The 288,358-nt window shown below is 41.4% G+C and overlaps 1 protein-coding gene across 22 annotated transcripts; it reads left to right on the top strand.

Annotated features, from left to right (window-relative positions):
• The first annotated feature begins 77,949 nt into the window (after window positions 1–77,949).
• On the top strand, window positions 77,950–276,040 carry epb41l3a (erythrocyte membrane protein band 4.1-like 3a). Of its 22 annotated transcripts, none has more exons than XM_063065757.1 (27): window positions 77,950–78,239; window positions 127,524–127,709; window positions 131,383–131,592; window positions 164,512–164,616; window positions 167,665–167,707; window positions 174,428–174,503; window positions 183,131–183,349; window positions 187,286–187,373; window positions 191,493–191,657; window positions 199,713–199,810; window positions 202,824–202,999; window positions 208,211–208,431; window positions 217,206–217,775; window positions 221,078–221,134; window positions 223,226–223,261; window positions 223,518–223,583; window positions 226,090–226,278; window positions 226,559–226,663; window positions 238,336–238,440; window positions 240,779–240,880; window positions 241,431–241,553; window positions 248,751–248,843; window positions 251,428–251,556; window positions 254,185–254,283; window positions 265,829–265,909; window positions 266,556–266,672; window positions 273,595–276,040. In XM_063065757.1, exons 2-26 carry the CDS (start codon window positions 127,539–127,541, stop codon window positions 266,664–266,666), a joined length of 3,438 nt encoding a protein of 1,145 aa, XP_062921827.1. In that variant the 5' UTR covers window positions 77,950–78,239; window positions 127,524–127,538; the 3' UTR covers window positions 266,667–266,672; window positions 273,595–276,040. The 22 variants fall into 22 exon arrangements, with proteins under 22 accessions (XP_062921827.1, XP_062921755.1, XP_062921737.1 ...); XM_063065685.1 differs by having other exon boundaries at window positions 77,952–78,239; window positions 226,562–226,663; window positions 248,751–249,155; window positions 273,595–276,039; XM_063065667.1 differs by having other exon boundaries at window positions 77,952–78,239; window positions 248,751–249,155; window positions 273,595–276,037.
• The last annotated feature ends 12,318 nt before the right edge of the window (window positions 276,041–288,358 follow it).

Raw genomic sequence — 288,358 nt, 5'->3', positions numbered from 1 at the left:
CTGAGGACAAGTGTGAGGTGTTGCACTTCAGTAGGACCAACCAGGGTAGGTCTTACACAGCGAATGGAAGGGCACTGACGAGGGCTGTAGAACAGAGGGATTCAGGAATACCAGTCCATCATTCATTGGGAGGGAGGGTTAGATTGATCATGGAGTAGGTTTAAAAAATCAGCTCAATATCATGGGCTGAAGGGCCTGTACTGTTCTATAAACAGAAATGTTTAGGCAGAGTTCAAGTTAAAGGAAAGTGGCACACTCATTATGATATTATTGAAATTGTAATCTTTAGAAATATTTAAGTTCTGGCTCAGAAGTTCAATGGAAGTTAAGCTGAGGCAGGACTGGTATCATGATGGTGAAAATAACCTCACTTAATTGTTGTAAACTTGGGCATGAACGCAACCAAGTCAAATAAATGCACATTTACATCCTACCTGGTTGTGCGTCAGATTCAGTGAGAGGGATGGAGTTGGTGGAAGGAAACAGAATTTGTAGAAAGAACTGAACAAAATTGATCTTCTTTTGCTAATGCATAGTTGTTCAGTTCCAGGATTTTGACCTTCAGTAACTGGGGAATTCTGCCTTTCTTCGAGGACAAGGCAGTATAGTATTTTGAAGGAAACTTTCAAGAGATGTTCCTTAACTCCATATAAATAATCTCTGAGCTCCACTCAGCCACTTTGATTTCTAACCCAAGTAAATGTTCTCTTTGTACTCTCAATTCTTCCCCTTTGCTACAATTTAAGACATCCTAGTTTTGCCATGTTCTGTTGAAAGATAACATTAATAATTTCCTGTCTCAAGATACTCTCTGTCCTTCTGAATTTCAAATATTTTCTGTTTTAACCACTTGTTTAATCTTTCCTGTTGTCTTCTTCTTTGTTGTTCACCATTAAGGTGATGTCCATTATTAAGGACCCCCCCACCCCCATCACCCAGGACATGCCCTTTTCTCACTGTTACCATCAGGAAGGAGGTACAGAAGCCTGAAGGCACACAGTCAGTGATTCAGGAACAACTTCTTCCCCTCTGCTATCCGATTCCTAAATGGCCATTGAACCAGTGAACACTACCTCACTTATTTTTAATATATATTATTTCTGTTTCTGAACGATTTTTCAATCTGTTCAGTATACATACTGTATATGGTATACTGTATATACTTACTGTTATTCATTTATTTATTTTCTTCTAGATTATGTATTGCATTGAACTGCTGCTGCTAAGTTAACAAATTTCACAACACAGACCGGTGATAATAAACCTGATTCTGATTATGATTCTAAAACGCAAACACGAGGAATTCTGCAGATGCTGGAAATTCAAGCAACACACAACCTGAGGGCATGAACATTGACTTCTCTAACTTCCGCTAATGCCCCACCTCCCCCTCGTACCCCATCATTTATTTATATACACACATTCTTTCTCTCTCTCCTTTTTCTCCCTCTGTCCCTCTGACTATGCCCCTTGCCCATCCTCTGGGTTTTTCCCCCCTCCCCCTTTTCCTTCTCCCTAGGCCTCCTGTCCCATGATCCTCTCATATCCCTTTTGCCAATCACCTGTCCAGCTCTTGGCTCCATCCCCCCCTCCCCCCTGTCTTCTATGATCTTGGATCTCCCCCTCCCCCTCCCACTTTCAAATCTCTTACTAGCTCTTCCTTCAGTTAGTCCTGACGAAGGGTCTCAGCCTGAAACGTCAACTGTGCCTCTTCCTAGAGATGCTGCCTGGCCTGCTGCGTTCACCAGCAACTTTGATGTGTGTTGTCTGATTCTGATTCAGACCTTTTGCATCTCTGCACACCTTCACAGGATCTATCTTCGGTTCTTCCCTTGCTTTCCTGACACCACTCCAGCAAGCCTTTGCCAGACTTCACTGCACAATTCTGTTGATGGCACTCTAGGAAAGTTGTGATAGTTGTGCTGGAGAAGTTGTCGTGAAGATTCACCAGGATGGTGCTGAGGATGTGGCAGTTCGGTTATGAGGAGAGAATGGAAAAGCCAGGTCTGTGCAATCTGAAGTGAAGGAAGTTATGAGGTGACATGATTGAGAGAGAGGTGAAATTAATGAGGAGTATAGATGCGATGCCCTGCAGGAAATATTTCCCTATATATGAGATACATTAAACTAGAGAACTTAGGTTTGGCATAAGGTAGGGATTGATTAAAGGAAGATATGAGAGAGACCTTATTCATCCAGAGAATGGTGAGCATCGGGAAAGCACTTTCTGAGCAAGAGGCTGAAGCTGGGTTGCAGACAGCATTTAAGAAGCAACTGGATGAGCACACGAATTGGTTAGCAGACAAGGCAATGGGAAATGAGATTAATGCAGTAGGGTGCCCTCCAGTCAATGTGGTTGAGTTGGGCAAAATGGCCTTTTTTCCAGGCTGTCTGATTCATTAATTGTTTGATTCGAATGGCTCTATAATTCCAGCAATGCCTATGGCTGTTTTGATTTCTCCTCTCCCCTTCCACCACACTCTGCTTCACCGTTCTACCTTCTCCATCTCATTTGTTGTGACAATTACACTGTGTTCATTTTTATTCCTGCTTTCCAGCCTTGTCTTTTGTCCTCCATCCCAAAATCACTAAACTCTCCTTCCACTTCGTGACCTCCGTCATTTTTTGGTGTCCATAGAGTGAACCTGTGTTGCCCACTGCCTCCCCCTTCGGCATTCCCAAAGGAATTATTTCAGCTGCTGAAGTCCTTGTCCATCCTTCTTATTCCACACCAACTTTTCAAACTTTGGAGGTGTAACACCTGCCCTTTATCTCTGATTGTCTCACTTTCCCAGGCCCCAGACTTACCTTACAGAAGAAAAAGCAATTTGTTTTTTGCAACTTACTCTTTTTATTGGCTGCTCAGATTAAGATGGCCTCTTCAAGAGGGGAAGCACACCCATTAGTTGACCATTGTATGAATCATTTCTGTTATTCTGCAAGTATAATGGACATGTCACTTTCGGTCCCCACCCCAAATTCACCCCATTTATCATTGCGCTCCTATTGAAGCTCAGTGGAAGATTTAAAGAAATGTTCCTCCTCTTTCATTACCTTCCTTTCTAAAGCCAAAATTTCTTGTACCATTACAGTAAAAATAATACTTTTTAAATGTAATGTTAGATCAATTCCATACAAGCCTGCTTCTCTTTTCATCAACAATAACAACCTTTTCACCCGGGCATTTGAGTTCAACAATTTCAGATGAGAATTGCAGATCCTATTTACTTTGAGACAATAGCTCTTGATAATAACTATGGTAGTCCTATTTAACATTCTCTTGTTCCTTCTTTTGTTTCTTTATTTGTTCTGTTGCCATCCACAGTTGCCCTGAGCAAGCACTCATTTTTAGTTTCCCACTTTCTACTGTGTCACTGACCTTCCCTTTTGTCCCTCCATCCCTTGGCTCTAAGAATGCATGCATTCCTTCTAATCTGCTTCCACCAGTTCAGATGAAAAGTCAGTGACCTAAAATGTTAGCTTTGTTTCTACCTCCATCAGTCTTCCGAGATGCTTGAGACGTCCAGTATTTGCATTATTTTCCTTTAGTTTCCTTGAAGTTATATGGTCTGTGTTCTTGAGAACACAGATGATATTCGCCCATATAGCTTCACAGTAGGCTGCAAACAATCCAAATTCCACCCCACCCCCACCCCTACACCCAACTTCCTCTATTCCCCGCTCAGGCCTCCTACCTTTTCTCACCTGCCTATCCCCTCCCCCGGGTCCCCACCTCCTTCCCTTTCTCCTTTGGTCCGCTCTCATTTCCTATTAGATTCCTTCTTCTCTGGTCCTTGACCTTTCCCACCCACTTGGCTTCGCCTATCACCTTCCAGCTAGCCACCTTCCACCTTCCTTCCCAGTCCCAATGAAGGGTCTCAGCCCGAAACGTCGACTGTTTATTCATTTCCATCAATGCTGCCTGATCTGCTGAGTTCCTCCAGCATTCTCTGTGAGTTGCTTTGGATTTCGAGCATCTGGTGTTTATGATTTTCTGCCCCATCACAGTATTTAGTCCTAGGCGTGGTTGAGAGTGTGCTGACCTTTTGCATCACAACCTGGTACTCCAGCTGCAGTGCTGTCGACAAAAAAGCCTTGCAGAGGGTGGTTAGGGGAGCAGAGAAGGTTATTGGGGTCTCCTTACCTTCTGTCCAAGACCTCTTTCAGAGTCGATGCCTCCAGAAGACACAGTACATCATTAAAGACCCCTCACACCCTCTCCATGAACTGTTTGTTCTTCTGCCATCAAGCAAACGTTACAGGAGCATCAAAACTAAAACCACAAGGCTACTAAATAGCTTCCTCCCACAGGCAGTCAGACTGTTAAATAGCTGCTCTACCTGACTCTGCTTTGGACACTTTTAACTTGCACTGGACGCTTATAACTTGATTTTAACTGACATGTGGCTGTTGTGTTTTATTATTTATTGTTACGTTTATTATTTAGTGTTGCGTTTGTTATGTTATGATTGCACTGCTCCTGGGAAACGCTGTCTTATTCTGCCCTGCAGAGCTGATGTACGGTTAGAATGACAGTAAAGTTTTTTGAATTGAATTGAATTTAAAGGACTTGCGGCTTCCCTGTCCTCTACCAATTCATCTGTATTGTTCATGTTACTGTTAAAAAAAACAGTGAAATTGATCATGAAATTATCTAAAATAAGGACAACAATTCAGTAATATTTTAATTGGTCTGGTATCTTATGGCACATTTTATAAACTGCAATTTGCTAGAACATAGCATACTTCTTTATGAAGAAAGAAGCTGTGAAGGAATTCAGAATGAGTTTTATTATTACAGGCATGCAGCACTCTGCAAAAGTCTTAGGCACATGTATACACTAGAGTGCCTAAGACGTTTGCACGGTACTGTATTTGTCAACATGGAAAGAAGACCAAGTTTGTAAATCTGGCAGGAGCAGAACATGTTGGGAATGGTGAGGGTGGAGCACCGTGGGTGTGGGGTGGGTGGAACATGTGGCAGAGAAGGAGTGCTGGGGTGGGGGAGTGGCATGGGTACAGACACACCCAGCCCTGAGACACCAGGCAAGGGCATCTGATTCCAAACAATTGGTTTGTTGATCATTACAGAATGTCTCTCTGGTGCTTCCCATTCTCCCCCCCCTCCCCTCTCTCTGCCCTCTCCCTTCCCCTTTTCCCAACCATGATTCCCCTCTCCCTGCCCCCTTCCCACTCTCAGTCCACAATAGAGACCCGTATCAAAATCAGGCTTATCGTCACTCACATATGTCGTGAAGTTTTTTTTTTGCAGCAATGCAATACAATACATAAAATTCTGCAATACCGTGCAAAAGTCTTAGGTACCTTAGCTATAATATATGTGCTTAGGACTTTTGCACAGTACTGTAGGTTGTGAAATTTGTTGTTTTGTGGTAGCATTAAAAAAATTATTCTGGTTGTAATCAGAATACTTTAAAATTAAGTAGTACAAAATGAGAGCAAAAAGTAAGGTAGTGTTTATGGATCATGGATTCTTCAGATGGCAGAGAGGAAGAAGCTATTCCTAAAGTAAGTGTGTGTGTGTGTGTGTGTGTGTGTGTGTGTGTGTGTGCCTGTGTCTGTCTGTCTGTCTGTCTGTCTGTCTTCAGCCTCATGTACCTTCTCTGATGGTAGCAATGAGAAGAGGGCATGTCCTGGATAGTGATGGCCCTTAATAATGGATGCTGCTTTCTTGATGCATCTACAAAGCTGACTACAAAGAACATTCTGGAAATAGTTACTGTATAAGGAACAAAAAAAGCTCTTTATTTCGGTATTGCATGCAGCATGCTTTTGAATTTATAGTGTAACGTTATAATAAGTATTACAAGATCATGAAGAATGATGGCAAGCAGTTTTACATAGCCAGGTTCTTCTTTCAAAGGATTCAAAGTACATTTATTAATTATCAAAGTATGTGTGCAGTATACAGCCCTGAGATTCATCTTCCCCACGGACGGTCACGAAACAAAGAAAAACAAGAACCCAATTTAAAGAAAAACATCAATCCCCTGCACTAAAATACTAATCACATAACTGGGCAACAAGAACATCAACAACTTTCCCCACACGCGCACAAAAAAACCCAAACTGCACAAACCAACAAGAAAGAGCTTCGATACTATCTTTCAACATCCTTTTACATTTTTGGCCTGTTATAAATGTGACAGATTTCTGAAAGTGTAACACATATTCTCTTTCTCAACTTGTAAGCTTGCATAGATTATTATATTTGCATAGGATTTCATTGCTATTCACATTTGTAGCATCTTGAAGTAGCAGCATTTAATGAAGATTTAAAATAACTGTTTAAATGCTTGCTGGTACCAAATAATAGCACATTAGTTATCATTAAACCTTATCAAAAAGGGTCCTTTTCATCAGTTCAAAACAAGGTCATGCTATAAGTACGGGTAGAAAGCTTGATATTGTGATTTAATCAGGAAAGGGTATAAATTCTATGCAGTATGACTCAATAGTTGAAACTGAACCCAAAGTGAAAGTACTACCTTCTCAGGAATAGAAGCATCCCTGATTGAGTCATATTTAATTAATATCAGAAGCAGGTTTATTATCATTGTCTTAATGTGGAATTCAGGCAAGTGGGGCTCATCAGCCTTGGACTGCCTAGGAGAAAGAAAACTCTGAGTTTAAACCTCCGCTGCCTTGCAGCCATACCCACCCATGGGAAAGGCTTCAGGAGTAAACCCTGAGGAAGAAATCCGGAGCCGGGGTCCCTGAGGCAGTTTGATGTTGTTTATAGCTTCACCCTGGCAACCTCTGCAATGACACTGGTGCCAAGCTGTATCGGCACTTGCCCTTCCCTTGGACTACATCAGTGACGTGGAGAGGGGGATCCCATTGCATAGGCAACAGCCAGTTCTTCAAACCTTCCCACCCAGGCTTGCGCTTGGAGAGGATGCAGTCCACCAGAGGCGCAAACCCATGATCCCCTGGGATCGAGGGCTGAAATGAAATTTGTTGTTGTGCAGCAGCAGTACAGTGCAAAGGTACGTGGATGCAAGTTCAATTGTAACATTTCAGAGAAGTTTAGATAGGTACATGGGTGAGAGCAGGGTGAAGAGCTATGGTCCAGGTGAAGGTGAACAGAACTTGGCAGAAGACTAGAGGGGCTGCATGGACTAGATGGGCCAAAGAACATATCTCCGTGCTGTGTTTTATGATTTAATGACTCTTAAACCAATGACAGAGGTGTGCATCTGCGGATTATTACTCCAGGTAGGGCAACCTGGATAAGGAAGGGGTAACTGGAGAAGAGACCCTTCTTATCAGGGCTATCTTTTCCTACAAAAAAAAAGCAAATATAAAAAGCTTTTTTTACTCCTCAGTTAAAAATAAACACTGATGCTGGAAATTCAATCTGAAAACAAAATGCTGGGTCAAGCAGCATCCGTGGAGAAAGAAGCGGTATTAATATTTCTAGCTAACGACCTTCCTGAAGGAATGTCATCAACCTGAAATATGCTTGGAGCTGAGGTAAAAGTTCTCTGATGCAGCAGGAATATATGACAGAGCTAAGTGACAGCAGGCTGGAATGATCCTTGTTGCTAGGATGTTGAGAATGGGTGTGATATTGATCTCTAGGGTCAAGCAATCCAGACACCGTGGGGCTATGCCAGAGATTCCAGGAAGTCATCTTCATCATTTTCAGTATGTGCTGGGTCATATGACACGGGTAATCGTGGTCTTCCATCTGTCTACCAAACGAGGGATCGTTGCCTGAGGGGAAGGCCCCCTTAATGCTGTTACACATCTCAATTAGGACAGATAATCTAAAATGTTTGTCCATAAGTACTACAATTTCAAGGGGAAAATTACTAATGATACCTGAGTAAATAGAAACAGCCAACTTATAGACCTGGTGCATTATTGTTGGTATCTTCTGAAGGGAGTTTTATACAAGAAATTAGTTGCTGGACAAATAAAGATCCTACCAAAAATTAATTAGTTTTATTATCTAATGGGCAACAAGCTGGCCAGAAATGTGCACATAATTTCTTTCACCGAGACAATTTTGAATCATACAGTACCCTTGCCTTCCTGAGTTGTGTTAAGGAATTTCGGGGCAAAAGACCTGAGTTATGGGGAAAGGATGAAAAGGTTCTGACTTTATTCCGAACCTTTTATATATATATATATATATATATATATATAGTTAATGCAAGCAGTCTTTTTCCACAAAGGTTGAGGTCGTGGGTTAAGAGTGAAAAGTGAAATGTTTAATGTTTTCATTCTTGCCATAGAGAGAGTACAAAGAAGGTTCACCAGATTGATTTCTGGGATGGCAGGACTTTAATATGATGAAAGACTGGATCGACTAGGCTTATACTCGCTGGAATTTAGAAGATTGAGGGGGGATCTTATTGAAACATATAAAATTCTAAAGGGATTGGACAGGCTAGATGCAGGAAGATTGTTCCCGATGTTGGGAAAGTACAGAACGAGAGGTCACAGTTTAAGGGTAAAGGGGAAGACTTTTATGACCGAGATGAAGAAAAACTTCTTCACACAGAGAGTGGTGAATCTGTGGAATTCTCTGCCACAGGAAACAGTTGAGGCTAGTTCATTGTTATATTTAAGAGGGAGTTAGATATGGCTCTTGTGGCTAAAGGGATCGGGGGTTTGGAGAGAAGGCAGGTACAGGGTTCTGAGTTGGATGATCAGCCATGATCATACTGAAAGGTGGTGCAGGCTCAAAGGGCCGAATGGCCTACTCCTGCACCTGTTTTCTATGTTTTCTAAAGGGAATATGAGCAGGGAACTTCTTCACTCAGAGGGTGGTGATGGTGTGGAATGAGCTGCCTGTGGAATTGGTGAATATGGGTTTGATTTCAGCATTTTAGAGAAATTTGGATGGGTACATGGATGAGAGAGATATGGGGCACTATGGTCTGGGTACAAGTCGATGGGCCAAGGCAGAATAATAATTCAGCATGAACTTGATGGGCTGAAGGGTCTGTTTCTGTGTTGTAGTGTTCTATGACACTCAGAAAAGAACTTAAAATTGTTACAAATCATGTGCTGTGCCAAAACCTAATTTGGTTAATTTACTGCTGAAAGTTGTGCAATGCAACCACAGTCTCGTTTGAATTATTCTTCCTTTGTAGCTTTATGACCTACAATAAACTGGGCGTTTTCAGCCTGAGTTGTAGGGTTTGTGAGTATGATAATTTCTCCTGTTTCTGAAAGAACTGTGCCCATCCTTTCTGGTGTATTCTTTGACAACAGAACTATTCATTGTTTTCTTGTGATGAATTCAGTGTTTCCAGAAGAACGAGATGTAGTCTTGGTTCCAGAAGCTCATTGTGCATCATCAGTCAGTGAAACAAGGTTGGGAGAAGGGGAGGGATTCCAAATAGTTATAACAGGAATTACAAAGATTTAAATGCAATATTCCTCTTTCATTCCATTATTTAGTTTCTACTGTCATGACGATATAAAATCTATTTATGTTTAAGAGGGCAGCTCTTTAGTTGAATTCAGAATGATCCAGTGTTTTTAAAATCAGCTTGGTGAACAGGAATTAATTAGAAGATCTAAGCTTGCTGATGCACTAAGTGCAAACCTTGAGTTTGAAGATCTTGTTGAGTGCAAAAGAACTGCCCCTTTGTGTTCATGCACAGTTTTCTGGACAGTCTGATCAGTGTCTTGTAATTACTGCTCCTTGTAATTACTGTCATTTCCACTGATTGGAGAGTGCTGATTCAGGAGTTGGGACAAACAGAATCTGTTCAATTCAACTCAGGAGAACTGACATGCAAACTCCCGCTTCATGATAAGTGATTATTTATAAACTAGTTTTTACATACTTTTTTCTGTGAAAAGAAGACACAAGAACATAACATACAGTGCCCTGAAGAAGTATTCAGCACTCAACCCTTTGTTCATATAAATGAGTATTGCAACCAGGGATTTTGATCAGTTTAACTGAGAACTTTAATTGGGAATGACTTGTTCCTTTTTTAAAAGGAAAATTATAAAGCATGAAAAACTAAATTTTCAAAAACTGAAGTGAAATAACACCATAAGATATAGGAGCAGAAGTAAGCCATTGGGCCCATCGAGTCTGCTCTATTTCATCATGGCTGATCCAATTCCCTCTGAGCCCCACTATCCTGCCTTCTCCCCGTATCCCATCATGCACTGACTAATAATAAACCTACCAACCTCTGCCTCAATGACTTGGCCTCCACAGGAATGAGCAAGTTTGTCTTTCAGCAGGACAATGACCCAAAGCACACTGCTTCAAGTGTCTTCTAAGGAAGAAAATTGATGTCCTTGAATAACACAGAGTCCTAAACTTAACCCAATCGAGCATCTCTGTCACAATCTCAAGGTTGCTGTCCACCTGCTCCCCAACTAACCTGGCACAGCCTGAACCATTTTGCAACGAGGAAGTCTAACTCCATCACATTGTGCAAAGCTGATAGAGACTTCTCCAAAAACACTAGTGGCTGGTTCAACCAAGTACTGAGCAAAGGGGGATGAATCCTTTTGAACTGCTTTCATTTCAGTGTATGAACTATTTTTTCATGCTTTACAGTTTCCCCTGTTTTTTTTGGTGGGGAGGGCTCTACTGTGAATAAAAATTCTCAGTTAATTTGTAATGCTCATTTGTGTGAACAAAGGGTTGGGGCTGAATACTTTTTCAAAGCATTGTACAATGTACACACAGTTTCTACTTTATTAGGTACATGGTCTTCCGCTGCTGTGGCCCATCCACTTCAAGGGTCGACGTATTGTGCATTCAGAGATGATCTTCTGCACATCATTACTGTAACATATGGTTATTTGAGTTACTGTCTCCTTCCTGTCAGTTTGAACCAATCTGGCCATTCTGCTCTGAGCTCCCTCGTCAACAGAGTGTTTTTGCCCACAGAATTGGCACCCACTGGATGTTTTTTTGTTTCTCACACCATCCTCTGTAAACTCTAGAGACTGTTGTGTGTGAAAATCCCAGGAAATCAGCAGTTTCTGAGATACTCAAACCACCCTGTCTGGCACCAACAATCATTCCACGGTCAAAATCACTTAGATCACATTTCTTCTCCATTCTGATGTTTGGTCTGAATAACAACTGAACCTCTTGCCTATGACCACATGTTCTTTTTTTGCATTGAGTTGCTCCACATGATTGGCTGATTAGATAATTTCATTAACGACCAGCTGTATAGGTGTACCTAATAAAATGGCCGCTGAAAGTATTTACCCATCCTGTGAAATGTACTGATTGGATTGTTTTGAAATGTAACTACGTAGGTTGACATGTATCAGAATTGGGTTTAATATCAGTGGCATATGTCATGAAATCTATTATTTTGCAGGAGCAATACAATGGTATATAGAATCATTAAAAAGTAAATTACAACAAGAAATACAAATAAAAATTAAATTAAGTAGTGCAAATACAGAGCAAAATAAAAATAAATAAAAAGTGAGGTTGTGCACACGGGTTGATTGTTCAGTTGGACATCTGATGGCGGAGAGGAAGAGACTGTTCCTGAAATGTTGAATGTGTGTCCTGTATCTCCTCCTTAATGGTAGCAATGAGAAGAGGGCATGTTCTGCGTGATGGGGGTCCTCAATGATGGATGCCACGTTTTGAGGCCTCATATTTTGAAGGTGTCCTGGATGCTGGGGAGGCTGGTGCTCATAATGGAGCTGGCTGGCTGTTTTTTTTTCCAATCCTGTGCAGTGGCCCCTCCATACCAGACGGTGGTGCAACCAGTTAGAATGCTCTCCACAGTGCACCTGTATAAATTTGCGAGAGTCTTTGGTGACATACCAAATCTCCTCAAATTCCTAATGAAATATATCCAGTGCTGTGCCTTCTCTCATTGATTCCATTATCGACTTATTGAGCATGCCTCCATGAAAATGAATCTCAGGATTGTATATGGTGACATACATGTACTTTGATGATAAATTTACTTTGAATTTTGTAATTACATCAATATGTTGGGCCCAGGAAAGATTTTCAGAGGTGTTGACACCCAGGAACTTGAAACTTCTCACCCTTTCTACTGCTGATCCGTTGATAAAGACTGGTGGGTGTTCTGTCAACATCTACCTCCTGAAGTCCACATTCAATTCCTTGGTCTTCGTGATGTTGAGTGCAAGGTTGTTGTTGCAGCACCACTTAACCAGCTGATCCACCTCACTCCTTGTCACCACCTGAAGTTCTGCCCACAATAGTTGTGTCATCAGCAAGTTTTTAGTTGCCGTTTGAGCTGTGCCTAGCCACACAACCATAGGTGTAGAGAGAGTTGAATAGTGGGTAAGTACGCATCCTTAAGGTCCACCAGTGTTGATTGTCAGTGAGAAGGAGATGTTATTTCTGATCCGCATTGAGTATGATCTCCTGGTGAGGAAGTTGATCAAGCTGCAGAGGGACGTCCAGGTTTTGGGACTTGTTGATCAGTGGAAAGACATGGTAATTTTTGATATTTTTGACATTGCATTTTGATACTTTGGTGAACAATTCGTCATTAAACGTGTGTTGAACATCTGCTGTTCCAGATTTGAGACTGCCTAGCTAGAATCCCTTGAAGGCATAGATCAAGTGGATAGCCATAGCCTGTTACCTAGGGCTGAAATAGCTAATACCAAGGAGCATAATTTGAATGTGATCGGAGGAAAGTATATAGAGGATGTCAGAGGTTTGTTCTTTACACAGAGAGTGGTGAATGTGTGGAGTGCCTTGCCAGGGGTGGTGGTAGAAGCAAATACATCAGGGACATTTAGGAATCTCTTAAAAATGCACGTGGATGATAGGAAAATGGAGGGCTACGTAAGAGGGAAAGGTTAGATTGATCTTGCAGTAGGTGTTGGCACACCAAGTGGTTAAGGCATTCATCTAGTGATTTCAAGGTCGCTGGTTCTAGCCTCAGCTTTGGCAGCGTGTTTGTGTCCTTGAGCAAGGCACTTAATCACACATTGCTCTAGTGTCTGTGCGAGGAGTGGGCACCCCACACAGACTTCCAATCTGCGCTTGTAAGGCATGAAAATGCCCACGCAGTCCTCGCATGGTCTGAGTCAACGTTCCCTCCCCCTGCAGTAGGTTAAAAGTTCAGGAAAACATGGTGAACTGAAAGGCCTGTACTGTGCTGTAATGTCCTGTGTTCTATGTAAGAGGTGTTGATCGGTGTTCAGCATTGGGAATGAAAAGCCAAAAAAAAATAGATGCTGGAACTGAAATAAATAAAGAAAATATGTGGGGTGATTGATAAGTTTGTGGCCTAAGGTAAAAGGAGTCAATTTTAGGAAACCTAGCACATTTATTTTTCCTACATTTACACACTTAGTCCAGTGGTCATGGAGCATACGGATCCCTTCTTTGTTGAAGTCGGTGTCTTGGACCTCCAGAAGTGGTCCACAGCAGGGTGATTGATAAGTTTGTGGCCTAAGGTAGAAGGAGATGAGCTGTTAACCTCAAACTTTCTGCATTTTCACTCAAAAAGCTGAACTGCACGTGCATGTAACGAGAGCGTCTTGGACCTCCAGGTGGTCCACAGCAGGGGTGATTGATAAGTTCGTGACTTTAGGTGGAAGGAGATGAGTTATACAGTCATAGTCATAGTCATACTTTATTGATCCCGAGGGAAATTGGTTAGCTCTCGTTACATGCATGTTCAGTTTAACTCTTTGAATGAAAATGCAGAAAGCTTGAAGTTAATAACTCATCTCCTTTTACCTTGGGCCACGAACTTATCAATCACCCCTGGTACTGGAGAAGTAGCTGGTCAGGCTTATCTTGTAGAATAATTGTTAATGTATTCAGTCAGTTCATCAAAACTGGAAAAGCTAAGAAGCATTGAAGGCAGAAAAAGATAAATTTCCTGCATAGACTGAAAACCAAGAGAACGCAAGTGATACAAATGGTAATGCATGTTAATGTGGCCAATCTGTCTGGAGGAGGTGGGAGCAGAGGGAGATGAAGAGAAATGTTGAAATGTAAAGATGTAGGTCCGCACATTACTGCCACTCAGGGAATGGAAACTGGCTCTTAGAGAACTTACAGGTCAACAAAGAATTTGAGATGCGGAATAAAATTTGCCCCTGTCAATTTGCAAGGGGTAAAGTAAATAGTAGTGGTGTAAAAATTTATTATCAGAGTACATACATGCCACCACATACAACCCCGAGATTCTTTTTCCTGCAGGCATGCTTAGCAAAGCTCTAGAACAGTAACTGCAAACAGAATCAATGGACAACAGACTATGCAAGTACAGAAATAAATAAATAGCAATAAATAATGAGCATGAAATAACAATATAACGGAGTTCTTAAATGAGTGTAGTCACCCTCTTTTCTTCAAGGGCCTGATGGTTGGGGGGTAGTAACTGTTCCTGCACCTGGTGGTGCGAGTCCTGAGGCTCCTGTACCTTCTACCTGATGGCAGCAGCGAGAAAAGAGCATGGACTGGGTGGTGAGGATCTTTGATGATGGATGCTGCTTTTCTACGGCAATGTTTAACTTAGATGTACTCAACGGTAGGGAAGGTTTTACCCGTGATGTACGGGGCTGAATCAATTACCTTTCATAGGGGTTTTTGCTCAAAGGCATTGGTGTTCCTGTACCAGGCCATAATGCAGCCAGTCAGCACCCTTTCCATTACACATCTATAGAAGTTAGACAAGGTTTTCAATGACATGCTGAACTTCCCCAGACCCCTGAGGAAGCAGAGGCGCTGTCGTGCTTTCTTCGCAATAATATTTATATGATGGGTCCAGGACAAGTCCTCTGAGATAGTGACACTCAGGAATTTAAAGTTACTGACCCTCTCCACCTCTGGTCCTCTGATGATTACTGGCTCACGGACCTTTGGTTTCCCTCCCCTGAAGTCTACAATCAGTTCCTTGGTCTTGTTGACATTGGGTGAGCGTTTGTTGTTATTACACCACTCAGCTAAGTTTTCAATCTCCCTCCTGTATACTGATTCATCACCCCCTTTGATACAGCCCCCAACAGTGGTGTCGTCAGCAAACTTGTATATATTGGTTTGAAGCTGTACTCAGGTGTAAAGCAGGTGGAGCAAGGGGCTAAGCACACATCCCTGCACTGATGGAGATTGTGGAGGAGGTGCTTTTGCCGATCCGAACATTTCAAATAAAATGTGGGGGAGAAAAAAAACACAGATTTTGTTGATTTTATTTTTAGTCACTCATTACCGTGGGGCAATAAGATGTGGATGTGCTGTTGATTGAGAGAAGCCCTCTCATCTGCATTTTGAAGATAAATGAACAGGTGTCTCAGAGCGCAGTACTGTTCTGCTCTTAATCTGCAAGATACTTTGTCTGAGGTTTTGCTCTAGGGGAGACCTAGCAGCCATGGCCCCCTCTTTAGAGTGATCCCTTGACCTTTACTCCATTTTCAACATCTTAGCACTTTAACATATTACCCCCAAACTCGTCCTCTATTGCATTTATCCCATGAACCCTGATCCTTGAATCCCTTCCCTTTCCCTGACATTCCTACGTCCAAAAACATTTCTTTATCCACGCTTCTTCTATGTCAGAGAAAAATGCCTCTTATTTAGAAAAGCAGAACAGCGCTGCACTCTGACACACCTGTTCACACGTCTTTGAACTGGAGAGGATGTAGCAATGGAGGAACTTCATTGTGAATGCTGAACCAGAATGTATGGTGATGTTATCTCCAAATTTTGTTGCTTCACAGTAGTGAGCAAATAAAAGATTAAAAAGTTGACAAAAATTGTTGTTCCTTTGTGGTGAGCCTTGTCCTTTCCCAAACTCAGAATTAGCCTCAGCTGTTGAATAGTTTGTCACTTAGTCAAACCTGCTAAAATAGATTAATCTGAGAGAAAACCATTTTGTAGAAATGCATCTCAGCTTATAACATGGCATTCAATGGGAAAAGGGAGGTTCACATTGCAGAAAATCATCAAATGGATCAGTTTCCTAGGAAGGCAATTCCTCTGTAACTTCAGGGTTGTCTGTAGCTGCTGGAAATTTTGAAATTGCTGTAAGTATTCAGGAAGTCAGGTTGCATCTGTGGAGAAAGTGAAACAGAGTTTATGTTGCGAGTAAATGTCTTTACTTCTCAATTCAGGCAAACGGGAACAACAAATTATTTGAAATTGTCGGGTTCAATATTGCCCTGAGGATTTCAGCACGGATGGTGTGGTGTTTTTCCTTAAGCTAGCATTGGGCATTGTTGGTGAAGGGTTGGAGTCCAAAGTAAGAGGTGTCAAAGTGGGAGAAGGGTGGGCAGGTGTGTTCTGCAGAGAGCTCACACAATGTACATTTATCTTCTTTAATGTAGAGTAGAAACCCCGTGCGCACTGAGTGAAATATACTAACCTGGAAGAAGTGCAAGTGCACTCACTGCTTCATCTGGGAGGCCATTTTGGTTGTCTGGACCGTGGGAAGGGAAGTGGTAAAAAGGGCAGGTATTGCATTTACTGAGTAACACACACAAAACGCTGCAGGGACTCAGCAGGTCAAGCAGCTTCCACAGGGAGGAATAAAAACTGACATTTCGGGGAGAGACCCTTCATCAGGACTAGAAAGGAAGGGGGGAGAAGACAGAAAGAGAAGATGGGGGTTGAAAGCTAGAATATGATAGGTGAAACCAGGTGAGGGGGAAGGTAAGTGGGTGGGGAGGGGGAGCAAAGTGAGAAGCTGTGAAGTGATAGGTGGAAAAGGTAAAGGGCTGAAGAAAAAGGTAAAGGGCTGAAGAAAAAGGAATCTGATAGGTGAGTAGTGTGGACCATGGGAGGAAGGGAAGGAGGGCAAAAGAGGAATGTAAATAGGCAGGTGAAGAGTACGGGTAAAAGGAGAGGCAGAATAGGGAATGGAAAAAGAGAGGGTGGAGGGGGTGAAATTGGTTGGGCAAAGTAATTCTGTGAGAAGAGGAGAAACCAGTTGCAGTATACACTCAGTGGCCACATTAGTATGTACAACTGCACACCTCGTTAGTACATTTATTTAATCAGCCAATCAAATAATAGCATGCAGACTTGGTCAAGAGATTCAGTTGTTGTTCAGACCAAACATCAGAATGGGAAAGAAATGTGATCCAAGTGACTCTGACCGTGGAATGATTGTTGGTGCCAGACAGGGTGATTTGAGTACCTCAGAAACTGCTAATCTCCTGGAATTTTCATGCACAATATTCCTTGGAGTTTACAGAGAATGGTGCAAGGAGCAATAAAAAAAAACATCCAGTGAGTGGCAGTTCTGTGAGCGAAAATGCCTTGTTAATGAGAGAGCTCAGAGGAAAATGGCCAGCAGGAACGCATTGCTGAATGCACACCACATCAAACCCTGAAATGGATGGGCTACAGTGGCAGAAGACTACCAACACGCTACACTCAGTGCTTACTTTATTAGGTACCTCCTGGACTGAATAAAGTTGCTACTGTGTGTAATAAACATAGATTTTCTCTGCTATCCTCACCAACCCCTCCCCTCCCAATATCACTTGCTCATGCAGTCACAGGGGATGCAAAATCTGCTCTTCCCTTCCCACCAGCCAGGAATCTAAGTAGACCCTCCAGCCCAAGACCAGATTGCTCGAACTACTTCCAGTTCAGTGCTCGTGATGCTCATTACAGCTCAGGGCGTCGGAGTTCAGAGTTCATTCCCAGCTTCCTCTACAACAAGTTTTTACGTTCTCCCCGTGGTTTTTCCTTGGGTGCTCCACTTTCCTCCCACAGTCCAAAGACGTACTGGGTAGGTTAATCAGTCATCGTAAGTTGTCCCCTGATTGGGTTAGAGTTAAATCGGGGTTGTCAGGGGTTGCTGTGCAGCTTGGCTTGGAGAGCCAGATAAGGCCTATTCCACGTTATATCTCTAAACTAAATAAATAAGTAAATTTAGATTGGATAATTGCTTTGCAGAACACCTCCTTACCTTCTAGTTGCCTGTCACTTGCCTCCTCTGACCGCTTGTGTTTTTTGGCCGCCGAATGCTTGTCATTAAAGCCAATAAAAGCTGGAAAAGTTAATCATCTTACATCTAGTCTTCCCGCAATCCTTGTAACAGAATGGTTAACATTTAAGGATTAGCTTTCTTTGTAACATGTGCATTGAAGCATTCAGTGAAATGCCACAATGACCAACATATCTAAGGATGTGCTAGGGGCAGCCTGCAAGTGTCAACATGCTTCTGGCACCAACATAGCATGCCCACAACTGTTAACGAACAACCAGTCATATCTGGTCTTTGGCCAATAGGAAAGGAACAGAGGGAATTAAAATGCAAGTGGTTGGGTCTATTAACTCCTCATTTTTCTAACTCTTTGTTCATTGTTGAGTGCACAGCCTGCAGGCCCTTGAGTGCAGCTAACCAAAGTAGAGGAAGTAGCTTTGAACCCTGCAAGTAATTTTAACAACCGATTTTTTTTACCACTTCCTAAATAATTTATGCAGCAAGTTCTGCGGCTGTTAAACTTTCTCCCTGCTTTAATATTTTACAATAATACATATATTGTTATAAATAAATGGTTTTGCCAAGTTGGAAGTATGGTACTTTGCCATTGTTATGATATTAGAAGCCTTTTCCACTCCTTTCTTTTCTGAATCATCCTGAGAACCTAATCTTGTTTTTTTTCCCACCACCCACTCAATTACTAACAAAGTATATGGAGCTGAAACTATCCCAATTAAATGCTACAATATCAAAGTTGTCCTGCTTCTCTTTTTGCCTACCTGACAATTTATTTTTGCTGGTTCTCAAATGAAGGCAGGCAAACTGCTGATGTGCATTGGTGATCTTCCAAGTTTTTGTAATTTTTCATGAATAATCCACAGTGAACGCCAGTAAATATTTTAGGTGGGGAGAGATTGGCCCAGACTTCCTGGAACAGAGTATCCTGACAAGTACAGTATGAGTTAATTTTTTTTCTCACCCTTTAAGAACATAGAACAGAGAACTATGCAGCACAGTACAGGCCCTTCAGCCAGCACCTTACCTACTCCAAGATCAACTTAACCCTTCCCTCACACACACATCCCTCCATACTTCTATCACCCATTCCTATCTAACATTCTCTTAAATGTCCCGACTGTATCTGCCTCTGCCACCATTCCTGGCAGCGCATTCCACGCACCCACCGCTCTCTATGTAAAAAAAAACCTCCGACATCTCCCCCAAAACTTTCTACAATCATCTTAAAATTATGTCCCCTTATATTAGCCATTTCTGGGCTGGGAGAAAGTCTCTGGCTATCCACTCGATCTATGCCTCTTTTCATCTTATACACTTCAATCAAGTCTCCTCTCATTCTCCTCCATTCTATAGAGAAAAACCCTAACTTGTTCACCCTATCCTCATAAGACATGCTGAATCATGGTCTGATCAGGGACAGTCAGCATAGCTTTGTGAAGGGCAGGTCATGTCTAACAAGCCTGATAGAGTTCTTTGAGGACGTGACCAGGCATATAGATGAGGGTAGTGCAGTGGATGTGATCTATATGGATTTTAGTAAGCCATTTGACAAGGTTCCACATGGTAGGCTTGTTCAGAACATCAGAAGGCATGGGATCCAGGGGATCCAGGGAAGTTTGGCCAGGTGGATTCAGAATTGGCTTGCCTGCAGTAGGCAGAGCGTCGTGGTGGAGGGAGTACATTTGGATTGGAGGGTTGTGACTAGTGGTGTCCCACAAGGATCGGTTCTGGAACCTCTACTTTTCATGATTTTTATTAACGACCTGGATGTCGGGGTAGAAGGGTGGGTTGGCAAGTTTGCAGACGACACAAAGGTTGGTGGTGTTGTGGATAGTGTAGATGATTGTCGAAGATTGCAGAGAGATATTGATAGGATGCAGAAGTGGGTTGAGAGGTGGCAGATGAAGTTCAAACCGGAGAAGTGTGAGGTGGTACACTTTGGAAGGACAAACTCCAAGGCAGAGTACAAAGTAAATGGCAGGATACTTGGTAGTGTGGAGGAGCAGAGGGATCTGGGGGTACATGTCCACAGATTCCTGAAAGTTGCCTCGCAGGTATATAGGGCAGTTAAGAAAGCTTATGGGGTGTTAACTTTCATAACTCGAGGGATAGAGTTTAAGAGTCGCGAGGTAATGATGCAGCTCTATAAAACTCTGGTTAGGCCACACTTGGAGTATTGTGCCCAGTTCTGGTCACCTCACTATAGGAAGGATGTGGAAGCATTGGAACGGGTACAGAAGAGATTTACCAGGATGCTGCCTGGTTTAGAGAGTATGGATTATGATCAGAGATTAAGGGAGCTAGGGGTTTACTCTTTGGAGAGAAGGAGGATGAGAGGGGACATGATAGAGGTATACAAGATATTAAGAGGAATAAATGGAGTGGATAGCCAGTGCCTCCTCCCCAGGGCACCACTGCTCAATACAAGGGGACATGGCTTTTAGGCAAGGGGTGGAAAGTTCAAGGGGGATATTAGAGGAAGGTTTTTTACTCAGAGTGGTTAGTGCGTGGAATGCACTGCCTGAGTCAGTGGTGGAGGCAGATACACTAGTGAAATTTAAGAGACTACTAGACAGGTATATGGAGGAATTTAAGGTGGGGGGTTATATGGGAGGCAGGGTTTGAGGGTCGGCACAACAATGTGGGATGAAGGGCCTGTACTGTGCTGTACTATTCTATGTTCTATGTTCTATGCTCTCTGATCCAGGCAGTATCCTGGTAAATCTCTTCTGCACCCTTTCTAAATCCTCCACATTCTTCCTATAATAAGGCAACCAGAACTGAGCACAATATTCCAAGTGTCGTTTAACTAGGGTTTTGTAGAGCTGCAATATTACCTTGTGGACCTTCAACTTAATCCCCTGACTAATGAAGACCAACACAGCATATTCCTCTTCACTACCCTATCAGCTAGCACTGCAACTTTGAAGGATCTAGGGACATGAACCCCCAAGATTACTCTGTACTTCCACACTGATAATAATCCTTCTGTTAACTTTGTGTCACATACAAAATGCTGGAGGAACTCAGCAGGTCAGGAAGCACCAAAGAGGTTTTCAAACTCTCACTGTTACGGTCAGAAGTTCCCACTTGCTTCAAAAGGGGCAACAATTATACCAGTGCCCAAAAAGTCCAGTGTGAACTGCTTTAACAGCTATCAACTCTTGCCTCAGCAAGGACCTGGTCCCACTGCTAATTACCTATTGCCACAGTAAGTCGGTGGCAGACTCATCCTCAACGGTTCTCCACATGACCGTGGATCACCTGGGCAATACAATTGCCTCTGTCAGGATGCTCTTCATTGACTCACTATTTAACACCATCATTCCTACAGACCTAATCAGAAAGCTACAGTACCTGGGCCTAAGTACCTCCCTGTGCAACTGGATCCTTGACTCCCTAACCAGAAGACCATAATCTGTGTGGATTGGTAATCTCCTGCTTGTTGACAATCAGCACTGGTGCACATCAGGAGTGTGTGCTTTGCCCACTGCTCTACTCTCTCTACACCCATGACTGTGTGGCTAGGCATAGCTCAAATGCTGTCTATAAATTTGCTGATGATACAACCATTGTTGGCAGAATCTCAGATGGCGATGAGAGGGAATACAGAAGTGAGATATACCCAGCTAGTTGAGTGGTGTCACAGCATTAACCTTGCACTCAACGTCGGTAAGACCAAAGAGCTGATTGTGGACTTCAGGAATGGTAAGACAAGGGAACAGGAACCAATCCTCATAGAGGGATCAGAAGTGAAGAGAGTGAACAATTTCACGTTCGTGGGTGTCAATACTTCTGAGGATCTAACCTGGTCCTAACATATCGATGCAGCTATAAGGAAGGCAAGACAGTTGCTATGTTTCATTCGGATTTTGAGGAGATTTGGTTTGTCACCTACAACACTCAAACTTCTACAGATGCACCATGAAGAGCATTCTGACTGGTTGTATCCCCTTCTGGTAAGGGGAGCTACTGCACAGGATCGAAAGAAGCTTCAGAGAGTTGTAAAATTAGTCAGCTCCATCATGGGTACTAGCCTTTGTAGTATCCAAGACTTTCTCAGTGAACAGTGCCTCAGAAAGGTGGCGTCAATCATTAAGGACCCCTGTCATCCAGGACATGCCGACTTCTTGCTGGTCAGCAAACTGAACACTCTTGGCCTTGGTTCCTCCCTGTGCTGATTGTCATGGACTTTCTCACAGACCGACCGCAGCAAATCAGAATTGGTAAGCACACCTCCAACACCCTCATCTTAAAAATAGGCACCCCGCAGGGCTATGCTCTACATACTCTTTACACATGACTGCACCCCCATCTACACCTCTAACTCCATAATTAAATTTGTAGATGATACCACAGTGGTTGGCCTGATCTTGGACAAAGATGAAACAGCCTACAGGCTTGAGGTGGATCATCTGATGGAGTGGTGTAAGGACAATGACCTGGTCCTTAACACTTCTAAAACAAAAGAGATGATCATTGACTTCAGGAGATCAAAGGACAGAGTACACACTCCCCTCCATACACATGGAGAGGAAGTGGAAAGTGTGGAAAACCTAAAGTTCCTTGGAGTTATGTTGTCAAAACAGCTGACATGGACCACCAACACCTCGCTGCTTGTAAAAAAGGCACAACAAAGACTCTTCTTCCTCAGAAAGCTGAAACAGGCCAAACTCCCACAAAAGCTGTTGCTTATCTTCTACAGAAGCACAATTGAAACCATTCTGACCAACAGCGCCACAGTGTGTTATGCCAGCTGCACAGCCGCTGGGCGACAAGATCTGCATCGCGTGGTGAGGACAGCCCAGCGAATTGTCAGGATGGAGCTCCCAAGACTGGACACCATCTATTCCAGCAGACTCAGGAGGAAAACAATCAGCAAAACCAGAGACACCACACACCCCGGTCACTCCCTGTTTGACCCGCTGCCGTCCAGCAAAAGGTTCAGGACACTAAAAGCCAGAACAAACAAACTGAGGAACAGCTTCTGTCCCAGAGCTGTGGCCTCCATCACACCGCTTCCACAGAACAATGACTGAAACTGTGAGCACACACAAAGACTCAAATACTTCCACTAACAGCACTTTGTGCATTACTGTGATATTCCGGTGCTGCTGCAACTTTTTTTCTGCTACTTATCTATTTAATACTGTTTTTCTATTACTGTCTTGTTTTTATCTACCGCTTTATTTAATTGCCTGAGAGGAAGCCAAACAGAGTTTCATTGTACCTATGTATAATAACAATAAAGATCATTCAATTTAATTCAATTCTTATTGTTACTGTTGGGAAGGAGGTACAGAAGCCTGAAGGTACACATTCAATGATTCAGAACAGCTTCTTCCCTCTGCCATCCGATTCCTAAATGAACATTGAACCCATGAACACTACCTCACTATTTCTTTATTTCTATTTATGACCCATTTATTTTAATTTAACTATTTAAGGTATATATATCTCTCAGAACAGAAAACTGAATTACAGTATATATATACACCGTAACTCGGATTTTTCTATATTTATCATGCATTTCACTGTACTGTTGCTGCAAAGTTATCAAGTTTCACGACATATGCCAATGATATTAATTCTGGTTCTGATCTACAGAAATGAATAAACAGTCGGTGTTTTGGACCAAGACCCTGAATCAGGTCTGGAAAGGAAAGGGGAAGGAGCCAGAATAAGAAGGTGGGGGGAGAGGAAGGTGTACAAGCTGGTAGGTGATAGGTGAAGCCAAGTGGGTGGAGAAGAGGGGGGAATAAGGTCAGAAGCTGGGAGGTGTTTGGTGCAAAAGGTAAGGGTTGAAGAAGAAAGAATCTGATAGGAGAGCAGAACGGACCATGGGAGAAAGGGAAGGAGGAGGGGCATCAGGTGGCGATGACAGGCAGGTAGAAAGAAGAGAAAAGAGGGAGAGTGTGGAATGAAAGAAGAAGGAAGGGTGAGGAGTACAATTCTCCTGGTCCACGGTTCTCTCGAATCAAATTCTTCCATGTGCAACCCTTCACCTTTTTTAGTTTTTGATTAACTTTGAATTTTGCCTTCAAGTTTGACCATCCAAAGTGAATCACTTCACACTTTTCCCAATTTAGTTCACAATTTTCAGATTGGTGCTGACCTTTTTAGTAGGTGCAGCTTGAAAATGAGACACCTATGTTTATACGATATAGGAGCAGAATTAGGCGATTTATCCCATCGAGTCTGCTGCACATTTCTTCATGGCTGACCCGTCTCCCTCTCAGCCCCAATCTCCTGCCTTCTCCTCGTATTCCTTCATTCCCTGACTGACCGAGAATTCACCAACCTCTACCTTTTCAGAGTGGTGATCTTGAGACTTTAGCTCTTCAAGGCACCTGCAAGGAGAGGCTGCAGTCAGGGAAACCAAAAGCAAAGCTCTAGTTTGTTTTCCTTCCCTTCTTTATCTCTGCTCAGCTAGGACAGTAGAGGTACCAGGCAAGACAGTGGAATGCTCCTCTTGCGGGACGTGGGAAGGCAGGGAGACCTCCAGTGTCCCTGACCACTACAACTGCAAGAAGTGCATCCAGCTGCAGCTTCCAAAAATCCACATTTAAGATTTGGAGCTGGAACTGGATGAACTCATGGATCCAATTTGCCAAAGGACCTTGAATCCTGGACTAAGCATTCGGGAGGCTGAAGGGATGATAGATCGGACATATAGAGAGGTAGTTATACCCAAGGTGCAGGACACAGGAAATGTGGTGACAGTCAGACAGGAAACAGGGTTAAGGAGGCAGTGGAGAGTACCCCTGTGGCCATTCCCCCCTCAACAACAGGTATACCACTTTGTATACTGTTGGGGGGGGGGGGTTGCAGGGGAATGACCTAACAGACAAAAGTCACAGTGGTTGCATCTCTGGTATTGAGTCTGTCTCTGTGACTCAGAAGGGAAGCGGGGGAGAAGAAGCACACTGTGATGATAGAGGATTCATTAGTTAGGGGAACGGACAGGAGGTTTTTTGGGTGAGAACGAGATTCCCAAATAGTCGGTTGCCTCTTGGGTGCCAGGGTCGGGGATATCGCGAATCATGTCCTCAGCATTCTTAAGTGGGAGGGTGAACAGCCAGAAGTCATGGTCCATGTAGGGACCAATAACATGAGTAAGACGGGTGACAAAGTTCTGGCACAGAGTGTTCAGGGAGTTAGATGCTAAGTTAAAGGGCAGTACCTCTCGGGTTGTGATCTCAGGATTGTTATCCATGCCATATGCTAGTGAGGCCAGAACTAGGAAGATTATACAGCTTAATACATGGCTAAGGAGTTGGTGTAGGAGAGAGGGCATAAGATTTTTGGATCATTGTGCTGCCTTCCAGGGAATGTGGGACCTGTACAGAAGGGACGGTTTGCACCTGAACTGGATGGGTAATAATATCCTAGCGAGAAGGTTTGTAAATGCTGCACGGTGGGGTTGCAAGGGGATGGGAACCAGAATGCCAGAACATTTAGTGGAGAGGTTGTGGAGGAAGGTGTTGGTGAGACCCCAGACAAAGACAAAGAGACTGCTTAACAAGCTGTGAGCCCATAGTATTACAGGAAAGATTCTAGCAAGGATAATGCAGTGGCTGATTGGCAGGAGGCAAAGAGTGGGAACATAGGGTGACTTTTCAGGTTGGTGCGGTGACTAGTGGTGTTCCAGAGGGGTCTATTTGGATGATGGAATTGATAGCTTTTGTGCAAAGTTTACAGATGATATGAAGATAGGTGGATGGGAAGTTAGTTTCGAGAAAGTAGAGAGGCTACAGAAGGACTTAGACAGATTAGGAGAACAGGCAAAGAAATGGCAGATGGAATACAGCGTCAGTAGTACACCTTGTCAAAGGCCTTCTGAAAATCCAAGTGCCCAGCATCAACTGATTTTCCTTGTCTATCCTACTTGTTATTTCTTCAAAGAATTCCAACAGATATGTCAGGCAAGAATTTCCCTTGAGGTAACCATGCTGACTACTGCCTACTGCCTATTTTATCATGTGCCTCCAAGTACCCTGATATTGGTCAGACTTTTTGGTAGAAAAAATGAAAGGGTTGACTGTTTTCTAAATGGAGAGAAAATGCAAAAAAACTGAGGCCCAAAGGGACTTGGAAGTCTTCGTGCAGGATTCCCTAAAGGTTAATTTGCAGGTTGACTCTGGTGAGGAAGACAAATGCAATGTTAGCATTCATTTCAAGAGAACTAGAACATAAAAGCAAGGATGTAATGTCGAGACTTTATAAAGCCCTGGTGAGGCCTCACTTGGAATATTGTGAGCTGTTTTGGGCCCCTTATCCTAGAAGGGATGTACTGAAACTGGAGATGGTTCAAAGGAGGTTCACAAAAATAATTCCAAGATCGAATGGCTTGTTATATAAAAAGGGTCTGTTAGCTCTGGGCCTATATTCACTAGCATTCAGAAGAATGAGGGGTGATCTCATTAAAGCCCATTGAAAGGTGATAGCGCAAACACGAGAAAATCTGCAGATGCTGGAAATTCAAGCAACACACACAAAATGCTGGTGGAACGCAGCAGGCCAGGCAGCATCTATAGGAAGAAGTACAGTCGACGTTTCGGTCCTGACAAAGGGTCTCGGCCCGAAACGTCGACTGTACTTCTTCCTATAGATGCTGCCTGGCCTGCTGGATTCCACCAGCATTTTGTGAAAGGTGATAGGCCTTGATAGAGTGGATGTGGAGAAGATGTTTCCTATGATGGGAGAGTCTAAGACAAGATGATACATTCTCAGAGTAGAAAGGCATCCTTTTAGAATGGAAATGAGGAGGAATTTCTTTAACTGGAGAGTGGTGAATCTGTAGAATTCTTTGCCAGAGGCAGCTGTGGAGAGCAAGTCTTTATGTGTTTTTTAAGGCAGAGGTTGATGGATTCTTGATTGGTCAGGGCATGAGGGGATATGGGGAGAAGGCAGGAGATTGGGGCTGAGAGGAAAATTGGATCAGGCATGATAAAATGACGGAGCAGACTCGATGGGCCAAATGGCCTAATTCTGCTCCTACATCTCATGGTCTTATGGTCTAAAAACACCCAATGACTTGGCCTCCACAGTCGCCTGTGCTACCAAATTCCACAGATAAATGATGAGACCAACAATCAACTTCCTTAACCACCGGTTTGAACAGTTAAAGCACTGAAGCAGCTTTTTATCTGATGTATTGGAATATTCAAAGCATTAAGCATTCAAAGTTAAGTAGCTCTAAGAATTGTTTACTGCTTGCGGAATATGACACATGAACATGAGGAAGTTACCCTACAGCTTATTGTTCTGATTATTGCTGTGTTTAGACACCAAAGCTGTTCTCTTTCTGCTGTGCATGGCGAACAAGTTTGATTTTCTGTGGTTTATCCCTCGATAACCATCTAGAAGATGAAGTACACCCCATCGTCAGGGTCCTTATGCCAGGCAATAGAAGTGCTTGCTTTCTGCGCAGAGTTCAGTTTATAAATAAAGTACAAATGTAGCAGTTTGTTGCTGCATTTAGGGTGATTGACTATAAGTTCCAAACGTGAAGTGACATCCTCCAGCACTTGGTGACAGTCTGTAATCTATTGCATATGTCTTCCAGATCACGAGTTACTGGATGTTTGCTCACACACTAATAGCTGATTGTTCATTTAATGTGCTATTTCACAAGTAAATTTCAGCTAATTATAGACAAGCTACATTTCTTTCTCTTCCAGTGATATATGGGTAGTCTCTCAGCAGCTGCCGTTGGATACTGATTAGATGTAGTGGTGCAGAACACCTTTAACACCTCTGATTCAATCCAAAACTCTCTAAATATAAATTCGTACCTTTACCACAGTACTGTTTGAGATTTATTTTGTTTATTTTTATTAACTTGCATGATGAGTGAGTCCCCAGCAAACCCAAGTATATGCTCATCATCATTATGTGCTGTGCCGAATGACGTGGGCAATCATGGTTTCATGACCATGATTGTTCTTGGCAAATTTTCCTACTGAAGTGGTTTGCTATTGCCTTCTTCTGGGCAGTGTCTTTACAAAATGGGTGACCCCAGCCATTATCAATACTCTTCAGAGATTGCCTGCCGGTTGTCAGTGGTCGCATAACCAGGACTTGTATGATGCACCAGCTGCTCATGCAACCATCCACCATCTTGTGAGACCATGGATCTGCGCCTGGAAAGTCTTCACTCTCCAGGGTGCAGGCCTGGGCAAGGTTGTATGGAAGACCAGCAGTTGCCCATGCTGCAAGTCTCCCCTCTCCACGCCACCGATGTTGTCCAAGGGAAGGGCAGTAGGACCCATACAGCTTGGCACCAGTGTCGTCGCAGAGCACTGTGTGATTAAGTGCCTTGCTCAAAGACACAACTCGCTGCCTTGGCTGGGGCTCGAACTCACGACCTTCAGATCGCTAGTCGAATGCCTTAACCACTTGGCCACGTGCCCACACCATCTACTCCCATGGCTTCACGTGACCCTGATCAGGGGCTAAGCCCAAGGGTGACCTGAAGGCCAGCGGAGGGAACGAGCGACTTACTTTGGTAGAGACGTATCTCTAACCCGCCGCTCACAGCTTATACTGCCCGTCCCTAATAGTCCTTTGGTGGCCCCTTCCTTAAAATGCTCAAATCCTCCTCATGCCCACTGCATTCATTCTTCGAAACTCCATAGAATACTGCCCCAGTCCTCAGTCTCTCCTTTTTGGTAGACCACGTTAGTTCTGTTTCTGTAGTGTGTGGTGAACAAGTATCCCTTATTAACTATCTAGAACAGGGGCTCCTAACCTGGGGGCCACAGGCCCCTTGGTTAATGGGAGGGGTCCACAGCATCAATAAGGTTGGGAACTCCTGATCCAGAAGATAAAATTGCCCCATCGTCAGGGTCCTTGCACCATCCCTGGAACCAGTTTTTATTGCATTCCTTCTGTACCAAGCACATTTTTTTTAAACTAATGAGCTGAAAACCATGCAAGATACTCTAGATGATGTATCACTGAGGCCCTTTGCAATTGCAATCAGACAATCGATCCCCAAACATTGTCTTTGTCTCACTGCATGCAGGCGTGGATTATTTTCAAAGGATCTGTCAATGGAAAGGGATATTGTGGAGTGAAGATGCCTCCTTCTGACCTTGTAATTGAAGGAAGGTGCTGAACACACTTGGATCTTGATCAGTGGTCTGATGAGCTCCAACAGCAATGTTCTTCAGAATCGGAATCAAAGTCAGGTTTAATTTCACTGACATGTGTCATGGACTGGCAGAATTGACTTCCAGTAACCACAGTTATCTTCCTTTTGTGCAAGATTTGATTCCTGCTGGGGGAGTTAACCATTCAGTACTCATTGACTTCAGTTTTATTCCAGCTCCTTGAGATCTTGTTCACTCAAATACCATTTGATGTTTGAGATAATCACTCCCAGATGAAATCAAAAGAAATACGTGCTTTTATCAAAAGAGTTTCACCACCTTGGGATATCCCAAAATGTTTTGCAGTCGATTAAATATTTCTGAAGTGAGTTATGATTGTATTGCTGAAGTACAGTAAGAATTTCCACAGCATGGTTCAAATGATGGCAAATCAAATAATCATTTTTTATTGATTGTTGGTTGAGAGATAATTAAACTCCTCAGTTCTAAACTGCATAGTGCTGTGGGTCCTTTCACCTGAGCAAACCGGTGGAGTCTCGAGTTAATAACTCATACAGGTGCTGCTGTTGCAGCTCCTACACTATATTGTTGTGGTCTGTAGACTCGGATCTCTGGGACTGAAACTCATAACCTGCTGAATCTGAGTTCAAAGGATTACCATAGGGCCTTAACTGAGTGGTGCTTTGGCAGAAATCATTAACTGAAATCCTTGTGGCTGCAGACAGAAGAACCTTTCATGTAAATGTTCGGTCAGTAACAGAATAATATAAACGTTAATGTTTTTCTTGTTCACTTGATGCTCTCCATCTCCTACATCCAAATACCGGGAGTCCAAAGCTATTTAATCCTAAATGCACTCATACCAGTATAGTTACTATGCACATAAAAGTGATTGTTCGATTAAACCGACCTCACACTGCAGCACGAACTTTTCAAATCCTGTTCATGCAATGAAATATTATGTAAGTGCTGTTGGCCTGGGAATTGTCAATAATCTCATATTAAACCTGAGATTAAGTGCAATAACTTTCAGGATTTCTGAATAAATACAAAACTCACAAAGGTTTTAACTTATGGTTAAAAACAAACTGCCCACTATTTCCCAGCTTTGGTCTGGTGCTGAATGTCCAATGCATAAAGTAAGATGTTTATAGATATTTTAAAGTTTCAGGTTTACTTCTAATTCAATTTGCGTGAACAATTTATATATTTGTCTGTTGTTGATAACGATACAGGGCTGCCAGGAAGTTAAAAAAAAACAGGAAAATCTGAAAACATTTGTGGGTTAGGCAGCATATAGGGAAAACAAACAGCTTTTTGTCAGAACGATAACGAGAGAAAACAAGATCATTTTAAGTTGCAGAGAGAGGAGGGATAGGAGAAATGGAACATCTTTGATATGGTGAGACCAGGTTTGTTGTGGAGTTGAGCTGTGGATGAAGTCACCCAGTTGACAATTTAATAGTTAGAGACAGAGAATATAGATAAAGCAATATAAACACTGCAAAGCTGCAGGAAATGCCCAGTAGATCAAGTTGTGTTAATAGAGAAAGGAGAACTGAGCCAACAACAACACCAATAACTCTTGCAAATTTCCACAGATGTCATGAAGGGCATTCTAACTGGTTGCATCACTCTCTGATATGGAGGGGCTACTGCACAGGATCTGAAGAGTTGTAGAGTGTTGCAAACTCTGCCAGCTCCATCCTGGGCACTTGCCTGTCCACCATCGAGAAATCTTCAATTAGCAATGCCTCAAGAAGGCAGCATCAATCATTAAGGACCACACCATGACTCCTTCTCATTAGGGAGGAGATACAGGAGCCTGAAGACACAAACGTGATGTTTTAGAAACAGCTTTTATCTCTTCCGCCATCAGGTTTCTGAATAGCCAATGAACCCATGAACACTACTGCACTATCTGCTCTGTTTTCACAGTACTTATTTACTTTTTTCTGTTTCTTACTGTAACTTATAGTAATTTTTAATGCATCACAATGTAATGCTGCTGCAAAAAACGAATTTCATGGCATATCAGAGATAATAAATCCGATACTGATTTTAAAAAAAGAAAAACCGAGTTACTTAATGTAAAATTGACATCAGTTCTATAAGATTTCAATGTTCTCAAGTAGAGATGAGGAACTGTTCTTTAAGCTTATGTGTGCCTTGTTATAAAAGATCAGGACATCGCAGAAAAGACAATGGAGTAGGGTAGAGAATTAAAGTGTCAGACAATAGAAAGTTATTAATTTACACGACAGGAGTAGTCCCTTTGCAATTCTAAAAGGGGAAGGGAAGATGTACGGTGTTCAACCCCCCCCTCCCCCCCGGAAGATTTCATGTTTTATTGTTTTACAACATTGAATTTAATTTGGCTTTTTTGACACTGATCAACAGAAAAAGATCTTTCATGTCAAGGTGAGAAAAGATCTCTACAAAGTGATCTAAATTAATTACGAATATAAAACTCAAAATGATTGCATAAGACTCCACCTCCTTCACGTCAGTATTTAGTGGATGCACCTTTGGTAGATATTACAACCTTGAGTCTGTGTGGATAGGTCTCTATCAGATTTGCACGTTTGGCACTGCAATATTTTCCCCGTTCTTCTTTACAAAACTGCTCAAGATCTGTCAGATTGCATGGGGGTCTTGAGTTAACAGCCCTTTTCAAGTCCAACCACAAATTCTCAATTGGATTGAGGTGTGGGCCCTGACTTGTCCACTCCAGGACATTAACTTTGTTGATTTTAAGCCGTTCCTGTGTAACTTTGGCTTTATGCTTGGGGTCATTGTCTTGCTGGAAAACAAATCTTCTCCCAAGTCGCAGTTCTCTTGCAGACTGCATTGGGATTTCCTCCAGGATTTCCCTGTATTTTGCTGCATTCATTTTACCTTCTACCTTCACAAGCCTTCCAGGACTGCAGCGAAGCATCCCACAGCACGATGGAGCCACCATCATGCTTCACAGTAGGGATGGGGTGTTTTTGGTGATGTGCAGCATGAGGCTTACACCAAATATAGTATTTAGTCGGATGGCCAAAAACCTCAATTTTGGTTTCGTCAGACCATAGAACCTCCTTCCTGCTGACTTCAGACTCACCCACATACCTTCTGGCAAACTTTACTCGAGGTTTCATGTGAGTTTTTTTCTACACGTTAGGGGTAGGGTTTTTATGCAGAGAGTGGTAAGTGCGTGGAATGGGCTGATGGTGATGGTGGTAGAGCTGGATACGATAGGGTCGTTTAAGAGACTCCTAGATAGGTATGTGGAGCTTAGAAAAATAGAGGGCTATGGGTAACCCTAGGCAATTTCTAAAGTAAGTACATGTCCGGCACAGCATTGTGGGCCGAAGGGCCTGTATTGCGCTGTAGCTTTTCTATGTTTCTATGTTTTTCTTGTATCCATCTCCTGACTTGTGCTTTTCAATAACCTTTACGTGGAGTTGATTGGACTGTTCTTTTGTCTTCATGGTGTAGTTTTCGCCAGGATACTGACTCATCAGCAGTTGGACCTTCCAGATACAGGTGTATTCAATTGAAACACCTTGACTGCACACAGGTCTCCAAAACCAGATCTCCATTTAATTAATTATATGGCTTCTAAAACCAATTGGCTGCACCAATGATGGTCTGGTGTATCATATTAAAGGTGGTGAATACTTATGCAATTAATTATTTTGTGTTTTATATTTGTAATTAGTTTAGATCACTTTGTAGAGGTCTGTTTTCACATTGACATGGATGAGTCTTTTTCTGTTGATCAGTGTCAAAAAAGCCAAATTAAATCCACTGTGATTCAATGTTGTAAAACAATAAAACGTGAAAACTTCCAAGCTGGCAGGGGGGTGAATACTTTTTATAGGCGCTATATCTGATGGATAGAATATCATAGAAGGTGGTGTAATTAGTGAAAGATAATACACTGAATGTGGAAAATGTTGGTTGACATCTTCAAGGAGCAGTGCCTTAGGAAGGCGGCGTCTGTCGTTAAGGATCCCCACCACCCAGGACGTGCCCCTCGTAACACTGTTACCATCAGGAAGGAGGTTCAGAAGCCTGAAGGCACACACTCAGCAAATGATGAAGAGCTTCTTCCCCTCTGCCATTCGATTTCTAAATGGACATTGAATCCATGAACACTACCCCACTAGTTGTTTTTATTTCTCTTAATTAGCACTACTTATTTTACAACTATCTAACAGACATATATATATTTAAATGTAACTCAGTTTTTGTTCTCTCTATTAATTTATCGTGTATTTTAATTGTACTGCTGCTCTAAAGTTAAGAAATTTCACAACACGTGCCGGTGATATTAAATCTGATCCTGATTCTGATTCTGTCAGTTGAAGACCAGGGGGACTCTTGATCTGTTCAAGAGGAGATGTCAGGAAAGGATAAACACAAGAAATTCTGCAGATGCTGGAAATCCAGAACAACACACACACAAAATGCTGGAAGAACTCAGAAGGTCAGGCAGCAGCTATGGAAATGAGTAAACTTGATGAAGAGTGTCGACCTGAAGCATTAACTGTTTATTCAATTCCATACATGCTGCCTGGCCTGCTGAGTTCCTCCAGCACTTTGTATGTGTTGCTCAGGAAAGAATGCTATTTGTTTCAATAAAATATCCCAGTTTGACATGTTAACTACAAAAATACGTCTGAAACTTGTTTCAAAGCTGGCAAGTGCCACACTTAAGCAGACCTGCGAGTCCAGGGCTTCCTGAGTGACAGATTCTGATACCCATAGAGTCCAAGAGTGGAACTTGGTACAGTACTGTATCATTCAGAGTATGCACCACTGAGATCCCACGTAAAAAACAAGGAATCCTGAAGTGAAATAGGTTATTTGAACTTGCCTTAATCAGAAGCATTAAAATAGCAAAATATTTGTTCATGTTTGAATATGTGTTAATTGATGTTAATGTAAGCTTTAAATATCTCTAACAAATACAGAAATTTAATAAGGTGTTAAACTGACATCCTTTGGCATGAGATGAGGCTGCCAAAGTCTTTCAGAGTGTTCCAGGGCAAACATTGGGATGATACTGTCTGCTGTCTAATCATTCATTCATTGCTACACCTCACAGGACATCTTGAGTCCACTGATAGTTGGCATGATCTGCCATCCACATCCAGCCAAGGTGATGATAGAAAATCGAACCCAGTGCTTCTAGAGTTCAAAGTTCAAAGTACATATGTGTCACCATCTACAACCCTCAGATTCATCTTCTTCTGGGCATACTCAAAAAATCTATAAAATAATAACCATAACTGAGACAATGAAAGATGTCCCAACTAGGGCATTCAACCAGAGAGCAGAAGACAACAAATGGTGCCAATACAAAAAGAGGAATAATAATAAGCAATAAATATCGAGAACAGGAGATGAAGAGTCTTTGACAATGAGTCCATTGGTTGTGGGAACAGTTCAGTGATAGGACAAGTGAATTTGAGTGAAGTTACCCCTTTTGGTTCAGAGCCTGATGGTTGAACAAGTAGTAACTGTTCCTGAAGTTGGTGATGTGAGTCTTGAGGGCCGTGTACCTTCTTCCTGATGGCAGCAGCAAGAAGAGAGCATGGCCTGGGTACTGGGGGTTCCCTGATCACAGAGGCTTTGTACAGGAGTCACACTGAAATTGTTTGGCCAAGTTCATAATCTTCTAACTGACAATAATAGCTGAATGTAATTGATAAATGAAGCAACATTTGTCATTATTTAACTGTAACCTACTTAAGAAATTGATGAAATTGAGTTGAATCCTTCGCCTCCCTTACATTCCATTGAAACCAGTGTTCCTATACGTCCCATGAATTTTCATAAATCCGGTCCATGGATTTTCTGTTTGAGAGGGGTGGAGGCCAGATACACTTTATCATATAGCAAATGGCAAAAATAGATTTGCTTCTAGCCAATTTTCTCTTTTGCATCCAAATCCATACATCAGTCGAACAATATTTCACAAACTAAGTTTGAGGATTGCGAGGTTTTTAAGGCTAGTGTTTTGAAAACTTAATTCCAAAATCTATTTTAAAAAAAGTAACTCTTAAACTTTATTAAAATTCAGTACATTTGGTTAATTATTCCATACCTCCCTCAAACTACAGTTGAGATATTAATTTTGTATATTGCTGCTTTTAGTAGTTAAAGCTCCGCAGTGAGAATGATTTTTAATTCATGGAATGTGGGGTGCCCATTAGCAATCGGCCTTTGAAGTTGGAGATGATTTAGTACCTTAAAGGACTACAGTTCTCTTGGTGAAGGTGGAAGCACAAGACTGTGCATTAGGAAGATCTATAATTTTGTTACTGTGAAGCTCAGGGAACTGAGTGTGGGGGGATGCTGTGACTTCAAGGAGAGCTTGAAGATGATAATATTCACACTCATCTGTTGCCATTGATCTTCTGAACACTTAAGGTGATTTAACAATGCTTCCTAATGATGATGAGTTGCTGCCACCGCATTAAGGACAAAATGGACTCTGTATGCTTGAATGCATACTGATAACTGTTGGTTGTGAGGTGGATTCCTTTGTTCTGGGTGAGCCTTTTGAATTAATGAGCTTCTGCCCCCTCTCATGCAGCTCCATTGATGGCATTCAGTCTCTCTTGGCTTCCACCCTGTCACAATTATGGCCTCTGGTCTCACCACTCCATCACCTTCTCTGCAACTTAGAGCACACTTTCCTTTAATATCCATTTGGCCACAGATGCTGCCTGACCTGCTGAGCATTTAGAAATATAAAAACATAGAAAACCTACAGCACAATACAGGCCCTTCGGCCCACAAAGCTGTGCCAAACATGTCCTGACCTTAGAAATTACCCAGGATTACCCATAGCCCTCTATTTTTCTGAGCTCCATGTACTTGTCCAGGAGTCTCTTAAAAGACCCTGTTGTATCCACCTCCACCACTGTTGCCGGCTGCCCATTCCACGCACTCACCACTCTCTGCATAAAAAAACTTACCACTGACATCTCCTCTGTACCTACTTCCAAGCACCTTAAAACTGTGCCCTGTCATGCCAGCCATTCCAGCCTCTGCCTATCCACATGATCAATGCCTCTCATCATCTTATACACCTCTCATCCTCCATTGCTCCAAGGACAAAAGGCCAGGTTCACTCAACCTATTCTCATCAGGTATGCTTCCCTATCCAGGCAACATCCTTGTAAATCTCCTCTGCACCCTTTCTATGCTCTCCACATCCTTCCTGTAGTGAGGTGACCAGAATTGAGCACAGTACTCCAAGTGGGGTGTGACCAGGGTCCTATATAGCTGCAAGATTACCTCTCGGCTCTTAAACTCAATCCCACGGTTGATGAAGGCCAATGCACCGTATGCTGTCTTAACCACAGAGTCAACCTGTGCAGCAGCTTTTGAGTCTCCTATGGACTCAGATCCCAAGATCCTTCTGATCCTCCACACTGCCAAGAGTCTTACCATTAATACTATATTCTGCCATCATATTTGACCTACCAGCGAATTGTCAGGATGGAGATCCCAGGACTGGACACCATCTATTCCAGAAGACTCAGGAGGAAAGCAATCAGCATAACCAGAGACACCACACACCCCCGGTCACTCCCTGTTTGACCTGCTGCCATCCAGCAAAAGGTTCAGAACACTAAAAGCCAGAACAAATAGACTGAGGAACAGCTTCTGTCCCAGAGCTGTGGCCTCCATCACACCACTCCCACAGAACAATGACTGAAACTGTGAGCACACACATGCACACACAAAGACTCAAATACTTGCACTAACAGCACTTTGTGCATTACTGTGATATTCTGGTGCTGCTGCAACTTATTTTCTGCTACTTACCTATTTAATACTGTTTTTCTATTACTGTCTTGTTTTTATCTACCGCTTTATTTAATTGCCTGAGAGGAAGCCAAACAGAGTTTCATTGTACCTATGTAAAATGACAATAATGATCATTCAATTCAAATTCAATTCAAAATGAACCACATGACACTTAATCTGGGTTGAAGTCCATCTGTCACTTCTCAGCCCAGTTTTGCATCCTATCAATGTCCCGCTGTAACCTCTGACAGCCCTCCACAGTATCTACAACGCCCCCAACCTTTGTGTCATCAGCAAATTTACTAACCCATCCCTCCACTTCCTCATCCAAGTCATTTATAAAAATCACGAAGAGAAGGGGTCCCAAACCAGATCCCTGAGGCACACCACTGGTCACCGACCTCCATGCAGAATATGACCCATCTACAACCATTCTTTGCCTTCTGTGGGCAAGCCAGTTCTGGATCCACAAAGCAATGTCCCCTTGGATCCCATGCCTCCTTACTTTCTCAATAAGCCTTGCATGGGGTACCTTGTCAAATGTCAAATTCCTAGCACTTTATGGTTTCATATTAAATATTTTCTTGTGTAGTCCTGCAGAAATAAAAGAGAATTTCAGAGCCCTTTTTCCTTTTTTCACTTGATGTCCCTAGCATTTTAGGTAGCTGGTTTAGTTCAGTGTATTTCTAATCAATGGTGACCCCAACTTAAATGATAATATAGGATTTGCCAGTATAATTGATCACCATGGAGAGATGGTTGAGCTTTCTCTTCGAGATAATCATTACTTGCTAATTGTGTGGCTTCATTATACTTTCCCATTACTCATAGAAATATGCATGTTTTAGTGATGGTTGTGTTTGTGAGTCTTGATAAAGAATCTTGGCCCAAAACATCAACTCTTTTCATAGATCCTGCCTGACATGCTGAGTTCTTCCAGCACTTTGTGTGTGCTACTTTAATTTCCAGCATCTGCAGAATCTCTTGTGTTTGTGGAAATAGATTCATAAGGTGATGTCTCAGAAGGGCAGCGTCCATCCCTGAGAAATCTCACCATCTAGGGCAGGCCCTCCTTTCATCACCGCAATCAGGGGGGAGATGAAGGATCTTGAAGCAGCACACTCAACGTATTAGGAACTGCTTCTTCCTATCCAGCAATAGACATCTGAATGGCCCATGAATATTACCTCACTGTTTTGCTCTATTTTTGCAATACTTATTTCAGCATCAGAATCAGGTTGATTATCACCGGCATATATTGTGAAGTTTCTTAACTTAATGGCAGTAGTACAATGCAATACATAATAATATAGAGAATTTTTAAAAATAAATCAATTACAGTAAGTACATATGTGTATTAAATAGTTAAATTAAAAATATTGAAAAAAAACATATATTAAAAAAAGTAGGAGGTGTTCGTGGGTTCAATGTTCATTTTGGATCTGATGGCAGAGGGGAAGAAGCTGTTCCTGAATCGCTGAGTGTGTGCCTTCAGGCTTCTGTACTTCCATTCTGACGGTAACAATGAGAAGGGGGCATGTCCTAGGTGATCAGGGTCCTTAATGATGGACGCTGCCTTCCTAAGGCTCTGCTTCCTTGAAGATATCTTGGATACTACGGAGGTTAGTACCCAAGAAGGAGCTAATTTTAATTTTCTGTAGCTTCTTTCGACCCTGTGCAGTGATGCAGCTGATCAGAATGCCCTCCACGGTACATCTACAGAAGTTTGAATGTTTTAGGTGACAAACCAAATCTCCTCAAATTCCGAATGAAATATAGCCACTGTCTTGCCTTCTTTATAGCTGCATCGATATGTCGGAACCAAATTAGATCCTCAGAGATCATGTCACCCTGAACCTTAAAATTGCTCACTCTTTCCACTTCTGATCTCTCTATGAGGATTATATATTTCTTATTGTAACTTATAGTAATTTTTTTTAATGTGATAAGGAATCTGATTCTGAAACTGTTAAGTCAAATGTATGTGTTGTATGTGTGCATTGTCTGCCATGCAGTAAAACATCGAAAGGTGTTCCATGGTTTTGTTGGAGTTGGACGCTGAACCACGTAGGTAGCAGTGGTGCGGTGGTAAAGCTTCTGCCTCACAACTCCAAAAAACCAGGTTCAATCCTCACGTCGGGTGGTGCTTAGACAAAATTGGGTTGTTCTGTCTGGAGTGGCAGAGGCTAATGGGAGATCTGATAGAGGTTTATAAGATGACGAGAGACGTAGATAGAGTAGACAGACGGTATCTTTTTCCCAGAGCTGAAATGTGTAATAGAGGAGGACATGAATTTAAGTTCAGTGGGGGGCGGGGGGGGTAATTTCAAAGGAGGTGTGAGAGGCAAGTTTTTTTACACAGATAGAGGTGAGTGCCTGGAATACTTTGGCAGATGATAATAGAGACAGATACATTAAGGATTTTTAAGAAACGTTTAGGTAGGCATTTGAATGTGAGGAAAATGAAAAGATATGGACATTGTGTAAGCAGAAGAGATTAATTTAGTTGGCCATGTGGTTACTAGTTTAATTGGATCGGCCAACATTGTGGGCTGGAGGGCCTGTCCTGTGCGGTACTGCTGTACGTTCCATGAAATGCCCTGTCAGGGTGGTAGAGGCAGAAACATTAGGGGCATTTAAGAAACATTTAGATAGGAAAGTAAAAGGCTGTGTAGGAGGGAAGGGTTAGATTGATCTTAGAGTAGATTATTAGGCCTTCACAATATTGAAGTGCCTGCACTGTGCTGTAGTGTTCTATGCTCGATGTTCACACCCAAAAGGGGTGTAGATTAGTAGGCTAGTTGAATATTAAAGTTAGGCTGGTGCGTAGGTGAGTGGTGAAATCTAGGGGAGAGGTGATGGAAATGTGGGGAGAGTAAAGTGGCATAAGTCTAAATGGTTGCTTGGATGGTCAGCAGGAATAAGATGGGCCTAATGGCCTGCTTTGTATGGCTATGATAAATCAGGTTTAACATCGTTGGCATTTGTTGTCTTTGCCGTAGCGGGAGGGGAGGGAGGGAACGTCGACTCAGACCATGAGAGGCCTGCGTAGGGCATTTTCATGCCCTACAAGGCACAGATTGGAAGTCTTTGCCGTAGCAGTACAATGCAATACATAATAATAGAAAAAAAAGTGTGAATTACAGTAAGAATATATGTGTCTGTGTGTGTGTATATGTATGAAAAAATATATGTGGCGCGTGGCCAAGTGGTTAGGGCGTTGGGCTCATGATCTGAAGGTCGTGGGTTCGAGTCTCGGCCAAGGCAGCGTGTTGTGTTTTTGAGCAAGGCACTTAACCACACACTGCTCCAGTCCACCCAGCTGAGGGTTAACCTCGTGATAGACTGGCGTCCTATCCGGGGGGGGGGGGGGGGCAGGGAGTCTTGTACTTGCAGTGGCTTCACACCACAGAAACCGGCATTAGCATCGGCCTGATAGGCCACAAGGCTCGGGACAGACTTCTAAAAAAATTATATATATATATATATATATAATTTTATAAAATATACTGTATATAAACAAGTAGGACAAAAATAAAAATAAGAAAAAAGTAATGAGATGGTGTTCATGGGTTCAATAATTCAGTAAACAGCTGACTGAGGGGAAGAAGCTATTCCTGAATCATAGAGTGTGTCTCTTCAGGCTTCTGTACCTCCTTCCTGATGGTAGCAATGAGAAGCATGCCGTAGGTGATGGGGGTCCTCAATGAAGGATGCTGCCTTTTTGAAAATGTCCCTGGAAATATGATCAATACCTTTAAACAAGCTTGAAATTTGCAAAGAGTTAGAGAAAATCCAGGAGGTTTAGAGAGGAAATTAGGACCTTCACCATGGGTAGAGGAATGGCCATCAATGAATATACCCCTGTCCTATTACTTAATGAAGGGAAGATCATCACAGTACTTCACCGATCATCGCAAGAGTCCCCAAACTGAGCTTGATGAGACCTGACTACATGTGTTGGGTTTGGGTCAATATGAGTATGAAAGATGTTTTAAGTCGTTGGAATCCACCAGCTCTTTATGAATATGTGCACCTTTTCTCAACAATTGTAGCACCTAAAGACAACTGTGCAAAAATTGCATTCCCTGCAATAATTACATTTACTTACCTCCATTAAAAGCGGAAGTAATGTTGCCAGCCTTCCTCTAAGATGGTGCGAGTGACCCCGTGAGAAGATGCATGCACTGCTGTGCAGTGTTGCAGGTGCTGCCTCCTGTGTCTGTACTCTTGTTACTGTGTCTCATATCCATCTGATGGAGTGAGGCTCCAGCTGGCTGAGTCTGGCCAAAGTTTCTTCTCTTGCCGCCACAGAGATGCTCTGGGGATTGGACAGTGTGTCACCATAGTATTGTCACGTAAAGCAGTTTGATTAGATCAAGGACACTGCAGGGGCTTTAGAATGGAGTGTGACCCAATGACTGCCACCTGAAGTCTTCAGGCAGACACCACAATGACACACTGCTTCCATGGCCAGAGAGACAACTTTGATTTAACCCTTCAATGTGTATCATTAGCTGCCTTACATTTGTCTGGTACCATAATTTTTTATTCAAGTACTACTAGTTTTAAATTGTTAACTCTTACTGTCTCACCAAAATCTAATTCTGATACATACACGTTACTCAGACAGTCCCAATACTAACTGAATTTGTTTTAATTAACACAGCAGCAGAAATATATCTCCATCGTCCTTTCACAATAAAGATACTCTTCAGTGTTATCGAACTGCCTCAACATAGCCCACCCATAATGGAGATACTGTAGTGAGTTTGAATTGTATAGGTTATAAAAAGTGTTACAGTTTGAGCATCCCTTATCCGAAATGCTTGGGCCAGAAGTGTTTCGGACTTTGGATTGTCTGAGGTGAATAGGGACCTCCACATTGCTTGGGTACCTTCCCACCACCTTGTGGAATTTTTCATTTGTGGCGCTCAGAAAAGTTTGGTTTTTGGTGGTTTTCGGATTCTGGAATTTTGGTTAAGGGGTACTCACCTGTATAACTGTTTGTGTTGGAGTTGTTATGGACTGGTTATGGTTGAGACAAGTTTTAAACTTATACTAAAGCAGATCTATATATTGAAGCTTCTGGGGAAGCTGAACCAGGGGGGCTGAATGAAATACTTTTACAACAATTTCCTGAGACTCAGATTTGTCTAAGCACAAAGCAACACCGTTTGTTTGTACCGGGGATGACCAGCCTCAGGAGAATTTTCACCCATTGCCTCAATTTTCACCCAAGGGCCGAGCTCGAAGAAGCGGCCGTGGCTGGAGGCCGACACGGCCTCGGGCTCGAGTTCGGCATGGGCGGCCACGGGCGTTGCCAAGGCAGCCAGTGAGAACACACTGAAGGAGAGGCTGTACTCGGTGCTGTTGCAAGATGGAAGAAGATGGAGGTGCAGAGCTGCCAACCCCGGATTCGGGACGGCACCCACCGACTGACTGACGGCTCACAAAACACGTTAATGATACATTCCGTCAATGACTGATATGACAGGACACTTACTTACTAGCTTGAACTTATGCTGTTTTATTGTGGCTTGGAAATACATCAGCTATTTTGGTCACTGTTAGTAGATGCACATGTTGTAGCTGTACTAAGTTCTTCAATAGTGATGCCATGAAGCAATTCCAAAGTAACTGATAAGTTGTTGGACACCAGGGACTTTGACACTTGGCTCTGGGCTCCGAAACCAAGCAAACCATCAACAGTTATTGCTGAAGCTGGAGCATGAGAGGTGGTCACCTGATAGGTATTAAAAAACAGCTGACTTCCCAGAAATTCCACCCAGTAAGAGTCAAACAAAGGCTAAGTAAAAAATTGTGCAGAACAGAGAGGTTACTTCAGTTAGGGACCAGTATGTTATTGAAAGGTGAAGTGCCCTTTCAATTAGTGTTCCAATAAAATGAAGTATTTTAATTGGATTCTAAGATTGCTGAAGTCATGGGCATTTGAAATGTACAAAGGTCTCTTCTTTGCAAAATCATCAGTATTTCATGACATGTAAAATTTTCAGTACTGCTGTGATGTTTTGGCTGTTAACTGCATTGTGACTTTTCCTGGAATAATGATAAGTTATCAACAAAAAGAAACTATTCACACACATTATCTGAATCAGAATCAAGATTAATATCAAGTTTGATCTGGTATTGGGAAATGAACCTGGTCAGGTGTCAGATCTCTCAGTGGGAGAGCATTTTGGAGATAGTGATCACAATTCTATCTCCTTTACCATCGCATTGGAGAGGGATAGGAACAGACAAGTTAGAAAAGTATTTAATTGGAGTAAGGGGAAATATGAAGCTATCAGGCAGGAACTTGGAAGCATAAATTGGGAACAGATGTACTCAAGGAAGTGTACGGCAGAAATGTGGCAAATGTTCAGGGGATATTTGTGTGGCGTTCTGCATAGCTATGTTACAATGAGACAGGGAAAAGATGGTAGGGTACAGGAACCATGGTGTACAAAGGCTGTTGAAAATCTACTCAAGAAGTGTTATGTAACCGACAACAATGACTGTCAATCGAGACATAAAAACAACCAAACATTTATTAAACACGGATAAACAATAAAACACAAACGAAAAACCTTAACCGGAAGTTAACCGCTATGCAGCCATTCAACAAATCGTCACTCGGTACTGATTCTTAAAGTGATAAATGTGAAAACAGTTCTTAAAGCGGTAAAGTCAGATACAGTTCTTAAAATGGTAAATTCAAAAGTCCAACAGATTTATACATTCAATTGGGAGAGACTTCTCTGGAGAAGGATTTCTTCATAGACACAACTTTCCTGCTGGTTCTGCCCAAAGGATTCACGATGCAGGAAATAAACAGTTTAAAACAGCTGACCTTAAATTCTAGAGAGCACCTTGCATGAACTACCTTCCTCTTTTGGCAAGAGTTATCTTTAATGCAGGTCGCTACTCCTTCAACGAAGACTCTATAAGGTTGATCCTTTGTTAAACTGCCGAACGATACCAACTTCTCTTAATGCTTCGGGTCCTGTACTTCGATAAAGTCTTCACTCTCCAGTACTGCTGGAAAAAGGTCCATCAACACATCTAGCAAAAATTGCCAATCCAGCACTATCATACCTTGCAACAGAATGTAACACTCCGTTTTAAAAATGAAACTGCGTCATAAAAACAAATACGCAACAGGAATGGAGACACATTAACGTTCTAGCTGGAAAACTAAAAACTAAAAACCTAACCGCGTCATCTGAGGTCTTCCCTTATATACCCGTGGTGAACATGTCCCCACGTGACCTCACATCGGCGGGAAAACTACATCAGGTGACCTCCAAAAGACCAGTACATTATTCTCACAAAAAAAAATCACAGATCTCCTTGAGGTACGTAAAAGAAGAAAAGAAAAGCTTACAAAAGGTTCGAAAAACTAGGTAATGATAGAGATCCAGAAAATTGTAAGGCTAACAGGAAGGAGTTTAAGAATGAAATTAGGAAGGCCAGAAGAGGCCAGGAGGAAGGCCTTGGTGAGCAGGATTAAGGAAAACACCAAGGTATTCTACAAGTATGTGAAGAGCAAGAGGATAAGACGTGACAGAATAGGACCAATCAAGTGTGACAGTGGAAAAGTATGTATGGAACTGGAGGAGATAGCAGAGGTACTTAATGAATACTTTGCTTCAGTATTCACTGTGGAAAAGGACCTTGGCGATTGTATGGATGACTTACAGCAGACTGAAAAGGTTGAGTATATAGACATTAAGAAAGAGGATGTGCTGCAGCTTTTGGAAAGCATCAAGTTGGATAAGGCACCAGGACCAGACGAAATGTACCCCAGACTACTGTGGGAGGTGAGGAAGGAGATTGCTGAGCCTCTGGCGATGATCTTTGCATTATCAATGGGGACGGGAGAGGTTCCGAAGGACTGGAGGATTGCAGATGTTGTTCCCTTATTCAAGAAAGGAAGTAGAGATAGCCCAGGAAATTATAGACCAGTGAGTCTTACTTCAGGGGTTGGTAAATTGATGGAGCAGATCCTGAGAGGCAGGATTTATGAACATTTGGAGAGGTATAATATGATTAGGAATAATCAGCATGGCCTTGCCAAAGGCAGGTCGTGCCTTACGAGCTTGATTGAATTTTTTGAGGATGTGACTGAACACATTGATGAAGGTAGAGCAGTAGGTGTAGTGTATATAGATTTCAGAAAGGCATTTGATAAGTTAACCCATGCCAGGGTTATTGAGAAAGCATGGGATCCAAGGAGATCTTGCTTTGTGGATCCAGAAATGGCTTGCCCACAAAAGGCAAAGAGCGATTGTAGACAGGTCATATTCTTCATGGAAGTTGGTGACCAGTGGTATGCCTCAGGGATCTGTTTTGGGACCCCTTCTCTTAGTGATTTTTATAAATGATCTGGATGAGGAAGTGGAATGATGGGTTAGTAAATTTGCTGATGACACAAAGGTTGGGGGTGTTGTGGATAGTGTGGAGGGCTGTCAGAGGTTACAGTGGGACATCGATAGGATGCAAAACTGGGCTGAGAAGTGGCAGATGGAGTTCAACCCAGATAAGTGTGAGGTGGTTCAGTCTGGTGGGTCAAATACAATGGCAAGACTCTTGGCAGTGTGGAGAATCAGAGGGATCTTGGGGTCCGAGTCCATAGGACACTCAAAGCTGCTGCGTAGATTGACTCTGTGGTTAAGCAAGCATACAGTGCATTGGCCTTCATCAACCGTGGGATTGAGTTCAAGAGCTGAGAGGTAATGTTAGAGCTGTATAGCACCCTGGTCAGACTCCACTTGGAGTACTGTGCTCAGTTCTGGTCACCTCACTGCAGGAAGGATATGGAAAGTATAGAAAGGGTGCAGAGGAGATTTACAAGGACGTTGTCTAGATTGGGGAGCATGCCTTATGAAAACAGGTTGAGTGAACTTGGCCTTTTCTCCTTGGAGCGATGGAGGATGAGAGGTGACCTGATACAGGTATATAAAATGATGAAAGGCATTGATCATGTGGATAATCAAAGGCTTTTTCCCAGGGCTGAAATGGCTAACAGGAGAGGGCACAGTTTTAAGGTGCTTGGAAGTAGGCACAGAGGAGATGTCTGGGGTAAATGTTTTACTCAGAGAGTGGTGAGAGCGTGGAATGGGATGCCGGCGACGGTGGTGGAGGCAGATAGGATAGGGTCTTTTAAGAGACTCCTGGATAAGTACATGGAGCTTATGCTGTAGGTTTTCTATGTTTCTTTGTTTCTATCAGTTGTTTGAAACTGGTGTGATTAAAACACCAGCATTAACTGTAGAAGACACATTCTACAATTTGGTCCTGTTACGGCAAAGGCATTTTAAAAGATTTGCTAGGGTTTTTTTAAAGCTGGTTTGAAGAGCTTTACAGATGTGTAGCATGATTTATTTGCAACATCATCTTCATAAGCCCATTATTATTATGTGCAGTGTCTTATGATGTAGACGATCATGGTGAACATTATTGTTCTCAGCGATTTTTCCTGCAGAAGTGGTTTGCCATTGCCACCTTCTAGGCAGTGTCTTACAAGGACGCATGACCCAAGCCATTATCAATAGTCTTCACCTGCTTGCCAGTTCTTCAGCCAATCACCCCTAGTGGAGCATAGCCCGCTGATAGATCCTTCCTTACCCAGGGATGGGGTCTTTGGCAATTATGTTGGATTTCTGTAGCTCTGAGTTTTTACAGGATAGGGTTGCTATCCCCATGCCTACTTACAACATGCTGTGCCATTTTTAACACAACATTTTAAAAGAATATAAATTCTGTTTCTGATTGCTGTAGAACGGTTCTTAAGTATGTAGTTAATGCTTGTTAATCAAAAGTCTGTTTAATTTTCTAATTTGCTACAAGAAAATATCCTGTTGGAAAATAGAGGGCAATGTTTTCATTTGTACTGATTTATGGGAAATAATGAAAGGGAAGGAGAGGACTATTGCCAAACTAATCCATGACTAAAATGGCTTTTCATTTTTTAAACTGAGACTTATAATGCTCAGATTTATGTTATTAGTTCAGTGGTTCATTCTTAAAAGATGGATATGAGCTGTAGGTTTGTATCATTAGAGAAAAATGAGTCCATATAGTGTAATTTTGTTGCACACTAACTCTAGAATACAAGTTTTGGCAAATTCAGGTAATAAGAAACAGCTACTGTACTTTAAGCTGTGTGCTTGTCTTATTTTTATAAAATCAACTTGTGGATATAAGACCATAAGACCATAAGACAAAGGAGCAGAAGTAGGCCATTCGGCCCATCGTGTCTGCTCTGCCATTTTATCATGAGCTGATCCATTTTCTCCTATTTAGTCCCACTGCCCCGCCTTCTCACCATAACCTTTGATGCCCTGGCTACTCAGATACCTACCAATCTCTGCCTTAAATACACCCAATGACTAGTCCTCCACTGCTGCCCGTGGCAACAAATTCCATAGATTCACCACCCTCTGACTAAAAAAATTTGTTCGCATTTCTGTTCTGAAAGGACGCCCTTCAATCCTGAAGTCATGCCCTCTCGTACTAGACTCCCCCATCATGGGAAACAACTTTGCCACATCCACTCTGTCCATTCCTTTTAACATTCGAAATGTTTCTATGAGGTCTCCCCTCATTCTTCTAAACTCCAAGGAATACAGTCCAAGAGCGGACAAACGTTCCTCATATGTTAACCCTCTCATTCCCGGAATCATTCTAGTGAATCTTCTCTGTACCCTCTCCAACGTCAGCACATCCTTTCTTAAATAAGGAGACCAAAACTGCCCACAGTACTCCAAGTGAGGTCTCACCAGCGCCTTATAGAGCCTCAACATCACATCCCTGCTCCTATACTCTATTCCTCTAGAAATGAATGCCAACATGCATTCGCCTTCTTCACTACCGACTCAACCTGGAGGTTAACTTTAAGGGAATCCTGTACGAGGACTCCCAAGTCCCGTTGCATCTCAGAACTTTGAATTCTTTCCCCATTTAAATAATAGTCTGCCCGTTTATTTTTTCTGCCAAAGTGCATAACCATACACTTTCCAACATTGTACTTCATTTGCCACTTCTCTGCCCATTCTTCCAATCTATCCAAGTCTCTCTGCAGACTCTCCGTTTCCTCAGCACTACCGGCCCCTCCACCTATCTTTGTATCATCAGCAAACTTAGCCACAAAGCCATCTATTCCATAATCTAAATCGTTGATGTACAACGTAAAAAGAAGCGGCCCCAACACGGACCCCTGTGGAAAACCACTGGTAACCGGCAGCCAACCAGAATAAGATCCCTTTATTCCCACTCTCTGTTTCCTGCCAATCAGCCAACGCTCTATCCACGTATGTAACTTTCCTGTAATTCCATGGGCTCTTATCTTGTTAAGCAGCCTCATGTGTGGCACCTTGTCAAAGGCCTTCTGAAAATCCAAATATACAACATCCACTGCATCTCCCTTGTCTAGCCTACTGGTAATTTCCTCAAAAAATTGTAATAGGTTTGTCAGGCAGGATTTTCCTTTGAGGAATCCATGCTGAGTTCTGCTTATCTTGTCATATGCCTCCAGGTACTCTGTAACCTCATCCTTGACAATCGACTCCAACAAACTTCCCAACCACCAACGTCAAGCTAACAGGTCTATAATTTCCTTTTTGCTTCCTTGCCCCCTTCTTAAATAGCAGAGTGACATTTGCAATCTTCCAGTCTTCCGGAACCATGCCAGAATCTATCGATTTTTGAAAGATCATTGCTAATGCCTCCACAATCTCCACAGCTACTTCCTTCAGAACACGAGGGTGCATTCCATCTGGTCCAGGAAATTTATCGACCCTTAGCCTATTCAGCTTCCTGAGTACTTTCTCTGTCGTAATTGTGACTGCACACACTTCTCTTCCCTGCCACCCTTGAGTGTCCAGTGTCCTGCTGTCTTCCTCAGTGAAGACTGATGCAAAATACTTGTTCAGTTCCTCTGCCATCTCCTCATCTCCCATTACAATTTCTCCAGTATCATTTTCTATCGGTCCTATATCTACTCTCAACTGTCTTTTACTCTTTATATACTTGAAAAAGCTTTTAGTATCCTCTTTGATATTATTCGCTAGTTTCCTTTCATAGTTAATCTTTTCTCTCTTAATGACCTTCTTGGTTTCCTTTTGTAAGGTTTTAAAGACTTCCCAATCCTCTGTCTTCCCACTAATTTTTGCTTCCTTGTATGCCCTCTCCTTAGCTTTAACTTTGGCTTTGACTTCTCTTGTCAACCACGGTTGCATCCTTTTTCCACTCGAAAATTTCTTCTTTTTTGGAATATACCTGTCTTGCACATTCCTCATTTCTCGCATAAACTCCAGCCACCGCTGCTCTGCCGTCTTTCCCGCCAGTGTCTCTTTCCAGTCAACTTTGGCCAGTTCCTCTCTCATGCCACTGTAGTTTCCTTTACTCCACTGAAACACTGACACATCAGATTTCGGCTTCTCTTTTTCTAATTTCACAGTGAACTCAATCATGTTATGATCACTGCCTCCTGAGGGTTCCTTCACCTCAATCTCTCCAATCACCTCCGGTTCATTACACAATACCCAATCCAGTACAGCCGATCCCCTAGTGGGCTCAACAACAAGCTGTTCTAAAAAGCCATCTCACAGACATCCTACAAATTCTCTCTCTTGAGATCCAGTGCCGACCTGATTTTTCCAATCTACTCGCGTGTTAAAATCCCCCACAATTATCATAACACTGCCGTCCTGACAAGCCTTTTCTATTTCCACTTGTAATTTGTAGTCCACATTCCTGCAGCTGTTTGGAGGCCTATAAATAACTGCCATCGGGGTCCTTTTACCCCTGCTATTCCTTAGCTCAACCCATAAAGATTCTGCACCTTCCGATCCTATATCACCTCTTTCTAATGATTTAATATCATTTCCTACCAATAAAGCCACGCCTCCCCCTCTGCCTACCTTCCTATCCTTCCGATACACCGTGTATCCTTGGACGTTCAGCTCCCAGAGACATGCATCCTTTAGCCAGGTCTCAGTGATGGCCACAATATCATATCTGCCAATCTGTAGCTGTACAACAAGATCATCCACCTTATTTCTTATGCTGCGTGCATTTAAGTACAACACCTTAAGACCAGTATTTGATATTTTTTGCTTTGATTTCACTGCAACTTTATTGCACTGCAACTCATCCCAATGGCTACGCATTTGCCCCATCACCTGCCTGTCTTTCCTGACATCTTTACTGCTCACTATCTTAGATTTATTTCTGTTTTCCCCTTCCTCAGCTCTATTATTCCGGTTCCCATCCCCCTGCCAAATTAGTTTAAACCCTCCCTAACAGCTCTATTAAACTTTTCCACCAGGATATTGGTCCCCTTCGGGTTCAGGTGTAACCTGTCCTTTTTGAACAGGTCATACTTCCCCCAGAAGAGATCCCAATTATCCAAGAATCTGAAGCCCTGCCCCCTACACCAGTCTCTCAGCCAGGCATTCATCTGCCTGATCCGACTACTCTTGCCCTCGCTAGCACGTGGCACAGGTAGCAATCCCAAGATTACTACCCTGGAGGTCCTGCTTCTCAGCTTCCTTCCTAACTCCTGGAAATCTCTCTTCAGGACCTCCTCCTTTGTCCTATCTATGTCGTTGGTACCAACATGTACCAAGACAACTGGCTGCTCACCCTCCCCCTTTAGAATATTCAGGACCCGATCCGAGACATCCCGTACCCTGGCACCTGGGAGGCAACACACCATGCGGGTATCTCTGTCAGGCTCACAGAATCTCCTGTCTGTTCCCCTGACTATGGAATCCCCCACGACTACCACATTTCTCTTCACCCTCCTTCTCTCCTGCACAACAGCGCCAGGCTCAGTGCCAGAGACCCGGTCACCGTGGGCGTCCCCCGTCAGGTCATCCCCCTCAACAGCATCCAGAACAAGATATTTGTTGCTGAAGGGGACAGCCACAAGGGTGCTCTCCACTATCCGGGCATTTCCCTTCCCTCTCTTGACAGTGACCCAGTGTTCTGACTCCTGTAGCCTAGGGATGACTACTGACTCCTGTAGCCTAGGGATGACTACCTCCCTGTAGCTCCTGTCTATCACCTCTTCACTTTCCCTGATAAGCAGTAGGTCATCAAGCTGCAGCTCCAGATCCCTAACACGGTCTCTGAGGAGCTGCAACTCGGTGCACCTGGCGCAGATATATCTTGGCTGTGCTTGTGTTCAAGTCACAACGTGCACTGGACAGCTCGTGTCGGAGGCCAGAAGGAGTGCTAACCAGATTTGATCTTTGAGCTTCATTACTGGTATTTTGGCCAACAGTCTGTATCAAGGAGCAAATTTTGGACTGTCTTCTTTATCGGTGGTGGCCTCTGAGATAAGTGGATGGAACTGGAGGAATGAAGATTAGGTTAGGATAATCACTGGTCCACCAGAAGGCTGTGACACCAAAACTAACACTGCTGCCCTCCTGGTGCTTCTAGAACTTGCATATTGTGTGCATGTGAACATTTCTTTATACTGTACCTGTCTGATGGTTATTGCCTGACGAATTGCTCGATTTCACATTGGGTTGTTCATCCTTATAACAAAGGATTCAAAGCATTTTATTCTTTCTGCCTTTTACTACTTGTAAAATATACAGAATGAAATCCATTTTGCTTCATTTTGAAGGGGATATTAATTATGTTGAGAAACTTAGTATAAAAACCATTTTGAAAGTAGCTCTGTTCAATTTGCCTAGAAGACGTGAGTTGAGCTTGAAAGTTCAAAGCGAATTTTATTAACAGAGTACATACCTGTTCATGTCACCACATACAACCATGAGATTCATTTTCCTCTGGGCACACTCAGCAAATCTATAGAATAGTAACTGTAACAGGATCAATGAAAGATCAACCAGAGTGCAGAAGACAACAAACTGTGCAAATGCAAATATAAATGAACAGCAATAAATAATGAGAACATGAAATAACAAGATAAAGAACATGAGTGCAAAGTAGAGTTGTTTGTGTTCTCCTGCCCAGAGTGCAGCAGTTTACTACTACATGTGAGAGATTCAATTTTAGACAAGTGAAATGAAATGGTAAATACAACTACCAACAACACGCAAATTGATTTATGTTTCTTGATTTGCAGCTTCACAATGAAAGTAGAAGGGGAAGGGTAATCTCTGAATTATTTTTTCCTCTAAGGTTTAATGGAAGTATGAGTCATTCTTTTTAGATTATTATTAAAGAGCAGATGAAGAGCCATTTTGACAGTAGAGGTTTAAATGGACTGTCAGCAACAATGTGGTCTGTGCCTGCCGAACTGGTGCAGTTTGGTAAAACAGTACAATATGAATCATCTGCTAGAAAGTGAAATATTTTTTGACTTTGATGGGCTCAGCAATCATATCACAACAGCCAGAAGGGTAAAGGACCTGTGACCTCTCTAAATTATCTTGGAAACGTCATTTATGTTCTGCTATCAGCCAGCACCTGTTTAAATATTCATACCATTTACATTTCTGACTGCCGAACCTTTAAGCAGCTCAATTTGTATTAATCAGCCAAAAGATAACCTTGTAACCTAGCTTTAATTAATACTCTTGTTTAAAAGGAGATCATATTTGACGTGGCAGCTGTATTGTGGCTATTTATCAACTCACTCTACACTTTTATGGGAATAGAGAAAACCACTATTCCAACACATAATTAATTTGTCAGCAGGTTAACAAAGCTAGTTTCTTTTCAGTAAGTGTTTTGTTGATTTTGTTTTCCCACCAGCATTGAGATATTAATCAGGAGTTTTCAGAAAGGAAGGGTTGGTGAATATCCTTAGCTAGTTAGGATTAACTTTCTAACATCCAGTAGTATAACTTGTTTTTAGAATATATCAGTTGATTGATCTGTATTCTGGCAAAAAGCTGAGTCAGCGACTTGACTGACAACCACTTGTACAGTGAGCAGGATATTCTGAGCAATATCTGTACATAGCTGAGAAATCCTGAACATCAGAAAATGAACTTGCATTGGAGTTTTATTTTCCTCTCCATTGTGCAGGGCCTGGTAATTTTGCAATGATATCTTACAGCCATTGCAAGTGAAAATAATCATGTCAGCTGCATTTTCTTCACATTAAGTGGTTATTAAAAATATTTGTAAGTAAATCACTGAACCTCTAATTGATCGTAAACAAATCTGGAAATCTAAAATTAAAACAGAAACTGTTGGAAGTTCTCAACAGATCAGACTGCATCAATGGGAAGAGAATCAGAATTAACATTTCAGCCTGAAATGTTAACCCTCTTTCTCCTCTCACAGATGTGCCCTGTTTTGCTGAACATTTCCAGCATTTTTTGATTTTATTCTAATTGAATACATCATATCCATAAATAATTTAAATTCTCATCCAAGCTGAAAGAAAATACCCGGTTCATGAAACATATCACAGATGAAATGCCCAACCCTCAGTTTATGTAATGTTAACTCTTAATTCTGACAAGCCTGGAACATACTTGTAGCTGAAATCATTACCCGAGTGGATATGGTATTTCTAATCATTTAAAAGTTGCATTTTAAATAGTGACTGTTGGGCTCTGTAGCATAGTGAGTAACTGTTACGTACATAAATCACCAAATCACTTATTGTTTTATGGAATGCTTTTGAGAGCAACTTCCAAATCCTAAAACTTTTGACAGGTAGGCTTATCAATTCCATCTTATCTACTATACCCAGCCAAAATATTGCATTAGTGGAAAAGTGTCAGATGGAACAAGTCATGTAAGATAAGGGATCGGAACCTCAACCCTCTCCCCATATATATGTCTGTCTCTCTGTCTCTTCCGCCCCTCCCCTCTCACACCACACATACCATTCTTTTACCTTCTTTGCAATAAGCTGGGATAAACATACCTTATGCATATCATTATAATTTGTAATTAGATCATTAAACATAAATTATTTCAAGAGCTGGATATCTTTGTCTAACTACAAATGGCAGTACAGTACAAGTGATCTGTAATTGTTGATTTTTATTGGTCTAGTTTTGGTTGGAGAATTTTGGTTGTACCAGTGTTCATAGTTAAAATGAAGAAAAAACTGACTGCACCTTCTGGGTTATGTTTACGTGACGGTGAATGTGAAAATGCAGTAATTGCTATCAGTTGTTCTATTTTGGAAATGGGATGAAGAGAAATGGAGGAAGGGGACTTCAGCTCCTTTATCCATATAAATCTGTAAAATTGACAAAAATTTCAGGTATTGACAAATTATACCCTCAATGCTTTATTTTTTAAATTCTTTAAAATGTTACCTTTCATTTCATGAGGTATAATTGAGATAATAGGATGATATTATAACTTAATAACCTCTAACTCTAAAAGAAGCACCATTTAACCATCAGACTCCTGAACCACCGTGGACAACTGTACTCTCCTCAACACTGAACTGAATCCATAACTTAGTTTCAAGGACTCTACAACTCATGTTCTCAGCCTGATTTATTTATTTATCTATCTAATCGTCGGTATATTTATTATGTAACTAGTTATTGATCTGTCTGTCTAATTATTTATTTATTTGCACAATTTGTCTTCTTTTGAACATTGGTTGTTTGTCAGTCTTTGTGCAAAGTTTTACAATTGTTCTGCTGTGAATGGCGGCAAGAAAATTAATCTCGGGGTTGTATATGGTGACATATCTGTACTTTGATGATAAATTTACTTTGAACTTTGAAGTTTGGAGGCTGACAGTGGGAAATTCTCACCACACAGATCACTAGATCTTTGAGAGCATTTTGCTTCGAAGTCTGCAGCAAGCATTGCTTCACTGCTGGAATTCCATATCCAGGGCAGTGTTAATAAACTTCGATGCATGGGAAGCTGATGATCAGGGTTAAAGTGCAATAATTATACCTTTGGAACGGCTGATCCAGAATAACTGCAGGTTCTGCCTTCATCTGTATTAGCCAGGGTTAGAGTGTAATTGACCTCAGGGCCCAGTGTGTCCAGAATGGGAAACCATGCCGATATTGCAGTTCTTGATTGTTGACTCCATTCAATGTTTGGGTGTATACTTTCCAGCCAGAAAGACAAAGGGAATGTCAGGAACAGAAAGGGAATGTCAGAAACTGTGGACTTCTTGCTCCCTCTGGTACTCGGGTGGGGAATGGTAAAACAATCACCATGCACGGAACCATACTGCTGCAAGTGCGGACGCTTGCGATGAAGAGAGCAGAGAGTCGGCAAGAAATATTTGTTAATGTGGCTTGGAGGCTGAGGTGTTAATTATAATTCGGTTGCTCGGGCAAACCACAGCGACACTTTGTACAAAAACCATACAAAGGAGTCAATCTTTTCACATTTGCAAAGGAAATGGAGGATGCTGAGCCAAAAAAAAGATGTCCTTGGGTGAGTGACGACCTTCCTTTACAATGAATGGTGTTGTTCATTGGCACTTTTGGGATAGTCCAAAGTTGTACAAACATTGAATAGTTTTTCCAAGTAGTAAGCATTGTTGCCTTTATTGCTTTTTGTACAGCTGAACAATTGGACAGTAATCAGATCTTGCTCAGAGTGCAAACGCGAGGCAGCTACAGCTCGCTTCCTACTGGAGTGCTGGGAAAGGTCTGCCACTAGACATTATCCTTTCAATCACTATTATAGTATATGAATTGCAGCACCTAGACTGTACAGAGAAAGCTCCCACAAACACTCTGGGAAAATGCAAGATTCCAGTTTAGTTGTCACGTGTGCATGGAAATGGGCCGTTTGTGTTAACAACTCAACCCACCAGAGAGTGCGCTGGGGAGCGACGCACAAGTGTCGCCGCGCACTCCGGCTGCAACGTAGCAGGCCTACAGTGCCCGGCAGAACAACACAAACTTCAAAACATTAAACTAACTCAAAGGAAGACACGAGAGTCCAAAATGTGAGTCTAATTTCGTGTTTTACTTTAAGCGAAGTGTGCATGTATCACAGGGTAGCGTGACGACGTATGTAATTCACATATTTATACATGTAACCTGTAATGAATTATTTAAATGAACAAGAATGCTTAATCAAACTATATATACATGTACACGCACACACAAGATTACTCAAATTTTACTGAAGTATTAAATACACAAGTAACAAAGCTACACCTGCAAAGTAAGCCCCTTTCCTTCCTCCCATCCATGCACATTAACATAGTCCTCTAATCCCAAGACAGTCTATTTACTTTGTTCTCCAGCCTCGGCTTCAGACTTTATATCGGGCCTTCAACTATCCCAGCAGACTTGCAGAGATTTGTAGACTTGGGACTCCGGCCAATGGCCCTCCCCCTACCCCAGGCCTCAATCCTCGGCATCAAATGACCAGATCATCTACTTTAACTATTGATTTGGGGTTAACGTTTGCAGGAATAACTCCCCTGTGGCAAAATTTACCACACAATTTGATGTTCAGGAATCACAAGCTGTAGAGGTTACTTAAGAAACAAACCAGATCTGCTGAGAGACTGAGTGAGCGATTCGTCACTGCATGACACACTTCCAAATAACTAAGTTTCAAGTCAAAAAAGTATGTTAGCTCCTTTATTTTGAAACCAGCAAAGACAAACTATCTCATATAGTGACAAAAAAACTAACAAAATCAGCGTAGCGAGTGAAATAAGCAAAGTTGATATAACCAAATTAGTGATATAGCGGTCAATACAAAAATATCCATGTCCCCTACTAAGTCTCTCTCTAAGTAAAAACTAATGGCACTATAGTCGAGGTGAAAATCTGACCATACCCATTTGCTTCTACCGCGCCCAAAAACCCACATGACAAATTACCCATAATAAACGTGCAACACAAATACAGCCAGACAGAAAATAGATTCATTGGCTCCTACACAAGCTACAGTTTTGCAATAGTAGAACTGCCTTTCTGGGTTATGAATATGAACTCAATGTCTCTCCTGACATTGAATTGGGAAATCATTATTTGAAACTGGCTTCTGCTCCTGTAACAGCGATTCTATTGCTCACTGCCTTACTGTTTTATTGACCACTGTAAACGAGAAGGGGAAATTAATTATCTTATTGTCCTGTTGAACCCAGTTTAGTCCACCAGTAAGTGTTTCTACCTTTGCTGTTCAATTCCGGTTTTAAACTGTTTCTATCCAATTGAAACTCCATCCACTTCTTGAGGTCTCATTGGGTTGAGACCCCATCTGCCATCCTAAATGCTCACAGCCTCCATTGCATGTTTAAAGTGGTGTATGAAGTACAGATAGAGATAGCCACAGTGCACATCATCATTAAATGCCCTGCACTTATTCACACTGGCACCACCAGCACATCCCAAAGCAGTGACTCTACCCGCAAGATGGATAAGAGCAACTGGTGCATGGGAACTATATGTTTCTCTCATGTCACATTCCGTCCTCACATGGAAATATGTGTGTTTCCTTCACCAGTACAGGGGCTAGCTCCTGGAACTGCCTGTCTGTTAGCTTTGCTGGGAGTACCCGCACCACAAGAACAGCTGCCCGGGACCTTCACAAAGGCAGTTTGGATGTAGCTGTTGGATTAAGGACCAACTTTATTTCCCATCTATATGTATTAGGATCTTGCTATGCTGTGTTAACAGTACAGTGCAGTGACATCAGTAATAGATGGGGGTGGGGGGATGTGGTGAAGGGAAACTAAAATGGTTGATCAGATTAATCGGTGGGGGGGGGGCGCGAGGGAAGAAACTTCGAAGAAAGCATAAAGTAGCGCTTTCCAGAAGGGAACCTAAACTCTGGCCTTGCCAGTGATGCTTCCAGATCCTGTACAAGTGAATAATTTTAAAAGTAATTGGAATAGTTGGGGGGGGGGGTGAGTGCTTAGAAGGTTTTTAGCTGCTTGGCATCGACTGCACAACCTTAAATACTAGGCAGCAGTAACTTGCCAGTTGGTCATAGTAAGAGGTCTGGTTGGGCACAAGAAGTCTGCGAATGGTAGTGGACAGACCTGAGGCTGAGATAGATTGGAGAGTGTCCTATAGTTGGGGTAGGGAGGAAGCCTGGACGAGGCTGTGTTGATTTCTCTTGCTCAGCCTGGAGGAGTTCTGGTCGTCTCTCATTCTGTTAGATTAGATTAGATTATGAAAACACTCAGTCCTCTTTTATTGTCATTTAGAAATGCATACATGCATTAAGAAATGATACAATGTTTCTCCGGAGTGATATCACAGAAAACAGGACAAACCAAAGACTAACACTGACAGGACCACATAATTATAACATATAGTTACAGCAGTACGAAGCAATAACATAATTTGATGAAGATCAAACTATGGGCATGGTAAAAAGTCTCAAAGTCCTCGAGTCGATCGACTCCCGAGTCCCCGATAGCGGCGGCAAAAGGGAGAAACTCCCTGTCATAAACCTCCAGGTACTGTCAACTTGCTGATGCCTTGGAAGCAGCTGACCACAGCCGACACTGAGTCCATCCATCCGAAAACTTCGAGCCTCCGACCAGCCTCTCCGATACAGCCTCCTGAGCACTATCGACCTCGCCCCAGCCGCTGAAACACGCAAAGCCGAGGATTTCGGGGCCTTCTGCTCCGGAGATTCCAGTTACCACACAGTAGCAGCGGCAGCCAAGCGGGCATTTCAGAAATTTTCCAGATGTTCCTCCACACTCTCACGTCTGTCTCCATCAAATCAGAATTGTGCACAGTCCCCTACTTGTTAGAGTGCAGTGATCACAGATCGGGGTTCAACTCCCACGGCTGCCTGGAAGGAGTTGGTACGTACTTCACGCGACCACATGGATTTCCTCCGGGTGCTCCGGCTTCTTCTTTCAGGTGCTCTAGTTTCCTCCACATTCCGAAGATTTATGGTCTGGGGTTAGTGAGTTATCAGCATCCTGCGGGTACACTCTTCACTGATTTGATGTGACGCACATGGCGCATTTCACTGTACATGTGACAAATCAAGTTAAATCTTAATACTATCCTTTTATTAAAATTCTTTAGCAAAAGTGCAAAATAGGAAAAGCCTTGCCCCTTTGAGCATCGTCTGCCTCTAACATTGCTTCACACCTGCAAGGAAGGACACCCAACTGGGCAAATCTTTGGTTCAAGTAGAAATCGATTCTGAACTTGAGCTGCAATTTTCAAATGCCTCACCATTTTCAGAAGATGACATGCCGTTTTGCTTAGGAAATCAAATTAAAAGCATAGCCTGTTGGTAGAGGCAGTTTATGGATTTTTTTGATCTTCCCACCTATCTAATTTCCATAGGGTGATTAGATAAGAGCTGATTTCACTTTGACTGAAACCTGGTGATTTTCTACTGCTATGGCATCAAGAATATCTGTATTCATAGTGTCCACACAATATCTTTGTTAGCTAAAATTCAGAAATTACTTTGAATTCTCAGATTGTTGAATTTACTTCAAAGAACTACAGTAAGAAAATCATAGACCCAAGTTAAAAAATCAGACACTTGATAATCCATATAAAAACACAATTGGAATATACATAATGAGGTAAGAACGATCTGACATGAAGATGACTGTTTGCAGTTGTGGAGGTAACAACACAATGTTTACTAAGTCATTGTAATCATTAGGTTGAAGTTTCTGTGAAGAAGCTGCCTTCGTTTTAGAAACAATCATACTGCAGATCAGCGCCTCTATGTAATTACAGCCTAACCAATTTAAGAAACTATTTTAAAGCAGCACTGAATGCTTTGTTTTATTTGCTTTTAATTGGCCGGCCTCCTTGTCCTGATGACGTGTTCTATCAATTGCAAGGCTCTTCCTACGTCCTTCAACAGCTTACTGAACAAACCTTCAGCTCTGCCTGGTACCAAAGCATTCCCTGACTGGCAAAGAAGCCCCAGTACACAGGACTATAAAAAGCTGCAGAGGGCTGCAAAGTCAGCCACTAGGCTCCCCACCATCGAGAACATCTTCATTGTGGTTGTTGTGCACATCCCTTCCTCTGCCAACCAGACGTTGGTGTGTAACATCATTTACACCGTTGGGCACAGGGGTACTTTCAGCCAGAGACTCATTCCACCGAGATGCAGCACTGAGCGTCATGGGAAGTCATTCCTGCCTGTGGCCATCAAACTTTGCAGCTCCTCCCTTGGAGGGTCAGAAACCCTGGGCCAATGAGCTGTTCCTGGACTTATTTCTGTCTGGCATGGTTTACATATTACTATTTGATTGTTCGTTGTTTTGTATTGCTATGTTTGTACTCTGTTCTTGGTTGGTGCAACTGTAACGAAACCCAATTTCCCTCGGGATCAATAAAGTATATCTATCTATCTAAAAGCGAGTTCCTCGAGAGGGTGGCATCCATCATAAAGGACCCTCACCATCCAGTTCTTGCCCCCTTCTCATTACTACCAACAGGGAGGAGGTACAGGAGCCTAAAGATGCACATTCAACATTTTAGGAACAGATTCTTCCTCTCTGCCGTCAGATTTCTGAACAGACCACGAACACTACCCCACCAGGTTGCTCTCTTTTTGCACTATCTATTTATATTGTTATAGATTCCTTTGGTTATTTCCAGCAATTTTTATGTGTGGACTGCACTGCAGCCACAAAACAACAAATTTCATCACCTATGTCGGTGATAACAAACCCAATTCTGATTCCAGAGCCCATATTTATTCATTTATTTATTGAGATAAAGCATGAAATAGGCCCTCCTGGCCCTTTGAGCGCACTGCCCAGGAACCCCCAATTTAACCCTACCCTAATCACAGGACAATTTACAATGACCGATTAACCTACCAACCAGTACATCTTTGGACAGTAGGAGGAAACTGGAGCACCTGGAGGATCACAGGGTACAATCTTACATACAGTAGCGGGAATCAAAGTGAATTCGACAGTACGCAGGTTCTGTACAACTTTGGACCCTGCTTACTGAAACCTTCATTAACCTTCTACCTTCCACAAATAATAAATTACTCAAATATTTCAGTTTATATCGCAATCACAGAAATGTATTCATTTTTTTTCTAAGCTGCAGTAGGTCTCTAGGCCTTCAGTTAGTTTCAGAAATGTTCTTCTCGCTTATTCCTTCCTAAGACCTCACCACGCCCACTCAATGCCTGCTACCAATTCATCTGACAAAGTTCTTTTGCCTGATAATTGTGCTGGCTGAAATTCCCTGTGTCAGGTTCCCCTGTGCTCAAATTTCCTCCCTGCTTTTTTGAAAGTCTCCCCAAAGGTTTTCCTTTCTTGCTTCGTAACTACAACACAGAGACTACTCTTCCCATCAGGCCCATGCTGGCTCCCAGAAGAGACCATTAGGCCACAAGAGATAGAAGCAGAATTAGGAAACCAGCCAATGAGTCTGCTTCGCCATTCAAACATAACATTCCCCAACAACTTTCTGCCGCAGGAGTCCTTGATACAAAGAAGCGATATCCTGCATGCATCATTTTTTTGTTTGAAATATGTATAGGTTCCTTTGCCTGGTGGGGATATTGTATTTCCTCAAGGAGGCTTTGAGCCCATGCTTGAAACCTTTCTTTGGTCCATCTGGTAATCTCTTCTCATGACAGTGCTCAGAATAGAGTGTGGTTCTGGAGCTTGGTGTCAAGTATGCAAACATTATGGCTGATCAATGATTAGGTACAGTGAGCGAGCCAGTTCTGAGGTTGTAGGCCTGGGAAAGGACAATGACAAGGATCGTTTAACCTTTGCAGTCAGTCTGGAGGAAGCTGCAGCTGTGGGTGTATTCCTTAGGGTCCAGTGTCCTCGTGGGCACATTTGTTAGTGTGGCTGGGATGGATTCAGAATAATTCAGCAGCAATTGCTTTTCTTTGGGAAGGAGGAAGCTGACAGGGGACTGGCAGAGGAATGCAAAAGTATGAGGAACAGAGATGGGAGACAAGAAACCATCTTACACGGAACAGAACTAGAACTGGAAGTCATAGGTTTACAACAACAGGTAAAAGGTTCAAAGGGGAACCCAGGGGTAGAATTTTTTTTCACCCAGAGTGTGATTGGAATCTGAAGTGCACTGCATGAGTGGGATGGTGGAGGTTGGTATTTTCACAATATTTAACATTTCTAGATGAGTAGTTGAATTGTGATGGTAGAGAGTAGTAGCAGTGGTGTAGATGGTTGCTCAGTTGGTGTGGATCTGTTCCTCAGCCTGATGACTCTCCAATTCTACATTCCTTCTGTATGTAGTGCCAGGCCTCAGAGGTACACAGAACAAGAGACCCACTCCGTGCTTGCTATCACTGCCCAGTAACGTGGGAAATACGACACCCAACACCTGCGTGTTACATGAAGGAGCGCGTTAGTGCTGTTTTAGAACTGCCACTGGTGAACTTTGTGAACTCAGCGATTCAGGAACAGCTTCTTCCCTTCTGCCATCCGATTCCTAAATGGACATTGAACCGATGAACACTACCTCACTACTTTTTTATTTCTGTTTTTGCACTACTTATCAGAATCAGAATCACGTTTAATATCACTGGCACAGGCGGTGAAATCTGTTAACTTTGCAGCAGCAGTACAATGCAATACATGATAAAATATAGAAGCATGAATAAATAAATGAAATACTGTCAGGACATATGTATGTTAAATAGTTAAATTAAAAATAGTGCAAAAATAGAAATAATAAAAAAGTGAGGCAGTGTTCACAGGTTCAATGTCCATTTAGGAATCGGATGGCAGAGGGGAAGAAGCTGTTCCTGAATCACTGAGTGTGTGCCTTCAGGCTTCTCTTTTCATTCATGATTGTAACAACGGGAAGAGGGCATGCCCTGTGTGATAACGGACAGTGCCTTTCTGAGGCAATGCTCCTTGAAGATGTCTTGGACACTATGGAGGCTGTTGCTCATGATGGAGCTGATTAATTTTACAACTTTCTGTAACTTCTTTTGATCCTGTGCAGTAGCCCACCCCCCATAACAGACGGTGATGAAGTCTGTCAGAATGCTCTTCATGGTACATCTGTGGATTTAATTTAACTATTTTATATATATACACACTGTAATTTCACAGTCTTTTTCTATATTATCATGAATTGCATTATACTGCTGCCACAAAGTTAACAAATTTCACAACATATGCCAGTGATATTAAACTTGATTCTGAAAACAATGGTTTGTTATGAAATTCAACCACTTGCATGTGATTCTTCCTGTAATAGGCAAAGCTGGCCAAAAGTTGGTTGCTTATTCCCCTCCACAGATGCTGCCTGACTTGATAAGTTTCTCCAGCATCTGCAGAATCTCTTGTGTTTAGAGATGAACCTTCATTTATTCTGGGCTGGATAAGTTCTGAATGACATAACAAATTGCAACTATGGTTAGACAATCATAATTTTAACATTCCCTCAAAGACACTTAAAAATTAGATGTATTTTTTCTGATATTCCTATTTCTTTCCTTAATCTCATGTGTACATCACAATCTTTATTCTCTAAAATTACTTATGTCTATTTTCCATGACTCTTTTACTACTTCGCTGCAGTCACTGTATCATCACGAGAAGGCACTCAATTGAAGCCAAAGTCAGAAAAAATAAATCCTTTGCATAGGGTTCCGCTAAAACAGTGAAAATCTGTTTTGAAGTCTCCCATAATCCCATGCCTTGGTGACCACAAGATCTAAATTAGTATGTATTTACCAGGGTAACTTAAGCATTTATTTCTGTTTGGAAAAAAATATATTTGAAGTTAAAGCTATCCTAAAAACACACACATGATGAAGTGTAGGAGAATGAAGGGAGATCTTACAGAGGTATTCAAAATTATAAGGGATATAGATAGGGTTTTTTCCCATGAGGTTGGGTGAGTCTAGAACGAGAGGTCATAGGTTCAAGGTGAAAGGTGAAGTATGTAGGGGGAACCTGATAGGGATCTTCTTCACTCAGAGGATGGTGCAAGTGTGGAAGGAGAAGGCAGCAGAGGTGATAGATGCAACACTTAAGAGAAATTTGGACAGGTACATGGATGAGGGGTGTGTGAAGGGCTATGGTCCTGATACAAGTTGATGGCACTAAGATGAAAAAACTCTGCATGGCCTAGATGGGCCGAAGAGGCTCTTTCTGGGCCGTAGTGTTCTGTGACTCTATAAATTCATTACAGTATAGTACTTTGTGATGTTGGCTACCCAAGTAGTTGTAATTCAGTACCATTTAAAAATTAAGTGATTCAGAAGGAAAAGGAACAATTCTGCCAGTTTGATATCTGAGCAAAAATCGTTAAGCTAAAATTTGTGATGTATCTTGTTCAAGTTTTAATAGCCTAATCTGTAAATGTCAGATGAATTGTGTTGTATTTTTCAAACTGACTTAATTGATATTTATAAATATAATTTGGGTCCATTTTTTAGAAGAAAATAAGAACAATATTAGCAACCTTTTTCATTTTTAATTTAAGTAAAATTAATTTTTAAATCAAGTAGCATATGTACCACAGAAATAAGCCAATCCATCCAATTTTCCATGCTTATGCCTGCCATAACTGAAGAGTAATTGTGGATCTCATTTCTCTTTGTTTCAATTTCCACTGCAAGGAAATTACTCAGTAAAACGTACCCTTCCAAATGCGACTGGAAATAGTTTCACCATGCCAGAGAGCCTAACCTGAAGAGTATCATATTGGCACCTCCCTGATGGTGCATCTCCACCTTCCACCTCCGCCTGTAAGGAGTTTGTACGTTCTCCCCATGGCTGCGTGGGTTTCCTCCAGGTGCTCCAGTTTCCTCCCACAGTCCAAACACAAAGCGGTCGGTAAGTTAATTGGTCATCGTTGTAAATTGTCCTGTGATTGGGCTAGGATTAAATTGACGAATTGCTGGTGGCACAGCTCGAAGGGTCTATCCTGCACTGTATCTCAATAAATAATAAAAATAAATAAAATCACCCAAATCTGTCCTGTCCCAAAAAATACAATCTAGTTAATTATTATGTAATTGGTCGGCTCTTAATTATCAGAAAAGTGATGGAAAATGTTGGTATCAATGCTTTAAGTAGCACTTACAGATTAATGACCTGATTTTAGATGTTCATTGGCATTTTTGTGTCCTAAACGTGAACCAAGGAGTTAAACTTCAATGTGCGATGATGTTTGATTGAACATGGTATCAGGGAATCCAAGTTAACCTGATGTCAGTGAGTATCACATTCCATTGGAGTTCTCACTCGAAAGAAACTGTTTTATTTATTGAGATACAATGCAGAATCGGGCCTTCCGGCCCTCTGAGTTGTGCCTCCCAACAATCCTCACTTTAACCCTACCTTAATCAAGGGATAATTTACAGAGACCAATTAATCTCCCAAGGTTGGTAAGTCCTTGGACTGTGGGAGGAAACCGAAGCACCGTGAGGAAACCCACATGATCACAGAGAGAATGTACAAATTCCTCACAGGCAGCATTAGGTATTGAACCTGGGTCTCCTGTACTGTAAAGCATTGTGCTAGCCACCACACTACCATGCTACCCTAGTTTAGTTGTTAGTCATGATAAGAGGCATAGATCAAGTCGATAGTCAGAGACTCTATTTCCTGAGGAGACTGAGGTCCTTTAACATCTGTCGGACAATGCTGAGGATGTTCTATGAGTCTGTGGTGGCCAGTGCTATCATGTTTGCTGTTGTGTGCTGGGGCAGCAGGCTGAGGGTAGCAGACACCAACAGAATCAACAAACTCATTTGTAAGGCCAGTGATGTTGTGGGGATGGAACTGGACTCTCTGATGGTGGTGTCTGAAAAGAGGATGCTGTCCAAGTTGCATGCCATCTTGGACAATGCCTCCCATCCACTACATAATGTACTGGTTGGGCACAGGAGTACATTCAGCCAGAGACTCATTCCACCGAGATGCAAGACAAAGCGTCATAGGAAGTCATTCCTGCCTGTGGCCATCAAACTTTACAACTCCTCCCTTGGAGGGTCAGACACCCTGAACCAATAGGCTGGTCCTGGACTTACTTCCATCTGGCATAATTTACATATTATTATTTAATTTTTAATGGTTTTATATTGATATATTTATACTCTATTCTTGGTTGGTGCAATTGTAACAAAACCCAATTTCCCTCGGGATCAATAAAGTATGTCTATCTATCTATCTACTTTTTCCCCGGGCAGAAATGCTAATATAAGAGGGCATAATTTTAAAGTCATTAGAGGGAAGTATAGGGGAAATGTCAGTGGTAAGTTCTTCTCTCAGGGAGTGGTGGGAGTGTGGAACGCCCTGCCGGGAATGGTGGTGGGGACGGATCCATAAGGGAATTCAAGAAACTCTTAGATAAGCACGTGGATGAAAGAAAAATGGAGGGCGATGTGAGAGGAATGGTTAGATTGATCTTAGAGTTGGTTAAAACGTTGGCACAACATTGTGGGCCAAAAGGCCTGTACTGTGCTGTGCTATGCTCCATGTTGAATGTTACAGACATTTCTCACAAAGATTATCAACTGATCATGAAAATTAAACAGTAATTGGGAGGGGGGGTGGAAGCACAATTTTGAGAAGGAAATAATCTTAACTGAGTACATTCTATAGATCTCAAACCTGCAGGAACTGATAATAATGGCAGGGTTACTCAAAAAGCCATGGATTAGCACTATTGATTTCACAAAACTACAGACTAGTGATAATTTGATTGTTATTCGTGATGCCAGTAGAAAAGTCCAGTTATTAAAATTGTCAGTTATGACAATTGACATTCATGGAGGAGGGTTATGTGGGGGGGGGGGGAATGTTAGATTGATTTTAGAGTAGGTTAAAAGTTCAGTGCAACATAGTGGGCCGAAGTTCATGCCCTGTGCTGTTATGTTCTACATTGCATCTCAGCTTCAGATCATTGCTTGAGGAGGTACCCTCCGGACATCATCCCAGAGCGAAACATTTTCAGCTGCTTGAAAGAAAATACTTCCGTCACCAAGTCAGAAGAGGAAAAAATTCATCGGTGCTCAGTTCTATTTTTAACTGCTCAGAAAGTGAATATTCTGCATGGAGCAGGATCTATATAACATTCAAACAGGGACTGGCATATGGAAAGTGACATTTAAACTGCACAGATGCCAGAAAATGACTATTTCCAACCAATATGCCTTGAATAGCATAACCATTGCATGGCCACCCCACAGTCAGATTCCACTGGACCAGCCATTCATTCATATATATAATGGCCAGAAAAACAGGTCGGAGGCTGAAGTGCCTATCTCCTATTGAAGTCCAAATTTAGCAGAGCTCCAGTTGAATAAATTCTGCTTTGATATTGAAGTCAGTCTCTTCCCTCATCCCTGGAGTTCCACTCTTTGTCTCTCAAGGCTATGACGAAACTTGGAGTTGAGTGGTCGTGATAAACATTTAACAGAGCATCTCAGAACAGATTACTGTTAAGTAGGTGTTGCTAGTAATTAAGACCTTAAGAAATAGTAGAAGAATTAGACCATTCAGCCCATCCAGTCTGCTATTCCATCATGGTTGATTAATTTTCCCTCTCAACCCATTCTCCTGCCTTCTTTCCATAACCCTTCCTGCCCTGACTAATCAAGAATCTATGAACCTCTGCCTTAAATATACCAAATGACTTGACCTCCATAGCCTCCTGTTCCAACAAATTCCACAGATTTACCACTTTCTGTCTAAAGAAATTCCTCCTCATCTCCGTTCTAAACGAATGTCCCTCTGCTCTGAGGCTGTCTGCTCTGGTCCTAGACTCCCACACCAGAGAAAACATCCTCTGCACATCCACTCTTTCAAGATCTTTCAACATTCGATAGGTTTCAATGAGATCACCCCACATTCTTCTGAGTTCCAGTGAATATGGGCCCAGATCTATCAATCGGTCCTCATATGGTAACACTTTCATTCCTCACCACCAACTCAACCTTCAAATTAACCATTCAGGCAGGGGTTCCCAACCTCTTTAAGCCACGGACCTCTACCATTAACTGAGGGATCTGTGAGCCCCAGGTTGAGAATCCCTGCTTTAGGAATTCTGTACGAGGGCTCCCAACTCCCTTTACACCTCAGATTTTAAAATATTCTCTCGATTTAGAAAATAGTCTATGCTTTTATCTTTTTCTACCAAAGTGTATGACCACATATTTCCTCACTCTATATTCCATCTGCCACTTCTCTTCCAAGCTTCTGCATCCTCCCTTCCTCCTCAACACTACCTGCCCCACCACTTATCTTCATATCATCCACAGACTTGCTCACAAAACCATAATTCTGTTATCCAAATCATTGACATATAGCTTAAAAAGAATTAGTCCCAATACAGATTCCTGTGAAATACCACCAGTCATAGGACGCCAACCAGAGAATGGCTTTCTAAAAGTCCACGTACATGACATCCACAGATTCTCTTTTGTCTATCCTGCTTGTTATTTCTTCAAAGAATTCCATCAGATTTGTCTGGCAAGATTTTTCCATAAGGAAACCATGCTGATTTTGGCCTATTTTATCATGTGCCTCCAAGTACCCCAAAACCACATCTTTAATAATTAACTCCAACGTTTTTCCAATGACCGAGATCAGACTAACTGGCCTATAATTTACTTTCTTCCTCCTTTCTCCCTGCTTGAAGAGTGGAGTGACATTTGCATTTTCCAGCCTTCCGAAACTATGCTGGAATCTATTGATTCTTGAAGGATCGTTACTAATGCGTCCACAATCTCTTCAGCCACTTCTTTCAATACCCATGTAGTCCAGGTGTTGTGTATCATCAGATGATTAATCTTCATTCTCAGTTATCTGCCATAGAAATCTGAAGCCTTTCATGAAGTTGCATGTTAATTATCACTAACGGGATGTCAGGGAGATACTGCTGTTACTTGTGGCCTACGTGTAATTAACGACACATCACTAATGCAGTAGGTAGCTATGTTTCCCACAAAGTTTGAAAGTTAGCCCAATGTCCTCACAAACAGGCTAGTTCTAAAGGACATGCAATGAGACATATAGCACGTATAAGATAGCAGTAAAATACAGTCACACACAAAAAATATAGCCTGAGTCCCTGACTCTACAAATGTTCCAGCAGTCTGCAGTTGAACACAATCCAGCTTGTCTTCTGCCAAGCAAACACTGAGGGCTGCACCGACTTTAGCGTGGACACTGCGCCACACAGCCTCCAGCACTCAGGTGGGGCTCCTGACTCCGACTCCGACTCCGCCCCTGCCGATCGCCAGTAAACCACTGAATTGGAATTACAACATTCCATGCCACCAGTGTTTAACAGGGTCTTGTGATCACAAGAAAAGCTACTAAGATAGTCACTCGCTGTTAGAATGCACACCTCCTTCATGCACCAACCGCCTCTTTGTCACGGGCAGTGGTAGCCTGATCTTCACCAAGTCCAGCTCCTTCGGTTTCTCCGCCAACGAGCAATTAGCTGATGGAGTAGGCGTGCAGGACTTTAAGTTCTTAATATGCAGCAGGGTCTTGCAATCATAAAAACTATGTTTAAAAATAGACAATAATACCTTTGGTTGACCCCAGTAGAAGCTACTGCGACCAGCCCGTCGCTATCTTACCAACAGAGTATGTGTTCAGGCAGTGAATTCCAACACATAACATTCCTCTACTGGGGAAAAATTGTCATATTTCCACTCTAATCCATCTACTAATTACTTGTAGTAAGCTGCGGCCATGCTATGTTAGTGCTAAAAAACATGGGGCAACTGGCGGTCTTCCCACAGTTCATATTTGGACAATTGGTCATTGGCACAAACAACACATTTGATTTTATGTTTCTAGGTATATGTGACAGATTGAGCTAATCTGTAATATCTTTAATCTTCACTTCTGATACTTCCTCATATTTACCCCTCTTGTAAAGGAAATACAGGAAGTCCTTCTGCCTAGCTAGGCCGTCAAAATTTTATACTTAATTAAATGTCCCCTCAACATGGGAACTCTAACCTAATCTTAGAAGGATAATTTATCTATTTCAAAAGATGCTAATTTCTTTATTATAATGCTTGTCCCATTTAATATTCCACACTCTTCCCCTTAACTACGATGTCAACATACCAGTGTCTTCACAAAGAAAAAAGGTACAGAGACACTTAGTACCAAAGTAAACAACCCCAGCCCATATTCCAATCTTTGAGTGATTCCAGCAATATCCTAGTAAATATTTTCTGCATCTTCTCCATACATTGTATAGTGGTGACTGAAACTCAATTTGTGGCTTAACTACTGTCATAGAGTTTCTCTGCACTTATATTCTCTTCAAACATGCGAAAATCTGCAGATGCTGGAGATCCAAAGCAACACACACAAAATGCTGGTGGAACTCAGCGGGCCAGGGAGCATCCATGGAAGTGAGTAAACAGTCAACTCTCCTGAAGAAGGGCCTCAGCCTGAAATGTCGACTGTTTACTCATTTCCATAGATGCTATCTGGCCTGCTGAGTTCCTCCAGCATTTTGTGTGTGCTGCTTATATTCTTTTTGCTGACAAAGGAAGCTTTCTTATGTCCTTGACTTATCAATTGGTCTGGCTATCTTTAAGGAACTGTAGAAAAACAGACCAATGTTCAACTGTTTATCACACCTCTCATTATCTTCCCATTTGTTGTGCCTTATTGTAGTTCCCCAAATTCATTATCTCAAATTTCTACAGATCGAATATCCTTTCCTATTGTTCTGTCCATTGATTATCTTTGCAGTTTAAAATTCTCCTTCTCACTATCAACTGTGTGGCTAATTGTTTTTTAATCATTGCTGACTTTTGGAGTCCCTACAGTGTTTTTCAAACTCATTAGTCTATACGATAAACAATGAGGGATGGTGTACTGGGGCTTGTACAATCTCACTGGAAACTACCTTCAAACTATTGAATACCATTTGCTTACTGCTCATGAGCCTAATTTTTTCAATTTGATTTCCTTCTTTCCTTTGATCAGGTGGGCTTTATCTTTTCTTAGACAGTCTGCCATGTGGGACATCCTCTAAAATCATTGCTAAAGTTCAGGCAGACACCATCAAGTGCACCACTCTCACCAATCCTGCTGGTGAACCCCACAAAAAAAGTACTATCGGGTTAGTCAGACATGACCATCCCTTAACAAATGCATGCATTCTGCCATTGACCAATCTGTGTCTTTCTAAATAAATGTTTCTAACGTCCCTCAAAAATGATTCCAAAGATTTCCCTATCACCAAATTTTAACTCTGTGGACTATAATTAACTCAATTTATCTCTTTTTTAAATGATGGTACAATGTTAGCAGTTCTCTAATCATCTGTCACCAGGGATGATTAGAAAATGAAGATAATTTTCTTGTTTCTTTAAATAGCCTGGCATTTCTCTTATTCTAATCTTGAACAGGATACAATCTATAGAAGAGATATGAAGGGTGATTTATCTATTTAAGATGCTAAACTCTTTATGACTACTACATGCTTAGTCCACCCAATATTTCACACTCATCTCCTTGGACATTGCTTGTCCCACTCCCATCAGGGAAGAGCCTATGCAGCATCCAGGCCAGGAGCACTAGACACAAAAACATTTACTCCTCCCAAGCCAAAAGGCTGATCAATGCCTGCACCCATTAATCCACCCCATCTCCACCCACCTCCCCACACCACGACATACACATACATAGCACCACTTTATATACATACAGGGGTTGAGTCAGGAGCGTTCACGCCGTGACCCTGTTAATCTGAAAGGAGACCGATCCTGACATTACGCGCCAGACCAAGTGATCCAGTGGGTGGTAAAAGGATAAACCCTCGGCCCACTGGCAATCATGAAAATCGTTAGCCACAGCATCGAAGGCTTCAGCCACAGTAAAGCAGAAATCCTGGCAAACTCTAAACCAGACATCTTGTGCATACAAGAAACTCATAGGTTGAGCAACCAACCCTTGGCTATTGACACCCCTCGCCAAATTATGGAAGTGCAATCTTTGTTAAAGATAAATCCATAGTAATAAGCACAGCAAACATCCAAGCCGGCTCAATGGAACTTCTGAAAGTTGAAACAAAACACATAAATATCATCTCTGTCTACAAACCCCCTAATGAACCATTCATGTGGCCACCTAACCTAGATCTCCAGGACAAAATGTACTTCATTGTTGGTGACTTTAATAGCCATAGCACCAACTGAGGATACAAAGATGACGATGCAAATGGAGAAGAAGTTGTATCATGGGCTCTAAACAACAGCCTTGAGCTACTATATGAGACAAAGGACACCCCTACCTTCACGAGTGCCAGATGGAGAAAAGGATACAACCCAGACCTTGTCTTTGTTACCTCGGCAAGCTCCAATCTCTTCACACGAACGGTCCTCCAACATATACACAAATCCCAACACCGTCCTGTCCAGGTAGAATCCCTTCCAGTTCTGAGACCTGTACCATCAAAGCACCTAACAAGATTTAACCTGAGAAAAGCGAATTGGACATCCTTCGCAGAATCCCTTGATCAACTTATCGATACCATACCACCAGAACCTGATCATTATGTTGAATTTGTCCGACTAATCTGGAAAGTAGCCCAGCAGAACATACCTAGAGGCTGCAGAACCAAATATATTCAGGGATTGACTGGGGATATCAAGCAAAGTTATGATGAGTATGTCAACTTATAGGACCAAGACCCGTTTGGTCAAGACACAATTAACATGGGAGAAACAACATACATCAAAGTTGCTGGTGAACGCAGCAGGCCAGGCGGCATCTGTAGGAAGAGGTGCAGTCGACGTTTCAGGCCGAGACCCTTCGTCAGGACTAATGTTAGACGAAGTTAGACGAAGGGTCTCGGCCTGAAATGTCGACTGCACCTCTTCCTACAGATGCTGCCTGGCCTGCTGCATTCACCAGCAACTTTGATGTATGTTGCTTGAATTTCCAGCATCTGCAGAATTCCTGTTGTTTGCGTTTAAATTAACATGGAAGAGTCAGTTCTGTCCCTACTGAGCCAAGAGAGACAACAGCGTTGGCAGGAACTGATAGAAAACACAGACATGACCAAGAATAGTAAGAAGGCATAGGCAACTGTTCGGAAACTCAACTCAGACAATAGACCATCACAGAGAATTGCTGCTGTAACACCCAATCAGGTTGCCCACCAACTAATACTAAATGGTCGACCAAGTAACAAGGAACGGAGGCAAAAGAAAAAGCAACATCAGGAGATGGAGTCAGCTCTCTCAAACGGGAGTAACAACTTCCCACCTCTCCCCTTAGAGGAATTAAAGGATGAAGTATCACAGCTAAAGTCCAACAAAGCTGCTGGCATAGATGGGATTCTTAATGAATTCCTTAAACATCTAGGACCTAAAGCACTCCACTGGCTTCTGTCCCTTTTTAACTGTTGCCTAAGATCATTAAACATACCTAAAAAGTGGAGAAGAGCCAAAGTTGTTGCTCCCCTAAAACCCAATAAAGACCCCAACATTCCTAAAAATTACAGACCAATTTCCCTGCTCTGCACCCTCTATAAACTCTACGAGAGACTCATACTGAAAAGAATATCCCCCTTAGTTGAAGATCTAACACTAGACCAAGCCAGGTTCAGGCCAGGCCGCTCTTGCTGCAGTCAATTCCTGAACTTGAACCAGTATATTGAGGATGGCTTTGAAGTGCGACAAATTACAGGGGCAGTATTCGTTGACTTAACAGCAGCATATGACACTATGAATCATAAAGGCCTTCTACTGAAATTATCTAAAATGTTAAAGAACGAAACCACAATCAAAGTAACAAGAAGCCTCCTAGGAAATCGCAGATTTTATGTAGAAATTAATGGAATTAAGAGTAGGTGGCGTCCACAAAAGAACGGACTACCACAGGGATCAGTCCTGGCACCTCTACTATTTAATGTCTACACAAACGAACAACCAACCTTTCCTAACACACGCAGGTTTATCTGTGCAGATGACCTATGCATAGCAACATAAGCTAACTTCTTCCAAGAAGTTGAAAGACGACTTACAGTAGTCCTCGAAGCAATTCAGTATTATGAAAAATGGTCTCTGAACCCAAATCCATCAAAAACTCAAGTGTGTGCATTCCACTTGAGGAATCAAGAAGCTGCTCGGAAACTCAAGATCTTCTGGTGTGGGAAGGAGCTCGAACACCATCCAACTCCAATTTACCTGGGCGTGATGGAGGATAGGACGCTCTCATTTGCCACCCACATCCAAAAACTCCGAGGGAGAGTTGGCTCTCGCAATTCTCTCTTGAAAAAATTAGTAGGCACGAAATGGGGAGTTAATGCTCACACACTTCAAGCACACTGCTATGCACCTGCAGAATACAGTGCACCTGTGTGGGGTAGATCAGCCCATGCGAAGAAAACAGACCCGTTGCTTAACGAAGCCTGCTGAATAATCACAAGCACACTGCGCCCCACACCCACTTAACGTCATTTACAGACTTGCAGGCATTGTTCCCCCAGAGATCCAAAGACACACTACGACAAAAATTGAAAAAGGTAAACCGAACTTGGATCCACGGCACCTGCTACATCATCATGTGCCAGTTTCCAACCGCCTAAAATCGAGGAAAAGCTTTGCTACAGTGGAGGAACTACCGCACGGAACATCCCCCCAAACATACAGGATTGACCTTTGGCAACAAACAGAAGCCAGAACCCCACCAAACAATACAGTGCAAGACCCCACGGAAATGTTACCAGACGAGGCACTGCTTGACAGACGGAAGTGGTGCGCTCTCGACAGAGAGAGAGCGGGAGTTTGTAGGACAGGAGACAATGTAGTGAAGTGGGGTTTAAAGACCAGCGAATCCTGTGAGTGTGGCGAAAGGGTGCAGAACATTGAACACGTTCTGTGCAACTGCCCACTCTCACCTGATTTAGCTGACACTGACCTGCTCAACATCAACCAAACAAGACTAGAGTGGCTGGCTGTCTGGTGTGACAAGCTATGAATGAATGAATATACATACGGTCAGTCTAAGGGTATAACAGTTACCTGTACATTCTGTTTTATAGGATTGCTTCTATATTTATTTATTTTTGTTTCTGTTGTGTTCTTTATGCATATTGTGTGTTTTTTTGGTGCTGCATTGGATCCGGAGTAAAAATCATTTTGTTCTTCTTGACCCTCGTGAAGAAAGGCAATCTTGAATCTTTAATACAATGTCACCATATGAGTGGCTTTGCAAGCAAAAAGAGTCTAAAGAAGCCACTTATTGCCTTCTCACATCCTCCACCATTGCACAAAGATTACCTTTTGCTCCATAATAATCTCAATTCTTTCCTTGTTTATCCTCTTGCTTTTCATGGTGCTATTAAACTTTGCATTTCCTTTGATTTTCCAAACCCTTTCATGCCCGCTCCTAACTTTGTAATTCTCTCTTCAAATTCACCCTTGCACTTTCAATATCTGAGGCTCACTGGTATAAGCTTCCGTTTCTTGTTGTCCAGTTCTGCACCTTGTCACCTTGTGATTTCCAGACATGATGACTCCATTCTTCTTCATTGTTGGAAAATTCGTATGCTGAACTCTTTGAATCTCTTGATCGATTCTCTGCCAATGTGCTGGCATTGACTTATTCCCATTTTATGATTGCTCTTTTCCAAAACTATGCTAAATCCAACATAATCAAGATCATTACCACCAAAGTGCGCTCCCATGATACCCTGCCAGCCTCCCTAAAACCTGATCCAGGATTTATCCTGCCTGTTGCCCTGTTAATATTGCTACAGATGACAGAGAAATGATCTCCTGAAGGCAGTTGTGAAATCCTGTCCCATTTATTCTTGCTAAGCTGATGGTGTTCCATTTAATGATAAAGAAATGTCCCACAGTTGTTACATCATAAATTTGCCTGCAAATCTGCAATTCAAAATGACACTTCTTTATAGTTACCTCTAGGAATATAATTGCCCCATTTGTATTCTTTATTTCAATTTATTGATCCTTTTAGCATATCACCCCTTCTACTGGCATGCATTGTTTCCTTATTAAAGTAATTACAAAGTATATTTTCCTTTGAAATTTACTTTCATGTTAGGTGAAGAAAGTAATATTGCCAAAACCCCCTATGCTTCTAATCTCTCCTCTGTCTTACCTGAAGAATCTGTACCCAGGAATGATGAGACCATACCTACTCCCTGTTAAGCTGTGTTTCAAGAGGTGCTCGGGTATTAATGTCTCCTTGTTCAGTTGCTTTATTTACTAGGTCCTTTGTAAGGAGCATCCAGACTTTTTCTGTTTCCAACCCCTGTGTGCTCAAACTCTCTATTAATTTTTGGTCTCCAAATCCAGTTCTACGCTTAAACAAGAGAAAATCTGCAGATGCTCTTTTCCTTTTTTTTTGTCTGCTTTAACCTTCCCATTCCAATGCTCAGACATCCCCAACAGAACTGTGAGAAAAAGTTGGTCATAAACAAATTTGTTGGAAACTTTGCTCCTTTCCTGATCAGTCAGGGCATCAAAGGATATGGTGAGAAAGCAGATGTATGGGGTTGAATGGGATCTGGGATCAGCCATGATGGAATGGTGCAGACTCGATGGGCTGAATGGCCTAGTTCTGCTCCTATGTCTTATTGTCTTCTGATACGTCGATTGCAGGAGACAAGATGAGAATAGGTGTTTCATAATTGTAGATGGTGATTATCCTTACTTGTTCCATGTTGGCCCATGGAGCGGGTGATTACACATTTTAAAAATTGCCTTGTGTGCTTCCAGGGTAGGGGGTGACACCGTTATCCTCCCCACTCTCGGTGTTTGCTTACACATAGGCGAACCTACGCAATTCCTCACTGATGTGGAAAATACACGAGCTCAAATCTCAATACTACGCTTCACAGCTTGCTTACATGTGGGCGGATTTATCGGAAGTATTTTTTATTCCCCCCCCCATTTCCGCTTTTTGCTATAGATCAACACACCCGACTTCTTCGGGGGTTCGAGTCAGTGGAGAGCGATGAGCCTTGTTTAAATTTATACATTGCTAGATCTCTGCTTGAGGTTTCTCCCGACCAGCCAGGACGACGCGCCTTGGAACAGCATTCAGTCGTGCAATTACAATATAACTGTCTGATTCGACTTGGAAGAAGCAAAGTTACATTTAAGACTCCCGTGCCCCCATATTTTATGACTGGCCAGTATTGCAGTAATGATAATCTCACAGCAGTATTCATAAAGGCAAATTTTCACTCGAATATGAGTTTTGTTCGACGGGATTTTGACTATAGAGGGAAAAGGAGTATGATTCCCTCTGGTCGGGAGAATACCGTATAAAGAGTTACTGCACCTGATCATTTAAGGGCACGAGAGGCACTGCAGATGCAGGAAATCGACAGCCGTACACACAATCTGCAGGTGGAGCTCCGCAGGTCAGGGTGGGAACAATCAGTCGACGTTTCGGGCCGAGACACTACAACAGGTCATCAGGTTATTCCCATCCATAGATGCTGCCTGACCAGCTAAGCTGCTATAAACACATGGCGTGTAATAACTTAAGGAACTGGAATAGTGAGAGTTGATCCTGTTGTGCCCGAGTAACCGTGGGGCGATTCAACCCTCGTTATACCTTCAACGTTTCAATGATGTATCCAGATCAATCTAGGGATTAAACCCTCTTCTGTAGTTCAATGCGATTGGATTTACTCCTTCCCTCGCTTTTGTTTTAAAAGTGGCTTTTTTTTCCCGCATACTTAGCAATAACGACACGTTCGGAATGTACCTATGCCTAGGATTTGTACCCAACCAAAAGTGGAACGCTTGAGACAATATCGACCCATCATATGAGTTTATTGAAAGATCGATGCCATGAGCACATAACTGTAGCAAACCGATAAAACGGAACTATGTTGAGTGCTTAAGGAGAGAAATATGTCTAAATGCGTGCGCAATATCGCCAGAATGTACGGTATATAGACCCAGAGTGTTTAAAAGTTTCAGGCTTTGATTTGTTTCAAATGTTACAGCGCAGCAGCGAAACAGCGAAGGGAGGTTGCAAATTGTCGTGCATCATATTATGCAGCCGGGGAAAGAGCCGCCCAGTGTGTAACCCTACTGAAGCAATCTGTTTCTAATTATACTCCACTGCGAAGCTTCCAGCCCCCGAACTCCTACCGCGCTTGTTTGCCCCATCTGTGGTGCTGGAGGTAGTGGCGACTTCAGACTGTCGGGAGAGCTCCTCCTCCGGCTCCCCCTCTATTTCCGTGATACAGTACACACTTTAACACTGCGCGCTGACAAGCCCGTCACCAGCGCGCTGTTCTTTCATCCCTTTCCCGTTCGCCAGACTGCCTGCCTGCCTGCCAGACAGACAGCGGCAGCGGCAGCGGCCGGAGGGCAGAGGTGGAGGCAGTGAATTGGCGGGAGCCCGGCTTTCTTGCGGACGCTGCCTGAGTTGCGGTGCCCCGCTGCGGGGGCCGGCGCTGGTGTCGGTGTAGGCGCAGCCCCACGCATCACCCCGGACTGCCTCTGCCGCAAGGAGGGACGCCCGCCCGAGGTAGGGTTGCGCTGCCTTTCTCCCCGACTTTCCGCCGCTTGTCCTCAGCGCCATGTTTAACTTTCTGGGGGGTCGTTGGTGCTTTGTTTTGTGGTTTCTTTTTTAAAAACGATAAATTCTCTTGGTGCCGGTTGTGTGTCTCATCCGGAGGATGGAAGCGCGCAGGCTTCGAGCAGCGAGCGCACTCTCACCGCTTACCCGCTGCTTTTAACCGGGTGAACACACACGCACTTTTACCTGCGTTTAAAAACCGGGCCGAACAGCACTTCTGTTCGTGAATTAACAAAGTCGATGACCGCGGGGCTTCAGTGGAATAAGCGAGCGGGGACCTTCAAATGTGGGAATCTTGTCCAGAAATCAAGTCAAGTTTGGTTTCGTCAGAAGGGTAATTCTAAGTGCATGTGTGTTCCCTTTGGCCCATTATATTTGTAAGTTATACATAACGTTATATAACGTTTTGAATGTAACTACAGTTAGAATCGTATCTACGTGTTACCGTGCAGTGGAAAAGCGGGTGATTCCTGCTTGATTCATCTCTCCCGGTCTGTAAGATGAATTGCAGCTTTGATTGTTTTCCCCGTTGCCAGCAGTTCTGCAATGCGGTGGGTGTGGTGTGGAGTAAGTGGCAGTTGTGGACCGCTGCAGTGACAGCACTTTCCAAACCGCATCGTGACTGAGAGAAATCTACCACTTTCCTTCACTTTATTCTCTCACCAGACCGGGGCAAGGCTGCCCCTCTCCTCCTCCTCTTCCAGCTCGGCTGGTAAGTTTGTGGCAGCATACGGTTGCTATCAGGAGAAAGTGGTCGGGAATCCATCTTTTCAAACTGGGATCGCGGCTGATCCGCTTCATCTTGAGTGCGGAGTGCATTTCGGTGGGGGGGGGCAAAGAATGTACTTCATTAGCTGAGCCACTATAACGTTCACTGTGCGCTAATTCTATCTTTTTGTTTCGAGACATGGTCTGTGAGCGCTTCATGATGCAGCAAAGTATCTCTGATCGATCCGGGTCTGTAAAGGTGTTGCTGGCCTAAGTTACCCCCGCTCTAAGTATCTCTGTATTCTGTACACTTCTTTCTATACAATGGTTTTATATTTTAAAAATGGATGTTGATTTTTCATCCATTTCCAGTATAACGCTGAGGATGTTAGATTTGTTTTTGTACAATTATATTTTCTTCATTAGTGCTGCCACCTTTCGTTGGGTGGAACTGCTGGAAGGCAAAAGAGCTTTTTTTTGAGTCATCTTCAGATTGTGATTTCCACCACCCCCCCATCACTTTTAGTGGAATTGAGTTCTTTTTATTAGGGAGGGTGTATATGTTTAATCAATATAGCATTATTGTATATCGTGCTCATGTATAAAGTTCCCGGGGCTTCGAAGTATTTGTTGCATTTTTAAAAGTTTATCTTCACACCAGTTACAGACCTTAAAATTTCACTCTTGTAAGATTGTTAGAGTTACTGCAATAATCTCAACCCACTGACCATTCATTCTCGCCCTCCCCGGTACATTCTCTTTATCGGCGCTTTATTTGATAAATAAAGCGACACGAGAGAAATGAAGCGACTCCTGTGGATTGCAATTTCCACCATAGATCATAATGCTTCTGACAGCACGGTTAGCGTTGACCTGATTGGTTGTTAGCATGGTAAGATAATACAACCTAATGACGTAGTCACAGACTGGGGAACTTTTATATACTGTACTAGGGATTGTCTTGTCCAGAAGTGGGGTTACCTATCTGTTCCATGCTTAGCTGGCTGCCCAGTTCCGTTCCATGTAACATGAATGTGGAGTATAATTAGGCTGCATTGACTGAGTATGGCACGCAATTAATTTTGCCCCTTGAGTTTATAATGGCTCTCAGCAGCACAAGCCTATGAGTACCACAACTCTCATTTATTTCTCTCTTGCATGTCCATCTATTCCCCTTAGAATTTTTTTTTTTGCCTTACCTATGGCTGCAGTAATTTTACAGCAGCCAGTTAACCGGTAGGACAGCATGGTAGTACAGCGGTTCGTGCGACACTATTATAGCGCCAGCGGCCTGAGTTCAATTCCCGTCACTGCCTATAAGGACTTTGTATGTTCTCCCCATGACCCCGTAGGGTTCCTCAAAGACCTGTGGGTTAATTAGTAACATAGGTATAATTGGACGCCACACACTCGTTGGGCCAGAAGGGCCTGGTAATGTGCTGTATTCCTAAATAAATTAAACTAGCCACCCTGTATTTCATTGTTTTGTGGAGGGTAACATGCAAACTCCACGCAGACAGCACTATCGATTGGGATTGAGCCTGTTGAGATTATTGAAAAATATCTGATTTGCTGCGATGATTTTCTCTTCTATTCGAACTGCAGTGCAAAGTAATTTGTTCATTGATTTAACTGTAGAGTTCTTAATCAATGTCTTACCGTGACCAGTTCTGAAATGATATGTAAAATTGAAATTGAGTGCTGGAATGTGTGGTTCACTGATGGGTGCTGAAGAAAAATTATGATGAAGTAAATGTTCAGTACCATAAAACTTATATTTTGCCCCAGAATTCAAATTGTATCTCAATTACTGTCACTATCAAATAACATTTTTGAGAATTGAGATGAGATAGTGTGCTTCGCCTTAGACCAGGAGATCCCAACCTAGGGTTCATGGATACCTTGCTTACAGTTATTGGTCTATGGCATTAAAAAAATGGTTGGAAACACCTGCCTTAGACTAACATGAAGAATAACTAAAAGTATATTTCATTTTAATATTCTGACTAAAAGCAGTTATTTTAAAGTATGAAAAAAATATCCTTTATGGGGATCGAGTCCCTCCATGAATTAATTTGTTTTTCACTTGATTTGCATTTGTGTCATTTATATTCTCCTGATTGTTAACACATTTCTATGTAGTATAGATTTACCGTTGTCTCTTTGCAGGGCGATACTCAAGAAAGATTTTTGTTTTGAAAAGAGACTTTTTTTTTCAGACGGAACTGGTTTTCAGCTCTGGTTGACATTCTCACAAACAGTCTCTTTTCAATTTGAAACCACAACCCTGACTCAATGCCCTTGACAGATTAATTCAGCAGATTAAAGTATTTAATGTGTAAGGTTTGATTTGTTGCTGAAATCAAAATCTGTTACTGCCTGAAAAGATTCATTTTGAACAGATGTGGATGGAGGTGAATTTTCCTTTGGGGAAAAGTTTAATCTTGTCGAAGCTAAGCAAGGAGGGTGGATAAATTACGGGCAGCGAGGGAGCCTCTTGAATCCTTCTGCTTTCTGGCTGTATTATGCTTTATCTTGCTGTATTCAGCAGGCATGTGAGATACCTAGCAGTAGGCACTGGTTCAAGCTTTTGATGGACAACTCAGCTTGAGTTCTGGCAAATGAGAAATGGGGCCTTTTCCAATCAAACTGGAGCAGCTTGATGAACCTGACTGAGGCGCAGTGAAGTGAAGTTTGGATTTTATTTTAGTACCCCGGAGGGAACCTCGAATTACCTCAACCCCAAAGATCCCACCCCACTTTCTCCCTGTCCCCTGATAAAATCAGCTGCTGACCTTCTGCTGAACCCAACGTGGTCAGCAGGACTATTTTCTGCAGGCTCCTCAGCAGCGGCCGCCTGCTGTTTGCAAGGTATTCAGGCAGCCAGCCAACTTGCTACGTGTAAAAGAGATCATCTCAGATTGTGGGAGATGGTTAGAGGGGGTGGTGCACAGAATGAGGAAAGCATTGCAAATTGTGAAGGGGGAAAAAAAGCGCCTGATTTTTGTGCTGACCAAAATGTCATTGGTCATGCATTTTCGTATCACATTAACTTCTGTCGTTGAGCACTTGGTCTGTTTATTACCAGGATAAACTGCAACTCAAAAAGCACAGATTATATGTTTTACTGTATTTCAGAAGTGGGAATTGTGTAAAATTGACTATATTTAGGCATGAATATGGGTATGCACCGGAGTTTAAGGAAAGTAAGTGCATGCGGCAACCTTCCGCCGTATTGTGGGGGTTGGAGTGTAGACTACGACTAGATGCATGGCCTGATGATGTTTCCGAACAGCATTACTGTTCATCTTGTATATTTGCTTTAAAGCAGTTGAGTGATTTTTGTTGTGTTCCACTTGTATTTTAATTGGATTAGTTTCTGTACTAGCAATACATAATTATTTGTTTAGGGACTGGTTTTGTAGCTTATTCCATAACTGTCTGTAAAGTTTCATGTCATTGTGTGCAGCTGAGATCAATTGCGCACTCCATTATTCCAAACAGGGTCAGATATAGGAGGGCGACAAGCACAGTGTGGTAATTTTGGTTGTCACTCACTTTACAAATGTGCACAGTCTGTCAACTTGTATGTCTTGTGTTTTTTATTAGTCAATAGAATTTAAACATGAACAGGGCAGTTACTTCACAATAAATCATTTTACATTGTCACACAATTAATCCTTGTTAATGAAGCCCCATATGGCATATGGAATGATGGCTGGCAATGAGTTTTCACATTGAAATGCATTTGATGATTTGTGTATAAATTGCAACTAAAATCACTCGAGTTTATATAAAGTTAGTTTTGGTGTTCCTCAAAGATCTGAACAAAGTAGCTGGGTTTTGAGATACTTTAATTCTTTATATCACAAGTATTACTTGATACATTTAAGAATCCAGTTTTTCTTTACTCAACTGTTGTGCAGTGACATTTCTCAAGTTTAAAATGTTTTAATTAATTTCTAATCTACTATGCAGGATTCATCAATTTTTAAAATCTGAAAATTTAAAAATCTGATCAGCTCCAGTATGAATACTAGCCTCTGTAGTATCCAGGACATCTTCAAGGAGCGATGCCTCAGAAAGGCAGCATCTATCATAAGAGACTCCCATCACTCAGGACAAACCTCATTCTCATTGCTCCCATCAGGAAGGAAGTACAGGAGTCTGAAGGCACACACTCAATGATTCAGGAACAGCTTCATCTTCCTCTGCCACTTGAATTTATTTTCCACAATTTCTATGATTTTGCATTCTCCTATTTGAACTGTGCTGAGTTAACTTGCACAGTCCATTAGAATCTACAGGGCTCTGCGTGACACACACATTTAATAGGAGGCATAAACTGTGACCATGTTTGAATTTAAGTTCTGATCAATACTGAACAATTTACTGTTTATTCAAATCGAGGTTGCACATCAAAGTATCTTAACTTTCTGTAAATAAGACTGAACAATGAAATTTGTTTTTTACCCTGATGTATACCCAGCTCTGGTTGATTTCTCAAGCTGTGTTCTACTGTAGCTCTTTAAAATTCCAAATAATTTGTTATAAAGCTATGTTTCCTTGATCTTATGTATTTCTGAATCAGGCATATTATCACTGACTTAGTCATGTTTTTTTTTATTTTGCAGCAGCAGTACAGTGCAAAGACAAAAGTTACAGTAGATTATAAAAATAGTGCAAAACAAAAGGAATAAGGAAATAGGGATCCAATGGCAGGGAAGAAGCTGTTCCTAAGTTCATTCAGGCTCCTGTACTACCTCTCCACTGGTAGAGCCAAGAATTGGGCATGTCCCCATTGGTGAAGGCCCTTAGTGATGGGCTCACCTTCTTGAAGCAACGCTTCTTGAATCTGTCTTAAATGGCAGGGTGGGTACTGCCTGTGATGGAGATGGCTGAGTTTACAACCATCTGCAGCCTCTTCCAATACCATGCACTGGAGTCTCTGCACCAGGCGGCAATGCATTCAGTTAGAATACACACCACCGTGCATCTATAGAAATTTGCAGGAGTCTTTGGTGATACACCAAATCTCCTCAAACCCCAAATTAAGTAGATCGTATCAATGTGTTGGGCTCAGGATAAATCCTTTGAGATGCTGACATCCAATAACTTGCAACTACTCACCCTTTTCACTGCGGATCCCTCAAGGGAAACTACATGTTCTTTAAGCCTTTTCCCTCTTCCTGAAGTCCGCAGTCGATTCCTTAACCTTGGTGCTGTTGAATACAAGGTTGTTGTTGCTACACCACGCAGCAGCTGACCCATCTCACGCCTGTGCATCTCCTTGTTTTGATCTGAGATTTTACCAGCACCAGTGGTATTCATTATTTCCTCCTTGACCTTTTATTATCTTGTCGAATAACGGTCCAGTGATCGCAGAAAGGATAGAAAGTGCACATTCTTAATAAATGGGTGCATGGGGTAAAATTAGGAGATAAAAGGAGTGTTTGATTAGAAAGTGGAGTAGAAATTGGTATGATCACTTCATTTGCACTTTGCCACATCTATTCTACATTTATGCATTGAAGAATGAACCTTTTTTGCCAAATATTCAGTCCAACAGTGGCTCAAGGAGGGAGTGAAAAAGTAGAGAAGATCAAGACCAATTAGAGATGGGTCAGAGTAGTAAAAAACATTAGAACATTAGAGAGTTTTTGAGAAGAACAGACCATTCGGCCCAACAAAGCTTGCCAAAGTTCTATTCACCTAGTGTGTTGAAATAACTACTGTGTTTAGGAATATACACTTCTCGGGCTTCCAGCTGTGTACAGGTATCGATTATAACTGATGTTTCGATGACAAACTCTGCCGTCTTCATCAGGATGATGCCCGCACATGTCTAGTCCGGTGGTATTTATACCCTTGTAGTCCGTCCCTTCTGATTGGTTAGTCCTCATTCAATAAGGTTTCTGCTCTCCCACCTTGTTTAACATCTTTGTTAGAATTCTTTTCCTCTAGTTTTACTTTAATGATTTCCTTTACCAGGCAGTCGCTAAAGCCATTGGCATGGCACAGAAGTTTTGTGCCATCAAAGTCAATCCTATTGCCATTGCAGTTGCAATGTTCTGTTACTGCTGATTTCTCCAGGTAACCCAAACGGATACACCACCTATGCTCCTTGATGTGGGTTTCTACGGTGTGTCCCATCTGACCGATGTACGCTGCTCCACATTTACAGGGAATCCTGCCAATCTGAGTCCCAGGTCATCTTTGACTCACGTAAACTGTGATTTGAACTTCCTTCCAGAAACCATGGAAATATAGGGAAAACAGAATCACTACAAGGTGAAGGAAATCAACTGGGCCTTTGAGAGAGCCGATGGAAAACCAGGAAACCTAACAATGAGGAGGAACCTGTTGCCATTGCCTGCTTTCCCTGTATTTCCATGGTTTCTGGAAGGATCGCCAGGGTCCTGAAGAAATACCAGATTCATTCTGTCCATAGACCCATAAGGAAGCTCAAATTACTGCTTATGCTGGTCGAAGATGACCTGGGACTCGGGTTGGCTGGTGCTTACAGGGTTCCCTGTGAATGCGGAGCAGCGTGTATTGGTCAGACTGGATGCACGGTGGAAACCCGCATCGAGAAGCACAGAAGGATTATCTGTTTGGGTTACTTGGAGAAATCAGCGGGAAAAGAATACTGCATTCACAATGGCCACAGCGATGACTTTGGCACAAAACTACTGCGCCACGCCAGTGGCTTTTGGGACCACCTGGTAAACGAAGCCATTGAAATCAAACTAGAGGAAAAGAATTTTAGCACGAACAAATGCTGGAAATCCAACACACAGAAAATGCTGGAGGAACTCAGCAGGGCAGGCAGCATCTATGGAAAAAAGTAGATTCGACGTTTCGGCCCGAAGGCCTTCAGCAGGAAAAGAATTTTAACAAAGATTAAGGTCTCACTGTAAGTAAGAACTGGAATTCCATTGTAAACATGGTGGGAGAGTGGAAACCTGATTGGTTAGTCCTCATTCAATCAGGAGGAATGGACAATGGTGGTATAAACACCACCGGATTAGACATGCCCAGGCATTCATCCCTGATGATGCAGAATTTGTCATCGAAATATTGCTTATAATCGACACCCATTCCCAGCTGGAAGCCCGAGAACAGTTTATTTGTCATATATGCTGGGAAAGCATGAGATCCTTTTTATCAAGTTTAGATTTTAAAGTTTCCAAGGTACTACTCTCAACTACACAACCAGGTAGTTTGTTCCATGTGTCCACAACTCGCTGTGTAAAGAAATTCTTCCTGATGTTAGTCTGAAATCTCTCTTCAACCAGTCTCCACCTGTGGTCCCGTGTCCTTGATGTTGGATTAATTCTGAAGTGCAGCTGGCACCCACCTTACTTCTATCATGTCTCCTCTCGTTCTATGTCTACTTAGGTTAAAAAAGATTTAGTTCTTTCTGTCTTTCTCCATAGCTCATACCCTGGAATGAGTCTCATGGCCCTTCTCTGAACTCTCCCCAGTGCCTTCACATCCCTCACATAATATGGAGACCAAAATTGTACACAGTACTCCAGGCGTGGCCTCAAGTGCATTATACAATTTACGGAGAATATGTCTGGACTTGAACTCCAGTGAGCACACTTATAGAACATAGAACATAGAATAGTACAGCACAGTACAGGCCCTTTGGCCCACAATGTTGTGCCAACCCTCAAACCCTGCCTCCCATATAAGCCCCCACCTTAAATTCCTCCATGTACCTGTCGAGTAGTCTCTTAAACTTCACTAGTGTATCTGCCTTCACCACTGACTCAGGCAGTGCATTCTACGCACGAACCACTCTCTGAGTGAAAAACCTTCCTCTAATATCCCCCTTGAACTTCCCACCCCTTACCTTAAAGCCATGTCCTCTCGTATTGAGCAGTGGTGCCCTGGGGAAGAGGTGCTGGCTATCCACTCTATCTATTCCTCTTATTATCTTGTACACCTCTATCATGTCTCCTCTCATCCTCCTTCTCTCCAAAGAGTAAAGCCCTAGCTCCCTTAATCTATTGTTTTATAAGCGTGGGAAAGGTGCTTGCAGAGGTTGGTAGAAGAATTCTTGTTAAAGCTGGGGATCTGTTTGGAACCTGGTGCATGGTAAAATGAATTGATAGTTGGAGATGGCTTCTTCTTTGGAAGAAAGATGGGGTCTTATTTGGAAAGAAGCAAGGATAAGAAGTTTGTTGAGGATGTAGTGAAGGAAACAGTGCCCTTTTAAACAGTAAAAGAGGGGCAAGCCCCTGTTTTGGGTTATTTTGATTGAACAGTCCATGATAAGTAAAAGTAGTTTCTGCCTGTTGTTGAAATCTAGACCTGCTGTGCTCAAACTTGGAGGCCATGTGTTCATCTTTCTTTTGAAAGTTGCTGATTTCTTGCTGAAAAAGAAGTTGAGTCCAAATGTGATCGCATGGAACAAGCAGAAGAGGAAGAGAGAGGGGTAAATGGTGATGCACTTGCAATTCCGCTAGGAATGGAATCGGAGGTTGCCATGTATCAAGAAATAAATCTCAGTGAACAGGGCTCCCAGTACGTTATCATTTCGGAGGGTGGGGGAGTGTGTCGTTATTTGGGAGAACAGGGACATTATACTGATCTCCAAAAGCAAAGACTTCAAGACCTTGGTAATTGGGGGAGGGAGAAATTTTCTATAGACAAATTGAGGGCATTAGATATTACCCTAGTCAGCAGTGCCTACATCTTGTAAGCAAATTAAAAAAAAAATTAGGCAGGGAAATGAGTAAATTAAACAGATGTTGTGATTTGGAAGTAGAAAGGAGAGGTGCAGAAATATGATCATTTGTAACAGTGAAAATATAAGTAATCACAGTAAAGGCATTATGTACTGGGAACTGATTCCTAGCAATGTACAGTATGATCACTACCAAGATAGCTGAACGCTAAGTTTAATGTGTTCATTACAATATGTGTAAATAGATGACATGTTTCCTTTTAAAAAAATTTTGTGTTTATATTTCATTTGTAAAATTACAGGAATTGATCACGTTGCCATTTTGAATTCGTAATACTCAGTACCTGTGCATACCTATACTTCTGTATATTGCAATAAGCTCTGCTGTAGCTTTGACTTAAAAGGAATGTAATTTAATTTAATTCGAAAAGAATGCAAATTGAAAAGGTTGCAGTAGGTACTTCAGCATTTTCTTACAGATGGAGAGTCACACACTATTTTGTTTAATTATGAAAAGTAGCTATGTAAGTGAGACACACATACCCCAAAATTTGACTTTTGAATAGATGTGATCTTAATATAGTAAGCTTATAAGTTGAATTTGAAAGAAAAGTCATTTTCTGTTTGTCAAATATTATTGGTCCATATACTTTAAAAAGCTCTTGTACGGTTCCTTAGTTGAAATGAAGTCTGCACAGCAACCTGCTAAAAGCTGGAATTGACAGTATTCTAGAATCTACCAGCGGTAGTGAGGTCACCAAAGTCTAACAGAAGTGTTTGAAAGATGACTCATCATTTAGACCGGTACTGGTACAGCAGTGGACAAACTTGTTCTGCATGTTAATTCCTTAAAATTTCAAGGTAATGAAAAAGTGTGGTTTTTTTTTTGGTTGTCCAATTATCTTTTAGAAGAGAATGTGCTCTGGAAAGCAATAAATATTGTTTTCAGCCTCAGAAGGAGCCCGATTAGTCTTTTGAATAGAAGTCTGTAAACCAAAAAGCAACTCTGTGGCAGTGGAATCATGAAGTTTATAGGTTGTCTGGCTTCATGAGGATTATTGAATGCAATCGAGAGCAGAGGAAGAGTATGACTGTCAGCTGTTGGCTGAAAGGAGTAATAATAAAGACTGCATCAAGATGAAAAGCAGCCTCTGCAGCTACTTTTTAAGAGGAATTTTGCATAACTTGCTTACGTTTCAGGTTTTGTGAGCTTTAATAATCTATGGGAAAACACTATGGAATGGCTTTCTTTCTCACACTGTGATAAGGGGAGAGTCTGCTGCTTCTCGAATTGGGTGAGCTCGATTAAGCGATGCTGCAGACTATAATAGCGAGACAGCAAACTGTTGGTCTCCCCTCTTGCTGTGGGAGGGGTGATACTTCTCACTCACTCTCACGACGGCGGGGGTGGGGGGGGGAGGGGAAGAGACACTGAGACTCACCCTGGCATGTCGAAGAGCTGAGTTATGGACTGTAGTATTTGATAGACTCTAGATCATGGTCTCTCTGGGGGCCCTTTGCTATTTCTTGCTTAGTGGGTGGTGCGGGGGGAGGGCTGATGTTTCCTACTGGAACGAGTGGGGGAAATGGGGGGGGAAGGGTTGATGCTTTGCTGCTCTCCTGTGAAGGGAGGGGGTGCTTTGGTGTTCCAACATTTTTTTCTGCCATTCATTCTTCTGTTTTCATGGTGTCTGTGAAGAGCAAAAATTTCAGGTTGTATACTATATACATTCTCTGATATTAAATGGAACTTGTTGTTTTAAAAAGAAGAACTAGGCAAATAAGAAAGCATGTAGTCTAGTGAGATCCTGTCATTCGATTAAATAAACTTTAAGTCTTTCAATATCAAATTGTATTGTGTTTTGAGAAAGGCAGGGGCATGACATAGCATCTGAATGTATTGCTTTTTATATTTTTAAATCATTGTGTACAGCCAAGATGGGTAAATTACTTGTCCTTGGTGTTAAGTAGGGTGTTTTTCTACTTTGTTGTTTGATGCTGAGATTGAGCAGTGAAAGAAATAAACGTTGCCTCTATTGTTGCCTCTGTGACCATTGCTTATTCTATTTGGATGGGAGTGGGTGGGAGGTTGGCTTAAAAACTAAAATTTTTTTCATGATCTTTAAATTTAAACCATTTGAAATCTCTAAATTAAAAAAAAGATTTTTTTTCCCCACTCACAGCTCCTAGTTTCATTTATTCCACTCTTAGGAGAGAAAAGCTGGTCACTCCCTATCCTAATCATGTTAATAGTACAGTTCTGGTCAAAAAGGAATTTTGTGCTAAACTACAAAGTATTTGTGGTATTTTCAGTTTCCTGTGTTCTAGTTTCAATTCATGTGACCAAAGTTGACAGACTCAGTGCGTGCTGGGTTGGCGTGGCAATGTGATAATAAGATAGGGATTTTGCATCGTTTATTTCATTTCCGTCAAATTGTCCGGGGCAGATAACAAATTACACTGGTTTGTCATGGCCTCATGACGTTGGGATTTCTGTGGCTGGAAATGAGGCACTGGCTTGAATAGCTGCCAGATGTTGCAAACTTTCAGGGAGTCCAAAATGGGGAAATGGAAAAGCTCAAAAGGGCTGGTTCAGCACCTCACAAATAGAACCACTAGAAACTTGCTAATACCACAGTATTTCCTATTCACTATACAGAGATTTCATTGTTTCATCTACTGTCAGTAACAAAGCAATTATACTGGGTGCTTTGAATGAAGGAATCATTTTGTTTTTTAAAGCCTTATTTGTGCTTGTGTGTGCATCTTAGATAGTTGGAGTGACTTGATAAGAAAATGTTTAAGGCCACTGAGTTGGAACATTATAATTCTGTGTGTCTCTCTCCCCCAGATGCTGCCTGACCTGTTGAGTACTTCCAGCATTTTCTGATTTATATTTGTTATCAAAATTGTCTGTAGTTTAATTTGTGTTGCCTTTGTAATTGAAAAGCAGTTATCCACTTTTGGGTAAATATCCACATGCATGCACAAACTTTTTTTAACTCCCTCCCTTTGATTATCTTTCCCATTCTTCAACCTCAACTGGTTCCATACACACATCATCTTTTCACCCCTTCACTGCTAAATCTGTTTCCAGCATCCCATATTAGCATCTATTCTACGCTGTTGCTTTATCTTTTCCTCTTCCTTCTCCATCCTGATGCAGGGTGTCATCCCAAAACATCAAGGTAAATCTTTAGCCTCCATGAATGCTTCATGTCCTATAGAGTGCTTGCACCATTCTGTTTTTGGCAATTGAAAAAATTGAAAATCCACAACATCCAGACACCTCTGCTCTGGTTGACTCTTGCATCCATTTTGGCATTTTGCCTGGCTGAATAAAAGTGTGTCACTGTCCAGCAGCTGCCGAGTTAGAAAATTACTGGCATTTGTCATAAAATTTATTGTCATTGTCCATTCAAAAATCTAATGGCAGAGGAGAAGTAGTTGTTCCTAATACATTGAGTGTGTTTCTTCTGGCTCCTGTAACTCCTCCTTGATGGTGGCAAAGAGAAGAGGGCATGTCATGGGTGAATGGATGAAGGAAGAGCAGTAGATGTAGTTTATATGGATTTCAGCAAGGCATTTGATAAGGTACCCCATGCAAGGCTTATTGAGAAAGTAAGGAGACATGGGATCCAAGGGGGACATTGCTTTGTGGATCCAGAACTGGCTTGCCCACAGAAGGCAAAGAGTGGTTGTAGATGGGTCATATTCTGCATTGAGGTTGGTGACCAGTGGTGTACCTCAGGGATCTGCTTTGGGAGTCTTACTGTTCGTGATTTGTATAAATGACCTGGATGAGGAAGTGGAGGGATGGGTTAGTAAGTTTGCTGATGACACAAACGTTGGAGGTGTTGTGGATAGTGTGGAGGGCTGTCAGAGGTTACAGCAGGACATTGATAGGATGCAAAACTGGGCTGAGAAGTGGCAGATGGAGTTCAACCCAGATAAGTGTGAGGTAGTTCATTTTGGTAGGTCAAATACAATGGCAGAATATATTATAAATGGTAAGACTCTTGGCAGTGTGGAGGATCAGAGGGATCTTGGGGTCCGAGTCCATAGGATGCTCAAAGCTGCTGTGCAGGTTGACTCTGTGGTTAAGAAGGCTTATGGTGCATTGGCCTTCATCAATCATGGCATTGAGTTTAAGAGCCAAGAGGTAATGTTACAGCAATATAGGACCCTGGTCAGACCCCACTTGGAGTACTGTGCTCAGTTCTGGTTGCCTCACTACAGGAAGGATGTGGAAGCCATAGAAAGGGTGCAGAGGAGATCTACAAGGATGTTGCCTGGATTGGGGAGCATACCTTATGAAAACAGGTTGCGTGAACTTGGCCTTTTTTCCTTGGAGCGACGGAGGATGAAAGGTGACCTGATAGAGGTGTATAAGATGATGACAGGCATTGATCGTGTGGATAGTCAGAGGCTTTTTCCCAGGGCTAAAATGGTTGCCACAAGAGGACTCAGGTTTAAGGTGCTTGGGAGTAGGTACAGAGGAGATGTCGGGGGTAAGTTTTTTACTCAGAGAGTGGTGAGTGTGTTGAATGGGCTGCCGGCAATGGTGGTGGAGGTGGATATGATAGGGTCTTTTAAGAAATTTTTGGATAGGTACTTGGAGCTTAGAAAAATAGAGGGCTATGGGTAAGCCTAGTGATTTCTAAAGTAGGGACGTGTTCGGCACAACTTTGTGGGCCAAAGGGCCTGCATTGTGCTGTAGGTTTTCTATGTTTCCATGTTTAATGGTGTTCCTTAATGATGGATGCTGTCTTTTTGATGCATCACATTTTGAAGATTTCCTCGATGCTGGGGAGGCTGGTGCCGGTGATGGAGCTGGCTGATTTTTGCTACTTTATGCAGCTTTTCCAGTCCTGTGCAGTGGCCCCTCCATACCAGCTATTGTTGAGTTAAATAAGCCGAAAATGCATTTCTAGGAAATTTCTTGGACCGAGAATTTTCCTTGTGCAAAGTTGCAGCACAATTGTTTAAGAAACTTCAGGGTTGAGAGATCAGGAAAAATCTTCTGCCATTATGCCAGCACTTGTATCAGGTCTTGATGTGGTATTTACATGAAAAGCTGGGCTCCAGGCCTGTTGCCAGTCCATATCTCCAGCAATATCTTCTGCACATTCCTCTAGTGGATGACACCAGGAATCCAGTGCAGTCTTCTGTAGGCTTTCCATCTCCAGGAAGCTGCCTGCTGAAGTAATCTGGCATAACTGTCCTTGTTCAAATGAATGGGAGCTGTTGGCTGTGAGAGAAAGGCTGAGCAGCTAGTTTCCCTAGTCTAAATTGTTATTTTGAGATGTTTTCCTGCTTTTAAACAACGTTTAAAAGTTTATTTTTTGATATCCCAAGCCATTTGGCTCAATCCTACTTTGATAGTTCACAAGTGGGATATTCCCATGGAAAATCACTGGACATCCGTGATGTCCCATGAGAAGCAGGTGCTCCCTGCACTCCTGTGATGCTCTCGGGCATGCAGGAGGTGGCCTCACTGGGGAAGCCTATAACAGTGACCATGCAGGAACAAACAGTGTGCTACCAGGGCAGGCAGCTAGTTAGTGATTTTTGAGATATCTGCTCCAACATTATAAACAATGGAAGTTTAATGGAACACACGCAAAGTGCCAGAGGAACTCAACAGATCAGCATCTATGGAGAGGAATAAACAGTCGGCATTTCAGGCCAAGACGCTTCAAAGCTTGTGAAGCAAGCTTACACACTAGGGCTCCGTGACTAGTTGTGCTGATCTGGAATTATGTCAGTTCATTCAAAAATTGTTTTTTTTTTGTATTGCATGTAATCTGTACGAGACAAGATTGCTTCTCACCAACTGTACTGCAAAGTGCTTCAGTTCTTTTCAAAACCTGATAGTCAAAGTTGACTAACAGAAGCTCCCTAGGAATGAAACAAAAAAAAATCAAACTGTTTGACTAACAAAGTTGTCTTGAAAAGAAATAGAATGTAGTAGCATGTTATAGAAACTGTTGGCGCAGGCACTTAAAAAGCAATTGCGGATACTATGCATGGAAATCTGACGGTCAGAAAAGCAATGAGAAAAATGTATTATTTTGGATGTTGATTGAGAAATAAATGTTGGCAGTAACCTTTTGACAATTCTTCAGTTCTGATTTGAATAACATGGGAGAATCTTGCATATTAAAATAACTCGTATGGTTACTTATAATGTAGCAAAGCATGCCAGGCTCTTCAGAGGAGAGCGATCAACAAAATTTGACACATGAAGATGAGGGGAAATTGTGAGGAAGCTCTTGAGGCATACAAAGAGACATGATGTTTATGGAGGATTTAATGTTTAAAGCATTGCTGAGAGAACAGATAGGCTTTCACTTCAACGTTTCATCTGAATGATTATGCCTTTTGTAGCACAACACTCCCTCAGTATTGCAGTGGAATGTTAATCTTGTGCTTCAGATGCAAAATTGAACCAAGGGTGAATTTAATCCTCAGATAATTATTTTCTTTTATCACTAGAATGTTTACACATAATTGAAATGATAACTGTTTCCTATGATAAATAATCCTTGGTACCATATCAAACGCGTTTATTATTGTGCTTTGCCATGAAAATACGTAGAAGGTAATTATTGACTTGAGATCAGTTTAGGAGTATGCAGAATTTGAATAATGATTGCATTTTAGCCGGTGAAGTATCACAGAGCAGGTAACAGCATCCAGTGAAGATAACATTAACTGTAATGATGCCTTGGTTTATTTGTTTCATGTTTTCTATCAGAATCAGGTTTAATATCACCGGCACACGGCATGAAATTTGTTAACTTTGCAATAGCAATACAATGCAATACATGATAATAGACAGGAATAAACTGTGAATTACAGTAAATATGTATATATTAAATATTGAAATTAGATGAATAGTGCAAAAATAGGAAATTTTAAAAAGAAGTAGTGAAGTAGTGTTCATAGGTTCAATGTCTATTCAGAAATCAGATGGCAGAGGGGAAGAAACTGCTCTTGAATTGCTTCAGGCTTCTGCACCTCCTTCCTGATGGTAGCAGTGAGAAAAGAGCATGTCCTGCAGGGGTGGGAATCCTTAATAATAGATGCTGCCTTTGTGAGGCACCACTCCTTGAAGATGTCTTGGATACTACAGAGGCTAGTGCCCAAGATGGAGCTGACTAATTTTACAACTCTCTGCAGCTTACTTCGATCCTGTGCAGTAGCCCTCCCCTGTCCCCACCCTATACCAGATGGTGATGCAGTCAGTTAGAACGTTCTCCATGGTACATCTGTAGAAAATTGCGAGTGGTTTTGGTGACGTACCAAATCTCCACAAACTCCTAGTGAAGTATGGCTGCTGTCTAATGTTCAGTGTTTCCAAATTCTGGGTCACACTCATAACTGGAAAGCACCTCTTTCTTCTCATCATCAACCTCATTTGAGTTGTACTGAGCATTAGTGATTTGTTTCTTGCAGCTTATGTGTGTTTACTTTGTTAATGTGTGATTCTGTATGTGACACATAGCTACTAATCCTGTCAAGATTGCTCCAAATTGGATCAGAACACCATCTTTGGTCAACCTCGCTTTGCGTCTTGAATTCTGAGAACTGCTGCAAGCCCCTTAAGCCATTCTACTGAGCTCCTTACGCAGATGGCAAGCTGCACGTGAACGGATAATTTTAGAAAACTTATCTCTATATTCAGCTCCAGGATCTTGTGGACATCTGGAAGCTTATAACACAGTGTAAACATTTTTGTGTACTTTCTTCACTTTTCAGTTAATAGCAGTCACAGTGAAAGCAGAGATGATGTTGACACCAGAAAATCTGGCTACTTGGTAACTTATTAACAATGCATGAATAGTGCAAAAAATTTAATTATTTCAGTGGTCATTTAAGTAATGGAACTTAAGCCCTTACAGAAGTCATGAGACCCTACCTAAAAAAAAATCTAGATTCAAAATAAAATATCTTTGAGAAAGTTCAAAGTAAATTTAGTATCAATATACATGTATGTCACCATATACAACCCTGGCATTGTTTTCTTGTGGGTGTATTCAGTAAGGCCAAGGACCATACTGGAATTAATAACAACAGGGTGGACTAAGGACCAATGTGCAAAAGCCAAGAAACTGTAAAAATACAAACGAGAGAAAGACCTAATAGTAATAAATAAATAAATAAACAATAAATATTGAGGGTGTGAGACGAACAGATCTTGAGAGTGAGTCCATAGGTTGTGGCAAGAGTTCAGTGATGGGGCAAGTGAAGTTGAAGAGAATTATCCCCACTGGTTCAAGACCCTGATGGTTGAGGGGTGGTAACTGGTCCCGAACCTGATAGTGCGACTCCTGAGGCTCCTATACATTCTTCCTGATGGCAGCAATGAGAAGAGAGGATGACCTGGGTGGTGGGTGGGCCCTGCTTATAGATGCTGCTTTCCTGAAACAGTGCTCCATGAGGGTGTGCTCAATGGCAGAGGGGGCTCTACCTGTGATGGACTGGGCTGTATCCACTACATTTTTCTAGTATTTTCCATTCAAGGGCATTGGTGTTTCCATACCAGGCTGTGATGCAACCAATCAATATACTCTTCACCACACATCTATAGAAGTTTGTCAAAGTATTAGCTGCCCTGCTGAATCTTTGCAAACTTCCAAGGAAGTAGAGGTGTTGCCGTGCTTTCCTCGTAATTGCACTTGCGCGCTGGGCTTAGCACCATCCTCTGAAATGATAACAACGAGGAATTTGAAGTTGCTGACCCTCTCCACCTTTGAACCCTGATGAGGACTGGTTCATGGGCCTCCGGGTTCCTCCTCCCGAAGTCAATTAGCAGCTCCCTGGTCTTGCTGACATTGAGTGAGGGGTTGTTGTTGTCGTTGTGACACCACTCAGCCAGATTTTCAATCTCCTTCCTATATGCTGATTTTTTTTTTTGATTCAGCCAATGGCAGTGATGTTGTCAGCGAAGTTAAATATGGCGTTGGAGCTGTGCTTAGCCATGCAGTCATAAGTGTAAAGTGAGTAGAACAAGAAGAAGAAAGCCCTTAACTCCGAGTGGAGTCATCGGGACGCTGTCATGACGGCGTTTTTTTTAGCAGGCTTTCTCATTTTTACGAGGCCGAGTTGCTAGCTCGACGCTCAACCCAGCACGGATGGAAAGCGTGCAAGGGAGCCAGCTGGATTTGAACTCGGGAGCCTTTGCTCCGAAGTCCGGCGCTGATGCCACTATGCCACCAGCCGACCAGGGGTGAGTAGAGCAGGGGGCTAAGCACACAGCCTGGTGATGCACCTGTGCTGATGGAGATTATGGAGGAAATATTGTTGCCAGTCCGAACTGACTGGGGTCTGCAAGTGAGGGAATCGAGGAAGCATTGCAGGGAAAAAACGTAGATGAAACCTTTTTTTTAGATTTGCCTTTCTTGTTGCCTTCACTGATAATATGCTTTCACATGATGGGAAGTCATAAAACTGGCTGTTTTAGGAACACAGCCCTGGTGTAACACAAGGAGCACCTGTAATTGCTAGTTTTGCAGACCGAGCTTCGTCAAAGTTAAGTGGTGCATCAATAATTACAACTAACACAAGGTTACAACTAACATTCAGGAAAATTGTTTGCTCAGGAGATATTTGAGTCAAGGTCAGATTACAGTAGACTTGAGTTTAAATCTCTTTGATTACTTCACTACTTTGCAAATACTCTAATAATGTTATCTGTGGAAGCTTTTAAAAAGCCGATTAACTTTATCAACTATGGTGTACGAACCAAAGAAATTTGCATTGATAATGTAGCATTAACATGTGAGGTCAGTCACCCTGGCCCTTATCCAATGTTCACAGATGTGAAGTGTCACCAATTAAACAAGAATGCCAAGCTTGATTTACCAGGGGGATTTGTCCATCATATTGACTCTTCCGGTAAGCATTGTTCAGATGTATTGGGACATAACTTTTTCTCATATACATCATGCCCCAAAAATGTATCCATTTTCTAGCTATGAAGGGCTGGGCTTAAGTAGGCAGTGGTTTACCTCCTAATGCAGGGTCCTAACTCAAAAGTCACTAATCATAAATGCAAGAAGTTCTGCAGATGCTGGAAATCCATAGCAACACACACAAAATACTGGAGGAACTCAGCAGGCCAGGCAGCATCTATGGAAAAAAGCAGCTGATGTTTCAGGCCACGACCCTTCTTCAGGACTTGAAAGGAAGGGAAAGAATTAAAGGGGGGGGGGAAGGAAGATAGATCAAAGGGGATAAGTGAAACCAGGTGGATAGGAAAGGTAAAGAGCTGGAGAGGAAGGAATCTGATGGGAGAGGAGAGTGGACCGTAGGAGAAAGGGAAGGAGGAGGGAACCCAGTGTGGAGTGACAGGAAGGTGAGAAAAGGTGAGCGGCGAGAATGGGGAATAGAAGAAGAGGTGACGGGGAAGGATTTTTTGCTAGAAGGAGAAATCATAATTCGTCCCATCAGGTTGGAATGGCCTTATCGTTGCACAACAGGAGGCCGTGGACTGACATGTCGGAACAGGAATGGGAAATGGAATTAAAATGTTTGTCCATGCATTCATTTCACTTTTGGTGGATAGAGTGGAGGTGCTCGACGAAGTGGTCCCCCAATTCCTTTCTCCCTGTCTTCCATCACCCCCTTCCCCCTGCGGATGCTGTTCCTCCAGTAGATTTTTTTTTTGTTACCGTGAAAATGTAGTTGCCTCTATTCTGTTCTTGATATTTTCAATGGTCCTGGTGATGACCTGAATTTGGCTTTAATCTGTGGATCAAGAAAATCAGCATTCTGTGCGTGTTCATGATACGTAGTGGATTTTTCTTTAAACGTATGATCAGATTCACTTTATTTTTCACAATGTACATTGAAACATACAGTGAAACGCATTCTTTGCATTAAAGACCTCTCCAGTCAGAGGGTGTGCAGAAGGCAGCCCACACGTGTCGCAATGCATCCAGTGCCGACATAGCATGTCCACGACTCTCTGATGCTTTACTAACCCGTTCGTCTTTGAGGTGTATGAGGAAACCGGAGCACTCAGAGGAGCAACACATGTGGTTGTGGGGAGAACGTACAAACTCCTTAAAGACAGCGGCGGGAATTGACCCCGATCACAATCGCTGCCGCTGTAAGCGTTGCGCTGACCGGGCACCATTCAACTCCATTTCTTTGGTTCTGGCTTTACAGTTAACGTGTTCCTGCAGATGGTTGGAGGAATGTCAGAATATTCTCTGTCACCGCTGTGGCTCCTGCCAGCCCACTGATATTACTGCTAAACGCATTGAAGTCTGCAATATAGAGTAAAGGTTTGCTGTTCCCTTATCCAGTGAGATACTTGACTTTTGTATGTTTTGCTTCTCAGTGTCACATATGCCATCATTGTGTTTGGCCAGAATAAAATCCCCAACTTCCACACATCCCGTAAGTGTCTGCACATTTCTTGACATTGATGTAAACGTTCATGTCTGGCTAGAAATGATCCATACACAATGATTCCCACACAATGATTCCCATGACCTCTTTCAAGCTTGGTTTTAAACAATATCACCAGAATTGGCCACAAGTAATTGTGAGATGATATTATGTCAGGAGTGGGAATCCTGCTGTAGGTCATTAGTCAATTGATGAAACAGAGTAGGTGGGAGACATTTCTTTGCACTTAAGATTTCGGATTAAAATTTAAAGTTCCCTGGTTGAGTGGATTTAGTGAGCTTTGTCTGAACCTCTTGAGGGTTTTCCTTTCCCAAAATATATTTTATTCATAGGTCATCATCCATCATACAGGCCACATAACACACATATTTTAAGCATATGGAAGGAGGTACAGAAGCTTGAAAGCACACACAACAATTCAGGAACAGTTTCTTCCCCTTTGCCATCTGATTTCTGAATGGACATTGAACCCATGAACACTATCTCACTACCTTATTATTTCTATGTTTTGCCCTACTTATTTAATTTAACAATATTTTCTGTAATTCAGTTTTTCTCTCATATTATGTACTGCATTGTACTGACGCTGCAAGGCTAATAAATTTCACCACATATGCCGGTGATGGTAAACCTGATTCTGATATCAACACGACTTGGGCTTTTCTTTCTTGTGCATGAGCTCTGTGCAGTGATAAGTGGGTCTTTACACTGTGGCCTTGCCCCTTGAACTTGCGTGGTCGTATTCCTTGGCATGTAGTCATTGACTTTCTAATGTGTCAGTCTGTAATATTTAATCCTGGTCACTGAAACATAGAACATAGAATAGTACAGCACAGTACAGGCCCTTCGGCCCACAATGTTGTGCCGACCCTCAAACCCTGCCTCCCATATAAGCCCCCACCTTAAGTTCCTCCATATACCTGTCTAGCAGTCTCTTAAACTTCACTAGTGTATCTGCCTCCACCACTGACTCAGGCAGTGCATTCCACGCACTAACCACTCTCTGAGTAAAAAACTTTCCTCTAATATCCCCCTTGAACTTCCCACCCCTTACCTTAAAGCCATGTCCTCTTGCATTGAGCAGTGGTGCCCTGGGGAAGAGGCACTGTCTATCCACTCTATCTATTCCTCTTATTATCTTGTACACCTCTATCATGTCTCCTCTCATCCTCCTTCTCTCCAAAGAGTAAAGCCCCAGCTCCCTTAATCTCTAATCATAATGCATACTTTCTAAACCAGGCAGCATCTTGGTAAATCTCCTCTGTACTCTTTCCAATGCTTCCACATCCTTCCTATAGTGAGGTGACCAGAACTGGACACAGTACTCCAAGTGTGGCCTAACCAGAGTTTTATAGAGCTGCATCATTACATCGCGACTCTTAAACTCTATCCCTCGACTTATGAAAGCTAAGCAGAACCAAGTGGGTCTTTCATAGAGAATATGTTCCTTCGTTAGCAGTCCCTTGTTTCTCTCAGTGTGAGGCCCATGTAACGGATTGTGTGCAGCTGTATGGGATGAGCCTTGACAAAGGCCACTGCTTTATCTTTCAGATCTCCCTGCCAAATCTGCAGGGAGTTGAATAAAACGTCTCATCCAGCCTGTTTTCACCTCGGGGGTGGCTTGTGGTGATCCAGCTGTCATCAGCATGAGAGCCACACTGGGTATGTTTCAACCCACCTCACTGAGGACCGAGGTGCGCACCTTGGCCGGTTGAGAGCATGATCCAAGGGGCAGTCGATGTATTTATGAGTCAACTGTTGCTGCTTTTCAGTTTGGGCATCAGTATTCATTTATTACTGTCACAGGTACCAAGATACCGTGACAAGCTTGTCCTGCATACAAATCAAATGGTTGCTCAGTGCATTGAGCTTGACTAAGGCAAAACAATAACAATGCAGAATGAAGTGTAAAAACTATTGAAAAGCGCAGTGCAAATAAATGATAAAGTGCAAGGTCATAAAAAGATAGATGGTGAGTGCAAGAGTCCATTTTATCGTACAGATGGTAGTAAGTTTCAGGCGTCTGATAACAGTGAGGTAGAAGCTGTCCTTCAGCCGGGTGGTACGTGTTTTCAGGCTTGTCTATCTTCTGCCCACAGAGAGAGGGGAGAGGAGAGGTTTTCCAGGGTGCGTGGGATCTTTGGTTGTGCTGGCTGCTTCACTGAAGCAGTGACTGTGCAGGCAAGGTCCAGAGAGGGGAGGCTGACTTGAGTCACAGGCAGATATTCTGTAGCAGAGGAGCTGCTTCTACCTCACAAATGTCAGAGGTGGTTGGCAGATGTCACCTGATGTACAGAAATGTTGCTGTCTTCTGGTTAGATCAGATGTCAGTCTGCACGTGAAGGTGCTTAACAAACTAAGAGCCCATGGTATTACGGGAAAGGTACTGGAATGGATAGAAGATTAGCTGACTGGCAGGAGGCAAAGAGTAGGAATAAAGAGGACCTTTTCTGGTTGGCTGCCAGTGACTAGTGGTGTGCCGCAGGGCTCAGTGTTGGGCTCACTTCTTTTCACATTATATGTCAGTGATGTGGATGATGGAATTGATCGCTTTATGGCCAAGCCTACGGATGATATGAAGACAACAGGAATACTGCAGATGCTGGAAATTCAAGCAACACACATCAAAGTTGCTGGTGAACGCAGCAGGCCAGGCAGCATCTCTAGGAAGAGGTACAGTCAACGTTTCAGGCCGAGACCCTTCGTCAGGACTAACTGAAGGAAGAGCTAGTAAGAGATTGAAAGTGGGAGGGGGAGGGGGAGATCCAAAATGATAGGAGAAGACAGGAGGGGGAGGGATGGAGCCAAGAGCTGGACAGGTGATTGGCAAAAGGGATATGAGAGGATCATGGGACAGGAGGCCCAGGGAGAAAGACAAGGGGGGCGGGGAACCAGAGGATGGGTAAGGGGTATAATCAGAGGGAGAAAAAGGAGAGTGAGAGAAAGAATGTGTGTATAAAAATAAATAACGGATGGGGTACGAGGGGGAGGTGGAGCATTAGCGGAAGTTAGAGAAGTCAATGTTCATGCCATCAGGTTGGAGGCTACCCAGACGAAATATAAGGTGTTGTTCCTCCAACCTGAGTGTGCCCAGACGGAGATATGAAAGTAGTGCTGAGGGTGTCTGCAAGAGGACATAGACAGGTGGGGGGATGGGCAAAGAAGTGACATATGATGCCTATGTTCCCTATAATGTAGGGAAGTGCATGGTCATGCACCTTGGTAGAAGGAATAATGGTATGGACTATTTTGTAAATGGAGGAAAAAAATCAGAGGTGCAAAGGGATGTAGGAGATCTTGTGCAGAATTCCCTAAAGGTTAATTTGCAGATTGAGTCAGTGGTAATGAAGGCAAATGCAATGTTAGCATTCATTTCGAGAGGACTAAAATAAAAAAAATGTAAGATGTAATGCTGAGGCTTTATCAGGTAAGGGTCAGACTGCACTTGGGGTATTGTGAGCAATTTTGGACCCCTTATCTAAGAAAAAATGTGCTAATATTGGGGAGGGTCTGGCGGAGGTTCATAAGTGATCCCAGGAATGAAAGAGTTAACATATGAGGAGTATTTGATGGCTCTGGGCTTGAGCTTGCTGGAATTTAGAAGAATGGGGGGAGGGGAGGATCTCATTGAAACCTATTGAATATTGAATGGTTTAGATAGAGTGGGTGTAGAGAGGATGTTTTCTACAGTGGGGAAATCTAGGTCCAGAGGGCACAGCCTCAGAACTGAGGGATGTTCATTTAGGACAGAGATGAGAAAATTTTTCTTAAACCGGAGGGTGGTGAATCTGTGGAATTGTTTGCCACAAATGGGCGTGCAGACCAAGTCATTGGTGGAAGTTGAACAGGTTCTTGATTAATCAGGGTTATGGGGAGAAGGCAGGAGAATTAGGTTGAGAGGGATAGTAAATCAGCCATGATGGAAATGTCGGAGCAGTCTCATTGGGCTGAATAGCCTAATTCTTTTGCTGGGTCTTATAGACTTGTGCAGGTCGATAACAATTTCAAAAGCCAAATTGGGAAATGCTGAATGCACTCAGCAGCTCAAAGCTACATCAGCAGTGAGCAAACCAAAGTTATTCTTTTTCTCTCTCTCTCCTTTTTCTCCCTCTGTCCCTCTCACTATACCCCTTGCCCATCCTCTGTTGTTCCCCCTCCCCCTTTTCTTTCTCCCCAGACCTCCTGTCCCATGATCCTCTCATATCCCTTTTGCCAATCACCTGTCCAGCTCTTGGCTCTATCCCTCCCCCTCCTGTCTTCTCCTATCATTTTGGATCTCCCCCACCCCCTCCCACTTTCAAATCTCTTACTAGCTCTTCCTTCAGTTAGTCTTGACGAAGGCTCTTGGCCCAAAACGTCGACTGTACCTCTTCCTAGAGATGCTGCCTGACCTGCTGCATTCACCAGCAACTTTGATGTGTGTTGCTTAAAACAGCTTGAGTTTTCCATAGGGAGCCAGAGTGGATCATAACAAACAAAAACAAAGAAAATTTTTGCCCACTCTGACTTGTGCTTTGTTCCCTTCACCAATTCCAATTTTCTGAACTGCTGTGAACATGTTCAGCTAGTCCAGGATTTGCACCAGGAGGTAGATCAGCAGGGTGAAGCTGAAGCGATTGGGGTTAATGGTTAGGGAATTGAATCCATTTATTGTGTAGGTGCACTCAGTACTATAATGGCACAGTTTTTTCAAGCAAATCGTTTATGACTTCGATGGATTTTTACGAAGTGTGAAAAAGCTGAAATTGTGTCTTATCGTCCTTGAACAGTTGCCACTCATGCAAACATATTTCTAATTTTGATCCACAACTCACATAAATTTAAAATTCATAACCTCCACAATGAGATAAATAGTATAGAAAATTGAAAATATAATAGATGCTCTTATGCTGGTAAGTCCATTGCAGATGGAAGAAAAGCAATATTGTAGAGCAGCGTGGACCACATTTTGCTATTAAGGCAGGAAGAAAAACTTCAAACCAATAAACCCACTGAACATGAAACTACAGTATTGTGCAAAAGTCATAGGCTCGTGTAAAAACTATTCTGTAAAGTGCAGATGCTTTCAAAACTAATAAAATGAAACATTTCTAAATATAATAAGAATTGCTGTAAATAGCAGTAAACAATATAAAATGAACTGAAACCATATTGGTGTGCCCAGCCTCCACCTTTAAAACTGCAATTCTCTTAGGTGCACTGTCATGCAGTTTTATAAGAAAAGTGGCTGGTGTTATTCCAAGCAACTTTTTGAGAACTTGCCACGGTTCTTCTGCTGACTTTGGTTGTCTCACTTGCTTCTGTCTCTCCATGTAATCCAAGACATCTGAAAACTTTAAGGGTGCCAAAGATTTTTGCACAGTATTGCATATTTTTAATTCTTCTATAATTAGTTCTGTAACTGCCTATAATTTTTTTTTCTCTATTTCACTTCTCAGCTTGTACTTATTGTTTTTTTTTAATCTGTCTTAATGTAGTTTCCTGTTGTGTTATGTTTCTCTGTCGGGCGCCTAAAATTTAATGTGATACTCATGGATTAGTTCACAACTGCTGTCATCGTGCAACTGGGTGGATTTGATATCTAAGCAAACATTAAGAGCACCCATGGCACTTGGACGAATAGAACCAATGGGAACCATACTTACATTAAAAATGCCAAAAGGTTACTGGCGATGCAAACTAAATTCTGCCCAGTATGTTTCCTTCTACCTATTTTGGAAAGCCTTGTGTGGTGGTCTTATAAAGCAAAAGGTGAATGAATTCTAATGTATTAATGTAGCCTTTCAAGTGAAAATGGTGGGAAAGAAATAATGGTCCATTTCTCCCACCCCTCCCCTCTCTTTCTCCATATCCTATTCCAGTTCCCCCTTTCACCCCTTCTCACTTGCCCATCCCTTCCTTCTGGTGTTCCTCCTCCTTTAGTCCGTGAGCCAGTAGGGTTGGTCGGTACCATCTGAGGGGAATAAAGCTCATAGTGATTTTTGACAAGGTATATATCTCTAGAGTTAGAAAATATGTGATAGCATTGCACCAGTGGTAGTTTATTACTTCAGATAAGTAATCACTTTTTGTATATATTCCATATTAACATCAGTAAAGCAGAAAATGTTACGCCCCCCTCCCAAAGGTAAAAAACCAAATTTGGAGAGATATCTGGAGTTTTATCAATGTCATGATATTTTCCATATTGTATCAAATCAAAACAATCTTAAGCTTTTGTCATAGCATGTAGAACTACAGTAGAATAATTCAAATGTGGTGTTCCACATGGCCATAATCTAGGCCCCATTTGGTTGTAAAATGAATATATTTAATCAGAGACTGCTTCCACTACATCTCTGGTCCACTGTCATCTCCTATTAGATTCCTCATTCTTCAGCCCTTTACCGCTTCCATCTATCACCTCCCAGTTTCTTTATTCTCCCCCCACCCTCACTTGAGCTTACCTATGATGTACCAACTTGCACCCCTTCCCTTCCCCCTCACCTTCTTAGTCTGGCTTCTGCCCTCTTCCTTTCCAGTCCTGATGTAGGGTCTTGATCTCAACCATCGACTGTTTATTCCCCAGGAGATGCTACCTTCCTTGCTGAATCTTTCAGCATCTGCACAATCTTGTGTTTATAATCCAGTTAGTTTTTGAAGGGGAAGGAATCGGTCATGATATCAACTAAGAATATTTTATACAGTTGAAGGTATGGCTTTCCACACTGTTGTAAAACCAACTTGAATGTTCGAGCACTATACGACGAAATCTACAGATGCCCCATCTGTTATTTATTTATATACACACATTCTTTTTCTCCCTCTGTCCCTCTCACTACACCCCTTGCCCATCCTCTGGTTTCCCCCCTCCCCCTTTTCTTTCTCCTGAGGCTTCCTGTCCCATGATCCTCTCGTATCCCTTTTGCCAATCAATTGTCCAGCTCTTGGCTCCATCCCTCCCCCTCCTGTCTTCTCCTATCATTTCAGATCTCCCCCTTCCCCTCCCACTTTCAAATCTCTCACTAGCTCTTCTTTCAGTTAGTCCTGACGAAGGGTCTCAGCCCAAAACGTCGACTGTACCTCTTCCTAGAGATGCTGCCTGGCCTGCTGCGTTCACCAGCAACTTTGTTGAATGTCCGAGCACTGATCCTTTTGATCGGATGTTTACTTTGCATGAATATTCAGTTTCACTAATGGGTGTGTCTGAATGCTCATGTTTTCAGTAGCCTAAGAAAGGACTTCAGCAGTTGCTATTATGACGACATGTTTGGCTCAAATACCTGCAAGAAATTACCATGAATACTCCATCAAAACTAGTGGATGTGTAATGTCTGCTGCTATACGTTCAATATTGTTTGAGTTCGTTTGTCAACCAGCTGACTATGAATGGACAGGAATCTGACTGCATGTCACTCAACATTCCTTAATATTTTTCAGGAAATTTGTTTTAATTTATTTAATCAAGTTACGTGGTTGAAGGTCAATTTGTATTTGGCAAATGTTTCATTTTATTCAACTCTTAACCTCTGATTAAATTTTGGCTAAAATTTACCATATTATTGTTGAAGAAAAGTGGGTTTTAATGATGTTGCTGACACTGGGTTTCTGAAGCTGATAAATAACTTGGTCTGCAATGACTTTTATCACCTCTTTTACAGTATCTGAACTGGAGATGCAGGGAAATTCAAAAACAATCTGTGCTTATTCATGATAAAATCTCTGAAGGATTTCCTAAGGAGAGATGTTGGGAGAAACTAATATTCACTGGACATTACTCAAAGTTATATTAGGATATGTATGAAGGTTGAAAAGTGTGGCAAGCTTTGAAAGAACTCGTTTCTTTGGACATATGGCTCCCATAACACACTATCAGTGAAATGATTTTCTTAATGGAATGTTATCTAGGTTTTTGATTGATTAGTCAATACTTATTGATGGATGCATTTAGATGAATTCCAGTATTGTTATTTACATGCTGAAGGTGAACCAGATGGAACATTACTTTTATCTGCCATTTACTAAACTAAACTGAATCCATGAATCTTAAATATTTGTGGTTATTTTCCCTTGCAAGAAACCTAAATTTATTTGGTTCTCAACATACTATAAAAAATAATTATTCCACTTCTGAAATGTAATTTTCACTGGCAATATTGTACACCTATATTCGATGTCCAATATTTGTAGATTGTTTAGAGCGACTGTGACAGTGAACCCATGAAAAGTTTTCTCATTATTTTGTTACTTTTACTGTTTGCAGATGCTGAACCTGAGTTTTTTGAATCATGCTGCTGAAACAAAAGCCATAAAGCTGTAGTATTTTATCCTGCGGTATATATGTTGCGTTGATTTATTAATCAATCTATACAGTGACCGTTTGGTCTGCTCAACTTGAGTCTTTTATGACTTTGCTCATGTACTTTTTATGTCTTTTGTGACTTGACACAATTTATGGCTGGAAAAGCTGATATTTTCTGATACCTTTTTATTGAACAGTTCGCTTGTTTTTTTTGGCACAAATCTGTAATATGAAACTGGGCAGACACAAAGAGTCCATTAATCGACTGAAATTGCTTGGCTGGCCGGTTGCCTTTCCAATGTGAAGGGTATTACATGTGTCATGGCAGGTTTTAGATTCTGTGCTGTTTTAATTACATTTTCTAATGGTAACTTCTAAATGGAAATTTCATTGGCAAAATTTGACACGGAGAAACCACCTTGCATTGAAAAAATAAATAGTTTATCCAATATGGTCATATGTAGATTACATTTAACCCAATCTTTGTAGAATATTTACTTCCAGAAGGACATTTTTATGTACCAAAGGCTGCACTTATTTCTATTCTTTGTCTGACACGATTTAAGAAAGGCACTTTTGTAGAACAACAATGGCATTTGCTTGAAATAGTACTATTAGTGCAATTGACATTCTAATATCCAGCATTGAAAAAGCTGTTTGGAGTTTTCTTATTTTATATGGTTGAGCTGAATTGTGGAACAGGTGGCCACTGACAAGGCGTGTTGGTGTTGTGTTTCTTCAGCAGCCAGCAGCTGTTTAGGTTTTCAAGCCTCCTATTCTTATATGGACAATTCAATAGTTTCCTATGGTAAATCCAGACACTTTCCGTTTGGGGATTCTGAACTTTGCACTGTCTGGTGCCCAGGGCAGTAGTACCAACTTTTTAGCCGGCATATCCCGCCTGAGTGATGTGTGCAGTGGTGCAAGTTACTGCTTGCCTATTTGGCAAGTTTGGAAGAGCTTTACATTATAACTGGATAGCAAAGCAAAATCTGCAAGTACTGGAAGCATGAAATAAAAATAGAAATATCTGTGGCTATTCAGGAGGACCAGGCTCTCTCAGTGGAGGAAGAAACAGAGGTCATACTTCAGGTGAATGATCTTTCGTCAGATTGCTTTGTGAATTTTGCAATGATATGACCAGCGCACCTTGTAAATTTTAAGTGATTGTGTGTACAACAAAGGCTTTTACAAGGTAGCCCTGTTTACAGCAAAAGTAAGGTTAGCCTTTTAATGGCTACCATTTTGGAAGTTCTGTATATAGTAGATCTATATGAAAGTATGTATATGTCACCAAATACAACCCTGAGATTCGTTTTCTTGCGAGCATACTCAGTAAATCCATGAACTGTAATAGAATCAGTGAAAGACCACACCCGACAGTGTAGACAAACTATCAATGTGCAAAAGACAACAAATTGCATAAATGCAAAAGAAAAAAGAAAAATATAATAAATAGTTAAGCAATAAATATCAAGAACATGAGATGGAGAGGCCTTGAAAGTGAGTCCATAGGTTGTCGGAACAGTTCAGAGATGGGGGCGAGTGAAGTTATCCCCTCTGATTCAAGAGTGTGATGGTTGAGGGGTACTACCTGTTCCTGAACCTGGTGGATGCTTTAATATATTCTGTTTAACCCATGTCCAGGCTGAATTAGCCAAAAAAAAATATATCTGACTATGTCAAGGGAAGCATGCTCGCTGATGAAGCTCCTTTTACCGTCCTTGTGTGTGAGAAGGGGGGGAAAAATTGCCATTAGCTATTTCTAATTCCAAAGTGGTAGATGTTAAGGAAAGTGGGGTTGCTTTTGTAAATAAGGCTCCTTAGTTGATTTGATTGATGACGTTGTCTAGGCACACAAATGAAAGGATCAGAGGCTGATAGCGGTTAATGAACCAACTTCCAATATTAGCTATCGCATTTAATGGAAGGGAGAGCAGTGTTAATAGAATATCATGTTTAAACAGTGAATAGCACTGAAGGCATTGTGAGTTGGTTTTAGTGGTTACTGACTAGCTCTACAGAAACGTGATATGACTCAAACTGGATTCTCTGTAAGTAGCCCACACAAATTTAAACACAGATGTTCACAGAAGTGGGTGTTGAACCCATATATGTTTTACTATCTTTTCTGGAAAAATATATTTGGATAATGTCATTTGTTACTTATGTCTTTCCTTAACCAAAGCACTTACATTTTTTGGTCATAATTTAGTAAGGTTATATGAAGGCTAAATATGGTAGTGTATATTGGAAATCTAAACTCCAGTCATTGCTAGAACTACTGAGTTGATATTGTTCCTGTCTGACTTAAGTGTTTTCTTAATTTCTATTACCAATTTTAATCGGTTTTTAATAACACTGGTTCTAAGTAATGAACTTGAAGTTCACTGCATGGTACTTACTAGACAGAGTGACAGTTTCGAAATTGCACTGAAAGTTGTTGGAGCATCTGCACTTCTGACATCATGAAAGTAAAACTTTCTTGTAAATAAATTTAACCTTGTGTGTTTTTTTTGTTGTGTATAAGGGTGGCGGGGTGGAGATGTGTCTCTACAAAAGGAGGTGGAAGACGCCCCTTCCTCCGCTAGCCTGCAGGTGGCCCTTGGACAAGACATAGTGTCTGATTCAGCCACCTCCCCCATCAGGGTCATGTGAAGGCTTGGGATCAGGTGGTGGATGGTCGTACGAACAGCTGGTACATATCACACGTCCTGGTTATGTGACCACTGACGCCAGGCAGATAATCTCTGCAGAGTATTGATAATGGCGGACGTCCCCCGTCTTTGTAAAGACACTGCCCAGAAGGCGGCAATGGCAAACCATGTCTGTAGAAAAATTTGCCAAGAACGATCGTGGTCAAAGACCCTATGATCACCTACACCATAGGACATGGCACGTAATAATGATGATGACAATATTTCCATGAGCAAAGTGCATGATTGAAAAAAAAAGATAGCATTAATCTTTTAAAGAGGAAGCCACTGTTTTATTCTAGGATGCCACAATGTAACATAAATGCCATAACAAGACCCACGTTAATTTGGGTTAAGTAGTTGTGGTGGTATCTTCTATTTTAATTTGTTTTAAATTCAGTTTTCTGGCATTGAGCCATTAGGCCCTTTGAGCATGATCAATCATATCACACTATCAAGCATGATCCTGCCTCCCAATAGCATTCACACTCCCCAGAAGCTTGATGTTCTTTGGAAATTTATCTATAAATATATTCAATGACTTAGCTCCCAGCCTTAATTCCACAAGTTCTCCTCATCTTATTTCTAAATCTCTTTCTTAATGGGCGTCCCCTCCCCGTGGCCCCCCAGGCAGAGAATTCCATTCATTTTGCTCTAGTGAATTTAACCTAGTCAATTCAATCTAGTATGATAAAACCATCATCCCAGGAGTCTGTCTTGTGATGTTTGTGGGAGAACTGCATCTGAGAAATTGGTTACCACAGGTGGCTGTGGAGGCAACGGTTGATAGATTCTTAAGGCAAAGGTTGATAGATTCTTGATTGGTCACGGGCATGAAGGGATACGGGAGAAGGCAGGAGATTGGGGCTGAGAGGGAAATTGGATCAACCATGATGAAGCAGACTCAATGGGCCAAATGGTCTAATTCTGTTCCTATATCTTACTGTCTTAATAACAAATAGAAGTTTTCTTGTGCAAAGTAGTTTCTTGGTTTCCATTTCTAAGTTGCTGGATAACTGGGCAAGCCATGGGGAAGTAACTCTGGACTTGTTTTGAATGTCATTATGGGACCTTCCCCATCTACCTAAAAAAAAAATTAACAGGTTACAGCCTCGGATGAATATTTCACCCTTGACAGCGCAGTGCTGAATTTCCACTGTCAACATTGTGTCTCTAGAATGGGATTTGGCCCACGTGTTTTGATCGGGAACACTGTGCCGCCATTAGAAAGTTCTTTTTGTTTAGTTATGTTTGGAAATGTGCACACGCAAGCACATGGAGCTTCAGTGAACTGGTGCCGTTGTGTGAAATCTTTTTCAAGTTACATGCACTTCAGCTGTGAAAGATGCAAACCATTTTTCACAAGACAAAGGAGCAGAAGTAGGCCATTCGGCCCATCGAGTCTGCTCCGCAGCTCCCCCATGAGCTAAACTATTCTCCCATCTAGTTCCAATTTCCAGTTTTTTCCCCAAATCCCTTGATCCCCTGACTAATTAGATACCTGTCAATCTCCTCCTTAAACACCCTCAATGATCGGGCCTCCACAGCCATATGTGGCAACGAATTCCACAAATCCACGACCCTCTGGCTAAAAAAATTTCTCCTCATCTCTGTTTTAACTGGGTACCCTCTAGTTCTAAGACTATGGCCTCTTGTCCTGGACTCACCCACCAAGGGAAACAACCTTTCCACATCTACTCTGTCCAACCCTTTCAACATTGGAAATGTTTCTATGAGATCCCCTCTCATTCTTCTATACTCTAATGAATACAATCCAAGAGCCGACAGACGCTCCTCATATGTTAGCCCCTGCATTCCAGGAATCATCCTCTTAAATCTTCTCTGAACTCTCTCCAACATCGGTATATCCTTTCTAAGATAGGGGGCCCATAACTGCACACAGTATTCCAAATGAGGTCTCACTAATGCCCCATAGAGCCTCATCAACTCCTTACTCTTATACACTATTCCTCTTGAAATGAATGCCAATATAGCATTCGCTTTCCTTACCGCCGATCCAACCTGGTGGTTAACCTTTAGGGTATCCTGCACGAGGACCCCCAAGTCCCTTTGCACTTCCGATTTTTGAATTTTCTCCCCATCTAAATAATAACCTGCCCGATTATTTCTTCTTCCGAAATGTACAACCGTACATTTGTCAACGTTGTATCTCATCTGCCATTTCTTTGCCCACTCTCCTAAACTGACTAAGTCTCTCTGCAACCTTTTTTGGTAGTGTGGAGGAGCAGAGGGATCTGGGGGTACATGTCCACAGATCCCTGAAAGTTGCCTCACAGGTAGATAGGGTAGTTAAGAAAGCTTATGGGATGTTAGCTTTCATAAGTCGAGGGATAGTGTTTAAGAGTCGTGATGTAATGATGCAGCTCTATAAAGCTCTGGTTAAGCCACAATTGGAGTACTGTGTCCAGTTTTGGTCGCTTCACTATAGGAAGGATGTGGAAGCATTGGAAAGGGTACAGAGGAGATTTACCAGGATGCTGCCTGGTTTAGAAAGTATGCATTATGGTCAGAGATTAGGGGAGCTAGGGCTTTACTCTTTGGAGAGAAGGAGAATGAGAGGAGACATGATAGAGGTGTACAAGATAATAAGAGGAATAGATAGAGTGGATAGCCAGCGCCTCTTCCCCAGGACACCACTGCTCAATACAAGAGAACATGGCTTTAAGGTAAGGGGTGGGAAGTTCAAGGAGGATATTAGAGGAAGTTTTTTTACTCAGAGAGTGGTTGGTGCGTGGAATGCACTGCCTGAGTCAGTGGTGGAGACAGATATACTTGTGAAGTTTAAGAGACTGCTAGACAGGTATATGGAGGAATTTAAGGTGGGGGGTTATATGGGAGGCAGGGTTTGAGGGTTGGCACAACATTGTGGGCCGAAGGGCCTGTACTGTGCTGTACTGTTCTATGTTCTATGTTCATTTGGAACTGGATTGTACATAGTGAAGGCACGTGAACCAAGTCTCACTGCTGTAGGGTACAGTACGTCAGGTTTGTTACTCAAGGTGGCTGAAGAAATTGTCTTTTTAAGAAAAATAAGCTTATTGCTGAAATGTGTGTCATTGAAATATATTGGTTTTAAGTGCAATTGTTCTTTTTAGTACAGATTCACTTGTTTATTTCTAATACATGCAGGCATATTCTTGATTCTTCAGCAGGTAAGGAGGATGGCATTCCCGCAGAAAGCTTATTAGCAAATAACTTGTCCATGTTTGCCCTTACTTGGCCTTGCCACTGAAGGACCGATGTAGAGTGGCACTGAAATGAAAGCCTTAATTATTATTCTTAGAATCAAAGGAAAAGAAAATGTAGAGAGAAGTCTACTTGCTTCATAAGGCAGGAAGCGTACATGGAATCAGAAGAGGAAATAAAAAGGATCAGAGTGCATTTCATATTTTCTGTGATAATTGTCGAAATTATGTGGTTTAGTTACACTGGGTGAATTTTTAAAGATTTCCAATTTAGCTTTCATTAAATAATTACAGATTTTTGTATGCTGTAATGTATTACAAAGACTTCGTAAATGTTAATTGATGTCTCATTTTGTGACTTGTTAAATTTGCATTTGCTTTTTGTTTAATGTACACTATAAACAGGATCTCAGTGTAATACAAGTTATTAACTACAGTGGACCAGTGTTGATTTTCAATTCATGCCTCTGACCTTTATCATTTGAGAAATGAGAAATTTTTCCAAAGTATTTGTAGAATTAGTTCCATTGTTAGATTTGAAAAGAGTTCTGAAATGATCTTTAAGTGAAATTAGTCCATAACCTCAAAACTGAGCATGGATTTGCACATCACCCTTGTTAGTGGCAAATTTCATACTTCATGGAAAAAATCCCAAACCTGCATCATCTTTTTGATAAATTTAATATCCATTTCTAATTTAACTATTACACATGTAATAGATTATGATTAATTTTCCCTTTTTGTTTTATCAGTACTGGAGAGTGGAAATATTACAGCTTGCACTTGCTTTCTATTTTGGTTTAAGGACTTAATGTAATCTGATGCTCAGGAAAAAAACAGAGGTTGCCTTTGTGAAATCGGATAATTATGTACTAAAAGGATGGCAGTAATCATGTGGAGATCTGTTTATCAGTCTCTGTTGATGTGTAGGTTTTTCATTGATTCTGTTGTATTCCTTTGATCTACTGTGGATGCCTCCAAGAAAATGAATCACAAGTAGTATATGGCGACATATGTGTACTTTGATAATAAATTGACTTTGATCTTTTTGAAGGATCTTTGACCTGTGATGGTAATTCTGCCTCTGTCTCCCATCAGACTCTGCCTAACCTTCTGAAGGTGTCCAGTATTCTGTTGTTAAATTAAAGACAATAGTTTACTTGACCCACCACAGACCCAGCAACTCAAACTCTATAATTCCAGAGAGCAAGCGGTGGATGAACATTCTAAGAATCTTCCATTATTCAGCCATGCCTTCTGAATCTGGATGTGCCAGTTTGGCTTGAAACAATCCTTACACTTGAAGTCATGAAACCTTACGAGATTCTCTCAGGCTTTGTATTTCCTTTTTGAAGTCAACCATGCGCCTGGCTGGTATGTTTTGTTGGAGCTGGATTCTGAAGACTTTCATTAGTTTGTTTCCTTCTGTAACTGTAACTGACACTATGACAATTATTTGTCTGTGTGGAAATTGTGCATCGGTTGCCATGCCAAAGTGAAGAAAATTTGTTTATCTATTTTCTCTACCTACATATTCATCTTAATTGCATACTATTGTTGGAAGAAGATCAATTTTGTTCACCTCATTACTGTTGTTAAATTTAGCTGGTTGATGAACTACCGACAGTAGAGCTACTAGGACTTGATGTTTCAATCCCTATGGTCGATGTTGGCAGTGGGTTTGGAGTGGTGACAAGGAGGGAGGGTAGGTATGTCATCGGGGTCATCAGGTGGGCACCCTCCTTCCTTACACCACATATTGATAGCTGATGCAACAGCATTGGTTAAAGGAGTAAGCTTCCTGATGTCTTGCTTGTCCTACCCATTAGGTAGGTGCAAAATGAATATAGTAAAATATTGCTCCACTATCTTACCCTCCCTCCTATGTAGCAATCTGATGTGTCCAATGTGAAGTTAAGGATCAGCTTTATCTGTCAGAGTAGACTTTGTTATCAAGGTATGAAGATATTTCCATATACAACCTTGAGATTCATATTCTTCTGGACATTTACAGGAAAATAAAGAAATAGAATTTGTGACAAAATCTACTCATGAATTCTGGTAAACAACCAATGCGCAAAAGAAGACAAATTGTGCAAATAAATAAATAATTTTGAGAATATGAGTTGTCTTAAAAGTGAGTGTGCAGGTTACATGGAAACATAGAAAACCTACAGCACAATACTGGGCCTTCGGCCCACAATGCTTTGCCAAACATGTACTTACTTTAGAAGTTATCTAGGGTTACCCATAGCCCTCTATTTTTCTAAGGTCCATGTACCTATCGTTTCTTAAAAGACCCTATTGTATCCACCTCCGCCACTGTCGCCAGCAGCCCATTCCACGAGTTAAAAAAAACACGTACCCCTGACATCGCCTCTGTACCTACTTCCAAGCACCTTAAAACTGGCTAACATGAGAGGGCACACAAGGTTGTGGAATCAGTTCAGATTTGAGGAGAGTGAAGTTATCCGTGTTGGTTCAGGAGCCTGATAGCTGTAAGGTCATAACTGTTCCTGAACCTGGTGGTGTGGGACCTAAGGCTCCAGTACCACCTGCTGGATGGCTCATGTGTACATTGAAACATCAAAACGTACAGTGAAATGTATTGTTTGCGGCAGCAACCAACTCAGTCCAATCCAAGGATAGTTGCTAGGCAGCCCATAATGTGTTGCCACGCTTCCAGCGCCATTATAACATGCCCACAACTCACTTACCCGAACTGTACATCTTTGGAATGTGGGAGGAGACCGGAGCACTTGGAGAAAACCCACACAGTCGCAGAAGAATGTATAAACTCCTGATAGACAGCGGCAAAATAGAACAACAATTGGTGATCTTTGGTGTTGTAGTTGCTTACCCCAGTGGGATGAGGAGGAGGAAACTAATGGATAAGACAGTGCTTGTGGACCTGAATGATCCATTACTTAACACATTTAAAGCACAGATAGATAGGTTCTTGATTAGCCAGGGCATCAAAGGGTATGGGGTGAAAGCAGGGGAGTGGGGATGACTGGAAGAATTAGATCAACCCACGATTGAATGGCAGAGCAGACTCAGTGGTTTTTTTTATGGTTGTTGACAGCTGCTGGCATTGATAAATATGACCCTTTATTTGGCAATGGCATGTTGAGGTGCAAATGAACTGGCTTGTACATATACTTGATAGATAATTAGATGTTTTAAAGTGGTAGCCCTAAAGTATTTGGTCCCTTTCCAGCGTTTGCATTTTTGCCTACTATGATTTAACTGCTGATTTGTTTTGACAGTGTGATGAATCACTGTTATTGGATTTCCAATGTTTTATGTACACTGGAACTGCATAGAGGAATGAAACACCAGATTTTTCATACTTCTGAAGAGAAATTGCCTGCATTTGGAAAGGCTACTTTATAAAGATCCAGTACAATGTCCTTAGTATATGGTAAAGAATCAACAGAAATCTGCTTAGAACATCCTGACTTAGTGTTCAAAGTTCAAAATAATTTTATTATCAAAGTACATGTATGTCACCATAAATTTCCCTTGTGGGCACACTCAGTAAATCCAAGAAGCTGCTGGAATCAATGAAAGACCGCACCCAACCAGCAAACAACCAACATGCAAAAGACAATAAACTGTGCAAATACAAAGAAAAGAATAAACAAATGAGCAATAAATATAAGAACATGAGCTGAAGAGCCCTTAAAAGTGAGTTCATAGGTTCTGGGAATAGTTCAGTGATGTGACAAGTGAAGTTGAATGAGGTTATCCCCACAGTTTCGAGAGCCTGCTGGTTGAGGGGCAATAACTGTTACTGAACCTGGCGGAGTGGGACTTGTGTCCCTGTACTTTCTTCCTGATGGCAGCAGTGAGAAGAGAGCATGGCCTGGGTGGTGGGAGTCCTGGATGATGGATGCTGTTTTCCTGTGACAGTGCTCAGAGTAGACCCATGATGGACTGGGCCATATCCACTAGATTTGTAGGATTTTCAGTTCGAGGGCATTGGTGCTTCCACACCAGTCTGTGATGTAACCAATCAATATACTCTCCACTTCACATCGATGGAAGTTTGTGAATATTTAGCTGCCATGTCGAATCTTTGCAAACTTCTAAGGAAGTAGAGGTGCTGCCATGCTTTCTTCATAATTGCACTTATGTGCAAGTATTATTATTAAGTACTCAAGATAGTTTTAAAATAGGTGTGTCCTTCGACTAGGGAGTCTCAAATCAGAAGGGGTAAGGGTTGAAGCATTCGGGGCTGAAATGAGGGAGCTTTTGTTTTCAAGTAGACTACTCTAAATCATTTTAGATTTCTGAACACCAGGGAACTGGACATTTAAGGAGAAAATGAATTAGACTTGGGAAAATAAGAGGATTGCTATCGTGCTCCTTTTTCCATCAGTGTGGAATGAATTGATGGATCAGCCATGATATTAGAAGGTAGAACAGATCTGAGTGGCCTTGTAGTTTCCTCCTATTTCTCTTGCCTTTAACAGTGGTAATGTTTAGGGTATTTTTTATATATAAAAGGAAATTAACATATGCGGTCACAATTCAGAATTTGTTTCCATCAACATGGATCTTTCTATGATGTCATAAACACAAGAAATCCAGCAGATGCTGGACATCCAAAGCAACAACCACACAAAATGCTGGAGGAACTCAACAGGCCAGGCAGCATCCATGGAACTGAATAAACTGTTGGTGTTTTGGGCCGAGACCCTTCTTCAGGACTGAGAGGTGGGCTGAAGATGCCAGAACAGAAAGGTTGTGGGAGGGGAAGGAGGCTAGCTGGAAGGTGATAGGTGAAGTCAGGTGGGTGGGAAAGGTCAGGGGCTGGAGAAAAAGGAATCTGATGGGAGAAGAAGGTGGGCCATGAGAGAAAGGGAAGGAGGAGGGGACACAAGGGGAAGTGATCGGCAGGTGAGAGGAGGTGAAAGTCAGAGTGGGGAATAGAGGACTTTGTTTACCAGAAGGAGAAATTTCATGGTGTCATCATGCAGCACAGGGGCGTACAGGAGTCGGACAGATTGGCTGGTTTAGTGGTGTCACAACAATAATCTCTTTACCTCGTCATTCCTATTTCAGCACTACTTACTTATTTCGTAATTCAAAATAGCAACAACTTTCACATCATGTAAGATTGTGATAACAAACCTGACTCTGGGGACTCCTTTAACAAAAGGAGGTTACAACACTTCATAAACTGGAGCCTCCTGTCTGTCCAAATGGATATTAAATTATGTGGAGAAACCCCTAATAGTTCAAGAGAATAGTTCCTGCTGCACAGGTGTCCTGCTCTGCATTTTGTTTCTTGACTTTTAGAACCTGAACAAAGTAACCTAACTGCATAATTAGTGTTTTATTCCTTCAGTTGTTTCCTTTTCAAAATGAGGTTTCTGAGGAAGCTTCCTTCATCGGATGGAAAATGCAGATCGTTGCTGATTCAACCTTTAATCGTTGATTTGTTCCAGTAAGTTGTTCTGAACCCCGCTCCTTTGAGCTAGCCGGTGGTGTAGTGGCATCCACACTGGACTTCGAGGCGGTGGTTCCGGGTTTGAGTCCTTGCACGCTGGGTTGAGCGTCGGGCCAGCCTTGGCCTCGTTTTTTAAAAAAAAAAGTGCTTAAAAAAAATGGCAAGGAAGGGAACAGCAACTTCTCCTTTTGACTTCCTGTAGCTGAGTAATCTGCGTGCATCTGCATTTTTCTCCCAGTGGTGGCTCATAGTATAAAAATGTGGTACAAAAATATAGATGCTGAAAACTGGTATCAGAAAGATTATTTTTGTATGGTATGGATATTGTACTGCTAATGAATAGAACTGCTGATTTTAACAAGATTTTAAACTACCGTTTAGGTTGCATGCAGAAACTGTAATGTGGGGACCAGACACAACTTCCTCGATTTATGGTCTTCTGTTGTCACTTGTACATATTAGAAATAAAATGACAGATTATAGATTATTCCAAAAATAAACTCCTCCTTGGAATGAAAGTGAAATTACTTCACCATGGGATCACGATACACATGAATAATATATTATAACAACTGAATGTGTAAATATTTAATGAGTCTCGTAGATTTGCTGGTTTTACAGGAGCCTTTCTGCACACAAAATTGAGGGCCATCAATAGTTAATCTACAGAGCTTTGCAAAGGAGGGAGAAATGGATGCTGTGTTTTTTTTTTGCTCTTTCAAGAGCAGGTTAATGGGAAAAAATATTAAAATGAAAATGACTACAGTTGACACTTCAACTTGAACATTTTCTCCTTAATAAGAAAGCTTTTTTCCAGACAAAAGGTCTCTTGAAGGCAAAATTATGAATATTGTGCATCTTGAAGATCTGGTCAAAAATGTTAAGGTTTTAGTTGCTGCAGATGTAAACAAATAATTGCCCATGTGGGTGAATGTTTGAGCATATTGCCATAGCAACTGCTGCAAAGCATCATTGTAAAAAAAAAATCAGGGGTTCCCATCCCAGGCTCCATGGACCTCTTGCTTAATGGTATTGGTCCATGGCACAAAAAAGGTTGGGAACCCCTGTTCTAATTTGTGGCTTTCAAAAGATGCACTTGCTAATTAATTGTGTAATTATGGCATCAGATTTTGATTTATAGAGGAATTCACCTGCTAGCTCCACATTTTGTTGGAACCTGTACGGTTTTCATTAGAATTTTATACTTAACCATCGTTGCTTTTGAATGTGGATTCAGAATCAGATTTAATATCACCATGTCATGAAATTTGTTGAAATTGTGGCGGCAGTACAATGGAATACATAATAATAGATAAAGAACCAAATTACTAATATTTGTTAAATAAGTAGTGCAAAAATAGAAATGGAAAACAGTAGTGAGGTGGTGTTCATGGATTCAATGTCCATTGAAAAATCAGGATACAAACTGATATGGACTCTTCATTTTAAAGACAAGTATTTCTATATGGATTTCCGTCTGGATCAGAAGACCTTTCTAAATGTCATCATTTGAACCCATTTCAAATGTTTGGAAGGGTTCTACAGAACAGGAAGCCCTTTATAGAAGGATGCATTTGGAAAAATAACTCGTTAATTCCATGTTGGGAGTACTGACTGAGCAGTAGCACTCTGTTCTGTCTGCATATTCCTGGGTTGTGTTAGGAGCATCTCAATTACTGTATTTCATGCTTTAAATAATAAAAAAAATTGTCACCTTCAATCAGCACCAACTAAGAATCTGCAAAAGAAGCAATGAATTAAACCAATTGTGTGATGTGTTTTAGCCTCTGTTTCCTCTCTCCAGTGATTTTACTTTCTATGGTAGCACGCATTTTTAAGGCAAGGGAAGCTGGCCATTCCTAATGAGCCTCTGGGGCTTTGAATTGCCTGCCTTTTTCTTTTTATCTTGCATCATAAGTTAGCCCCATGGCTACTTTCAATATGTTTGATGCTTAATGCCTGTCTCGCCGTGCATTCAGGCTCTGGTCTTCTGCCATTCGCCGGTGGGGGTGGGGGGGGGTGATGGGCTGCGGCTGCACTCTGAGGCAGGGTACACATCTGTGCTGATTCCAGGCATGCCTCTGCAAAAAGGCCGTATCTAGTTATCTCCGCGGAGCAGATGTCTGGACAGTAATGAGGGTGCTGAGACCTGCATTAAGTACTCTTGTTCCAATCATCCAGCTTGTTGAAATGGGAGCAGGAATCCTCTCGGGAGTATGGAACTGAAAGTGTGCTGTTGGATTCTGAGCATTCACCAGAGCTAATCCAATTTGATTTGGGGCAAAGCAGCTGCCAGGCAGTCTTCTGCTGCAGATGGTCGTGGTTTGGGTCACACTGAGAAACGCGCTGCATCTCTGTTGAATTATTGTTGTACAGGCACACATGATTGAGCAGCAAGTTTGCACATTCTCGTGGCTTTGGAGCATTATCAGACAATTCACTTTTTGTTAAATATTGTGTTTGCCCAGTTCCCCCGAGCAGTGAAGCTGAGGAAGGGAAACAAGCTTGCCATTCGGAAGGGCCCTGCTTCCATCTGCTAGAAACTCCTGCTCTCCGCATCAGAGCGGCGAGGAAAGATGTATTGCGTTAGTGTGTCACGTGCGGTGCTAGCTCGTGGAAGTTTCAGCTGCTGCTTTTGAGGCACGAGTGCTTGGAGAAATAATAGTCAGAGCACAGCCCAAAGACTTGCCGATTGGTGGGTTAATTGGTCATTGTCAAATGTCCCTTGATTAGTTGGGGGTTGATGGGAAGTGCGGCTCAAAGGGCTGGGAGGGACTGTTCTGCGCTGCATCTCAATAAATAAATAAATAAACAAACAGCAGAAACAGAGTGTTGTTTAAAATGTGCTGTTAGAGTTAATCTGTTGGGCAGTTGCTTGGCAGAGCCTGTAAATAACCGCATGAGAGATCGCAGCAGGGGAGCTGGTCCAGTTTTAATGGCCTCGTTTATCCGGTGCCAAGGAGTGATGCGCCCCAGTGTGGTGCCTCGTTAGGATGGATTGGCACAGCAATTTGACTTAGTGAGTGTGGGATTATGAGCACTTGGGGAGTGCAGACGGGAGAGGAGGAAAGAGTGTGGAGAATGAATGAAACTATAGCACAATAAGGAAGTAGAATTAGACCCATAAAGGTTTTTTTCTTTATTGTTTTCATTGGAGGCTCCATATATTTATTTATTTTCAGCTGAGTACTGCATGGTAAATGCTTTGGCCAAAATGCAAAGTAAAAAATAGTTGTGGACGGTCTTACCTTGTGAGTTTATGGGACCTGATTAGCCTAAATTCATAAAGTTTCCAGCTGAGTCAGTTTTACATTCCAAAGCTCTTAACTTCTGGCAATCTTTTTCATGTTAGCGTTTGCATTCTTGTGCTTAAATTATATGGATTGAGTTTTAAATCAATTTTCCAGACTAGAGAGTTTTTTTTAAAAAAATGTGTGGAAAACTTTTTTTTCACCCTGAATGATTATTACTCAATGAACAACAGGTTAGTTTTAGGCTTTGTGTGGCAACTGCTCTGTCAAAGACCGCAAGAAACTGCAGAGAGTTGTGGACACAGCTTCGCACATAATGGAAACCAGCCTCCCCTCCACGGACTCTGTCTATCCTTCTCATTCCCTTTGGTGAAGGACTTAGCATAAACAAAGACCCCAATCAAACTGGACGTACTCTCTTTTACCACCCGCCATTGAGCAGAAGGTACAAAAGTCTGAAAGTACGTACCGCCAAGTTCAAGGACAGCTTCTACCCCATTGTAAGGCAATTGAATGGTTCTCTAGCACAATAAGATGGACTCCTGACCTCACGATCTGCCTCATTAATGTTTTTCACCGTAATGTCCTCCTGCACTGCACTGTCTGTAACTCTAGCACTTTATTCTGCTTTCTGTTGTTGTCTTTCCCGTGTACTACCTGAGTAGCTCTGATGTAGAACATAGAATAGTACAGCACAGTACAGGCCCTTCGGCCCACATTGTTGTGCCGACCCTCAAACCCTGCCTCCCATATAACCCCCCACCTTAAATTCCTCTATATACCTGTCTAGTAGTCTCTTGAACTTCAGGAGTGTATCTGCCTCCACCACTGACTCAGGCAGTGCATTCCACGCACCAACTACTCTCTAAGTAAAAAACTTTCCTCTAATATCCCCCTTGAACTTCCCACCCCTTACCTTAAAGCCATGTCCTCTTGTATTGAGCAGTGGTGCCCTGGGGAAGAGGCGCTGGCTATCCACTCTATCTATTCCTCTTATGTGATGAGAGGTTCTGTATGGATGGCTTGCAAAGCAGTTTTTCACAATGCCTCGGTACATGTGATAATAACAAACCAATTTAAGTTGCTTTTTTTAAATTGATAAAGTCAAGCCCTCATTATATATATGGTCTTGCCTAAGTCTGTACATTTGTTGGAGCTGAGGCATCTGTGTGGACTTGGGTAAACATAAGCAATGCACAGGGCAGGGACTTGACGGTAAGGATGAGACCGAGAGAGATGCCCAAACACCTGCAGTAAAAATGGGATTGGTCAACTCAACAGGAAAACCACATCATTTCCCAACTCTATAAATGTTATGAAAAGTCCCAATATTGATATCTTTAAACACAACTGGCAGATTTTTCTGAGGGCTGTGTGCACATCCGCTGTCTCTATTTTACTAGAGTCCTATAGATGTTTTTTTTTCCCCATAGCAAAGACATCATAGTGAGAAGAGCTTTTATATTGAATTTTATCACACATCAAAAAAATCTGATAATTCTGACATCGTGTTACGGATAAATATTTCATGGCAAGTAGATAGTTGTAGAATCTCTTGAGAATTTATCTGAGGGATGTCTGATTTTTAATCATAAATCTCAAAAGCATACAAACTCAATTAGATAGTTTGATTGGTAGACCCTGGGAAAATTTGAAGGTTGTGTTGTATTGCTCATTTCCAATAAAAATATTGTTTAAATCTCTAGTCACAACTAGTTTCCCAGTTTTTATTATAAAAAAATTTGAATTCCAACCTCTGGAAACTAATTTATTGATGAGATTGAAGATTGAATTTGATTTTCAAAACAAATTTCTTGGAGGTTTTATTTAAGATCCTCATCGCGGCTCTATATTTATTTCTCTTCACTGTACATTTGTGAAAGCAGCAATCTTCATTGTATTTTTTATTCTGCTTTTCTCCGGCCTTTAATCTTGGCAGTGTCCTTTGCCTTTATTATGTTCACTGACTAGCAATAATAATACAAAATAGACTGAAGCGCTGAAATGCTTTGTTAAATGTGGGATTTGTTTTATTTAAAAGTAGCAGAATGTGGTCCAACAATTGTCCAAAATACAAAATAGTAAGTTGAAATTTCACATGCGTTTCAAATGATGTTGATTTCTTTGGTGACTTGGATTTGTCACTTATCTCTACGCTCTTTTGCTCTTATATTTTGTAATGCTACTGGGTTTGCTGACCTCAAAGTTCTAAACTTAAACAAAGATTAGGTCTTTGTTTAAGATAGCTACAGATACCCTCACAAAAGGAAGTTTATACTGTCGCTACCTTCAAAGGCTAGTTCACTTCCCTGTTAATCCTCCATGGTGAGTTTAGCTGCCAATAACCACTATGTGAGTGGTGGGTCCACCCCCCCGCCCCCCCCCATTGATGAGGAGATACTTACAGCTAACAAAGTCATTTAAACACACTTCATCTATTTTTAGTGGTATATGTTTAAATCTAGACAAGATTCTTAAAACTCATTTAAAACTCAGAGGTTTTCTATCTTTCAAAAGATTTCCAAATTATGAATGATTTCTAAAACAAAAGATTCTTCCAAAACGTGGGTACAATTCCTATAAGCTAAAAAGACATACCAATATTTTGCAGATGAACAAATTGTCCATCACAGAAATCAAAGACAGAGGAATAGACTGTAGTCTCTTGTCTTTCTGTCATTCTTCTTGATATTTTTTGACTATTCCTCAAAAGACTGAGAGCTTTCTAACATTTATACAATTTTTTTTGCCATTTGGGTGACTTGACTCTTATTTTTTTTTCTGTTACCTTTCTACACTAACAGTCCAAAAGCTTCTTAGGATGGAGTTCTCAGATGCCCACAATTAATGCTGTGAAGCAGAATTTCTGAGCATACAAACTTTCCAATATTAATAGATCATCTATTTGATGTGCTAAGTGATAGTATCAATCTGGTCTGCAAGCCTCCTTGAACTAAATAACTTAGTGTTGTCTGGTTTGATACAGCCCAATTAACATAACCACATTATAACCACAGACTTACACTGCAACCAGCCCCATGCTGTGGCCAGTATCCTGTATAGACAATGCTGCTTGTTTGCAAAGTTGTCTTTTTAACTTCAGGCTGATTATTGCTTGCCATTTATATTAAGCTGAAGCCTGGTTCCCTTTTATGACAAGAAGCTGAACAAAGAATATATGTTGGAAGTTTAACTTGCTGGAAAAACAACTCTGTGATCTCTACAATTGTCAGCTGCTATGACAGAAAACTGTGCTTGGCAAAAAAAAAAGGGCCCCATGGCCCTAGACAGTGAATATTCATCACAATTTGAAGTATAATTGATGAGCCCATGGGAATAGAGATCATAGATCATTGAACAATACAGCGCTGGATGTTGTGCTGACCGTGGTGCCAATTTATACTAAATGTCTTCCTCCTATGTATTATTCTTATCCCTCCATTACCTTCATATTCTTGTGCCTATCTAAAAAGCTAATAAACTCCACCAGATTGCCTGCTACTTCTTCTATCCCTGGTAACCCATTGTAGGTACCTACGCATTAGGGTTAAAAAAAACTTGCTTCTCACTTTGCCTTTAAGCCCTTCCTCACCTACCCTCCCACCCCCCAACCTTAAGCATGCTTGACATTTCTTGTCTCTATTGACATAGTAGCTTGACGCAATATGTATGTTAAAATATAATTAAGAAAGTTTATTTTCCCAGATAGACTATTTGATGAATGAGTAGACTGGATTCAGTGCTGCATGTTTATAATAAGTGAACTTAGTGCTGTGGGAACTGATATTTGTAGGATTTATAGTATTACACTACAAATCATAAATAAACCTGGAAGTATGGTTTAAGCATCATTTGAATTTTCAATAAATTACTTGTGTCCCTAGAATGTTTACATAAAGAGCTAAAGAGTTTCCAGTGGAGAATTCTTTTAGAAGTATGCTTTTATATCGCTCATTTATCACTCTTAAGATAGTACAAACTGAATGCAGTTTTGTTTTTGCAGGCATAGGAATCACAGCAAGCAATTGTGGGTAGTGAGCTCCATGACAGTAATGCAGTAATTACCTGCTAATCTCTTTTTTCCAGTAATGTTGGGTGACAGAAAAAAATTAGCCAAAAGGCCAGGGATAATGTCCATAGTCATCCCTGAAGTAATACTTATTTCGATCTTTTGCATGTACCTGAATGTACTGCCTCATTCGAACAAAACGCTTCTGACAATGCAGTGTAGCACACACAAAATGCTGGAGGAACTCAGTCAGTCAAGCAACATCTGTAGAGCAAAATATAACAGTCGATGTTTTCAGCCGAGACCCTTCAATGGGACTTTTCATCTGGAGTTCCTTCAGCACTGTGTGTGTGTGTGTGTGTGTGTGTCCAGAATCTGATGATGCAGTGGAGTACCAGCATTGACTGCTCTAGACAAAGATGAATTGGAATTTTCTAATTCAGAGGGGAGAGTGTTGGACATAAGCATGATTTTCAAAAAAGGGAAAATATGTCATTTGCATGAATGAGAGAATGGATGTAAGCTTTGAAAGAGTTTGTGATTGAGGTGAAAATACAGAGGTGTTTAGCATTGGGGCATCAGCAGTAGAGGCATAGTGATTAAAGGATGCAATCACAGGCATGGCAATGAGAGTGTAAAGTCTATTTTGACAGTGTGAAGGTTGAGGGGAATTTGAGGTTGCTCTGAAATTTGGAAGTTCAATTTATTTATTATAGAAATGGATAGTGAAATAGAATTGATGGGAATTGAGGCATTCTGTGGGAGAGGATGTTGTTCAAAATCTCTAAAACTGAGTTAGGATTTCAGTGAAGATCAACAGAGCTAATGCTTGTGTGACTAAGTTTACAAGTAATCAATGATGTAATTCAGGGTTTGGGTAGAAATATTTTGCTATTAATATATAAGATGGCATGAAGTGACTTCTCTGAATGGGCATCATGCTCTTCCATTTTCTTTTGACTTCAGATTTGGGCCAGGCTTCAAATTTTATTTAGTATCTTAATGGGAAATGGTGTTTATGATTGTTTTCTCATTTTTCCAAATACCCTGACATCATATCTGGAACTTAATTTGGAAGTATTCAAAGTCGATTTTTCAGCTTTAACACCCATGCCCTCAACTATGTTTGAGTAGAGAACAGGAAAAACAAGAGAGGATGATGTCCCTGACCCATAGTTCTCCTGCTATTTTTTAAAAAAAAAAGTGGAGGGTTTTTATTTGGGGCATGCATCGTCCCAGTACTGGTTGATTTCCTCCTATCCTTTTCAAGACTGAACTTCATAGAACATGAAACAGTATTGCACAGTGCAGGCCTTTTGACTCCCCGTGTTGTGCTAACCCTTAACCTACTCCAAGACCAACCTAACCCTTCCCTCCCACATGGCTCTCTATTTTTCTATTATCCTTGTGTCATGTGCCTATTCATACTCAGATAAAAGTCTTTTTTTGTTTCTTTGTATGAAACAGTCTAAACTGATTTACCTCATTAATTTGTTTTCTAGGAATAATTCACAACCATGACAACCGAACCGGGAACAGATTCTGAATCAAAGCAGGACCAAGAGCAGAAGGAAGCTTCTGAGAAGAAAGAGACTGTAACTGAGCAACAGGAGAGCGCCGGGAATCAGCAAGCAGACGGGATAGACGGGACGCCGGCGGGAATCAATACCTCTGAGAAGAAAGAGAAGGCAAGTTACAGGTTTACACTATTCTTTTTTAGCTTCTTCAGGCTTAGTAGCTCTTAGTATTGTGAGAATGTGCGGCCATTGTAATTGCTGTGTGTGCAGGAGATGTGCTGAACACAAAGCCGGAGTTAAGTCTTGTGTTGATGCCATATTAAAGAAGTTCGCAAGTAGCACCTGTACGTGTGAATCTCAGATTGTCCATTTGATGTCATGGTGAGGTAAAACTGGTAACACCCATTAAAAAGTCTTCCGTTTCCTATTAAAGAGTTGTAGGGTGGAACAAATCCCGAGCTGAAAGTGGTGTATTCTTTTGTAGGCGATGGAAGAGAATAGAATTTATTGTAAACATAAAACATAGAATAGTACAGCACAGTACAGGCCCTTCGGCCCACAATGTTGTGCTAACCCTCAAACCCTGCCTCCCATATAACCCCCCACCTTAAATTCCTCCGTATACCTGTCTAGTAGTCTCTTAAACTTCACTAGTGTATCTGCCTCCACCACTGACTCAGGCAGTGCATTCCACGCACCAAGCACTCTCTGGGTAAAAAACCTTCCTCTTATATCCCCCTTGAACTTCCCACCTCTTACCTTAAAGCCATGTCCTCTTGTATTGAGCAGTGACCAAAAACAATTTCTATTGTATAGGAAACAAAAACTATTGAGCAGTGACCAAAAACAAAAAAAAATGACCAAAGCAATTTTGATCATTTTATAGCTTCAGATACCCGTTGAGATGCTAACCTTGCCCCTCTTTTTAAAACCTTCATTTACCTTGCAGGTGTATATGCAGACTTTGCCCCACCTTTTTGGATCTAATGACACAAGTTGAGTGGTTACATTTTTGGGCAATGCTTCCTTGGCCTGGCTGCAAAGCAGTAAAACTAGGCAGCTTTTGGTGACAAACTGACTGAAAGTTAATCTCCTGTTGTCTGCAGAGTTAATTTCTCAAATAGATCTTTTTAAAAAAAAAACCTAGGTTTTCTAACCACTCAAGCTTTTTATGGAAAGCTTAATTGATGCATTTTGATTTATTACAGTATTAAACACTCATTCGCAATTAATGTACATGGACTTACCCAAACCCCCCTCCACTTCTTTCCACGGCTGTGGACTGAATTGTCTGAAATTTGAGAGAGTATCTGTGCAGTCTCTGACAAAGAATTACCTGTACTAATTTTAGTTTAATTTGGGCAAGTGTCCTACTTAGTAGAACAGTCTGCCAGGACGAGCTCGATTTCAATCCAAAGAGAAGTTTGGATAGGTACATGGATGGTACGAGTATGGTGGGCTATGGTCCCTCTGCAGGTCGATGGGAATAAGCAGTTTCAATGGTTTCAGCATGAACTAGATGGGCCAAAAGGTCTGTTTCTGTGCTGTACTTTTCTATAACTCCAGGCAATACTGAGATCAAGGGGAGTGAAATGGTGTCTCCAAGGCTTGGGGAAGGAAGTAATGTCATGCAGGGAGTAATGTCATGCTCTTGTGCTATTGGAGTTTAGACTGGGTCATTGCCTTCCATTTCTTATCGTTGGAAGTGAGTGTTTTCCACCTTCTTTATGGTCTCCATGTATGACGTGGCTTAGAATGGAAACCTTGCTTTGTGATCTGATTGCATGTACATGTCTGGTTAAATGGAGATCACCTACATATTTTGTGCTCAGGCGTTTCTGAAGCTGTTAGTGTGACGCCTGCAGGGCTTTTGTGTGCCTTTGATGCTGCACGGGACACCCCATTACTAATGAATATGAATTATAACAGTGTAAATAAAAATATGTGTATACTATGGAGTCAGGTGAATGAGAATTACTTTAATTAGAAGAGATAAAATGTTAGTATTTTTGATCAGTATTGGGTCTCCCTTTTTGTTCAGATATTTAATGTGATATTGCAACTTTATGCTGCAAAAGTGAGGAAGGATTTAGAGAATACATTCAAAGTCAAAGTAAATTTATTCTCAAAGTACATACTGTATGTTATCATAAACTGCCTTGAGATTCACTTTGTTTCAGCTATTTGCAGGAAAATTTTAAAAGTACAATGTAATTTATTAAAGACTATACATAGAGACTGACAAACAACTATGCAAAAGACAAGTTGTGCAATTAAAAAATAAATAATACTGATAACATGAGTTGTAGAGTCCTTGAAAGTGAGTCCGCAGGTTGTGGAATCAGTTCAGTGTTGAGGTGAGTGAAGTTATCCACACCGGTTCAGGAGCCTGATGATTGAAGGGTAATAACTGTTCCTGAGCCTGATGGTGTGGGACCTAAAGCTCCTGTATGTTTTGCCCTATTATAGTAGCAAGAAAAGAGCGTGGCCTTGGATGGTGGGTGTCTTTGTTGGGTGCTGCTTTCTTGTGGCAGCGCTCTATGCAAATGTTCAATGGTGGTTAAATGAGAATATTAGAATTAACAAACTCAATGTCAAATAGGACTTTAGGTTACTGTTAGTGCAACTTTTTGAACATTCGTCACCCTCTAAATAAAAGTGACATTCAAGCCTTTAAGTGAAGATGCCCCAGGATAAAATAAGGCATGATAAACTGTAGCACCAGAAAATATACTGAACATCTGCTGAAGCGAAGCAGGCAAAATGTATACTTGGATTTGTAATACTGCAGGAGGTGATTTGATGCATTGAATCTATGCTGGCTGAACTCGTGCACACTCATCTGCCTGCTTGTTGCTTCGGTGTTTCTCACCAGTTAAACTGGGTGCTTCCTTAACTGGCTGGAAATGTCTGTTCCTTGGATGAGAGTGCATATCAGCTGACCCACAAATGTTTAAAAACCCATTCTTCTGCAAGAGATTCTGCAGGTGCTGGAAATCCAGCGTAACACACGCACACAAAATTCTGAAGGAACTCAGAATCAGACAGCATCTTATGGAGATGAATAACAAATCAATGTCGGGCCGAGATCCTGATGGTGTGTCTCCTCCCAAAACGTTGACTCTGTTCCTCTTCATAGATGCTGCTTGACCTGCTGAGTTTCTCCAGCATTTTGTGTCTACTGCCTAAATGGCAGCTTAATATTAAAAGAAGGTAATTAAGTGGGATATAGGTCGAATTTTTTAAAAAATTCTTTCTACCACAAAATCCCTTGAGACTATCAAAAGTAAATAATATTATCACATTAGGAAATAGGGCTTATACAATAGTAATTCTGAAAATGCTATGTTTTAACAACATGTTAAAGATTGTTCTAATCAAACAAAAATAGTTTCTTTTCTGATTGAGAAATTAGCAGTGAGGGTCATCCAAATTGAAAATTATAACTAAACAAGTAAACAAGATAACTTAATCCATGGATGAAGATGCTGCCTGTGTGATACTGAGGAGGGAGCAGTGGTAGGAAAGGTCCGATGATACTATTAATTTTAGGTTACTCTGGTGAGGAGCTGGCATAGGTATAATGGGAGACAGTAAACTGTATCTTTTGCTGTACCATTTTGATTTAATTACCTCTTTATTTTTGATCTTTAGAAATCACTTTCCCAGACTTCTCATTAAATACTTGCTCATAAAAATGAAGCACTGATCTTAGTAAATATGGTTTTAAAATGTTTTTGCAGTTAAATGATGCTTGTGAGTAACATTATATAGTTTGCACTAAACATTGAATTTTTGGATAGATCATGCTAATAAGAGACTAATTACCTAATCATATGATTAGACTGGTGAATGTGAGAAAGAGGCAGACGGAGCTTCTGGTAAAGTTACTGTGGGACAACAGGAAGACTACCAGACTGAGGACGACAAGCTCTCCCAAAAATCCTCTTCTAGCAAGTTATCCAAATCTCCTCTGAAAGTAGTCAAAAAGCCAAAGAACATGCTGTGCAAGGTTACCCTTCTGGATGGTTCTGAGTATACATGCGAAGTTGAGGTAAGGAGATTATTCACGTTCGCATTAGCAACCTGTTCCATGATCTTTATAATTATGAACATATATTGTCTTAAACGAGAGGTAACATTTCCTGCTCCTTTGTGGCATGGTTCATGAAACCTTAAATCAGATATATTGTGTTGGACTCTTCCTGGTATGCTACCCTTAAATTTAATTCTGAAACTCAAGTTATTTTTAGTAAGCAGGTTTAACGTATAATGGAAAGGGTAACTGACACACAGATAAATATACAGAGTTGTACAACCAGAAAGGTTTATTTGGGCCTTCTACAATGTTGCATGAAATTATTTCTGATGATGTTGTGGAATTGGTGACAGATGCCACTTTGAGAACAGTTTTATGAAGTAATAAGTCTCTTGCCACATATATCTATGCATATTGTGAGGTTTTAAAATTCTTTTATTGTGGTATTTATAAATCAACCAGAACTATTTTAAGAGAAGAGTACAGGCGAAGAATAGGATGTGTAAAAGACCATGATAAGAAGCACTCTGAATAATGATGTTTAGTTGATGACCTGCAGTAATGAGAACATAATTTCAGAAATGACCAAAGTCCTTTTGTAACTCTCCTCAAAGTCATTTATTACCCAATATGAATTGTATTAAGAGGGTGGTGTCCCCTTCTAGCAAAAATGTTCAATATTTCTGCAAATCCTAGAAAGAATTCTGGAATTTACACCCAGCAGCAATGAAGGAATCCAAGTTGGGCGGGTGCACAATTATCTGCTGTCCGTGTTAGTAAAGATCATGGGTTTTAGCAGCGCCAAATGAGTTAAATGTGTAACTGCAGTGTGTTTATTAGATAGTACTGTGTGCTAGTGGTTTAGGGCGGTTGGGGTACCAGCACAGGAGGATGCTTTGCGCTTGCTGGTTTTGAGTTAGAGTGTGGTTTTAGCTGCGATCCTCCAGACAAGTGGTGTATTTTCCATCATATTCCTGTGAGGTGCCTAGCCATCATCATTATGTGCCCTGTTGTATGATATGGACACTTGTGGTCATGACCATGATTGTTCTTGGTGTTTTTTTCTACTGAAACGGTTTGCCATTGCCTTCTTCTGGTCAGTGTCTTTACAAGACAGGTGACCCCAGCCATTATCAATACTCTTCAGAGATTGACTTGTACCTGGTAGATGGTGGAAAAGCTTTAGGATATCAAGGATATCACCTTAAGCCCTGACTTGCTCTTGTATTTGCAATGTTTATGTGGCAGATTTATTTGAATTGCTAGCAATCGATAGCCCCCAGAATGTAGATGGCAGGAGCCCAATTATATTACTAACTTTGAAAATCAAAGGTAGGTGGTTGGACTTTTACTTATTGGAAAAGTTCAAAGTCTGGCACTTTTGGGTGCAAATGTTACTTGTCACAACATTGACTAATGCCAGAAAATGGTCTGGGTTTTGCTACATGCCGGCATGGACTGATTACTCAAGAGATAGGAATGGGATTGAACATGGTACACAATAACTGAACTTCCTCACACCTGACTTACTTGTTGAGAAGAATGTTATTAATGGAGCAGTGAAGAGGATATTACAAACAAAGGGACTGAGTTGCAAAATAAGGAGTCAGTCACTTCAAACTGAGGTGCATTGACATTTCTTTGAGGTACTGAATGTCTGGAATTCTGTTCCTGAGGGTGATGGCGGCCAGATCATCAGAGAGATTTGTGGAGATAGATACATGTTTGAAGTGATGGGAAGAGGCACAGAACAGGAGTTGAGGCCTGCGTAGATCATTCTGAATGGTGGGACGTGCTTGAGGAGCCTGGTGGTCTATTTCTTCCTCGGTTTAGTGTTTTTTTTTGTGATTTGGCCTAAAATATTGCCCTGAAATATGTGGATGGAGATATTCAGGAACTAAGATGATGTGTCTCCAGTGACCATTGCCACTGTTGTATTTAGTGAACTACACTGACTTCCATTTCAGAGGTTCCCAAGCTGGGAATGTTATTGGTCCATGGCATAAAACAGTTTGGGAACCCCAAGCAAATGTGCTGTTTCGTGACACTTTATCTTCCCCTCCCTTAACCATCCATGTATCACCATTGAAAAATCAGTATTTCTCCAATTCAAGTTTCTTTGTCAATCCCAAATTTAATGAAGGTTTCAAGGGTACATTTAATGTCAGAGAAATGTATACAATATACATCCTGAAATGCTTTTTCTTCACAACCATCCACAAAAACAGAGGAGTGCCCCCAAAGCATGAACGACAATTAAATATTAGAACCCCAAAGTACCCCCCAGCTCCCCTCCCTCCTGTGCATAAGTGGCAGCAAGCAACAATCCCCTCTGCTCCCACCAGCAAAAAAACAAGCATCGGCTCCCGCCACCGAGCACTCAAGTGTGAGCAAGGCAACAACAAAGACACAGACTTGCAGTTACCCCAAAGACTACGTTGTTCACCCAGCATTCAACATACCACAGGCTCTCTCTTCCTCCCTAATAAGGGAGAAAGAGGTGTCTCTGTTTCACTGAGAGAGGGGAAACATAACAAACAACTCGCTGGTTCACGATGTTAAAAGTCCATTGCATTGCTTTTTTGAGCTCTGTGCCCAAAGATCTTGGGTCTCTGGGCACACAGCCTTAGATCTTCCGTCTCCCCCGACACACTGGTCTTCTGCTCAGACGCTAACCTCCGATCCCCCCGTCACCAGAGCCATGAAAACTCAGTCCTCCGAAGGTGAGTGAAGCTCTTAAGCCGAGCCCTTGGCGTGCCGAACAGCGGCCAGTTGTGAAACCCCGAGTCCCATTCCTGCAAAGAACGGTAGTCAGCATGTAAATCCAGGTCAGGGTTTTTAAAAGAACCCTGAAAGGGAAAAATAGAGATATTAAAGATGGAAAAAAATTTGTTTCTGAAGATGCAGGCAAAGGAGCCGCCATTATGCGCTATTAACCCATGCAAAGGATCTGAGTTCTGGAATTTCCAAATTTCTTTAGTCTGTGCATACAAGTCTCCAGAGTCTCCCTTTTGCACATAACTTTGTGCCTCACAAGTATGCAGACATCCCACCCTGCAAAAACTCATTTCAAGGAGGTAGCACCCCCGCCCCCATATCCTCCCCCCAGTCGACCTTCAAGGGTAATACTTTGTTTAGTGATTTTGTCTAATCTGTAAACCAAGTTGCGTATATGCAGAAAATGTGACATTAAAATATGTAAATATGTACTTATATTATCATGTTTATTCTATTACAATTTAAGCACGTCTACAGGGAGTTTGGCCTCATCACGTAGGACATCAATAGAGTAGCTCCTTAGTAGCCAGCCAGCTAGTTTAAATAACGTTAGCTATGCTAATGAACGAATGACACCTGTTAAACTCACCTCAACATGTCTTTTATATTTTAACCCACCATGGGCAATAGAAAAGTCACTGTTGCAAACAGTGCAGCGAGCAACACTGTCATTATTTTTGAGGTCGGCTATAAAGCCTGCCCACAGAGAAAACTGATAGGTCTACTTAGCACGAAGGGAGACCAATCAGGATGCTTGCTCTTGCTCTCCCTCTCAAAAAAAATCGATTTCCGGGATATTGTATATAATTTCCGGGCGTCAGGGAGCTGCTATCAATATGTGGGAGACTCCCGAAACTTCCGGGAGAGGTGGGATATCTGAGTATGCTCTTTTCTAAAAAGGTTAATTTCAGCAGAGGCCTAGTTTAGTCCATGGGCTTGGAGGACTAGGCTGCTCTGCTGTGTTCTTCAGGAAAGCCTAAGCTTCATCTTCTTGTCCACTTGCAAGACCCTGCTGAGATATGCCCACTCTACACTGGCATCCAGCTGATGCCAGCCTCGTTGTCCTAATTCTAACCTTTGCCCATATGCGTCTTTCCCAGACATCCCACCTCTCCCGGAACTTCTGGGAGTCTCCCGCATATGAATAGTGGCTCCCTGATGCCCGCCAATTATATACAATATCACGGAAATCAATTTTTTTGAGAGCGAGCAAAAGAAAAGCAAGAGAGAGCACGAGCAAGCAACAGCGCGCGAGCGAGAGCGAAGGCAAAGGCAAGCGAGCGTGTGAGCAAGCGAGAAAGCGAGAGGGAGAGAGAGAGAGGGGAGAGAGCGAGAGGCAAAGCAAGCGAAAGCGCTTGAGAGCACGCGAGCGACCACGAGAGAGAGAGAGCGAGCGAGAGCACGCCATGGCAGAGTGTTCCAAAAAAATATAAAACGTACGTCACCCCAGACTACACTAAGGTGTACCCCTGCCTAATAGGGGTCAAAATAATGACAGTGTTGCTCGCTGCACTGTTTGCAATAGTGACTTTTCTATTGCCCATGGTGGGTTAAGACTGTAAAAGACATGTTGAGGTGAGTTTAACAGGTGTCATTCGTTTATTAGCATAGCTAACGTTATTTAAACTAGCTGGCCAGCTGCTAAGGAGCTATTCTATTGCAGACATCCCACCTCTCCCGGAAGTCTCCCGCAAATTGATGGTGCTACCTCCCTGAAATGAGTTTTTGCAGGGTGGGGTGTCTGCTTTCCCAGAAGCTCAGAAGCGTACATCCTGAATGAGGCCTGAGGCCTAGTTAACTTCAAACTGATGTGTCAAGGTGCTTGAGATTTCCAGTAATATGGATTATAATTCAAGAGTGTTTAATTTCATTTCCTATACACAATTGCAAAGAAGAACAAAATAATTGTCACTTGGAATCCAATGCAGTGCAAAAATACCACTAAGATAACACAAAAATTTTTAAAAACACAATAAATATAAACGATAAGATAGATTGTATGCCTTGCTTGTATTTACATAAAGTGACGCTAGGCACGGGAATGTCTGTACGTCAGGGGACTCTGACAGGAAGTGAGAATATCGTGGTGCGGAGGGGTGGGTTAGTGGGTGGAGGTGTTGATCAGTCTTGTTGCTTGGGGAAGTTAACTGGTTTTGAGTCTGCTGGTCTGGTATGGATGCTCTGTAGCCTCTTCCCTGGTGGGAGTGGGACAAACAGTACATGAGCAGGATGGGTGGGATCCTTCATGATATTGCTGGCCTTTTCCCGGCACCTTTCTGTGTATATCGTACGTACTTGAAGACGGGTAGGCTGGTGATGTGTGGGTAGTTTCGACTACCCTCTGTAGAGCCCAGTGTATAATTAAGTCAGTTATAACAAGTCAGCTTTTGGAGAAATATGCAAGCCAGGGCAGTACAATATGGAGAGCAAGCTATTTCCCAGGCAGCAAGCACCCCAGGAGCTGGACTTAGTTACCAGAGGCTATTTGAGACTTATGCTATTGGGAGTACTTAATGAGTAGTGGGAGCTTATCCCCCAGCTACGACAAACCTAAGGAACCACACAAACCATAAATTACTGCTAATTGTCTCGTTTGATGAAACTTAAAGTAACCTGTCATTTGAATTGTGGAAATAGCAAAGTAAGAATTAACATCTGAAAATCAGATGATATGAAGTAACAGTTTTGAAATAATTGTCATCAGCTATAATCTTTCACATATTTGGGACTATTCCTTGATGCTATTAAGTTACTGCAGGATGTATTTCCTTTAGAGACATTACTTTAAGTTATAGGTGTGGCTGCTTGAAAATCTATTGCTGTTGCATACTTATTGCTATAAATGGGATTATTCCTGTGTCAAAAATTTTAATTCTAGTGCTGGTGAATATCGTTACTCTGAAATTATAACTTTTTCTTTCTGTAGATGCTGCATGGCTTGAGTATTTTCAATATTTACTATTTTTATTTCAAAAAAATAGATTTTGACTCCAGCAGTATTGTGTGACCACAATCTACATTTTTGTAAAGATGGACATGAAAGTGCAGAGGACTGTTGTGTATTTAATATTTCAGTAATATTTAAGTAATCTTGTATATATGTTGTATGATTAAGCATTCTGGTTTGTTTAAATAATTCATTTTACAGTTATATGTGTAAATTGCAGACATCATCACAATACCACATGATATGTGTGCATGGTGCTTAAAGTAATCTCAAAGTTGGACCTGCATTTTCGGACTCCTGGGTTTCCCTGTGAATTAGTTTAATGTTTTGAAGTTACAAAACATAGCAAAGACTATTAAAATTATTCTAGCTCATTGGAAAGAGAAGTTTGATGTCCAACTGACCCCTGCACTGCAAAGGTTGTGTTCCTACATTACCACCCATATCATGACTTGTCCATAATATGAAGCTGGTTATGTGGCAGGGTTGGTGTATTCTCTAATGTCAGATTTCTGTAAACTGTATGTCCTTAATGCAAAGGTTGCTTGTATGCTGAGCAAACGTCGTTATTTGTGTTATTCACACTATCCCTGTGTGAGTTGGGGATAAAATTGTATACCAGTGCCACAATTTTGTAGTGACTAAATCGGAGCCTATTTTTACACCACCTGGAAAAGTGTCTGGGATTTTTAGCAGCTTTTGCTTGGGGCAGTCTACAATTCTGTCCAACATCGTTCTCAATGGTTTTTTTTAATGGTGATTGAATGCTATGTGCTCTGTTTCTAATCAAGTGGGATTATGTGGTTTTTTTCTGCTTTTTACTAGTATTTGAGGAGCTGTGACCTGGAAAACATTCCATGTTTTCCATGAAAACTGCAAATCAGCAGCATTTGCTTCCATCTAAGGCTTTGTAGAAATATTTTCCCCACTTACAGTCAGATGTTTTCAATGCTGATGATCTTGTAGCCGAGGGGGGAAGTAAGCTCTTTAGAAATCTTCTTTTCTTCCTCAGGATCACCTATTGAATCAGTTACAGCTGTGATTCTTTTTCTAATCACAAGCTGCTTGTGAGATTTAAAAAAAAATCTTTGTTGCCAGTTCCACATGGACGTCAGGGTCTGTACCTGTGAAACTGTAACTGCATTTCAGGGTATGAACCATAATGGGCTATTGGGTACAGCCTTCAAAGACCAATTGTTACATTTAAAATGCTTTTGGAGCCAGTCATATTTGGTATGCAGTCAAAACTTTATTGTATGTTGCCTTCCCTTGTAATTTACTGTGGTTTAGTTGGCTGAAAATCTTCAAAAATATCGCTTTGCAGGGTTAAATGTTGAATTATAGCTTTTTGTTAATGTTGTTTCAAAGTAAATGTATTATTCAAATACTTAGATATCACCATATGCAACCCTGAGGTTCAGTTTGCCTTCCTCACCACTGACTCAACCTGCAAATTAACCTTTAGGGAATCCTGTGCCAAAACTCCCAAGTTTCTCTACACCTCAAATTTTTGATTTTCTTTCCATTTAGAAAATAGTCTGTGCTTTTATTTCTTCTTCCAAAGTGCATGAACATACACTTCCTGACACTGTATTCTATCTGCCACTCCTTTGCCCATTCTCCTAGTCTTGTCCTTCTGCAGCCTTCTTGCTTCGTCAACACTACCTGCCCCTCCACACATCTTCGTATCATCCACAAACAAAGCCATCAATTTCAGCATTCAAAATCATTGATATATAATGTAAAAAGAAGCGGTCCCAACACAGACCCCTGTGGAACACCATTCGTCACTGGCAGCCAACCAGAAAAGGGTTCCTTTATTCCCACTCTTTGCCTCCTGCCAATCAGCCAATTCTCTATCCATGTTAGTGTCTTTCCTGTAATACATACTATGGATTCTCAACTTGTTAAGCAGCCTCATATTTGGCACCTTATCAAAAGTCCTCTTAAAATCCAAGTACACAACAACCACTGATTCTTCTTTATCTACCCTGCTTGTTACTACTTCAAGGAATTCCAACAGATTTGTCAGGCAAGATTTTTTTCTTAAGGCAACTATGCTGACTTTTGCCTATTTTATCAATTGCCTCTAAGTACCTCAAAACCACATCCTTAACAGTGAACTCCAACATCTTCCCAACCACTGATGTTTGACTTCTGCCTTTCTTCTGCCCCTCTCCATTCATGGAGTGACATTTGCAATTTTATAGTCTTCCTGAACCATGTCAGAATCTATTGATCCTTGAAAGATCATTACTAATGCCTCCATGGTTTTTTCAGCCACCTCTTTCAGAACCCTTGGGTGTAGACCATCTGGTCCAAGTGACTCAGGCCTTCCAGGTTTCCCCATCACCTCCCTTGTAATGGCAACTTTATTTTCTTCTGCCCTCTGACAGTGTTGAACTTCCAGCATACTGCTAGTGCCTTTCACAGTGAAGACTGATGCAAAATACTTACTCAGTTCATCCGCCATTTCCTTGTCTCTGATTACTACCTCTCCAGCATCAATTTCCAAAGGTCTGATAAGTACTCTTGCCTCCCTTTGACTCTTTATATATCTGAAGAAACTCTACTATTGGCTAGTTTTCCTTCGTATTCCATCTTTGACTTTTTTAGTTGTCTTCTATTATTTTTTTAAAGCTTCATAATTCTCTTAACTTCGTACTTTTTTTTCTCTATTATATGCTCTCTTTTTGGCTTTTGTGCTGGCTTTGAATGCCATGGTTGCTTTATCCTGCCTTTAGAATACTACTACTTCTTTAGGATGTACCTATGAATCGCTTTCCAAATTCCTCACAAAAATTCCAGCCATTGCTGCTCTGTCATCACCCCTGCTAGTGTCCTCTTCCAATCAACTTTGGCCAGCTCCTCTCTCATGCCTCTGTAATTCCCTGTACTCCACTGGAATATCGATACATCTGACTTTAGCTTCTCCTTCTCAAATTTCAGAGTGAATTTGATCATATTATGATCATCCCCCCCACCCCTATGGGTTCCTTTACCTTAAGCTCTCTAATTAATTCTGGTTCATTGAACAACACTCAGTCCAGAACAGCTGATCCCCTAGAGGGGCCCAACCACAAGCTGCTCAAAGATAGGCATTCTACAAATTGCCCCTCTAGAGATCAAGCACCAAGCTGATTTTCACAATCTACCTGTATATTTAAATCCCCCATGTTTTTGGTAACATTGCCCTTTTGACATGTCTTTTTTCAAATCTCCTGTTGTAATTTGTAGCCCACATCTGTTCAGAAGCCTGTATACAACTCCCATCAAGGAATTTTTACCCTTGCAGTTTCTTTGCTCTACCCACAAGGACCCCACACCTTCAGACACTATGTCACCCCTTTCTAAGGATTTGATTTCATTTTTTTACCAACAGAGTCACCCACCCTCTCTGCCTACCTGCCTGTCCTTTCAATACAATGTGTATCCCTAGACGACAAACTCCCAGCTATAATATTCTTTCAGCCATGATTCAGTGATGCCCAAAACACCATACCTGCCAAACTCTAACTGTACTGCAAGTTAATCAATCTTATTCCATATCAAGAGAAGTTATCGGACTGCTAATGTGTTGTCATTGGAGAGAGTCCAGAGGAGGTTCACGGGATGATTCTGGGAACGAAGGGGTTAACATATGAGGAGTGTTTGGCAGCTTTGGGCCTGTACTCACTGGAATTTAGAAGAATGCAGGAGATCTCTTCGAAACCCACTGAACGTTGAAAGGACTAGATAGATTGGATGCGGAGAGGATGCAGCCTCAGAATTGAGGGGCGACCCCTTAGAACCGAGGTAAGGAGGAATTTTTTTAGCCAGAGAGTAGTAAATCTTTGGAATGCTCTGCCACAGACTGCGGAGGAGGCCAAGTCCCTGCGTATATTTAAGGCAGAAGTTGATAGTTTCCTGATCAGTCAGGGCATCAAAGGATATGGCAAGAAGGCAGGTGAATGGGGTTGAGTGGGATCTGGGATCAGCCACGATGATGACTCGATGGGTTGAATGGCCTAGCTCTGCTTCTATATCTTATGGTCTTGCGTCTTATACTGCGTGCATTCAGTCCTTTATTCATCACCCTTTTTGACTTTGTCCTTTTTTACGTTGTGTTACATAACCGGCAACATTGAATATCAATTGAGACAGGTTATATAAAAACAACCAAACATTTATTAAATACGGATAAACAATAAAAAAAACAAACGAGATGCTGCCTGGCCTGCTGCGTTCACCAGCAACTTTTATGTGTGTTGCTCGAATTTCCAGCATCTGCAGAATTCCTGTTGTTTACCTTAAACGGAAATTAACCGCTATGCAGCCGTTCAACAAATCGTCACTCGGCACTGGTTCTTAAAGTGTTAAATGCGAAAACAGTTCTTAAAGCGGTAAAGTCAGATATAGTTCTTAAAATGATAGATTCAAAAATCCAACAGATTTATACGTTCAATTGGGAGAGACTTCTCTGGAGAAGGATTTCTTCATAGACGCGACTTTCCTGTTGGTTCTGTCCAAAGGATTCACGATGCAGGAAATAAACAGTTTAAAACAACTGACCTTAAATTCTAGAGAGCACCTTGCATGAACTACCTTGTTATTTTGGCAAGAGTTATCCTCAGTGCAGGTCACTACTCCTTCAACGAAGACTCAATAACGTCGATCCTTTGTTAAACTGTCGAACGATACCGACTCCTCTCAATCCTTCGAACGTAACACTCCGTTTTAAAGTTGAAACCGCGTCATAAAAACAAATACGCAACAGAAACGGAGACACATCAACGTTCTAGCTGGAAAACTAAAAACTAACTGCATCGTCTGAGGTCTTCTCTTATATACCCGTATACCCATAGTGCACATGTCATCACGTGACCTCACATCGGTGGGAAAATTACATCAGGTGACCTCCAAAAGACCATTACATCATTCTCACAAAAAAAAATGACAGATCTCCTTGAGGTATGTAACAATTGCAACTCATCCTATTGACTACAATTTTGCCCTGTCATCAGCTTCTCTTTGCTAGCAGTCTCACTGCACACTGCCTCTGTTTGTAAATCAACTAGCCCATCCTCAGCCCTATCACTCTGGTTCCCATCCCCCACTAAATTAGTTTAAACTCTCCTGAACAGATCTAACAAATCTATCCACCTTGGGTTCAGTTGGAGCCCGACCCTTTTGTACAGGTCATACCTTCCCCAGAAGAGATCCCAATGATCCAGAAATCTGAACCCCTGTCCCCAGCACCAGTTCCTCAGCCACATATTAATCTGGCAAATGCTCCTATTCTAACCCTCACTGGCATGTGGTACAGGCAGCAGTCCAGAGGTTACTACCCTGGAGATCCACCTTTTCAGCTGTCTGCCTAGCTCCCTAAAATCTGTCTTCAGGACCTCCTTACCTTTCCTACCTCTGTCATTAGTGCCAATATTTCCCAAGACTTCTGGCTGCTCACCCTCCCCCGATCAGAGACATCCGTGACCTTGGCACCTGAGTGATGGCATACCATCGAGGTGTATCCACAGAATCTCACCTCCATTCCTGTGACTCTGGCATCTCGGATTACTACTGCAATCCTCTTCACCCCTCTTCTCTTCTGAGCCACATCCCCTGGCTCAGTCCCAAAGATCCAGTTGCTGCAGCTCCCCCCTTGTAGATCATCCCCTTCAACAGTGTCCAAAACTATATACTTATTATTGAGGTGAACAGCCACGGGAGATGGTTTCAAAGTCTATAAGAAGTGAGGTAAAGCGGCAACAACTTTGTGCGCCCTGTGCACATTACAGAGGAGGAGGTGCTTGCTACCCTGAGGTAAATCAGGGTGGATAAATCCCCAGGGCCTGGCAAGGTGTTCCCTTGGACCCTAGGGAGCCAAGTGCAGTAATTGCAGGGGCCTTGCACAAATATTTAAAATATCTTTAGCGATAAGATCGGTACCAGAGGATTGGAGGATGGCCTATATTTTTCCATTGTTAAAAAAGGCTCTAAACATAAACTGGAAATTATAGGCTGGTGAGTCTGACATCAGCAGTGAGAAAGTTATTGGGAGGTATTCTAAGGGGCTGGACATATAAGTATTTGGATGGACACAGACTGATTAAGGTTAGTCAGCATGGCTTCATGTGTGGTAGGTCGAGTCTAATCAGTCTTACAGAGTTTTTCGAGGATGTTACCAAGAAAGTGGATGAAGGGAAGGCAGTGGATATTGTCTACATGGACTTCAGTAAGGAATTTGACAAGGTCCCACATGGGAGGCTGGTCAAGAAGGCTCAGTCATTCGGCATTCAGGAAAGGTAGTAAACTGGATTAGACATTGGCTTTGTGGGAAAAGCTCAAGAGTGGTAGCTGAGGGTTGCCTCTCTGACTGGAGGCCCAGGGTTAGTGGAGTGCTGCAGGGGTCGGTTCTGGGTCCTTTTGTTGTTTGTCATCTATATCAATGATCTATGATAATGTGGTTAACTGGATCAGCAAATTTGTGGATGACACCAAGACTGGGGGTGTAGTGGACAGTGAGGAAGGTTGTCATGGCTTGCAGAGGGATCTGCACCAGCTGGAACAATGGGCTGAAAAATGGTAGATGGAATTTAATGCTAGCGACACACACAAAATGCTGGTGGAACGCATCAGGCCAGGCAGCATCTATAGGAAGAAGTACAGTCGATGTTTTGGGTTGAGACCCTTCATCGGGACTAACAGAAAAAAGAGGTAGTAAGAGATTTGAGAGGGGGAGGGGGAGACCGGAAATGATAGGAGAAGACAGGAGGGGGAAGGATGAAGCTAAGAGCTGGGAAGTTTAATGCTGACAGGTTTTGCACTTTGGTCAGACCAACCAGGGTGGGTCTTACACAGTGAACAGGAGAGCATTGAGGTGAGTGGTAGAACAAAAGGATCTGGGAATACAGGTCCATTATTCGTTGAAAGTGGAGTCACAGGTAGATAGGGTTGTAAAGAAAGCTTTTGGCATAATAGCCTTCATAAATCAATGTATTGAGTACAGAAGATGGGATGTTATATTGAAGTTGTATAAGACACTGGTGAGGCCTAATTTGGAGTATTGTGTGCAGATCTGGTCACCTACCTACTGTAAAGATGGAATCTGTAAAGATGAAAGAGTGCAGAGAAAATTTACAAGGATGTTACCAGGTCTAGAGGATCTGAATTATAAGGAAATAGGATAGGACTATGTTCTTTGGAACATAGAAGATTGAGAGTAGATTTCATAAGAGGTATACAAAATTATGAGGAGTATAGATAGGGTAAATGCAAGCAGGATTTTTCCTGTGAGGTTGGGTGGGACTACAACTAGAGGTCATGGGTTAAGTGTGAAAGGTGAGGTTTAAGTGGAACATGAGGGGAAACCTCATCATTCAGAGGGTGGTAAGAGTGTGAAATGAGCTGTCAGCGCAAGTGATGCCTGCCAGCTCGAATTCAATGTTTAAGAGAAGTTTGGATAGGTACATGAATGGTAGGGGTATGAAGGGCTATGGTTCCAGTGCAGATTGATGGGAGTAGGCAGTTTAAATAGTTTCAGCATGGACTAGATGGGCTGAAGGGCCTGATTCTGTGCTGTACTTCTCTATGACTCCATTACGGCCTTGTTTCTCGGCAATGTTTAACTGTACTAGTGGAGTAATTCCTTCATTTACAAATGCTTGATTTGTGAAATGTTGCTATAATTATTTTAACTTAGAGTACGTATCTTAAATTTAAGAAGGTGTTTTTCACAGGTATAAATAACATAGGAATACCCAAAATGTTGGAGGGACTCAGCAGGTGAGGCAGCATCCATGGAACCTTTTCCACAGATGCTGCCTGGCCTGCTGATTTCTTCCAGCATTTTATGTGTTTTGCTTCAGATTTGCAGTATCTGCAGATTTGCTCGTGTTTCTGAGCCTAGGAATAGACTTGTTTCAAGATATCCATAATCTATTTGACCGAGCTGTTACAACTTTTATTTTTTAAAAAACTTATTTTTAAAGGAGAAATATTTTCTTGGAACTATTCCATTTTGGTGAATAGAGACATGGCTGTAATGACATGAGGAGGTTAGACTCTGCAATGTAAAATATATTGGATTGTAAAGCCACACAATGTTTAAACATTGTCTGTCTGTGGCCCTGTCCACACTTCTCGCTGCCTCAGTAAAGCAGCCAGCATAATCACAGACTCCATCTAGCCCAGGCATTCTCTCTTTTCCCCTCTCCCGTCAGGCAGAAGAGACAAAAGCTTGAAGGCAAATACCATGAGTCTCCAAGACAGCTTCCACCTTCCTGTTATAAAACTATTGAATGGCTCCCCAGTACAATAAGTTAGACTCTCAACACCACTGTCTACCTCATTAAGACTGCGTACCTCATGGTCCACCTGAAATGCACTTTCTGTTTTTGTTGCTGCTACAATTTATTCTACATTGTTTCTGTTTTACCTCGCCATACGTCATTGCACTGTATAATGAATTGAGCTGTGTGAACAATATGCAAGAAAAGCTTTTCACTGTACATTTGACAATAATATTTCAATTCCAAGCATTGGATAGAATCTACGATGCTATTTGGCTTGGAATGCGTTTTAGTAGCATAGCAACAGTGACAGTTTGGTGTTGCAATCACACCTATTCTGAAGTTGGACCAAAGAAAGATTCATCTCATTGACTCTAGTTCCAGGCCCACTCCTCTTTAGCAAGATTCACATTTTCAGGCAATATTGCACATATGATAACAGAATCAGGTTTATTATCACTGATGTACACTCAGTGGCCACTTTATTGGGTACACCTGCATACCCCCCCTTGTTAATGCAAAAATCATGTGGCAGCAACTCAATGCATAAAAGCATGCAGACGTGGTCAAGAGGTTCAGTTGTTGTTCAGACCAGACATCAGAATGGGGAAGAAATGTGATCTCAGTGACTTTGTCCACGGAATAATTGTTGGTGCCAGACAAGGTGTTTTGAATTATCTCAGTATCTGCTGATCTCCTGGAGTCTGTAGAGTTTTCAGAGCATGGTGCGAAAGACAAAAAGACATCCAGTGAGTGACATTTCTGTAGGCAAAAATGCCTTGTTAATGAGCAAGGTCCCAGTAAAGCCAAGAGCCAAGCACACAAAGATTTGAAAGGCTGATCTTACTTCTGATCCATCATCGTGTAGGTTCTGTCTTGGTTAGTGCATCATTACCTGGTCTCTCGTATTTGAACACTACAGAGCTGTGCGTACTGTGATTTTTGCATTAAGACTATAAGACATAGGAGCAGAATTAGGCCATTCAGCCCATTGAGTCATTTATACTATCCCATTATAGCTGATTTATTATCTCTCTCAAACTGTTCTCCCTAAAACCTTTGACATCCTTACTAATGAAGAACCTAACAACCTCTGCTTTAAATATACCCAGTGACTTGGGTTCCACCGCCGTCTGCAGCAATGATTTCTACAGATTCACTACCCCAACAACCTCTCCCGCCCCTATCCTTGCGGGAAGCAAGCCACAACCTTGAACTCTTATCATTTCAACCTTTGGTACTGCATTTGTAATGTGGCTGCCGGGAGGGATCAGTAAAGCCAGGGTCCTGCTTCGGATGCTTCCTTGTGGCATAGATGCAGGGCTTGCAACCTCTGTAGATAGTTGCTGCTTGGGGTCAGGTTTAACAGAGTAAGTAATGTCAACCTCTTTATTTTGGGGGGGGGAAAGGATTTTTTCTTCCAATTTTATGGATCTCAGTCCCACAGTTAATGGCAAATATGCTGTATAGTTAGCATGACAGGATGAGCTCTAATTTCTGTGCAGTAGTCTTCTCATTGGAGCACATCTCTTATTGTTTCAGAATGAATGCCGTTGTATTTCTGTCAGACCAGTCTGGTCCTATTTGTCTTTTGAAGCACTCATGCTTGGCAGCAAACATAAATATTCTCTTGGTAATCATCTGCCAGCCGCCACAAGACTGGCTGGCTTTGAAACAGTTGAATGTTTCACTCTGCCAGTAAATCATTTAAAATCAAAAGGACAGCAAACATAAGTAGTGGATGTATTTATTTATATATTGAGAACACGGTGAAGTGTATGATCTATTATTTTTCATATATTTGCCTATTTATCTGCTTTTATTTGTTTATTGAGATACAGCACAGATTGGGTCCTTCTGGCCCTTCAAGCCATGCTGCCCTGCAACCTCCTGATTTTTTTTTAAGTATATTAATCCCTGCCAAATCACAGGACAATTTACAATGACCAATTAATCTACCAATCAGTATGTCTTTGGACGGGGGGAGGAGGAAACTTGAGCACCCAGAGGAAACCCACACAGTAACGAGAATAATGTACAAGCTCCTTACAGGCAGCATTGGGAACTGAACCCACGTCACCTGTACTATCAAGCGTTGTGCTAACCACTATTCAGTTGCCCACTCATAATGGTGCCTGCCTTCTAGATCTGTTAAAGATACGTATTTGCCTTTGGAAGGTATAATATGGCTTTGCTTTTGAACAAGTCCATGATATCAAAACTTTGAATACAAAATATTGTGGCGAGCGTTTGGTCCACGATAGGCGAGGTGAGTCCATTTATCTCGACTGCTATTTTTATTGCGACAAGCGTAGTAACAGACGGCACCATCACTCGGTGAGAACCCACTCAGTCACATACAGTTGGGGGAGGTGATTATTACACACTCCGATTCCAGTCAGGGTAACCCACAAACACGCAAGCCAACAACTGTATAACCCAAGCTAAAATGTAACCATGAACCATAATTCCATGAACTCATTTTAAAACAAGGAAAACAAGTAGTGCTGACTGCTAGGAATGCTGGGACGACCGCACCCCCGGAGCGCCACACTGCCCCCACCTGAGGGGTCAGCCGTCCCCAACAAACCCGTAGTCCACAACAAAGGCCAAAAGTCCCAGTGGTGGTCGACACCGCCACCTGGAGTGCTGGGGAGTGCAGCTGCCCACAGGGGAGGCACTGATTGGTGAGGCAAGAGGCAGGGCACCCAGAGTATCACTTCCTTCCTCAAGTCTCGTTGGTCAAGAGCTGATACGGTGTCAGCCAATCCCGGTGCAGCACAACAACTGCCTTCTGCCACTCAGGCAAAAGCGTCCAGTTTACCACATTGGCGATGCGGTCGAGCAACTCTCTTGGCCCCTTTCAGCGGCTTCCAAGCTTGAGAAATAGTTCCTTCAGGGTGGGGCAGTAGACCCATACTGGTGCCCCCGCCAGGTACGACTGCATTGGCACCCCAGACTGGCCGCCTGGCCCTTTCTGGGACATGCAAGCGTCACAGCAGTGCATGAACGTCTCCACGATCTGCCTGGTGGCCAAGCCAATAGGAGCGTTCACACAGCTTGCCCACTGTCTTTGTGACCCCGAAATGGCCAGCCCCCAAAAGCACGTGCTTTGACCGCAGCACCATAGTGCGAAGCTCCTGGGGGGGTGGGGGAGCACCAGCTGCAGGAGATGACTGTCACGGTCAGAAAACTGCCACTGTCAGAACAGCAACCCATTGGGCTCTTCCAGCATTCCTCACTCCAGGTAAGGCTTCAGGCAGCCGGTGCCTTGTATGTGGAGAGCTTCAGGGTGGACATCGTGGCATTAATTGCTGGGGCCTGTTGGTCCTCCCGTTTCTCCGGCAGTGTAGGTCATGCCTGCTGCTTCGCCTGTCCTCCCATGGCTGCGGTGTCTTGGTTCCCCCAGCTAGGGTGGCGGGTGACGTGCTCCGCTGTATTCCCCGGGGTTGAGGAGTCAGGGTACACTTGCCCCCATCGGGGTTCCCTGGGAAGGCACGACGCTCTCCCACCGGGCTGGGGACTCTGGCCTGGGGGTGCAGGGAAGGTATCCCACTCAGTCCCTCGACTTGTCCCCCGGGTCTTAAAGGTGCTCCATCTGACATCACAGCTCTTCAATTTCACCGTCGATTTCTAATCCCACTCCTGACACCAATGTGGCAAGGATTTGGTCCATGACAGATGAGAAGAGCTTGTTTATTTCAACTGTTGTTTTTATTGTGACAAGCACAATAACAGACAGCACCATCGCTTGGTGATAAATCCACTCAGTCACATACAGACGGGGGAGGTGATTATCAAACACCCCAATTGCAATCGGGGTGACCCACAAGCACACGGTATAACCCGAGCTAAGGTGTAGCAACAAATGAACTTGAGCATCTCACCATAATTCCACGAGTGCATTTAAAACAAGAATGATTAGTAGTGCTGGCTGCTTGGAATCCAGGGTTGAGCAGTCAACCACGGCCCTGAAGCTCCACAGTATAATCAAACATTTAAAGATGTGCATGTTGCAGTTATCATCAATGTAGGTCAGATTTTCAGTTCTGTTAGTGCTGTTACGTACCCCGTAACTGGGTTGCCAAACCAGCAGAAATGGATCACTCAGTTGGAGTCTGGATTACTAGAACTAAGAAAGTTTTATTAAAGAAACAAGCAACACAGTACTCTTAATCAAAAGGATAATGAATGCAACAGTTCAGCAATGATAAACATACATGTACACAGAATTCAGGATCAATCAAGCTCTATCGTTGTCTAGGGGTAAATGACCAGTTTCAAAGTGACACAAAGTCCAGTTCAATTTAGTTCAGTTCGCAGTAATCGTTGCCATGGCGATGGACAGTGGGGGGAGGGAGAGAGAGAACGAGAACGGCTTCCACTCACAGACCAGCGATATTACTCACAAGCAGCTTTCGGGCGGATCCTTTGTGATGTCACCTGAGGTCACCGATTGTGACCCCTCCTCCAGATGCGGTCGATCCTCTGCAGTGAACCTGGCACCCAAGCAAGGGCGGACACACACCGGGTTCCCGCTGATCGTACCTTTCCACCCTGTGCGTCTAAGGCTGATCACGCGATCAGCTGTCCAAGAGCTTCCCACCGACTTGTGAGAGGCGCACCGCTTCCAGGGTCTTGTTACCTCGGGGTGTCGTGTGTGTTGCCTTAGTGAACCTGTCCCTTTTTATCCCCCTGCTGGGGTATCGCCTGTCCATCACTTCAAACAGTTCAGGGTTCAAAGGGGGAGCCGATCTTGACAATACCCAGACTGATGGCTCCTTCATTAATATCTCCAAATGCTGCTTCATTGTGTTCCTTATCTCTCCCTCCCCTGAGGACAGGTGGCAGACCAACTGCTGATGCCACTGTTGCCAGCCCAGGCCAGCAAACATCTTAATTTATGTGTATTCTCGTCACAGTGCACACTTTATCAAAGTGGTGTTGACAGATTTCCCTGATTTAGATCAATATAGTCTTCAAAACTTGTCAAGTAACCTCAAGTTGTTGTTGTTTTATAACAAACTTACCTTTTAAAATAATCTGTTTAATAATCGTGTTTTATTTCAGTCTGGACTGATCAGGAATATCTTGACTGTTAGACTAAGTTTGTTTAGCCCCTGCAGACTTCTTCCATTGAATTTTTGAACTCTTTGGGTAGGGTTGCTATTTATAGATGAATCCATCATCTGTTGCATTTTGGTGTTTACATTACCAGGAGTCCAACAGTAATGGGACTAAATCTTAGCTGCTGTGCACAGCTGCTTGGATACTTAAAAAGAGGCAGGAAAATGACACTATTATCAGCTTCTGTAGCAGGAGAGTATGAAATGAAACTCATTTCAAAAGCAAAGAATATTTCATCCTATTGTAATATATGTGGTTAAATTGGAAGGACAAATTAAATAATTTTCTTCTGTGTCAAAAGACAATGTTAACACATCATTTACAACAGCTACATGTGCTCAGAGCTCAGTGTTCTTAATCTTTATCTCCAGCATCTCTACTCGTATTTATTAAAAAGAGCTTTATGTCGAGCAAGGTTTCAGGGGGATTTGTTTGTACAATACATGTTGAATATGACCTTTTCGATAAATTTGTTTGAGAATGGCTGCATCAGTCTCCTTTAATTTGACACCTAGGAAACTGTATTTTAGATATCCAAAATCAGGGCCACGCCACAGATGGTGGTATGTTCTTATGAGGTGCATGTCACCACATTAGACCAAGTAATACCAGAGAGTACTGTTTCACTCGTAATGAAATCAATATTCCAGACAGGTTTAATGCAGTGATTTTGTTATACCCTGTACTGGGAACTGTTAATCTGTTTAAGTATTGACTAGTCTGAAACTGAGATGACATGTGAAAGCCCACGATTAATGTACTCACATCCACCAATTATGTTTGCAGCTCATTCCACATTCCCAATACCCACTGAGTGAAAAGTTCCCCTCAGAGGCCCTGTAAATATTTCACCTTTTCCCCCTAAATCTATGACCTTTAATTTTAGTCTCATCCAACCTGAAGGGGGGAAAAGCGTGTTTTGCCTTCCTCTGCATAATTTCAGTGATACAGAATCAGAATACGTATCCTAAGCCCAATGATTGGTTTCAATAGCCTAAAAATATCAGTTGAAGTTAAATACAGCCTTTATTTCCTGAATTCAGGTCTGCAGTATCTTATGCCCTCATTTTAATTAATGTCTGCTATCTGTAATTTCGTACTGGGCAGCAGTGTGGTGGTTAGCACAATGCTTTACAGTGTAGGTGACCCAGGTTCAATTCCCACCACTGCCTATAAGGAGTTTGTATGTTCTCCCCGTTACCACGTGGGTTTGCTCTGGGTGCTCCCACAGTCTAAAGACCTACTCTTTGGTAGGTTAATCGGTCATTGTAAATTGTCCCGTGATTAGGCTAGGATTAAAACTGGGAGATTGCTTGAAGGGACTAGTCTGCGCTGCATTTCAATAAACAAATAACTCCAGAATAATCCTTAACCCCAGATACCTTGGCTTTTCCCAGCCAAGTGGAATAAAGGATATGGGAAACAATGTGGAATTTAATAAAAGGCATCTGATTAACTGCAATTAACCTATTGCTATTAAAATCCATGTGATGGGTTGCTGAACCTTTTTCTGGAAGAAATTGTCCAGGTCACTTCAGTGTTCATGGTAAAAATCCCTTAAATAATTTCCGTTAGTGCTTTCAAATGCAACTTGAAAGTCAAAGTCATTAATTATGTGAATGTGATTTGCCCGGCTATGCAGTCCTTTGTATAAAACATTGAAGACTCTGTTGGAATTCTTTTGGCCCTCAGCCACACCACAAAGCTGATGATGTTCTTGCCAAGTTTAACTTTTTATTAATGAAGTCTGTTTTCTCCCCTTATTGGGTCCTAGCCAAAGCCAGCCTACAGATTGTTAAAATGTTACAATTCATCTCTCTTAGCCCATCTATCCATTGTTTGAAGTATATAGTGGTACTTAAAAAAGTTTAAACTTTCTCCTCTTGAAGCTTTAGCCATGCTGACTGGCAGTAAATGTTTTCGGTCTGAAGATGGGCACTTGGCAGAATCACACACTGCACACAGAAACACTCATGGCCATCAAACCAGTCCCCTCGCTGTGGGGCTAAGTTCTCATGGAGTTAAGCATCTGAGAGAAATACCTCTATCTCATCCTGGCACTGTCAGTATGATTCAAAGTACATTTACTATCAAAGTATGTATGCAGTATACAACCCTGAGATTTGTCTTCCCCACAGACAGTCACCAAACAAGGAAGCATCATGGAACCCGTTCAAGAAAACACCAAACACCCAATGTGCAAAAAAAAACACAAATTGTGCAAACAGCAAAAATAAGAGTGAATAACACATAGAATATTAAACATTGAACCACAGAGTCCTTGGAACAGTCTGGGAATGTTCAGTTTAGTTCAGTTTAATTTAGCGGTATTGGGGGTATGGTATTGATGTGGATGGAGAATTGGTTGGCAGACAGGAAGCAAAGAGTGGGAATAAACGGGACCTTTCCAGAATGGCAGGCAGTGATGAGTGGGGTACCGCAAGGCTCAGTGCTGGGACCCCAGCTGTTTACAATATATATTAATGACTTAAACGAGGGAATTAAATGCAGCATCTCCAAGTTTGCGGATGACACGAAGCTGGGCGGCAGTGTTAGCTGTGAGGAGGATGCTAAGAGGATGCAGGGTGACTTGGATAGGTTGGGTGAGTAGGCAAATTCATGGCAGATGCAATTTAATGTGGATCAATATGAGGTTATCCACTTTGGTGGCAAAAACAGGAAAACAGATTATTATCTGAATGGTGGCCGATTAGGAAAAGGGGAGGTGCAACGAGACCTGGTTGTCATTATGCACCAGTCATTGAAAGTGGGCATGCAGGTACAGCAGGCGGTGAAAAAGGTGAATGGTATGCTGGCATTCATAGCAAGAGGATTCGAGTACAGGAGCAGGGAGGTTCTACTGCAGTTGTACAAGGCCTTAGTGAGACCACACCTGGAGTATTATGTGCAGTTTTGGTCCCCTAATCTGAGGAAAGGCATCCTTGCCATAGGGGGAGTACAAAGAAGGTTCACCAGATTGATTCCTGGAATGGCAGGACTTTCATATGAAGAAAGACTGGATCAACTAGGCTTATACTCGTTGGAATTTAGAAGATTGAGGGGGGATCTTATTGAAACGTATAAAATCCTAAAGGGATTGGACAGGCTAGATGCAGGAAGATTGTTCCCGATGTTGGGGAAGTCCAGAACGAGGGGTCACAGTTTGAGGATAAAGGGGAAGCCTTTTAGGACCGAGATTAGGAAAAACTTCTTCACACAGAGAGTGGTGAATCTGTGGAATTCTCTGCCACAGGAAACAGTTGATGCCAGTTCATTGGCGATATTTAAGAGGGAGTTAGATATGGCCCTTGTGGCTAAAGGGATCAGGGGGTATGGAGGGAAGGCTGGTGCAGGGTTCTGAGTTGGATGATCAGCCATGATCATACTGAATGGCGGTGCAGACTCGGAGGGCCGAATGGCCTACTCCTGCACCTATTTTCTATGTTTCTATGAGATTCAGACCATGATGAGCACAATGTCATTCGTTGAATATATTAAAGAAACCAAGTGAGATGTCTGCAGCACTGTAGAAAACTACTGTACCTCTTTGCTAAATGTGGGAACATTGAAATCTAAGACACCTTTTAGTTTTACCATATAATACTTATCCAAAGCAACCAGTTTTATTTCCTGATTTAATAACAATACTGCGCACAACCACATGGTGAATAAAGTTTTGGAATAAGCTATTTTGGCTTTGCTCACTTCGTTTGATAAATACCAAAACATAAAAAAAACCTAACTTTTTCATATATGATATATACATACTGGACATACATATATTTTTATATGAAGCTGTTGTAGCGTGGATGAAATCACCGGAGAGACAGTGTCACTGGTAGATACAAAGCAGCTTCTTTATTCAACACAACAAGGTACAGCAGGCATCTTACGGATGGAGACGCTTTCGGTAGAAAGGTCTGCTAGCTCAATGTGGACTCGATATTTATACGCTAAACACAAAGGCAATCGCTACTTAAAAAGCTGCAGACAATGCATAGACAATGCTTCCTTTTGAAGCTACATACAAAATATCACACCATCCTTTCCTTCCGACACCAACATGTCTGGGTTGGTATCCACAGCCTTTAGGATTTACTTGGCATTTTACGTGCTAACATAGAAGACAATTAATATTTATAATGTATAGATAATACTGTCTTCGAAACTACAACATTAGGTCAAACTACAGCGCCAGAAGCATCTGGTATTCACACCCTTTTAGGAAGCGCATTGTCAAACAGTTAAAATAGAAATCTGGTGACCAAAGTAATTTAAGTGTAAACGAATCATCTACCCAAAAAAACTCACTCTAACAAAGCAACTAACATTATTTTTAGAATTCAACACATAAAATTAGAGAACAGCACAATGGTGGATACCATTGTGCCCCTTAATGCAGTGACTTATGCTGGTGGTGGCAGTTAACTTGCCAGTTTGCATGTTTTTGGGATGCAGGAGGAAATCTGAGTTCGTAGTGGAAAGCCATGCAAGAACAGGGGAATCATGCAAACTCCACACAGACAGCACCCGAGGTCAGGATTGAACCAAGGTTGCTGGAGATATGAGAGATCAGTTCAATTAGCTGTGCCACTGTCCTGGCCCCGATTCTCAGACTTCAGTTTTCCTCATTCCAATGAGCCTCATACCAGCTGCCTTCTCATACCATCCAAGTTTCAGTCAGATTTTGCCTTAAGCACTGAATATGTGAAACATCGCCTTTCTATTGTAATGCTGAATGACCAAAGCTGTGCAGCTGTTGGGGAACATTTGGGAGCTTGATGCGTGCCTGATGGAATTCAGCAGGCAGATTTCTGGCCATTCACCAATCATCTGTGCCTCGGATAGGTCATGTGCTGCAGCTTCCCAATCCTCCAGCACCCAGCTGATTGACGTGAAAATTTGTGACGACGTTTCTGGGCTTTGTGCTCACTTGAACGGGCATGTGTTTGTGCCAAACCTTCTTCCTCATCCGACAAATCTCAAAAAGAACACTAACCGAGAAGAGTCACCAGCCTTTCCTTGTTTCTACCCCCGCCTCCTCTCCAGTGGTGGTCTGACTCACTGACTCGCCACTCTGCAGTCCAATTACTCAAAAAGTCAACGGAGCAGTTTAGCTGAATGGGAAGGGTCTCCTGCTGGCTCACAGGGTGGCTGGTCGATTCTAGTCCACTCCAAATTTGGCCATCTTGGAGAACGGACAGCTGCTCTGTCGATCGCAGCACTAAACAGACCAGAACCACAGAGAGATCAGCTTTGTTTGTCTCATGTGCGTATATTGAAACATAGTGAAATGCGTTGTTTCGTGTCGACAGCTGACACAATTCGTAAGTGTTGCTGTTTCTCCTTTCAGACAGTGGTGGGAACTGTACCCCGATCACTGATCACTGGTGATGTAAAGTGTTGCACTAACTCCATGCTACTGTGCGGCTCTCTGTACCGTGCCGCTCTCTGTACCGTGCCGCTCTCCGGGCCTGTGCTGCTCTCTGTACCGTGCCGCTCTCCGTACCGTGCCGCTCTCCGTACCGTGCCGCTCTCCGGGCCTGTGCCGCTCTCCGTACCGTGCCGCTCTCCGGGCCTGTGCCGCTCTCCGGGCCTGTGCCGCTCTCCGTACTGTGCCGCTCTCCGTACTGTGCCGCTCTCCGGGCCTGTGCCGCTCTCCGTACCGTGCCGCTCTCTAGCCTCTGCCGCTCTCCGTACCGTGCCGCTCTCCAGGCCTGTGCCGCTCTCTGTACTGTGCCGCTCTCTAGCCTCTGCCGCTCTCCGTACTGTGCCGCTCTCCGTACTGTGCCGCTCTCCGGGCCTGTGCCGCTCTCCGTACCGTGCCGCTCTCCGTACCGTGCCGCTCTCCGTACCGTGCCGCTCTCCGGGCCTGTGCCGCTCTCCGTACCGTGCCGCTCTCCGTACCGTGCCGCTCTCCGTACCGTGCCGCTCTCCGTACCGTGCCGCTCTCCGGGCCTGTGCCGCTCTCCGGGCCTGTGCCGCTCTCCGTACCGTGCCGCTCTCTGTACCGTGCCGCTCTCCGTACCGTGCCGCTCTCCAGGCCTGTGCCGCTCTCTGTACTGTGCCGCTCTCTAGCCTCTGCCGCTCTCCGTACTGTGCCGCTCTCCGTACTGTGCCGCTCTCCGCACTGTGCCGCTCTCCGGGCCTGTGCCGCTCTCTGTACCGTGCCGCTCTCCGTACCGTGCCGCTCTCCGTACCGTGCCGCTCTCTGTACTGTGCCGCTCTCTGTACCGTGCCGCTCTCTAGCCTCTGCCGCTCTCCGTACCGTGCCGCTCTCCAGGCCTGTGCCGCTCTCTAGCCTCTGCCGCTCTCCGTACTGTGCCGCTCTCCGTACTGTGCCGCTCTCCGGGCCTGTGCCGCTCTCCGTACTGTGCCGCTCTCTGTACCGTGCCGCTCTCTGTACTGTGCCGCTCTCTGTACTGTGCCGCTCTCTAGCCTCTGCCGCTCTCCGTACTGTGCCGCTCTCCAGGCCTGACAGATAAGTGAGTCAGCAGGTCGAACAATCCAGCCTTTTAACTCAAAGCATGTATTGTACGGTACTACTACACTACGTCGACTCAGGCCTAGGGGGCCGGCGTCGGGCACGATAACGGACTCTCCACTTCTCCCTCTCCCTCATCAGTGTGTTCGGTTCATCTACATTAGCCGCACCGCTGTCTTCTAGGAGCGTGCTGACCGTAGTCTTGGGAGGGCGCCCAGGATTCATCCTCCCGTGCTCGGGCTCCCATATGGTGACTAGGCTGGCAGGTAGCTCGGGGTGGCGTAGACAGTGCCCCGCTAGCCTCGATTTTAGTGGTGAGCATCGGTAGGTCATATGATAACCAGGGGTATTTGTTCAACGTATGAGGAGTGTTGAATGGTTCTGGGCCCGTACTCACTGGAGTTTAGAAGAATGAGGAAGAACCTAGCAAATATTGAAAGTGGACATGGATAGGATGTTTGCAGTAGTGAGAGAGTCCAGACCAGACACAGCCTCTGAATACAAGGATGTTCTTTTGGAACAGAGATGAGAAGGAATTTCTTTAGCCAGAGGGTGGTGAGTCTGGAATTCGTTGTCATAGACAGCTGTGGAGGCCAAATCAATTCAGTATATTTAAAGCAGAGGTTGATAAGTTTTTGATCAGTAAGGGCGCCAAAGATTATGGGGAGAAGGCAGGAGAATAGGGTTGAGAAGGAAAATAAATTAGCCATGATCAAATGGCAGAGCAGATTTGATGGATTGAATAACCTAGTTCTGCTTCTATGTCTTATGGTCTGACTGGATATTCAATATGCCTTGCCTTATGCCTTACAAGACTGTGTGGCCGGCCACTCCTCACACAGACAGGAGGTGGCTGTTGATTCACGAAGAGTTCATCCTCCCTTTGACAGGTTCTGTTTTTAGTCCTGCTGGGTGCCTACACACCCTCCTCCCTGGTTAACCGAAGTGCACCGGGGGTGTGAGGGTTGAGTTGCCGACAACCCGACCCAGGACAGGTCGTAGTACTGGGCTGCGTGGCACGAGTAGCAAGATAAGGCCCTGACCTGACCGGCCCCCTAGGCCTGAGTCGACGTAGTAGTAGGATATTCATTTATTTAAGTATTGATGGGATTACAGAAAGACCATGCTTAGCAGTGGGTTAACTATACTTATTGTGTAACCTGATTTGATGTAAGGGTCACTGACAGCTATGAAGCAGTACTGTCTCCAGAACTAATGCTTGTATAGGTTTGAACTGAGTTGGCACTTTGTTTGTGTTCTTACTGGTATGTCCAATGTCATTAGAGTTTGAACTTGATAGCCTCCAAGCCGTCTTAAAGGTGGTGTGTGTGTTGCCCGACAGATTGGCATATCAGTGCTGTCATCAGTTACCTTCTGTAATGGGTTGGGTTGATCAGACCCAAAAGACCCCAACAATTCGACTGACCAGGAAATGCAGCAATGAGTGTACAAGCACAATGAAGTAACTCGAGCCTAAATTACTGTCATAAAATAGACAATAGACAATAGGTGCAGGAGTAGGCCATTGGGCCCTTCGAGCCAGCACCGCCATTCACTGTGATCATGGCTGATCATCCACAATCAGTACCCTTTTCCTGCCTTCTCCCCATATCCCTTGACTCCGCTATCTTTAAGAGCTCTATCTAACTCTTTCTTGAAAACATCCAGAAACTTGGCCTCCACTGTCTTCTGAGGCAGAGCATTCCACATATCCATCACTCTCTGGGTGAAAAAGTTTTTCCTCAACTCCGTTCTAAATGGCCTACCCCTTATTCTTAAACTGTGGCCTCTGGTTCTGGACTCAGCCATCAGCGGGAACATGCTTCCTGCCTCCAGCGTGTCCAATCCCTTAATAATCTTATATGTTTCAATCAGATCCCCTCTCATCCTTCTAAATTCCAGTGTATACAAGCCCAGTCGCTCTAATCTTTCAACATATGACAGTCCCACCATCCCTGGAATTAACCTTGTGAACCTACGCTGCACTCTCTCAATAGCAAGAATGTCCTTCCTCAAATTTGGAGACCAAAACTGCACACAATACTCCAGGTGTTGTCTCACCAGGGCCCTGTACAGCTGCAGAAGGACCTCTTTACTCTTTGAAAGCGCAAATAAACCACACAAGATACTATGTAGTAAGTTACAAAGATTTCAGGGCTCTCGATTCTTAGTCACTACTTGATTGTCACTGATGTCGGGGAAAACTCCAAATTCCGACTCATGAAACCACCCTGGGTCTGGATCCTAAGTACCGAATAAAATTCTTCGGTCTAGTTGGAATCGCAATAACCATGCGATAGGTACTGCAGTAAATAGGGAGTTCCACAAGCCTAGTGAGACACACAGAGATGGACAGACCCTTTGATCTTCTGTTCTCATGCCCCAAACTCAGCATGGTTTCTTTCATTCAAAGAACTGATATGTTCATCAACAGACATCCTCATTCCACTGGTGCCTGAGGCTAGGTTAGAATTCAGCTGCTATCAGCAAACAGTAAGACATCAACAAACCTACAGGGATTAATTTGTACAGACACCTTGCATGCTGCAAGTTCACAAAGAATTGAAGTATCACTTGGAGCTATTCAGACTTCCGCCCATTATTTAAAAAAAGTTAAAACACCGCAAAACATCTACCATTCCTCTTTTACTGAAATTCAGCAACAATTTATGTTTACCTCCTTAATTGTGCACCTTTCAATTGTTCTTTATGTACTGTTTTAAAAAGTCATTGGTTTCCCACAAATCGCTTATAATTGATTCTCTGGGGATTAATACTGTCTTCTGATTTTATGATCTTGAGGTCAAAGTCTTCCCTTGTCTGCTTAAGGCTAACAACGTGACTGAAGTTCCTCTGACAGCAGTACAAAGCAGGTGTTAATGAATGAGAAACACATTATGCAATGTGGACAATAGTCTGAAGGAAAATAAAGGTGTATAATTGGTGTTGATTCGATGTTCTCTCTGTTGAAGACACATGTTACCACTGTATTGCAGCTATGTCTCTGCAGCTCTATACTGTACTGTGACTTGCATCATTTCCAAATTGTAGACCATCCTCACTTGGGCTTATGCCAACATTCTTTCATTATTGTTGTGTTAGCATCTGCAAATTCTGCACTTACTGACACAACAGTGGCTGGATAAGAAAGCTCAACCTTAGTGTCATGTCATTGATATTAACATGGATTTCCCAGTTAATGGAAAAAAATGCAGATGCCAAAAAGCTGGAACAAAAATAGAAAATGCTGGAAGCCTCAGTATGCCCCACAGCATCTGTGGAAAGTGAAACAGTTAATTTTTCACACCGAAGGCAAGATTCTGATGAAAGATCTTCCAGTCTGAAATATTAACTCTGTTTCTTTTTTCATAGATGCCACCTGACCTGCTGTGTGTTTCTAGCACTTTCAAATTTGGTTTTAAGTTTGCTGGTGTTCCCTTCATTACGAAAGTAAAGAATAAAATGTTATGTTTGCTGTATAAATATACACATAGAATAAACCCTGCTTGTTATGGAAATACATACATACATGCATTTAGGCATATTTCAGCACCTATTTGGATGCTCCAAGACATTTTGCACTAGTTACATAACTGTGACAACTGGAAATACGGCAATGGACCTGCCGGCATTGTACTCTGACAACGAGGGACAGGGGTTGGAGATGAGTCGATTGTGAATACAGTCACAGTGTAGGTGGCCAAAGGCAGAGAGTTCAGTGCAAGTGTGAGGCAACTGGAATCAAGGTGATCCTAATGTTAAGGAGACCCCATCATAAGCACTGGATGCAGTATCATAAATTGGAAGAAGTACTGTTAAATCTTTGCATCACATTAATTATGTCAAGTCCTTGGATGGTGGGAGAAGCGGTAAAAGAATTGGTGTTAGATTTTCTGCAGTTGCATGGAAAGCTACTTTGAGGATACTGATGGAGGTGGAAGGCTGACCCAAAGTATCATGGAGGATATCATCCAGGAGTTCCCAACCTGGGTCCATGGACCCCTTGCTTTGTGGTTTTGGTCCATGGCATAAAAAAAGGTTGGGAACCCCTCAACAAAACCTTTCTGGATGATAGTGGGAAAGGAAAGCCGTGTCTGGTGGTGACATCACGTATAAGACTTCTAAGGGGCACGAAACTTTACAAAAACATTTTAAAAACATCCTGGAAACATCGATCAGCTCTTGCAGCATCAGAAAGGAATGAAGCAAGGTTGAAGTTTCAGGTTGAGGAGACCCTCCTCAGAATTGGAAAAGTGAGAAAAGGGCATGTTTACACTTGCAGAGAGGGAAATGGACGGAGAGAACAAAAGGAATGTCTGTGATAGGGTGTAGACCAAAGTTACCATGGTAACAGCCAATTCAGACTTGCCTTTTTAGATAGTGGAAGCTCTTTGCGAAACTGGGTACTAAATCACTCTCTGCAGAATACCCAGCCTTTCACCAACTATTGAAAACCAGTATATTTATGTGGCTGAGTTAAATTTCTGGGCAGTAATGTCCCAGAGAATTTTGATGGGAAATTTGCAACAGCATGTATTAAGGACAATCTTCTTGCACAAGCATTACTAGCCTGCACCATACTGCAGCAGAAAACAACAAATTTCATGTCAGATCAGAAGCTGATAGTAATTCCGATTCTGAACCCTATACGTTAGCCCAGAACTGAATGATTTCCCTGCTGTTTGCGGGTTTTTTTTAAAAACTCTGGACATTGAATTGCAAAAAGAGATGTAGTCTCCTGGAACCAGGTGGATTCCATTCCTCAGTTGTGTCTTTAGCTGTGGCCACTTTAAGGACTCCATGTAAAGCAGATATATCTGAATATAGCTGATGCAGTGTTACAGAGGGAATCTGAAGTAGGTATCAGGCCTCTTGTTTGATTGTGAAAATAGGATCGGCCCCTGTTTCATATGGATATTTGAAATGCTTATTTTTATTTATAGCAGTGTGGTAGATTATGAGCGCAGACTTCCTGCAGGTCCTAATTAGAAGCTTGAGTTATCACATTGGACATTCATTGTTTGATTTGTTGACCTTTTCCCTCTTGTTTCGCTGAAAAGGTTTAATTTTATTTGGGCTCACAAAGCTATTCTTTATCATAATATTCTCCTGTTTTATTTTCATTTACCTTCAAGTAACTGATGTGACTGCTGGTTGCAAGCGTGTTTGTCTGTTTTAATAGTAAAAGAGTCAGCAGCTCAGTGATATTGGATTGATGTGTTCATTGTTTAATGTAGGGCTTTGTTTTTTGTGAATCATTAAAGTGAAAGATTGCTTGTTTGGCAGATTTTACAGCACTGTAACTAATCATCCATAGCATGAGGATTAGCAGATGTCTTTCTGTGTGCATCAGAGTATTTTTAGCTGTATATGTAAAAACAAATTACAGACTACTAGTTCAATTTTGGCTTATAGATATTAAAATGTGTTATCTTTTTCCCATATATTCTCCTTTTTATAAGCAATATAAAGTCATAAATGAATTTAATTTTCAATTGTTTACATATAGTATTGCCATCTAATAACTTTTCAAAAGATCTGAAATGGACCAGTGTGGTCTAAAATTGAGATTTTGTTGATTTGCGATCCCTCCACCCCTCATCCAGGATTTCCACAGTTATATTGTTTTCCTGCTGTAACTTTGGCGGGAGATTAGTAGGATCTCTGGAGAAATTCCAAACTGCTGTTTTTTTAATTTCATAGACTTTTATGCTTTTTGAGCCTCTGTTCCTTTTTAAGGCCTCTTTAAAATCCTGCCTTTTTAGTCTCTCTTTTAACAACAGCCCTCTTCAGTATGATTTTTCTTTTTACCTAATTTGTACCTATGCGAAGTAAGTTAAGATATTTTGGTTTCTTTGTATCTTTGTGATGTGAATTAAGATTTCTCTCCTTTGGGGATCTTCAAAACTCCTGTAATTCTGACAATTAGTTCCAGTTTTGTCTCCCAAGTCCTCACCAATTTCCAACCCATGCCAATGCATTTGGTCCTGTTTCATTGCATCTAGAGCCTCACTGGGAAACTTTCCAATATTTATTTAAAATGTCCTTAGATTCTTCTTTATCTCACCATTTTATCTGAATCTTTGGTGAAATAATAACTAGGTTTAATAAGGCTTGATGTTCACCAACAGTCATTGTTCATTCTTCTTACTGTTCCTACTTGTGTGAATGCCTAGAACAAGGATAATGATCTTACAAGAAGCGCTGTGCATCACAGAAGCAAATCAAATCATTGCTCACAGAACTTGTGTAAAACTGTGGGTTTTTTTTTCTCTTTCTCTAGAAAGTTTGCAAAACTCTAATTGATTTTTTGTGAGGTTGTGGTCAAAAAGGATAGGTTGGAGTGTAGGGGTCATGAGGGATTTTTGGGTGTGGAGCAGTGAGTAAGTAGAGTTTTGCAATTAGCTATCTATTTTCCAGAAAGTTCTGTAGTCAGTGGTCTCCTCCTATTACTCTACTTTGAAAGTGATCTCTTTGCAGATAAACAGAATAGATGCTAAAATAACTGATAAAAAGGAATATCGTATTCTCAACAGGGCTGTGTTGTTAAAGTTTAGGATTTCATTTTTAGGAGCGTGTTCAATGGAATCATTCTAAAGAGGATTAAAACTCAAGTTGTTCGGTTGGGACTAGAGTTATTAAGTAACATAATCTCCAAAATCAATTGCTTATTTTCTATAAAGAATTCATACCTTTTTAATGCAATTATTTTGCTTGTTGAGTGGTTAGTGTTTCCCAAATTTACTCGTGGGAAGTGGACTGTTTTATGGTCAGTTGGTAATCACGTACAGTACTTGGTTGAAAAAGTCGATTTTCATTTCCTTTCAATGGAAAATCAGGTATTGAGTAGAACAGAATGGAGAGCTTGCTAGTGTCTATTTTGTATTTCACTTAGTTAATCTGGTCATTACTGCCGTGTACAATTGAATGGAAGAGGCAGATTTGTTAATAGGTGAAATTAATCCATGTCTCATTAGTATGGTCAACTGCATTGTTATTCTAATATTCATTTGACTGGTTGCATTTTCATTTACAGCCAGGATTTTTCAGTGCTTGAATTTTCAAGTGAAGTGTAAGGGCCAACTGAAGTAATTGCTATAAAATTGAATTAGGAGTTTGAATAAGTAAATGTATAAAACTGCTACAAAGAATTTTAAACTCTATTAAAAGAGTCGGTTTGTTGTCTTAGGCGAGATGGGGTAAACATGGCAGAGAGTCTGTCATAAGCCTGAGTTAAATCTGGAAAACTAAACCTTATTTAATTTTCCTCCTGATTCATGGCAATTTTTATATTAATAACTGTTTTCTTTATTATTGTTCTTGGCCAGAAACGAGCAAAGGGACAAGTTCTCTTTGATAAAGTATGTGGGCAGCTCAACCTTCTGGAGAAAGATTACTTTGGGCTCACGTTTCGGGACTCTGAAAATCAAAAGGTACGTTGAATAGTTACGTTGCTTGAATGATAATGCATTATTAGTGTTACGTACCCCGTAACTGGGTTGCCAAACCAGCAGAAATGGATCACTCAGTTGGAGTCTGGAGTACTAGAACTAAGAAAGTTTTATTAAAGAAACAAGCAACACAGTAATCGAAAGGATAATAAATGCAACAGTTCAGCGATGATAAACACACATGTGCACAGAATTAAGATAACAGCATCAATCAAGCTCTATCGTTGTCTAGGGGTAAATGACCAAATTTCAAAGTGACTCAAAGTTCAGTCCAGTTTAGTAGTTCAGTTCACAGTAATCGTTGCCATGGCGATGGACAACGTGGGGGAAGAGAGAGGGAGAACAGGAACAACTGATCATTTAGACACGGCTTCACTCACAGACTGGCGATATGGCTCACAAACAGCTTTTGGGCGGGTCCTTGGTGATGTCACCTGAGGTCACCGACTGTGACCCCTCCTCCAGATGCGGTCGATCCTCTGCAGTGAACCCGGCACCCAGGCAAGGGCGGACACACACCGGGTTCCCGCTGATCGTACCTTTCCACCCTGGCCGTTGTCTGATACTTCCCACCGACTCGTGAGAAGCGTACCGCTTCCAGGGTCTCGTTACCTCGGGTGGCGTGTGTGTCTGCATTAGCGAACCGGTCCCTTTTTATCCCCCTGCTGGGGCATCGCCTGTCCATCACTTCAAACAGTTCAAGGTTCAAAGGGGGGAGCCGCTCCAGACAGCTCTCTCTCCCCCGTCCCTTCATTACACATCTCCAGACGCTGCTCCATTGTTCCTTATCTCTCCTTCCCCTGAGGGCAGGTGGCAGACCACTTGCTGATGTCACTGATGCTAACCCAGGCCAGCAAACATCTTAATTTTATGTGTATTCTCGTCACATTAGGAAGAATGTTTTTTTTTCTCTCGATCTTGCTGATGCTGTCCTGGCATTCATTTTGCTGAGACTGTATCTGTGCTGCCTCGTCTACTGTTTCTGATGCTCTGTGTTGATATTTTTTTAACCAGAAAATGAGTTAAGGAAGGCCACGATGAAGCCTAGATATCACACTTTGAGTGAACTTCTACCATTAGGGGTGGGGATTAGAAGCTGAGAAAGGATAATTACCTTCCTCGTTTTAAGAAAATGAAGAATTGATAGTGTATTGCTGTCAGTATAATCCAAATCTTTAAATATTGATCTGGGTCTGTTATCTACAGCAGTTTAAACTCTTGGGGGAACTGAAGCCAGAGAATGGACAGAGCAGCTGTCCACCAGCGTGGGCAAGTAGCAAAGCGGAGAACAGGATGAAGGGCCATCCAGATAAATGACAAAAACCTTTGGTAGATAGGGTTCTATGCCCGTCTTAACACTTGGCTCTCCTTGATGCTTGGATCTGAATGAGTGGGGCTGAGGGCAAGATCAGAAGACGTGAATTACTGCCTTATCCTGTCTGACATCAGGGACTCACTAAAACTGTGGTACATGTCTGAGTTGTCCATTGAAACCTCTGCTGCAATTAGTGGGGTTGATCAAGTTCACCATACAGAGTACAGCAGAAGTGTGCTCCCCTCCCCCTTCAAAGATGGCAGGTCTAGGAATCAGGAAATTTAATGCAGAGGAAGTTGTCATTCATGTGAACACCATCATTTAGCTGCCTCCTGTGCAGTGAAGTGGAATCCTCTATGGTAACCTCCCCACCAGCAGGTCAGATAACAACTGACCATTTTATTAATGATTGACCAACATTTGCTCTACTTACTAGTAGAGACTCTCACAATTTTACTGTGGCACGCGTGTCAGAGGGGGAACACCAAACGTACATTGCGCTGCCATGGCCAGGATGCCCACAGTTTAAGCTCAAAGTAAATTTATTATCAAAGTACATATATGTGACCATGTACAACCCTGAGATTCATTTTGTTGCAGGCATGCTCAATAAATCCGTAATAGAATAATAACCATTAATAGAATCAATGAAAGACCGCACCACGCAGTGTGCAAATACAAAAAGAAAGAAAGAAGATTAATAAATAAGTAAGAGGTAAATATTAAGAACATGAGATGAAGTGTCCTTGAAAGTGAGTCCACAGGTTGTGGGAACATTCAGTGATGGGGCAAGTGAAGTTATCCCCTTTGGTTTCAAGAGCCTGATGGCAGAGGGGTAATAGCTATTCCTCACGTGGGTGGTGTGAGTCCTGAGTCTCCTGAGCCTTCTTCCTGACGGCAGCAGAGAGAAGAGAGCATGTTGTGGTTGGTGGGGGTCCCCGATAATGGAAGCGACTTTCCTGCGATATCGCTTCATGTAGATGCGCTCAGCGGTGGGGAGGGTTTCACGTGTGATGGACTGTGTGGTTTCTGTGGACAGCACCGACTGGGTGCGTGAAAACAGATTCTGTTCATTCATACGGTGTATAAAATCTAGTGCCCCAGTGAAATTTAAGTATTGCCGTTACCTACGTTTGGATATTTCCTTTGCTATGTTTAGTTGCTTATTGAAAATATATGTGCCTAATCTCTTTTACAATTTAATATTAAAATATTGTGAAGATGTTTTTGGGGGAGGCATTGCAGAATGGTGTGCAATAGGATTGCTGCCTCTCAGTTCCAGCGACCCAGATTCAATCCTGACTTTTGGCGCTGTCTGTGATTGGATGGGTGTCCTCTGTTTTCCTCTATTCTATCGGATGTGCAGGTTGCTGGATTAATTTGCTCCTGTGAATCCTCCTGAGTGTGTGGATGAGTGGTGGAAACTTTAGTGGATGAGTGGGTGGTGGCTGGGGCAGAATTGATGGGGCTGTGGAGGAAAGAAACGAGAATTGGAGTAAGATTGTAAATTGATACCTGGTGGTCAACTTAAAGAGCTGGCCTGTTTCCATGCTCTCTGACTAACTTTCTGTGAATCCATGTCTAACCCCGATTTGTGTTTATACTTTAGCAGTTTGCATTTCTCCTGAGTTAAATTAATGCTTCATTTTTAGGTAAAGTTTTAATCGATCAGGCTTCAGGTTATAAAATTAACATATTAAAATGTTGCATTTCAGAACTGGTTGGACCCAGCCAAGGAAATTAAAAAGCAGATCCGAAGTGAGTATGATTTACCAATGACTTGAAGTGTGACTCGCAACTAATGATTGTTGAAATGATGCAGACCTTCACACTCTAGGATTTTGAACAACCGCATCTTTCAAACGGGCTTTTATTACCTATATTTTCCCCATTTAACATCTTTTTGTTTTTAATCTCTTATTTAAAGAAAAACTTCTACTAAATAATGGAATATCTACCTTTTTTTATTGAGTTACCATTGAATCGCAGGAGCAGTAACTATTGCTGGTGAGGCACAAATGAATGATAATAGCTAAAGGTAGAAATAATCTCATTGCAGCCGTCGATATCAAATCGGGTTTATTCAGGTTTGCAAAATATTTACTGACAAGAAAGTGGTTGTAGAATGCTTGGAAAACAAATAGTCAAAGTTCAGAGTATATTTATTATCGACGTATGTGTATATTATACTTCGAGATTTGTCTGCTAATGGGCAGTCAGTACAGTACATATCCTCACAGGATCTCACATGTTCCAGATTTGATGTGAGTGAGGCACAGTGCTATTGGTTTGCATTCAGTGTTGTCCCATTTGAACTCCACATCATTATAGCACCATACACACATAAAGATGTTATTTGAATTAAGAATCATTATCCTTATTTGATATATTTCTTACAGCTCCTAATCCTAATTTCCCAATAGTATATGCCTTTAGCCCTTTAGACACAGTTCTGAACCACTTATCAATGCCTGTTGTCTGTAATCTAAACTTTTTACAGTGCTGTCATAGCAGGCAACCTGTAAACTCTAGCTCTTTGAACTCTCTACTTTATTAATCTTGTGCAGCTCTAAATATCCTTTCTGCTCACTTACTTGTTCCCTATCCTTCAACAGATCAATTACAACAACCACATTCTCATTTACAAATCCTTCCTGATTTCATGCCACACAATCTTTTTGGACATTGAAATTAGTTTAATATTATCACATACACAAAGATTCAGTTAAAAGCTTCTTTTGCATTCTGTTCATAGGGATCAGATCATTACACAGTGCATTGAGGAAAAAGCAGGTAAAACAATAACAAACACAAGGTATTCTGCAGATGTTGAAGATCCAGAGCGACACACACAAAAATGCTGGAGGAACTCGGCAGGTCAGGCAACATCTATGGAAGTGAATAAACAGTCGACGTTTCAGGCTGGAAAGGAGGGGGGAAACCATCAGAATAAAGAGGTGGGGGGGAGGGGAGGTAAAAATGATAGATGAAGCCAGGTGAGTGGGGAAGGTAAGGTCTGGAGAATAAGGGGTCTGATAGGACCGGAGAGTAGATCACAGGATAAAGGGAAGGAGGAGGGGCACCAGAGGAGGTGATAGGCAGATGAGGAGAAGAGTTCAGAGTGGAGAATGGAAGAAGACAGAAGGGATGGGGGGGGGGATTACTTAAAGGGGAAATCAATATTCACATCATCCGGTTGGAGGCTACCTAGACCAGTGGTCTCCAACCACCGGGCCGCGGACCGGTACCGGGCCGCAAAGCGTGTGCTACCAGGCCGCAAGGAAACGATATGATTTGCCGATAGGAGTCATCTGGACCTTTCCTCATTCCCGGTCACGGCCACTTTTGAGCCATTACGCATGCGAGGTCATTACCCACGCGTCATCCATGTCAGCGCGGGAAAGAGATCAACTCCTTGAGCTTGCAAATGACGACAGGCTGAGAAGTATGTTTGACATAACATCTCTGTCGGCATTCTGGATCAAAGTCAAGGCTAAATATCCTGAGATAGCCAGGAAAGCACTGAAAACGTTGCTTCCATTTCCAACATTTTTCTGACAAGCAGAGTTTTCTGCAATGAATGCAACGAAAACTAAATTGCGGAATAAACTGGACATAAGGAACCCTCTTCGAGTATCACTGTCTCCCATCACCCCTCGATGGCACCGTCTTGTTGCAGGGAAACAAGCCCAGGGCTCCCACTGATTCAGCGATATTGGTGTGTTGCACCGATTTTATATGTTCATACGGGGAAAATATGCGCTGTGTGTTTAATATCCAAACGTTACTTTAAATGTTATGATGCTATTGATTTATATACAGTTACAGCACGGAAACAGGCCATCTCTGCCCTTCTAGTCCATGCCGAACGCTACTCTCACCTAGTCCCGCCAACCTGCACTCAGCCCGTAACCCTCCATTCCTTTCCTGTCCATATACCTGTACAATTTTTCTTCAAATGATAATATCGAACCTGCTTCTGCCACTTCTACTTGAAGTTCGTTCAACACTTAATTCAAGTTCCCCTGTCCTCCCCTGATAATTGACTTATCACTATATTCATGCGAGGAAAATATGCGCTGTGTGTTTAATATTAAATTCGTTAGATAAACCCTTTTAGAAACAAAATTGAGCGTATTAGCCACTTTTCATCTATATTCCGGTCGTGATTAATACCCGCCCCCCCCCCCGAACAGAATCACCAAAGAGGATTTGCTGGGGAAAGAAAATCGGCAGGTTACGACGCGCATGAGTACTGGTGCCCGCGCAAGGCTTCATGGTCATTGTAGTCTTTTTCGGTGTAAACACAACGTATTTGACTGCTACTCTTGTCCGTTGGCAACCCTACCACCCCCCCCCCCACCCACCCAGGTCGGCCGGTCCGCAAGAATATTGTCAATATTAAACCGGTCCGCAGTGCAAAAAAGGTTGGGGACCCCTGACCTAGATGATATGAGGCGTTGCTCTTCTTCCCTGAGAGTGGCTTCATGGAAATCATGGATGGAGCAGAATGCGCTGAGTGGTGGTGGGGGGAGGGAAGTAAAACTATGTCTGGTGGTGGGATCCTGTTGAGGATCGCTGAAGTTGCGGAGAATGATATGTTGGATGTGGGGGCTCGTGAGATGGTAGGTGAAGACAAGAGGAACTCTATCCCTGTTAAGATCATCGCCCTCTTTTGCACATCATGCTAATGGTTGAATCCTGATTAGGCAAGTTTGTGGTTCCTGTCACAAAATGCTGGAGGAAATCAGCAGGTCAGGCAACATCTATGGAGAGGAATAAAGAGCCGACGTTTCGGACTGAAACCCTTCTTCAGGATTCATGAGGTTCTGATGAAGGGTCTCGGCCTGAAATATTGGCTCACTATTCCTTTTTGTAGATTATGCCAGACCTCCTGAAATTCCTTCAGCATTTTGTGTGTGTTACAATAAACCTGAGATTTTTAAAAAACTTAACACTTTGTAAACTGATCCCGGCTGGTGGCGTAGTGGCAGCAGCGCTGGACTGCAAGGCAGAGGTTGTGAAGTTCAAATCCAGCCGGCTCCCCCCGGCATGCTTTTCATCCGTGCAGGGTTAAGAGCTGGTGATCTCTTTTGGGGGAAAAAAACTCACCCGGCAGAAGGCAATGGCAAACCACTGCTGTAACTTGCCTCGTACGTGAATTCCAACTATGTCAGAACGGCATGGGAGAAAGTCGTCCACTACCCGGAAAAATTCCGGATGCGATCTGATAGCACTGTGTGTCAGTAGACGTATTGGCAAAGCAACATCATTCCTTGCTCGACTCTCCTCGCGGGTCTGGGAGAATCCGAAACTTGCTACAAAGACCAATACCTGACCAGATCCTGACCCGGATCTGGGCCGTACCCTCCAAATATCCGGACCTGCCTCTCAGTTTTTTTGCACTACCTTACTTTCCATTTTCTATTTATGATTTGTAATTTAAATTTTTAATATTTACTATCGATTTGTACTCCAGGGAGCGGGAAGTGCAGAATCAAATATCGCTGTGATGATTGTACGTTCTAGTATCAATTGTTTGGCGACAATAAAGTATAAAGTAAGACTGCCGTGTACATTGCCTGCGTTATCAGCACCCTCCTGTATGGTAGCGAGACTTGGACCATCTACACCAAACAGGAGAGGAAACTCAATAGTTTTCACCTGCGCAGCCTTCGCCACATCCTCGGCATCACCTGGAGAGACAAAATCCCAAACTCTGAGGTCCTCTCCCGCAGTGCACTTCCCACAATGTTCACGCTTTTAAGACAACGCAGACTGCGCTGGGCCACATCCGTCTTGGTAGACTGCCAAGGAACATCCCCTATGGAGAACTAGCAACAGGCAAGAGGAACGTTGGTAGACCCCAGCTTCACTTCAAGGACCTTTGCGAGCATGACATGAAAGCCTTAAAAATCAACACAGAGTGCTGGGAGGATACAGCAGATGATCACAACAAATGGCGAGGTACTCTTCAGCAACACCTAGGGTAAGGCGAAAGTGTGATCCTGAGTCAGTTTGAGGAGCAGAGAGTGAAACGGAGAGCACAGCGGACACTGGACAACAATTCCACGACACCCTACATGTGCAGCAGCTGTGGCAGAGCCTGCTGTTCCAGGATCAGCCTGAATAGCCACAGTCGACGCTGTTCGACAAACCAGTGACTACCAGAGGTGCAGTATCCATGGTCGACCACAACCTGACGGAGACCACACGTGTGGCCAAGTGGATAAGGAGTCGGTCTAGTGATCTGAAGGTCGCTAGTTCGAGCCTCAGCTGAGGCAGCATGTTGTGTCCTTGTGCAAGGCACTTAACCACACATTGCTCTGCGACGACACCAGTGCCAAGCTGTATCAGCCCTCGTGCCCTTCCCTTGGACAATGTCGGTGGCGTGGAGAGGGCAGACTTGCAGCATGGGCAACTGCTGGCCTTCCATATAACCTTGCCCAGGCCTGCGCCTTGGAAACCTTCCAAGGCGCAAATCCATGGTCTCACAAGACTAACAGATGCCTGCTTCTTTCATATTACAGGCTCTTGAGAATATAATGACAGTTTTCAGATACACTGTTTTGATAAAATGATACATCACATGAATGCATTGAAAGGGGTTGTTTCCATCAAGAAAGAAATTATGAAGCCTAAGTGCCCATCTGTCTACTAATTAGGTCGAGTTATGTATCACAAAGCTATTTGCATGTGTCGAGAAAATTGACTGATATTTGTGCTGATATTCACACTTATTGTGGTAGGAGTTTAAGTTAAAGAGTGACAGAACAACTAATGTGAGTTCACAGTTGTTTTAGGAAACCTTACAACCATTTTAAACTTGCTATTGTTTAACAACAACGGTAACTTGTACTTATGGGGTGTCCAAGGGGTAAGAAGTCACCAAGACACAGAAGGAGGTAACAGGGCAGATGACAAGACTTCAGGAAGCTCCTTTGAAGCATCTTTGGGGATAATGCAGACGTGAAAGAGGGAGTTAGAACTAACAAGGACAACCAGCTACAATAGAGCAATTAAAATAGTGAGTTATCAAGATCATATTTGGTGGAGCTCTGATATCTCTGAAGGACAGGAGACCAGGAGACCAAAACAGTGGAAGGATTGGAAAATGAGGGTGAGGATACTAAAGCATCGTGTCGGAAATGACAACTTGAAGACAAACTAAAAGTTGCTGAGAGGCAAAGCGAGGGAGTATCGCACTGTGTGACGCAATTCCAACTAACCGAATTCCAAGTCGAAAAAGTACATTTAATCGTTTATTACAAATCAACAATAAATATCATTCAACTCTTCCATAATTCACGGTAAAAACAAAAACGAGCGAAATTGGATCAAATTCAAGGACAAAAAACATGTGCTCCCTACTCACCTGTGCTGCCATGCAGATGAACAGGCGAATATATTCATTTATTTTTACTGCCATCCAAACCCACTTGACAAGTTACCTTAACCCAAAGTGAGGATGTACAACACAAATACCACACAGACAGACAATAAATGGATACTTGGCTCCTACAATATCAAACTAGGAGCCGTGGAAGATCAGTGAGCCCACAGATGATGGACAAAAAGAAATTGATGCAGAGCAGTTCACACACAACATATAGAATGATGGTTATTTTATGGAGGGTAGGATTTGAGATGCTGACCAAACAGCTTTAATGAGGGCAAGTCCAGATATAGCTGAGTTCTCCCCAGGTAATGAGGTTGATCTGCCACAGTTATGTTATTTCCAAGCCTCAGATGACAGACAGTTTCCAAGGAGAGTGAGGGAGTCAATAGCAAAGGGACTGCCTCCCTCATACTGAGTGATGCTTCTTCTCATTCAGGGCTTGGTTTTGAACAGTTAGACTTGTAGCTGGTAGCCATGAAGGAGAGCTACTTTCTATCATTGCTGGGTACCCTCCGCTTATATGAGCAGGATGATGGGGTGTTGTTAGATTATATTGTAGGGCATTATGTAGATTTAGCTGAGTGGTCTAAAGGAAAAGATATCGGCCAGAAAGGGAAGTTGGTGGTTTTTTTGGGAGAAAGCTCGGAAAAGTGAGAGGTGGATCTTGTAAAGCAAGAAGAACTTGGAACAGACATGAAGGGAAGAAGGAAGAGGGGAGAGAAACTTGTAAGATGCTTGCTGACGGCTGAGGCAAATCTTCAAAGCAGGACTGAGGAAAGGAGAGAAGCAGCACAGGCAGATGACAGGGCAGTTTAGAACCCATTAAAGATGACACTGCAGGAGAGAGAGGGCCATTTAGAGACTTTGCAGTAAAGAAAGGAAAACTTGGGTATCTTTCCAATCCAGGATGGATCCAAGTTGAAGTAGTCAACAAACTTCATGACACGTGACTTGGTAATAAACCTGATTCTGATTCTGACTCTGCAAATGCTGGATTTGTATTGCAAGTAAATACACAATTCTTAAGGTAATTATTTCGTGCAAAGCTTAAATCTTTTGAATGATCTGTCTCCATCTAGGTGGTTTGTGGCAGTTTGCATTCAATGTAAAATTTTATCCTCCGGATCCCGCTCAGCTCTCTGAGGACATTACACGGTGAGTGGAATAAAGTATTTGCAGTTGAGTCGACCATGGTCAAACATTGTTTTGTAAACACTTTCCTCAGGATTAATCCTTCCAAAGATTAAGAGGGCACATGGCATGCTTGCACAGTGTGAAATAGAGTATTGAATTCCACAAAATACCTTACATGCAGTCAGTTATTTTTAATTAAGATGAACAATATTCACCAAAGGAAATAAATTTTGTAGTGCATTATAAACAATGGAGAATCTGCAGATGCTGGAAATCCAAGCCAAACGCACGAAATGCTGGAGAAACTCAGCAGGCCAGGCAGCATCTATGGAAAGGAGTTAACAGTCGACATTTCACCTGTACTCCTTTCCATAGATGCTGCCTGGCCTGCTGAGTTCCTCCAGCATTTTGTGTGGGTTACTGTAGATTAAACATTTTTAAACAGAAGTATACTACTAAATGGCAGAATATAAAAAATATGATGATTCTACGTAAACCTAACCCAGTAAAATGAAGAAAAACTGCTTAAAACAGCACATCTAGTGAGTGAAACACTCAGTAGATTCAGCAGAATCTGTGAAAATAAAACAGAATTAATACTTCACGTTTTGCATCCTTTGTCAGAACTGGAGAAGAGAGAAAACAAGTATGTTCTGTTTTTTTGTGAATTTGGCTCGTATGAAGCAGTAATTCAGTTTTTCTTTGAGCAGATGCTGCCGGATCTACTGAATATTTCCCTTATTTTCACACTGTCAGTATCATCACTCATTTGATTTCCATAAAACGAGAACAAATAGTTTTGTTTATAATACACCTTCCCTCACAGCAAGGAGAGGTGAACATGGACTAGCAGAAAGAGAAAATGAAAGAGGGAGAAAGTAATGATGAATTTATAGCATAGTGGAAAAATATATTTTTTTTTAAATGGTGGAGGACACAGATATAGCAACAGAATGAATGAATGATTGAAATTAAAATGTAATGATTACAAGATCTTTCCTTTCATTGATAGTACAGTTTGCCTGAAGCAAAGACATCACAATATTATAAATAATCTTGGAATCTATCATTTGTTCAACTAAAATACTGTGCAGATTGCCATCCGAGTAGAGCTACATTAAGGATGATTTATTTTGGACCATCAGGAATGATGAGAATTGATAGACCCTCCACCTGAAATATTTCCATTTGGCTCTTCACTGCTGAGTGCTCTGAGCTTATTGGGTCTCACCAGTGGCAGAGTAATTCATTCTGTGTGATGCACTGATTTTTTTTTCCCTGAATGCTTTCTCTGCTATTGAAAATGTACATTAGTTAATGTGACTAGTGTAATTCGCTTGAAAGTTCATGTAATTTGAAAGCTTCACTTCAAAAATCCATGCACTCAACGTTCTGATTCAAAACAGCTTTCAGAAATTACTCATTTAATCATGTGAACACATTAATGATACATACATTTTAATATTTCCACTCTCCATAAAATTGATGCTTCAGATGTACAGCAGCTAATAATTACCGTGATGAGAGAAGAGTTCCCTACTTAAATAATGATGGTAATATCTTTAAATCCAAATTACAGGTACTGTATATTTAACTGTTGGATAAAAACAGACCGAAACCGAGAACACAAAATAATCTGCAGATGCTGGGGCCAAAGCAACACTCACGACACGCTGGATTCTGCTGAGTTCCTCCAGCGTGTTGTGACCGAGAGCTTTCGAAATACAGTGCTATAGTGGTCCTTCTCAATAGTAATTGATCTTGGGTAATAAACCTGATTCCACTTAAAGTTAATGGGGAGGAGCAAAACTGCAGCAATGTCAACCATCAAATCCTGCACCAGTGAATGCTAAATCTAGAACAACACAAAATGGACTTGTTGTTTTAGATTGGCTCTCCTTTGTGTTAAAATATATGTTTTGCTGCCTACAGCAGAAGCTGATGGAAGAGCAGTAAAGAGAGCTTGTCAACTTGTTGTAAAACCAACAGATGAGATGGATTGTTTGTAGCATGTTGTCCAACTGAAACCATCAGAGAAAAAGACCTGGTACCATAGTGAAAGCCCATTATGTTTAAGATGCACGTCTCAAATGTCTGCATGTTGCTATTTACTTGGATTGTTTTCTTTCAAACAGCATCTTGTGTTTTCATTAAATTGTCTTTCTTGGTTCACAGCAAAGCACTGTAGTTTCGAGTCGAGAGGACTATAAATAAAATCAATCATATCATGCAAGCTAGTAATTTAAGATAATCAACTGTATCTGAGTTTTTCAAATTTCTACCTTTTAACTGTTGAAATGGTGGATTAAAGACAAATAATGTTGCCTTTATGATTTTAAAAAAAGGCTCTAGTACTTGATTTCTGGCCAATGGGTCATTCAGTTAGTTAAAGATTCAATTTGAACTCCTAGAACTTGGACATAGTGCTTATCAATTGGTTTTTATGCCATCCTTTATAATCAAGTGAAGAAGTGTTCAGAGCTGTAAGATAATATTTGCACATTGTTTCAACTCATTGGAGGGTGTATATCTTTGGTTCAGATAACGCAATCTGCACACTGGTGACTTTCAAAATAACTGCTGAGATATACTTTCAGTTTTACTGGGGAAAGTGGCCAATTTAGCAACACACTCAAAAAATGCTGGTGAATGCAGCAGGCCAGGCAGCATCTCTAGGAAGAGGTACATTCGGCGTTTCAGGCTGGGACACTTTGTCAGGACTAACTGAAAGAAGAGATAGCAAGAGGTTTGAAAGTGGGAGGGGGAGATCCAAAATGATAGGAGAAGACAGGTGGGGAGGGGTGGATCTCAGAGCTGGAAAGTTGATTGGCAAAAGGGATACCAGGCTGGAGAAGGGAGAGGATCATGGCACGGGAAGCCTAGGGAGAAAGAGAAGGGGGGAGGGTATTCCGGAGGGTGGAGAGCAGGCAAGGAATTATAGTGAGATGGACAGAGGGAGAAAAAGAGAGAAAAAAAAGGGGAAAAAATATATTGAGGAACAACACCTTATATTCCATCTGGGTAGCCTCCAACCTGATGGCATGAATATTGACTTCTCTAACTTCCGTTAATGCCCCTCCTCCCCTTCACACCCCATCCCTTATTGATTTATTTAATATATTTTTTACTTTTTCCCCTTTTTTTCTCTCTCTCTTTTTTCTCCCTCTGTCCCTCTCACTATATAAGGTTGATTTATACTTTGTGTCAACTTGACGCTGTAGGTACGGCGTCACTGCGAACCTTACGCAGAGCCTACGCGATCCCTACGCCGTAGCCTGAGCGCCCCGCTCCCAAAATGTAACTGTGCGTCGCAGCAAAGCAGACTGAACAACTGTGATTGGTCCGCCTGGTAGCATCGCATTTCCTCCTACACTGCAGTAGCTTCCCATTGGCTGACTGAAGGTCAGGGAAGTGACTCTGACTGCAATGCTTCCCATAAAGCTTTACAGACCTCCGAAATTATGGAGGACTCATTTCGCTTTTACGAAAAAAGACGCTCGCTTTAAATTTGTTTACCCCGAGAAAGACGACCGTGACCATGAAGCCTTGCGCGGGCAGGTGTGTGCGCATGCGCGATGTGGCCGAATTGCAGAGCGATGCAGCCACCCCAACGCACAAGTATAAATGCTCACAACGCGCGTAGGCCACTTGCGTAGGTTACAGCGTCGAGTTGACGCAAAAGTATAAATCAGCCTTAACTCCTTACCCTGCTCTCCACCCTCCGGGCTTCCCTCCCCCCTTCTGTTTCTCCACAGGCTTTCCGTCCCATGATCCTGTCCCTTCTCTAGCCTGGTATCCCTTTTGCCAATCAACTTTCCAGCTCTTAGATCCACTCCTCCCCTCCTGTCTTCTGCTATCATTTCGGATCTCCCCCTCCCCCTCCCACTTTCAAATCTCTTACTACCTCTTCTTTCAGTTAGTCCTGACGAAGGGTCTCGGCCCGAAACATCAACTGTACCTCTTCCTAGAGATGCTGCCTGGCCTGCTGCGTTCACTGGCATTTTTTGTGTGCGTTGGATGAATTTCCAGCATCTGCAGATTTCCTTGTGGCCAATTTAGCAAGATAGATTGCAAAATATTGAGCCAGCCACCTTCCAAATGCTTGTCAATTGAGCCAGTCCTTCAATAGAGTTCTTGGACTCGTCATCTTCTGGCGATTCCATTGGCCAATATACCATATCATTCAGTGTTCCAGGTTTTCAGAGATCTGTCAGTGCAGCTGGAGGTGGTAGTGAGGGGCTTGAATTCACCACGATTATCACGGACTTTATAAAATCAGTCGTAGGCGATTGTGCCCCCACAAAATCATTCAGAGTCTTCTCCAACCAGAAGCCCTGGATGAACCATGAGATCCACAATCTGCTGAGGGCCAGATCAGTGGCATTCAGGTCTGGCGACCAAGTAAGATGGAAGATGTCCAGGTGAAATCTACAGCATCTCATGTACGAAGTGGCAATTCTGGGCCAAACTTGAAGGATGCATGACAGCCATAGCAGGGCTTGAATGTTATCACCTCTTACAAAGTGAAAGCAAGTGACATAGATGATAAAGCTTCGCTCCCAGATGAGCTCAATGTCTTATATGATTGTTTCGACTATCAAAACATGAAGGAAACTTCACAAACTCCCAGAGCCCCCGATGACCCTACCATTTTAGTCTCTGAGGTTGACGTGAGAGCATCCGTCAGGAGGGTGAAATCACGGAAAGCATCCGGCCCAGACAGAGTACCTGGCCCACTACTAAAGACCTATACTGATCAACTGGCTGGAGTGCTCATTAAAATATTTAACCTCTCCTTTTAGCAGTCTGAGGTACCCACCTGCTTCAAAGAGGCTTCATTTATACCGGAGACTAAGAAAAGCATGGTAACCTGCCTCAGTGACCATCATCCCAGTGGCATTTACATCCACTGTGATGAGATGCTTCAAGAAGTTGGTGATGAAGCATATCAATTGCTGCCCAAGCAGTGACTTGGATCTGCTGCAACTTGCCTACCCTCATAATGGGTCCACAGCAGATGCCATTTCATCGTCCCTTCACTTAACCCTACAACATCTGGACAGTGAAAGTGCATATATCAGGATGCTCTTTATCAACTACTGCTCAACATTCAATACCATCATCCCCTTAAATCCAATCAATAAGCTTCAAGATCTTGGCCTCAATACCATCTCATGCAACTGAATCCTCGATTTCCTCACTTGCAGACCCCAGTCAGTTTGGATTGGCAAAAACATCTCCTTCACAATCTCCATTAGTAGAGGTGTACCACAAGACTGTGTGCTTAACCCCCTGCTCTACTCGCTTAATACTTATGACTTTGAGTTAAGCACAGCTGCAAAGCTATATCTAAGTTTACTGACGACACCGCTGTTGTTGGCTGAATTAAAGGCGGTGATGAATCAGCGTATAGGAGGGTGATTGAAAATCTGACTGACTGGTAGCATAATAACAACCTCTCACTCAATGTCAGCAAGACCAAGGAGCTGATTATTGACTTCAGGAGGAGGAGGAAACCGGAGGTCCATTGTCCTGTCCTCATCAGGGATCAGAGGTGGAGAGGGTCAGCAACTTTAACTTCCTCAGTGTTCGCATTTCAGAGGATCTATCACATAAGTGCCATTACGAAGAAAGCATGGTAGCGCTTCTACCTCCTTAGAAGTTTGTGAAGATTTGGCATGACATCTCAAACTTTGACAAACGTTGGTGTATCTGTGGTGGAGAGTATATTGACTAGTCACAATCTAGTATGGAAACACCAATGCCCTTGAATGGAAGATCGTACAAAAAGTAGTGGATATGGCCCAGTCCATCATGGATAAAGCTGTCCTCACCATTGAACTCATCTCTACAGAGCTCTGTCACAGGAAATCAGCATCCATCATCGAGGAGCCCCACCATCCAGGCTATGCCCTCTTCTTGCTGTTGCCATCAGGAAGAAGATATAGGGGCCTTGGGACCCACACCACCAGGTTCAGAAACAGTCATTATCCCTTAACCATCAGGGGGTCTTGAGCCAGAGGGGGTAGCCAGACTCAACTTCATCTGCCCCATCATTGAAATGTTCTCACAACCTCTGGACTCACTTTCAAGGATTCTTCATCTCATGTTTTCATTATTTATTGTTTGTTTATTTTTTTTTTCTCTTTTGTATTTGCACAGTTTGTCTTCTGTTGCGCATTGGTTGTTTGTCTGTCCTGTCAGTCTTTCATTGATTCTGTTGTGTTTCTTGGATTTACTGTCCATGCCTGCAAGAAAATGAAACTCGGGGTTGTATATGGTGGCAAACATGTGCTTTGATAATACATTTACTTTGAACTTTGAGCCGAGTAAGACTTCGGCCTTTTCTGGGGACAACACTGCAAGTGGTCTTATCTTTTTATATTTTACATTAAGTTAATACTCCAGTAGATGGGTGTAAAATATCATGAGACTCTAGGAAAAAACTGTAGATTCCACCATCCGCACTTTCTGTTTTCTCTTGGTTGAATTCTTCACTTGCCCTTACAGAGTTTCATTATCTTTTGAACAGACGTTCTTTGAAGAATTAATCAAAACTTATTGGACTACAAAGTGTAAGCTAGCTGATCTCACTGTTATTCTACCGTTAAATCACACTTGTACATTTCTCCGTGGGAGCTTACCAACGGGAGTTGGGTCCATCAGTCACAGCTTGGCCCTGAATGGCATCATGATCTTTCATAACATGTTTGGTATCATGAGACAGGGAAAAGCAAGACATGGTTACATAACAGGCAAAGAAATCCTTGACAGCTGGTTAAACCATGCCTCTGGCTTGGCAAGTTGTCAACACCTCTGAATGTTTATGCCGCCCAGAAGACTTCAGTCTCGTTTAAAATCCATTAACTGTTTAAAATTAATCAAGCATTTTAAAACTGAAATAATTAAGACTAAGAAGACTTTTAAAAAATAAGCTCAAGCAATTGAACGGAATCTAAAAATACTGACCGTTTCAGCTGTGATGGGGTACGTATCTCCTAAGCAACACACATCAAAGTTGCTGGTGAACGCAGCAGGCCAGGCAGCATCTCTAGGAAGAGGTACAGTCGACATTTCAGGCCGATACCCTTCGTCAGGACATTTCTTGAATTTCCAGCATCTGCAGAATTCCTGTTGTTTACGTATATCCCAACTTCATTTTCCCTGTGATTTAGGGATTCATTTAAAAAGAAAATTGTGTCCATAAGACATAGGAGCAGTATTAGGCCATTCAACCTATCAAGTCTGCTCCGCCATTCCATCACGGCTGATTTATTATCCCTCCTTAACTCACTCTCCTGCCTTCTATCCGTAACCTTTGACACCCTTAGTAATCAAGAACCTATCAACCTCTGCCTTAAGTACACCGAATGACCTAGCCTCCACAGCCATCTGTGGCACTGAATTCCACAGATTCACCATCCTGTGGCTAAAGGAATTCCTCTTCATCTCTCTTATAAGAGGACGTCCTTGTATTCTGAGACTTTGATATCTGGTCCTAGACTCCCTCACTCTAAGAATCATTCCCTCCACATCCACTCTATCTGGGCCTTTCCCCGCTGCTGCCCTCACTTCTGGACACATATTAATGAAAATGCCAAAGCTGCTGTCTTTTAAACAGGAAAATATCAGCAGCTTACTGCCACTCTCACTGGAGAGAAATTTAAGAGAGGAAGCAGCATATCGGTAAATTTGCAAGACATGTATGCCATATTGTGTCAGAGATACAAGTCTGAATCCCATCAGCTAGTTTGGAAATTTGAATACAGTTAATGTATTTGGAATAAAAACGCAGTGATTAAACCATGAAATGGAAGTGTTCACCCATCTGATTCACATCTTGAATAAGGAATTTGATTTTCCTTTCCTAGCTGAGTATGTGACTTTTCGATCCACAGCAATACTGTTGATTCTTATTGCCCTCTGACAGAGCTGAACAAGGCTATTCAATGCAGAGCAATTAGACCTGACTATAATGCCCATGTCCTGAGCATGCAAGTTTTACAAATTATCTTTTTGCATATAACAATAGTTTTAATAAACTACTTGGGAACTTATAAAATCATTATATGAAAATAAACTGCTTTTGTAATTTGATTGTTTAATATTCCTGTGATCTCTCTAAATTTCATTATTAAGTTGTACTCCACTGAAAGCAAAGAATGTCTCCAGTGTTGAGAAATTCTCAAGCTGCCAGAAAGAGACATCTGTGACTTACTCCACTAAATTACATCGGTTCAGAATAATCAACGTGGAATCTTCATCAAATTCATATTCTTTTTTTAAAAAAAGAAATAATGTATATTCACAAACAAGAGAAAATCTGCAGATGCTGGAAATCCAAGGCAACACACACAAAATGCTGGAGGAACATCACAGGCCAGGCAGCATCTATGGAAAGAAATGAACAGTCGATGTTCCAGGCCGAGATCCTTCATCAAGGCCAGAAGAAGAGTCCCGGCCCGAAACGTCAACTGTTAATTCCTTTCCAAGGATGCTGCCTCTTCTGCCATGCAATACAGGTCTTTTTTCATTTGATTCCTGAAAAAAATATTGATTGTCATTTCTTAAGTCTGATGCCACAGTGAATGCTGCTTACCTCCAAAAGTTTGGAAGATCTCAAGCTTTTTCTTTATCCTCCCATCTAGGTACTACTTGTGTCTGCAGCTGAGGGATGATGTTGTCTCTGGACGATTGCCGTGTTCTTTTGCCACACATGTCTTGCTTGGTTCATACACGGTCCAAGCCGAACTGGGGGACTATGACCCAGATGAGTACGGCACTGAGTACATCAGTGAGTTTCGCTTTGCTCCGAATGAAACTAAGGAACTGGAAGAAAAAATAATAGAACTACACAAAACCCACAAGTACGTGTAACAGTACTTAGGCATGTACAGTAATTTGATAGTTTAAAATTGCTGGCAGCTTTCACTGAGTCATTTATAACTAGTCCATAAATTTAGTGGACAAGGCAAGTCATGTGCCACTAATAAATCCTAATTGCCAAAAAAAATCAACAACATTTTGCTTTGATATTTTAATTATAAACACTTATCAAGACTATTTGGCCTATCAAGTCTGCTTCACCATTCCATCAGGGCTGATTTATTAACCTCCTGGACCCCATTCTCCTGCCTTCTCCCTGCGACATTTGACGCCATGATTAATCAAGAACCTATCAACTTCCGCTTTAAATATACTCAATAACCTGGCCTCCACAGCTGTCTGTGGCAAAGAGTTCTACAGATTCACCTCCCTCTGGCTAAGGACATTTTTCTGTTCTAAATGGACATCCCACATTTCTGAATCTGTCTCCCTCTGGCCCTTGACTCCCCCACTATAGGAAACAATATAGTCAAGTCAAGTCACTTTTTATTGTCATTTCGACCATAACTGCTGGTACAGTACAGAGTAAGAGCGAGACAACATTTTTCAGGACCATGGTGCTACATGAACAATACAATGAACTATGTGAAACAGAACAAAACTACACTAGACTACAGACCTACCCAGGACTGCATAAGGTGCACAAAACAGTGCAGGCATTACAATAAATAATAAACAAGTCAATAGGCACAGTAGAGGGCAGTAGGTTAGTGTCAGTCCAGGCTCTGGGTAGTGAGGAGTCTGATGGCTTGGGGGAAGAAACTGTTACATAGTCTGGTTGTGAGAGCTCAAATACTTTGGTGCCTTTTTCCAGATGGCAGGAGGGAGAAGAGTTCGTATGAGGGGTGTGTGGGGTTCCTCATAACGCTGTTTGCTTTACGGATGCAGCGTGTGGTGTAAATGTCTGTAATGGCGGGAAGAGAGACCTCGATGATCTTCTCAGCTGTTAGCCTAACCTTAGTGGTTGGGGAAGTGTGGGGGTCTATTATTAAGGATGAGGTTTTGGGGTACTTTGAGATTAATGATAAAATAACTCAAAGTCAGTATGGTTTCTGTAAAGGGAAATCTTGCCTGATAAATCTGTTAGAGTTCTTTGAGGAAGAAACAAGTGGGGTGAGCAAAGGAGAGACAGGATGTTATTTAGTTGGATTTTCAGAAGGCGTTTGGTAAGATGCCACACATGAGGCTGCTTAACAAGATAAAATCCTATGGTTTTACAGGAAAGATACTGGCATGGATAGCAGAATGGCTGACAGGCAGAGGCAGCAAGTGGGAATAAATGGAGTCTTGTCTGGTTGGCTGCCAGTGACTAGTGGTGTTCCTTAGGGGTCAGTATTGGACTTCTGCTTTTCACAATGTTTGTCAGTGATTTTGATAATGAAATTGATGGCTTTGTGGCAAAGTTTACCCGTGATACGAAGATAGGTGGAGGGATAGGTAGTGCTGAGAAAGCCATGTGATTGCAGCAAGACTTACGTTTGTAGATAAATTAAGAAGAATGGGCAAAAAAAGAGGCAATGGAATACAGTGTTGGGAAATATATGATAATGCATTTTGGTGAAAGGAATAATAGTGCAGACTATTATTTAACTGGGGAGAAAACTCAAACATCAGAGGTGCAAGGGGACTTAGGAATCCTTATGCAAGACTCACAGAAGATTAATTTGTAGGTTGAGTCTGTGGTCAGGAAGACAAATGCAGTGTTGGTATTTATTTCAAGGGGAATGGAATATAAAAGTAAGGAGATAATGCTGATACTTTGTAAGACATTGGTCAGGCCACTCTTGAATATTGTCAAAGGTTATGGGCCCCATATCTCAGAAAGGATGTGTTGTCATTGGAGCCCAGAGGAGGTTCACAAGGATGATCCTGGGAGAGAAGGGGTTAACATATGAAGAGTGTTTGGCAGCTTTGGGCCTGTACTCACTGGGATTTAGAAGAATACATGGCGGGGATCTCATTGAAACCTACCGAATGTTGAAAAGTCTGGATAAGGGGTATATGGAGAGGATGTTTCCTTTGGTGGGGTAACCAGAACTGGAGGGCACAGCCTCAGAACTGAAGGATGACCTTTTCAAACAGAGGTAAGGAGGAATTTTTTTTAGCCAGAGAGTAGTGGATCTGTGGAACACTTTACCACGGACTGCAGTGGAAGCCAAGTCCGGGGTATTTTCAAAGTGGAAATTGATAGTTTCCGAGAAGAGAGGTATATGGGGTTGAGTGAGATCCAGGATCAGTCATGATGGAATGGTAGAGCAGACCTAATGGACTGAATGGCCTGAATTCTGCTTCTATGTCTTTTGGTCTTATCCTCTCCACATATTCGATATTCGATAGATTCAATATTCGATAGATTTCAATGAGATACCCCCTCATTCTTCTAAACTCCAGCGAGTTCAGACCCAGAGCCATCAAACACTCCTCAAATGTTAACCCTTTGATACTTGGGATCATTCTCATGATCCTCCTCCGGACTCTCTCTAATACCAGTACATCTTTCTTAGATAAGGAGCCGAAAACTGCTCACAATACTCCAAATGCAGTCTGATCAAAGCCTTGTAAAGTTTTAGCATCACGTCCTTGCTTTTGTATTCTAGTCCTCTTGAAATGAATGCTAACGTTGCATTTGCCTTTCTTACCATTGACTCAACCTGCATGAGGACTCCCAAGTTCCTCTGCACCTTTAATTTCTGAATTTTCTCCCCATTTAGAAAACAGCCCCAGCCTTTCTTCCTTCTGCCAAAGTCCATGACCATGAAATTCCCTAAACTACATTCCAAGTGCCCATTCCCACAATCTGTCTAAATCCTTCTGCAAACACATTGCTCCCTCAACACTACCTGCAAATAAAAAAAAATAAAATTGATTACTAAATTAGATCTATGAGAAACAAATTATGGTAAGCCTGAAAGTAAAACTTGTAAATTTTGTAATTTATCAAATGTTTCTCTTGATGTTTTTTCCTTGGGCACTGTCTTGTGTCTTTTTAAACAGGAATTAAAAAGCAGACGACGACAACAGCAAACAGAATATACACAGTGCTTCCTGTGGATAACAATTTAATTAGCTTCACTAATGCTAATTCCCATGATATAGAACAGTTGTTTACCAGTGACCCACTGCAAATCATTTTGGATTGAAAGTTGTATGCTGGCTGTGCATACAGTCTGCATACATTGGAGCATTACTGACTAATCAATGATATTAAGTGTCTCGTGTTTTTAATTTTAATTCTTCAGGTATTCAAATTTTGGTTAAATTATTCTTCAGAGATTTCAATCTTTATCTAAATGAATGTATGAAATACAGTTGTTGAGGCTATAAATATCAGTTTTTTTGATGCCTTGTTGGCTACATGTTTAAAGTCAGGAAGAATCTGATTTATTTGGCTATTTGCAACATGCATTTCATTTCTCTGAGGACATATTGTAGTTTCCCTTTTAGCAGTAATGAACCTGTGTCCTCAGTTCATCTCACATTAGAGTTACATCTGTTGTCATTAACCCAGTGATTTTTGTGTTAGGAAACATGTGGCCTACTTGCTTGGTCTTTAAAATGCAGGATACTGCCTCTGTAATTAATGACCTATGTGTGGAACATTTGCATTTGGTCTTGATGCTGGGAATCCACCCGAAACGTCGACATTTCCTTTCACAAATGCTGCGATTGTTGCTCCAGATTCCTGCATCTGCATCTCGTGTCTCCTCTAACATTTCTTTTCTAAGCATAAATATTGCCATTTTATACATAATGTTTTCTACCCCTGGTTATTTTGTAAGAGGATGCTTGGCCGTGCATGAAAATGCACACAGTTGGAGAGGTTTTTTTTTGCATTTTTGGATAGATTTGTAACATTCAAAATGCTGAACTTGGTAGATGAACTGAATAAAATTCTAATTATTGTTGATAATTTTTAGGGGCATGTCACCTGCAGAAGCAGAAATGCATTATTTGGAAAATGCCAAAAAGCTGTCTATGTATGGAGTGGACTTGCATCATGCCAAGGTACAGCTAAACGCAGTGTTGTTATTTCAGAATCCTTTCATCTCTGCTTGAATAGACTGACATGTTTACTGCTGCAAAGCTTAATTTGATAAAAATGAAATACTTACCAATAGTGATACTGAGCCAAAGAACCACAGTACTGGAGATGCAGCTGTTTTATTCCAGTTGATTGGAACTCTTTTCTGTCTGTCAGTTCAGCTGTATAAATATAAAAGCTGATTAGAGAAAGGAAGGAAATGAGCATTACTTTGATCAATCAGATAACCATCAAAGTACAGTACTGACCTACAGTATAAATGGAATCAGCAAGTAGTTTGCTGTTTCATTAGAAATGTACAGATCACACAACAGTTCGTGAACTTTGATTAGCTCCAACAGTCCTTCATTGCCATAATGTGAAATGAATACAGAGAGCAGCCTAGTTTAAATGTAAAAGTTCAATGTAAATTTATTATCAAACTATGTGTATGTCACTGTACACTACCTTGAGATTCATTTTCTTGCAAGCATTCACAGTCGAACAAAGAAATACAGTAGAAACAATGAAAAGTGACACACAAAGACTGACAACCAATGTGCAAAAGACAAACTGCGCAAATACAAAAAAATAAATAAATAATGCTGAACACTTGAGTTGTAAAGACATTGAAAGTGAGACAGTAGGTAATGGAATCAGTTCAGTGTTAAGGTGTGTAATGTTATCCACACTGGCTTAGGAGCTTGATGATTAGAACATAGAAATCTACAGCACATTACAGGCCCTTTTCAGCCCACAATGTGGTGCTGACTGTGTAACCTGTTCTAGAAACTGCCTGGAATGACATAGAACATGGGTTGTAGGGTAATTGCTGTTTTCTTGTGACAGCGCTCCTTTTAGAGCTGCTCAATGGTGGGAGGTGCTTTGCCTGTGATGGACTGGGCTATATCCTCCACTTTTTTCATTAGTAGGGTAAACCTTGTACCTACAGTTCATGTAAATGTTTTGCGATGTATGCAATTTACAGATACTTGGCCTCTGCCTACATCTGATGCATAATCACAGACCAAACATGCAGGCACAGGGCTATGTCAAGTACGATGAAAAATTAATGCCAGCTGCAGCTCAGCCGGTAGCACCTGTGTGAGGAGCTTGTCAATTCAAGCCAAGTGGTCAGAGACCTAGGTTAACAATCTGTAGCCCGGAAGGACTGCTGCACTGCTTAAGATGAGGTATTGAAATGAGATCCCATCTGCTGTCTCAGATAGAGGTAAAACATCCATTGCTATGATTTCAGGGGAAATGAGGGACGTAAACCTCAGGGTTCTGCCTAATATTTATCACTCAATTGACATCACCAAAATAGGTTATCCAGGCATGTTATCTTGCTGAGGGCAGAAGGTTGCTGAATTCAAATCGTCATGCTTCCTCCATTACAATCATGACCAGACTTTATTGTCATTGCTAAAGTGGAAGTGAAGGGTGCTAATGAAAGTCCAATTTTTTCAGTTATTGTTTATATTTAATCATAATAAGCACCATCAAGTGTGGAACACCTGCGGCACTGATTCCTGAAAGGAAGATACTTGCTTTACTCTGCCGATCGGGTAGCATAGTGGTTCGCACAATGCTTTACAGTACCGGCGAGTTGGGTTCAATTCCTACCACTGCCTGTTAGGAGTTTGTACGTTCTCCCCGTGACCACGTGGGTTTCCTCCGGGTGCTCCAGTTTCCTCCCACAGTCTAAAGACATACTGGTGGGTAGGTTAATTGGTTATTGTAAATTGTCCCATAATTAGGCTAGGATTAGATCAGGAGATTGCTGGGTACCATGGCGCGAAGGGACAGAGGGCCTATTCTGCACTATATCTCAATAAAATAACATAAATATAAATAAATATTTCCCCATGTCATACTCCAACACGGAATCCTGCTGATTTCCTTTAAACTGTCTGCTCTCCCTGTCGAAACCTGCACTTTGCCTTGATCTAAATTCTTTAGATGTGGGTTGGCAGAATTCATTATTTTGGAAACATAACTTTATGTCTAGAAGTCATTGTAGCTCAGCAGGCTAAAACAAAGTGAGTCAATGAAAAGGGCAAGTTGCCTGCTGCTTATATCCAGCTAAGAACAACTCACTTGTTAGGGATGAAGGGCCTCGTCAACTGTTTATTCCTCTCCGCAGGTGCTGCCTGACCTGCTGAGTTCCTCCAGCGTTTTGTGTGTGTCACTTATTGTGGATTGGGTTACAGATCTATTTGGCATTGCCTGTGAGTGGTTTCAACTCTCCAGTCACCCCTTTTGAGGTCGTTTCTAGGCTGTAGAGTGATAAACTGACAGGTTTATCAACAGCAGGTTACCGACTACTTGCCCAACTCTGACAATAGATTACCAGGTTTATTTCAATTTGCATTTATAAAGCTCATTAAGTTCCATAGAGTATTCCTTACCTCTTCACAGAGCTGTTATCAGGCAGATGTAAAATGCAGCAGGTACTGGAAATATACAATAGAAAATGAAAATGCTGCAAGTTGGGTATTATCCGTGGATGAGGTTATCAACTTGAAACATTCACAGATGCTTCCGTATAATCAAGATGTTGTCTCAGGTCACGTTTCTACTCAAAGCAGACTTTGTCTCACATTTTACCCTGAAACTTGTAAAAGGGCTCTGGTTGGTGGGTAGAGAGGGTATTGAGGTGCAAGTAGATTAGCCCCAGTACATATGAAATGGAAACTTCCATTTCAAGAGTGGTGAACACTGAACACTGTACTACGAATACAAAGGTAAGCATGAAATGTGTATATAATTTGGGAAGAAAGTGGAAGGGGTCCTGGAAAGAGGGATAATTGGCAAAGGAAGCAAATCAAATATAGGGAAAGATTGGGAAAGAAGCCAGCTAGGAATTAATAAACAGGGGACAGGAACATTTAGTGTTCATTTAAGTGATATTGGTGGAAGCCAGTGATAGGATAAGTCACCATTCCTGAGCCCCATTCTTTCCTATCAATATGAGAGGTAGTTTGGAAGAAGTAGTTTTACTTTGCTTTTACTGTTTGTAAATTTTTAGTGATGTGATTCCATACTTAGCCAAGAATATCTTGACCTTTGCTGTATTTACTAAGTTACAGCTGATTCTTTGATTTCTGTGCCTGATTTGTTGCAGAAATTTTTCTGTCTGCCATTTATATTAACCTCGGATCTAGTACAGTTTTTAATTGCTTAGAATGAAGCGACCAAAAAGAGAATTTTTTTTTTTCATCTCCAGCCATTCCAGTTGGCTGTAGTTCTTGAAGAAACTTGTAGCTTTTCTTAAAAAGTAACACGCACAAAATGTTGGAGAAACTCAGCAGGTGAGCTGCTGATCTGAATAGAAATTTGACTTGAGACTACATCTTGCTAGAAGATAGCCAGGTATATGGAGAGGAATAAACAGTCAACATTTCAAGTCAAGACCCTTTATCGGGACTTCGTTCAATTGTTTATTCATTTCCAGAGATGCTGCCTGACCTGCTGAGTTCCTCCAGCATTTTGTGTGTGTTGCTCTGGATTTCTAGCATCTGTAAAATCTTTTCTGTTTGGGCCTTTCTTTCAAGTTTTCTTGATCTGCTGAGGTAAAGTTGGTGGGAATTGGATAAATGTGGCAGATATGACTATCAGCTTCAGGTGTTCTGCCAGAGTTACCGTACACATGCTGACAATTCTGAAGTGTTTCTGATACTTGACTAATAGAATCATAGCAGTTATTCCACTGGCAAAAGTTCATTAATACAAGACTCACAACATCCAGAGTAAAGCCCATTGTTTTACTATCAGGTTATGAAGACTGGGCAGTTAGATGGTACTCCACATCTGCGGAGACTACTGCAATTGAAGTACAAAATTGTGGACTAGTTTTTGGCAGCAGCCCAATATCAGAAGTACTCAACCCTCTATCCACTGGAGCCTAGCGGAATTGTTCCACTTCATTTATAATGTTCTGTAAGCTTTGAAACCCTCCGCATTGAGATACTTGCAGGTTCAGATATAGTTTCAGGTCGGCCATTGCTATTTTGCAATTTTGGATAATAACACAACAATATTTTATGAAATTTTGTGTTTAGTGATGATTAAAATTACATGTCAGTGTTTTGCTTTGCAAGGATTCGGAAGGAGTTGATATTATGCTTGGTGTGTGTGCAAGTGGCCTGCTCATCTACAGAGACCGGTTGAGAATAAACAGATTCGCCTGGCCAAAGGTTCTCAAGATCTCGTACAAAAGGAACAACTTTTATATCAAAATCCGGCCCAGTGAAGTAAGTTCAAATGTAAGCTTTGGATCTACTTGGATCACTACTGTAATACTTGTACAAAAAAAGTTGCAAACAAGATCTGAACGTAATTAATAAATAACTGAATTGCTGCCTAGGTTCTCTGCAAAAAAGGTGTGGTGTTTCACTTATGACATAGGAGGAGGGTATTTCACTCCATTGACCTGTAGACGGCACAGAGCAATCCCATCCCTCACTAATTTTCCATTAACCTGATTTCTCCATATAGCCAGCATCTCTCACTTACATAGACTGTGTATCTCTTTGGGATGTGGCAGGAAACTAGAGAGCCAGTGAGAACATGCAAACTCCATAAAGACAGCACTAGAGATCAGAATTGAACTGGAGTTGTGAGGCACCAACTCTACTGTGTGTGTCACAATTAGACAATTGTACAGAGTGGAAAGTGACTGTTGAGTTCTGTTGGCCCTTAAACAGATACCTTTCCAACATTAACTCCACATAGACACATTCATAGAACAGTATAAAACATTACAGGTCCCAGGGCCCATGATGTTGTACCAATTTTTTAAACTTACAGTGCCTATAAAAGGTAGTCACCCCATTTGGAAGTTTTCATGTTTTATTGTTTTACAACATTGAATCTCAGTGGGTTTAATTTGGCTTTTTTTTGACAGTGATCAACAGAAAACGACTTTTCGTGTCAAAGTGAAAACCAATCTCTACAAAGTAATCTAAATTAATTACAAATATAAAACACAAAATAATTGATTGCATAACTATTCACCCCCCTTTCATATGACACACCAAATCACTACTGGTGTAACCAATTGGTTTTAGAAGCCACATAATTACCATTGCAGTCAAGGTGTTTCAATTGATTATAATAAAAAAAACATCGGTATCTGGAAGGCCCAGCTGCTGGTGAGTCAGTATCCTGACAAAAACTACACCATGAGGACAAAAGAACACTCTAAGCAACTCCACAAAAAGGTTTCTGAAAAGTACAAGTCGGGAGATGGATACCAGAAAATCTCCAAGTCACTGAATATCCCTTGGAGCAACAGTCCCCAACCACCGGGCCGCAAAGCATGTGCTACCGGGCCGTGAGGAAACGATATGAGTCAGCTTCACCTTTCCTCATTCCCTGTCACGCACTGTTGAACTTAAACATAGGGTTGCCAACTGTCCTGAATTTGCCGGGACATCCCCATAATGGGCTAAATTGGTTTGTCCCATACGGGACTACCCTTGTCCCGTATTTCCCCCACTAAGGTAGGGCGTTCCTATGAAGCCTTTCGTGCCGAAATGGTGTAAAGCAAAGAAGCAGTTACCATTAATTTATATGGGAAAATTTTTTGAGCGTTCCCAGACCCAAAAAATAACCTAGCAAATCATACCAAATAACACATAAAACCTAAAATAACACTAACATATTGTAAAAGCAGGAATGATATGATGAATACACAGCCTATATAAAGTAGAAATAATATATGTACAGTATAGTCGGGAAGATTAAACCAAAACCGATTTGTGGGGGGATAAGAATCGGCACGTACGCGCATGCGCACACAGGTGCCCACACAAGGCTTCATGGTCATGGTAGTCTTTCTCGGGGTAAACCCAAGTGTCCCATATTTGACTGCTACTTTTGTCCCTTATTTTGAGAAAGTTGGCAACTCTAACTGTAAAAGACATGTTGAGGTGAGTTTAACCCTACTTGAAGATCCTCCCCCGCCCCCACAACCGGTCGGTCGGTCCACAAGAATATTGTCAATATTAAACTGGTCCGTGCTGCAAAAAAGGTTGGGGACCCCTGCCTTGGATTACAGTTAAGTCAATTATCAAGAAATGAAAAGAATATACTGTAAAGAAGGCACAGCTGTAAATTTGCCCAGAGCAGGCCGTCCTCAAAGACTGGGTGACCGTGTAAGAAGGGGATTCGTGAGGGAGGCCACCAAAAGACCTATGACAACTGTGGAGGAGTTACAAGCTTCAGTGGCTGAGATGGGAGAGAGTGCAGATAAAACAACTGATGCCTGGGTGCTACTCCAGTTGCAACTTTATGGGAGAGTGGCAAAGAGAAAGCCATTGTTGGGGGAAAAAAACTCTCATGAAATCTCAGCTAGAGTTTGCCAGAAGGCATGTGGGAGACTCTGAAGTCAGCTGGAAGAAGGTTCTATGGTCTGAGGAAACCAAAATTGAGGTTTTTGGCCATCCGACTAAAGCTATATTTGGTGTAAGCCTCACGCTGCACATCATCAAAAACACACCATCCCTACCGTGAAGCCTGGTGGTGGCTCCATCGTGCTGTGGGGATGCTTCACTGCAGCAGGCTCTGGAAGGCTTGTGAAGGTAGAGCATAAAATGAATGCAGCAAAATACAGGAAAATCCTGTAGGAAACCCTGATGCAGTCTACAGGGGAACTGTGACTTGGAAAAAGAATTGTTTTCCAGCAAGAAAATGATCCCAAGCATAAAGCCAAAGCTACACAGAAATGGCTTAAAAACAACAAAGTTAATGTCCTGGAGTGGCCAAGTCAGGATCCAGACCTCAATCTAATTGAGAATTTGTGGTTGGACTTGAAAAGGGCTGTTCACTCATGATCCCCATGCAATCTGACAGAGCTTGAGCAGTTTTGTAAAGAATAATTGGGAAATTTTGCAGTGCTCAGATGCGCAGAGCTGATAGAGACCCATCCACACAAACTCAAGGCTGTAATTGCTGCCAAAAGTGTATCTACTAAATACTGACTTGAAGGGGGTGAATACTTATGCAATCAGTTATTCTGTGTTTTATATCTGTAATTAATTTAGATCACTATGTAGAGATCTTTTCTCACTTTGACACAAATCTTTTTCTGTTGATCAGTGTCAAAAAAGCCAGATTAAATCCACTGTGGTTCAATGTTGTAAAACAATAAAACGTGAAAACTTCCAAAGGGAGGGAAATACTTTTTATAGGTACTGTACTCCAAGTCAAATCTAACCCTCCCCTCCCAGGTTGCCCTCCATTTTTCTTTCATCCATGTTCCTGTCTCAGAGTCTCTTAAAAGTCTTTAATGTATCTGCCTCTACCACCACCCCGATCGTGCGTTCCATGCACTATAAACACTCTGACATCCCCTCTGTTCATTGCAATAGAATAATTTCTGTTCATGTGGTTGTTTAGAAGTTGCTTTTAATTGCCACATTATTTAACAATGTAATAATAGTCCATATCACATAAGCATTATATTAAATTGAATTATAATTCTCAAAACACAAAATTATGTAATTCTTAACATTGTTGATTAACAATCTCTTTTCTGCAAGAGACTGATCAGACACTTCTGTAGCTGTCTCTATCAGGAGCACTTATAATATCTTGCTTGCTTGCATTATTTCCACAAAGCTCCAAGAGATCTATTTTAATGGTTTCTCCACGGTTTGAAACATTTCCATATTTTAAGATGTACGACAAAAATAACTATGGAAGCAGAGAAGCCCAATTTGCAACTTCATTGTTGGACGTTCAAGATTAGGTGGCCTGGATTCAGTGAGAGTATGTTGGCAGCTCTGTATCCAGCTGCAGGCTTCTCCTCTGCCAGGAAATTTGGGATTTCCATACCACACAAGTCATGAACCTGCAGGCATCTATTCCCTGGCCTTACTTCAATTGCACTCTGATGTTGAACCATCTGCTACAGACTTGTGTCTGTCACAGGGAGTTCATTATTTTCTATAAGAACAAATAGCTGCGGGGCTCTGTTTTTGTAGTTTAAATTTTTTAACTGTTTTGATTTTATTGAAATATTTTAAGTATTTGAATTTTGTGAGCAGTTCGGCTTAGTTTCCATAATAATAGTGTAAGTGGCTGAAAGATATTCAGTGCTATTTACACCTGTATTGTGGATGTGGTTTGTTCTACCCCTGCCACGTGGAGCTATTTATATCACAGATGGCCCTGCTACTGAGCAATTTCCTTGAGCAAGTTCTCACTGAGGGAGACACAGGATGTTGGTGGAAACTTTTAGTAGGTCAGCAGTGAACATGTGCAGCTCACATCTGTCAGCAGATTCTGGGGCATTGTGAAGCAAATTCTGAGCCTGCCTTATCTTGCTGCTAAAAAGAGAAATTCAGGTGTTCTTTTAAATAAATAAGATAATGAGTCTGTTATTACCAAATGCAGGAGGTAGACCTTAAGATATCTCAATCATGATGTGCTCGTCTACTATTTATTAATAATATTTCACTAGAACATAAAATACTACAGCACAGTACAGGGCCTTCAGCCCAAAATGTTGTGCTGACCTTATAACGTACTTTAAAATTAATCTGACCCTTCACTCCTATGTAGCCCACCACTTTTTTTTCATTATCAATGTGCTTTTCTAAGCAATTCTTAAATGTCCCTGCCTTTACCATCACACCCGGCATGACATTCCATGCACTCACCACTCTCTGTATTAAGAACATCCCCTCCCATACTTCCCTCCACTCACCTTAAAATTATGCCCCCTTGTATTAGCCATTTCTGCCCTAGAAAATAGTCTCAGGCTATCCACTCGATCTCTGCTGCTTATCATCTTGTACCATCTATCAAATCACCTCTCATCCTCCTTCACTCCAAAGAGGAAAGCCCTAGCTCGCTCAACCGATCTTAATAAGACATGCTCTCTAATCCAGGTAGCATCATCAGTCCTGATAAAGGGTCTTGGCCCAAAACATCGACCGTTTACTCTTTTCCATCGATGCTACCTGGCCTGCGCGTTCCTTCCGTATTTTGTGAGTGTTGTTTGGATTTCCAGCATCCGCAGATTTTCTTGCCTTTGGGCATCTTGGTAAATCTCCTCTGCACCCTCTATAAAACAATGACATTATTCCCATAATAAGGCAACCAGGAATGAATGAAAGTTTGAATGAAGGGTTTTTGAGAGCTTGTTTACGAAAGACATTCCAATTCTGGCTAAAGGACAACACAATTCAGCCGGCAAAAGTACATTTGGAATAGATCAGTAAAGTGCTGTTCGCTGCCAGTCATTTTGGATTGATGCCACCTCTTTTGTTTGTATTTTGAGTAGCTGCATACCAGCCTTACATGTTGCATTTTCAAACCTGATGTCATTACATTTTTATTTCAGTACGATATGATAATTGACAGATGCCTTTCTGGTGCAATGAACAGCCCTGCACTCTATTTTTAATTTTGTATTTTGATTAGCAATTTATTCATCTCTGCAGTGCAGACAAAATCACAATGAGTCAACATTATCCTGTCATAGATAGTTAATGCCTAGTTAGATGAATTTGTATCAATTTCAAATTTGTGCAACTCTGCAAATATTTAGAAATTTCGTACATAAAGTAATCTTAATTGCAGAAAATGGTGAGGATCTGTATTACATGTTGTCAGTGAAAACTACATTTCAAATATATTACCCAATTTTCGTCTTACTGTTTTATAAGCAAATATAAATCCAAGATAAAATACTGAAGAGGGCTATTTGACTAAATAAAATCTCGCTTTTTCTTGGAAATCCCTAACTTTATTCCAAATCCATCAGAATTTCAGCTGATAAAGCTGCTTGGGAAAGAATTTATTTGGGCAGTAAATCAAAATTACTAGCTCACTTTCAATGAGTGTTTTTTGTTTTCTACCAACAACAATGCAGAACGGAGTAGGATAGTACAAACCAAGCTCTTCGATGTACTCTTGAATAAAATATTTTACTGTTGTTTGTGTTCCTATGGCCTGTAATGCACTATTTGAATTACCTTGTTTTCACAAAAATTTTTCTGTAATCGTCCACTTGCTATAATTAATTTGCCTATGCCGTCATATGCAACCCTGAGTTTCATTTTCTTGCAGGCATACTCAATAAATCCATAACTGAATATTAACCATATTAGAATTAGTAGGTGTTCAACCAGCATGCAAATACAAAAATGGTTCAAATGGTTCCATTTTAATATCAGTGAATGTTTACAGTATACAACCTGAAAATCTTACTCTTCATAGACATCCGTGAAAAACAGAAGAGTACCCCAAAGAATGAACAACAGGAAACCAGTTGAACCCCAAAGCCTCCTCCCAAGCACAAGCTGCAGCCAAAGCATCAACCTCCCCCTCCACCTATTTCAGCAGAAAGCGTCAAAGCCCACCTCCAGCCAAGCAACAGCAAACCCCAAAGAGAGACCATGACCTGCAGTCAACAAAAACTAAAGCTTGCCCAACAGTTTGACATGCCACAGGCTCTCTCTCTCACTAACAATGGACAGGGAGATGTTACCTGTATCACAGCAAAAGGGGAGACTAACATACAGAAAAAATAATAATAAATGAGCAATAAGTATCAAGAAATGGTTATGCATATTATCAAGTAGTTTCTACATTTTGGAATTAGTGTTTGCATGACAAAGTATGTAGATAGAGCTGGAACACACCTGAAATGATTGAAGTAGTTTCATGTCACTGCCACTGTACTGCTAAGTCCCTTATCTGTCCCTAACAAATGCTTTCCTAAAATAGTACTGCTTTTTCCTATCCTGTGCGGTTTAAGGGAAGGAAAAAAGAGAAATATTTTCTGTTGCCAACAGCTTTGCTCATGAGTGGATTAACAAGAAGTTGAATTTCATTATCACTTCTTAACTCAAAACCAAGTGTATAAGGAATCATGCATTTTCTGTTTGTTTGTGAATCCAGAGCATTCCATGTATGGTACAGGTCTGCTAGGCTTTTGAAGGCAAGTATTGTCAAGGAAGGCTGCAGTGCCTGTTGCCTTGAAAACTGGCTTCCTGCTAGTTTGACTTATCCAACGGAACGAATGGGCACTAAATTTGTATCGAATATTGAAAGCCCTAGATAGAGTGGAGGTGGGGAGGATGTTTCCAATAATGGGAGAGTCTTGGACGAGGGGTCACAGCCTCAGTATAGAAGGACATCCCTTTAGAACATACTGTGGAGAAACTTCTTTGGCCAGAGGGCGGTGAATCTACAGAATTCAATGCTACAGATTGCCGCCACGGCAGTATATTTAAAGTGAAGGTTGATAGGTTCCTGATTAGCAAGGATGTCAAAGCTTACCTGGAGAAGGCAGAGAATGGAGTTGAGTGGGAAAGTAATTCAGCCGTGATCAAATGGTGGAGCAGACTCTGAGGGCCAGGTGGCCTAATTCTGCTGTGTCTTATGACCTTACAGTCTTTTTGTGCAGTTACAAAGAAGGCACGATAGCAGCTATATTTCATTAGGAGTTTGAGGAGAATTAGGATGTCACCAAAGACACTCACAAATTTCTACAGACGTACTGTGGTGAGCATTCTAACTTATTTCATCACCATCTGGTATGGCGGGGTGGCGGGGGGGGGGTGTCGGTGCACAGAATCGGAAAAGCTGCGGAAAGTAGTAAACTCTGCCAGCTCCATCGTGGGCACCAGCCTCTCCAGCATCCAGGCCGCCTTCAAAAGGTGATGCCTCAAAAAGGCAGCATCCATCATTGAGGACCCCCATCACCCAGGACATGTCTTCTTCCCATCGCTACCGTCGAGGAGGAGGTACAGAAGCCTGAATGAACACACTCAAAGTTTCAGGAACTGCTTTTTCCCCTCCACAATCAGATTTCTAAATGGACAACAAACCCATGAACACTATCTCAGTTATCCACCTCTCTTTATGCGCTACTTATTTAATTTATATTTTATATATACTTACTGTAATTTATAGTTTATACTATTATGTACTGCACTGCACTGCTGCCACTGAACGACAAATTTCACGACATATGCCAGTGATATTAAACCTAATTCTGGTTCTGAACTCCAAGGTCAGTAATTCGAGTATGTCAGACCCAAAGCTTTCACATGTATAGGCATCTCTCCAAGCCTTGGGTGGCACAGGTGACAGGTGGAAGATAAATAGAAAGCATTAAAGTAGATGTGTAGATAACTGAAATATTGAAACAACCTGGGAGCAAATGTGGAAGACGTTATAATGAACCATATGAGTAAGTGTGTGCAAGTAAATGGTTAATGTTGTGAAGACTGCACTGACTTGCTGTGTATGGTAGTTTTATCAATTTTCCCAAAGTTTGAGATGTTGTTTTTCTCTCTTAGCACGAACAGTTTGAGAGCACTATTGGATTTAAACTTCCAAACCACAAAGCAGCCAAGAGATTGTGGAAAGTGTGCATTGAGCATCATACATTCTTCAGGTAGGTATTACTTCAAGTTTTTCGCGTGAATTTCACCATGTGAAAATGACTTCAGTCAAGTTGTTTTAATTTCCTAGAATTCTGTAACACAGCAATAGGACATGAGTTGGATCTGACATTATCCCTAAATGTGCTTATGACCAAAACCACAATACAGTATCAGATCACAATAGCCTTTGAATTACTAAGACATACAGGAAATAGCTCTGTTATTTTAGATTATTCTACCTGAACTTACTTTACACTGCTATTGAAAGAAGCAAATTTGAAACAGCTGGACCAAAAAAATTCTGGATTGGGATACATTAAACATAATCCAGTACTGTCATATGTGCAGAAGTTGATCAGCATGTTAACAAAGGATGCAGCAATAAATTATCAAACACCTCATGTATTTGATTATTGTGAATGTGTCAGAGGCCTGAAATGGATTACCTTAACTCAGGTTCTATTCCTGCTCCAGCAAACACTCAGTGGCCACTTGATTAGATACTTAATAAAGTGACCATTGAGTGTACGCTCATGGTTTACTGCTGCTGCAGCCCACCTACTTCGAGGTTTGATATGTGGTGTATTCAGAGATGCTCCTCTGCACACCACTGTTGCAACGTGTGGTTATTGGGGTTACTGTCGCTTTCCTGTCAGCTTGAACCAGACTGGCCATTCTCCTCTGACCTCTCTCATTAACAATATCTTTTCACACACAAAACTGCCGTTCACTAGATGTCTTCTGATTTTTGCACAGTTCTCTGTAAACTCCAGAGACTTCTGTGCATAAAAATTCCCAGATCAGCAGTTTCTGAGATACTCAAACCAGCCCGTCTGGCACCAACAATCATTCCACGGACAAAGTCACTTGGATCACATTTCTTTTCCATTCTGATGTTTGGTCTGAACAACAACTGAACCTCTTGACCATGTCTACATGTTTCTTTATGCGTTGAATTGCTGCCGCATGATTGGCTGATTAGCTATTTGCATTAATAAGCGTGTATATAGGTGTACTTGATAAAGCAGCCACTGAGCGTAAGCGCACACAGTTCTTCGAGGAAAAAAAAATGCATTACAATTTGCTTTTTCAAGTCTGGTGTGAATAGTGACACCGACAGTAGAAGAAGGGTAATGTCACAACATCAAGGTTGATCGAGTGCAGGGGTTCACAACCGTTTTTATGTCATGGACCCCTATCGTTAACCAAGAAATCCACGGACCCCAGGTTGGGAACCCCTGATCTGGTGGATACATAACACTGATTAGTATTAGTTTATTATTGTCACAGATACCGAGTTACAGTGAAAAGCGTTCTGCCATTCTGATCATGCCATACACAATAATATCAAGGGAGGTTTGAAAAAAGAAAACAGAATGCAGTTACAAAGAAAGTGCTAGCTACACAGGTGGACAAATGAGGTCCGAGGGTCATGAGGTGGTTGGGAGATCATGAATTCAAGAGTTACCTTTTGACGTATGAGGCCCTCTATTGGTTGAGGTTGACCATGGATGCTGCATGCCAGCTGTCTACATGATACACAAACCAGCACACAAGCCAGGGCAGTATGATATGGAGAACAAGCTGACGCCCATGTAGCAGGGCACCCCCCCCACCCACGCAGTTGATGAACCCAAAGGAACGGCGGTGACCAATACAGTTTGGTATCAGCAGTGTCGCAGGAGTTGCCAGTCAGCATTGAACTCAATGAAGGACTGCCTTAGGGAATTCAGCTCTGGATTTTTCCGCTGGCTTTACTCCCAAAGCCTTCCCGTTGAGTGGGTATAGCCGCAAGGTAGTGGAGGTTTGAGATCAGAGTTTTTCTTCTCCTAGCTGCCAACCATTGCTGACGAGCCTAAATGCCCGAAGTGGCTGGTTTTAAGGCACTAGTAACTCACCTTTGCCCTTTCTCCTGTTAGTAGAAATGGTTCCACCAGTCTTAGCCAGGAGCTGGAACTGGTTGCCAGAGGCTATTTGAGACACACGTCATTTGGAGCATTTAATAGGTAGTGGGAGCTTATCCCCACTACCCACCCCCCAGCTATGACAACCTTAAGGAACTTATGAATACTAGAAACAAATAGCGTAGATTTCCAAGTTAACTCGGGAACTTTCTGTCTACGCCTGGATGAAGGAAGGCTCTAGTGATTAGTCAAAATCTGGTAAATCCAAAAATTGCAAATAAATTTTGGTTAGACAACATCCACAAAGTATTGTGGATTTCTAGTAAGGAATTTGCTTTTAGTTAAGATTTATTGCAGTATTGGTATCCAAATTGGTAAGTTATTTAAAACAAATAAAAATACATCCAAAAACACAGTGCTAATCACTATTGCTTCCATCCAAGAACACTAAATACTAGTGGCCTCAATCTTTCGGTAGTATTTTGTGTTAATGTGCCACAACCTTAGTATTTAACAACAACTTTTTCCACAATGAGCTTCTTAGCCCGAACTATCTCAAGGTCTTTCTTTCAAAGCATGTACTTATCGAAATTGGAGAAGATAGCAGGATGTGAAGAGGAAGGCGCATTTTACAGAAAGCTTTAAAGAATTAATATCTTAAGTACATTAATAACTAAGTTGCTTCTTGAATGGAGTTGCTATTTTTGAGTTTTATTCATCTGAACAAGCAGATTGGACCTATGGAAACAAAAGTCACAGCAGGAGCAGGTCATTTGGTGTTGCCTGCTTGCTCTGCAGTTCAGGTAGATTTATGGAGCATAGACCCTGAAAAACCCATTAAGGAAACCTGGTGTAAACTCAGTATGGTTATTGCAACCTTTGTCTTTTCAATTTTATAGCTAGATGGACTTACCTGCTCCTTCCCCCAAAATATCAGAACTTGACTTTACCACAATTTGTGATGCTATGTAAATTCCAACAATAGATTGTGGGATTATTGTTCATTTTCAGCCTTCACGTGTCACCATAAATGTGAAAAATCTTGCTGAGGAATATTTTTTTAAATGATCACATTCACAAGATTTGCTACTTCTCATGCAGACTAATGATTTCGTTGCAGATTAGTTTCACCTGAACCACCTCCAAAAAAATTCCTCACTCTGGGTTCAAAGTTCCGTTACAGTGGAAGAACACAAGCCCAGACTCGAAGAGCGAGCTCCCTTATAGATCGCCCAGCACCGTACTTTGAGCGTTCTTCCAGCAAGCGTTACACCATGTCACGTAGCTTAGATGGAGGTAAGGAAATCGAGTTGCAATCGCAAGTGGAATTTTTACTTGGTGACGTTATTTGATTGTTTTCAAATTTGGTTAGTGTGCAAATATTGGTTTAAATGGTAAAATGAGTTCATGGCATTTTTTTTATTATTTTGCTTAATTATATTTGTGTATTTAATGAATGAAATGTAGACTCTTAAACAATACTAAGGGAATCAATTCATGAATGCTAAGGGCATTTGTTATTTTTAAATTGAATGTTTTAAAACATTTAACATGTTATATTGCTGCTAAATTAAACTAGAAATGTCAAATGCATGTTGAGCAATTTTTATGTTAGCAGAGCTTGCATTTATTATACTGTACAACAAACTTGTATTTGTGCAGACAGAGCAGTTCCAGTTGGATATTTAGATAACGCCTAATCACATTTTAGGGTTGACTGGGGAAAAGTTTTAAGTCAACATTTAAATTTAAAGAAATAAAACTATAGACACTAGGTTATGGTGGAGATGGAGTTTTGGACAGTCAAACAAAAATAGAAGTGCCAATAGTTCAAAGTAAATTTTATTATCAAAGTACATATATGTCACGCATATACAACCCTGAGATTCATTTTCTTGTGGACACACTCAATAAATCTATAGAATAATAACATAACAGGATCAATGAAAGACCAACCAGAGTACAGAAGACATCAAACTGGGGGTCAATATGCAAATATAAATAAATAGCAATAAATAACAAGAACATGAGATGAAGAGCCCTTGAAAGTAAGTTCATTGGTTATGGGAACATTCCAATGATGGGACAAATGAAGTTGAGTGTAGTTATCCCCTTCTATTCAAGAGCCTGATGGTTGAGGGGTAGTAACTGTTCTTGAATCTGAGGCTCCTGTACCTTCTACCTGATACCAGCAGCTTGAAAAGAGCATGGTCTGGTTGGTGGGATCTCTGATGATGGATACTGCTTTCCTACGACAACATTTCGTGTAAGTATACCTCAACGTTTGGGAGGGCTTCACCCGTGATGTACTGGGTCAAATCCTCTACCTTTTGTAGCCAGTCAGTATACTCTCCACTACACATCTATCAAAGTTTGTCAAAGTTTAGATGTCATGCTGAACCTTCATAAGCTCCTAAGGCAGGAGAGGTGCTGCCGTGCTATCTTCGCAATTGCACTTGCATGCTAGGCCCAGGCCAGGTCCTCTGAAATAGTAACACCTAGGAGTTTAAAGTTGCTAACTCTGTCTGCCTCTGATCCTCTGATGAGGACTGGCTCATAGACCTATGGTTTCCCTCTCCTGAAGTCAATAATCGGACTTCATATATGTATTCTAATGTATGACATGACCTATGTAAAAAAACAACTAGAGTCCACAATAATTATGGGAATGGAGGTGTATCTAGAGGCCAATATATGAAGTGTCAACCAGTTAGGGTGGTGATATTATCCAAATGGGACTGAATGCAGGAAAGCCCACAAAATGTTGAACAAGTTAGGAATGTTGAACAAGTGTTGTTGAACAAGTTAGGAATATGAAGGGTAGGCACTGAAAGACTCTTAAAGAAACATTGGAGTAGTTGAGTTTGAGGTGAGAAAAATTATGAATCAGGATTTTGGTTAGAGAGATTTGGGGATTGTGGAAGAAAGGTAAGCTAGGTGTGAATGCAAATATTAATGAAGTTAGCTTAGCAATGGCATGGAGTCAAACAGTACAAAACCAGGCCCTTTGGCCCAGCTTGTCCATGCTGATTAAGATGACCGTCTAAGCTGGAATTGCTCATGTTTGGCCCATATCTAGAATCAGAATCGGGTTATTATTACTGACATACGGTGTGAAATGTGTTGTTTTGCAACAGCAGTACAGTGCAAACCATAAAAACATTGCTGTAAGTTACAACAATAAAAAAGAGGACAAAGGAGGAATACTGAGGTGCTGTTCGTGGTTTCCTGGTCGGGTATGAAATCTGGTGGTGGAAGGGAAGAAGCTGTTCCTAAGATATTAAGTGTCTTCAGCTCCTGTCCCTCCTCCCCTATGGAAATAACAAAAAGAGGGCACAACCCAGATGGTGATGGTCCTTGAAGATGAATGGAGAATATCTTCAAGATCCCTCTAAACCAGGAGTTCCGAACCTTTTTTATGCCATGGACGAATACCGTCAAGGTTGGAGCCCCTACTCTGAACCTTTCCTATCCATGTACTGCTCTGAATGTCTAAAATCCTGTTATTATGCCTGCCTCTGGCAGTTTGTTCCATATGTGAACCATTCTCTTGGTGGAAAACATTGCCCCTCAGGCCCCTATTAAATCTTAACCCCACTCACCCTAAACCTGTACCCTCAAGCTGTTGGTTGCCCGACCATGAGAAAAGACTCCCTGCATTCTCACTTCCGACATCCCTCATCATTCCTGCCGCTGGCTGTAAGGAGTTTGTACGTTCTCCCAGTGACTGTGTGGATTTCCTCCGGGTGCTCCGGTTTCCTCCCACAGTCCAAATACATACCAGTTGGTAGGTTAATTGAACTTGTAAATTGTCCCATGATTAGGCTCAGATTAAATCGGGGGATTACTGGATGGCGCGGCTCAGAGACCCTGTTCCTTGCTGTATCTCGATAAATAAAGAAAGAAAGGAATTGTGTACCCCTCTGGAAGATCTTCCCTCAGTCTCCTATACTCCGAGGAATAAAGTTCTGTCCAGCTGAACCTCTCCCCATAACCCACTCCCTCGAGTCCTGGCCACATCCTCTTTACTACACTTGGAGCAGTTTACAGTATCCAATTGTCCTGTCGACCAGCATGTTTTTGGGAGGTGGGAAGAAACTGGAGTCCAACACAATATAAGCTTCTAAGTTATTTTTTTGTGACAAGAAATGGAAAATTGCATTTATGTAGTGTGTGCCATGTGGTGTATTGGTGATGGAGGAAATATGGGTTTAGTTCAGTTTGGGTTTGAATAGAATATTACCAGTTACCTCAGGCAAGCTCCTGAAAGAAAATCAAGTAATTAGTCAGTATCCAAATATAGTCTTGAGGAAGAGCAGGATTACAGAGTAGGCGGTAATCGAACAGCTCATAATCCACTTCATACTTTAAGTTGAACGTTCTTACTGTTTGGTTGAGAGCACTTTGATATAATGTAAGGAATCTTGCTGCTGAGCATGAGAGATTTACAATATCTAAATGCAACAAAGTCTGCAACATTTAAAAGCTGTGTAGCTGTGAATATTTTCTTCAACCTTTCTCTGCAAAAACACACAAATAGAATTGTGGCACAGATCACGTTAATCGAGTAGAATGACTTGAGAGACTCCCTGTCCTATTCTAGTTTGTGTAATTCTATCAATAGTAATTAATCATTTGGGTTATAACTTGTAACCTATTAACTTTCCTCAGCTTTGTGTAAATACTTAGTGATGTGACATTTTCATAAAGAGTGACAATACCTTGTCTAAAACTCATATATTGCTGGTGCATTGGTCATTGCCATTTTCACCTCTAAACGTGACTTTCTCAGCACACTCATAGTTCTCCCCCTTCATTCTACTCACAGTAAACCTGTGAGCTTTTAAAATCCAGTTGCCCATATCCAAATTCGTTGAGGGGGTCGGTAATGAAAATCAAACATCTAAAGACATGGAAATGAAATAAACACAAAATGTTGGAAATATTCATGGGGTCAGTTGGGATCTGACCAAATTAACATTTCAAGTCCAAGAACTTTGATCTGCACTGATAATTGTAGAGAAGATGGCGGGAGGAATGGAGGGGATAAAAGGAATGTCTGTGGTTGAGTGAAGCCAGGTGAAATGGGTTAAGGGGCAATTGAAGGCTGGTGGTCTTCTTTATCCATGTTTTGTATTGCTGAGAACAGGATTATGTTTTATTGATAACACTCACACCCCTGTTATCAGCAATATGTAACGTGGACAAAGAAGCAGTAATAATAGAGAATACAGTAAATTAGGCTGCAATAATCAAGAGAAGAACAACTGAGTCAAGATCACAGCTGTAGGACTGATGTAGATTATCCTGATACAGGCAGAAAGCACAGATTGTCTTCAGGTGACTGATGGGTGCGGCAGGGGGAGCCATCGTCTTGCAGCACGAGAGACCCTGTGTTCAAACGGTCTCTTTCTCCCTTGATGCTGCCGGGGTCCTGCATTGTGGGCAGGGATTGATCAGTGCAGTTTGTGGATTGGACTCTGGTTTGCATTGTGGTGTGTCTCTGGTTTCTGGTCGCTCTTTTTTTTTTGCTATTTCAGCCAATTTTGAATCAGGGCGGCCTGCAGATAAACAAGATTGGGCTGAACTGAATATGCCTGGACTCCTTTTATTTTGTGTTTTATATTCTGTGTTTATTGCTCGGTTTTTTTCGTTGCTGTTTGTGCGATTTGTTTTCGTTTGCGCTGGGTGGGGTTAATGTTTTTCTTTGAATAGTCTCCAAGGTTTTCTTTGTTTCATGACTGTCTGTGGGGAAGACGAATCTCAGGGTTGTACACTGCATACCTACTTTGATAATAAATGTACTTGGAATCAACCCTTACCTTGGGGTGCTCTCTGTTTGGAGTTTGCATATCCTCCTTGTGACCGTGAGGGTTTCCTCTGGGTGTTCCAGTTTCCTCCCCGATCCCAAAGACTGTGGTAGGTTAAATAGCCACTGTAAGTTGTTTAGTAAGAAGTAGAATCTGGGAAGCATTGATGGAAATGTGGAGGAGATTTTTTTTTAAATGGGGCCAGTGTAGGATTGATGTAGAATGGGTGGATGATGGTGAGGGTGGTCTTAGCGGGCCTCATTCCATGCTGTATATCTCTGTAACCTAAAATTGTAAATTGAATATAGTGTCAGGAAGGCTGCAATCTGCCCAGAAACCAAAATGAAGTGTTATCTGTCCAGCATTTGCAGATTTTCCCTTGTTTTGTTGTCGTCAAGCTTGCATTGGGCTTGTTTTGGCATACGTGTGTTGTGTGAAATTGGCAATTGTAATAAAAATTGTTTACTGTTACTGCTACCATGAACCCAGAGACCATTTAAATAGCTACTGATCATCAAAGTTGAACCAAACATGCCCTTTGCGCATCTCATCTCTGTGTTACAGACAAGGGGGTGGCGGAGTGGGTGTCCTTGAATGATTGCTGCTCTCTTGACTAGAGGAACTTAGATTAATTCTAACAACTATTACTAGCCTGCCAAGGAAAGGCCAATAATGAATTAAGTTTTGTGTTTTAAAGCTTCCGTCACTGAGAATCATGAGATGGTGATTAAAGACTCCATTTCGGCCTCAGAGGTGGCTACTGGTCATTATGGTGCAGCCAAGAGCCTAGTGTCAACGAATTTAATAACCACAGTGACACCTGAGAAGAAGGCAGAAGAGGAGAAGGCAGAGGAAGAGGATAAGAAAGCAAAGACTGACATTACTCCATCACTCACACCAGCCAAGCATGAAATTAAGGTAGAGTTTACTGGAGCATGAAAAATGATAGGTGTACTGATAATTAAGCACAATACAGATTTAACAGTAAGAGTTATAATCCAATATTGAACATTAATTAATTATCATGAAATTAGGACAAACTATCTTGTTCCAATGTAAGAAGAATGTGATTTTTAGAGAACAACAATTGAATTCATTGTTTTAAATTGATGCATTGATAATGTAAACATATATTTGATAAAATGAATAGCAAATTTTGATTTGGTGCTGTAACGAGATAGATTATTGTGATATTATTGGAACAAAGGAAAAGTCTGAAATAATGTTTCCCTGTGGGTTCTTAATTCAATTTAGAGTTCATTATTTTTGAATTAATACCCGTAAATAAGATTTTTAAGAATTCTAATATTAAAGCTCAAATTCTTGTTCAGCTACCTGATCCAACTGTGAGACATGGCAGTTTGATTCTTGCTGTGTCAATAAATAAACATATTTTCGTTAACAATTCTGAGGCATTTCTTGTTTAAAATTTGAGACATCGCATGAATATTTTGCTATTTAAATTTCTGCGTTGTTTTAAATCATTGGCAGATTTGTTAACATTTTATTGGTTCTTTAGGTTTTTTTTAAATCAGATTGGCAAACGTTCATTTTAAATAATGGGTCTGTAAATGAGCTAAAGAATTAGAAACAGGAATGTGGCCCATTTCTGCTGGCTCTACTATTCATAAACATCAAAACTGATCTTTTATCCCAATAATACTACCCTGCACTGATTCCCTTAATATATCCAAGATCCATCAATCTCTGACTTGAATATAGTCAGAAATTTGAACCTCTATACCCTTCTTGGGTTTCTCGAATAGAGAACAAAGGTATGCAGCCTTCTGGGTCAAAGAAATTTCTTCTTGCCTCAGGCTGCATAAAAACCCTTATGTTGAGACTGTGAACCCCTGATTCTAGATAACCTTGTCCCTATATTTACTCTGTTAATTCATGGAAAAATGTTGCATATTGCAATGAGATTGTCATTTGTTCCTCTAAACTGAAAAGAATATAGGTCCATTCTGTTCAATTTTTGTTTCCTCGTGGGACAAACGCATCACCTAGGAATTAATCTGGTGAACTTTTACTGCATTCCATCTATCAAAATGTGTATTTCCCTAGGTAGTGAGGCCCTTTACACAATATTTCAGAAGCAGTGTTCAATATAATTAGAACAAGGCATCTGCACTTTTTGGACTCAAATCCTTTGTAGTAAAAGCCTGCACATGATTTCCCTTTCTAAATATGTACAGTGACTGTTTACTGTCAGTGATAACGTATTAACAACACCTCAATTTCCTTTTGGACATGAACACTTTTCAAGCACCCTCCATTTTAAAAACTGTTCAGCCCATTTATTCTTTCCACTGAGATGACTTCACATATTTTCATATATTTAATAGCCATATCCATTCATCTCATCTGTCTATATCCCTTTTGAAGTCCCTCTGTATCTTCTCTCAACCCATACAGCCAGTCAGTTTTAATCATCAGTAAACTTGGATGTATTACATTTGGTCCCCTTATCCTAATACATAAATTGTGAAAAACAAGAATCCTAGCAGTGGTTGCTATGGAGAATAATAATTTACTTTTTAGCTTGAAACTGGTTCACTTTTTAGCTTGAAACTGGTTCACTGGCCTATTCTCTTCTTTTTTTGTTTGTCAATTGGTCAGCAAGCTATGCTAGGTTATTGTCATCAATCCCATATATTCTAATTTTGTCATAATATTGCTACATGAGTCTTTATTGAAGGCCTGTGGAAGTGCAAGTATACCAAGCAATAAGCAAACTGCTGGAGGAACTTGCCCAGACTGCAAATGGAAAGGGTCATCGACATTTTGGGTTGAGATGCTTCATCTGGACTATTGATGTCTGCTTGAAATATTAACAGTCCAGTTCCCTTCACTGATCCAGTCTGAGACTCTGAGATCATCCAGCAGTTTGCTTTTTCTTCGGATTCTAGCATCTTCAATCCCTTGTGTCTTCAGTTCTCTTTATATTGGTTATAATCACAAAAAGACCTACAGATTTGTGAGACATAATTTCCTTTTCACAAACCCATAAGGACTTAGTGCAACCCTGAATTTAAATTACTCCTTCCATTTAATACTACACAGTAGCATCACCCCCATCATTCACATTAGGAAGTTTGTAGCTCCAAGTATTTTCTCCTTCCTTTAGTAGTGGGATTACAGTCTAGAATTGAATGCAATTTAGAAGATGACAACCTTGTAGGTGTTTTTGTTTCTCTTGTGATTACTGTTTTTCTGCTTTTTTTTCAACTTTTTGGTCCTCCTTTGAGATCTAAAGTTTTCCCAAACTTCAGACTTCTCTTTTTGACAACATTATGAGACCTTTCCTTTGTTTCAATACTATCTTTAACTTCTCTTGTTAGCCGCAGCCAGACTATTTTTTTGTGTCTTGGGGGCGGGGGGGGGGGATATATTTACTGTGAACTATGCATCTTTTAAATGTTAGCCATTGCTACTTATACAATGAGTTTATTGCAGCATTAGTATTTATAATCTCACAGTTAATTAACAAGTATAATCTTTCCAGGTCCTAGGTGAACAATTAATATGCCATTTCTCACTGCTAAAGAATAGTTTCTTCGATGATAAGATCCCAGGAATGGCACAGGGAACCACTTAAGACATAATTTATTTTGTGTTTTTTTTCCTCTGGGGAACGATGCAAGAATGACAATAGCTTCTATTTCCATTTGCTAGAATGTGCTCCAGTTTAAGATCCTGATATACTTATTTATAGCAAAAAAGAATAGTCTCAATCCAATTTCCAGTCAGAACAGGCTGGCATCTCTAACTGCCAATAGACTGGCACAAAGTCACATCCGCTTTAGGCTGTAGGATGATTATTGCAAGGAAAGTAAATGAAATGTGACGCAATATTAGTAAAGATGTTATTCAGACATCATTTTAAATCTTTACTATATCTCGCCTATAAGCTGTTGGGTTCTCAAGGTGGAGCAATCAATATTGGTTGGGGTCTAATTTTATGATCGTGTGCTATTTTATGGCCTTAAGTAGACATCTAGGAGTCTGAAACAGTTGGCAGCCAGAGAATATTTGAACTCTTGGCATTGAAGTATTTCAAAGTTAGTTGAAGGTAGAGTGAAATTAATAACTAAATGTTACATTTTCCTTCTACCTTAACCTTGATTGTTTCTTAAAGCCAAGTTGTGCAATGGTTTTTCTATATGTTGAGGCTGTCTTCTAATCCTAACTGCGGCCCAAATCACTTGCAGGCCACTTTATCAGGGTCTACATTTATCAGTCCTCAAGAGTCTGTCCTTTTCTTAAATAATCTTGATTTTATTAACAGGTGCTTCATTCTGAAGAAATCTACTCAATAAACGCAGTCATAATGAAGACAGTAACTTTTGTTCTGTGGTATTTCAGCAATATTCTGGCCGCTGCAATGATTTAATAGTGATTAGAATACTGCAGCAATTAATTATTTATTAACAGAATTAATTATTCTGTTGAAGTAAATATCATTTAGCTGTAAATTTGAGTTTGGAATCATGTTACAGATCCTGAGAAATATTTCTTTATTTGCATTTGAACATAAATAGCCCTTGGGCGGAACAAATAGAGACATATTTGGTTTGGAGTTTGGCATGTCCATAGAGGAACATGCCAAATTTTCAGTCCACTTTACATAATCCACAAATGGGTAGTAGGCTGCTTCCTACCTGTAACTGATTTTTGGCAAATAGAACAAAATCTTCAGTTGGAGTAGAGAATGGTCTCCCACCAGCATGTAAACTCTTCAGTGTTTTTCTGTGAATAGATTGATAATTAGGAAAAAGAGAAATCACTCTAATCTTGATTATAAATAATATTAAACATTCAGATTCTTAATTTACATTATCCTTTAATTTGTACCTTCTTGGACCTCTCCAATTTCTTTTGTATTGTCATGTTTACTTATGAAATAGAGCAATCCATTCTCCCCCCCCGGCCCCCACCACCACCACCTATTTTCCGGCAACCCGGGGTTCCCAACCTTTTTTATGCCATGGACCTGCTGTAACCTACTAACATCTTCCCCACCCAACCTTCCTGTGGGATATTGGAGGACCCCCCCCCCCAAGTCTTCTTCCCTGGGCATATCTATGAGGTTACAGGAGGAATGTCCAAACCCCACACAGACTGTATTCGAATTGAACCTGTTTCACTGGCGCTGCGAGACAATTGTACCATCTGCGGCACACTGTACAGTCCAGATTAGGAAAAGATAAATGGTCTAATCTTGAAGGCATCTCCATTCAAGAATAGTTGCAGGTCATTGGCTGATCCAGCAAGAAGCATAATTTAGGAATTCATGACTTCACTGACCCTGGCAAATAGTCAAGTCATGTTTATTGTCATTTAACTATATACATGTCAAACAAGATGATGTTTCTCTAAAGCACAGTAGTATGCACAACACAGATATAACACTCAATAACTTAGGAAAGTAAGAATAAAATCTACAAATGAATTACGCATAAATAAACAAAGTAAAGTGCATAAATTAAATATTGTAAGGTATGGAACAGATTAACCAGTGGCCCTTCGAGTGCAATGTGGCAGGAAGTTCAGAAGCCTAGTGGGTTGAGGGAAGAAACTGTTTCCCATCCTGATCATTCTTGTCCTTGTGCATCGGAGTCTCCTGCCTGATGGTAGAAAGTCAGAGGTTGCTGGACAAGTGACTGGACAAAATGATCAACTAACACTTTATTACCCCAGTTTGAACCCTTGTTTGAGCTGTGCTTTCTGGATTTAATTTGTGCAAGTCAGGATCCCATTGAAGAGCAAGCTTAATGACACAATTATAAAACTTGAAATGCACTTGATGTTATTAGATTGGTAGCAGAGAATATGTAGATTGAGGGCAGAGCATCTGACCTCAATATCAACTTGCATAAAACCACATTGCTAGATAGAGAGTAGAACAAGCCATCCTCTGATGCATTCTTCCAGAATTCATTCTTCTAAGTATGCATGTAATTGAACTCCAAAATGAATTCAGATTCTGTGTCCCATTTGAAAATATCTGTTAAAGACTTAACCTCGATCTCCAGCTCGAATAATTCATAATTCTTGCTGCAGCAAAGCTGATGATTTAACTGGTTTTCCCGATCTTTTGGTAACAAAAATGTCGGCATTTTCTTACCTTTTGCACTAAATCTAAATTTTTATCTCAAGCTTTGTTTCGCAATTTTTCATTTCTTATTATGGTTTCTGAAAGTGGATTAGATTTATTTTGTAATTGTATCCTTTATGCAATAGAATGTTCAGATTAGAGTTCATTTTAGCAAAACATTATTTCAATGAGAGGAGAAAATATACTTGAGGCCTATTATCTCAGTGTCCCATGCTATGTAACATACGTTGCTTAAGAGACAAGGCAAGCATCTTGCTCACAGCTTCCTGTCAGTGCTGCTCTGCATGTGGTTGCTGGGAGAGGTCCAGCAGAAGCATGGAGTAAATCTGGCTGCAAATTCTCTTCAGGCCAGTGCTGGTCATCTTTGCTTGGTCTGATCCACAGTGACATGCCAAGACTGGATCTGGACCACAGCACAAGGTTTGACTGCCAAAAATTGTCCTCCTTTCCTACTGGCTTTTAGCAAGATTGTATTCCTTTTGAAGCAGTCCTGTATATAAATAGGAAGTCTGATATCTGTATAATTGTTGTCATTATCTGAATTAAATATGCCAAACATTTTAAATAATTAAGGATGGTTTCGAGTTGTATGTGATACTAGAACCAAATGACTTCAGAATTCATCTTTATAGTTTACTATTATGTATTGTCTTGTTCCTTAGCTTAAATGAACTTCCATTAGCTGCCTTGATTTGATTGATTGATCTTTATGCAGAAGGTTGAACTTCCTTTGACTTTGAAGCTGTTTCTTATGATGAGGCAGCATTGAATAGGCAACAGGAATTAATTTCCAAATTGGTGGTACAAAGTAAATTCCTGAGTTTTGATCCAGTGACGCTGAATATTTTTCAAAAAATTGTTCTCTGCAGATCAAGATGGCATAGGACCTAGAGAATATACAAGAATAGTTTTCACAAGATATTGCTGATGCTGGAGATGATAACTACGCAATTTAGCATGGGGATTGCTAATTAGATTGTTTGCTGTCATAACAGAACTTAAGTCCAGTTTTAGCTAGGCCAGTTTGATGGGTGGCAAGAGTTTGAAAACCATCCACTTTTGTCGGCCTGAAGCAGAAAGTTGTTTCATTCCTGGGCCTGATTTAAATTCCATTAACTGACTTTGCATAAATTTCTTGCTGGAAGCAGTGAAAGTTCTCACAGTTCTGAAGCCATTTGCCAACACCTGGTCTATGACAGGATTAGTCACCCTTTTTGTTTCCCAACTCCCGTTGACTTTTAGTGATACTAATCGAGTAAGTATCTGCAATTGTGTTAACTTATCACTGTCTTTGGTAGACAGGATTAAAACCTACCCATGTTAAATGTAATAATGCTTTATTAAAATAGTGGACAATGTAATTTCATAGGAAAACTTAACTTACATTTGGTGATTAGTTCAGTTGAACTGTACCATAATAATCGACTTAATTTTTAAATCACATTTTAGAGTTCCCATAGTTTAAAATTCTAAATCATAAATCATCTGATTTTGACGTGATTACAAAGCTTTATGTTGTTCACATTTTCAAGCCAATGAATCTTATTATAAATTAAATTTTAAATAAGAAATGTATTTTAACTTCACCATTCTGTCTTAAATAAATTTCTTACTGCTGACATTGCAATTCCTTACAGGTGTCTCTAAATGATTATGGATTTTTACCAGTGCTTGGGTACAAAATGGATTACACATTCAAGCAGCATTGGAATAAGACCATAAGACACAGGAGCAGAATTAGGTCATTCAGACAATCATGGCTCTGCCATTCTATCATGGCTGATATATTGTCCCTCTCAACCCCATTTTCCTGCCTTCCCTCTGTATCCTTTGGCACCCTGACTAATCAAGAAGCTATCAACCTCCGCTTTAAATATATCCAATGACTTGGCCCACATGGCTGCCTGTGGCAATGAATTCCACTGATTTATTTCTTTCTGGCTAAAGAAATTCCTCCTCATCTCTGTTCTAAATGGACATCCCTCTATTCTGAGGCTGTGCCCTCTGATCCTTTTTGCCCATTGTTGGAAACATCCTCTCCACATCTGCTCTAACTAGAGCTTTCAATATTCGATAGGTTTCAATGAGAACCCCCCCGTTCTTCTAAACACTAGTGAGTACAGGCCAAGAGCCATTAAACACTCCTCATACATTAATCCTTTCATTCCTGGAATCATTCTTGTGAACCTCCTCTGGACTCGCTCCAATGCCAGCACACCTTTTCTTAGATGAAGGGTGCAAAACTGTTCACTATGCTGCAAGTATGGTTAAAGCCTCAGCATAGCATCCTTGCTATTATATTCTAGTCCTCTCGAAATGAATTCTAACATTGCTTTTACCTTCCCTACCTCTGACAACCTGCAAATTAACGTTTAGGGCACCCTGTACGAAAGCTCCCAATTCCCTTTGCACCTCTGATTTTTGAATTTTCTCTCCGCTTTGAAAATAGTCTACACTATTTACTCCTTTACTCAAATTTCATGACCATACACTTCCCTGCACTATATTCTATCTGCCACTTTGCCCATTCTCCAAATCTGTGCAAGTCCTTTTGCAGACTCCCTGCTTCCTTAACACTACCTGCCCCTCCACCTATCATACACAAACTTGGCCACAAAGTCATCAATCCTATCATTGAGATCATTGACATATAATTTGAAAAGAAGTGGACCTAACCCCCTGTCCCTGTGGAACACCGCTAGTTACTCGTAGCCAAACAGAAAAGGCCCTCTTTATTCCCGCTCTTTGCTTCCAGTCAGTCAGCTAATCTTCTATCCATGCTAGTAACTTTCATGTAATACAGTGGGCTCTTAACTTGTTAAACAGCTTCATATGCGGCAACTTGTCAAAGACCTTCTGAAAATCCAAGTATACAACATCTACGGACTCTCCTCCATCTCTCCTGCTTATTATTTCCTCAAAGAATCCCAACTATTTCTTTAGGCAAGGTTTCCCCTTAAATCTCGCCAACCAGAAAAGGGACCCCTTTATTCCCACTCTTTGCCTCCTGCCAGTCAGCCAATCTTATATCCATTTTCCAGAATGGGTGCAGCACGGACGTAGTCACTATTGACTTGACATAAAATCAAAGAACAAGAAAAACAAAAGACACCAATTAAAAAATTAAATTGGAAATTAAAATGGCATAAGTAATCAAAGAGCTGGCAACAAAGAAAACGATTAATTAGGAACTAGAAGTAAATAACGAAGAAAGAAATATACCAACAAAAATTAACACCCAGTTATCTGTAAAAAAAAACAAAGGCATCAAATGGGAAAACTATAATGGGTCCAGTTGAGACAATTAAGGTATTTGTGGGGTTTTCAGATAAGAGAAAAAAAGTCATGGAACTTCAAAAATTGTATTTTTATAAATTGTTATGGAAAATAATGCAATTTGGCTTTTTGAAATTTTGAGTTACTTAATATTTCTAGCTAAAAGAAGATTTGACATTTTGGAAGATTAAATGTTATGGGATGCAATAACTAATATTTTTTTCTTTTTTGTCTTAATTTTCCTGCTCTTTTATGTTGCTCCTGCTTCTTTGTATTTCCTGTGTTTCTCCGGTAGAATACATTTGTTGGCACAAACTCATTTTCCTCTTCCTCTAACCCCTTGCCTATGCACTGTGACTCCCCTATATCATCGAGCATTCATAGGAGATGTAAAGCGAATGTTTCAAAATCTGCTGATGACGTCAAGGTTGAAGATCCCTGCAGCACACCCCATTCACAGTTTGACTATGATCCTTCAAAGTCAATTGATAAGAAAGCAGTGGATTTAAAAGGAGACCAAGACCCGGGGTCTAGATCTAGAAAAGGAGGAACCCTGTTTTCATTCTCCTTGCATCTCCCAGCGACATTTTCTTTGTTAGATGATGATGGCTATCTTTCCTTCCCCAGCTTTTCCGATGCCAGTTTCTTACCCGAAAGCTTCCAACGTTACCTCCCCATCCAGTCGCCATCGCTCGTTCCCTGCTTCCTTTTCATTTTCTTCTTCCTGCTTTCAACCTCTTTCTCTGTACCGTACGCTCTCACTCTCTCATTCCCTCTTGCTATGTGTCTCTGCTATCTGGAGCCCAGGGCAGCCTCCTTGAGTGCCTCAGTTGACAATGACCTGAGTGACAGTTCAGAGGAAGAGGTGCGTGTACCTCAGCCTGAACACAATCCCTTTGTGTTCAGTGCCTGAGCGTTCTGCACAGTGTAAAACGCTGCAAAAGTAACATTATTTTCAGAACCTCATTGCTGCCTTTTCTTATTTTAAGAGCTGTGTTTCAAAGAGACATAACTTATTTGTCGCATCAGATTAGACAAAAAGTTTTTGTTTTCTTGCAGAAAAGTTCTGAAAAGCCGGCCTATTTTTTAATAGTGGAAAAATATGAAGTAATTGGCCTGTGTACATACTTTGTATTCTTATAGATGTAAATTCCTAAATTGAATAAGGTCATTCAAAAGAGCCATGCTGACATTTCCCTAGGAGTTGGAGCCAGTTGATAGTCAATTAGTTTAAATTCTCTGGTGTGAGACAGTCATAACCTCATTAGTATTACAGTAGGCCATTTGTTTCTCAATGAATATTGTGTTCATTTGGTTCAGTCAATGTCTGAACATGATTAGAAATACCAGACATGAACGGCCTGATTATTCACCTTTTTTAAAAAAGATGTAAAAGACCAAAATGCCTCATTTTACATATGATTTATTAAATACTTCTGTTAACATTGCGGTCATATTTAAGTTCATGAACTGTCTTAATGAAAGTTGCCTTCCATGTGAGATAGCACATGAAGTTACTTTAGCCTTTTGTCCAGGAACTGACAGCATGAATTACTCCAAGTATGGCCTTATTCAGTTTCCTGCCTTCACACTTAAGTCCAAAAGGGCAATAAAAATATATATCTATACTTACTGCTTTACAAGTGGGCAAATAAAGTTTTAGATAGATGGTGTTGCAGAATATTACAGGCACTAAAACTGATTCAGGACATAGATGAGTTTGACATTACTTCACTATAGGTTCAGAATAAAAACTTAGTGTCTAATCTCAAACCATCCAGACTGCTGACAGTGAAGTGTATATACATTAATGTGCATGCCCTGTGTATTCTTGGATATTACGTAGGAAAATTAAACTAGTGTCATTGTTTGGTCCAGATTGCATGTACGGACTGTTCAATGAATGAGGGTCTGTTTGCATCATAATCTGTTAATCTACACACTTAGAAAAATGTCAGAAGTACAAATAATTTCAAGTCCTTAAATCTTATGTTGAATGCTTAATATCTCTTACTTTTCATATCTAATTCATTCAGAGTTTTGTATAACAGGACTTTTAAGCTATTTATTGTAGAACACTGAAGAAAGTTTGGTTATTTAATTCAGGAAATGTTTTCTAGTTAAGCCCAGATTCTCCTGTAAACTGAAAACCTTCAGTGTGATGCTGGTGAGGTCTTTCAAAGAGGTTTACATTTTTATAACAGCCTATAAAGTGAGAAGGATGCGATTAACTAGATCTTCAACATTATATTGACCCTTGAAATGAAATTCTAGTGCCTTGCTATGTTACTAGACTTGCCGTCCCACTTTTGCAAGTTTTACACACCAGTGTTTCTTCAGTAAGAATTGTTAATACTTGATGTACTTTGAAAAAGAAAATGCCATTCTCCTCTGTTCCAATGCAAGGGACCTTACTGGTTTAAAGAAATTACAAAGGAAAATAACATTTTGTTACTACTTGATTTTGAGAAAGTTAACTTCAATAGTTCTATATGATCTTGTTGTGTAGCTTTGCAACATTGACATGACCTGGAAAAATAAAATGTGTTGAATTTTTTATAATACATTTGGCATCCTTTTAGTTATTGGAATTCAAGAACAGATTTAAGTTAGCAAATGAAAAAATAATGCTGAATTTATCAGTTTTACTTTGGTCCTAGTAGGCATTGTAGCTAATTGTTCTTACAGTAAGATTGTCTGAAACTGGTATGGTTTCATTCAAGCTTGAACTGCTAGGCAGTTTGACCAGATAAGAGTCATTCTTCTCATATAAATGCTGCAAGCAGACCTGTGTTTGATTTCTATGTATTTTTTTCAAGAATGTAATTCTACAGATTCAACAGGGCCTGAAAGTCGGGCTACTCTGGCAGTAATCTGGCAGTGTCGAGTAAGCTTTGCTTCTGATGTAAATGAGCTGCACATGATTAACAGGAATAGTTAGTTACAAAATTGTAATATACTTGATTTAAATCATGCAAATCAATTATGTATCTCAAAAAAGCTACGGTAGCAGTTAGAAGAAATTGTGCATTGTTCTGATTTGAAATGAGGACAGTGATCCAGTTTTGAAGAGTTATATCCCAAGGCATCTGAAGTGCATACAGTATCCATTATAATCACTGATAATCAACTTCAAGAGCCACTTAGCCGTTCACGAGCAGATACAAGGGTTAAATCATCTGATTACAAGGACACCTCTTGGATAGTATTCATCACTGAATGGAACATTACTGGGTTCACTTATTTCAACTGTCTTTCAAATTGTCCTCAGAGAGACTGCTAGAAGATTATCAATGAAAATTTAGTCTTCGCAAAGCTGCCTTTAGGGCTATAATGTACTGAGTGATTCCACAGCTTTACTGAGAGCCAGTACTGGCCTGTGCTTTTACCTATCCAACTCCTAACAATTGTCAAAGCAGCCACATTGAAATTTTGTGGGGTGTTCGCTCGTGAATTGCTTCTGGATGCCCAATTTCAGCCCATTACAGTACTCTATACTCTATCTTTCCTCTATTGTGCACCTTCTTACTTTTTATTTTGTAATCGCAGGATTTGAGTGTGTGAAACCGCATCTATGTTTGATGCATTTGAGTATACAATATGTAAACGGTTGCTTTTATGATCACTTGTTGACATTTTGTCATTAGTTTGAGATACACCATTGATTATTTAGCCCTGCGTGCTTAGCCCAGACATTGTTTGACAAGTTCCTTCTATTAACCATCTTCTGCTTCGCTTTGGAAAGGGTTTCTCACTGCTTGTTATTGTCCCCATCAATTGGAATAGCTTAAAATGTGTTTCAAAAGAGTATTTCCAAATTTGTTAGTAAAATCAAATTGCTTCAATTTGCCCTCTTCATTTAAAGCATTTTTAAATTAATTAAAGTGCAAATGAAATACTATTGTGACGAGGGCTTTAAACACTGAGATTCTTTTCTTAAAAGAAGTTCAATCTTGTAACTTGCTATTGCTCTTCCCATTTTGCCTCAAATCTGCCTCTAATCCAGTTCCATTTATTTTGTTCGTTTCATGCTTCTAATGAGCCTTTTGTTTTGTTATGAAGCAAAGGCACAGTGAGTAGTACATCTTGCTTGAATGTTCTGACAAGGCTGATGTATTTTTATTCCTGCTTTCCTCCCGGACATCTTGGGATGTTGCTGACAAATAGACTGACAGTGAGCAGACTGACACTACCGGTCCTGCTGATGGGGAAACCACCGCAGAGGTTTGTACTTCCCAGGAAAATGGTCCTCGTGACCTCACTTGTTTGTCTGAGAGTTTCAACAGTGCAGCTGCTAATTTGACATTAACGTCGCCACAATATGGTTTATGGATTGGACTGAAGAAGTGCCAAATACAAAATAACAAAGCGCTTATTCTAAACTAAAATGAGAATTGGCTGGCAAGGACAGTAGGCCAGAATGATTCAAAAAGTCATTGAGGAAATATGGTGCATGAAAATTAGATCTGTGGCATTTCCAGGAAACCCCAGTCCACGATCGATTCAAGAGCATCTGTGTTTGCTCTTTCTACTTCATTCATACAGTGCGCTTTCTAAAGACTAGCTGAAATGTGCTTTATTCTGGAAAGTGCAGGCAGTCCACAGAATTTAAAAGCTGATTAAATTTTCCCAAGATGAGGTCATGGTCAATACAGGTTACGAGTCTTAGAATTTTCTTGTGGAATTGACCTTGTGCAACTTGTCCTTTGGTGTCCTTCCATGTTTGCATGCAAAGACCCGATTAGCCAGCTGACATCAAAACTCATTTTGTGATATATCATGGACATGAGTGCCTTTGTGGAGATAATGGGATCTGTACCACCAAGCTTCTACTTGCTTTTTGTCCAAATAATGGTATTAGAAGCTATGGAAAATCATTGCTCTGTCCTCTTGGTATGTAACAAAATAGTGCTTCCATTCTGCTAATTTTTCACAATCATCTCATCTTTTATTTCCCTTTTTGGAATTTATTTGTTTCATTGCTGTACTGTGTTCGCCAGTGGTCCAACCCTCAGGTAACCTGAGAATTGATAAATCTCATTTGGATTTCACATTATTGAAACTGGCAGGTGAGTGACTGCTGGAGACATGAAGTTTCGATAGCCATGATTTTATTTTTCTCAAGTGGTTCACTTAAACTTAACTCACCTTTCACATAATCACTTAATGTCAATAGTACATTATCTGGTGTTGACTGGAAGGACATGATCACTGTATGTTTTCTTATGTACCACTTTGTGGTTGCCAGTGGTCCCAGATATTCCACCAATTATTCAGTACACGTATTGAATGTAGTGTTTATTAAAAGTGAAAGAAACAAGTTTCTATTGTTATTCAGCTCAGTGATGATGGCATTGAAGAGCATGTTTAAAAATGCTTTGAAGCTATTAAGATTCAGAACCAGGTTTAATATCACCGGTATATGTTGTGAAACTTGTTAACTTTGCAGTGGCAGTTCAATGCAATACAGGATAATATAAAAAACTGTGAATCCTGTTTGTGTGTGTGTGTGTGTGTGTATGTACACATGCACATACATTAAATAGTTAAATAAGTAGTTCAAAAACAACTAAAAGATGTAGTGAGGCAGTGTTCACGGGTTCCATGTCCATTCAGAAATCGGATGGTAAAGGGAATGAAGCTGTTCCTGAATCGTTGAGTGTGTGCCTTCAGGCTCCTGTTCTTCCTTCGGGATAGCAGCAATGAGAACACAGCATGTCCTAAGTGATTGGGGGTCCTCAATAATGGACACCACCTTTTTGAGGCACCGTTCCTTGAAGATGTCTTGGATACTATGGAGGCTAGTGCCCATGAAAATTGGAGTTTTTGTCTATTCACAACAGCTACAGGGGTTTTTCTCCAGATGAACAACGTACAAGTCTCCCTACGCTCATACTTCAGTCCTGATCTATATTAATGCACACTTAAATGAGAGCAGTGTGAATAATATTAGAAGGAATTTGGATAGTAACTGATTATTAAGTTAATATATTATAGTTTTGAGGAGGAATTACTGACTTTGCTGATGATGAATAATAGTCCTAATTTGTTTTCAAGATGCTTAGTCCTCTTAGCTTTTCTCCCCCCCATAGGTTATGTTCGAGCTTTAAAATATGGTAGACAATTAATTCATTTCAAACAGTCAGTGTCTTCACTGATTTCCTAACCTTGACATTTCATAGGTTGTGTAATTTCAAGACCTTTTTAATATAATGCATGGTTGGTTGAGCTGATATCATGAATTTGTAATTTGTCAAGACTCAGCAATTAGATGTTGATAAAGCTTTTACTTTATATCCTCCTTCATGCTATCAGTCCGATCAAGAGGATGAAATGGAATCTAAGACCCAGGTACAAGGAAGATCATTTTTTGTCAATGGTCAGATTTTAGTGTAGACTGTGGTGCAAATTGTTCTGTTTTAGTCCACTTCCATTTCTGTTATAAATTTATGTTTTCCTGTGATAAATTTATAATTCTTTGCTTAAGAATTATAACTTATTGTGGTTACATAGCACTTCTTTTTCCTTTGGTAGTTTTTTGTTCCAAATACCTACCTTGGTGCTTCATCCACAACAATTTCCACTTTATTTGTGCTCTCTTTTACAGAGTAGCCTTGTAGAACGAATCAAAGGTGAAAATGTATATGTCAAACATAGTAATCTTATGTTAGAGGTTTGTATCTATTTAAGCTGCACATCACTATTTGTTTGTGCACTCTGGTGGTTCTGTGTAGCTAGTGATCAGACAATCACTGTCATTTAACAAAGAGTGCTGTGAGTTTAATGCATGTAGTGCATTCATCCTGACTAGCCACAATAACACTGCACACAAAAGAATCTGTGTGTTCCTTCATATTGCGCACAATTAAAATGCAAGTAAAAATCATCTGTGTTAATTGTGTTTTGTGATATGGAGCCATCTGTAATGGAAATGTGTTACCTTTAACATAAATTTCAACCATTACCTGTTTTGTCGTTTTCTAGCAATTAAAGCATTTTGACACAATATTAAGCTTTCTAAAAGCACTGGAGTAACATAGAAACATAGAAAATAGGTGCAGGAGTAGGCCATTCGGCCCTTCGAGCCTGCACCGCCATTTATTATGATCATGGCTGATCATCCAACTCAGAACCCCGCCCCAGCCTTCCCTCCATACCCCCTGACCCCCGTAGCCACAAGGGCCATATAAACAAATAAAAAGCTGATTAGTTCTCCCTTTCAGTGTATCAGCTTTGTAAATTATGTAACTTAGACAACTTTAATGGGACGTAGATCCCATTTATCTAAACAAAAAAGAATGAAAATGCAATTTCCTGGCTTAATTTTGAATCTTAAATGTTAGGATCAGAAAATAAATCCTGCATTGAAACTGTTGACATTCACAAACACACTTCATGCAATTGTGTCGCTGCTGTTTAATATCTTCTAATTTACAGAAACATAATTAAATAGTGCTTTCGACCCATATTCAGCATTTTGAATCAAAGATGGCTTACAATATTTTAGGCCGGGCCTGTCATAATTTTGTTTCAAGTTCTGCTGTGCCAGTACCTCCGAAAACAACTTAATCAAACAGGAACAACACACACACACAAAATGCTGGAGGAACTCAGCAGGCCAGGCAGCATCTATGGAAATGAGTAAACAGTTGCCAGTTAGGGCTAGGACCCTTCATCCATCAGCTGTTTACTCTTTTCCATAGATCCCTCCAGCATTTTGTGTGTGTTACTTTGGATTTCCAGCATCTGCAGATTCTCCTGGGTTTGTTAATCAAACAGGATTTTTTTTTGGAGTGGGGGGTGAAGGGTGGAAGTGACTGGGTGAATGGTGTAAATTTTGCAAACAATTACACTGAGAAAAATGTTCCACAGTGACACAGATTTAAAGGAGGATGATACACAGGGATTGATTATGGGCAATGGCTCGTGGTTTAATTTACCTTTCAAGATGACTCTCTAGTATTAGGGTTTAGATATGTGGACCAAGTGTGTTATTGCCTTATATAATCAATGCAAAATTACCATTCAAAATCCAGACAAAAATATATGCGTATCATTCCTGTGTGGAAGCTTTGATTCTTTCCTGCTCTACAAATGCATTAATACCAGGGAATCCTGCTCTATTGACCCTCTTATGTGTCTGGTTATTGGGAATGCAGTCAAACCTGACCCTGCCCTTGACTACTATCTACCTGCACACTCGCAGTGATTGAAAGAACCCAAGAGCCAAGTATGACCACCCCTCTATTCCCAGCACACTAAAGGAATTAAGATACATTATAGTATCTCGCTCTTCCCCCTGTGTTGGTGATGTAACACATTCTAAGGATTAAATATGATACTTGGAGGTTTATGAGGTTAGGTACTCGTTGCTTGATCTGTTGGATGAGCACTACTTGTCTGAATAGTTTTGAAGAAAACTAAGAAAAAAACATTTGCAGGGTTAGGAGAAAGAACTCTGGACATGGAGGGAGTAAAGATAATTGAACAGTCGTATCTACACACTGGTACAGGTAGGACTGGCCAAATGGCTCGTGCCACTTTGTGGCATAACACCAAGGCCTAGATTTTGCAGAAAGTGGTCAACTGTTCCATATTTATCTGCAGCTGTTTCCCAGCTTTGCAGCTTCATGGGGACAGAAATCATAGAGATGCCATTTGCAATAGTTGCTTATCATGGTCACGTTGAATTCTGTGATTCTGCATTAGACTACAATTACATTGGCGCGACAAGCTGTCTACTCAGATGATCTCTCCCCATGCCCACACCCCATTATGTATATCAGGATAGGAATGCTTTGGTTCAAAGTTAAACCTGGTCCTGTTGCTTATTCCTTCTCAATTTCCTGAGATTGAACTGACCACTATTTCTGGTCTTTCCAGTCATCAAAAGAGATGAATGGCAAGATTGTGAAAGATGTTTTCTTTTTAGCATGATGAATTCTGTCCAAAATTGATTTGTGTATCATAAATCTTGCTCAATGCAAAGCAAATATAATAGCACTCTTGATCAAGCACTTGATATTTTAAGTGGCCATTACAGAACAATTAAAGAGTATTCAAACAAAATGAAACATTCACATCAGACATTTGTTGTCTAGACTTGAAATGTCATAGTCTGAAGTAATTCAGCAGTGTCAGAAAAAGCTAAAATTATTTACTTTTGATATTCAACAAAGGAATATGACAAAACTCAGGAAGAGGTGGTTAAGCACCATGCCAACATAAATGAGATGAAAAGAACATTTCTGGAATCTACAGCTGAAAGTGGGCCTGATGAATGGGAAAAGAGGTTGTCTGCCTCACCTATCAGATCCTTTTCGAAGAATGAGGATTTACCCATGATTGAACCCCTTGTGCCTGAAGAGGTAATTCATATTATTTTGTTATTTTAAAACTGTTCTATTTCACATTTGAGGGCTTTGAACATGACAACAAACACAAGCCATTTTCTTCATCTTTTTGATGCTAAAATTATATCTTGCAGCGTTGTTAAATAGCTCACTAGATTATTTTTACAAGTGCCGTTATCTAGAGCAGTGATACAACAGTATGCTTTCCAAGCTGTTCTGGTTCATTTTGTATTTCAGTTTTAATGCAAACCATTCTGAACAATTTCATACATGTCACTAAAATGTTTTAACCTAGCAGACCAAAGCAGACGTTGGTGAGACGCTAGAAAGCAAGCCGGTGGAAAAACAGACTGTTGCCACGTCTGACACTGTGATGAAAGAAGATGCAAGATTAGCAAAGGTATCATCTGATCTCTGTTGTTTTTCATGTGTATAGTAGACGTTTCATTTGGCTTAATTCCCCACATCTCCTACTTCATACTGTGTTACTGACATTGACATTGAATCAGAAGCCGATGCTGGACCCTGATCTTGAGAGTCTGCTGTATTGAAAGACAGAATTTTATGTTCTTTGCTACATTTGTGAAACAAATCCATTCCATGCATAATAATTTCAGTGCAACAACATTGACAATGTTCGCAGATCGCTGTGATTAAGCATTGCCAATAACTGAAATCAAAAATCATTCTTGGCAGATCAACTAACCTGCTGAATCCAGTGTTTCCAGCAGAATCTCTTGAGGATGGGGAAGCTAATGGAGCCTCCTTCTTCCTTTAGCTGTTTATACTATTCCCAGGAAAATATTATGTATATTTCAGCCTGAAACAAGTAGATCTTTGCACTGTAGGGTGCTCATATGATTTTGGGGTGGTAAAATGGAATTGAAGAATAGTTCAGTTAGCCATTAAAAAAAAAGCAGATACTTTTATAGAATTGAAGGCTATTATGGGGTAGTTCAGCAATGATCATATTGAACACAAGAAATAGGAGCAGGAGGAGGTTATCCGGCCCATCGAACCTGCCCCTGCTATTCAATAAGATCATGGCTGATCTGTCCGTAAACTCAGCTTCATCTACCTGCCTTTTCTCCATGACCCTTAATTTCCTTACTATGTAAAAATCTATCTAACTGTATATTAAATATATTTAGTGAAGAAGCCTCAACTGCTTCCCTGGGCAGAGAATTCCACAGATTCACCACTCTCTGGGAAAAACAGTTTCTCCTCATCTCCATCCTAAATCTTCTCCCCTGAATCTTGAGGCAATGCTCCCTAGTTCTAGTCTCGCCTACCAATGGAAACAACTTTCCTACTTCTATTTCATCGATCCCTTTCAAAATTTTAAATGGTGGGACGGACTTGAGAGGCCAAATTACCTACTAAACATTGGCTGGGGGAAGTCATTGAGATATAAAGCCATGTCTTGGAAATGGAGTAGAGGTCCAGATATTTGAAGAAGAAATTCCAAATTTAGGTAAATAGTAAGTTCACATGAAATGTAGTAACATGTAATATGGGTGTGATAGTGAAATTGCACTGTAATTAGCCAGTAACAGGTAGCAGGTTAGAAGATTGAGTAGAATACAAAAAAAACAATGAAGAATAACTAAAACGTTAATAAGAAAGGATAAGGAGGTAGGGGGTGCAGCTAGCTAGTAATATATTAAGGTTTCTGTAGATAAAACAGAAGAGAACTAAAAAGGAGTAGCCTCCAAATTAATGGCATGTGATGGTTCATGGCCTATTGTGTCAAGATGAGGCCAAATAGAGGAACAACACATTATATTCCGGCTGTGTAGTCTCCAACCTGATGGCATGAATATCGATTTCTCCTTCCCGTTTAAAAAAATAAATCCCTCCCCCTCCCCTCTTGTATTTCCCACTTTCACCCCTTAGCTCTTCTCACCTGTCTATCACCTCCGCGTAGGTCCCCTCCTCCTTTTCTTTTGACCAGCGGCCAGTTGGCGTTTATGATTGATTAGCATTGTTTATTATTGATTGATTAGCAAGAGCAAATTGAAGGGAGGTGGGTGCAAGTGCAGCAGCCATCGTTGCAGCTGCTCTCGTCTGAGTGTATAGAGTCAGGGTGGTGATCTTGAAGCTTAGCTCTTGGGCTTCAACGAAGAGAGGCTTCAGTCAGAGAAATCAAGGAAAAGAAAAGATCCAGGTTAAGTTTTTTTTCCCTTCCCTTCTTTACTTCTGCTCAGCTAGGGATGACAGGCAGGATAGTTGAATGCTCCTCTTACAGGATGTGGGAAGGCATGGAGACCTCCAATATCCCGGATGACTACAACTGCGAGAAATGCATCCAGCTGCAGCTTCTAACACTCCGCATTAAGGAGTTGGAGCTGGAACTGGATGAACTCAGGATCATTTGCGAAGTTGAGGGGATGATAGATAGGATACATACAGAGGTAGTTACGCCCAAGGTGCAGGACACAGGAAACTGGGTGACAGTCAGGAGGGGGAAAGGGGTCAAGGAGCCAGTGCAGAGTATCCCTGTGGCCATTCCCCTCAACAACGGGTATATCATTTTGGATACTGTCATGGGGGATGACCTAACAGAGGAAAGTCTCAGTGGTCGGGTCTGTGGCACTGAGTCTGCCTCTGTGACTCAGAAGCGAAGGGGAAAGAAGAGGGATGCTGTGGTGATAGGGGATTCGTTAGTCAGGGGAACGGACAGGAGGTTCTGTGGGTGAGAATGAGATTTCTGAATGGTATGTTGCCTCCCGGGTGCCAGGGTCCGGGACACCTTCGATTGAACACTCAGCATTCTTAAGTGGGAGGGTGAACAGCCGGAAGTTGTGGTCCATATAGGTACCAGTGACATGGGTAGGACGAGTGACGAGGTTCTGCATAGGGAGTTCAGGGAGTTGGGTGCTAAGTTAAAGGGCAAGACCTCCAGGGTTGTGATCTCAGGATTGCTACCTGTGCCATGTGCTAATGAGTTTCAGAACTAGGAAGATTATACAGTTTAATACATGGCTAAGGAGTTGGTGTAGGAGGGAGGGCATACGATTTTTGAATCATTGGTCTCTCTTCCAGGGAAGGTGGGACCTGTATAGAAGGGTCGGTTTGCACCCAAACTTGAGGGGGACTAATATCCTAGCGGGAAGGTTTGTTAATGCTGCACAGTGGGGTTTAAACTAGAGTTGCAAGGGGATGGGAACCAGAGTACCAGAACAGATAGTGGAGAGCTTGTGGAGGCAGATATTGGTAAAACCCCTGACAAAGTTAGGGATCAAAAGGTTGAGCATGGTGCGACTAGTGTCCTGAACTGCGTCTATTTCAGTGCAGGAAGTATCATAGGAAAGGTGGATTATAGTGCTGAAGATGAGGTAGTTGGTTTGCAAACAGAGGCAATGTGCAGTGAGGAGAGGCTGTTGATGCGGCAAAATTCCAGTCAACAGTGTGAGTTGTGACATAAAAGGTGGACAAAATCAACAAGGGTGAATACAGGACTGAAGGTGCTATATTTGAATGTGCACAATACAGTATATGGAATAAGGTTGATGACTTGCAGCACAGTTGCAAACTGGCAGGTATGAATTTGTAAGCATCACTGAATCATGGCTGAAAGAAGATGATACCTGGGATCTTAATGTCCAAGGATACACATTGTATCAGAAGGATAGGCAGGAAGGCAGAGGGGGTGGCATTGCTCTGTTGGTAAAAAATGAAATAAAATCATTAGAAAGAGGTGACATAAAGTCGGAAGATGTTGAATCGTTGTGGACAGAGCTCAGGAATTGCAAGGGTAAAAAGACCCTGATGGGAACTATATACAGACCCCCAAGCAGTAATAAGGATGTGGCCTACAAATTACAATAGGAGATAGAAAATACACGTCAAAAGGACTTGTTACAATAGTCATGGGGATTTCAATATACAGGTAGATTGGGAAAATGAGGTTGGTGCTGGATTCCCAGAGTTCTAGAGTTCTAGAATTCCAAAGAGGTGGCATTTTAGAGCAGCTCATGGTTGAGTCCACCCTGGGATCAGCTATTCTGGAATGGGTGTTGTGCAATGAACCAGGATTGATTAGAGAGCTTAATGTAAAATAACCCTTAGTGACAAGTGATGATATATGATCGAATTCACCCTGAAATTTGAGATGGAGAAGCTAAAGTTAGTATTTACAGTAGAGTCAAGGGAATTAGAGGCATGAGAGAGGAGTTGGCCGGAATTGACTGGAGAAAGCACTGGCAGGGATGATGGTAGAGCAGCTATGGCTGGAATTTATGAAGGCACGGGATATATATGTCCCAAAGAGGAAGAAGTATTCTAAAAGAAAGATGATACAATCTTGGCTAACAACAAAAGTCGAAGCCGACGTAAAAGCCAGAGGGCATATAATATCACCAAAATCAGTGGGAAGTTGGACGACTGGGAAGGTTTTAAGAATCAACAGAAGGCAACTAAAAAGTCATTAAGATGGTAAAGTTGGGACACGAAAGTAAGCTAGCCAGTAATATTAAAGAGGATACCAAAAGTTTCTTCAGATACATAAAGTGTAAAAGACAGTCAAGAGTGGACATCGGACCACCGGGAAACAATGCTGGAGAGGTAGTAATGGAGGACTACCTCCATTGGTGGATGGACTGAATAAGTATTTTGCATCTATCTTCACTGTGGAAGACTCTGTCACTATGTTGGAAGTTCTAGATGTCAGGGTCATAAAGTGTGTGAAGTTACCATAACTAGAGAGAAGGTTCTTAGGAAACTAAAAGGTCTGAATGTAGATAAGTCACCTGGACCAAATTGTACACACCAGGGTTCTGAAAGAGGTGTCTGAAGAGCTTGTGGAGGCATTAGTAATGATTTTTCAAGAATCAATAAATTCTGGAATGGTTCTTGAACATTGGAAAATTGCAAATGTCACTCCACTTTTCAGGAAGGGGGAGAAGCAGAAGAAAGAAAACTATAGACCAGTTAGTCCGACCTCAGTGGTTGGGAAGATAATGGAGTCAATTATTAAGGATGAAGTCTTGAGGTACTTGGAGGCACATGCTAAAATGGACCATAGTCAGCATGGTTTCTTCAAGGGAAAATCTTGCCTATCTTTGAAGAAATAACAAGCAGGATGGACAAAGGAGAAATGGTTGATATTGTTTATTTGGATTTTCAGAAGGCCTTTGACAAGTTGCACACATAAGGCTGCTTAACAAGCTACGAGCCCAAGCTATTACAGGAAAGATTCTAGCATGGGTAAAGTAGTGACTGATTGGCAGGAGGCAAAGATTGGGAATAAAGGGAGCCTTTCCGGTTATAAGAAGGTGGCAGATGAATGAAACAGGTATTTTACATCACTTGTAACTATTAGAGAATAGCATGTGAGGGAGAAAGGTAGGAAAATTGCAATTTTTCAAGAAATAGTGTTGAGAAAACTTTTGGAGCAGAGAACTGACAAATTCTTGGTCCTATTGGAGATCATCCAAGGATCTTGAAAAATGTGAATTGTTAGTTGGTTTTAATTTTCCAAAAATCCCTTAGAGGTTCCATTAGATTGTAAAATTTCAAATATAACTCCTTTATTCTAGAAGGGAAGGACAATGGAATGCAGGAAACTACAGGCCAATTAGGTTAACTTTTGTCATGGGAGAATGCTAGAAGCTACTGTTAAAGGTATTTTAGCAAAGCATTTAAGAAAAAAATATCATTTTTTTGGACAACACCAACCTGATTTTGTGTTAGGAAAATCATATTTGATTAATTAATTGGAGCTCTTTTTCTCCAGCACCAATTACCTCCTGAAGGAATTAGTAGGTACATTTGTGTTTCAGGAAGGAATTTGATAAGTTGCCATGTCAAAAAGTTCTTGGATTGAAGATTGGTGTGGATAAAAGCCAGAAATGGCTGAAAGTAGACATAATTGAGTTATTTTCTGATTGGTAAGCCATAACAAGTAGGTGACACAGGAATTTTCATTAGGGTCTCAACTTTTTATGAATGAAGGCGTCAAAGGTATGTTTACTGAATTTACTAATGACATAAAACTAGGTCAGAAAGTACAATTTGTAATAAAATTCATATTATTTAAATAATGAGAGTTTGCAGAGCCCTTGTATGCAGAGAAATCTGGATGTCTTAATGCATGATTCATACAAGTCTAATATAGTGAGTAATTAGGAAAGCTAACAGAATATTATCATTTATTGTGAGGGAAATAGAATAAAAATATAAATAGGTTATGATTCAGTATACAAGGTATTGTTAAGATCACATTTGGATTAACTTTGTGCAGTATTAGACTTCTTTAATAATGGATGCAAATCCATTGGGAGCAGTTCAGAGAAGGTTTCTATTGGATCTCTGTTTAATTTCTGATCCTTAGGGTTCCTCCAGGAGGCAAGAATGGTGAGCAGTCTTAATTTCAACGTTTCAGTTTATTTTAGAGTACAAGCAAACATACAAATACAAAGCACTGAGAAATTATGTTAAGAGGGGAATTAATGTTAAGGGGTGTAAGACAAAGGAATAAAAAGAAATAAAAGATGGCGCTTCTGAAGAATCTATTACTTTTATAGATGAGATAAAGAAAATTCCATAGATGACAGTGAATTAATTAATGAATTACATCACGTGGGTAATGCGCTAATAATTAGCCAATGAAAACTGAGAAAGGTGATAAATTGCTATACCACTTTCTGTCAGTGTGTGTGTAAAATACATGAGTTTGTTAAAAAGTACAAATCCTATGAGAAGTTTTATTAATAAAAAACAATGGTTTCCAACACTTCTTATACTGGTACCTGAAATGGATGGATCTTGACATAGCAGAATTAGAAAATACTTTCCTCAAAGGGCACTGGAAGTGGAGTCCTTGAATATTTTTAAGGCAGATTATATATGTATTAAGAAAATGCATGATAGGCTGCTAATTATAGGTGGGAGCAAGAACTTGAGACTTTCATCAGATTAGATTTGATGTTGAATGACAGAATAGGCTTGAGGAGACAAGCGACATTACTGCTAATGAGAATTTATTTACAATCATGTATATGTAACCCATCTAGCTAATATTTACAGGACCTATAGAATAGTACAGCACAGTACAGGCCCTTTGGCCCACAATGTTATAGAAACATAGAAAATAGGTGCAGGAGTAGGCCATTCGGCCCTTCGAGCCTGCACCGCCATTTATTATGATCATGGCTGATCATCCAACTCAGAACCCTGCACCAGCCTTCCCTCCATACCCGCTGATCCCCGTAGCCACAAGGGCCATATCTAACTCCCTCTTAAATATAGCCAATCAACTGGCTTCAACTGTTTCCTGTGGCAGAGAGTTCCACAGATTCACCACTCTCTGTGTGAAGAAGTTTTTCCTAATCTCAGTCCTAAAAGGCTTCCCCTTTATCCTCAAACTGTGACCCCTCATTCTGGACTTCCCCAACATCGGGAACAATCTTCCTGCATCTAGCCTGTCCAATCACTTTAGGATCTTATACATTTCAATCAGATCCCCCCTCAATCTTCTAAATTCCAACGAGTACAAGCCCAGTTCATCCAGTCTTTCTTCATATGAAAGTCCTGCCATCCCAGGAATCAATCTGGTGAACCTTCTTTGTACTCCCTCTATGGCAAGGATGTCTTTCCTCAGATTAGGGGACCAAAACTGCACACAATACTCCAGGTGTGGTCTCACCAAGGCCTTGTACAACTGCAGTAGTACCTCCCTGCTCCTGTACTCGAATCCTCTCGCTATAAATGCCAACATACCATTCGCCTTTTTCACCGCCTGCTGTACCTGCATGCCCACTTTCAATGACTGGTGTATAATGACACCCAGGTCTCGTTGCACCTCCCCTTTTCCTAATTGACCACCATTCAGATAATAATCTGTTTTCCTATTTTTGCCACCAAAGTGGATAACTTCACATTTATCCACATTAAATTGCATCTGCCATGAATTTGCCCACTCACCCAACCTATCCAAGTCACCCTGCATCCTCTTAGCATCCTCCTCACAGCTAACACTGCCGCCCAGCTTCATGTCATCCGCAAACTTGGAGATGCTGCATTTAATTCCCTCGTCAAAGTCATTAATATATATTGTAAACAACTGGGGTCCTAGCACTGAGCCTTGCGGTACCCCACTAGTCACTGCCTGCCATTCTGAAAAGGTCCCGTTTATTCCCACTCTTTGCTTCCTGTCTGCTAACCAATTCTCTATCCACATCAATACCTTACCCCCAATACCGTGTGCTTTAAGTTTGCACACTAATCTCCTGTGTGGGACCTTGTCAAAAGCCTTTTGAAAATCCAAATATACCACATCCACTGGTTCTCCCCTATCCACTCTACTAGTTACATCCTCAAAAAATTCTATGATATTCGTCAGACATGATTTTCCTTTCACAAATCCATGCTGACTTTGTCCGATGATTTCACCGCTTTCCAAATGTGCTGTTATCACATCTTTGATAACTGACTCCAGCAGTTTCCCCACCACCGACGTTAGGCTAACCGGTCTATAATTCCCTAGTTTCTCTCTCTCTCCTTTTTTAAAAAGTGAGGTTACATTAGCCACCCTCCAATCCTCAGGAACTAGTCCAGAATCTAACGAGTTTTGAAAAATTATCACTAATGCATCCACTATTTCTTGGGCTACTTCCTTAAGCACTCTAGGATGCAGACCATCTGGCCCTGGGGATTTATCTGCCTTTAATCCCTTCAATTTACCCAACACCACTTCCCTACTAACATGTATTTCGCTCAGTTCCTCCATCTCGCTGGACTCTCTGTCCCCTACTATTTCTGGAAGATTAGTTATGTCCTCCTTAGTGGAGACAGAACCAAAGTAATTATTCAATTGGTCTGCCATGTCCTTGCTCCCCATAATCAATTCACCTGTTTCTGTCTGTAGGGGACCTACATTTGTCTTTACCAGTCTTTTCCTTTTTACATATCTATAAAAGCTTTTACAGTCAGTTTTTATGTTCCCTGCCAGTTTTCTCTCATAATCTTTTTTCCCCTTCCTAATTAAGCCCTTTGCCCTCCTTTGCTGAACTCTGAATTTCTCCCAGTCCTCAGGTGAGCCACTTTTCCTGGCTAATTTGTATGCTTCTTCTTTGGAATTGATACTATCCCTAATTTCCCTTGTCAGCCACGGGTGCACTACCTTCCTTGATTTATTTTTTTGCCAAACTGGGATGAACAATTGTAGTTCATCCATGCAATCCTTAAATGCTTGCCATTGCATATCCACCGTCAATCCTTTAAGTGTCATTTGCCAGTCTATCTTAGCTAATTCACGTCTCATACCTTCAAAGTTACCCCTCTTTAAGTTCAGAACCTATGCCGACCCTCAAACCATGCCTCCCATATAAGCCCCCAACTTAAATTCCTCCATATACTATCTAGATCAACCAAGCCTAATCTGCACATTTTTTAAAACTCCCTTGACATTTACATTTTTTTTCCTGAGTAAGGTGCCTTATTTTCCAAGTTGGCTGTGGAAGGTGTCAGACAAAAACGTATCAATAATTTGTGTGAATCCTTTTCTGGACCTTTTTCAGATGCCCTGCTGTGTTTAGGTTCAGCTCAACAGCATCACAATTATTTTATATTTGCATTACCAATTTTCAGCTGCATTGACTTCAGGTGTCTGAAAATTATGCAAAATAACTGTTAGTTGATTGATTGTTATTCATTTATTTAGAGATACGCACAGTACTCGTGGCATATTTGTGAACTGAATTTTATTCCCCTAATTTTATTTTTCAGTGTTCTTCTTTGTTGTAGTAACTCTGTGATCATCATGACTTAAGGTTTTATGCATTGGGAACAATATTCATCCTCATAAAGTGAAGCCTGATCAGTCACAAGTGCAAAATGTAAAAATGCTCCCTTCAATCTTCTACTTGTGAATTAAACAATGTCTGGGAGGGGCACATACGCAGAATCTTAACATGCCTAGAGTCTCAGTTTGAAACATCGGCTTTTTATTCTTCTCCATAGATGCTGCCTGACCTGCTCAGTTCCTCCAGAAGTGTGTGTGTGTCTGTGTCTGTGTGTGTGTGTGTGTGTGTGTGTGTGTGTGTGTGTGTGTTACTCTGGATTTCCAACCTCTGCAGAATCTCTAACAAGAAAATCTGCAGCTGCTGGAAATCCAAAGCAACACACACAAAATGTTGGCGGAACTCAGCAGGCCAGGCAGCATCTATGGAAATTAGCAGGCAGTCAATGTTTTGGGCTGGGACCCTTCTTCAGGACCCTGATGAAGGGTCTCAGCCTAAAACATCGACTGTTTACTCTTCCATAGATGCTGCCCAGCTTGCTGAGTTCCTCCAGCATTTTATGTGTGTTGCTCCGCAGAATCTTTTGGAGTCATAGAGTCATACAGAAGTACAACACAGAAACAGGCCCTTCAATCATTGTAGTCCATGCCAAAACCATTTAAACAGCCTACTCCCATTGACCTGCTCTAGGACTATGGGCCTCTGTACCTCTACTTCCATGTATCTATCCAAACTTCGCTTAAAATCATATTCACATGGACCACTTGCACTGGCAACTCATTGCACACTCTATGACCCTCTGAGTGAAGAAGTTTCCCCTCATGTTCCCCTTAAACTTTCCACCTTTCACCCTTAACTCATGACCTCTGGTTATAGTTCCACCTAACTTCAGTGGAAGAAGCCTGCTTGTATTTATCCTATCTATACGCTTCATAATTTTTTATACCTCTGTCAAATCTCCCCTCATTCTTCTACATTCTAAGGAATAAAGTCCTAACCTATTGAATCTTTTCTTATAACTCAGGTCCTCCAGACCCAGCAACATCCTAATAAATTTTCTCTGTACCCTTTCAATCTTATTTACCTCTTTCCTGTAGGTGGTGACCAAAACTGCACACAAAACTCCAAATTAGGCCTCACTAATGCCTTATACAACTTCAACATTCCATCATATCTTCATTGGTTTATGAAGGCCTATATGTCAAAAGCTTTCTTTACGACCCCTATCTACCTGTGCTGGCACATTCAATGAATTATGAACCTGTTTTCCCAGATCCCTTTGTTCTACCACACTCCTCAGTGCCCTACTGTTCACTGTGTAAGACCTGCTTTGGTTGGTCCTGCTAAAGTGCAGCACCTTGCACTTGTCTGCATTAAATTCCATCTGCCATTTTTCAGCCCATTGTTCCAGCTGATGCGGATCCCCCCTGCAAGCAATGATAGCCTTCCTCGCTGTCCACTGCACCCCCAGTCTTGGTGTCATCTGCAAATTTGCTGATCCAGTTAACCACATTATCATCCAGATCATTGATATAGTGACAAACAACAACAGACCCAACACTGATCCCTGTAACACAGCACTAGTCAAAGGCCTCCAGCCAGGGAGGCAACCCTCTACTTACCACCCTTTGGCTTCTCCCACAAAGCCAACGTCTAATCCAAATTTACTACCTCATCTTGAATGCTGAGCAACTAATCTTCTCGACCAACCTCCCACGCGGGACCTTGTCAGATGCCTTGCTAAAGTCCATGTAGACAACACCCACTGCCCTGCCTTCATCCACTTTCCTGGTGGTTTCCTCAAAATATTCTTTAAGAATGGTTCGACATGACCTACCACGCATGAAGCTATGCTGGCTATCCTTAATCAGTTCATGTTTATCCAAATATCTATATATCTGGTCCCTTGGTATACTTTTCCCATAACTTTCCCACAACTGATGTCAGACTCACTGGCCTATTTTTTTCTGGTTTATGTTTACAGCCTTTCTTAAACAGCAGATCAACACTGGCTGTTCTCCAATCCTCTGGTACCTCTCCTGTCACTAAGGATGGTTTAAATATCTCTGCTAGGCGTCTGCAATTTCTGCACTTGCCTCCTGTAGATCCCGAAGGAACACCTTGTCAGGCCCTGGGGAGTTATCCACCCTGATTTGCCTCAGGATAGCAAGCACCTCCTTGTGTTTCGGTGTTGTCTTGTATAGTTTTGAGCCTGGAAATTTTCCTTTGCACTTTACATGCCAATTGTATACTTGAAATATTCAGCTGTATAGTTAGAATGCTATATGGCTGGCTTGTAAATTAAATTAATATTTTTCTTCTCCTTCAGGCTGAAGATGAGCATAAGGCAGTGGATAAGGAGCCATCTACTGGTTACAGCACTGTGGTGACTAACGAAATTGTCATCAACAAAACAGTCTCGTCTCTCCCGGAGGTTGCTATCTTTATTAGATTTATTTGTACATGTAATCAATATAAGAAATTTTTAGCAGGAAATTTAAGCATACATTCAATATAATACTCAATTCTGAGTCAAGACAACAGGACTACCAATTAATCAGTTTATTTTTAAACACTCATTTAGTCGGCAGAAAGGTTACAAATTATAACTGTGCACAAATAATCTCTACACTAAAGTAATCAGATATAAACTGGTGCTGGCCAAGTACAGGCTGCTCACAGAGCAAGGATTAAGTTCCTTTATGTTCAAGTGAATTTAACCTCACTTTGATAGCTACCAGCAATGATATTTCTATGCTATATGATGCAAGTTTGCTCATTTCTGCGTGTTAATGACATAATTAACACAGGAAACTGTTGAGGCCAGTTCATTGGCTATATTTAAGAGGGAGTTGGATATGGCCCTTGTGGCTACGGGGGTCAGGGGGTATGGAGGGAAGGCTGGGGCGGGGTTCTGAGTTGGATGATCAGCCATGATCATAATAAATGGCGGTGCAGGCTCGAAGGGCCGAATGGCCTACCCCTGCACCTATTTTCTATGTTTCTATAATCAGATTATATTTATTGCTTTGAAAACACAGAGTATTTTATCCATAGAAGACGGGAAAAGGGTAAACGCATGATGGGTCACAAAGTGCTTGGTTCAGGAGAGGAATTTCAGAAAGAGTCTTAAAAGTAGAGTGGAATTGGAGACCAAAAAGTGTTTAGCAAGAATTTCAGAGGCAGGGTGTCAATAACAGGTGAAAGAACTGCAGAACAAGCCAAAGACAGAGTTTCAAAATGCTGTAATAAGGGAGATTACAGAGTAATGGAACGTTATACTTTTACCCTTTGCCAACTTGATAACTCTTCAGCCAGAGAATGACAGATCTGTGGAATTCATTGCCACAGGCAGCTGTGGAGGCCAAGCCATTGGGTGTATTTAAGGCAGAGGTTAACAGATTCTTAATTGGTCAGGCCATGAAGGGGTATGGGGATAAGGTAGGAGATTGGGGCTGAGTGGGAAATGGATCAGCCATTACCAAATGGTGGAGCAGACTCGATGGGCCAAATGGCCTAATTCTGCTCCTATATTCTACGGTCCTAACTCTGAAAAATGTAAACACTTGAATAATTCAGTTTTATTTGAAGCTGCAAGAAGTGGTGAATATATATTGCAGTGAGAGCAATATATTTAGGCTAAGAGCTTTACATTTGGTGTGTTTACAAAAGGTGGGGGATGAGAAATTAGCGAGGAAATCACTGTAGTACCGTCGTGTCGAAGAAGCAGAGACACGGAGATGGGGGTAGAAATGGTTTGGGTTCAGGCTGTTATTCATCCTGAGGTGGGAATGGAATTGGTGTCGATGGTTTTCCCCTGGCCCAGACAATGGTGGCTTTAACTCTCCCACCTTCAGTTTGTCCCATTAATCCAGACAATGAAGTTGGAGATATCGGAAGAAGCATGCTTTGGAAAGCATAGCGAAGACTGTAAAGGGGATGAAGTGGGGTTTGTGATTGTTAATGAAGAATTCATTTGTAGATTGATTGGGCCTATTTCACCGATAACCCACTGAGATGACATTCTATGCCCCTGTCGTCACATAATGTATCTACTCCGTGCTTTACCCCTATCTGGGGTGACTCAGTAATCCTATCTGCAATGACTCTATAATCCTATTGCGTAGCCAACATTGTTTACCAGCAGAAGATAGAATTTCATTTCATACATGATTATGTCCTAAGCAGGGATTGTTTTTTAACACTTAAAATGTGATTATTCTATTAGGTGCTTTTTGCATGTAAGTGATATAGCAGTTTATCAAAGACTTGTGATTATACAACCTATTTAGTTCTAAAATAGGATCCCCCATGATGCTCAGTGCCTTTGCATGTACGCACCTCACCCTTAGAAAGGGATGGATAGAACTCTTGTTTAAATTTTTAAATGTGCAGCATTGCGCTTTCATTAATTGCCATACAAAACTATTTAGATCAAAATGACTGTTTAAGAACACAGATTTGTGGGGGTGGAATAGGAGAGCAGCTCATCCCATGGACAGCACTTGAGTAGGGAGTGCAATAGTTGATTTTGATTAGCAGAGGAGGGGATGGTGAAGACAAAGGGAGATGTATATTGGACGCAACAACAACGATTGGTAGATTTTGTGTCATCTGTTGAACAGCAGAAAACTGTGCTGTCTACTCGGGAGGAAACTCTCATTTCAAAGAAGGGGGCAACAAAAAGAGGTGATGCTGAAGGCAGTCTGAAACCTATAGAGATTGTGAGACAGAGAGGAATTGAAAGCCCTGATGTGAGGTCTGCTTTGCAGAAGTATGAGACTTCAGTGATCAAACCGAAGACTGATGAAGAGCCAATGTTTACCATTGCTACAGCTCACTATTTTACTGAGTCATCGGGATCAAGAGTTTTGGTAACTGTTGGCCTTGGCTGTCACAGTCTAAAGATAAAATGCATGGCTTTCAGACAGCACTTGCTTTTCAGTATGCTTAAACAGCTAAAAGCACCATTCTGTTTACCTGCAAGTTGCTTCTACCCAGCCAGTGATCCTCTAATGTGGTTTTAATGTTTTAGTTTTGCTATTACAAACTGTTTTGTTAAGTTAGCCACACTTGTTAAAATTCAGGCTTTATGAGGCTGACGCTGATTTGCATTTCACAGACAGTCTCTTCATCATCTTCTGCAACTTTATTGCACAGATTGTTCACTTAAGATTTTTTTGCGTGTCCTTTCCTTGTAGCAAAATATTTGTATTGTTTGACCTTCCCACGTACAAACATAATCTCATCCTTTTGCCTGTTTTCCTTACACTCCTCCTTTAGTTGGCTTTTTTTTCTATATGTTCTAATTAAACTTCTGCTATTTTTTCAGTCTGTAACTTTGAAACAGCTTTTGTCTCTCCACTGTTGACCTAGTCATGTATGTCAGTCAGCTTTATATGTTGACTTTCTGTGTCTACACAGACAAAGCAGTCTGGTTCTGAAGTAACCTCAAAAAATGTAGACGTCTCCAATCTATTAGATTCAGCACGAAAACAAATGGATGGAAAGGAATGGGCTTCGGCTTCATCATACAGCTGGGTTCAGGTGTCTTTTTATTCTTTAAATAAATCTTCTGTCCTTAAATGAAATTGTCACTTCTGGTGTTTCTGCTCCTACTTCTAGCTATGTTTCATGTTTCGCCGCTCCAGCATATTGTGTGCATTTCAACAAAATACAGGGCTTGAAAGGACTTTCCCTGTCACACGCTATCTTCCTTTTACAGACTTCTGTACTTTTCATGATGATGTCCATCTTCCCTTCTTCCCAAGTCTCATAAACACAAGAGGTTCTGCAGATGTTGAAAAGCCAGAGCGACACACACAAAATGCTGGAGGAACTCAGTGGGTCAGGCAGCTTCTATGGAAATCAATAAACAGTCGAGGTTTCAATCCTGATGAAAGGTCTTTGCCTAAAACGATGACTGTTTGTTCCTCTCCATAGATGCTGCCTGATCTGCTGAGTTCCAACAGCATTTTTTGTGTGTTGCTCCCCAATTCTCATTTGCTGGACTAGGTATTCTGCCTGGGAAATGATTGGAAGATTCTTATTGATCAAGTGGCGTTATTGTTAACCCCATCCATTTTTTAACAACCTGGAAACAAAAAACCTTTTTTCGTAAATCTTCCTTGTTATTCCCTTATTAGTATCTTTGAATAGTTCTTTAATTCCTGATTACTCCTAGACATATAGAAACATAGAAAATAGGTGCAGGAGTAGGCCATTCGGCCCTTCGAGCCTGCACCGCCATTTATTATGATCATGGCTGATCATCCAACTCAGAACCCCGCCCCAGCCTTCCCTCCATACCCCCTGACCCCCGTAGCCACAAGGGCCATATCTAACTCCCTCTTAAATATAGCCAATGAAGTGGCCTCAACAGTTTCCTGTGGCAGAGAATTCCACAGATTCACCACTCTCTGTAGGACAATGAGGAACTCCAGCAAATGTCCAGTGTTAACTCATGTTGGGCCAGCATCATGACCCTGGTCTTGGACTTCTTATCCCTTATAGCCATTAATGTGTGACCTATGTACCAGTGCTACAAAGAATATCACTGCACCTTGTGTAAACAAAATTACTTCCACGTGAACGTGAGTTCAATTTTAGAAGTTTGAATAGATACATGGATGAGAGAGGAATGGAGGGCTCTGGTCCAGGTGCATGGGGCTAGGTAGAAGACCAGAGTTGCACAGGCTTCATGTACTGAAGCGCCTGTTTCAGTGCTGTAGTATTCTGTGTCTCCAAACTCTCTCTTTGGTGGGCAACCTGATTATTTATCCACCCAGAGAGCGATCTCTTCTACATCCCTATCCAACGTTACCCTCTGTACCCAAGCTAGAATGATTTCAGGTGTAACCTGAGAACAATCTACCTTTCCATTTTTTTATGTCTGTCTGGAGAGGCATCTTAAAGCAACCAAGGATCAGGAATTAGTATTATGGGATCAAACTGAAAGACTACACAGGGTTAATGTTCAAAATGCTGGGTGGTTTATTTCGAAAAATGATGTGCAACAGGAGACCAGTCAAAGCTGATTTACCTGAGCATGAATTTGGTACGACATTTTTATTCTCAGTTGATGAGATTACCTGTAAAACTACATTTTGATAATAGAATAGTGGCTGCAGGAAGATGTAATTAAGTAACAGACTAGGTCCTGATCAGAGAATAAAATGATTGTCCACAGGCCTAACAGCAAATTCAATTTTCTGTTACAAAAATGGAGGCATGTTATAGCATAAAAACTGGAGATTCTGTAGATGCTGGAAATCCAGAGCAACAACACACAGAATGCTGAAGGAATTCGGCAGGTCAGGCAGCATCTATGGATGGGAACGAACAGTCAACGCTTTGGAACAAGATGAAGGGCCTAACCTGCTGAGTTCCTCCAGAATATTGTGTGTGTTGACACTATAACATAATTAGTGAAGTTCCTGAAACTTGGGTGGCCTCACTGCTGCATTCTATGTCTCTGCCTCAAGGCTTTGTCTGTAGTTCTCTGTTACTACATTAACACAGTCCACACAACAGCGTAGTGGGTAGCACAACACTCTGTTGGACCAGCAACCAGATACATTTCCTGCCGTTGTCTGTAAGGAGTTTGTATGTTCTACCTGTGACCACAAGGGTTTTGCCCAAGTTCTCTGGTTTTGTCCGACAGTTCAAAGACGAAGTGGTTGGTGATCCACACACACAGAATGCTGGAGCAGCTCGACTGTACTTTTTCCACAGACGCTGCCTGGCCTGCTCAGTTGCTCCAGCATTTTGTGTATGTTGCTTGCATTTTCAGCGTCTGCAGATTTTCTCTTGTTCCCGGTTGGTAGGCTAATTGGTCATCATAAATTGTCCCCTGATCAGGCGAGGGTTAAATCGGGTGTGACTGGAAGGGATTATTCCACACGGTATCTCAATAAATAAACAAACTAGTTAATAGCCCTCACTATTCTTGCCCCTACAGCAGGTGGAAATCCCATGCTTAATTTATAGTTATATATATTGTATAATTTTCTGCATTTAGAGAATATTTCAGTAGGAGGAGTTGAGAGTTAATCCACCCTACACTTGGAAGTTTCTAGCCACCGCAGTGGTCACGCAGCACGAGATGATTGTGAGCACATTGGATGGGCCATACGCTTTTGTGCCCCAGCAGAAAGATTACAGAGTTCATTGAGGGGCTACATCAATAGAGAATTAGACCTACTCAGTCCTGCAGTTCAAGGTTACTGGTTAAGGAGTTACTATTTTACACTATGTTTTTAGTAAATTTACTGCTAATTCCTTGCTATCATAAGAATTTTCAAAGAGTTATTTTCTACTTTCCTGGAAACATTTTTGCACAAGGTGCAGTGATCTTACTGCATTGCTCTTGAGCATATCAGTAACAAACAAGGAGGAAAAGTATAAAAACAAGGGCATATTGGTTATGTTGATTTTTGCTGGAAAATTTGCCTGGAGCTCCTCGTTTGTCTTGTTTTCCCTAGTTGTGTGGGAGAAACTTTGTTTACAAGTGGAGGTGGCTTTCTACAAGCCCAAGGATAGCTCAGTAATGTGAGGGCAGCTCTCAGAGAGCTCGGCACACAAAATGCTGGAGGAACTCAGCAGGTCAGGCAGCACCTTTGGGGATGAATGGCCTGTCCTGCTGAAGGGTCTCGGCCCAAATCGTTGACTTGCTGAGTCTCTCCAGCATTTTGTGTATGTTGCCCTGGGCTTCCAGCATCTGCAGAATCTCAAGTCCAGAAGAGCACTCAGCTCGAGTTAATTCGCCCCTGTTCCATCCAGGTGTAACACGTTCTCAGATTGTTCCATTTGCTGTTGTTGATACTCCAATTCAGTGAGGTTGGGGTATCAACAAGCATCAGTTCATTTTCATTTGACTGCCTTAGAAATGATTGAAATCCAACATGATCTGGTGTCAAATAGATTATAATTGTTGGAGTTTCTGTTGCATTTTGTGTTTGTTCCATACAAAGACTGGAGTTTTGAAAGTGACAACCATTTTGCCACTTCTATCCAGCTTTTTTCAATTTAGAAGTACAATAATTGTGATACTGTACCCTATTTGTCCAGTGATCCCCTTTCCCAACGCCTGTAGCACTGAGAGTGCCTGCCATTGGCTGTTTGGTATCACAACGCTAATACTTTTTTCAAAGCTCTCCTATCACCTCTCAAGATACGAAGAGAGACTCCATTAAGGTACATGAGCGACGGACGGGCATATACTGTGCTTCTGTATGGGGAATTAATACAACCAAAGTCTGAAATACTTGCATCAGCCTTTCAGAAGTACTACATGAGATAAATTCTGAATAGATCTAACACTCATTCGTGGAGCACTGTGGACCACAGGTGATCTTAGTTACGCCCCTTCTTTTACCATTGCCCTCAAGCCAGTGGATCAAGCCCCGTTCTCTCGGGGACATGGTGGACCATTCCCAGATCAGCTCTCGGAATGCTTTAGACCGAGGGAGAGTAAAACATGGCAGAGTTCCAAGAAAAGCTGCAGTGCAGCATACTGTATTTAGAGCTAGGTAATCACATCACTGTGGAATCAAATTGAGGTTCTGCAGTGCAACTATATCCAGCTGGGCAAATTTTTTTTTAAAATAGCAGCAAGAAAGACCCTCAAATAAATCTTAAAAGATTGCAGAGATCAGCAAACCAAATGCAAAGGACAAACCTGAACCTGCATGTTTGTTCACGAGGTTCCCAAGTATCAATAAAGCTATGACCCCCCCCCCCACTGCCAAGATGAGGCCATTCTTGGGTTGAAGGAGCAACTCCTCATATTCGACCTGGATGGCCTTCAACCATAATTAAGGGTATTTAAGAATAGCCACATACCTTGAATGTCTCAAAAAAAAACCTTGTCAAAGCTACAGTCACAGTTATTAGGGTGTGAGGATGGCCAGGTAGTGACTCTCATACACTTCCTGGGACTTGCCCCTTGTAAAGGACCCCAGTCAGGACCATCAAGACATTCTCTCCAGCACTATCACCGACCTCATTAATTATGAAGATCTCTTGTCCACTGCCACCAACTTCATAGACACATAGACCACTATAGCACATGTGGAACTGTCTATGTTCCAAGTCTTCCCTTCTAATGCCCCAACTCTTTCTGCGCTATATTGATGCTGCTTCATGCACCCATTCTGAGCTCATCGATTTCATCAATTTTGCCTCCAACTTCCACCCTGCCCTTAAATTCACTAGGCCCATTTCTGACACCTCACTCCTCTTTCTTGATCTGTCTGCCTACCGTTATCTTTTATAAACAGACCCATTCTTATGGCTACCTTAACTTTATCCTTTCTACCCTGTCTCCTGTAAAAATGCTGTTCCCTTTTCTCAGTTCCTTTGTCTCTGCTGCATCTGTTCCCAAGATGAGGCTTTCCTTTCCAGGACATCAGCCTGCTTCTTCAAAGAATGCGGTTTCCCTTCCTCCACTATTGATGCAGCCCTCACCTGCGTCTCCTCCATTTTCCAGACACCCCCACCCCATCTTCCCACCGCCTTAACAGAAATGGAGTTCCTCTTGTCCCCACATACTACCCCGTGAGCCTCCACATCCAGCACATCATTCTCTATAATTTCCACCAGTTTCAACAGGACCCTACCACCAAACACATCCTTACCTTCCCCCACCCCACCACTCTCCACTTCTGCAGAGATTGCTTCCCCCTTGTGATTCCCTTGTCCATTCATCCCTCCCTACTAACCTCCTTCCTTATCCCTGAAAGCAGCAGAAGTCCCACACCTGCCCATTCACCTCCTCCCTCACCCCCATTCTGGGACCCAAATAGTCCTTCCAACATATCACCTGATAATCTGTGGGGTCGCCTATTGCATCTAGTGCTCCCAATATGACCTCCTTTATCCGGCAGATTGGAGGAAAACTTCGTCGAGCACCTTCGCTCCATCTACAAGAGGCAGGACTTCCTGGTGGTCAACCATTTTAATTCCCATCCCCATTCCCGTTCAGACATGTGGCTCCATGGCCTTTTCTGCTGGCACAATGAGGCCACTCTGTGGTTGGAGGAACAACCTCTTATATTCTATCGAGGTAGTCAACGGGATGGCAGAAGCATCAATTTCTCCAACTGTGTAATTTTTCACCCTCCCCTTCCCTTTTCTTCAGTTCCCCCACTCTGACCTCCCCCTTACCTCTTCTTCTCCTCTGCCTATAACCTCCCTCAGTGCCTCTCCTTTTTCCCTTTCTCCCGTGGCTCACTCTCCTCTCCTATCTGATTCTTTCTTCTCCAGCCCCTTACCTTTTCCACCCATCACCTCCCCACCTTCTAACTTGTACTCCCTCCCCTCCTCCCACCTTATTCTGGATTCCTTCCCCTTCCTTTTTGGTGCTGGTGAAGGGTCTCGGCCCGAAACGTCGACTGTTTATTCACTTCCGTAGATGCCGCCTGACCTGCTGAGTTCCTCCAACATTTTGTGAGTGTCAGCCAAAGTTATTAATCAGATCAAATCCAAAAGGCCCAGCAACACTGATACTGCAAGTGTGACACGGATTTTATAAGAGAATCATATTTGCATGTAAAGAGATTGTGTTCAAAAGAAAAAAAAACTTGCTGTTAATCAAAAATAAAAACAGAAAATATCCAGCTGCTCAGGCAACAGTTGTGAGGGTTGAAAGCAGAATTGAACTTACAGATTGATGGCCTCCCGGCAGAACATCTCCAACTGCAGCAAGTCAAAAGGTGGTTGTTTGCAGGATGCACATGAGAAAAGTCAGTAGAGTTGTCTAATTGCATATCGGAAGAAACGGCGTGCTAATCTTTCCATTTGGTTCTCATTGTTTCTGATAACATAAAGTACCCTTATGCCACGACTTAAGATATTTGGAAGTCTATCTTTGCAGATGGATGGCAAATCTACTTTGTATCTGTGTTGATAGCCTGTTTTCTGACAGAACAATCTTTGCATCACTCAGAGCCACTGCACTGGAAAACTCTTGGTGACTGGATAATGATTAAGGGCGAGGATATAGTAGTTTATATATATATATAATGTACTCTATTGCTTCCATGTTTCTTTCTCTCTCTCTCTCTCACACACACACACACACACACACACACACACGTGTGTGAAAGTAGAACGTGTGTGTGTGGCAGAAACATGGACACAATAGAGAAACGTAATTAACTAAAGTAGAAAACTGCCTGAATATTTTCATAATTACAAGAGACTTTATTTTATTGTGTAGGGCATGTTAAGTTATCTCAAGGTCGCTAGTTTGAGCCTCAGCTGTGGCAACGTGTTTGTGCCCTTGAGCAAGGCACTTAATCACACATTCCTGTAGTCTGTGTGAGAAGTGGCGCCCCACACAGACTTCCAATCTGCACCTTGTAAGGCATGAAAATGCCCGACGCAGGCCTCTCATGGTCTGAGTCGGCGTTCCCTTCCCTTATTTTATATGAATTCTTCACTAAAAGCATGTCATGGATTAACTTACTACATCCATTTTTGTTTTGCTTATTGAAATCTTACCAGCTTTTGACTGTAGATTTTATTATGCTTGTATATAGACTAAGCAGTTATACAATAAAAAATAATCTTTCATTAATATACTTTTTCACAGTAGGTTTTACATTGTACATCATATGAATTATAGAGTTTGAAGTAGATGGAGATGACTGTGCTATAACTCTAACTCAGAGCAGGCCACCACAGTTGCTATTTAGGACATTTTATTCTGCACACTTTCATGGGAGTTTTTAACCTTTCTAGAAACCGGACGTGGATTTGGATGAGGGTTCCAAAGTGGCGCAACATGAAATCCTCAAGCAGGAGAAGACCATGAAGATTGTGCAGGAAACAATGGTGATGGAAAAGAAGCATGTGATGAATGTGCATGCAAGCGAGGATGCTTCTGCTCTGCACGCTAAACTGGCAGGAGTTGAGAGGGATTCCCTAACAGAGGCGAGCAAAGCTCACTCATCTGGTGATGCAGGGGGTCTGAGTTCTATGGTGACTGTGGAAACCAAAGAGGAGCAGAAGGAGGCAGCGAGTCCCAAAGTGGATCAACCAGTAGCTGATATTGTAGAAGGACCACCTACCACCCAAGGGTGGGAGGAGCAGCCTGGGATGTCAGGCAAACCTTCAGAAAAATCTGAAGAACAACCTCAGTTCGAGGTAACTGGTTCCCCTCACCTCCTTACCAACTTTTATAGATTTGTTTCCTCATACTCTACCATCAACGTCTGCAATGTTTTGTTATTTTAGAAGCAAAATCACAGCAAAAAATTCAAATGTGTTGCAAGTCACACCTGCTTTGAGTAGTGCCATTGAATCAAATGATTTGTTATCACTTTTTAACCCACATTTCATACTTCATTCCTATTATCAGATTGTTTTAAATTTAGAAACACGGAGTAATTTTAATCCTACGCAGCCGGTAGAAACTGATGAGAGCTCAATTTAGTTTTGTTTGACTTCCAGGTTAGGCAGGCAGCCAATCCATTCTCTTCCATGAGCAGTTTAGGATAAAATTACTCACCTCCAGTGCCATCTCATCATGTTGATTTTAAAACAACATTATTGATAGTTAACTGCAGTTTGATATATGGCTTCTGCATACCTGCAATACTCTGCCTGATGCTAATGCTATGATGCTTTCTGTTTCTGATTTAATTTTGCTAATCTCTTTTTGCTATCATCAGTTTAGATTATTGCAAATGGCTGAGTTGAACTCACTGAAATTTAAACTTCCTTCCTGAATTAAGGAATTTAATAAGACCAAAGTGCTTCCTGATCTTTAATTATGAAAACCTTTTGAGTTTCTGATTAATAAATGTGGTCAAAATTATTAAATAAACTCTTTTCAATAATTCCTAATATCCAAGTGATTTTTGAACTAGAAAACATCTAAAGGAAATTAAACTTAGTCATGTGTTTTATATGCACTAACTTTTTGAGACTTTCTGTGATTATAGTTGTACCTTGGACAAAGTGTTTACATCAGGAAAACTAAAATTGGAGCCACAACCGAATATTCCTTTCAATCAGTATTGAAAGTGCCTGGCTTTGGGAGAGATGAGACATTGAAAGTAAATTGTCTGCACTATGCACAAGAAGATTGCCAGTGCATGTGTTTTGTGGTAAAACTGCAGATTGCTGACCTTAAATATTATCTACAAAACATTTTCAGAAATGCAAATAGAGGCTTCTTACCCCTTTAGTATCTTTGGTTAATTGAGGAATACAAGACTTACTGATGTTAAAGTAATGTCATTATTTCCCCCCCCCCCATTCTCTTTCCTATATTCTGTGCAAGTGAATGTTTGGCACACCTTACCCTCTACTAGTACAACAATAACTGGAACCCTTCCAGTGATCTCATATAATTAGTTTCAAGTAGTAATCAGAACAGCTTGAAATAAGGTACCTGTTTTGGAAAACATTATTCAGTTTAAAAAAAAGTATCCAAAACAATACAAAGCAGAAGCAATCAACCTTCTGAAGGAATTGACAGTTGAGCAATATCAGTGTAGGGAGAGGAAAGGAATTGTCCATAATCCATCATGAGAATGTATTTTCTGATCTGACGGTTTCAAAATATTTCTGAAGTTATTTGAAGCTAATCTGGATACCTGACTTCCAGGCAAAAACTAATAGGAATTTAATTTGCACAACACAACACACAATATGCTGAAGGAACTCAGCAGGTCAAGTAAACAGTCAGCATTTTGGGTGTCAAATGTAGACTGTTCATTTCCCTCCAGAGAAGCAGCCTGACTTGCAGAGTTCCTGCAGTATTTTGGGCTCAAGATTTCCAGCATCTGCAGAATCTCTTGGATTTAGGAATTTAAATTTATTGTTGGGCATCTTATGAGAGACTGCCCCCAGCTGGTCACTGTGTGAAATAGCAAGGTGACAATTTGTATTTTTAGTCCCATTCAAGGTTACTGCATAGTGCAAAGCCATAGAATAATATTGAAACTTACTTAAGTTATATGCTTACAGCTATCTGTAAGTGAAATGATTGCCTTAATTCCTTATCATAAACAGTTGGACATGACAGGAAATGATTAAACTACTTCTTAACTTGTCCTTATATGAGTTCTTGTACTTACGGACTCCAACACCTAACATTAATTGGAAAATATACGCTGGAATATCGGAGAATGTAATTGTCAGGTGTCAGGTTTAAATATCATCTATACAAGAGTCATTTGCCCAAAGAGGAAGAAATATCCCCCATGTGCAAAATGCTGGTGGAACTCAGCAGACCAGGCAGATCTCTGGATGAACAGACTGATGAGGGGCCTTAGCCCAAAACATCACCATGTGCAATAAGTCAATACTGATGTGGCATGCATAGTAATATAAAGGCACTGTTTTGCTAATGGTAAGACTGAAAATTGTCATATCTATTTTCTCACAACTTCTGTCGTTTTGTATGTAGCCACCTGTTGTTAAGACAGAAACTGTCAGCTTTGAAAGCTTAAGTAAAGAGGATGGGAAAGAAATTTGCACCAAGGATGTTCCAGTGGTTCACACTGAGACTAAAACCATCACCTACGAATCAGCAAAGGTAACGGATGTGATGAGCAGTCTTCTGTGCAGTTCATCATTAATTTTACAGACAATAATCAATAATGTTGTCCATAGTGTTAAAAAGTTTGTCTGTGCAACTGCCTTTATTTCTGTTTTATACATTCACTGCTTACACAGATCAAATTTGAAAACAGGTAACTGAGTTGGAAGAAGTTTCAGTAATAATGAATACATTGTCTTCAGAACCTGCACAGCCTAGAGCATACAAGAGATTCAGTCAGTGGGTGGGTGCCGTCCCGAATCCAGGGTTGGCGGCTATGCACCTCCATCTTCTTCGATCTTGCGCTCTTTTTCTGGCCTCAGCATAACTCAACCCAGTCCATTGCCTCACATTATCGTACCAAGTGGTTCGCTGCCTTCCTCTTTCCCTCTTTCCTTCTATCATCCCTTCCAATAACGATTTCTTCAGTCCACCACCTCTTAACAAGTGCCCGGCATATTCCAGCTTCCTTTTCTGCACATTCTTCAGTAACTCCTTTTCTCTCCTCGCTCTCTTCAACACGTCCATATTACTGACCTTCATCACCCATCTAATTTTCTGCATTCTCCTTAAACACCACATCTCAAATGCCTCCAGTCGTCGTTGCACTTCCTTGCATAAGGTCCACGATTCGACTCCATACAACAGACTGCTCCAGACGTAGCATTTCCAAATTCTACAATGCAGCCCAAAGCCTAACCTCTTGCCACACAGCACGTCACTCAGGCTCCAGAACGTTGATCTTGCAATTTCAATTCTTCGTCTAATTTCTGTATCATATTTCCCATCCTCTGTGACCATCTGTCCCAAGTACACAAACTTCTTGACTTGCTCCATGCCTACGCCATGGATTTTGATACTGATTTTGGGGATTTCTTTCTTCCGTGATACTACCATCATCTTTGTCTTTGCAGCATTTATTTTCATTCCAAATCGTTCTCCTTCAGCATTTATCTTATCTACTATTCTGAGTAACTCATCCTCAGTCTCGGTTAACAACACTGAATCATCTGCAAACCTCAAGTTGTTCACCGTCTCTCCACCAATTTGGACACCAGCTTCATCGTTCAACACCCTGAAGATTACCTCTGAGTAAATGTTAAATAATAAAGGGGAGATAATGCAGCCCTGGCGAACCCCTTTTTGGATCCCAACTTCCGGTGAATTCCCACCACTAGTTCTTATTACTGTCTTCTGATGCCAGTACAGACTCGCAATCAGTCGAACATCTTTCCCATCCAGCCCCAATGAGTTCAGGCAATTGACCAGCTGTTCATGATTGACTTGGTCAAAAGCTTTTTCGTAATCCAGGAAGCACATGTAAATGTCTTTTTTTTTCTAGACCTCGTTCCACAATCATTTGCAAATTGAAGATCCCTTCACGGGTACCTTTACCCGGTATAAATCCGCTCTGGCACTCATTAATTTCATTAAGAACAAGAGATTAGTAATATATAAATGAAATGTACTGAAGCTGTATGGATCCAAGAAATATCCTGACTGGGGTTTAAAGACCAGAAGGCTGCCTGTAGTTAGAGGATTTGATTAGAGGTGTGAGATGTAAAGGTGATAACTAGTATGTAGGTTGCAGCCATTACAGTCCTTTCACTTCAAGAGACATGTATCTATGGCAACAAATGTGGATCAATGCATGATCAGCACCACAGAGCTACTGAAAGAAAGCAGCAAAGCACATGAACATTCCCCATAATAGTGCAAAAGTCTGCAAAACAAACTGTTTGATTTTGATAATGGGAGGTAAACGGCTGAACGTGCTTTATTTTATTTTTATTACAGCACAGAATAGGCGCCCTGTGGCCCTTCGAGCCACTCTGCCCAGCAACCTCCAATTTAACCCTAGCCTAGGGGACCTAATCACGGGACAATTTACAATGACCAATTGACCTACCAACCAATAGGTCTTTGGACTGTGGGGGGAAACCAGAGCAACTGGCGGAAACCCACTCGGTCATGGGGAGAACGTGCAAGCTCTTTACAGACGGCGGTGGGAATTGACCACTATACTACTGTGCCATCTGCCTTGCGTACTTGAAAACTAGAGGGCTAGCATTAATAAACACCTCACACAAAATGCTGGAGGAACTCAGCAGAATCGGCAGCATCCATGGAAATGACCAAACAGTCAATGTTTTGAATGGAAATATTTATTTCCATAGATGCTGCCTGACTTCCTGAGTTCCTCCAGCATTTTGTGTGTGTTGCTTTGGTTTTCCAGCAATTGCAGAATCTTTTGTGTTAGTATTGATAAACACGTGTTGACTTTGGAAAAACGTAACAATTGCCACTCTAAATAATGTTAAAGGAACAGATTCCAATATGGAAATATAGATTACTGAATCCTTTTTAGCTAATCACAAAGAGAATTTTGTTTTGTTAACAACCAGGTTATCATTTAAATTGTAATGAGGCAGATGTTTCTCTTAAGCAATTCATTTGAACAACATCTATTTGTATTAATAACTAAATACTTACAGATGTTGTTATGCAACATCTGTAAGAAGAGCAACAGAGGAAAAAAACACTTTGCTTGCCTCAACTGCTATTAGTTGTAATATTGGTGATGGTCAACAGAAAGTCAGAGTTTATTTACTTTCTCTTTGTTAGTTGGACTCAAGTGTTGACAGTGACCCAGGAGTTCTAATGAGTGCTCAGACCATCACCTCAGAAACTTCAAGTACCACAACCACTACACACATCACCAAGGTAAATTTCATTATGCGTGTGAAACAGCCAGTTGGGAAAGATTTTAAACTTGCTGCTTGGAGACAAAATAAATCCTATAGATAGACTGTTTAACCTTAATTGGCCGTACTTTAATTCTCTTTGATTTGCTAAGTGCTTGAGTTTTATTATGAACCTTCTGTCTTATTTTTCACAGTAGACTATTGGTTCATTATTGTCACATGTACCAAGATACAGTGAAAAGCCTGTCTTATATACTGTTCATGCAGATCAAATCATTATACAGTGCTTTGAGGTAGAACAAGGTAAAGCAATATTAATGCAAATAAGTGTAAAAGCTAGATAGAGAGTGCAGTGCAGGTAAACGATAAAGTACAAGATCGTAACGCGGTAGACTGTGAGGTCAAGACTCCAATTTATTATACAGGAGGTCCTTTGAAGAGCTTGATAACAGTGGGATGGAAACTATCCTTAAGCCTGGTGGCACGTGCTTTCGGGCTTTTGTATCTTCTGCCCAATAGGAAAGGGGAGAAGAGAATGTCTGGGGTGGGTGAGGCCTTTGATTATACTGACTGCTTTAGTAAGGAAAAGGGAAGCATAGGAAGAATTCACAGAGGGTAGTAGGCTGCTCCCTACAGATCTTCTCTCAGTGATTTGGAAAGTTAAACTTTTAAGTACAATAAAAAAAAAGATGTTGGTGTATCCATGAATCACTCATCAAGAAACTAAAAATTTTAGTTGCTCTCATCAATCAGACCCTGAGGCAGACTGTAGAGAGTGCCCATCACCAATATATACACTCCATGGATCATCGTTAGGATATCAAGTGTACTTTGGACATTCACTGTTTACTAGGAAACAAACTCTGCAGCTTGGGGTTCTAGCCAATAGCACCAGAGTGCCAAGAAACTGCAGTTGGAGGAAGCAGCATTTTTTTTGTCATTCAGTGCATGCCTCACAGCACTGATCGAGGTAGTATCACAATAGTTTGAAGTGAGGTGAGCAGATCATGAAGGTTTCAGTTATTGGTTGCTCCCAGAAGGTATATTGATTGCACTTTCAATTCCTTTGGGAGTTCAGCAGAATAAAAATGACACATTTATAGGACAGTTTTATAGATAACAATTTCACATATGGTTGAACTCCTGAAGGAATTTAAAGCCCAAGGAGCATACTTTCATAGAGTAATACAGTACAGAATAAGGTCCCTATCTATGCTAATCCTATTTGCTTGGGTTTGGTCCATGTCCCTCTAAACCTTTCCTTTCCATGTACCTGTCTAAATGTCTTTTAGATGTTGTACACCTCTTCTGACAGCTACTCACCACCTTCTAAGTGGAAAATCTTGCCCCTTAATTACCTTCTTAAATCTATACCCGCTAGTTTTAGATTCCCCTAGGCTGGGATAAACATTGTTACCATCTACCCTATCTATGCCCATCATAATTGTGTTTATTTCTATAAGGTCATCCCTCCATAGAACCATAGAAACTACAGCACAGAAACAGGCCCTTTGGCCCTTCTTGGCTGTGCCGAACCATTTTCTGCCTAGTCCCACTGACCTGCACACGGACCATATCCCTCCATACACCTCCCATCCATGTATCTGTCCAATTTATTCTCAAATGTTAAAAAAGAACCGCATTTACCACCTCATCTGGCAGCTCATTCCATACTCCCACCACTCTCTATGTGAAGAAGCCCCCCCTAATGTTCCCTTTAAACTTTTCCCCCCTCACCCTTAACCCATGTCCTCTGTTTTTTTTCTCCCCTTGCCTCAGTGGAAAAAGCCTGCTTGCATTCACTCTATCTATACCCATCATAATTTTATATACCTCTCAAATCTCCCCTCATTCTTCTACGCTCCAGGGAATAAAGTCCCAACCTATTCAACCTTTCTCTGTAACTGAGTTTCTCAAGTCCCGGCAACATCCTTGTAAACCTTCTCTGCACTCTTTCAACCTCATTTATATCCTTCCTGTAATTTGGTGACCAAAACTGAACACAATACTCCAGATTTGGCCTCACCAATGCCTTGTACAACCTCATCATAACATTCCAGCTCTTATACTCAATACTTTGATAAATAAAGGCCAATGTACCAAAAGCTCTCTTTACGACCCTATCTAGCTGTGACGCCACTTTTAGGGAATTTTGTATCTGTATTCCCAGATCCCTCTGTTCCACTGCACTCCTCAGTGCCTTACCATTAACCCTGTATGTTCTACCTTGGTTTGTCCTTCCAACATGCAATACCTCACACTTGTCTGTATTAAACTCCATCTGCTATTTTTCAGCCCATTTTTCCAGCTGGTCCAAGTCCCTCTGCAGGCTCTGAAAACCTTCCTCACTATCTACTACACCTCCAATCTTTGTATCATCGGCAAATTTGCTGATCCAATTTACCACATTATCATCCAGATCATTGATGTAGATGACAAATAACAATGGACCCAGCACTGATCCCTGTGGCACACCACTAGTCACAGGCCTCCACTCAGAGAAGCAATTCACTAATACCACTCTTTGGCTTCTTCCATTGAGCCAATGTCTAATCCAATTTACCACCTCTCCATGTATACCTAGCGACTGAATTTTCCTAACTAACCTCCCATGCGGAACCTTGTCAAAGGCCTTACTGAAGTCCATGTAGACAATATCCACTGCCTTCCCTTCATCCACTTTCCTGGTAACCTCCTCGAAAAACTCCACGTCAGAAGTATGTCCCAGACAATCCAATTATTCCTTATAACTCAAGCCTTCCAGTCCAGGCAACATTCCTGTGAATCTGTCAAACTTAATCACATTCTTCTTGGAATATGGCAACCAGAACTATGCACATGTGACATGTGGTGTCACCAATGATTTGTACAATTGTATGTCTCAGTGCCCCAGCCATACCATACATCTTATTTGCCACTTTATCTGTCTCTTTTGCTACTTAATCTCAAAAATAAAATTATCCCAAAATAAGTGAAAGTGATCCACACATAGATTACTACTTAAGTCTTTAAGGTGACCTACTCTCTCCTTAGTTACAACTTTGTACTTCAACAGTCCTCTCTCCTGTTCCAACTTCACTCCTTTCAAACGCTTGGCTCTCCACTCCCTCCACACCAATCCTAACCTCACCATTAAACCCAAAGATAACGGAGGTGCTGCAGTAATCTGATGTACTGACCTCTACCTTGCTGAGCCCCAGTGCCAACCCTCAGACACCTCCTCTTACTTACCCCTCAAACAGGACCCCACTGAGGAACACCAGGCTATCATCTCCCACACCATCACCAACCTTGTTGACTCTGGGGATCTCCCATCCACCGCCACCAACCTCATAGTCCCTGCACCCCACATCTCCTGTTTCCACTTCCTACCCAAGATCCACAAACCCACTTGTCCAGGTAGACCCATTGTTTTGGCTTTGTCCTGTCCCACTGAACTCGTATCTGCCGACGGGTCATACTTTATAGAATTTTCTGGATTCCATTAAGTTCATCAATCCTCACCAGATCTATAATTAAAAGTACCAATATTTTTCTCCATTTGAAACTAATTGCACCATTCCAGCTAGTCTTTATTTGCTTTAGGGTAGTTTTTTTTTAATCAAGAAGCAATCTAGTTCTCTTTTCAAACAACTTGTGGATTCTATATCTACAGCTGTTTGAAACCAGGAGTTAACAGATTTAAAGTAGTATTTTTGAACTTACTCTTATTTTGAGATGATCTGACAGTCATGTAACCACCAGCCAGTGGCAAAGATCATTCATAATTTTAACACCTCTGGAAAATTACTGAACTGTGAAAGCCCTGACTTTGAAAGTTGTTCATTGTTATTCAAATATTTCATTCTGATAACGTTTTTCATGCCTTCTTTTTTCATTTCTAACTTTCTTAGAAATGAAGTGCTGAAAACTGCACAATCTGCAGGTTATCTATGAGCTTGTACACGTTCGTTATGCTTTGTGGTAATAATAGTTGTTAAACTGTTCCAGTCACCTCCTACTGAACAAAGTCAACTAATCTAACTGAGCAATTAGCAGAATGTGCAAGTCAACAGGGCAAAAGGAAATCCTTGATTCATATGAATAGGCTGCATTACTATTTCCCTAACGAGCTGAAAATGTTCAGCTCTGTAGAGGTAGTTCACAGGTTGAAAATTTATAAACTTTTAACCTTTTTTTTAAACTGAGATGCTTAGACATTTCTTGCAGGTGGCAATGAATCTCCTAAAATTATCTACTCCAGAGGTACTTAGAGAGATATTTTTTGAATGGTTGGGGAACTGGCATAGATGAGGAATTCATGTCTCTGGCAGATTAATCATGTAAACATTTAATAGTGGAGCAGCATCAAGGACTGAGTCCTAGTGGTGCTCCCACTTTCTTGAGTGTCTTTGAGAGCTGGTGGTGCATTGGGAAATGGCCAGAAGCATCAACAGCTTGACATGTGGCTGCAGTTGAATGCTTTAGAACAGCAGTCCCCAACCACCGGGCCCCTGCTTTAAAATCTAATCCAAAGGGCTGCTGTGAAAGAGACAGCACATACCAAACTGTCGATACTTAATGATTAATGACAGGAAATGTCTCCAATCGTGAATTGGAAAAAGTTGTCCTTGATAGTTTGGATTTAAAAAAAAGTAGAGTACCAATAAAGGGGATATATTACATTTTTAAATGTTAGACCATAAGTCATGGCAACAGAATTAGACAATTTGCTCCATTTCTTATGAGTACTTTATATTGTGTTTAACTATATGTAGTGTGGTGTTGTGTATCTTAAGTTCTGTGATGGATGTGTTCTTGATGTGGATGTTGTCTATATGGACTTCAGTAAGGCCTTTGACAAGGTTCCACACGGAAGGTTAGTTAGGAAGGTTCAATCGTTAGGTATTAATATTGAAGTAGTAAAATAGATTCAGCAGTGGTTGGATGGGAGAGGCCAGAGAGTAGTGGTGGATAACTGTTTGCCAGGTTGGAGGCCGGTGTCTAGTGGTGTCCTCAGGGATCTGTACTGGGTCCAATGTTGTTTGTCATATATATTAATGATCTGGATGATGGGGTGGTAAATTGGATGAGTAAGTATGCAGATGATACTAAGATAGGTGGAGTTATGGATAATGAAGTAGGTTTTCAAAGCTTGCAGAGAGATTTAGGCCAGTTAGAAGAGTGGGCTGAAAGATGGCAGATGGAGTTTCATGTTGATAAATGTGAGGTGCTACACTTTGGTAGGACTAATCAAAATAGGACATACTTGGTAAATGGTAGGACATTGAAGAATGCAGTAGAACAGAGGGATCTTGGAATAATGGTGCATAGTTCCCTGAAGGTGGAATCTCATGTGGATAGGGTGGCGAAGAAAGCTTTTGGTATGCTGGCCTTTATAAATCAGAGTATAGGAGTTGGGATGTAATGTTGAAATTGTACAAGGCATTGGTAAGGCCAGATTTGAAGTATTGTGCACGGTTCTGGTCACTGAATTATAGGAAAGATGTCAACAAAATAGAGAGAGTGCAGAGAAGATTTATTAGAATGTTACCTGGGTTTCATCACCTAAGTTACAGAGAAAGGTTGAACAAGTTGGGTCTTTATTCTTTGGAGCATATAAGGGTGAGGGGGGACTTGATAGAGGTATTTAAAATTATGAGGGGGATAGATAGAGTTGACGTGGATAGGCTTTTTCCATTGAGAGTGGGGGAGATTCAAACAGGACATGAGTTGAGAGTTAAAGGGCAAAAGTTTAGGGGTAACTTGAGGGGGAACTTCTGTACTCAGAGAGTGGCAGCCGTGTGGAACGAGCTTCCAGCAGAAGTGGTTGAGGCATGTTCGATGTTGTTGTTTAAAGTTAAATTGGACAGCTATATGGACAGGAAAGGAACAGAGGGTTATGGTCTGAGTGTAGGTTGGTGGGACTAGGTGAGAGTAAGAGTTCGGCACGGACGAGAAGGGTGGAGATGGCCTGTTTCCGTGCTGTAATTGTTATATGGTTATAAGATGTTTTCCCTACCACTGCACAAACGAAGTTCCTTAAGGAAAATAAAGTGAATTGAATTGAATTGAGCCTACTCTGCCATGGCCGAATTATTTAGCTCTCAATCCCATTCTCCTGCTTTCTCCCCTTAACCTTTGATACCCTTATTAATCAAGAACCTATCAACCTCTGTTTTAAATATACTCAATGATGGCCTCCATAGCAGTCAGTGGCAATGAATTCTACAGAGCCATTACTCTCTGGCTAAAGAAATCCCTTCTCATCTCTGTTCTAAAGAGAAATCCTTCTATTCTGAGGTTATGCCCTAGGCTCTCTCTAATGGAAATATCCTCTCCACGTCCACGCTGTCTAGGCCTTTCAATATCCATTGGGTTTCATTGAGACCCTCCCCCCATTTTTTTAAACTCCAGCAAGTACAAGCCCAGAGCCATCAAATGCTCTACATGCATCAACCCTTTCATTCCCAGGATCATTCTTGTAAAATATCCTCTGAACCCTCCCCAGTGCTAGCAAATCCTTTCTTAGACATGGGGCCCAGAAACTCCTGACAATACTCCACATGCAGTCTGACCAATGCCTTATAAAGTCTCAACATTACACCCTTGCCTTTATGTACTTGTTCCCTTGAAATAAATGCCAGCATTGTATTTGTCATTACCAACTCAACCTGCAAGTTCACCTTAGGGAATCCTGCACTAGCATTCCCAAGTCCCTTTGCATCTTCACATTCTGAATTCTCTTCCTGTTTAGAAAACATAGCCTATCCCTTTATTCCTTCTTTCAAAGTGCATGACCATACACTTCGCTACACTGTATTCAATCTATCTTCTTTGCCCATTCTCCTATTCTGTTCTAGTCTTGCTGCAGATTCCCTGCGTCATCAAGGTTACCTGCCCCTCCACCTATCTTTGTATCATCTACAAACTTGGCCACAAAGCCATCAATTCCATCGTCCAGATCATAAACTTATGAAGCGAAAAGTAAAGGACCCAACACTGACCCCTGTGGAACAATGCCTGTCACCAGGAGCCAACCAAAACAGTGCCCCTTTATTCCCACTCCTTGCCTTCTGCCAGTCAGCCAATCTTCTGTCCATGCTAGCAGAAATAGATTTCATAATGGAATACTTGAGAAAGAGAAGATAGTTGGATGGAAAAATATGAAGAACCATTTTGTACCGTTTTGTTTCCATTTGCTGGGATATCAATAATGAGGCAACGAAGCTTTGTTTCGAGGAATCTCAGGCTTTCATTATATTTTATACAAACTGCAGTATATTAAGAGTGACTTTGAAATTTGCTAAAATCAAATTAACAAATAGTGTAAATGCAGAAAAAGTGAAGATTGGATATTTTGGCTGAGTAGACAAATCCAAAATGGGAAGACTTGCTCTATTGTGAGGCAGGGAAACTGAATCAAGCAGATACAAAGATATTTGCAAAGTAGAATGGTGCAGGTGACAAATAAGATATCTGCTTATTCTTTTGGCTTTGAAAAAGCGATAAAGAATTTGTACAAAACATTGTAGCTTACATGCGTTGTAAGCGCATGTGTTTGTCTGGATATTGCTACCATGGGAGGGATATTAAACATATAAAATTATGAAAGGGATAGATTAGATAGAGGCAGGAAAGTTGTTTCCACAGGTAAGCGAGACGAGAACTGGGGGACATAGCCTCAGGATTCAGGGGAGTAGATTTAGGATGGAGATGAGGAGGAACTGCTTTTCCCAGAGAGTGGTGAATCTGTGGAATTCTCTGCCCAATGAAGCAGTGGAGGCTGCCTCAGTAAATATATTTAAGACAATGTTGGATAGATTTTTGCATAGTAGGGGAATTAAGGGTTATGGGGAAAAGGCAGGTAGGTGGAGATGAGTCCATGGTCAGATCAGCCATAATCTTATTGAATGGTGGAGCAGGCTCGACAGGCCAGATGACCTACTCCTGCTCCCATTTCTTTTGCTCTTTTTTTTTTTAATTTTATTTTTATTTGGATAAGGAGTTCACAATTATCATGTACTTTTTTCACACATATAACCTTTTCCATTTTTTTATATGTATAAAACTACAATTATTTATACATTCTTAAGTACACATTGAGATGATATAAAAGCAAAATAAACATTTAAATAGATAATTATGTACTGTGGTAAATCTAACCTATTAGGCTAAGTAATGAAATTAGTTGTTAAGAAAAATGGTAATAATAGTTTCCATACAACCCTTCTGGACCATTTCCACTGGTCCAAAATGTTGCATACAAGCCTATATACCAACCATTGTAGGTGTTTATATCCCAATTTGTTCGTGCTTGTTCCTGCCCGCAGACATAATTATCCAATCCCTATGTACTTATTTACTTAATTTTTTCATTTTTTTTTATCCCTTTCCCAAATCTTTCCTTTTACTTGTGTTAATTCTCTATTTTCCAAAAAAAAACAACAAACATTTAGACTAGGGGTGCTTACGTTAGCAATATTACTGTGTTGATGAGAAGAGCAATATAAATCATTAGGAGAGTCATCTAAAGTCTGCTCGCATTGGGGTTATATATTCAATCCATTTATTCCAGATTTGATAAAATGTTTCTTTTTGAGTTCTCAGGGAGTAAGTCAACTTTTCCATTTTAAATATTTCCAAGATAATTTCGTACCAATCTTCTAATGTAGGTGGTATTGGATTTAGCCATTTTCTAGTGATTGATTTCTTACTTGCCGCTAAGAGGGCCTGCAGCAACTTTATATCTTCCTTCTGTTCAAGGAACAATACATGCCCCAAATAGAGCGTCTCAAAGTTCAGAGGTATCTGGGACCTAAGTACCTTAACTAATGTTCTATGAATACCTTCCCAATATAGACTTAATTTAGGGCAATCCCAGAAAATATGAAAATGATTCGCCTCCTTGGAGCCGCACCTTCTCCAACACATCACATTTGTATCTTTATATTTTTCCTGATATGGGGTCTTGAAGTATCTTATAATGTTTTTCCAACAATGTTCTCTCCAAGTCAAAGAATTAGTCGAGGACCATTGAAAGCTGCAGATTTTCCCCCAAGCCTCCTCTGAAAGTACCAACCCCGCTTCTTTCTCCCACTTCTCTTTAATATACAGTGTATTTACATTTTTAGCATGGGAGTGTGCATTATATAGGCGAGAAACTGATTTACTAGGTATTGAACTGCAAGCCGAATTCAGAATCTTGAAAAATTCTAATTCTACTGTTGATAGGTCTGTATATCTACAACTCTGGTTAACATAGTTTCGTATTTGAAGGTACCTAAAAAAGTCATTATGTTCTAGGCCATGTTTGTCCTGCAGGATTTGGAAACTTTGTAATACTCTTTATCTATAAATGAGAGGTAGGTTGTAAGACCTTTCTTTATCCATAGCTCAAATCTTTTATCTCCTCTGTTGGGAAAGAATTCGGTATCATATGCACACCATCTAAAGAGTTTTAGCATGTTATTAATTCCACATGAATTAACCACCTTCTGCCATACTTTTAATGTAAGATTTATCCAAGCATTATTAAATTTTTCCAACTGGGCCATCAATCCTTTGTCAGCTATTGAGGCCTGAAGAGGAAAACTGTCAACTAATCCAAATTCTATTTCCTTCCATCTAGCCTTATATTCCCTATTACACCAATATAACAGAGGGGTTATCTGTGAGGCATAAAAATAATTTCTCAGGCAAGGAAGAACCATACCTCCTCTTTCCTTCCCTAACTGTAAGGTATTATATCGAATTCTAGGTTTCCTTCCTTGCCAAATGAAGCGGGAAATCCATTTGTCCCATTCCCTGAATTGATTATCATCCACCTCCACTGGTAAAGTACGGAAAAGATATAATAACCGAGGAAGAATATTCATTTTTATAGTATTTATCCTTGAATTTAAACTTAAAAAGGGGATAAGATTCCATCTATGCATATCTGCTTTTATCTCTGAGATTAATGGCCCATAATTTACCTGTGACAGTGTTGAAAGATCCTTCGGCAGGGTTATTCCTAAATATTTTAATGATTTAGCTTCCCACTTAAGATCGTATGTATCCTGCAATTTTTTGGATGGTGTATAATTTAGGGACATAACCTGCATTTTCTTTACATTTATTTTATAACCTGATATTTTCCCAAAGTCATCCAACAGTGTAAACAATCCTATAAATGATTTTTCTGGTTCACTCAGATAGACCAAAACATCATCTGCGAATAACGCCACTTTCTGTTCAATCCCTGCCACCTTGATACCTTTTATGATTTCGCTCTGTCCTATTAGTTGGGCAAGTGGTTCAATATATAGCGCAAAAAGGAGAGGAGAAATTGGGCATCCCTGTCTAGTGCCTCTCTCTAAAATGAAGGAGTCAGAGAGGTCCCCATTTATCTTAATTCGGGCTGTTGGGCTGTCATACAGAGTCTGAATTACTTTAATAAACCTTTCTTGAAAGCCGAATCTTCCTAACATTCTGTATAGGAATGCCCAACTAACCGAATCAAAAGCTTTCTCAGCGTCCAATCCTACTACCATTGTCTCTGTCTCGTTCTTATTAACCTGTTCTAATTATGTGCAGAGTTCTCCTTATGTTGTCCTGTGTTTGTCTTTGTTGAATAAATCCAGTCTGGTCTAAATGGATTAGGCCAGGTAAAAGCTTTTCCAATCTGCGCGCTAATATAGATGTAAATAGTTTGTAATCTAAATTAAGAACACTAATTGGCCGATAATTGCCACATTCTAGTTTATCTTTACCCTCTTTAGGAATAACTGAAATAATCGCTTCTCTCCAGGAAGGTGGAGTTTCTCCTCTCTGCAAGATCCAATTAAAGGTGTTAAGTAGTAATGGGGCTAACTGTGTCTTCAGGGACTTGTACCACTCTGAGGTAAACCCATCAGAACCCGGGGACTTTCCAGCCTTTAACCTAGAGATGGCCACGTTCAGTTCTTTGACAGTTACTGGTTCTAATAAACTTTCATTTTGTAAATCTGTAAGTTTAGGTAGATCTAAAAAATTCAATACACTGTCTATATAGGGCTCATTGGGGGCCCGGGGTTGGGAGTACAGCTCTCGATAATACGTTTCAAAACTCTCTTGAATTTTCCCTATTGTACTCTCCACAAGCTTTGTCTTTGGATTCTTTATTTTATGAATTGTATTGTCTGCTTGTTGTTTTCGTAACTTATATGCTAATAATCTAGCTGATTTACCTCCTACTTCATAATTCTTTTGTCTCAGGTAAAGAAAATTTCTTTGAGTTTCCAACGTATAAATATCATCAATTTCACTTTGCAATTTCCTAATTTCCTGTTTTCGATTTGAATTACTTTTGTTGCTATCTCCAATTTGAAGTTGTTTTAATTTTCCTTGAAGGTCTGCTAATTTTTGTGCATTGATTTTTTTCATGTGAGTAGTAATGGAAATAATTTTCCCTCTCAGTACAGCTTTCAATGTATCCCATAAAATCACTGGTGATGTTTCTTTCTTTTGCTCTTATGTTCTTATTAGAATACTTGGTCAGCCATTATAATTGAGAGTTTATGTAAACTTGAAGTGACCATCTGTGTTCAACTTTCTGTTCAAAGATTGTGAAAGGAGGAATTTCAGAAACACGCATTGAGAAGCGAATTGTCATTACAGGAGATGCTGACATTGATCACGATCAGGTATGTTCACCGTGGGCATATTGAAAATTTGTTGATGTAAGATAGCTTGTATATTTAAAACATACATTTCATGTTTGGAAACACTACTAACCAAAAGAAGTTTAAAATCTGCATGTTCTGAGATTTAATTTGTCAAATGCATTTTAAGATAAAGGAGCTGTAAGTCATTTTATGGGGGTGTATGGATGAAAAGATTGAACGGGATAAAGAAAGAACTTCCATAATTCATTTCCTGTCTTTTGACTGTTGTTTGGAAAATTGGGAATGAAGGCATCTTCGTCCTTGCTGAATGAATGTTACTTCTGGGACAGAGTTCTACCACAGAGAACACAGGGCTGTCTTGGTGAGCCATATTCGGCATTGAAGGTGGTGAAACCAATTGGTTAAATAGTCCACTGCCCTTAACAGTACTGAACTGAAACAAAATATACACCCTAAAGAAAGATTAAATCAAATTCAAAATAAATACATTCATACAAATGTATGACGTACTGCTCCTTCCTGTAAAAAAAACTTAAGATTTTCTTTTAATTATTTCCATCGGCAAAGTAATTGAGAAAAAAAAAGGTCATAATTCTCCATCCTGCTTCTGATCATGCATGTCCCTCCTACTGTTCTTACACCTCGGGGGCTTTCTTTGGGTTAGGCCCTGGCTCAGGCGATTAAAGAGGCCAAAGAGCAACACCCTGATATGTCTGTGAAAAAGGTAGTGGTACACAAAGAGACAGAGATCACACCGGAAGACGGAGATGATTGACCACAGGTAAGAGCCTACAGCATCCGCCTGCTGTGCAGTACTGTAGCATTCTCTGCCTAGCTCTGATTTTAGTTTGCAGGTGTTAACTCTATAACCCATAGGCAAGGGCTTTGGAATGCTTCTAACACATTTGGTTAATGGGATATAACACCTATATATTTATCTAATTCTGGAGTTCCTGACCTTCTTTATGTCATGGACCTCTACCATTAATCTAATTGATCTGATTTAAGATATTGAAAATGTTATGTTGATAAATGCACAGTGTGTTCATTGAATAAATAGACCAAATCTACACGAGTGCTAAATTAGCATCCGAACTGCAGTGTCCCTCTCTCATCTACATCATTACTTCTGGAGTTAAAGTGCAAACTCTATGGTTAATAAGACCATAAGTTATAGGAGCAGAATTACGCCATTTGGTCCATCGAGTCTGCTCTGTCATTTCATCATGGCTGATCCATTTTTCCTGTCAGCCTTCTCCCCGTTTCCCTTCATGCCTTGACCAATCAAGAATCTATCAGTCTCTGCCTTAAATATACATAAAGACCTGGCCTCCACAGTTGCCTGTAGCAACGAATTCCATAGATTTACCACTCTCTGGCTAAATAAATTTCTCCTCATCTCTGTTCTAAAAGGACACCCCTCTATTCTGAGGCTGTGTCCTCTGGTTCTGGTTCTAGACTCTCCTACCATAGGAAACATCCTCTTCACATCCACTCTGTCAAGGGCTTTCCACATTCAATAGGTTTTAATTAGGTCACCCCTCATTCTTTGAATTCCAGTGAATACAGGCCCAGAGCCATCAAATACTCCCCGTTTAATCCCAGAATCCTTTTCGTGAACCTCCTTGGAACCCTTTCCAGTTTCAGCACACCCTTTCTGAGATAATAATAAAATAATAAGATAAAAATAAAGCAAGAAAATTTAAATCATTTGATGTTTATCCAGTTTTGTAATAGTGAAACCAGTCAGTAACATCCTTTTATACCTTCGACAGGACTACTGGCTGAATTATAAAAACCTATATCTACCACCAAAGGCACTTAAACAAATGGCAGAGTAAGATTTACTGACAATGAAAAAGTTTTAAAGGTTCATTTATTATCAAAGCATGTATCCACAGACAACTCGAGATTTGCCTTCTCCAGATAGTCATGAAACAAAGAAAGAACGTGAAAGTCTCAAACCCACCACCCCGCCACAAAAAATGAACGGCATCCTGATGATCAATCCCCCCCACAAAATGGAACAGGAATATCGACCCCCAAGAAACCCCTCCCCGCACAAAATAACTAACAGAACCCAACAGATCATCAACCCACAAACACAACTGTCCACACACAACAAAATGGAAAAGGAATGGGCAACAAAAAATACAGCGTATAAAAATAATAAGTCTGAAAAAGTCCAGGTCCGATAAACACAGTAGTTCAATCCATAAATGCAGAACCACGGTACCATCCAACTCAGGAGATGTTCTGAGACAAGTGTGAGTGGAGTGATAGATTAAAATCACACAAAGTAGTCAACTGTGTTAAAATTAGCATCATGAACAAATTTACTGTATCCCCAGTCTTGCCACATTGCCCTCAATTTGAGGATGGGGGAGAATACAGGATCACAAGTAATTCACAGAATAAGCAGAATAGTTTTTCAAAGATTTGTGCTGCTAGCAATGGTATGAAAAGTCAGAAGGGAGATCATTGACTTGCAAACACCATATGTTGGAAACTATGGGTTAGAGAGTGATTTCTGTGGCTGCTTCTGGTTATTTGAAGAAATAGTGATTCCCATCCTCAGTGATTTCACTGGTGTTTGTGGCTCTTTCTACTGTGCTTTTGCATGTGCTGGCTAAATTGTTTCATGTTTATCCCATAACCATTTATTGATGTACATGTGGCAAATAAAGCAAATCCTTCATTTTATTGATGGGACATGAACCATTTTAAGCCCCTGTCCATTGTTTGTACTTAACTCCTAATATCAGTAATTAAAATACAGCTTTAAAAAAATAACAAAATCAATGTTTGAGAGTTATTTAAATTGTTAATATTAATCTAGAGAATTAATAATGATTTGTTGAATGGTAAATTAATTTAATGTTGGTTACTTTTAGTTAAATCAGTACAGAGTTTTGTGCAACAGAATGAGGCTGAAAATCGTGGTAAACCAAAAGTAGAAAGTTTACCTTTCCGATGTCAAGAATTTCTACCAAGAATATGTTTGCTTTGTTCATGCTAATGTAGGAGGAGCTTTTGGATGAGTTGAGCAAAGTCTGAAAGGATTCCTGCTTTTTATGTCAGAACTCAATCAGCCAGCTTTCTCTAATTTCCATAAGAACATAAGATATAGGAGAAGAGTTAGGCCATTTGGCCCATCGAGTCTGCTCCGCCATTTCAACATGGCTGATCCATTTTCCCTCTGCCTCAATCTCCTGCCTTCTCCCCGTATCCCTTCATGCCTTGACTTTTCAAGAATCTATCAACCTCTGCCTTAAATATACACTATGACATGGCCTCCAGAGCCATCTCTGGCAATGAATTCCACAGATCCACCACTCTCTGGCTCAAGAAATTCCTCCTCATCCCCGTTCTAAAAGACGCCCACCTATTCCGAGGCTGTGTTCTCTGGTTTTCGGCTCTCCCACCATAGGAGAGATCCACTCTATTGAAGCATTTTACCATTCAGTAGGTTTCAATTAGGTCACCCGTCATACTTCTGAGTTCCATTGGGTTAGAGGCCCAGAGTCATCAAACGCTCTTCATATGACAAGCCTTTCAATCCCGGAATCATTTTCATGAACCTCCTTTGAACCCTCTCCAATGTCAGCACATCCTTTCTTAGATGAGGAGCCAAACAGCTCACAATACTGCAAGTGAGGCTTCACTAGTGCTTTATAAAGCCTCAAAATTACATCCTTGCCTTTATATTCTAGTCCCTCAAAATGAATGTTAACGTTGCATTTTAACATTGTATCTTTCCTGTAATACCATGGGCTCGTAGCTTGTTAAGCAGCCTCATGTGTTGCATCTTGTCAAAAGCCTTTTGAAAATCCAAGTACACAACATCCATTCCTTTGTCTATCCTGCTAATTTCTTCAAAGAATTCCAAATGTTTGTCAGGCAAGATTTTCCTTTAAGGAAACCATGCTGACTATGGCCTATTTTACCATGTGCCTCCAAGTACCCTGAGACCTCATCCTCAGCAATCAATTCCAACATCTTCCCAACCACTGAGGTCAGACTAACTGACCTATAGTGTCCTTTTTTTTCTGCCTCTTTCCATCCTCAAAGAATGGAGTGATATTTGTCATTTTCCAGTCTTCTAGAACCATCCCAGAATCAGTTGATTCTTGGAAGATCTTTACTATTGCCTCCACAATCTCTTCAGCCACCTCTTTCAGAATCCTGGGATGTATGCCATCTGGTCCAGGTGACTTATCTACCTTCAAAATCTTGCAGTTTCCCAAGAAGTTTCTCCCTAGTAATGGCAACCTCACGCACTTCTGCCTCCAACTCTCTTGAATTTTCAGCATACTGCTAGTGTTTTCCACAGTGAAGACTGATGCAAAATACTTATTCACTTCATCCGCCATTTCGTTGTCCCCTATTACTACCTCTCCAGCATCATTTTCCAGCGGTCTGATATCTACTCTCGCCTTTCTTTTACATATCTATATATAATTTTCTTTTATACATCTGAGGAAACTTTTGGTATCCTTTTTAATATTATTGGCAAGCTTACCTTCATGTTTCATCTCTTCCTTAATTACTTTTTTAGTGGTCTTCTGTTGGTTTTTAAAAGCTTCCCAATCCTCTAACTTCCCACTATTTTTTTGCTCTATTATATGCCCTCTCTTTGGCTTTTATGTTAGCTTTGACTTCTCTCGTTAGCCTCAATTTTCTATCTTGCCTTTAGAATACTTTTTCCTCATTGGGATGTATATAACCTGTGCTTACTGAATTACTCCCAGTAATTCAATAGGTTTCAATAGGTACATTTAATGTCAGAGAAAGGTATACAATCTACATCCTGAAATTCTTTTTCTTCACCAACATCCACAAAGTGCTCCAAAGAATGAATGACAGTTGAATGTTAGAACTCCAAAGTCCCCCTAATTCCCCCCTCCCAAGCATAAGCAGCAGCAACAATCCCCCCTCTCCCACTGGCAAAAATACATCTGCAACCCCCTCCCCACACTGAGCACTCAAGTGTGTAGCAAAGCATTAATAAAGACACAGACTTGCAGTACCCCAAAGACTACTCGTTCACCAGGTAATTCGACATACCACCGGCTCTATCTCTCCCTAATAAGGGAAAAAGGGATGTCCTCATTTCACAGCGAGAGGAGAGACATAACAAAGCAACTCGCTAATTTATGGTGTTAAAAGTCTGTTGTGTCGCTTTTTCCAAGCTCTGTGCCCAAAGAACTCGGGTCTCTGGGCATACAGCCGGCAGCCAGCTTGTTCCTTACGATCTTTCATCTCCCACAACACATCAGGCGGCGGCACCAGCATTGAATCAGCCCGACTCCAGAGCCACGAAAATCCGGCACCCTGAAGGTGCACTAGTCTTCCAGGCCACATCCTTGGCATATTGAAAAGTGGCCGGTCGTGAGGCCCCAAGAGCGGGTCCTGTTCCTGCAAAGAACTTTAGTCAATGTGTAACCCCAGGTCAGGGTCTTCAAAAGAACCTTGAAAGGGAAAAAATGAGATATCAAAGATAGAAGTAGCTGTTTCCAAGGATGCAAGCAAAGAAGTCGCCACTGGGCGCCATCATCCTCCTAAGCTCCACCTCCTTATGCTCTGCCGTCATCCCTGCTAGTGTTCTTTTCCAATCAATTTTAGCCAACTCCTCTCTCATGCCTCTGTAATTCCTTTTCCTCCGCAGTAATACTGATATATCTAACTTTAGCGTTTCCTTTTCAGACTGCAGGGTGAGTTCCACCATACGATGATCACTTCCTCAGGGTTCCTTTACCTTAAGCTCGCTTAACCATTACGGTTCATTGCACAACTCCCAATCCAGAATACCTGACCCCTTGTGAGCTCATCCATGAGCTGCTCTAAAAAGCACTCACATAGGCATTCTAGATATTCCCCCTCTTGGGATCCAGCACCAACCTGATTTTCCCCAATCTCCTTGCATATTGAAATCCCCCTTGACTGTTGTAGCATTGCCCTTTGACATGCATTTTCTATCTCCCTTGGTAATTTGTAGACAACATCTTTACTACTGTTTGGGGGTTTGTTTATAACTCCCATCAGGAACTTTTCACTCTTGCAGTTCCTTAGCTCTACTCACAATGATTCAACACCTTCTAGCCCAATGTCGCTGCTTTCTAATGTTTTGATTTCATTTTTTTTTAATCAACAGAACCACACTAACCATTCTGCTTACCTGCCTGTCCTTTTGATACAATGTGTGTCCTTGGACGTTAAGCTCCCAGCTATGATCTTTCAGCCACAACTCCGTGATGCCCACAACATCATACATGCCAATCTGTAACTGTGTTACAAATTTATCTACCTTATTCCGTATACTTTGTGCACTCAAATAACACCTTCAGTCCACCTTTCGATTCTGTCCCCTTTTTACATCGCAACACATCCTGTTGACCGCAATTTGTCCCTATCCTCAGCCTCTCCTTACTAGCAGTCTCACTACACACTGCCTCTGTTTGTGAACTAACTAGTTCATCTTCAGCGCTATCCCTGTGGTTCCCATCCCCCTGCCAAATGAGCTCAAACCCTCCCAGACAGATCTAGCAAACCATCCTGCAGGGATATTGGTAACCTGTCCCTTTTGTACAGGTCATACCTTCCCTAGAGGAGATCCCTATGATCCATAAATCTGAACCCCTACCCTTTGTACCAATTCCTCAGCCATGCATTCATCTGCCAAATCATCCTGTTCTTAACTCCACTGGCATGTGGCACTGGCGGCAATCCAGAGATTACTACCCTGAGGTCCTGTTTTTCAGCTTTCTACCTAGCTCCCGAAAATCTCTCTTCACAACCTCATCACTTTCCTACCCATGTCATTGGTGTCACTGGCTGCTCACCCTCCCCCTTTAGAATGCTGTGGACCTGATTTTGTGCAGTTTAATTATTTGAGCACTCAAATAATGACTCTGCTCTGGTAACCTGCCTTTGATTGTGGTCCTTCTGGATTTGTCACTGATCTTGCTGTGGTAGATTCTGTTAAATTCTCCAGGTAATTTGAAGGATCAGATGCATAATTGTCTGACAAGTAATATTTATAACTAAATTTGTTGTACTGGCAAATTATAGCCAATAAATATTGCACTATCTGGAGAGAAAAAACTGGCCAGATAATGTGAAACAGACATTACTAAAGCCATGTCAAGATTTAATGTCCTGTTCACCACCCCATAATATCACATGTTGGATTATATCCTTATATGTAAAATATTATCATTGCGATGCCCAGGCCTGCGCCCTGGACAGTGAAGACTTTCCAGGCACAGATCCATGGTCTCGCAAGACAAACGGATGCCTTCTCTATCATTGCATAAATAACTAACTTTTATGTCTTTTTAAAATTTCAATTGCAAGCTTTTGCTTTTTTCTCCTCCAGACTAATTTTTATTTTTGTTGTTTGAGTTCTGTGGCTGCCTAACAATTGAATGCTGCAATTTGTGGTTATGGACTTCTTCAGATTGTGCATCTGCTGTTTCTAGAATGAGATGCGTCAGCCGCACGCTGACTTTGAGTATTGTCATCGGGCTATTTTCTATCATCTGAAGTTACAAACACAAAAGGGAATTTGCAATCTATCTTGTAATAATGTAATTTATAAACATTTCAAACAAATATTGTGAAGCTCATATTTTGATAATTGTTTGAAAAGGTGAAATATTAAACGGACTAATTAATGTACTTGTTTTATTTTCCTTTCTCAGGAGTGACCACATCTTCACAAAAGGAAGTCATGCATACCCATCATTAGGAATGATTTTGGAATCTTAATGGAGTCATACACATGACTTCATTTGTCACGAATCCATCCACTAATGACCTTTCACATCAAGCGTACTGGAGCACGTTGTATGAGGACCCTCTCACTAAATAAGAACATTGCCAAAAAAACCTTCATTCCATCCTATCCAAGCGACAGTTGAATATTGCATGACTAGAATAAATCCTTATCACAAAACAAATTAAGAAGAACACATTTTCATACCCATAGAGTAAGGCGTTCACACCACTTAAGTTATCTTTTATCAGCACGATGAAGCAGCAAAAGGTACATTGGGAGATGCATATTTTAAAAGAAACAGAGAGGAGATCCTGCCTTTGACAATTTAATAAAAATATAGTTGACCAAGGTAATAAGGTAAATGATGTGGCAGTAATTCATTTTAATTGTACCTGGTATCATTTATAAACAAGCAACTTTCACCCCAAAGTTGGTGAAACGTTGTTAATTATATCAAGGGATTATGTCATACCTTACAGTAGATGTGCCAATGACAGTGTAAGCCCATATCTATTATCATACTAAGCAACTTGAAGCTTGTAACTGGAAATCTTGATATACAATGGTAATGCCTGTGAAAACATGAAGAACCTTAAACAGTTTAGAACAAATTGTTTTGCTGCGTATTGTGCTTTGTCAGCATAATTTGATGTCACCTAACAGATTTTTTTAAAGAAATATATATATATAAATATATATTTGATTGATTTTGGTTTTGTTAGATAAGCATATTCTTTTACATTAGAATCAAAAGGCCAGTAGGGAGATCTCTACTGATCATAGTTTCCAACATCCCTTGGAAGAGACTCCAGTGTTCTTTTTCAAGCTGAGTCAATTTGCTCAGTTGTCTAATGCTAGTGAATGTGTCTGTTCTAGAAGGATTCTCTCCGTTTATGACCTCTCATTTTAACTATGATGGCATTGATTCTTTACAAACACTTTGCATAGACTTCATATTCAGAGCAAAGCCTTAACTTAAACATAAAGTAATAGCAAACCCCATTGAAAGCTTTCAAATCATAAAGCATTTATAATTTACGGAAGACCACACAGCTCACTCTAGGGTACAAAATTTAAACCAGATTTTCTGCTGCAATGTAATAAATGTTGAATGTATGTTTCTTCATGGTGAAATAAAAGTGGTAAAAGGCATAAGGACTCGACTATCTTATTCTGTTCAAAACCTCCAGCCTGTAGGATTTTTAAAAATTGGGTTTTAATATTTTAATTGGCTTGGATTTTGTGGTTATAATAAGGGCCAAGCTTCAAAGGTTTCAAAGGCTCAATTTAATATCAGAGGATGTATACAACCTGAAATTCTTACTCTTCAGACATCCACTGAAATAAGAATCCTCATAAAATGAATGATAAAACGTCACAGCCCTGAAGCCTCCCCTACTCCTTTGCAAAAGCAGCAGAAGTGTCTACCTCCCTCCCCCCCCACACTTGTGCCAACAAAAGCACCAACCCTTCCCCTCCCCATCCTCCCACCATGCAAGCAACAGCAAAGCCCCCAAAGAGACCTTGATCCAGAGTCCATCAAAAACTGCAGCCCATAAGCCATCACTTTGGTATCTCAGACAAGTTTGTTCGTTTTCTCTCTCTCTCTCCCTCCCCCTCTTCCACGTTGCTTCTCCAAGCCCACCAACTCAAACTGACAGGCTCTCACCTTCCATCAAAAGAGAGAGCGGGGTGGGGTGGGGGTGGAAATCGCTCGAGTACAGGGACCTCCTTCCGACAGCCACCAGCGATTAGCAAACACACCACTTGCTGTCTCGATATTTTGGTCTCCCATGACACTTCAGTCAGCGAGGAATCGGGTTGTCCGCAGGGCCACTCCCCAAGGGAGCACGTCTTCCAGGCCATTTCAAGAGATAGCGAAGCACTGGGGCACACAACCGGTCCGAAAACCCACCGCTTGCCAAAAACGGTTCTTCACACCAGATTTCATTGTTCCTTGAAATTATTTGTCACTTCTGGTAACCACACGCGCCGTTTAAACATGCAAGTAGTCTGCTTCTGCATGGGGTGCACTGGTGAGGTTTTCATAGAGGCAATCAGCACACTCAGTGATGTGACACAAAACAACTATTACTGCACTATTCTTACTGTTCGAGTGTCATGTCTTGTTGAATGAGGTGTAGCTGAAATTTTAACCTTGGTCTAAAACAATTACTGCTGCAAAATCTCTCCCTAGACCCTCCCAAAAAAATAATTTTGTACATGGAACCTAAATAGTTATTCCAAAACTTCATGATTTTTAAAGTTATTTTATGATTTTTTATGTTTTACGTGTTATCTCAACTTCCAGGTTAATCCACAGTTATGTCCCACTTTTACTTTCCTCAATGTAAAATGTTGAAAATAAAACTTGGCTTTTTACTTTATTTTTGCTGTCTGTCCAAATTCTTCAGTTGATGCACTACACAGCCAACATGTTGTCATCACTTACAATGGACCTTGCAGATCCACTCTGGGATGCCGGACACTGCGGATCCATTCTGGAAGGTGCCAGGCATGAATGTGCCTATAAACAAAAATTCCAGGTCACAGAGCCCACTTAATTTCAATGAACACAGTTCTCTGAGGTCTGTGATACTCCCACTGCATCCAATATGTGCATTCTACATCAACAAACAGAATTTTTAAATTTATCCATTGTCATATCAGGTGAGCACATATCATTTTTGAACAGCTTTCTGATATGCACCACAACATCTGGTAACTTCACTGAGACAGCTAGTATCTTTCTATAATGGAAATCCAGATTAAACATCGTGATCATCAGCAACAGTGGCATTTATCTCCTCTTTTTTTGTTTAAAGGGCAATATACCTTGAATGTAACTTTTAACAATTCTGATCCACTTTAAAGGCAGCATGGTAGTGTAGCAATTCGCGCCAATATTTTACAATGCCAGCAAGCCAGATTCAATGCCTGCTGCTGTCTATAAGGAGTTTGTATGTTCTCCCCGTGACCATGTGAGTTTCCTCTGGGTGCTCCAGTTTCCTCCCACGCTCCAAAGAAGTACGGGTTAGTAGATTAATTAGCCACAAGGGTGTAATTGGGTCGGAAGGGACTGTTACTGAGCTGTATCTCTAAATAAGTAAACAACTGCTTCCTAGGCCTGGTTTAGAAACTGATGCAAGGCCCTTTTCAGACACAGAACGGGTGTCACGCAGAGAGCAATTGGACACACCTTACATTTGAGCTATAAGTTCAATACAGATTTGGAATGAAGATGATTTACAAGAGCACCTGCTGTTATGTGGGGCAACACTTTATAGTGACGTCAATCTCCCATCAGGGTTCAGTTCCCACTGCTATCTGTAAAGAGTTGCACATAATCCAAATGATCGCATGGGTTTCCTCCAGGTGCTCCAGTTTCCTCCCACATTCCAAAAACGAATGGTTAGGGTTAATGAGTTTTGGGCATGCTATGTTGGCGTAGGAAATGTGGTGGCATTTGTGGGCTGCCCCCCAAGCACCATTCTTGAACTATGCTGGCCGTTGATACAAAAGCTGCATTTCACTTTATGTTTTGCTGTACATGTGACAAATAAAGCTGATCTTTAAGCTTTAGTCTTATGAGGTAATGGAGAAGGTCAAATGGGGAAGTGATGGGCTATTTCCTACCGGGGGAAAAGGTTCTCACAATAGTTTTGGGACACAACCCGTAGTAATCGTTCTTCTGAGGATCTAGTTACGGTTGCTATTTCCAGGACATGGTGCACTCCAGCATAATTCATGTTCATCTTCACACTCTTATCTTCAAAGCCAAGGACGAATAGGACAGCTTAACCTATGAAATAACTCAACAAGGGTGAGAGCATCATATTCTGCTCAAGGGACTGGTCAAGATCTTTGGGCTATAGCTTACATTAAAGGACTGGTCACTGCATCTCAAGCCTGTCTGACTGCACTGATCAATTTGTCAGTGGGCTACAGTAGGACAGTGACGATTTTGAAGGAGTCTGACTTCCAACACACATGATGATGCAGCTGAATGTGGAACGAGAGAAAAGTTCCCTGAACAACATGGAACTCATGTTGTTGGAACCTCTGGTTTCCATAACAAGTTCACACTGGGGCAAACTCGTCTTAAATCTAATATATTTTAAAAGAGAAAATAGGAAAGAAAGAATTGGGTCCTTCGAGCCTGCTCTGCTAATCAAGATCATGGCTGATCTACTGTATTTCCATTTCCCTGCACTGCCCATCTATCCTGTGGTTTCCCAGATGTCTATAAATCTATTGACCACTGATTTGAATTACTGACTATTACTCCACAGTCCTTCAGAGTACAGAATTCCAAGATTCACCACCATGAAGATATTTCTCATTTTAGTCCTTAATTGGATACTCCTTTTCCGAGATTTTAGACTGCTCAGCCCAGGGGAAAATTCTCCTTGTATTCAGCCTGATAAAACTTGACATGATCTTAAACGCTTCAATGAGATCATCTCTCATTCTTGTAAGCTATATGGAACACTGACCTGGTCTCCACTTATCATTGCAGGTACCTGGCTGATGAATTTTTCATTGCACTCTCTCTATGGCAAGCACACAGCACTAGCAATAGTTATACTACTAGTAATACCGATTGATATGGATAGGAGGGGCGACAAGATCCTGCAAAGTGAGTTCAGGGAGTTAGGTGCAGAGTTGAAGGACAAGATCTCCAGGGTTGTGATCTCAGGATTGCTGCCCATGCCATGTGTATGTGAGACCAGAAATAGGAAGATCATAGTCCAACATGTGGCTAAGGAGATGGTATAGGAGGGAGGGCTTCAGATTTTTGGATCTTTGGACTGTACAGAAGCGACAGTTTGCCTCTTAACTGGAAGGGGACCAGTATCCTTGCAGGAAGGTTTGCTAGCGCTTGATGGGAGGGTTTAAATGAGAGTTGCAGGGGGACAGGAACTAGAGCACCAAAGCAGATAGTGGAGTAGTTGCAGGGAAAGATGTTAAGCCTACATACAGGGTCTGGGATTAAAAGGTCGCGCACGGTGGGAGTAATGTTCTGAGATGAGTGTATTTCAATGCAAGGAGTATGGTAAGAAAGGCTGATGAGCTTAGGGCATGGATCATCACATGCAATTATCATATTGTAGCCATTAATGAGACTTAGTTGCAGGAGGGTCAGGACTGGCACAACAATGTTCAATGTTGTTATAGATGTGATAGAGCAGGAGAGATTAAGGGGGAGCAGTAGTGTTACTAGTCAGGGAAAATATCACAGCAGTGCTCAGTCAGGACAGACTGGAGAGCTCCTGTACTGAGGCTGCATGGGTGGAAATGAGGAATCAGAAAGATACGATCACATTAATGGACCACCCAACAGTCCGCGGGATTTAGAGGGGCAAATTTGTAGAGAGATTGCAGATTATTTCAAGAAACAAAAGGTTGTGATAATGGGAGGGAGGGAACGTCGACTCAGACCATGAGAGGCCTGCGTCAGGCATTTTCATGCCTTACAAGGCGCAGATTGGAAGTCTGTGTGGGGTGCCCACTCCTCGCACAAACACTGGAGCAATGTGTGGTTAAGTGCCTTGCTCAAGGACACAAACACGCTGCCACAGCTGAGGCTCGAACTAGCAACCTTCAGATCACTAGACGGACGCCTTAACCACTTGGCCACGTGCCCAAGAAATAAGTGATAATAAGTGATTTTAATTTCCATATATTGACTGGGACTCCCATAATGTAAAAGGGCTGGATAGGATAAAGTTTGTCAAATATGTTCAGGAAAGTTTCCTTCATCTGTACATAGAGGTTCCAACTAGATGAGAGTGCAATACTAAATCTCCTATTTTGTTTAAGGCAATACTTTGCATATAGTGATCACAGTGCCATTAGTTTCAAGATAATTATGGATAAGGATAGGTCTGGTCCTCAGATTGAGATCCTATATTGGAGAAAGGCCAATTTTGATGGTATTAGAAAGGATCTAGCTAGTGTGGATTCGGATAGGTTGTTTTCTGGTAAAGATGTACTTGGTACCTTCAGAAGAGAAATTTTGAGAGTACAGAGTTTGTATGTTCCTAACAGAATAAAAGGCAAGGATAACAGGTTTAGGGAACCTTAGTTTTTGAGAGATATTGAGGCTCTGGTTAAGAAAAAGAAAGAGGTGCATAGCAGGAAGGAGCAATTAAGGTGCTTGACAAAAATGAGAAATGCAAGAGAACACTTAAGAAGGAAATCAGAAGAGCTGAGGGAAGGCATGAGGTTGCTCTAGCAGACAAGGTGAAGGAGGATCACAAGGGCTTCTATAGATATCTTAAGAGCAAAAGGATAGCAAGGGACAAAATTGATCCTTTGAAAGATTAGAGGGGTCAATCTATGCATGGAGCCAAAAGAGATGGAGGAGAGCTTAAATAGATCTTTTGCATCTGTATTTACTCGGAAGATGGAAGTAAGGCAAAGAGGCTTTGAGGTCATAAAGCGTATGCAGATTACAGAGGAGGAGATGTTTGCTGTCTTGAGGCAAATTTGTATGGCTAAATCCCAAGGGCCTGATAAGTCGTTCCCTCAGACTGTGTGGGAGGCTAGCGCAGAAATTGCAGGGGCCTTACCAGAGATACTTGAAACATTCTTGGCCATGGGTGAGATGCCAGACTATTGGAGGATAGCTAATGTTGTTCCACTGTTTAAGAAAGGTTCTAAAAACAAACCAGGAAATTATAGAAAGGTGATTCTGACATCAGTAGTGGGTGAGTTATTGGAAGGTATGGGACCAGGTATATAAGTACTTGGATAGACAGAGACAGATTAGACATGTGTAACCAATCTTACAGAGTTTTTTGAGGAAGTTGCCAAGAAAGTTGATGAAGACAAGGCAGTGTATGTTGTCTACATGGACTTTAGCAGGACATTTGATGGTCCAGCATGAGAGGTTTGTCAAGAAGGCTCAGTTGCTTGACTGGATGAGTGTGCCACAATTATCCCTGACTTTATCAATACCTGTGCGGATGAGTGTGTGCCTATGGAAACTTATTGTACATTCCCAAACCAAAAGCCATGGATGAACCAGGAGGCTCGAGGTCTGCTGAGGGCTCTGTCTGTGGCATTTAAGTCTGGTGATCCAGGTCTGTACAAGCAACTCCGGGAGAGGTTGGAGGCAACGTTGGATGTATGTCAACTCTGTCAGGGTTTGCAGGCCATCACTTCCTACAAAGCAAAACCCAACATCATGAATTGCAGTGATGCTTCACTACCAGATGAGTTCTATGCCTTTTATGCTCACCTTGAAAGGGAGAATAAAACCACAGCCATGAGGATCCCTGCAGCATTCGATGACCCTATGATCTCTGTCTTAGATGCTGACATCAGGCTGTCTTTCTAAGGTACTGAAAACCTGTGCCAACCAACTAGTGGGAATATTCAAAGACATTTTCAATTTCTCACTGCTACAGTCAGAAGTTCCCACCTGCTTCAAAAGGGCAACAATTATACCAGTGCCCAAGAAGAGCAGTGTGAGCTGCCTCAGCGACTATTGTCCAGTAGTGCTCACATCTATGGTGATGAAATACTTTGAGAGGTTGGTCATGGCTAGAATCAACACCAGTCTCAGGAAGGACCTGGACCCACTGCAATTTGTCTGTCACCACAATAGGACTACGGCAAACGCGATCTCATTGGTTCTCCACGTAGCCTTGGATCACATGGACAATGCAAATACCTGTGTCAGGGTGCTATTTATTGACTATATTTGTTTACAGTCCTGATTGAAAAGCTAATGAACCTAGGCCTCTGCAACTGGATCATTCACTTCCTAAATGGAAGACCACAATGTGTGCAGATTGGAAATAATATCTCCACTTCGCTGACAATTATCATTGGCGCTCCACAGGGATGTGTGCTTAGCCCACTGCTCTGCTCTCTCTATACCCATGACTGTGTGGCTAGGCATATCTCAAACAGCATCTCTAAATTCACTGGTGATACAACCATTGTTGGCAGAATTTCAGACGGTGACAAAAGTGCATACAGGAATGAGATAAACCAGTTAGTTGAGTGGTATCACAGCAACAACATTGCACCCAACATCAGCAAGACCAAAGAGCTGATTGCAGACTTCAGAAAGGGTAAGACGTGGGAACACAAAACAATCCTCGTGGAGGGATCAGAAGCGAGCAACTTCAAGTACCTGGATGCCAGTATCTCTGAGGACCTCACCTGGTCCCAACATATCGATGCAGCTATAAAGGCAAGACAGCAGCTATGTTTCATTAGGAGCCAGAGGAGATTTGATTTGACAACTAAAATGCTTGAAAACTTATACAAACATACCATGGAGAGCATTGTAACTGGCTGCACCACTGTCTGGTATGGGGGTGGGGGGAGGTGTGCTACTACACAAGATCAAAATAAGTTGCAGATACCTGTAAAATAAGTCAGCTCTATCATGGGTACCAGCCTCCGAAGTATCCAAGCCGTCTTCAAGGAGTGGTGCCTTAGGAAAGCATCATCCATCATTAAAGATCCCCAAGGACATGCCCTCTTCTCACTGTTACCATTGGGAAGGAAGTACGGAAGCCTGAAGGCACACACTCCAATTCAGGAACAGCTTCTTCCCCTCTGCCATCCAATTTCTAAATGGACATTGAACCCATGGACACTATCTCACTACTTTTTAAAATTCTGTTATTTTGCACTACTTATTTCAACGTAACTATTATATAAATTGAGATATATATATATACTTAATGTAACTCATTTTTCTCCATTTTTGTTTATCAAGTAATTCGTTGTACAGCTGCTGTAAAGTTAATTCATTTCACGACATATACCAGAACCAGAAATTACCATAACTAGAGAAAGGTTCTTTGGAAACTGAAAGGTCTGAAGGTAGCTAAGTCACCAGGACCAGATGGTGTACACCTCAGAGTTCTTGAAGATTGTGGCTGAAGGGATCGTGGAGGCGTTAGCAATGATCTTTCAAGAATCACTAGATTCTGGAATGGTTCTGGAAGACTGGAAAATTGCAAATGTCCCTCCACTCAAGAAGGGAGAGAGGCAGAAGGAAGGAAACTACAGGCCAGTTAGTCTGACCTCAGTAGTTGAGAAGATGTTGGAGTCGGTTAATAAGGACGATATATCAGGGTTCTTGGGGGCACATGATAAAATAGGCCATGCTCAGCATAGTTTCCTCAAGGGAAAATCTTTCTTGATAAATCTGTTGGAATTCTTTAAGAAGTAACAACCGGTATAGACAAAGGAGAATCGATTAATGTTGTGTATTTGAATTTTCAGAAGATCTTTGGCAAGGTGCCAAACATAAGGCTGCTTAACAAGCTACAAGCTCATGGTATTACAGGAAAGATTCCAGCATGGATAAAACAGAGCCTGATTGGCAGGAAGCAAAGAGTGGGAATAAAGGGAGCCTTTTCTGACTGGATGCTGGTGACTAGTGGTGTCTACAGGAGTCAGTGTTGGGACTTATTCTTTTATGTTATATGTCAGTGATTCAGATGATGGAATTGATGGCTTTGTTGCAAAGTTTGCAAACAATATGAAGATAGGTGGAGGGGAAGGTAGCTTTGAGGAAGTAGAGAGGCTGCAGAAGGATTTAGACAGATTAGGAGAATGGGCAAAGAAATGGCAGATGAATACAGTGTTGGAAAGTGTTTGGTCATCCACTTTGGTAGAAGAAATGAAAGGGTCGACTATTTTCTAAATGGAGAGAAAATACAAAAATCTAGGATGAAAAATCCTTGTGCAGGATTCCCTAAAAGTTAATTTGCAGATTGAGTCTGTGGTGAGGAAGGCAAATGCAATGTTAGCATTAATTTCAAGAGGACTAGAATATTAAGACAAGCATGTAATGTTGAGACTTTATAAAGACTCAACATAAAGAACTGTTGAGGCCTCACTTGCAGTATTGTGAGCAGGTTTGGGCCTCCTATCTTAGAAAAGATGAGCTGAAACCGGAGGGTTCAAAGAAGTTTCACAAAAATGATTCCAGGATTGAATGGCTTGTCATATGAGGAGCATCTGATGGCTCTGGGCCTGTGTTCCCTATTCAGAAGAATGGGGGGAGGGGATCTCATTAAAACATATCAAATGGTGAAAGACCTTGATAGAGTGGATGTGGAGAGAATATTTCCTATGGTGGGTGAGTCTAAGACCAGCGAACACAGCCTCAGAATAGAGGGGTGTCCTTTTAGAACAGAGATGAGGAGGAGTTTCTTTAGCCAGGGGGTGGTGAATCTGTGGAATGCTTTGCCACAGGCAGCTGTGGAGAAGTCTTTATGTATATTTAAGGAGAAGTTGATAGATTTTTGATTGGTCAGGGCATGAAGGGATACAGGGAAAAGGCAAGAGATTGGGGCTGAGAGGAAAATTGGATCAGCCATGACAAAATGGTGGAACAGGCTCGACGGGCCAAATGGCCTAATTCTGCTCCTATATCTTATGGGCTTACGGTCTTAGGATGGTGATTAAATCTGATTCTGATTCTGATTCAAGATGAGGTAGTAACTTGGATTAAACATCGACCACGGTAGAACCCATAGAAGGTTACCTCTCTGACTAAAGGCCTGTGGCTAATGGTATGCTGCAGGGAACTATTGCTGTTTGTCATTTGGACAATAATGTGATAAATTGAATCAGCAGATTTGCAGCTGACAACACAATTGGGGTGCAGTGAAGAGTAAGGAAAACTATCAAAGCTTGCAGCTGGATCTCAACCCTCTGAGAAAATGAGCTGAAAAATGGCAGATGGAATTGAATGCAGACAAATGTGTAGTGTTGCATTTCTGAGAACGAAACAGTGTATCACTTACAAGGTGAGCAGTAGGTGTTCCAGGGGGCTTTGAGGATATCACAACACTCTGCCAATACCAGTGGACATACATGTAAAGTCAGTGGAGCGGATATCAGAGGTAGGTTTTTCACATAGAGAGTGGTAGGCGCCTGGGCACACTACTGGGAGTGGTGATAGAGGCAAATACAGCAGGGAGATTTAACAGGCTCTTAGATAGATATGGATGTAAGAAAAATGGAGGATTATATGCTATGTTTAATTGATCATGGAATAGGTTTATATTGGTTGGTACGACATTGTGGGACAAAGGACCTGTACTGTGCTGTACTGTCCTACGTTGTAGTTCTAATACTTCCATAATAAATTAGAATAATTTGCTAAAGTGCCACCTTGGGTAATGGCAGTAATTTCCACCCCCCCCCACCCACAAACCTTATTGTTGCCTGTCAGCTGGCCAATATAGAAGATACCAGAACTGATGCCAGAAATGTTCATGAACATCTGGCAGAAAACGTGGAGTAAATGGTCAGTAAATTCCAATTCTTGTAATGGAATAGGTCAGCAATGGCTCAGTTCATAACACATTTTCTCAAATCATAAGATTCTGGGATGAAGTTCCATACAGAGTATGAGTACATAATACTAGCCCGACACACTTGATCAATCTAGATCAATACTGAGTACATTACAATGTTTTGTCATCTTTCACATGAGACCTTAAAACCAAGAGTGTTCTCACGTCTATTTAAACTGAGAAGAAAAAATAAAGAAATTGTGTATTCCTCTAACTGCATCACCAAAATAAAGTATATTGTCATTGTTACAGAGCTATTTGTGAGAGATTGCTTGATGACTTAGGCACATATACAATAGTGTTTCCACAAAAAAATCAAATTTCATGACACATGTGAGTGATGACAAGCTCACTCCCGGCTCCACATTGACAAATATAACACTTTGCAAAAGTCTTAGGCACCCTAGCTACATATACAGTTTGGGTAAAGACTTTTGCACAGGACTGTACTCAGAGGTCTAAACAGCAATACAGATAGATGAAAAATTAAAAAAAAAAATACTCTGGATGTTGGAAATCTGAAACTAAAACAGAAAATGCTAGAAACAGTCAGCGGATCAGTCAGTAAAAAGAAAAAGTGTTTAATATTTCAAGTCAAAGACTGTAGTTTTTTTCCATAGATGCTGCCTGGCCTGCTGAGTTCCTCCTTTTGTGTGCGTTACTTGGATTTCCAGCATCTGCACATTTTTTCCTGTTTGTCATTTGGAAACTGGTGTTTCTATTATTTGAACCATCTTCTCTGTACTTACAAGTCTGTATTATACACAATTTTAAGTATTTCTGTCATACTACCCCCAAGCTTTTTCTGCTTGCATGAAACACATTTAAAGCTATCACTTATTCCTGTTTCTGCAACCCCTTATCCTTGGAAATAGTCTCCTTGAACCCTGTGGCAAAGACTTCTAAAACAAGGTGCAGTACTCCATCTATGAACAAACTAGTGTTTTATAAAGGTCTCTTAACATCTGTGAACAAATAATCTCTTTCTCACTCCTCCATCTCCTTTAAAGTTGTACAATTTATGACACATCACAAATATTACATTTGAAAGTAGGATTTTACCAAGGTACTGCATGGGATCATTTTCAATTAAATTAGAATAAATGACCAACATGTTAGTCATAAAGGTAGATGTTTTACAGAGTGTTTTAAAAGTGGAAAGATGTGGAGAGGTCTGTTGAAGGAACCATGGAGCCTAGGTCTTGGGTGGCCAAGGATGCACAGAACATAGAGCAGATAAGCACAGGAACAGGCCCTTCAGCTCACAATGTGGTGCCAAGTCAATTAAATTAGTAATAAAATGGCTAACTAATCACTTCTACCTACACAATGTCCATATCCTCCCATTTTCCTCACATTCATGTGCCTATCTAAATGTCTCTTAGAAGTCTCTAATGTATCTGCCTCTACCACCACCCCAGGCCGTGCATTCCAGGCACCCACAGTTCTCTGTGCAAAAATACTTGCCCCTCACATCTCCATAAGACCATAAGACATAGGAGTAGAATTAGGCCATTTAGCCAATCGAGTCTGCTCCGCCATTTAATCATGGCTGATCCTTTCTTTTCCTCTCCTCAGCCCCACTTCCTGGCCTTCTCCCTGTAACCTTTGATGCCATTTCCAATCAAGAACCTATCAAGTTCTGCCTTAAATACACCCAGTGACCTGGCCTCCATAGCTGCCTGTGGTAACAAATTCCACAAAGTCACCACTCTCTGGCTAAAGAAATTTCACCGCATCGCTGTCTTAAATGGAGGGCCCTCTATCTTGAGGCTGTGCCCTCTTGTCCTAGACTCCCCCACCATGGGAAACATGCTTTCCACATCAACATTGTCTAGGTCTTTCAACACTTGAAAGGTTTCATCGAGAACCCCCTCATCCTTCTGAATTCCGGCGAGTACAGACCCAGACCTATCAAATATCCCTTGTATGATAACCCTTTCATTCCAGGAATCATCCTTGAGAACCTCCTCTGAACCCTCTCCAATGCCAGCGCATCTTTTCTTAGATGAGGAATGAGGAGCCTAAAACTGTTCACAATACTCAACGTGAGGCCTCACCAGTGCCTTATAAAGCCTCTGCTCTTGTATTCTAGACCTCTTGAAATGAATGCTAACATTGCATTTGCCTTCCTCACCACCCACTCCACCTGCAAGTTAAATTCTAGGGTGTTCTACACAAGGACTCCCAATTCCCTTTGCATTTCAGAGTTTTGGATTTTCTCACTATTTAGAAAATAGTCTGCACATTTATTTCTTCTGCCAAAGTGCATGTCCATGCATTTTCCAACATTGTATTTCATTTGCCAGTTTCTTACCTGTTGTCCTAATTTGTCTAAGTCTTTCTGCAGCCTACCCGTTTCCTCAACACTACCTGCCCATCCACCAATCTTCATATCATCTACAAGTTTGGCATCAAAGCCATCTATTCCATCATCTAAATCATTGATATACAGCATAAAAAGTTTAACTGGTCTATAATTTCCTTTCTGCTGCCTTCCTCCTTTCTTAAAGAGTGGAGTGACATTTGCAGTTTCCCAGGCCTCTGGCACCATACCAGTAGCCAATGAATTTTGAAAGATCATTACTAATGCCTCTACAATCTCTACCGCTACCTCTTTCAGAACCCTAGGGTGCATTTCATCTGGTCCAGGTGACTTATGTACCCTAAGGTCTTTCAGCTTTTTAAGCACCTTCTCCCTCGTAATAGTAACTGCACTCACTTCTCTTCCTTCACACCCTTCAAGACCTGGCACACTGCTAGTGTTTTCCACAGTGAAGACTGATGCAAAATACTCATTTAGTTCATCTGACATCTCCTTGGCCCCCAGTATTATTTCTCTGGCGTTATTTTCTAGCGGTCCTGGATCCACTCTTATTTCTCTTTTTTTTTTACATACTTACTTACTATCCACTCTAATATTGTTTGCTAGCTTGCTTTCATATTTCATCTTTTCCCTCCTAATGATTCTTTTGGTTGCTCTCTGTAGGTTTTTAAAGGCTTCCGAATCCTCTGTTTTAACACTAATTTTTACGTTGTTGTATGCCCTCTCTTTTGCTTTTATATTAGCTTTGACTTCCCTAGTCAGCCACAGTTGTACATTTTTCTCATTTGATTATTTCTTTGTTGTTGGAATACATCTATCCTGCACCTTCCTCATTTTGGCCAGAAACTCACACCATTTCTGCTCTGTTAACATCCCTGCCAGCATCTCCTTCCAATTTTCTTTGGCCAACTCCCCTCTCATACCACTGTAATTTCATTTACTCCACTGAAATACTGCTACGTCAGACTTTATTTTCTACCCATCAAATTTCAATTTGAAATTTGGCATCTTCTTTAAAA

This window comes from Mobula hypostoma, chromosome 1, assembly GCF_963921235.1.
Source record: "Mobula hypostoma chromosome 1, sMobHyp1.1, whole genome shotgun sequence".
Lineage (NCBI taxonomy): Eukaryota > Metazoa > Chordata > Chondrichthyes > Myliobatiformes > Myliobatidae > Mobula > Mobula hypostoma.
The sequence above is the reverse complement of the archived record's forward strand: the minus strand, read 5'-3'. Positions and strand labels throughout refer to the sequence as shown.

Coding starts and splice junctions, on each gene's coding strand:
- epb41l3a (XM_063065667.1), top strand. CDS start 127,539: ATGACAACCGAACCGGGAACAGATTCTGAATCAAAGCAGGACCAAGAG. Junction 187,374..191,492: donor TGGACTTGCATCATGCCAAG/GTACAGCTAAAC, acceptor TTGCTTTGCAAG/GATTCGGAAGGAGTTGATAT. Junction 221,135..223,225: donor ATGGGGAAACCACCGCAGAG/GTTTGTACTTCC, acceptor TCATGCTATCAG/TCCGATCAAGAGGATGAAAT.